We start from the raw sequence: 270175 nt of genomic DNA on the forward strand, positions 1-270175 counted from the left end.
TATTTATTTATTTATTTATTTATTTCAGCTTTTTGGAGTGTGGATGTAGGATGTAAAATGCCTCAAAGATGGCATATGTTGAATTAAAGTCATTTGAAATGTTATCTGATCATTCAAGAACAGAATGGGTCGCATATTCTATTGAGTCATTGAAGGCAAGAAAGAATAACTATGCCGAAAAAAGGCATTTTTTTAAAATCTGATTTAATTGTCATTGATTTGTTATGAACGTTAACACTAAATTTTCTCTAAATATGAGAATAGTTCATTCAAAGAACAGATCATAGTCTAAGTTCTCAGCATCCTGAGTGTGTGCTTGTCTTTTATGTCCATGATCTTCCCATGTGTGGCTATTGTCAACACACACCATGAATTCTTTGAATACAATGTGTGTGCAGGTATCAGCATTCCAGACATGAGACTACAACTTCAGTTTCAATACCTGCTTTTGCAATAACGCTTCAAAGCCAAATTTATTTTAATGCAGCTTTTCGCTTAGTTTGCATGTACAAATGAGTTGCTATTTGTTCTTCGCATTTTATTGTTCTTATTCACTTTCCTTTTCATCCACAGCCACTTACAGCGAACTAACTTTAGTAATAGTCCTCCGGGGGCCAGCTAGGGTGAAGTGCCTTGTTCAAGAGCACAATGGTGATAGAACAAGGCTGTGATGTCAGTTCCTAGGTCAGCTGCTCTTGCTCTTGAACACGTATCCCAGGTGCATATTCATCAGGGAGCTACCAGCCCATTTTCCTTTTTGATTTTTCCATTTTTAAATGTTTCAAAAGAAAGCGGTGAGTAGAGAAATATCAAACTTTTTTTTCCCTTTGATTTTTTTCAAAGGAATTGAAGAACAATAAAGAGGCCATTTAGACAGAACCTTGACATTAAAACATGAATCTGAATGTTTGCGCAAGTTACAGAAATCAGTCAATGAGACAAATGACAGGCTTTGCACAACGTTCTACGAACCGAGGGCTGAGAGTATGTGTCTTTTGTTGTGGGACGTGAAATAAAAATAAAAAAGATTCACTCTGACAAAATCCTGCTTAACTTCTCAGTTCTCGGTGGATGAGCTGTTTCTCTAAACAGTGACATTCACAAAGCCGATAATTAGTGACGACAGACACGGTTTTACACACAATATAATTGTGTTTTCGGTCTCTGGCTAAGCTATTCACCACAGTCAATCACTTTCATGTCCTTTCATGTATGTGGAATTAGATATAACACAAAGAGAGTGAAAGCACTCAAGAAATGGATGTGTTTTTACAGCTATTCTGTCACCACAATGTCATAGAAAATTGCATTGTCTTGATTGTAAAAGAGAACATTAACTATTGGTATGTGGCTAACCAGCATTCAGAGTTAATGGGACAGATTCGAGCACTAAACTGAGGAATTTTGAAATCAATAAAACAGCCCTGAAAGATTTTAAAGGATGGGTGTAGTCGGTCTGAAATAATGTTCCGTTCCATTAAATAATTTATTCCAAGATACATCTATGTAGGGGAAATAAATAAGCCATATACTCAGAAAATTTAACGGACTAGAGGAAAAGCTGGAGGATGGACAGATGGACAGAGGGGTGATGGGATGAGAATGAGCTGTAGGCATTGCAGGGACAGTTGAATGGCAGGGACAAGGCACCTGCCTGCTGGCACAATGTCATACTAGCCAGCAGTTAGATAGCTGTTGATTTTTCTTGATTTTTCAGATTTAATTAAAGGGTTAGGAGAAAAATGGCCTAAGCTGATGGTATAATGAGGTGCTGCGGGACATCTTTTTAATAATCTCAGTTTGTAACAAAGACATTGCCAAGTCTTAGTGTGCTCATGAGTCACAGGCTTCGGTGGCCATGTACTTTCATTGCCCAGATAAATCTCTCAGAGCCTAAGGAATGCTTTTGTTTGCACGTAATCTTTAGATTAAACTGATGACTTCATTTCACCTTCAGCTCTATCCTATAACTGACAATAGAGAAAGGCTAGTGCTATATATCACATTCACTGTGTACTTTTCTTGGTGGACCTCTAACAAATACTTTCCTTTTGCAAAAAAGATTGCTATGGTCTTCAGATATATCCAGACAAAGGTCAAAAGTTAAAAAAAGTAAAAATAAACTATATATATATATAGAGAGAGAGAGAGAGAGAGAGAGAGAGAGCATGCTTTAAGAATTTTTTTAGCATGCATGCTCTAAAACAACAACAACAACTAAAAAACCTTACTTAATACACCCCAGAAGTGAACATAAAACTGGATCCCACATAAAACAGGTCCGAAGTTCACAAGAGGGAAAAGTAAATATGCAAAACAACTATTTACAACAAAACAACATCAATAATGCTAAAAACAGTTAAAGCCACTATTAATTTTTAATGACGGATTTTGAAATGTCCTCATAAGTCCCTACACACTCAAAGAAATAGCTTGTTGGTCTAACTTGGTCTAAAATTATGATGCACATTTCCACACATTTAGAATTATTTATTTGAACTTAAATTAAGTTAATTGTGCTGATGAGTAAAATTCATGCTAATTTAATGAGATCAAACCAATTTCACTGGACATACAGGTCCTTCTTAAAAAATTTGCATATTGGATAAAAGTTCATTATTTTCCATAATGTAATGAAAAATTACATTTTCATATATTTTAGATTCATTGGATACCAACTGAAATATTTCAGGTCTTTTATTGTTTTAATACTGATGATTTTGGCATACAGCTCATGAAAACCCAAAATTCCTATCTCAAAAAATTAGCATATCATGAAAAGTTTCTCTAAACGAGCTATTAACCTAATCATCTGAATAAACTAATTAACTCTAAACACCTGCAAAAGATTCCTGAGGCTTTTAAAAACTCCCAGCCTGGTTCATTACTCAAAACCGCAATCATGGGTAAGACTGCCGACCTTACTGCTGTCAGAAGGCCATCTTTGACACCCTCAAGCAAGAGGGTAAAACACAGAAAGAAATTTCTGAACGAATAGGCTGTTCCCAGAGTGCTGTATCAAGGCACCTCAGTGAGAAGTCTGTGTGAAGGAAAAAGTATGGCAAAAAACGCTGCACAATGAGAAGAGGTGTCCGGATCCTGAGGAAGATTGTGGAGAAGGACCGATTCCAGACCTTGGGGGACCTGCGGAAGCAGTGGACTGAGTCTGGAGTAGAAACATCCAGAGCCACCGTGCACAGACGTGTGCAGGAAATGGGCTACAGAGAAGCAGCACTGGACTGTTGCTCAGTGCTCCAAAGTACTTTTTTCGGATGAAAGCAAATTTTGCATGTCATTCGGAAATCAAGGTGCCAGAGTCTGGAGGAAGACTGGGGAGAAGGAAATGCCAAAATGCCTGAAATCCAGTCACAAGTACCCACAGTCAGTGATGGTCTGGGATGCCATGTCAGCTTCTGGTGTTGGTCAACTGTGTTTTATCAAGGGCAGGGTCAATGCAGCTAGCTATCAGGAGATTTTGGAGCACTTCATGCTTCCATCTTCTGAAAAGCTTTATTGCTTTATGATTGTTTTTCAGCACGACCTGGCACCTGCTCACAGTGCGAAAACCACTGGTAAATGGTTTACTGACCATGGTATTACTGTGCTCAATTGGCCTGCCAACTCTCCTGACCTGAACACCATAGAGAATCTATGATATTGTGATATTGTGAAGAAAAAGTTGAGAGACGCAAGACCCAACACTCTGGATGAGCTTAAGGCCGCTATCGAAGCATCCTGGGCCTCCATAACACCTCAGGCTGATTGCCTCCATGCCATGCCGCATTGAAGCAGTCATTTCTGCAAAAGGATTCCCGACCAAGTATTGAGTGCATAACTGAACATAATTACTTATGCAAATTTTTTGAGATAGGAATTTTGGGTTTTCATGAGCTGTATGCCAAAATCATCAGTATTAAAACAATAAAATACCTGAAATATTTCAGTTGGTGTGCAATGAATCTAAAATATATGAAAGTTTAATTTTTATCATTACATTATGGAAAATAATGAACTTTTATCCAATATGCTAATTTTTTGAGAAGGACCTGTATTCTGTGAATGTTCCCTGAACATAATTCACTCCTGTTGATCCAAGCAGTGTTGTTACTGTTCAGACTGGTGCCGTTGTGCAGTTGTGTGAGTTTTCTGCATTTTTATGAAAATGGAAAGTTTTTAACATTTAGTTATTTTGAACATTGAAAAGAGTTCAAATAACATAAAATTAAGTTTTTTTTTTTTTTTGGTTACCATTCTGGTGAAGAGTGGAGCTTGAGCTTAGGTTGTCAATAGGCATCATACACGCATGTAAATGTTCTATGATTGTTTGATTGTGAAGGGTAGAAATGCTGATAATATAGACTACGTAAATCACGTGCTGGCGCTTAAACTGATTTCTGTAAAAATGTTCTTGTTATTCTCATAAAAATGTAATAGCAAACATACAGTGACAATTGTTCTCATGCTAAGTACAATTTTTTGTAGCATACAAGTAATAATCAAGTAAAAACATTCTCATGACATTAGTATAGTTACAGCTCATGTGGTTTATAGCCTAACCACAATGTCTATACTTCACCATAATGGTAGCCTCAAAAATCGTCATAAACATAAACTCTTTTAAATGTCAAAAATAACTAAACATCACACTTTAATATGTCTTTCCCTTCACTAAAAACACATTAAACAGCACTTAATTTAAAAATGTATTCTCCTAGTCTATCCCTATGCAAAGCATGCTGGGAACTACTGTAGAAATCCACTGCCCAGTTTCAGTCAATGCAACACAAATGATTCATGTAGGCCCAACTTAACTTCAATGGTTTAAGTTAATATTTTACAATTGTAATTTAATTAAATATAATTAAATTGAGTGCAAATGGCAACGGAATAAAAAACTAAAGATTTATATTGTTTAAGCTTATTTTAAGTAACAACAACAAAGCAAATAACTAAAATCATTTTTTTTTGAGTGCACTTTGACTAAGCAAGCATACATAATTAAATTAATCAAGTGCATGGGCTTATGGGTATATTACATCTTCTGTCATAATTTTTAAGATTAAAATATTAAAACACTTAATATTTTTTAACAAAAAAATAAATAAAAAAATAAATTCATAGATAACTATTTGAGTTAGGATTTCATAATGTTTAATTGTTTCACTGTTGATAACAACATTTTTATTTCCAGTGCTGGGTATAACTGCCTATGTATAAGCCTACATAGTTTTACATTTACATTTACATTTAGCAGACACTTTTATCCAAAGCGACTTACAAATGAAGACAATGGAAGCAATCAAAAACAACAAAAAGAGCAATATATATAAGTGCTATAACAAGTCTCAGTTAGCTTAAACAGAGTACATGTAGCAAGGGCTTTCGAATAATATAATAAATACAAAGAAAACAGATATAATAGAAAAAGAACAGAGCGAGCTAGTGTTAATGTAAGAGCTAGTGTCTTTTTTATAATTGCATAATAAGTGAAAAGAAAATAGAATAAAAAAGATTAGAAAGGTAGTTAGATTATTATTATTATTAAAGAATTGAATTAGAATAGTGAGTGCTAAAGTTAGAGGGTAAAATAAAGATAAATAATAGCTAAACCATGGTAACCACAATGTCAACATGTTAACCGTGGTTTCACCCGTAGTTTAATCTGTTTTTTCTACAGTCTGAGTTTAACCAAATATATATATATATATATATATATATATATATATATATATATATATATATATATATCTTCATGTACATTACAATGTGGGTTATTGTTGACTAATAAATCCAGTCAGAACAGATGCTGGTTTTTATAACGTGCGGCTTCAGGTTTGCCTCTATCTACACTGAGCGATGAAGATAATGATCCTCAACAACATTCTCGTCTGCTGCGTGCTCGTCGTGTTTGACATGTTCCCATGGAGACCAGCAGTTTCCCTTTGCAGAGTTCCGCCCACCTGGCCGCAGCTCTGACTGCGATTGGTCGTCAAAATCGGTGACAGGCGAGTTCTGAATGGTCATTGGCTCGCTGCGCTGTTTGTCAATCTGTGAGCAGGATGTGTACAAGTGGGTGAAGCGGGAGAGAGAGGCGGCGGAGCGGGCGTTCAGAAATGATGAGAAAGTAACAAAGTGCAGAGATTTCAGTCTTTTCTATCGACTGTTGTCAAAACGTCTGCAGCTTGGAGAAGATGAAATCTGCGTGAACAGTCATCAAATCACGAGACACGGGTGAAATGAAGCAGTCTGTATAACTGCAGAGCAACAGGTAGAATTAACTTTATTAACCATTTGTTTATTCCGCCTCATAACCACTCAGACGCAAGCAAACACGTTGTATGAAAAAATGCAATGATGTTGTTAGAAACATGTAGCAGAGTTACTCTTTAGATAACCAAAGCCTGCCAAAATAAGGAAAGGTATTTCTCTAACACGCAAGACCTGCAAGGGCTGTGTTTGTGTTTACTGGACGAATTTTTTTTAGGCCAGAGTACATTTAGAATAATTTAAAACACCTTTAAAAAGCTTGAAACATATTTTCTCTTTAAATATAATCAGTATGTTTTGTAGTCTTTTAAAGAAGCGGTTGTTAATTGCTTGTTTATTCAGTGTGTGGTGTAATTGCAATTATCACATTTAACAAGAGCTGCAAATGAAGCATAGCTCATAAAGAGATATTTTATTACTGTACATATCTGAGACTGCCGGGATGTTTCCATTAGGCTGAAGATTTTTTCTTCTTCATAATACTGAATTACTGCTAATCAAATTGCTGGAGTTTGTTAATGCAGTCGGTGTAAGGTTTACAATCTTCTCATTAACTTAATAAGCAGATAAATGTTATTGATATGGAATGCAGAATGAATTTCCCTCTTGATCAGGTTTGCTTGCCTTACATTTCCAGTCCAGAAATGGATATGACTGAAATAGGAAATAAATAACAGTTTACAAAAAGGTTAGTTAACATGAATTTATGATGACCTAACTTCAAGAATAAAAAAACATGTTGTTTTCAATTTAAAAGGAGCAAAGTTTAACATAAAACTAAAAAAAAAAAAAAAAAAAAACATTAAAAAATTAATAAAAAGAAAGCAAGTAGATAGAATAGAAAAAGAACAGAGAATACTAGTGTTAGAGGCTCAAATGTTTTTTTTTTTATAAAAAGAAAGCGAGCATTGCAAAGAGTACAAGTGTTAAAGGATCAGGTGTGTTTTTTTTAATACATAAAAAGAAAACGAATAGATAGAATAGAAATAGAATACAGAGTGCTAGTGTTAGAGAGTCAAGGTTAGATGGAAAAGATGTGCTTCTAGTCATTTCTTGAAGATTCGAATTGAGTTGGGCAGGTCATTCCACCACAAAGGAACAGTGAATGTTAAAGTCTGTGAAAGTGATTTTGTGGGGTATCACTTAGAATAGAGTAGAATGTGTTGTTCGCTAATTGCAGAATGCAAGCATCTAGACTGAACATAAATCTGAAGTAGTGAATTAGGGTAGGGGGTGCAGAGCCAGTGGTTGTTTTGTAGGCAAACATTTATGCCTTACATTTTATGTGAGCAGCTACTGGTAGCCAGTGCAGATTGATCAACGGTGGTGTGACATACTCTCTTTTCAGCTCATTAAAGACTAATCTTGCCGCAATTAGATACAATTTTCAAAAATAGGAACCAGCATTATGTTTTTCTAAATTCTCATATTGTTTGTTTCTTTCTTTTTGCTAAATCTGACAAGCTTGGGCCATTTTATGACACATGCTTTATTTTACTTCGGCGTCCCATATAAATAAAGCACATCCTTTCTGATTCCACAGAGATATGAGTGTTACACTGCATCTTGATGATCGGTCATGGTTGCTCATGTTGTAGATGTTCTCCGTGCCGTTTGTTTTCACTACAATCATTTTGGTTTTCGGTGCATTTCTTTACTAATACAAACCAGGTTGCATCAGCACAGACATAGATCAGACCTTTTGTCACAGTTGATGAGGACTCCAAGGTCTAACCGTCAGAGTTCAAGCCATATATTTTCTCCATAATGTTCTTTTTTTCTCCAAACCTTCCCTTTTCATGAAGAAGTCGCCTGGTTTTCTCATTAATTACAGCTGTGGTAGAAGATACAACTAGCTATTGTGATCTTAGGCAGCCAGACCTTGGTAAGTTTTGCAGCACATTGCCTAATTAGAACTGGTTACATGTGGAAAACAAAGGCAAAGTACGCTTGGGGATTGTGATATGTTATTAAAACCGTTTATTGTGGGGGCGGCTGGCTTTTAGGACAATGAGGGGGCCTATTGGAGATCTGAGGAACTTTAGCTGTCATCTGAGGCTGTGGTTCACTTTCTTTTCTTTACTGCTGCTCGAGGGAATTTTTAGTTTGTGTGCTACAGAGCTTTGTACTTCTGACCTTCATGTTGAATTTGTCTGTGTGCAGATGACCAGCCCCATTAAGGAGACAATGGATTATCCAGACCAGAGGAATGGTATTCTGTAATGCATGTACTTTTGGAGGAGACTATCTGCTTCCTGTGTATTTTATGTACTGAAACTGTTAAGTCAAGAATTGTGAAAATAGGCCCTTTGAAATTGCTGTTGTTATGGATAGGGTAGATAGGGTCATGCTTGTTAAATCAGGATTAAGGCCACAATGTACAGTAAATGCATCTTTGAAAGCGATTCTGCTGTTCATGTGTGAAGACTGAAGAGTGAAGACATACTGTATCATGTCTTATATGAATGGCAGGAAATCTGATATTTTGAGGTACTTTGAAACTTTATTTCCACAGTTCATGGCTGCTAAAAGGAATTGTACCATAATGAAAGCCTGACAGTTTGATCAGCACCTTTAACAGAATTAGTTTCTTTACATCAAAAAGCTTTTTGGGTTATGTTTTTTTTTATATATATCTCGCCTTTCCATTAAATGGCCTTGCATTGAATATTTTTCAGATGCCCTTTTTCACCAGCGCCTAGTAGTCAGAGAGGAAAGAGAATTTGCCACGACATGAAGAGAGTAATTTCTTTACCTGCACTTGCTCTCAGCTCGTGTAAATGTATTACTAATTCACTGGGTTCCTCCTCAACATTTAAAGAGGAGCTGTTTTTAAGACGAACCTGGCCGCTGATGACTGATGAAAGCGGGTGGTGTCATGTCATAGGTTCAGGGCTGCTGCTAAGGATTGTGGGAGACGATAATGCGCACCTAGCTTTGATGAAAGATGATGAAAATTTCAGAGAGTAAAGGGCCCCACAGTTTCTTCCAGCTTCAGGAAATAATAAATGTCATCTTCCTGCTTTAAGGAGCACTGGAGGTTTAAGCAAGACTTTTTTAAGAATGCAGGTTTTAGCTTTATTTTTGGAAGTGTCTGAGAATATTTTTAACCTCTATGAAAGAGGTGCACTGTTTTGGCATCCTTATTGTTGACTATTTATCTTTTTTTTTTAAATTGCGATTATAAATTTTAATTAAAAGTATTTGCATTAGAAAAACTGTTTTATGTCATATTCTGATGATTCATTCTAATTTTAATCAAAGGAAGCTGCAAAACTGTTAGTTGCCTAAATAACTAATTGTGCTTAAAATATTGTTCTACCAAAAAGGAATTTTTTTTTTTTTTTTTTTTTTGCTTCCGTCAAATACATCTACTGTGTAGCGACCATTTTCAATGCAATTACTAATAATGGGGCTGTTTTCAAGCCTGAATAAGGATGCATGAAAAAAAAAACACCATCAAAAACTTTCCTGTAGCAATAAAGCCTTGCATGGTGAGCGTGCATACAGGCCACAGTGGATGAGTGCATTACTTATTTTATTTATTATTTTCTTTGAAATAATTGTAGATGCTAATTCCAGGTCTTTCTGAAGCTCTCCCCAAGTGATCTTTTGCTCTTGGACAATTCTTCTGCTAATATTTTTTACTACTCCATCAGAAATCTTGTTCTTTCCACTTCTGGATTATGACCCAAACAGTGCTCACTGGAACATTCAGAAGTATATAAATCTTTCTGTAACCAAATGCCATCAACTGGTTATGTTTTGCAACAAAAAGGTTGTGAGGGTCTTGAGAACTCTCTTTGCTTTTAGCCATCATGAAATGTTTCTTGTGTGCCACGTTGTCCATGAAACACCTTTTTATAGGCCATCAGTTGGGACTGAACCAACCAGCTAATATTAACTTCCACTGACTAGGGGCAGGATTGCTTTCTAATTACTGATACAGTTCAGATGGTGTCTTGGCTTTCCAAGTCTTTTTGCACATCCCTTTCTTCATGTGTTCAGTACTTTTTCCCTTAAAAATTTTAGTTTACTCTTTATCCTTCATATAATGTATTAAGCACTCGTTCAACACGTAAAAACATATATATATTTTATTTATTAAATATGGAAAACAAAAGATATACAGTTTAAATTTGGATTTTGCAACTTTTCAGTTGTCAGGCATTAGTGGCACATGTTCATTGGTAAAGTGATGAACAACACCTGTGCTTACAGGTGTGTTAGGACACCTGTGTAAACATCAGAACTTTCGTCACTTGTTTGCAGATGCCAGTTGATCCAAATACATTGACATTCATTTTATGAGTTGCTTTAGTTTTATGTTTTGAGGGCCACAGTGTTTGCTGTTTACAGTATTTGTGAAAAGTTGTTTTGAGACATAGTCTGCAAACTCCTTGTACACTAAGGTCCTAGAGCAATCAATTTTCTCTGTATGTTTCAAGTTCAGCGTGGAGAAAATAAATGCACATTTTCTCCAAACTCAGTTTCTCAGTCTTATAGAAACCACCATGACCCAGCCAGTCGCATTAAATGGCATTCTACTGTTTACAAGTAGCAGTTTACTCGCCATTATGCTTGTGTAAACAAGAGTGAGTGTGGATCATTGTAAAAACAGAGTCTGAGTGGCTGGGCTTTTATAGGGCATATTCGCTTACCCTCTCTGACACTGAGAAAGCTTTATATAGACTTGTCCGATAAATAGTGTTTGTCCTCCCTGGTGTATTGTGGGAAGACAGTGGCGGCAAGTGTATGGAATCTCTGATACGTCAAAGGACAGGTTGGATGATTTAGTAGACGTGTAGGAACCCGCACGGACAAATGAGCCTATAGCCACAATTTACAGAGACAGGTCGAGCTTTGTCTTTGAGACATACAAGTGGTGTTGTGATGGTCTAAGAAGCCATTCATCTACTTTGAAAGGATGCTCCCTGAAGTAGGCCTATGGCTTAATACCTTGACAAGCGCTTTAAAGACGTGCCTCTTTGTCAGTCTCCGCAAACGTCTCGCCGTCCGTGCTTGCATGCAGTGCACTATGGGAGCTGTGGGGGTATTAGGAGCCGGGAAAGATGAAGAGATGTCTGTCTGTGGTCTGTTTGACGTTACAGACCGCATGCACTTGCTGATACTTGATCTGATGTTAATGTGCCGCTCTGTGAGAGTGAGCGCAAGAGAGGGAGAGAGCGAGTAACGGAGGGGGAGATGGGCAGATAATCCCGTCTGCCTGATGAGATTGAAGGCTCAGATTGATTGATCGCCTAATCATAGGAGGAAATGGGCCTGAAAATGAATGGGACTCTGCCCTTGGCTTCCCGGGGAGCCGGGCGGCTGGATCGCAGGGGATGTTAGCTGCAACTCTACATGGCCTTAATGTGCACGGGACCTGATTTCATTTGCGTCTGATATACAGTTATACGATCCCCACTAAATGATCAAATATAAAAAGCAAGAGGGGGAGCCAGGCAAAGGGTGTAAATCAAGCTTTATTGCTGGAATATTACTTTTTCATGCCATCTGAAATTGATGCTCGCAGCAAGGTGAACGAATGAAAATCCAATACGAATTAGCGCCAGTGGAAGCGTCAAAAAGGAAAAGGAAGCTGAAAAAGAGATGACAAGGATATGAAATACTAGTTAAGGGTACAAGTAGTTGATGATTAGGTTCGCATTATCAGCCCGGTGCCTCGCAAATTTGTTTGGAGAAATTTCCTCACAACTGGGAGGCAGGATTACGAGAAGATCCAGTGCTGTCATGAGATAACAGGTGGGACTCTCTCACTTTCAAAGGTACCTGAGGTTTCTGCTGCATCTGAGCGTGTAACCCAGAGCTATTCTTCACCTTACTGAGGTAAACCTCATCACAGAGGGATCTCCATTGGTGGGCTCTGCTTTACATGAACCCCAGCCCTTGGTGTTGCATATAAATGAGACAGGCCTGTCACATCCTTTCGGTCTCCAAATGTCGCTAGTGGAGAGGTGCATGGATTGTGCATTTATCTTTATTTCCACTTGATGCCCGACAGACCGGCAATAATGCTGGCATGTCCGTCCATGCCAAATAGTATTCTTAAGACCAAAAGACAGCAGCCCTTTTGTGATTGGAGCGTGAGCGTAACGAGGGTATATTTAGCGCTTAGCTGCCATTTGTAAGTGGAGGTGCCATGGCAGATCAGGGGCGGTATGTGACTAATGAGATGATGTGTGTTATCACCAGCAGTCTCGTAAACAGGGAGGTCATTTGGTGTGCCAGCCCAATTGTGGATATGTGAATCTTATTTGACAGAGAACGCTGACCCAAACCGCCCCTCCTGGCTTGTCCCATTGGATCAGTGGCAGTGGCTGTCACAGAATTGAAGATGATTTCTACTCGCTGGACATAGGAAAGGCTTCAGTTAAGCTCTCTTTCTTTTCACGTCATCCGTTTTTCACTGAATGCTGTCAGTGAATAAGAATATATCATGGTTAGAGTGTATTTTGCCACGCTCAAGTGAGTTGTTTTCCCATCATTTTGATTAATTTATATCTTTTTTGCACTTTTATTAGAGAGGATAGGCAATGTCGGTTCTGGAGTGCCGATGATCTGCAGAGTTTAGCTCCAGCCCTTATCAAACACACCTGAACAAGCTAATCAAGGTCTTCTGGATTACTTGAGCTACAGGCAGGTTCAGTGACTAATTCAGGACTTTTACATTTGGTCCAACCCAGTTCACGATATTTGTACAATATTCACATTATATTGTGCTCAATTACTTTTTTAGAATGCCATTTGTGGGTTTCAGGAAGGCCAGATAAAACTCACTTCTGGTAGTTGACTCCCTGGTAGATGGTGGGTGATTCTCCTCTCTGTCTCCTCCTAGAGGAAGGTGTCTTGGCTGCAGATCTGGGCAGGTTTCCAGTTTGCATATTCTTTGGAGTCAGCAGAGGGCGAGACAGAGACTTTGTGAGGGCTCAGCGTGCCTGCTGAAGGAGAGGGAGTGCACTGATCAATAGAATTGATCATGTAGTCAATACCCCAGTTTATATGCCTCTGTGTTTACTCCCACCAGGCTGTTGGCGTGTTAAACAGAGTGTGCTCTAAGCAGTCACCCTCAGGACCCTTTAGAAGCCGCCCTCGCACCCGCCAATGATTGACACGCAACAAGCAGCGGGTCGACAAGTGTCGACAGTCCAGTGGCCAGATTATATTTCCAAATTCCAGTAGAAGATCAAGACGAGATGGCTTTGCATATCCCAGCAGCTCCACATGTATGTGGTTTCAACAAGCGTTCACATGTCCTAGCGGTGCTGAGTTTCTAAATAGCCTGGCTCAAAGAATCTCCAAATGCAACATTTAATCAGTTTTGGATTTATTTATTTTCAAGGCCAAGAACGGATGACCTCAGTCTTACTCAAAACGATTTCTCTTCCACTATTTACAGGAATCTCAACTGTTCTGAACATCTTGCATCCAGAAAAATAGTAAGAATAGTAAATAATAAGAACTCAATATGTCATGTGTTTGATTTTTAAAGGTAATTCTGAGTAATTTTTTAATGATATACCCTACATAGTTTCACGCTGCCATCTGATTTCACCCTCTTTGTATGTAGACCTTGGGCTTTGCTCATGCAGTATAATGAGAAAGATAATTGAGATATCAAAACATTGTGTTTGGAGAGTCTATTCACTTCAGTTTTCCATTAGCACAAGCTCTACTCTGTAAAGTGAGTTGACAGTAATCGTGAAACAGTGAATTATAACTATGACACTTGACAGAAAAGTTAAATGACTGTTTTTGTGCTGGATTGTTCCAATAGGACCAGAGTTCTCTTGAGAGTGACTGCTTTTCTTGGTCTCTCTCTATATTAGCCCAAGTTTTCGCTCCCTCCCATCCCTTTCCTGCCCCTCCCATTCCAAAAACACTGACTGAAGACCCTGCAGTGATTTAATCTTCATGTGATTTGAATACGCTTGACCTGATACAGACAACACTAATTACAAAACCAAATCAGCTCTTTAATACAGTGCTGTGCATATATTGTGAATATTTGGCACTTTGACGCAGTGCAGAGCTACTATTGTGATAAGAGCTTGGTTGATGTCTAGCTTATCCTATTTGCCTGTAGGGTTGAACATCATACAGTCTTTTTATGGCCAGAGTTTAATTGGTGCCAGGTTGTCTTTGGCATTTCGAAGAGCAGTTGTACTTACCGAGTCAACGTTGCTTCTCAGTGTCTGTTTGCTTGACAGCTCAAGATGCGGTCACTTGGGATTGGAATCATAGCGAATGAAATGAATCTGGTTCTAGTTCCTTTTAACAATAACCGTTATGTTAATTAAGGGTCCCATAAAGTATTCTTTAGTGCATTTAAAGAATAAATATTTGGAATTAATAAATATATGTAATCAAATACATAAGATATGCCACTGGAAAACAGTGAGATAATTTAAAGGTCCCGTTTTTTGTGCTTTTTTGAAGCTTTGATTATGTTTACAGTGGGCAATATAACATGTGTTCATGTTTCGCGTGTAAAAAAAAACAGTATTTTTCACACACTTCGCCTATCTGTATACCGCTGTTTTCACTGTTTATAAAAACGGGCTGATGACTTTCATGTTCTATAAAGTCCCTCCTTCAGAAACACATAACGAGTTGTGATTCGACACCAGCTTAGCGCACGCGGCCCTCCTGGAAATGCGATTGTTGGCTAGTTTTGAGAAGCAAGCATTCGATTTTTTTGCACAGCCCTAACATCTAGTTAACAAAGCTAAACAGCGTTGCCCTTTATGTAATAAGTTACAGAAACTGTTAAACGCACCAACTTAAATAATAAAATACCACCAGTTGTGGTCCATAAACAACGCCTTCTCCAGACGAAGAGGGAACTGCTCCATCTTTCAGGAATAATCTTTGTGCGAATCTGCTATTAAACTGATTGAGATTGAGGAAGCTGTCCTCGGCAAGCTGTCCTCAGCAAAATGTGCTGCACATAGTTCTACATGTTGATTATAATTTTCGGGAACCGAGTTAAAACATAAATTGTAACCATTAATCTCCAAGTACAGCGTCACTTGGCGACAAACACAAACGCAACTCTTCCTCTTCTCCGTCGGAGCGCAACAGGACCATGCCCCCTTTTTGTGTACTCATGTGGGCGGAGGTTAGTCAAAAAACTGTTTTAGTGACGTCATTACTGCAGGAACTAGAGGGATGCAGTCCAAACGGGTCATTTTTTGTAGTCGAATTCTGTTAAATAAAATATCTCGCTTGGAATTGAACTTTGAGCTTTAGAATTTTACAGATATTATTTATACTCTAACAACAACATTACACACTATCTAAAGTTTAAACATGGGATCACGAAGAACAGAACCTTTAAATAGTCTATATGTTTCTATAAGCTTTCTCAGATGAACAACTAGTCAGTAACTACACAGTATCACAGTCTGTTGAATGCATTTGATTCACTAAAAAGAACTGACTCAATCAAACTGACTTAATAGAGTCATTCATTCATTCAAGGAGACAACCTACACTGGTTTCACTGTATGTGTTTGATTAATTAAAAGGAAAGGATCGAGTAGATTCATTCATTTGGGAGTTGAAAAACACTGGTTGCTGTATGTTTTTGATTTACTGAAAAGAACCGACTCATTAAAGTCATTCATTCTATAAACCAACTGCACTATGTTTCTCGCAATGTTTTAGCATTGCAGATTCATTAGTGATTCTGTAATGCCAATGAATAAACAGTGCAGAATAAACTCTGCCAGAATATTTTACTATGGTGTTCTGTTTGCATTGACAGAAGAATGCACATGCAAGAACTGCAAATTGGACTGAAAAAAAAAAAAAAAAAAATATATATATATATATATATATATATATAATTTTTTTGGTTCTGGTAATTTTTTTTAGACAATGGTTCTGTTTAAATATGTGGGCAGCAACCACTTTTGAGAGACTAATGGTTGTGTGAAGCCAACATTCACTACCTAACCCAACCCAGCCCCTTTAAACCCACCAGCCATCCTGTTTTCTGTTTAATGCATCATTTACTGCCTGTAAACAGTTTGTGTAAAGGTGTTTATAGATGATTCGTGAGCGCCACTCACCCCACCCGTCCTACAAAAGTGTTGGCCTGAGTTACACAACTTCGATAGGGGCTCAGTAAGGGTAGGACGGGCTAGACTGTGGTGGTGGAGGTGGTTTTGGGGTCTGAACACATAAAAGCTTCACGCACAGCTGGGGCCATCTGCCTTCCAGCTTCTGAATTACTCCACACAGCATGGCACCGACTGCAAACGAGAGTGCGAGTTCATTATGGTATGCCGCATGTGTTTTTCAGCACCCTTTTTTTGGCTGGTCATCAGATAAAAGTCATACTGCACTGGGCGGAATAACAGAAGATGTGGAGGCCCTTCTGTAAATTTGACTTGAATCTTTTTGCCTTTTCCATGTCACCTCCAAACATGTGGAGTTTGATATGATAATAATGTGAACCTGTCCTTGGTATTAGAGTTAAGCTGGCTGATTAAGCCACACATCGATTAGTCTATCACTCAGTACTGACCGCACAGGTTGAGAAGTGCAATTCCGCTCTGAAGGACGAGGGCACACACACACACACACACACACACAACTTTTATGCATTTCAGAGGGAACACGGCTATTTATCAGACAGACCTTCCATTTATTCTCATTTCTGTTTAAACTGTTGGTGTGGGTGTTAATGCTTGTGAAACAGACAGCAATGTTTTTCTGATGAATTCTTTTTTTTCTTTTGGAACTTGGGAAATAAGAATTGGAGGTAGTTTTTGTCCAGAGACAAAAGTGCAACTGAATTATAGGAAAGGTTCACCTTAAAGTGTAAATTGCCATCATTTATTCACCTCAAGTCACTTGGAAATTGACTGAGAGAATGATAGATAGACTCTGCACGTGTTCATACACACACACACACACACACACACACACACAAATATAATTATATATATATATATATATATATATATATATATATATATATATATATATATATATATATATATATATATATATATATATATATATATATATATATACATCTTTCAATTTTTATTGGTAAAAAATATAGAGATATGAATACCGAATAAAAATGGTAGAGCACATTTATATTGCAAGGCTTAATCAACTGTGTCTTTTTGTGACCTTTAAGGTGATAGATCACATTTAGGGACTCCTTTGAGGATAACACATTTTTTTGGACCCATTTTACCCATATTCATTGACTGACTGTGTTGAGAAAGTGTGAGAGAAAGAAAAACAGTAAAGAGAGAGAGCAGTAAAGGTTATAACCCAGCTCTTGTCTGAACAGTCTGAGGCCTTTAATCCAGGAACAAAGTAATTAAAGTCCACCTCTCCAGAAAAGGCCAATTAAAGTGGACCGCACGTCTCAGAAATGTGGGCATTTGCTGGAGAAAGGGAGCCCTTTTATCAGAGCAGTGGGAATCTTCACCCTGCTGCTCATGCTATCCCTGAGATCACACTAGCATTGTGCTGTTTACCAGAGGTGGGTAGAGTACCCAAAAACTTTACTCAAGTAAAAGTAAAAGTAATTCTAGAAATATTTACTCAAGTACTAGTCTTGAATAGTTACTTGAGTAAGAGTAAAAGAGTATCGGATAAAAAATCTACTCAAGTAGTTAGTTACTAGTTACTTTGGGTCATATATACGGAGCCTTTTTTTATATAGATATATAGACAAAAAATGTATGTAATGTATGTGTGTGTGTATAAATGTATATATTTCATCAGCCTTTAATCCAATTTATGTAATTTATTATAAAACCCTGTCTGTTTATTTAAGTAACAAATATAGGTGTCATGCCATAACATATTTTTAATACGACTGACTTTATTTTAAATGTGAATTTAACATTGAAAATTAATGTGATATAAATATTGCTACTAATCTTTCATTGTTCAGAAAGAGAGCAAATAACATTTACATTATTAAACATAATTTTCACTGACAGTCTAGATTTCATTCACTCTCAGAAACTACCATTAAAATCACTGAAACTGTTAACACTGTGAAATCAATATCTTAATTATAGATTCGTACACACATCTGCACTTTGTTGTTTCTGACGAGAGAATTCGGCAGAAAGAGGTATTCAGTAAGTGAGCGAGTGAAGGAAGCACCGGCATTTCAGCGATGACTCATCGGAACACCTCTGATTGGCCATTGCATTCAAAAGCTCAACAGAACCGTGTGTGATTGGTTAATGCGCAGCGCTGTAAAAACGCGTCTGTCTCTGGCTCAGCGCCAGCAAGCGATCACAGATCTGAATTTAGCAGCTGATGATATGACTTGCTGAACGTACTCGCACTGGTGTGATTGTATTAAAATTAATAAAATCTTAATCGGCTATTCTTTGTCTTTTGGAAGCTGCATTCAACCTGTTTTAAGCCACACACGTACAACAAACTAATGTCACAGTGGTATCATGTACTGTAATCGAATGTAGCCCAAGTTATTACCTGTTAAACAGTAGACAGCACACGCGTTCATCTAATAAGGATCTCCATCGCAAGCAAATAATAGCCTTTGCAGATTAGCTTTCAATTCAGTGCAGTTCCATAGCCCCGTTTTCAACGCTGCTAATATTCTTAAACGTTACAACTCTGAGTGAACCGCTTCTGAGCTCAGCACGTGCAGCATGGAACTGAACGACTCAATCAAACTGATTCATGAACCAATTCACTCGTTTGCCAATTGGTTTGATCAAGCCTTTGAACAGAGTTGACTCAAAAGAATGAATCATTAGCGAATGGGCATCGCTCATTGTCCAGAGAAAAGTAGACGGCGCGTTTGGAATAAACTGAAGCATTTATTGCATTAAGATAAAGTAACGAGAGGGGCGTCGCCCACAGTAACGAAGTAAAAGTACAGATTTTTCCCAAAAAATGTACTCAAGTAAGAGTATAAAGTACCCATCTTTAAATATACTCCGAAAAGTATTCGTTACCCCCGAAAAATTACTCAAGTAAATGTAACGAAGTAAATGTAACTCGTTACTACCCACCTCTGCTGTTTACATGCTAAGAACATGTGCTGTATCCCTCTTCTGTAACTGGTGAAAACTAGTACTGGATATCATTAACTGCTGATACATTTGCAATACATATATCATGAGTAAGTATATTGCAGTGCATCAGAATGTCATAGTTAGATTGTGATGGAAACTGTGCCAAATGTGTAACAGAGACCCAGTGTGTCCACAGGAGGAAGAGTAAATCTGTGGGCTAATATTAAATATGAAGAGAAGTGAACACACCCCCAGAGCAGTGGGCAGCTATATTGCTATGGCACCCATGGAGCAGTTGGGGGTTCGGTGCCTTGCCCCCCTATTGAGGGTGGAAGAGAGCCCCCATCAACAATTCCTGCCAGTCCTGAGACTCAAACCTGTAACTTCCGGGTTACAAGTCAGACTCTCTAACCATTAGGCCACGACTGGCCCTATATTAACGTTGCTTCCAATGAGGGGGGGGGGGGGGGGGTATTTCACTTCTGAGTTTAATCTTTTTGTCCTTTATATCAGCTGAGTTGCTGAGATTTTATTCCAAATAAGTATTATTTATTTATTTTTCTGTCTGGTTAGTGGTGTCTATGTAAACAGTTGTTATTAGAGCATTTTATTAGGCTTTGGAACTGAGCTAATATTTTACATTGTTTATTAAAATGATACACTGTAAAACAATAGATTTTCAAAGTTGTAAATAAAGATTATTGGGGTATGTTTTACGAACAGATACAATAGTATTTCAGTTTTTAAAATTAAAAGTTTCACATTTAATTCAATGTGTTACTTGCCCTTGTTTGTCACTATTTTTGAAATTTACTTGCAATTCTTAGCGAATTCTTTTAAGTATTGTTTGAAATTATTCATTCATTTTTTCACCAAATATTCATTAATTTGTTCATTGAATTGTTAAGCGTTAAGCCCTTTCACACATTAATACCACTAAATTACTATAACGTTACCAGAATGACTTTACCATTAAATTAAAAAATGTGATGTTCACACAGACAACAACGTTCCGTCTTTTTTTTAACGCACCAGTCACACGTCGGTTTCAAATGATTCATTAACCAGAAATGAATAATCTAAACGGTTGTACCTCTCGGTGTTGTTTTTGTAAACATGAAGGAGTATATATATGTTAAGTGGTCAGTGAGTGTTTTGTTTAGTTTTGTTTCAAACGTTCACATTCATACAGTTCTTTTGGCCCAGAGATATCACATTCCACACAACTTCAAACCAAACTGCACAGTGTGGAGTAAATGCGTCATCTGCATCAAAATGTTATGATTGGCCTAGGACCATTGAATTTTGAATTTCAATGGCTCTGGATTGGCCTAGAGTAAATCTTACGTTACCACGTTCTGAACTCATACATGCTCATACCGGTAATCTTCATTCTGCATTTTTTCACACAGCAAAATTCCTGCAATTTACTGGTAATGTTTCAACTTCTCATACTGGTAAATTGCCGGAACGAATTTACTGTTTTTTTTTTATTTTATTTTAAAAAGGGTTAGGCTGCCCTATTCACACATGATCTTTTTTTTTTTTGGCAATTTACCGGTAATTTTCCAGGAGAAGCTATTTACTCACCCTCATGTTCCAAACCTATATGACTTTCTTTTTTGAAAAATACAGACCAAAGAAGATATTTTAAGAAGGTATGTCTCAGTATTTTATTGTCCACACAATGATAATCAGTGTTGTTTTTGGCCCTATTGATTTTCCTTGTGTGAGAAAACAGTTGACACTCTTTTGATATAAGAAAGTCATGCAGCTTTGCCAATGCCAAACATTTCATAAATATCAGTGGAAAAGTTTAACTGAGTGTAGTATGTTCAGGGTGGATGATGTAAGCACAGCTACTGTAGTGTTATTAAATAAGACATGGCTTAGGTTAGGCAAACAGGCCTGACTTAAGGCTCTAATGTGAAATATTCTGGAACAGTGCCTGATGTTGGTTGCTGTGCCAGGCCTCTGTCCTTAAATCCTTCTCCAAATATTGGGAGCGTTAAGAGCACTGGGGTTGTGCAGCGTTACAATGATGAAAGAGCCAGAAAAGCAAAGCGAACAGCCTTAAATGCAGCCAGAGTTCTATCAGATTATGTTTACTTAACCTCTGAGCATCTATTAATCTGTTCCCAAACTCTCTGGTTACAGTGAGCGATGGGCACCCCTGCCATCGGCCTCTGGTACAACTGGCCCCAGCTGCTCCCCAGCTGTGCTCTCTGGGTTTTAGCCTGCTAAAGTAGCCCCATCCAACACCCTGGCCTCGTTCACATCAGCCCATCAAATACATCTGTAGTGCATTCACCTCACAAGGCTACATTAAAGGGTCCTGCGTTTACCCAGAAGTCACCTCGACACATGATGCACACACATTTCTTTGCCTTCTCCAGCCAGGCTAACGTATTCACTGGGGAGTTCTTAAGGATGATGGATAAGTTGTTTGAGTTGTTGGGCTGATTGTCAGCTTAATATGTATGCATTGAGTGCTGCTTTGCTTTGTTAATTTGTTTTGGCTAAAACTCTGAGGAGGGTTGAAGTCTGGTGCATGTTTGAATCATTGTGTATGTGTGTGTAAAACAGATTAGGAATGCTGCAGGCCTGCTCTGTGGAGGGCTGAATGCTGTTTGTGCTGTCAGGCTCAGCAGTCAGCATCCAGCAGGTTGCCACTGTCAAACACTAAATCCACGGGGGGACCTTCTCTTCGCCTCTGTCCATTTTCCCTGTAGATGGTCTCTTAGTCCTGCTACGGATTCTCAAAAACATACACACACCCACATACGCCATTCTAAAGAGGCCACATCACACCTTGAGCTCCTTACTTCTTTTGACAGGCTCAAACAGAACCACTGGTGGTCACTCTCTGCTCAGCGTCAGACTTCTTCACAGGCAGAAGTTAATCGATAGTGTTTTGGCAAAAGGCCTATTAATATTCATAGAAATTTTGGATGATAGTTTGACCAAAGCTGTTTAATCAAGCAGTAACATGTTCCCAGTGCTAGGGTAAGAAGTCTTCATTACGCTTAAAATCTGTAGAAAAGAAAAAAAGGTTACAAAAAGTTTTGGCTGCAAAACTCTAAAAAATGCATGCTAAAAATGGGCAGATCTACTAAAAATTTTATTTTGCATATACGCTACGATAAATGGTAAATATATATGAGGAATGTTTCAACTGGTTTTGTCCATTGGGTTCCAATGACTTTGGCTATGTCTATATTAATCCGGATTAATTTAAAAATGCATTTTCGTTTTAAAACGCTCTCCAATCACACTAGCATTTGCAAGCGTTTTCAAAAAGTGTCTCATCCACACTGAAACATCAGAAAACAATAAATTCACTTTCTGCACATGCGTAAAGCCTCAAAAAGCTCACTGCAGATGAAACACACCAGTGATGCACAGGTGAATGTATAAACAACCCGCACCCGACCGACGTTTTCAACTAACCCGCCCGCAACTCAGACCGCAAAAAAAGAAAAAGAAAATGTTGTATCCGACCCGCTTCCTGACCCGCATTTTTTAAAGTAGTAAATGCTCATCGTATCGTCATTAGCCCATAGATGTAGGAACTAGGAAAAACAAACAAAAAAAACAAACAAACAAGCAAAAAAAAAAGTATATATTCTAAATATTCTAATTTTGTCAAGAATTATAAAAAAATCATCAATAAGCTCATAATATGTACTAAAATAGTCTAGTCTGACTATGTCTATTTTGATGTTTCTGCAAGTTCAGCAGACATTGAGGTTCAGGTTTGTTCCCATCAGAGCTCGTGAGCGGAGAGCGCATTTCTGAATATTACGCTCCGCTCATTCATTCCATGGGGTCGCTCGCTCAACCCAGCTGGATTCGGCCTGCTGGTTCGAAAATATGTCGAATAAGGGCTGCCTCCGACTATTTTTTATTTATTTTCCTCTAGTTGACTAGTAGGCCTAGTTATTAATTTAAGCCATTTGTGGACAAATCGCTCCTTTATATTAATATAATTACTTAAATAGGCTATAGCCTACAGGATAATAAGCGTTATGACCGCATGCATAAAACTTGCCACAAAGAACCGGTTAAATTAATGATTATGAATGTGTCTAAATTAGCAAGGAGACATTTAATTGTTTAGTAATAAACTGGTGTTTTCTGTGTCACAGAAAACACCGCAAAGATGAAGTTGACGATGCGGACTCGCCATGAACGCCAGAGAGAAATGCACATTTAATATGGATTACATAATCAGAGATTAGCCTATTTTGGTTCGAATATTTTATATGCTCCCCAGTAATTGTATGGATAAAAATACTACAATGTTTTCAAAATATCTTCAGAATAAGGTTTAGAATGATGACAGAATTATTATATATATTGTTTTGAGTGAGCTATTCATTTAAGCTTCCCAGAGCATACATGAGGGAACTAGTCGTCACTTTTAACAGGCTGTAGAGCATTACATTATACCAAAGAGTATAGAACACCCAAGACGTGTAACTTGTTTAGTTGAGAATGGGGAAGAATGTCCTGTCCTGTCTTCTGAATAGCCTTGAAAATAATCTTTTTTTTTTATGCGATTTGAGCAAAATAACCAATATTTATGGGACGGTTGTCAGAGAAAAAGATAGGAGCTGCACTTGCATACTCAAATGTTGTGTTATAGAAGCCAAATAGACTTATTTATTATCACTGTGTGTGTGTGTGTGTGTGTTAGTGTATGGAAGGGTATACATGAAGCCGGTATATAAATGAAACTGTGTTTTAGATGATAGAGACTAGAGGTGGATGTTAAAACAGGAGAGAAATACACCTGTAGATCGTTCTTAATAATGAATAAGACAGGTTTTCACAAAATTTCTTTAGTTGCTGCTTTATGTGTTCACCAGGATTACATGCAGTGAACTGCTGGGAGACAGACCGCACAGGGACTCTCCGTCAAGACTCATAGAATGGTTTCTCGTAACATGTGGAAACTCAAGCTGTGTTATCCAGTAATTGAGGCTTCCTGCAAAAGCTGTTCAGTAAGCAGTATGGGAGGCCATTTTCAAGGCTGCTGCATTTTTAGCTGTTTAAAGGCATAGTCCTCTCAAAAATCTACAGTCTGTGATCATGTTTTCATTTTCATGTCATTCCAAACCTGCATGGCTTGCTTTCTTCCGTAGGACACAAAATCAAAATTTTTTTAAGAATGTTCGTGCTGTTCACTTAAATACAATGATGGAGTGGATGGAGGCTAAGCTCCAAAACGACAAAAAGCATCATAAAAAGTCAGTATTAGCTGTGTTGCGATTCAGAGGCTGCTTCCTTAGAAGGACGCAGACTTTAAACATACATTTTCGAAGGCCGCGAAGGTCAGACCAAGTGTTTTTAGATTGGACAGTTTAGCCTACGAAGGATTTCTCTTGTCACCTAGCAACAATTGCAGCTGCCAGATGTAATGTTTATACTGGACTTTTTTTTTTTTTTAAAGTTATATTCAAAAGGTTCATAGCCTGAGTAAATATGTTCACCTTGATCCAATTATGTCCATTTTAGATAGACATAGGGTTGTGCAAAAAATCGAATGTGATTTTCATGCGCATCTCATCAGTAAAGGCGCTTCTGTGATTAGTGGTAATAAATCGCATGCGATTTTGAAAGCAATTTTGTGTAGATTGTCAGTGAACTACTGCTCTGTGTTGTAATGTTGTTCCATCTGAACCAGTGTTGCCAAGGCCGCGGTTGTATTTCATGTCCGCGGGTTGAGGCGACCCTGATTTCTTGATATTTACCCCCTAAAATCTGAATTTTACCAAGGGAACCCAGTCCAAAAAATTTGTATTTTACTTCCATGAACATAATTTTTATCGGGGAATCCCTTCAAAATGCGATTGGGCTAGTTTTGAGAAGCAATTGGGCAGGTTTTTTTGTGAAAACCTGGCAACATTGATCTGAACGCAGGTGGAGGAGATAATCACAGGAGCTACTAATCACAGGAGCACCTTTACTGACGAGATCCGCGTGAAAATTGCATTTGATTTTCTAGATCAACAAAATTTAAACCACTTGATTTGATTACATATTCAGTACGTGACCTATTCAGTGAAGTCGTCAGCAAGGGTGCAATGAACCTGGGTCCACAATGAATCTATCTGCTCAATTCTTCATTGCCAGTGAAATGAAGGACACATTTCGAGGCTGCATTTGATGGAGAACTTATACAGCCTTTGTTTGCATCATTGTGACACATTCAGTCTTCAGATGCAGCCCTCAAAGGATGCAGCCTCTGAATTGGGACTCAGCTATACACAATACTCCAAGTCTTCCAAGGCATATGATGACTTTATGTGAAGAAAAGAATAAAATGTATGCTATTATTCAAATATAGAAATAAATGTTCTTTTGTAAATACTTATCTTTTAAAACATACAAAGTTGAGACATATTTTAGTTAACATTTACTTGCAATAAGACTTACTACATATGGAAAAACTATTTTTTTTTTTTTAACATCTCAACAAAAACCCTACTAGTGAGAAATATGTTACTGTCCCTTTAAATGGTTTCTTCCTCAGGCTGTTCTGCAGTCCCTCAAAACTTTCATCAAACCTGCCACTTCAATCTCGTGCTCGTCTCATTCTGTTTTTATTTTTATCACACTAACTTTTAACTTCCTTCTGTTTTGTGTTTTGTTCTTCTTCTTCTTTCCTGTCTGTCTGTCTTCCTGTCTCCCTCCTCAGTTAGCATTGAACTGTAACATCCTTTTCAAAAGGTATTGATGCTGGTGTGTTCAGATGTGCAGAGTGCAATGCAATGGCCCTGCTTTTTATTGCCTGCTGCATACTAATCTCAGAGCTGGGGATGTAAAATGACACCTGCAGGGTGCAGTGTACGAGTGTGTGTATGTGAGACAGAACGCTACACACCCACATGAAAGTACTGCCATTAAAAATGATCAAAGAAATTACTGCACTCTGCTTCACAAGCCTGTTCTCTTGCCTGGCTCGGTGTAGGATACATCTTTGTACTTGCACAATCACGTACACACACACACACACACACACACACACACACACACACACACACAAACACACACCTACACACATACCTCTGCATACATCAATTAGCATCTGTTAATAGATTCCTGGAGATTCACTGTGTATATATTTCCACATAAACTAGCCTAAGGCCTTTTACAGGCATACATATGCTTTGAGGAAGAGGAAATGGAGCTCATGGATGAGTTAAAAAAAAAAAAAAATATTCCGAATTCTTCTAAATTATGTATGGATCACTCATTTTGTGTTAGCATTCTGCAAACCCATAATGAAATATTGATATAATATTAAGTTGAGGTATTATTATGTGGTGCAGTTATCATTAGTGGTGCTGACTGAAGGAAGAAACACTTATTGCGCACACTTTAGGTGTTATTCTAAACCCTTAACCTTAACTAATAAACATTGGCATGTTTCTCATCCCACACTTGTGCAACAGACAACAGTGGTGCATTAAATCACAATTAAACTTACATTTTTTTTTTCTTGGGGTTAATGAAATATATGGAAAAAGTTAATATTATAGAGGATGGTCTCTTTTGATAAGTCACCTACCTAAATGATTTCTTTTGTTTACCGAAACATCAAAATCAGACAAAAATAAAGTTTATTTAATAGTCAATTAATGAGCTTTTTAATTATATAATTATACTTCTACTCCAATCCGTTATTACAGTATAAACATTTAACCAATAGCTGTAGTAAAAACTTGTTTTAATGACAGATCTATTCAAACATACATTAAATACTGACAACAGCACTAATGGGTGATATAAAAATATGATGAATATGTAATATATTGCATATTTTTAGCACAATGCTCTTCCCTTAAGGTTTTTTTCCTAGCTAACTAACGAGCTGTGCACAATTAATGCCTTATGATGTAAATGTAACATTGTATACCATTGTTTCCAAGCTGTTTTAATGAGATCTTTATGCTGTTGAAATGCTGAATAAGTGATTACATGAAATATCATTGTCACTGTTTCGGTCCTCCAAAACCTTTTCAACAAAACCATTTTTAATTCATTAATTTATTTATTGGTCTTTCTGGTGAATATTTCTGTTGAATTAAATGTCAGTATATTTTGATTTGGGCCAGTCAGCAACCACCAGGAGCACCCGAACAAATTAATGTTTGTGTGTGTGTCTGTACTGAGATATGTACTACCGGAATTTAAATTATTTCATCTTGCCATGTTGTCTTTCTACGTCTTGCCACATCATTTTAAAGCCTATCTAAACCCAGCATCCACCACTTTATTTTGTCCATTTTATTTTCCACCACCGTCATATATAAAGCTTCCTTTTTTATTTGTCTTTATACAGAAAGGACATTTTGTGCAACCACCGTGGCTACCTACTCACAACAGACCCACATTATGATTAAAGACAATCTCATTCCCCATCGAGCCCTGAATAAAGTACTTGCTCATGTTAAATAGCCAGTCTGGAATAGCAAGTGCATCCTAATATGCTCCCATATCAACATGTGCAGGAAAACTGCCACACACTGGAGGCAGATCAGGGAGAATGACAGCGGGGTACTGGAGGAAACCGCATTGTGTTCTAATTATTTTCAGAAATGTCATCATCACTATTCTTTTATTTCTCTTCACATTTGCGATGAATGGCACAGAGAGATGGTTATCTCAGGGAGCCATTTTAGTAAAGGAATACTCCTTCAGCCCCTTCCCCTCCCTCGACGGTCCATTTTAAAAGCGAGCGGCTGGCTGTGTGTGGTGGGCTTGGTAATTTTGCTGGCTTTTCATGTGTTGGAGGGTGATGAGTCGTCCTCCATTAGGTAGCGTCGGCCTGTGATGTATGATGTATGCGCGGCAAGACATTCTGATGTTTATTCATGATTTTCAAGGCAATGTCTCAGTGAAACCCTCTGATTTCCTTTTAAGGAACAAACTTTGTGAGATTGAGATTTCAGTTTAAAGGCGCAGAGCTCTATATCCTGCAGCGATTCAGCCCTGCTTCTTTTCCTCCCTCTCTCTTTTTAATCTTCATCTCTCCTCTGATATTACCTCTGTCAGCTTTCATTTACTTGACCACCCCGAGTAAAAAGATCACATATTATAATTCTGCCAGCTAGCTTTCCTTCCATGCCCTCTACTCTATGAAGGTCTTTGTTAAACATTTTAAATGTAACATTTTCATGTCTAAAATTTCCACACTAACTATTGCACTTTTTATATTTATGGGTTTTAATGGTATTTTTGTATGTTGTGTAAAAGACAGCAAAGGTTAGACCAGAAAGTGGAGAGAGGGGTGGCATGCAGACTGGATTCCAACCAGTGTATGTGTCAGGAACATTTGTAATATATAGTGCACTCTGATAATAGCTGAACATATATTTAAGTTTTAAAAGTCAAATTAAAATATACATTAAATAATACTATAAAAATATCAAAGTTTATACAAAAATATTAAGTTTTTACTGTATTTTTATCAAATAAATCCATTCTCTTTAAGAAACGTAAAAAATAAATAATAAAAATAAAACAGATGGTTGTTTTTTTACATATTTAATGTTTAAATTTTTTTTGTATTCTTATTATAGTTAAAATATGATTTATTTAAAAAGTCATTTATTGGATAGCCACCCAAAATCACAAATTCTGAGAAATGTATGAAAATTAAAAAATCACCATCATATCATGCCAAACCCGTTAGACCTTCGTTCATCTTCGGAACACATGAAGATTTTTTTTTTTTTTTAATGAAATCCAAGAGCTCTCTGACCCTCCATAGACAGCACGGGTCAAGGAATAGAAACATTGTAAGGACATTGTTAAAATAGTCCATGTGACATCAGTGGTTCAGTTGTAGTTTTAAAAGATAAAAAATATCAAAAATACCTTAATTTGTGTTCCGAAGATGAATGAATGTCTTACGGGTTTGGAACAATATGAGGATGAGTAATTAATGACAGCATTTTTATTTTTGGATGAACTATCCCTTAAAGTACACAAAACTTATTGATTTTGGACGTACATTGCTGAAAGTAGAGAACACCTTTAATTCAGTAAGTTAGTCAGATGTTGATTCTGTAATTGCTCTGTTGGATTCAATTCAAAGGGATAACTTGTGAGATCAGTAATTTCCAGTAATCTCTTCTAGTGGTCGACTGATGCCGATGCCAATATTTTGGAAATAAGGGTGATCGATGGCCGATATAAAGCCGATATAATTGTATTTATTTTAATTAGTATTTAAGAAATTTGAAATCATTTGAAACTGGATTAAAAAAAAAAAAATGTGTTAAATAAATGTACTTTAGATGACAATGTATTTTTCACTAATAAGTAAATATTTTATAAAAAGTCAACATTGTAGCCAACATGGCACTAAGTAATCTGGGAAGTTTGAGTGCATTGGGAATTATATTTTTTTCAAATAAAGCCAAGGTAACAGTCATTTTACATACAGCACACATTAAAAATTATATGAATATGACAGTGGGTAAATGGATAAAGCAGAGCAGAATTTGAATTTTAGTCGATTGTGCATCTCCAGTGAGGCTGAACTCTCCTTCTGCCTGCATTCAATTCACACGGACCGACCATCACGCAGAGCATATGCGATCGTGGAGGATACAAATGCACACTTCTCAACTAGATTCGACTAAGTTTTCAATTTTTGTGAAATGAAATGTTCATTAATAGACATTCAAGATTTGTTCAAATGATTTAAATGCCTATTTACTGAATGCTGGCCGCAAACAAGACTGTATCAAAATGATTGCTTTTCTATTACTAATAGAAAATATTAACTGTTTAATATGATTAAAAGATGGACTTTTATCCTTATTAGACAGAACTGTTAATGACGTCAGGAGGAAGAATGTGAGCAGTGAGCACTGTGTGCTCAGACACTGCCGCTTATAGGGTCAAAAGTCCCACCTCTAACGCATCGGCCAAACAGGAAAAACACATCGGCTGATGCCAATATTAAAAACCAAATATTGGCCGATATATTAGCCTTGACGATATATTGGTCGACCACTAACCTTTCAAACGGTTCATACGAGTGAATCAAACTACAATGGATACACAATAAACCTAGGAACTTTTACATGATATTGACAAGGCTGCCAAAGTTGAATTAAGGTCACTAGACCATAATTCATGTTAAACGTGGAACTTTTTTTTTTTTTACCTGGTGCCAGTAATGGACCAGAGCCAACATAAACTCACTTGTTTACAGAGCAGCAACTAGAATCTACTTTAAAACAACTGTAATGTGCAAAGCTAGTCCCTATTTGTCTTGTAAATTACTTTTTAATGATAATTAAGCCACATCCATCCATCACATCAGTACAAATCCACAAGGACTCCTCCTACAAAAAAAGTGACATATTTTCCAATAACTGACCAGCAAGCCTTACCATAACAAATGCATCATAATGAAGCAACATAGAGCAGGAGAAACATTTAAGACCTATGCAGAGATGGACAAAGCCTGGCGTTGTTGCATTGTTCAGTGTGAATGAAAGCAGCGAGGCTACAGCGCCACCTGTCTCCAGCAGAAACCTGTAATGAGGTTTCACGCAGAGCCGGAGAGCCTCTTTGTCCAGATACATACGCTTTCACTCAGACACGCGTGCATGACAAATGGCCCCGTGCTGCCATGCCACTTCATGCTAATGCCTGTTTGGTGTGTGTGTGTGTGTGTGTGTTTGGCCGAGTGCCTCTATTTGCATACGCAGAGCAGCGAGTGTCCCGGCACCTCGCTGTGTCGTCCTCTCTACCCTCCCTGCTATGTTTGGTGTCAGAGCCTCTAGGATATTAATAAGAGCCCTGTTTTATTTTCAGGGCTGAAAGCGGTGCAGTGGAGCATTAGTAAAGGGAATCCGTCTCCTTGTGCTTAACATATGTAATGCCACACTAATCAGCGTCAGCTCTGCCGCACAGCGGCCCCATATTCACACTGATATGATAAATAATGCAAATGTGGCCAGCCACTGCAAATGCCAGAGTGAGCCAGGGAGCTGAGAAAGCGTGCCGGAGACTGAGAGCCGGCGGAACAGAATGATTGTTGTGCTGTCAAATTGATTTGCATGATAAAGGACAGCCTAATTGCAACACTTAGCTGTGGCATCCTGATAATACGCTACAGGATTATTAAAGGACGCGTGTCGGCTCTCCTCTGACTTGACTGATATACCCTGGACTTTTTGGGAGGTACCAGCTTGGAGTTGTTTGCTGCCACCACTCCCAGTGTGAAGCCAAGTGGTTGCTGTATGCCACACACACTTGCATTTCCATTTAAGCGTCCATGTGTATTTCTGTTTCTTGTCCATTTTCTGTCACATGGGTGGCATAGAGTGGACTGTGGGGGGTAGGGGAAGAAGAAAAAGACTATATTTCCCTCCTGCCTTGATTCCTTTTCACTTTCCTTTCTTCAGCGGTTCCTTACATCTTTCCTTACTTAGTTTTTTAATTTTCTTCAGTCTTCCTTACTTTAGTTCTATCCTTCCTACACCATAAAAATTTTACCTTTAGGGGTACAATAGCTTGCCACTGGGAGTGGAAGGACCCTCAAAAGGACATCTTTGTACCTTATTTTCCCCTAAAGTGTTCATGGTAGTACCTTAAGGGTACATATTATTAATCAAATTATCTAATATGCACATTTTAAGGGTATATAAGATACAATGTTGTCATTTTAAGCGCCCTGTTCTGGTGACAAACGGTTGTACTGCTAAAGGTGTAGTTTTTGCGCATCTTTGTAAAGACATAAAATAATGAAGAAAGGATTTTTCCTTCTTTCTTTCATTTTTACTTTCCTGCCTTCCGTTCTTTAATAATAAATGATTGATGTTTCAAATTAGAAAACACTGTAGAAAATCCAATTTAGTCTCTAGCTTTGGAGAAAAGAAAAAAATGGAGTTCTGTATCACTGAGCCAATCTTTAGCTTTAATGCTCACACAGGGGCCGGCACTCTATGATTTAATGTGGCTTGTGAAAATGGCCACCATTATGTACACTATTAACAAATCAAGTGCTGTGCTATCCCAGAGTGAATCTGTGGCACTTATGCTGGGTGGGTTTATGCCTTCCACTTATGATTTATGGACCCTTTATAATCAAAGCAATTGTAGAACCCTGGATGTTAGAGATTAGTATTCCGGATTCTGCTCTTTTTAATCAAAGGAAAAACGATGTTTGAACGAATATCTAGCTTGGTCTAGCAGGAGGACCTCAGCTTCACCATCTGGAAGTCCAGCTGATCACCCGTCTAGACCAGCTTAGAAAAGCAAATGACCCTAATGACCAGCAAGAATCCACATAAAACCAGCAAGGACTCTTGGAAGATCTAGTCTTTCCACTTATCCCTAATGTGCTCTGTCTTCTTCCTTGTCCTAATATTCCAGCTCTGGCTCCTGCTTTCTCATTCTACTGGAATCCTAATGAAGCCAGCATGACCGTCGAGCTTCAGCCAGGAGGAAGTCTGGCTTTTAGCTCTTGCTACAGATTGGTTAATATCCCTGTGCACAGCATTAAAAAAATAAAAGAAATAATGGGCATTCCTATTTAATGAACCATTTCCTCAGAACAGGGACACAAAAGCCAAACCATAAAACTGCAGAGAGTGCAAGGAATAAAAGCAGTGTACGCTATAAAAGACACATTTCCTCTTTTTGTTCTCGCTGTGATAGCAGTAATGCTCGCGATCACATTGAAAACACTGTTAATTCTTTTGGCCAAAGTGCGGAAGGAAAAGTTTGCTCAACTCCCTTTAGTGCTCAGCAACGTCCATATGTCCATAATCTTGAAAGCATTAAAATGCTGATTTTTTTTCAGCCCTATTTTTATTCCTCCCAATGGAACTTCAAGAGAGGCTGGATTTAATGCAGAATTATCTGCTTATATTACAGATCCATTACAATGTCTTGAGCCAAGGTAAGGGACACAGATCTACAAAAGCACAAGTACACATCAGTACTTGTGCACTGATATAGTCCTCAGTGTAAGGTGACATATTAGCACTCTTACAACCTTCTCCTCCTGAGAAAGCAAAGCATAGAGCCCTCTGTAGGTCTAACACCCGCAGTCAACAAACACTCATTCTCTCAGCTCATACATAAACAGATACAGCTGCTCTAAAAAAACAACCGGCCTTTCATACACTTCATCATAGCATGCAGATGTTTTTCTTAGTCTTTTCACACGTTAGAAATGGCTTCTACATCCAAGGCCACAGCTGTGTGGATCTAATGTCTTTCCCCCCTTCCTCTGACTCTCAATTGTGAACTATGTCAGCTCTTTTAAAGATTTGGCTTGGAAAGGGGACAGCTCTGCAGAGTACATGTTAGTTTTATTTACGTTGAGGTTTTATTCGCGATTTGAGCTGGGCTTAAGTGGGTCTCCTGCGTATTGTATTTAAGCAGCTACAGATGCCGGCCTGTACGTCTCAGGGTTCCCATGTTGAAATTGGCTACCACATTTGAAAGGTACCTCTGACAGGAATCACTGAAGTTGCCAAAAAAGCTGAAAGATGCATTTTCTCTGATCCAATTAAGTCTGTCAATGCCCTTTAAGTGAACGTGTGGACATAGCAGAAACATTTTTGCAGCAGTCACAGGTCATATACCAGAATCTCCACTCATATGTTTGGAGAGAGTCGTCTTGGCATTTCTCTTGTCAGCCGTGTAGCCCTGTCTAATTTGGTGGGGTATGAGACTTGGATGCTGATGTCCTGACAGAACACGTAATTTGGAGCGGTGACTGGCGGCTCTGGGCTAGGACTGAGTGATTCAGCAGGACACCTCAGCTTTATTAGATCAGTCCGGTGCTTACCCATCACCCCATAGGAGTGTGCTTGCCGTGTTCGTGGGATTCTGGCACACACACAGGTGACAGGTTAAACATGCACAAGTCAAATGAGATATAGAAATCAATGCAGACTCCAGGCTGAGCATTTTTGACAGTCCTAGCTATATGAAAAATACTGCCTTGCTATTTACTGCCTACTTGGGTAGTTGCCTTCTAAGCTAACAACTTATTTGTCCACACAATTGGCACTAAAAGACTAAAATCACAGCTGACTTTAACAGAGTTTGGCGTTAAGCTAACATTGTAATGCGTTGATTATCTTAAATTTCTGACATATTAGGTAAAAAAGTCAATTTTGTTTTCAGTTATAGTTTGTTTCTACAAAATATGCGTAATGATTGTTTTTGATTATTAAAGTATCATGTTATTAGCTATATGCTAACGTCAAACTGTTTTTTCCCAAAAACAGAAAATGTTTTTACCTTTTAACATTTGTTTCCCTCAATATTGAATATATGTTTTGAAACTTCTCAGCTCATTCACCATTGTGAAATTATAGTGCATTCTGGGATTGCCTTCTCCTTGAGGAGATGCTATGTAGCGCTGTTTTATATGGCCAAAACAAGGCATATTTATGTCGTCTACCTCCGTAAACAGGCAGGTAGGTTTTGTAGCAGAGCTACAGGCAAATAAAAAGCCATGTAGCGTAGAACTCAGAGGCAGCAGGGATTGAGTTTTCAAGATCACACCCTGGATCAGATTATATTCTGATAAGTGCTGTCCTTTGCCTTCTCTGCAGCAAAGTGAAGACACAATGTTCAGCAGGTTGAGTCCTTTGATTTACTCACAGCTTATGGTGACTACAGTCTACTGTGAAGCAAACCAGGTTACCCAATCATGCCACATGTCCCATGGAAAAGAAGGGATTTGAGCTGTGTTTGGGGAAAAGTGAGGTGTCTGCCAGCATGAGGAGTAGGGCCCCAGTGGAGAGCGAGAGAGAGTGTGTGTGGACTACAGGCATCCTCCTGCTGTAATGAGAGCATGAGCTGTCAGAGGTGCGTATGTAATGACTCCCCTGCCAGCTGCTCAGTTCAGGCCCTGCGGGACGACATGCAAACCTGCAGATACGAAGACATACACTCTGACATGCACACTACACCCACACGCACACATTACTGACAAACATCTGCCCTCCCCTCTTCCTGATGAGAGTCACAGTTTGATGTTCCTGCACATACACAGTTCTACTCGTAAGTTTGCATATACGTTTAACATTTGTTTGAAATGAGATCATAAAAATAGTTGTAGTCAAACACTTATCAAAATGACTCGGTAAGTAAGAAGCTGTCAGACAACACAATGTAGTAAGAATCAAAGGATTGTAGACTTTTAAACACAATAATTTGTTAGTATTTTAAAGTTATTTTTAATTTTGTGTAAATTAAGTAAAGCACGTTTCTGTTATATAGATTGTTCAAGTGAGCAACAAAAAACAAAACAAAAAAAAACAAACATTTAATTTATTTTTTTATATGAATTCTGTATTATTTCTATATGAACTGGCCAGTTCTAGATCAAGCTCACAAACCGCCTGCAGTTCCTTCATGAACGCCAGTTTGATAAACCTTGATTTAATGTACGTAATGGTTAATCCACTTCATGTTGTTAGTAACAACTAATTAATTAAATATATTTACTTTCTCTTAGTATTTTTATATCAAAACAAGGTACAAGATTTTCCTATTTAAAGCAATGTGATAAATAAGTTGGCTCAAAATTAATCTGAAAGTAATCAAAAAGAAGTTTACATGAGAAATGTTATGGATTACGTTACTAACTCCAATGTTTCTATGTTATTTGCTATCAGTAATGGACTACAATTTTTTAAGTTATCTACACAGCATATTAAACTTCTCTCCAAAGTATAAACATAAAAAGGAGAATGTAAACTATAAGTGTTGAGTCTTGCTGATTAAGCTTGTTGAGGACATCTGCTTACCAGCATCCAACACAACATATGTTGATCTTTTTTCAGCAGAGGAAACTTTTGGCTCTTGTCTGAGTGGTCCTGGCCATGGAAAACATTTGACGGCATGATTTCAATCTTAATACACCTGTGACAGCTCAGCCAAGCCTCAGCCAAAAAGCTCCTAACAGCACCTGCTTAGCAATGTCAATTTGACTAATTTATCACGACACTTCTCACATACCAAATGAATGTCAAAGGCACTGAATATTCAAAAACTCTGGCTTTAAAATGGATGGACTGATCATGTGGGGGTTAAAGTTTTACAGATAATACTACACAGATGACTTAGGCCTACTTTACAGACTTATTTTTTTATCATTCTTATAGTGGTCATATCAAAATTACACAGATGTGTTATTCCGAAACATATAGGTTAACTTTCAAGATAGCATTTTAAGTCATAAATGATGTGTTTCATGCACAAAGGCTGTAACTAAAGGTAGGCTATAAAATGATGCAGCCTTCTATGAAGCCTCATTTTGGATAAACTGGTCACATGTTGATTGCTTATATCAGAAGAGACATGACATCATCAAAATGTCTTACAATTAGCTCTGGTAAAAGAATAAATCCAAAACAGCGGACAGAATCATAAGGTAAACTAAGCAGTAAAAGAAAAAAAACATTTTTCATTTAATTTGAAAAAGTATGACTTAAAATGATCTTAATCTAACTGAAATTGATTATTTTACAGAATATTTGTTTTTGTGTGAGTACTGAATTTTCAAGTTGAGTGTAAAGCATCCAAATCAGTCATTTATGAAGGATGTACTTTTGTTAGAAGGTGACTTCACATGTAGACACATTTCCCATCAATCCTTTATAAACCATTTTTACCACAGCCAATATCATCCCTTTGTCTTAAAGGCCTATTATCATATTGTGTGTAATGATTGACAGTTAACCTTCACTTGAGATCATGTTGTACAGACAGTGCAGGCGACCTCCGTGGCCCTAGCAACAGTGTATTAATACTAATCTGATAGAATTACCGGGAACCAATTAATGTGCAGGCCGGTGTCTGGGCGGCAGTTAAAGAGATAAATGTTACTGCACTGCTGGTGCTGCAGGAGGACTGCGGATTTCAGCGGCAGGAAGTGCCATGCCTGCAGCCTCCGTCTGGAAATGTGAGAGGCCAGGAGGTGAACGCATCAGCATACAGGAAGCTTGTAGGTTGGCTTACAGTGTCCCTGCTTGGTCTGACTCAAACCTCCCCACTCAGCTCCCTCATTAGCTGTGTCGAGCAGTAGGGGGAGAGAGGACGTTGAAAAGGGCAGTGTTTTAAGGTCACTTAAGAAAAATACAGCCACGGTTATGTGGCGAGAGAAATGCATTGATCAAACTGTACATGTTTTGCGCTAGTTTTTTTTTTTTTAGCTCTTCAGATCATTTTAGTAGTAAAGCCACTCCTCTTTAATACTACTCAATCTGGTATTTTTAGGCCACTTGATGATGTTGTTCATTATGGCATTTTAACATTTTCACAGGCTGTGTCAGCTCTCTTAAAAGTGTTAACCATTGATCAAAACCATTGATCGCCTGTATTTTTGGACAGTGAGATTTTGGCGGATCTGAGCCCTGGATTTAGGAGAAGTGCCTCTGAACGAATCTAAATTCATGGATGCCTGTCATGTCTCAAGACAACCTTAGGCTTAATATCTTCATTAACTCTTAAAGGAATGTTCTTAAATACTACTTAAGCTCTGTGGTCAGCAACATGTGTACAGTCACATGCTGAAAATGGAAGTCAATCATTTAATCTTTCATAATATCATACTTTCAAGTCCAAGTAACGCGAGATTTCGAGAGTAAAAATCTGCAATGCTCTATACAGTAGAATAAACACTGCAACCAATGTCTCTTTGCCCATCTTGGTAACATTCCCAGGCTGATATTTTTTATATAAGTAATACACATATTAGTTCAGGTCCTACTTTAGTGGGGAAAGAGAGAATTCTACAAAACTGTCAGAATTACATTTATATATAAATAATAATAAATAAATAGTATATTTTAAATCAGCAATGAAATTTAACAGGAGTGGCATCATTCATTTATATCTAGCTCAAATCACATGAAAAATTACTGGATAATCAATGCATGAAAATGTCAAGAAATCAAAAAAGAAAAAGAAATAAAAACCTACAAACAAACACAATCTAGGGTAAACAAACAATATTTCAGTATAAAATTTAATTTGGGTTTTTTAAGTGAAAGTTTTTCCAGGACTGCCATATTTAGTGTTATGAATGTTCCAATTCATATTTCTACAGGTGGTCCATCATCTCCATATCTCCCTACTTGTGAAGGCAATGTCACTATGTAGTTAAACAGTACGTCCTGTAAAGACATCACAAGCTTGAGCATTCAAACTTCAGTAAAATCATTTCTAAATGAAAGAATCTTATAAAAGAAATATAATACCTCAAAAGCAAGAAAGCATCATGGCGATGCTTATTTCAGAGGATTTTTGTGTTCATGCTTGACTGATGCAACATGTTGCTTATGTTGGTGTTGCTATCACAACAAGTTAATCAATCCCAAACCCCTTTGAAATCAGAAATGTCCAGAATTTTAGATATTAGTCTGTTATAACCTCACAAAGAATCATAAATGGTCTGCTACTGAGAAATCTGTCAGATAGGTAGATAAGTAGAACATAGCATTACTGCGCCTGACCAGGTCAAGAGCGTCTGGAGGGCAGCTTGAGCCAGAGGCAGCAGAGCTGTGAGCAGATTTCTCACTACCTGCCAACCAAAGGCAAAGCCAGTATTACCCTTCAGTGTCATATCAGAACCAAAGTGATGGAAACCTGACCATGGCATGCGTTTGTCATAACTGACGGGCACAACCCAGTGAGATGGTCATGAAGTGAGTAGTGGCCTTGCAAATGGAAATTTTTCCCCACATCACACTGGTTTATTGTTAGACTCTTCCAAGAATCCACTAGTGGGGTTTCGTGTAATTTGATGTCATTCTTCGGGATTTACTTCTAAAACTGTGATGATACTGCTTGATATGGCTTGTGCCACTCCACTCTTGCTAACTGTCAAAATACAGTGCCACTATGAGGCGTCTTGGGCATAAACAGTCAATCATCTGCCTGCTTGCACTTGAAATTTTCATGTTGTCTTTTTTAAACAGAGCACCAGATAATTAAATATTTTGAAAGTGGTTAGAGGAAAAAAATGAAGGTCTGTTTGCTCTGAAAAAGATAATGTTCGCCTACTGTAACAAGAGCATGCCTGGTGCGCCAAACAATATTGCTTTAGTGCAGGTCTGCATAATAAAGAGCCTGCTTATGCATATTAATGAGGACACTTTGCATAATGTCTGCTCCATGTGACATGCACAGCAGAATACAGACACTCTGTCAGTTGTACTTTACTTAGGCGGGACATGAATAATGTTATTTCCATCCACCTTGCTCCATTCAAAGATCTCCAGTTAACCCCCCCCCCCCCCCATCTTAACTTCATTTGCCCCCATGGCCATGGCTTTCCCCCCCCATTCCGACACACACTCGCTTCTCTAAAAACATATGGTAGAGGTGTATGTGATTCCAAACGAGGTCCTCGTTACCCCCCCCCCACCTCCTTTTCATTCGTGCAAGCTTTTGGAAGAACTACAGCGACATCTGCATGTATCATGGCTCAAAAGCGCCAGGCAGATACCCACTGCAAGCGGGCTCTTTCTGCCAGGCTGCCGCCCCTTTGCCCCACAGCTCTCATTGCAGCTTTCGTAAACGTGGCTAATTGGGCCGCATCCTCTCAGCATTTGCATATGCTAAGAACCACCCAAGGGCATTTAGCAGGTGAGACTTGGGCAAGACAGCTATAGTGAGTTTGCCGTTTGCGATTACATAAGATAGTTTAGCGAAGAATGGAATGTAATCTAAATATGGATGTGTGTGTGTATATATATATATATATATATATATATATATATATATATATATATATATATATATATATATATATATATATATATATTTTTTTTTTTTATAAACTTTTTTTTTTTATCCAGCACCCTTTGTGTCACATGTGAATAAATGTTTATATATATTTTTTTTTTAATTATATTTATTATTTCATAATTCTGACTTTTTTGTGGCCCTGTATTTTTCAAAAGAAATATGTACATTTATTTACTCTTCATATTACAAGTAAATATTTTTTTTCTTATGAATAAAGTGCCTTAAAAGGTTCATAAACAATGTCGAATCAAGCTCTCATTTTCGTGTACCGAACAATCTCTTCCTCTTAATTAAGTGTGTAACCGTTTGTTTAGATTCGTGTGTTCGTGTGTGTAAATTTCACACGTGTTAAGAAGCTCTTTTATCTATTCTTTGCACTGGACAGTGTGCCAGACATAATGACAGCAAGCACATTTAACCAGAAACAAAGGATTAATTTTGCCAAGTGATTTAATACAGGCAATCAGAGTCTCGGCAAGCATACTAATTATGCGCATAGTCTGTTTGATGGGTGGTTGGCAGAGGGGGCAGATGTGAGCAAGTGTTGGATTTGTTTCATACAAGCAGAAAGCTTGTGACAGAATGCCCCCAGCGATTCCCACGCTTTACTCCCAACCCGAGTTGCTAGTCCCCCACCTCCCGATCACGTTGGCACACGGTGCCAACTTCTTGCATTCCCATTTATGTATCAAACATATTTAATGTTTCACAATAGCTACAAAATTTCCCAGGGCTCCTGAATAAACATGATATTTAAAAGTGTGCCTTTAAGACGTCACGTACAAGATAACATTAAACATACAAATATACATTTCCTTTCTGTGCAAAAATGGCATATTTTGGCCTTCGTTCGTGAAAAAAATATTCCGGTGATTACGAACAGACGTATCCGCATTCACCCAGCACATAAACAGTGCTCTTGTTCCTTGGAAGATGCTCAATTAATCCGCATATGACAGGCTGAGCGAGCCCCTCCTTCTTTTTTTTAATTAACGTTGAATTAAAATGAATTGGCAGGATGCCGGAAAGCAGGCACACAGCTTTGAAGATTGCCATCGCATAATGAGTCGCTCTATCCTTTTTTTAACACATTGTGCTCCTCATTTCCCCCACTCCCTGTTCTCCGCTGCCAGTTGCCAGTGTGCCTTAGCGATTTAATGATATGCAAATGAAATATGCATAAAACCATTCTGCTGTTCGATGATTAAGCGCTGAGGACATTAGCAGGTGCCCTGCCATAGGCTCTCTTGTTGTCTCCTCTCCATTTCGCTTCGCCTGCAAACGCCACTTCTATAACAAAGATCAACACTAAAAACAGCAGAAAACTAACCATTTTAATAATGACGGTAATATCCAATCGGCAGAAATTTAATCCCATGCAGCATTTTTCTCGCCCATGTTTTGTAATATCCACATCCAGGGAAAGCAGAGGTCCTTGGCATTTGAAGGACTTGGCTGCAGTGAGCAGGGAGAGAGGAGAAACATGCTGGGTTTTCCTGGGGAGGACTTGGGAGAGACTAGCATAGCCAAGCATTGCAGTTGCTTTTCTTTGCTTGTTTGCATGTGGTATTATGTGTATGTTGGCTCACAAAGAAGGAAAATATTCTCCCTTTCTTTTCCTTCTGCCTCTCCCTCTCCCCCTCTCCCTCCTTGTTTCTGCCAGCCAGTTTTTTTTCCTCCATTTTTTGTAATCCATTTGTATAATGAGGACGAGACGCAATTAACTTCCCCTGTGGAATTAAAATAAAAGACAGATCATCCAAACCTCATTAGCTCCAAACGATTATATCCACACGTGTTCCGCGGCGACAATTAAAAGAAAAAAAAAAACACACAACAAGAATTATGAATTAAAGCACTAATCGCGTATGCGACAAATACTTAATCGATCGCGTTGACGATGCCCCAAAAGATGCCACCATTGCCCAGCCTGTCCTTGCTGGTGGCAGCCTTGGTTCTGTCATCTTGGTGGTTATGCCAAGGCAGTGTAGGAAGCACAAAGATCTTATAATCCCTCCCTTTGGATGACTTCTTCAATTATTCATATTCCACAACCGTGCCCCTTTGTCCAACAAAATCGAAAGACATCAGAACTGCAAGTAAAAGTTTGGAGTATCCACTCGTAATTAGTGCGCGCTGATGAGCCTCCTTCCCCTGCTCTAATTGCCGTTTTAATTTTCGGCAGGCATTTTAATCAGTTAAAACGAACTTAAGCAAATCATCCGTTCTTTCCGGTCGCATCACCGCCCGTAGTTGGCTGTGTGCCCGATGCCCATTGTCTTTGCGGAACCGGGACGATGTTCCTCCTCCGAACCCTGCAGGTACCAGCTCTCAGAAAGGGCTACTACTTCTGTGGTCGATTTATGTATCTAAAACATAAACAAAACGAACGGGAGGAGTTTGCCAGTTTCTTGATTGGGTGGCAAAGCGGGGGCATGCAAAAAAAGTGGGGTGGATGCCAAAAATGTTCCCACAGCCCCCCTGTCCCATTTGGCAGAGTTACAGGCAGGCTGGTCTGGAGGTTACCGCCTCCCCAAAGAGTCTGATGGAGTGATTCTGTGCCCCCTCCATCAGGTTCCTGCTTGGCTGTTGTGGGTGGCACCCCCCTTGTCTCTTGTCTCCCATACGGGTTGATGGCGTAAAGAATCTACAGTCTTAGCCATTCATCTCCCTGGTGATTGCTGTGAATGTAGATAAATCGCACACGCCTGCCTCCTCCTTCCCTCTCTGGCATAGCCTTGCTTGCTGCTGAAGTGGAGTTTCATACTTCTTGTATTCCCTCTTCTTATTTTGCTTTTTAAAAAAGCCGATCTTGAGCTACACCTGGACAAGTCCACGTAGCGAAAAAAAAAAAAAAACACTTTTCATTGTTGAAAGAATTACAACGATTAGCATGTCATTAAGAAAAAATGCACAAATTAAACCCCATCTGGTTAGTTGATTATAATTTTATGTGCCGGCTCATTAGTATGCATCCTCATGTTTGCTGATTCTCTTTCTTGCTCCTTTTTGTGTTTAGCTTTTGTAAACAGCTGCTGTTCTGCCGTTGGCATCGTCCCTCAGGTCCTCTCATGTTGAAAGGCGATTGGCAGATTGGCCGCAATGCCCGTGGTAGACATTCTTCACTGTATTGGTTGGCAGGCGGTTGACAAGTGGTGGTGGTTCATATAGAGCAAAATTAAGTAGTAAAGGGAGTAGGGCTGCCACAAAAAGACGAACACCTCCCCTTTTCGTATAACAGCTTGGTGCTTCAATTTTGTTTAGTCGTTTTTCTTGCGCCAATTTGTTTTCATTCACAGCCGCCTCGTTGCCTTATTGAATCCGTCTCGCTAATTAGCTGCGCAAACTTTTCTGTTTAATTAGTCAACAAAAGCACCACCGTTGTCTTTGTTTGTTCTTGATTCCAGTTATCTTTGCCAACCGACCATGTCGGGCAAATACACGTTCACCTTTTCCATCTTTCCACAACAGATGCCACTGTAACAATCCAGGCACCCTGTTCAACAAAAAAACGCCTTGGCATCTCCATAAAACGTATCGCTGTGGATCGGTAGATGCTGAAATGTGCCACATGTATCCACCTGGTGTCTGCGGCATGGTTGCCAGCAAAGATGTTGGCATGGCATATGCTGCCTGGCTGGCAGACTGCCTGCTTGGCACAGAAAAATGCACTGCAGGAAAGAAGAAAGCGAGGAAGAGAGAGGGAGGCACTTCCTCATGCCCCGCCTCCAATGCCATTCAGCGGACAGTGCCACTATTGCCAATTTCCCATAAAAGTCTGGATACACTTTGTACCTTTACAGTCCCGTGGGGTAGAGTGGTTTAACGCTACTGCTGATGGCGTCCATTGCGATGGCGTGCAAGGACTTTATGCCGCCTATGTTGTCTCCGATATTGGCTCCGATGCCAGAAAGGCATTATCGACTTCTTTCCATCTTTCAATTCCACACTGAACGTCACCGACATTCCGTAATCATAAGCAGCAGATGGTATTCCCCTCCTTTTCCTGTTCGCATTGAGTTATCCTATACTGTTATTAGTGTACTGTCGCTTAAAAAAAAAAAAAAAAAGACCATTCTCTTTTGCCAAAACGAACTAAATGGCATGGGTCTTCATGTTTTTTTCCTTGTGTCTACCAGAAACCCCCTCCCCCCAAAGAGCCAGCACGCCGGTCCGCTTTGGTGCTGCCACTGAGGGGATGGCACCGTGCCAGCTATTCACTGCCACAATCCGCATTCACAGCTTGTTTCTTGTGCTCGCCCATCCCTTATCTTCTTCCCGTCTTTTCGTACCCTCCCCTCCATCGCTTTCAGCTCTGCCAGCACATCCCCTGCCGCCCCCCCAACTTTGTTCCATAAGCCTGACATTAATTAACATACGGGTTAATTGATTCTAAGAGCTGATGAATTGCTCATAACATCTGTCGTAGGCTGGCTACCCCGCTGCCTGCCCCACAACACCATTACCCTGGCATTGCCCGCTTGTCTACTTTGCCCTTCCCTCCATGGAGGTGGTCACCCCAGCATCTGAGGTGAATGGTTCCCTTGTTCCTCTGTACGCTAGGAAGGAGGCTGCTTATTGGACTATAGCTGATCACAGCTGATGTTTGCCATCTGATCTCTGCACAGAATGTTACATGGCATTTTGTTATAAATAAGCAAAGTCCTCCTCGTAACCACCTCTCACCCCCCCCCCCCCCCCCCCCCTCAGTCACTCTTCCAAACTGTCTTTTCCTGATCCACTAAAATCTTATCTGCTTCCCTTGCAACTGAAGTTTTTTGGGTCTTAATTGTGTTCTAATTCGAGGTATTCTTCATAACACTCTGATAACAATAATAACATTTGAGGAGTGTACCATTTATTTTATTCACCATTGTGAACTTTTCATCTGCACTTAATTATCCTCTGTCTTATGTGATCGCCTACTGGAAACATTTCTGCGGTGTCGGTCATATTTGATTAAGCAATCAAAAGTGTAATTATCAAATATTATCGCACAACTTGCATCTCCGCTCTTTTTTTTAATGTGTGTGTTACTCTATTTGGAGCTGACAAGGCTAAAAACACGAAGCAGTTTTGAATTATTTAATCATGGATTTCCCCCTTAACTCTGTCTCCTTTCTGCAATTAATTAGTCTACTGCAGTACTCGCATGCAAATGATATCCCTGACTCATTTAGACATATACACGCACGTTAGCGAATCACCACATCTTATTTTTGCACACAGTATTATTTGTTATTCTTAACCACGTCATTTAATCAGAAAATTTAACTCTGGAAGATCAAGTTTTGAATTGCCTCACACTGTCAGTGTTCCGTAGCAAGTATAGCCCTACATTTTTTTTCTGAGAAGCAGCGTGCGTGTGTTGTGGGGCACTGGCACACATGGCTCCGGCAAAGCTACATTCTTTCCACTTTCTCATCTTTTGCTTTTTTTCATTATTAAATAAAAAGGAGCACAAGGCTTTGCAGGCAACAAGAGGAATCCATTATGCAAATCGCCTGTTATTTGCATAATGTCGTATGCCAGGAATATGCAAATGAAGCATGTAATTTATGAGTGCCTGCATCTGTCTCAGAGTGTTCCCATAAGTTACAAAGAGAAGATTTATTTTAATTAATAATTTTTTTTCCCTCTGTGTTCTTCTTCTCAAACTGGCAAATATGTCAAGCACCATACTAAAAACAAAGCACAAAGTGTGTTCTTACAGGCTGTGTACATTCAAAGAGTGAGAAAACTTGGCAGCTGGTGGCTAGGAGACAGGGGAGGGGACATGCGGATGGCAGATACAGGGAAACTGGCACAATAAATTGCTTTTTAAAAGGGTGGGAGCAGAAGGCTCTTTTCTAAAACAATTGAACGTGTTAGTGCGACGAAAAGAAAGGGAAATGCAAATGTCAACAAGCCTCATTTAAGGGGAAGTTGGAAGTTCCCTGCTGTCCCCCCACACTACTGGGTGCTGTCCTGCCCACTTGGCTGGGCGTGTGCCCCTCTGAGGAGCTGCCAGCTTTGCCTCTTCCCCCACAGGAGTGTCTGCGGAGTCATTCATGATGTTGGCTGCGTAGTGCAGCTTAGCTAGAGAGAGGGAGAGAGAGAGGGATGAAGAGAGAAGCTTCATGAGGAAATGTAAATGCATGAGTACGTAAGTATGTGAGAGCACGGGCTCTTCCAGTACCTAGGAATGCCAATGCCGCCTTGGCCAGCACATCGACGGCAAGAGCGGGAACCATCGCCATCGTTGTCATTGGACGTGCCCTGCTGTCTGCGATCTCGCTAATTCCACCCATTCTTACCTTTTGTGTTGGGCTTCTCGTAATCAACGGCCTGTTTTGCATACTTGATCTCTCCCCAATGTGACACATTGAGACAAAGCAGAGGGAGGGTGACTGGTACAGGAAAAAAAATGTCTTTTTTTTTTTTTTTTATACAGTCGACTGGAGAAGTGATAATCGTTTTTCTGTGTTGTTCTTCGCAAGGCCTCTGTTCAAAGTGAAATCCTTCTGATGTTTTTTCTCCCTTGCCGTCAAGTCAGGATTCGCCAGGACAACTTCAGGATTTTACCCGTATGTTGTTTTTGGAACTATTTCCTATGGATTGGGATGAAGTTGGCATGGCGTGGAACTTGCTTACCTGGATTACTCTTTGCCCTAGGGATGTTCTCTATCCCTTCTGTAATATTTCCACAGAATTAAACAGCCAGTTGTGTACTTAACTGCTTTCAGAGCCCATTGTGCTCTACGTGACTACAAAGACTGATGATCCAGAGGTCGTGTGGCAGTCTGGCAACGGCTCGGAGCAGTTTGTGGGCATCTGGAGGGGTATGAGAGGATACTCGGAGCCTGAGTGAACGGTTGCTGGAATTGTTTTCCTTGGTTTCAGAGCGATCCTCTGGCTGTGGCGCTTGGTCTCATCAGGTCTCCTGTTCTAAGATTTTTAGAGCCGTTGTTAATTAAAGCGCCGAGATCATTATCCGCCCGCATTCATTTCATTCGCCTGGAAATTTTTGCTTGAAGATATGAGTTCGTTTGGGTTGTGAATATTAGCATGATGTAATTGGGAGCTGTCTGTAATTTTTTTTTTCTTAACATTGCCGTTAAGCTTCATCTTAATTACGCAGAGCAGACATTTCATTATTTGCTTGCATACTGATGAGATTCGTGGAGCTTTTTCTTTTTTTTCAGAGGCGTTTCTCGATTTAATGGGTTAAGAGATGTGTATTTTTTTTCTTGTACTTTATTTACATTTTTTTTATTTTTTTACATTTTTTTTTTCTTTTTTCTTTAAAGACCAGTTGTTAAAAAAAGTGAATGGAATTTTAATGAGTACAAGACATTTCTGATCTATAAAGCAGGATTTGTAAAGAACCAAAATAGCATGACTATTATGACTAATAGCTTTCTTATTTTGTTGTCACATTATGCTTCTGTAAGCATATGTATCTTCATTTACTATTTCTTTGTTATTTGTGAAAACCAAAGAAAAACCAGTTTTAATGTAGTTTGGCTAAGAAAGGAGATTAAAGCATTAAAATACCTCACAAAATTTGTCCTTTTTCCTTAGAAATTATTACTGTCTTTTCTTGAATTCAAAAAGAGAAAGATAATTCAACAAGTTGGATTGAACAAATGGTACCAGTAAACACACTTGCTCATTTAACTCCAACATGAGTCAGCAGTTCATGAGAGGACACTAAACTACCTTTTATTTGGCAACCAAGAGGAGAGACTTTAGAGTAGGTATTTGGATTACAAGAAATGAAATGAAACATTGTTTGTCAATCATAAAATGATTCATTGTACTGAAATACGACATCTTTAATGCTGGATTTTTGGAATTAGCTGATATAATTACAAAAATGAACATAGTTTCAACAATACGTTTTAAATAGTTTTATTTTATTGTGATAAAATGGAGCATTGCATGTTAACTATTGAGTAGTACTAAAAATGTAATTAGAAATGTAACATTTTGCTAGTGTAAGCAATCACAATTTCTACATAAGATTTAGAAATGAACATTAAGATTTTTTTTTAAAGAAATAACATTATGCTTGAACCGGACTGCATGAGAACAATACTCTTGTACACACAACAAAATAATGATACTACGTGCTTGTGAAAATTAGCGCTATAATTGGGAACGCTGTATAATTGTTCAGTAATTACAGTTCCTTTTTTTTTTACATTGCCGTTAAGCCGTCGTCTTACTGTAATTATGCAAAGCAGACAGTTTATTATTTTCTTGATGAAGCCATTTTTTTCAGACCTCTTCTAGCGGGAAGATTACCATGCTTAATAAAATGTCCGCTCTGTAATACATTTCCTCAAATTCTTAATTTTTAGATTAGTTTTGTGGAAATAGGTACCCTCTAAATAAGTAAATAAAATAATAAATAAATAGATACACAACCGTGTGTTTTTAATAATAGCTGTTTCTCATTAATTTGACATCGAACTATTTGAGAGCCATTGTTAATGCCTATTCTCTCACATTCAGATTTATTCTTCTTTCAACTCAGCAGTCAAGTCAGTCTTGATTGTCTTTATGTTTAAAAAGCATCTAGTCTTTTCTTCTGTGTTGTTTATTTACTTGACAGCGATGATCAGAGGACACTAATAAAGATGATTGGTAAGATGAAAAGAGCCATGCCGGCACCACTGTTTAATTGTGTGTTATTCAGTTTATTATATCAGTCATTCATTTATACTATTTTAATGCTATTTTAAAACAGCAGCTCAAGTTAGTTTTTAACAGTGAAAATGTGTTAGTTGTATCATCAGTTGAAGCGGTGTTTCATTTCAGTCGTGCCCTGACACAATCCTTACTGTATGTGCGAGACAAGTTTGAATCCGGCTGGTGTCAGTTTTGTTTTCATTATAAAATATAATTAATAAACACTGAATTGTATCAGTGCTTCAGCCTCATACTGTTGGCACCGAACAAACATTTTTGTTGTTTGTGGTAATTAGTTGCTTTGTGAAAATCATTGCACATTTCATATTGTAGCTGGTGTTTGGCGATGATGGCACCACTACTCCAAAATCGATGATGCTTTTAAGATAAATAATGGATCATGATTTTATTATTTTAAATGCTTTATAACAAGGCTGTTAATATTTGCACGGTTAACATACTACTATATATATAATATTATTATAAGCATTATTAATTAATGCTTCAGGCACGGGATGTGTGCAAGTCCCGGCTCATGGACATTTCCCGATCTTGCACCCCCCCACCCCCCTTCCCCACCTTCGCTTCCTGTCTAATTACTGTCCTATCAAATGAAGGCAACCCCCCCCCCCCTCCAAAAAATAAATGAATTCCAGGTAAAAAGTCAGCTCACCACTCCCTATTTCTTGAGCAGCCCTGGTGTTTTCAATTTAAACATATAAAACACACACACACACACACACATATATATACATATATACCTTCGCATTCTAAAGTTTTTCCAATTCTAGATGAAGGGAAATATTTAGCAGAAAGTCAAAGCTACTCTTTCCCTTTAATGAAAATAATGAATGTTGACCATAAATGTCCTTGGTCTCCATCCACTTTTATTATATGGCCAAAAAACAGCTTGGATGGGGTTTAGACCAACATAAGGGTGAGTAAATTAAGCAAAATAAAAACAAAACAGTTTTTTTTTTATACCTTTATTCCGTATCACAGATGTATATGTTAATGCGTCAAGTACAAAATGTATGAGTCCTTCTCATAAACCTTGACAAATTGTGTATTGTCCTTTTGTTTTATATCTGTATATATTATACAGAAAATTATTCAGGGTCAGTGTTACAGAACTCTTAAATCATATACATTCAGGTTTGAACTTTTGTAACGTGTTCTATTCAGTTCGGTTGGGCACTTGAAATGTGCTCTTTTATACCACTTAACAGTGAAGGAGACATGGTACTTGATTAAGGCCCAATCCACATGTGCTTCTTTGCATTCACTGTGCACCTTGACCTTACGCTATATGTCACTTGGCAAGCATTTATTTCACAAGATGCTCTCTCATAAAACTGGTAATCTAGCTTCAGCTGTGTGAAGGTTTTAGCATTCAGAGTAACTGCTCCACAGAGCACAAAGACACAAATAGGCCCAGGCTATGAATAATTGAGGTGGCCCTTGGAAAAGATGGAGATTGGCGCTCTGTGAAAGGACCTGGACAGCTCTCTGTCATGGTAATCACATAAGTGACTCAAAACACTTCAAGTAAACACTCATCCATTCCAGGGTAGATGGAGAGGAGCAGCTTGCTTCGTGTTTGATGATACGGTAATGTTCAGTGTGCTCCTCAGGTGTAGGGATGTACACAACTACATATTTTCAAATCAAGTTTGTGGCTTTTGCACTAGTTGAGGTGTCTGTTTGCATGTGTATGGCTGTAGCAGCAGTGATTTAAAGGGGAAAAATTTAAGGACGCAACTTTGAAGAATAGTTTTAGCTGATAGCATGCTAATTAAAGTTTTGGACTAAGACCTTGTCTGTCTCTGGTAAATCCTAATATTGATCGTATTTGATTTGTTTCCACCTAGGAGCATTGAAAATACATTTCTGCAAACGTTTAATAACATAATTCACTGTAGTTTCCAGTGGAAAATGTACATTCCTTCTCTACCCTGTAATTATGATTACAGGGTAGATTATCGATTAAAGGAGACAGAGACAGTTCTGTGGAGTTTCTTGCACAATACTGAATTATTGCCTCAAATTGCTTTTACTACAGAACATGATTTGTAAAACTAAACAATTTAAGTAGTCAAAAACTTGTAGATGCAAGCCACTAACCAGACATTTTATTTCTGAACTGCTGTAATAAGTACAACAATCAATATATAAAAAAAAAACAAATGGCCAGATTCACATTCATGTGTTTTTATTGGCACTGACTGAGCGTTTCACTTTGAAAGTGTTGCAAATTGTGCAATTGTGCCAAGCAATATCAGTTTGCTGAAAGGTCGACACACAGGCATCTTTTTCCAATAACCCTTGGTCGATTCGTTTACATGGTTGAGGTTAGCCTACTTCATGTGAGTTATCATTTATTACACTGACATTAATTTATTGTCATTAAGCTAAACCTGAGCACTGATAGCCATCTGTCTGTTTTTCTTTCTCCACTGCTAGTGTCTGAGTTATGATGGAAGGCATTCAGGATGCCGTACAGGAGCAGCCTGAGCAGCCTAAAACTAAAGTAAGTTTCAAATATTGCATTTCCATGAAACCTGAATCAGCTGTTTCTGTTGTGTGACAGTCGCTATGTTCCAACCTTACTGAGCTGTCTCACTGTGTACGATGGTCTTACATCGGCAGCTGAATCAATAGTGTCGGAAATTAGCATGTTGCTAAGCTATCAACTTGATGGCTAAATTTGGAATAGCATATTAGCTTAGCTGATTCCATAATTATATTAAGTCTTAAATTGCAAGAAAAACACTCGAACATTAGGTGAAATATAGCCCCAGGCTCAAAACATGCCTTTACTTATGTGTTTGAAAAATAATCATAAAAAATTTACCTAAAAAAAATGTTTTACTGCAGTTTCCAGCTGAAATCAACACTAGTAGCAGTAAAACACCATCAACATTTTCACACAAATCATGATTACAGGGGCAGATTATTATTGCCTTCCCTGTGAGCGATACACTACTAAAATCTTATAAATCTTAAATGTACATTTAGTCATTTAGCAGATGCTTTTATTTAAAGCAATTTACAAAAAAGGACAGTGGAAGCAATCAAAATCAACAAAAGAGCAACTATATGGTAGTGCTAACAAGTCTCAGTCAGCTGAACATAGTACACGTAGCAAGGTTTTATTTATTATTATATAATAAATAAAAAAGAAAACAGATATAATAGAAAAGGAATAGAGCAATCTAGTGTGAGAGGCATTTTTTGCTTTTTGTTAATTATATAAAAAAAACATAGAATATTAAAATAATAGTGTTAGTTGTTTTAAAAGAAAACAAGCAGTAAGTAAATGAATAGAGTGCAAGTCTAAGGGGCAAGTTTTTTTATGAATAGAATTAGAATAGAGAGTGTCAGAGGGTCATATAAAGATAGAATAGATGTGTTTTTTAGCCGATTCTTGAAGAGAGAGTGAAGTATTCAGCTGCTTGGATTGAGTTGGGCAGGTCATTCCACTATTAAATCTTATAAGGCAACATATATATATATATATATATATATTTATCTTCATTTCAATGTAGTTATAGGATTGTCAGTGCAGGTGAGTTGCTCTTTAAGTATTGCAACAGATCCTGCATTTACTACCGTGTGTTGTTGCATATGCAGTGCATGACCTTGTCCCTGTTTCTTTACTCTACATCTGCTAAATGGAAAAACCCATGTGTTCCCATTTGTCTTTATTCAGCGTTTTGCACCTGCCTGAGCATAAGGAGGACCTGAAACACAAGGATACCCCTGAGGGTATCCGATGCTTGGTTAGGCAGTTATGTTAACTATTGCATACCATAAATGCCTACATAAGCAAAGGATTGAATAATTCACAGTGCTTGGCAGATCTGTAATTAAGAGCATCTTGTAGGACCCTCCATGATTCATTTTTGCTGTCCATATGTGGTAAACAGAGCTGGCACATGATGCTCAGGCCTGACATGGTCATGGCGCTTCATTTAGCCTGAAGAGAGGAGAGGTCCTCATTAATACTGTACATACATGTATACATTCAGTGTTTTCACAAGTGAACTCCAGTTATTTAATAGGAATCCTATTGGAAAAAGATTTCCTGATGTGGGTTTAACAACGTGTTCAAGTTAGTCACTCCGATTCAGAGCACTGACCAACAGAAAGCTGCTTGGTTAGGCAGTGACTTCTGTGCTGGCTGTGCTTCATATATTCACAATAGCTAATAATCCTTCTCCTTAATTTCTCTGAAACTTTTGCTAATGTTAACAAAACTTCAAAGGAATATACTTGATTACTTACAGCTTCTATTTTTAAACGATGCTTTTTGAAAGTGAACCAAACTAGGGATAAAATGCAAGATTGAACCAGCTCAGTTTATTTTAGAACAAATGTTCTTATTATTTTAGAATTATTTTAGAAATGTTCTTATTATTTTAGAAAATCATAATTTTCAATTAATTCAATTAATTGATTACATTTAGAAATTTTGCTTTATTTTTATTATTTATTTATTTCCCACATAATTTTGTATCAAAATGACATAACTAACTGTTATACAACAAACTTCTCCTTGGTGATGTATGCAGGACTTTTCCAATCACAAACCCATTTCAAAATCTTATTAACAAACAATAAATATACTGCCCTACATTTCTTTTAATAAAGCTGTTTTTCTAAATTTTCAAGTTGTCTGACTAGAATCCATGTTTTAATCTGCCCCAGGTGAAATCTTGATCCTATTCCCTTCATCTCGCTTCTGTTTACTGTCCTATACTTTAGATAAAGGCTAAAACTTCAACTGAAGCATATTTGGTGAATAATGTAAAATACATGCTAAAAAGAAGACTGTCTTTGTAAGTGTGAATCATAGTTTCACATAATAATTAAAATGACTAATCTAATCTAATAGTGAATATACTTTCTTTAATAAAATATAATCTTTACATTGTTGTTTTGGATTTCCTGTTTTCCACAATAAGATTGACAAGTGTACATTTGATTATACATTGAGTGAATGTCTCCTGTAATTTTTTTTCATATAAATCGTTAATTGATTTTTGTGTTATAGCATCATATAGAATGAGGATCACAGTCTAAATTGGTTATGCAATATGAAAAGTTGATGTTAATTTGAGCGAAATTCGTAATTTGTTTGATAGATGCCCTCTACTATATGGTTGGACTGCATGTCCACAGACGATGGTGGGGCATTAGAGCTGTTATTGATTCAGCATATTTAAACAGCTCCAAACTAAGAGAAAGGCTTAAAAAGGGCACAACTAATTAGTCAGTTGTCAATAATTGACACCAAGATTTATGCAGTGCGACTAGAACTGGCTTTGATTGAAAGGCCCGTTTATCTTTTACAGATCGGACTGGATGTGCTTTCTTTCTTTTCTTTTCTCAAGCGTTTAGTGCAAAGGGAAGTGAATTAGAAGTGAGCTCTGTCGAGTATGAATCATTAACCTAAAGCAGACCACGTCTGTTTCATCAGTCATTGAATACTCACTAATAGACTATCAAATTGTTGCCTCTGGGTTATGCTGTGATAACCTTGGCCTCAGTGCATACATACACACTCATGAGATGTGGTCTGGCAGGGAATCAGATGATGTCAGCTGTCAGGCTTGGGGACAGCGGTTCAGTTCATTGTGTAGCCCCCTCTTTTGGAAGTCTGCTGAAACACAAAGTGATTTCCAGAGCTGTTTCATGACCTCTGATCAGTAATGGTGAAAGTCTTTTCTTTCGCCATTTGTGTTCGCAAGATGAAACAGGACAATGGAATCTTTAATATTTACATTGAAATAGAGACCATATCTATGGACCAGAATGTCATGTAGTCTTGGGTCGGAGAGCAGCCACCTGAATCAAAGTCAATGAATTCAGTTAAGTGCCAAGTTCTTACACACTTACAGTACTTTTTATGCTTATTTTATTTTATTTTTCATGGTAAAAAGTTACTTTATTTCTTGTTTTATGTACTTTATTCCTTCAGGTTGTTTGTACCAAATGACTTTAATTTGGCAAGAAAAAAAAAATTCAAATATTAAAAGATAAATATTTCTAAGAGGTAATTATAAAATATTATGTCAAAATACGTTTTTATTTTATTTATTTTTTTATGACGTTTGCACCCTTATTATGATATGAGGACAACCCTGACATTTCATTAAAAAAAATGGTAACACTTTATAATAACTGCATTCTATTAATCATTAGTTAAGCATTATGAAACAGTTAATTCATCATTTATAAATCATTAATAGACATTTATAAGCAGTTTATAAATACAGATATAAATGCTTTATACCTGATTTAAAAGCATATCTATAATGTATTTAATAATTGTTTTTTCATACTTTATTAATGATCAATTTATAATTTCTAAATTAAGTATAACATTATTTACACACCAGTTATTAAGGAGTTGTCAGTGGTTCATAAGATCACTTAGAAATTGAAAGTAAATGATTAATAAACTATTTAAATGTGCATTCATACATCTTTTTATTCAGACATAAAGTAATAGTTACTTATAGTGTTAATAAATGGTTTATTAACATGTATTTCTACTGTAATTCAGGGTTAATTCAGGTAGTTAAAAAACATATGTAGTTGTTAGTTAACTATTTTTGTGAGCTCATCTAAAGTGAGGACTATTTATGCCTTGTAAAGCTTTTACAAATGAGATTTAAAGGCTGTTAATATTTCTATGTTCTGTATCACTGTGTTGTGTTTGTTTCTGTTTTTTGTTTGGAAGATAACTGAGCCTTTAAATATCCTTTATAAATGCTTTACAAGGCATAACTAGTCCTCACTTTAGATGAGCTCACATAAATAGTTAACTGACCACTACTAAATGCTTTATAACTACCTGAATTTACTACATTTCTTGTGATCTTATGAATCACTGGCAACTCCTAAATAACTGGTTTGTAAATAATGCTGTACTTCATTGAGAAATTATAAATTGATCATGAATAAAGTATGAAATTACACATTATAGATATGCTTTTAAATCAAGAATAAAGCATTTATATCTGTATTTATAAACTGATTATTACTGTCTATTAATGCTTTATAAATTATTATCTGTTTACTTACTTAATTAATGATTAATAGTGTGCAGTTATTATAAAGTGTTATCAAAAATATTTCCATCTTTCAAAATAAAAACAAGTTTATTTGAAGAGGAGGTATCTTCCATTCAATGTATTTATGTTTTTTTTTTTTTTTTTTTTTTTTATAAATTAATCTATTCATGATTGATCATGAGAGCAGCCTATCAATCACCCACATTTTCTTCATATAATGCAAAAATCTATCTGCAAGTTAGTGTATTGACAATATTGTGAGTTTTTGCATGTTTTGAACTCATCATGATTTGATCAATTTAGCTGTTTCATATTGTATCATTGAATTTTGCATTTTAATTGTTTTTTAACATTGTTGTAGCACTTTTTGGGTGTGAGAAAAGCACATTATATATAAAATGTATTATTGTTATTATTATTATCAGTGTGACGATGTTTGTCCTTGTGCCATGTCACACTTAGGGGCCATACATGGGGTCATCATTGACCTCTCCCTCTCCCTCACTATCTTTACCTCTAAATCTCATTTTGAGCGCCACAGCATTGTGTGCAGTGTGCTCTGGCGGCTAAAGGTTCTTGTTAAAAGCTGTAACTTATCTCACGTTTGAAGCTAATGGGAAGAACACTGGCCACAGTGAAAAATAAATTACATTTCCCCCCCCCTTCCCTTGCGCTGCCCTTCTAACCCATCACGTAATATAGCAGTGGTGAGAGTATGCATTACAGAGCCGAGACATTAGAATTTATCTGTACTGCACAACGCTGACTGATGCATTTGAAAATAATGTACTGCAGTCCCAACATTACAGGACCCCGTAACTAATGGACAGCTCTCGCCTGAGCTCGCCTCTGTATATCATTCAACTGCTGCACCTCATCAAGCCCAGAGTCCTTTACAGAGCAGCACAGAACATCTTTTACTTTCTGTCTTGCACTTATGGTACAGGTACGTGCCCACTGGTGTGGAATGAATCTGCCCACTGTTGCTTTGGTTTTTGGTGTCTGTAAAACATTCAGCAATGCAGTTGTTGTCATACATGGGTGTTTCTGGGACACATTTATATGAATTGATTTATAGTTTATTGATTTTCCATTGATTTCTGCATAATTTTAATGTAAACTTTCTTGGAAACTTGTTCTCATGCCTTCATTATTTAATTATGCTGGTTTGTAAAATGCATTTACCCTTTTACCAGAACCAGACTTTATACATTAAAGTAGTAAAACAATCATGAATCATTTCAATATTTATTGTGTGGATTTTATTTTTTATAATAATAAATATAGCTGACCCTCAGCGCCACCTTACCTACAATTTTACCTGTATTTTTAAAGTAATGCATTATTGGGGGAAGTCGTGGCCTAATGGTTAGAGGGTTGGACTCACAGTCGAAAGGTTGTGAGTTCGAGTCTCGGGCCGGCAGGAATTGTGGGTGGGGGGAGTGCATGTACAGTGCTCTCTCCACCTACAATACCACGATTTAGGAGCCCTTGAGCAAGGCACCGAACCCCCAACTGCTCCCTGGGTGCCGCAGCATAAATGGCTGCCCACTGCTCCGGGTGTGTGTTCACAGCGTGTGTGTGTGTTCACTGCTGTGTGTGTGTGCACTTCGGATGGGTTAAATGCAGAGCACGAATACTGAGTATGGGTCACCATACTTGGCTGAATGTCACGCCACTTTTTTCACTTTTATATTTAAAGATTGTGTACTTGTTTGGTTACCAATGAAAACTTGATTAAAATGAAATCTAAAACACGATGCGTGAGAAAAAGATGAATCAGTATTACATACTACTTTCAAATATTAACAAATAACACATTTTGAACACTATTTTTCTAAGAAATAACCCTGACATTTCTGACTTTATTCCTCTTAAATGCCCCTTTTCTCCCTTAAAAAAAAGTTAAATGTTAAGGAGATATTTTTAAGTCATGGTATTTTTAATGCGTTTTTGAAAAAATCTATAGATCTGCCATTGACCCCCAGGGCGCCCTAACTATCACCCACATGTTCTTTATAGAATGTAAACCTCTAGCAGTGTATTGACAATATTGTGCTGAGGACAATGTGATGCTTAAGGAAAAGAAAAATTGGTATCACTTATAAACAATGGTTTAATTTAATGGCATTTCCAATAAAGCTGTATATCTGTCAAGTTATGCAAAATATTGTAATGTTTTTGTTGTATTTAAGATATATTAAATACTAACTATATGAAGTTAACTTTAGAAAGAAAAATAACTTTGTTTAAAATTTCTTCTAGCTTGATCAGGTAAAATATTTTTATTTTTAAAGCTCCATTCACACCAAGAAGAGAGAGCTACAACAATAACTGTAAAAATCACTATATTGGCATCCACACCAATGGACGGTAACATTTGATTTATTATAAGCATACACTCCATTTGTGTCATGTGCTGCTTTATGCTGAACTCTTTGAAGTCGAAAAAAAAAAAAGGTTACGAAAGTGATTCTAACAAAACCGTTCCTTGTGTCGTTATTTTTATAGTTATATGTATTGGTGTGTTATTGACTATTAGTCACTAGTGATTATTAGAGCTTACAGTTATCATCCTTGAAAAGTTCTTAAGTCAGGTTAGTGCTGAAGGAGACGATTCAAAGGTTCAAAATAAATTACATCCATACAACCTTTATTGTCATAAGAATATAAAACTGATAAACTTCCAGATTATTAATAAATTCTGTCACAAGCTGGATCTTTGTGAGCCTCTGATTTTCTTGGTCTTGGTAATGTTAAATGTTGATGCATTTAATTCTCTAACCAAGGACGTCTAGCATTTACCAGGAGTGTAAAACAGTACACTGTTGTGCTCCACAGTACCTTACCTTAAGGATTTTTTTTTTCTATCTTAAATTTTTTATATAGTAACATAAAATATGTATAATGTGGTCTGATTTAATAATTACTGTCAAGGTTAAGCTTTTCAGGAAGAAAAAAAAACATTCAAAACTTGCAGACATGATGTAAACATGACCAAATCAGTCACACACATCAGCATTCAAAGCTTAATAAGTGACTGATGAGACTTCTTTGAAGCACAGCTATATTCCAACTCTTTTATCCTCCATCCTATTTCCATTATCTGTATTTCTTTAATAGTGTTTATCTGAAATAACCATGGCCAGCTGCCTGCTTAAGCCAAATCAGCCTAGAGATTGAGAAGACAGAAATACCAAATGAATTCTATCCACACAGAGGTCAGAGAGACAGAAAGTGTGTAGCAATGCAGTTTGGTCAGCAGGCAGGAGGAGATGCGATGCTTATAAGATCACAGAGGGATGGGGAGCTCGGGCCCCTGGGAAAAACATAAAGGTGTTTTCTGTGCATTACAAAAAAGGACTAGCTGAAAAAAAATAATAATAATGATACCTGCCTTAAGGTTTATTAATAATCAAAGGCAGGCTTTTTTTTTTTTCTGTCCAGAGGATTGTTATGGCTTGGAACCAGCATAAACCATGTCAGAGAAGATAAAGGAGGAAAAGAAAAGAAAGAGAGAGAGAGAGAGAGCTAGATCAAAAAATCTTCTTTCCAGTACTGTATTGGTGTTTGGCTCAGCCAATGTGGATTCTCATTATCTGCTCTTTCCTATTACTCTTAATGGAATACTCCACAAGGTATTTTGGCTCACGTTTGGCATACTTTCCTTCCAGACAATGCCCTTTCACTAACAAAGGTGCACAGGAGTGGTACTTTGTAAGGTTACCTGAACAGGGCCTGCTCGTCCCCTGTGATAAAGACCTGGAAGAGACCTGGAAGCTCTGTCTTGTTGGCCTCAGCCTAATTGGAAATTCATATAATAGCTAATGAAATGAGAGACCTGGATGAAGCATGCAGTATTTGGTATCGCCTGTCAGGAAAGACCAGTGCTGCATTGGCTTTATCATACTGCGGATGACTTAAGTGGATAAGATCTTGGTTATGAAAGAGTAATGCGACAATGCAGATGGGCGAATGCTGCAAGCAGAAAGCAGATATGTTCTGAAGAAAAGTGGGTGTGTGAAAATCAAACGTCAGCAGTACCTCTACCTAACCAGATGCACATGCTTCACTTTCAAGCTCACTTTGTGTAATGTGTAATGTGTAATGTGATGTCTACAAGTGAACTACTTTAAACTTCCTCAAGGAATGTGCTTGGGAGCAACTGCCCTAGTGTCCAGTCCTGCAAAGAAAGTTCCAGCCTGCTCCAGCTGTCGACCCTGTTTCGGAGGACCCATTGTACTGCACAGCTACACCCCTAATTTAACACACCTATACCAGCTAATCAAGATCTTCAGGTGAGCTGAAGAAGTTTGGAAATAAACTTTGCAAGACAGTGGATCCCCAAGAGCACTGTTGAAGACCTAGTCCAGAGGTCTCCAAACTTGGTCCTGGAGGGCTAGTGTACTGCAGACTTTAGGCAAGGCAAGGCAAGTTTATTGATAAAGCACATTTCATACACAATAGTAATTCAAAGTGCTTTACATAAAAGAAAGTAAAATAATCATGAATAAAAATAAAAATGCTCATTCAATAAATGCACAGCTAAACAGATGAGTTTTGAGTCTAGATTTAAATGTGACTAGTGTTTTAGCACATCTGATCTCTTCTGAAATCTAATTCCAACTGCAGGCGGCATAGTAAATAAAGGTGGACTCCCCTTGTTTTGTGTGAACCCTTGGTATTTCTAACTGACTCGATCCTAATGATCTGAGTGCTCTGTTAGGTTTATATTCAGTGAACATATCTGCAATGTATTTAGGTCCTAGGTCATTGAGTGACTTATAGACGAGTAAAAATACTTTAAAATAAATTCTAAATGTAACTGGAAGCCAGTGTAAGGACCTGAGGACTGGTGTGATATGCTCGGATTTTCTGTTTCTAGTCAAAATCCTGGCAGCAGCATTCTGGATGAGCTGGAGCTGTCTAATGGTCTTTTAAGGAAGGCCGGTGAGGAACCCATTACAATAGTCCACCCTGCTGGTGATAATTGCACGAACAAGTTTATCCAAGTCTTGGCTTCAGCTTACCTCAACACACCTGCCTGGAAGTTTCTAGCATGCCTAGTAAGACACTGATTAGCTGGTTCAGGTGTGTTTAATTAGAGTTGGAGCTAAACTCTACAGGACATGGCACTCCAAGACCGAGTTTAGAGACCCCTGACCTAGACTCTACAGGAACCTGGCCTTCCAGGAGCCGGATTGGACAAAACATATCCATTAATCTCTAGCCAAAGCCCAACTCTAACCTCAATCAAAACAAAAATTGAATTTCCAGTTTATAGTAAGGGCAGCCAATCCTGCTCATGGAGGGCTACCTTCCTGCAAAGTTTAGCTCTATCCCTAATCAAAGACACTACACCCAGCTAATCAATGTTTTCAGGATTACTTGAAAATATATGGCAGGTGTGTTTGAGCAGCACTGGAACTGTAGCCTGCATGAAGGTAGTTCTCCAGAAACAGGGTTGGCTATCACTGGTTTAAGAATGTTTTTCCAAGAACAAGGACTTATCCGTCATGTTGACCAAGTCATACCTACTGAGGTCTCACATGAAAGATAGGTCTGTCAAGCCATATGGGTGCAGATATTATTCGGTTTGTCTTTTTCCTATACAGTGGGGCAGGTATCCGTTGAGCCTGCTTCAGATGAATGGCATGGCAAATCAGACTGGGGTGCTTTAGTAATTGGCCTATGTGGAAAACTTTGCTCGAAATTGTTTTAAAACCAGGAAAGCACTGAAATGCATTCTGGATGGTTATCGGTTAGCGATGCAGCATTAAAAGGTTGACCATGCCTGATGCAAAATGGAGCCAGTGAGCGACTGTCCCAATTTCAACAAATCCCTGCTGCCTGATTGTCTCCTGAAGTGGCCTTGCGCTGCCCGCATTTATAAATTGTCCACTAGAGGAATTATTTGATTATTGCATTTATTTCTTTTTCTACATGTTTTTTTACTCTGTCTGGCTATCATTTATAATTTACCAAGCTGCATCTATTGCATCAGCTTGATTTAGATGGATCTGATGGAGTCAGAGTGTTGTTGTTTTTTTTCATGGTAAATAGCTTGTGTTTCAATGTCAAGGCAGTAATGGTAAAATTGTGCCTGGTATATTTTCATTTACTGACTATAACAGCCCCAGAACGTAGTCATTGTGTCCTACCCTACCCCCATCCCATATTCCCCTCGCTCTATAGCTTTGATGTGTGCTATCGGTAAGCCACATCGCTAACACCCCTCTGCATCTCAAACCACTCCATGTCAGCACCTTTTGATGTAGCCTATGTGCACATCCAAATAGAATTTTTAACAAGCTGCCATTATAATTTTGATTTCTGCCTGAATGAAAAGAGTGACCTCTGGCATTTGTGCAGAGAGTTAGGTGGAGGAGACAGTGCAGGGAGATACGGCTCATTGACATTAATCCCATTTGAAAAATACCTACTTTGGCTTTATTTTAGCAAGAGAGATAACTATGATAACCAATGAGTTTTACTTGTGATTTGACATGTTGTTAAAACATAAGCAGTTTTGGAAATTTTTGGTGTTTCTACATTAAGAAAATGGCTGACGTTATCAAGATGGCTGCCAAGTATAACCCTACTTTCAGACTACCTACCTACTTTCTACAGTTAGGCTAATGAATTACAGTATATTACCATATTACTATATTAATATAATATTTTACTGTATTAAACAAGTAAAACAGTAAAACGTGAAATGACTTTAACACTAAAGTTGGGCGATGTCTACAAAAATTGGCATTGGACAATGGCTACAGTGAAATATTGTGATGAACGATGACATTGGGAGGAGGGGGAGCAGTTAGGGGGTGTGCCTGAAGTGTGAATCCATATTCAGAAAGACACGGAAAACAAATAACGATTGTTAACGTTGCTTGTTACATTACATTACAAATTTAACTCAACATCGTGATGTCTAACAGCCTTCGGCGATGGACGATCTGCTCAACCCTATCTAACACATGGTTTTTCATGATCTCTATGCATAAATTTCATGTTTGAAATGACTACATGAATTAAAGGCTGGATGCTGGAGTATCATGTTGCGAACTCTTTCTGCTGAAAGCTATTTGGCCAGACACAAAACTCACTCTACCTTGTTGGAGGTGAGATACATAGGACATAATGTAATTCTATACAAAAAAGCTATTTGTATCAGCAGATTAAAAAGAAATCCCATGGCACTAGCTGGACAAAGTACTTCTCTTCTTTTCTTTTTTTTCTCTCCCTCCTTTTTTTTCAGCTCCGCAGACAAAGTTGCAATTAGCATGCCAATGCCGACATCTGAACCTCAAAAGCTATAGAGTCAGTAGGAGGCTTTTCTGGGTGTCTGGAGATTACAAAGGACCTTTTACAAAAATTACTAGATGAAACACTGCCATTTATTCTGAAAGGCTCAATTCTTCAAGATATGGACGTTTGGCTATTTTTAATCTCCTTTCCTCAGTATGGTAATGAGGTTGTGTGAGCTTATGGCCTGTTGTGGTTAAGTAACTTTACCATTCTCATTTGGGTAGAATTCAGTGGATCAGCCAGGTTTTTTTTTAAAATGCATTTTAGAGTCTGGAGTTGTTAATTTAGGAGTCCTACATGGTTGTCTTTTCAAAGAGTTGAAGGATCAAAGGGTCTCCTAATGCAGAGGTGCTGGGCACCAGCTTAGACCTGTGGTTCAAAGATGGCTGGTCTTAGCATCAAGTCAGAAATAATGAAGAGTGCATAATAGCCCTATTAATGGGATCTTGGAGTCCAGACCCAGGTACTCAAAAGAAACAAAGAAATGTGTGCAGTACTACAATTAAGAGAAAAAAATAGGCGTTGTTCTTAATTATGCAGGCAAAGGGAAACAAATGATGTGAAAGATTGCCTGCTAGTATAAGGGGGCTTCTGTGATCAAAGCAGCTGGGGCCCACTCTTCAACAGCATTGAGACCAAAAGGAGAACAAATTGAGACTTTTTGTTATAAACTGTGCTCAAATTCGCAAACCCTTGTGCAATCAGTATGAGATTTCAGTATGATCTAGAATGATCAAATTCTTCCAAATAAAGTGTACATTTTCTGAGATTTGAATTGTATGGTTCTATATTCTTATAGATTGCCAACAGTTGTCTCAGTTGTTCTAGTTTTCAATTTTATTAAAGGGGGGGGGGGGGGGGGTGAAATGCTCGTTTTCACTCAATATCCTGTTAATCTTGAGTACCTATAGAGTAGTACTGCATCCTTCATAACTCCAAAAAGTCTTTAGTGTTATTATATTCATAAGAGAAAGATAGTCTGTACCGATTTTTCCTGGAAAAACACGACCGGCTGGAGGCGTGACGTGTGGGCGGAGCTAAAGAATCACGAGCGCCAGTAGGCTTTTGCGTTGAGAGCATGTGGAAGCTGTGACATTACCGTGAGGGAAAAAAACATCATCCAAAACAAACCATGGCTAACAGTCAGATTCAGCCGTATATTTATGATCCAGAATCAGATCCAGAGGCTGAAACTGAACGAGAGCAGCAGCAGCAACGACTCGCTCCGAGCGGGGCTCGAACCCGGGTCTCCGGCATGGGAGGTGGCCGCACTAACAAGGAGGCAGAGATATTTGAAGCAGTTTTACTCACCGCCTGCAGTTCCAACACACGATCGTGACCCTTTTTCGTTGGGATTGCATCATCCTTAAGAAATAAACGATACGCAAATCCGTCATCAAACTGGGCCTTGTTTGTAAAACAAGCATCTTCGAAATGCAGGGGAACAAACACAAACACTTGCACAACTCCTTTGATGCTCTGTAAAAATAAACTCCATCCACTGGTCCCTTAATGCTGTTTCTCTTTTGGTAATCTGTGCAGGGTTGTCTTGCCCTGGCAACCAAAAACACACTCCTTTTGTGACATTTCGCGACGCTCTCGCTCTGATCAGTGAATGTCTGTTGTGCTCTCATTGCTCTGCTATACGGGAGCGCACGCTCTTCCGGCAGAAGTGCCCTTAGGACCCATATAAGGAAATTCCGCTCCATCTAACGTCACACAGAGCCATACTCGAAAAAAACTTTCCGAAACTTGTGACAAACCGGAAGGAGTATTTTGGGAACAAAAATACTCCTTCAAACGTACAACTTAATTTTTGAAACTTTGTCCACGTTTAGCATGGGAATCCAACTCTTTAACAGTGTAAAAAACTCAGTATGCATGAAATAGCATTTCACCCCCCCCTTTAAGGAATCTAAAGTGTAACATCTGAGATTTCTGAGAATATTGGTACTTCAGTGAAATGTCAACAAACATATGCAATTGACTCAAATCTGTATGACATACATTTGTCTATAGATATTTATTATATATTTTTAAATTGTTTTGTCCATACAGAACAAAGAAAATATCATTTATTGTATCCTACAGGAAAAAAGTTATATCCACTAAGTATGAAAAATGTGAGCATGATGATATATCATTATTTTAAAGTAGTAGCAATAAGTTACAGTGAAAACCACCAACATGTATGGTATTAATTTTCACTTTTCACTCATGTTTCAGTTAATATCTGTAACCTTCTCTTCAAAGGCAATGGATCACAATCTGCTGTAGATTTCATACAGCAGTCTAAACACAATTAAATCTTGATTAGATCATTCAACAGTTTACATAACAGCCCTTCTGTTTATTGCTCTCAAATGAGTTCTCTCGCTTAGCAACATCAGATGTTCAGTCTGATGGAAGACAGTGTCTGGAGAAATTGATTTCCTTACCCTTCTGTTCACAATCTGATTTATCGGGGGCACATTTCAGATGTTCATTAAAACATCTTTATGTGTGTTATCTAAGATTTTCCTCACTGATGTGCCCACTTATGCTCTTTGTGATATGAGATAGGCCTCTTCAGTGCATAGATTCATTTTGCTCCAAGTTCTGAGAGGATGGCTTTGACCTTTTGGATTTTTTTCTTTTGCAACACGATACTTATAGTTCGCAGTGTGATTGTTGCTTCTGAGGTGAATCCTATTGTGTCTTCTCACTTCTGGTGCACCTCTCACAGTATCTCATATTGTGACCCACAATTTCAGAGGCCAATTTAGTAGTGGAAAATGGATTCATACAATCTTTTACAAGTACCACCATGACACACTCTACCTGCCGAGCAATTCCATATGACTGATACGTGATGCATCACGGTTTGGAGCCATATCTCTCGTATTAATGCATTCACATTATATGTGGAGATTTGAGGAGGTGTTGGTGTTCCTCGTCGACATAGGGTCAAGAATCAGAAAGGTTAAATGGGCTTTTATATCTATCCTTCTGTCATTTTTCAAAAAGAAATCGCTTATGCTCACTAAGGCTGCATTTATTTGATTAAAATGCAGTAAAAATAATATTATGCATTTTTTTTTAGCAATTTGAATAACTGTTTTCTATTTCAGTATATTTTAAATATAATTTATTCCTGTGATGCAGGAATAATGTAATAGCTGAATTTTCTGCATCATTAGTCCAGTCTTCATTGTAACACCATCCTTCAGAAATCGGTTAAATAAGCTGATTTCATGCTCAAGATTTTTATTTTTTTTTGTGATTCTTATTACCTACTTTAATACTACCATTCCAAATTTTGGAGAAGTGTTCAGTAAGGATACAATGTAATAGGGCCCAGTTAACTGTATTAATTTGCTTTTCTTCCTTTTTTCTTCTTTTTTTACTGGTTTTACCTGTATTTTCAATTTTGTAATTGGAGATGCAGGCTCAAATCTGAACTGTGTCCCTGACATTTGTATTTATTTATTTATATATATATATATATATATATATATATATATATATATATATATATATATATATATATATATATATATATATATATATTTTTTTTTTTTTTACTGTCTTTCAAAATAAATACATCAAAATATGTGAATAAAAAAAACATTTTGGCTTCCACACAGTTGATGTTGTGGTGGGTAGTTTTATGACATCTGTCACGGTAAACCCACAAAATCTGATTTAGATGGCATGGCATTACCAGGGCTTTAGACATTTGCTTGGACATTTGTAGGTGATTTCTGTCTAACTTCATATGTGCACATGCTTGTTAGTTTGAACATGTCCCTGCAGCAGTCACTGCTAACCCAGACCTCTTTTGTGTGATCTTGCTGTGTCCGAGTGTTCTTAATATTTAATACCCTCACAAATAACCATGCAACTCAACACCTATAGTAACAATCGAGTATAAGAGTCTTTTGACATGGCAGCGGTCATGTGTTGTAGGTGGAGGAGCGAGAGGATCTGATCCTGGAACTACAGGATGTCATCACTGAGCTACACCAGGAGATGTCTCTGAAAGAACAGCACGAGCTCCAGCAGCTCAAAGAACTCCTTCAGCTGGAGGCCAGAGTCAAAGAGCTTCAAGAGCAGGTACCAGATACACTGCAGACTTCTTTAGACCCAGCTGGATCTGATTGTCTCATATTGTGATTAATCTCATGTACTCCATATGAAATCTGCTTTCACAACAATTCAAAAGTTTGGGATTGGGAAGATTTTTTAAAGAAGTCTCTTATGCCCACCAAAGATTTTAAAGATTTTCTGTTGTAATGTTTTATTGTTGTATTTATTATTATTTTTTAATGTAATGTATAACAGAAGTTTCAGCAGAAAAAATCATGTTAAAAGTGTCACATGATCCTTCAAAAATTATTAACTTGCTGATTGTGTGTTCAAGAAATATTTATTTTATTATTGTTAAAATTATCATTTTGAATGGTAAAAGTATTCATTTTATAAAATGACAGTGAAAGCTATATGATCTTAAAAACACAAAATTTAGTAAATAATTAAATTTATTATATATAGATATAGATAGATAGATAGATAGATAGATAGATAGATAGATAGATAGATAGAGGCCTGTAAATCTTAGCCCTATAAATGTTCTTTATATAGTCCTCTCCCCCTCCATTTGTGTGAGAGAGCAACTAATTTAGTGTGCTGAGCATCTCATTGACTTTTTAGGAGGTTCAGTGTGAGAACAGAATCACTGCAGGGATGAAACTAGAGCAAACCGTTCAATCAGCTCAATGTTCCCCTTCAGCCCAGATGACTGGATGAAGGATTGGCATGTCAGGTTTTGACTGAAGAAGTCTTTCACAGGCATTACACTTGTTAAAACTACAGCAGGCTTTTTTCTAGCACTCACAGTGATGCAATGTCCAAAAAAAAAAAAAAAAACCTGCGGAGATGAGAATATTGAAGGGTCATTATTTTGCCACATCAAAACACTTGTATATTAGAACATTGACAGAGTTTGCGTTTGTCTGCATTCAGGTTTTCAAGTTTAGCAGTATGGTTGTTGATTCACAATCTTTCAGTGGCTCTCTGTTAGTCCTGTGCCCTTAAGAGGGACATACTAAACAAACTCTGTTTCTCATCTGTTCAGGTGCAAGGTTCAGAGGAGACTATAGCTCAGCTGAGACTAGAGCTGGCTGAGAAAGCAGAGAGCAGCAGCACCACGCTGAATGTCGTAAGTACCCTCAAAAGCAAGCGTTTGTTTATGAGTGTGTATTTACACCTCACTTACTCTTAACCTCATGTCAGCATGGTTCTACAACAAACCAAAAGTGTGTTAAAAAAAGGTGTTGGGGTTAAAATGGATATCCTAATGGTTTTTAATATTTTAAATGCTAAATGCACTCAAGGCCAAGTTTGAAACAATTTGAAGTAGAAAGCCAAAAACACACACACTGCACAGCTTTAAATAGCTTACTGTGATACTATAAGTTAAATATATTATTAATAATAATCGCAGTAAACAAATTTTACACAAAGTAATGGGGTTTGTTAGCCTGACTGTATGCTATTTAGAGAGTGTTGATGAAACTGGGTTTCAAATGTGGTTTATACATTCACTATTTCGAACCAAAACAGAGACCTGTTTTATCATAGGACATATTACATGAAACAATAGTTTGATTTAGACTTTTTTTTTTTTTTTTAAATGGAAGTTTTTTAAACTTTTAGACAACATTTTATTTAATACAATTTTACTCTTTTATTTGGCACATATAGTATCATATAAGAGATTATTGATCAAGGAGAAAAAAACACCTCAATTTTATTCAGAAGCCCAAACTGTGTGAAAATTTGCAATTTGTTGAAATTACCAATATTTATAGGGCCAGAAGTAAAATACTGCTTATATAAAATGCATATAAATATCAGTTGTCAATCTATATATCTCCTAATAATATATCTTAGTAGGATGATATTGAAATGCTTAGTTTTATGAAAACTATATGAACAAAGCTGTTTTTATTGTGGGGATCAAACATACAATTCAGATCATTATGATGATGATTGAGTGGTACAAATAAACGTTTCACAAAAGCCTGATGAATCATATTTTGTACTTACATTTTATCATGATTTTTCTAAAATAATGATGCTTAAGTTAGTATGCTTAAGTTGCTTCAGTCCAGTAGTTGTGCACCTTGAAATATTACCAACAATTTAAAGTTATTCTCATGTATGCTTCATAAAAAAATCTGTAAAGATTAAAAAAAAAAAACAGTTGCAGTGACATCAAAATATGATAGAGCAAACTGTATAGGATTAAAGTAAATTTACCACTGATTTAGAATAGCCATTATAGAATAAGTTTTTAAGATAATCAGTGTTAATTTATAGAGAATTGCTCAATGCTCTCATATTAACTTATTGTGCAATCATATATAATACAATATTGGGTTGGTCCATATGGCTGCTCTAGCTCTGAGAAATTGATACATAGACCAGAGTGCTTCATCCGTCTTGGTCTCAAGTACACAGATATGAAAACCCACATTCCTATTGACTATTGAGTCTGTGTGGAAGTTTCTGATGAGGCAGAAGCAGGAGCAAATAGAGCCGCTGTCCCTTCTCCAGCCTTCATCTGGGGGCTGCTGACATCTTCACGCATCTGGCTCAAAGCCCAGAGACACTGCGAGTCAGTTAACTCAAATGAATTGTAATATTGTGCAATTTTAATCAGGCACTAGTTTGGTATAATTATCATATAATTTCTGGATAGAATTAGATGGCAATTAAATCTGTGACTCAGAAATGGGAAAGAGGTCAGCTGTGGAGCAAATAGACAGACAGTGACAAAGTTCTTTTTGTTTTTGTCTAACATGAAAATCATTCAAATAATTTTTTTTTTTAAGTTCTTTTTTTTTATTCCTCAGTCAGTTACTGGATTTGGAATGGTTAGATGCAGTGATTCAGGATGCAATTATGCATGTCGTTTCATGTAATTAGGTGACGTCTGGAGATTTTCTTTCTCTCTGGTTGATGACCCTCAATTAAAATCAAATATCAAGGGTCTTAAGATGGTTTGAGATGGTGTAGGTGATTGATTCGGCTGTTTAACAGCCTGAGAGTTTCTCATCCTGTTCATCTTGGAATAGAGTGGTTTCAGAATATGTTTGGCAGAGGTGAAATGTCACCCAGCAATCATTAGAGGAATGGTTCACGCAAGAGTTTTGATAAGCTTGTCATCTGCATCTAATTCACCTGTGCTTATTCAAACTTGCTGCATTCAGACAATGATGCTAAAATCTACTGGTTCTTCTGAAAATAATAACTGCAACAGATTTGAATGTATAAAAAATAGCTACAGCCAAGAGGGAGATTATTAGAAAATGAGAGAATGAAATTGTATGTATATGTGTGCCTGATAAAGGAAAATCCAAAAACATATATGACAAGTCTTAGAAATGTACTCTTTGTATTTATTTAGATTTTGTGTTGTTCTGAAAATCTTTTATACCATTTTACATTTGCATTAAGCAGTCATTTAGCAGATGCTTTTATCCAATACGACTTACAAATATGTAGGCAAATTCAAATACAAAGGCCAAAAGAAGCAATCAGACCCAATAAATAACAATATTCTGTAAGTGTTGTGACAAGTCTTGGTTAGTCTAACAGTACGCATAGCAATTTTGTTGTAATATAATAAACAAAACATAATGTAAAAAATCAATAAAAAGAAAACAATAAAAAAAACCACTTAATTCAAATAACAGATTAAATTTGAGTACTTTAGTCACACAGGTCTATCGTTCAGTTTATGAAAACTTGGAATATAGCTCACGAGTTGAATAGGCTGCTTCTGTGGTGCTTTAATGCATTCTACATACAGGCTTCTTAAAATAATTGTCATTTTCAAATGAACTATTCCTATATTTTGAGAAATTGTGGCAATATGTAAATGTTGTGGTTTTATTCCTGTGGTGCCAATGGGCAAGGTAAGCAGAAGGGGAAGGTTATCTGTGTCAAATCACTTGCTCTTACTACCCACTCTTTGGGTATTTCCCAGCTGCCCCAGGGGCGGTCAGGATCCTTACCCTTGTCTTCGATCTCCTTACTTTGCTCTTCTCCTCTCTCCTCCCCATCATTCCTGCCCTCACTGTAGCAGAAACGCATTGCAAAGGAGAGCCAAAGTCACACAACATTAGTTTGGTAGTAGCAGCAGCAACAGAAAGCCATTACTCTTCCCTGACAGTATCAAAGAGAACAGTGGAGCTGAGGTGCAGCCGGTCCCCCTCCCTCTCACTTCCTCAGCAATACACGCTGCTCACAGGAAATTGCCTCATACTTCAGTGCGCAGGAGGTGACACGCTGGTGACAACCACGCATGTGTCACTTTCAGGGTCTGGGTGGGAGCAGCCCCTGAATTCTGAGACAAGTGCTGCCCAGGGAGCTGCATGAGGCCAGCGCCTTGGAGGGCTTCAGCCGGCAGTCCTGCAGCTGATGCGGTGTCTTAGAAGTGCAGCAGGGTTTGGAGCTCTAATGTTGGATTCCATATGAAGGTCAATGCAGAGACTAAGAGTCAAGATCGGAGTGAAGTGCTCCTGGACTTGTTGTGTGACACCACTCTTTCGAAGGTGATGCCTAACAGGCGGTCTTGCTCTGAGATGGGTGCACTGAGCTATACACTCACCGGTGAAGAGCTGTTGTGCCTTTGACCCAGTCTTTTAAAGCACGGGGCAAATTACATCCCGAGATAATGGAGCGATGTAGTGATGATGTGTTTTTCTAGGCCAAGGCCAACACGGAAGTTAGCATCACTCTGGTTCCCTCAACAAAAACCCAATAGCATTTTGCCACTTGCTTTTGGATTATTGCAGAAAATAAGGTCTGTGAGCAACAGAAATGTATGACTCTTACATGTTTTGTTCAACATTATAATCTTCACAAATGAACAACTTTTATGAATTCTGAAGCTTAAATACAATCACCAGGCGTATAATGCTAAACATAGTCTATACATCAGCTACACTACAGTCGCAGGATGTTAACGTCAACACCATTAAGCTTCTGACAACTCTTTAGTTAAAACATTTTCCTGGAAATTTTAATTTAGAGTAGTTTGCAGAGAGCTTTTATAAACATAAGGAAGCTGGGGAAAGCAACTAGTGAGTAATTGAATTTACCAGCTTGGTGTGATGATGTCCCTGAAACCATCTGTAGTCGCATTTACTGAAGCAACCATCTATTTCAAGACAAATAGAAGCTTTAAAATATGACACAGGGTATTATGTATTTAAAACATAGAATAAAGTATAAAAATATCTAAAAGTATAAAGTATAAAATATTTGTTTGAATCTAAATAAATTAGAATTTTCTTTTATTTAACCAAAATATATATAAAAAAGTACGATTGGCATCAGGAAGATGGAACCAGATGTGCTAAAATGCTAACAAGTTCCCATACTGCACAGTGGTGTGGTAGACCCCTTAACAACCCTCAAATGCTTGCCAAAATATTCATGTCTAGTTTGCCTCTTTATACCAAAAAGATCTATACAAACTGGGGAAACAAATGTCTCTTACAAGAACATTTTAAATTTGCCTTCTTTGCTGATGGGAACCACAGAACCTTTTGAGTCAAACATGTGAACTGTTAATGACATGTGACTCAATCTGGGGACTAACAAAAGAAAGTGTCTTGTCCCAAGCTCTTCAAGACTGACCGTCACTTTAGCTGTTATGTGAAGGGTAGTAGACAGGGAAAACATAAATTGTATTTTAAAAGGAATAGTCCACTTAATTAAAATTCTGTGATCATTTATTCGCCATCATGCAATTCCAAACCTGTATGACTTTCATTGTTCTGTGGAACACAAAAGAAGATATTTTAAAGAGCACTGGGAATTCATTGATTTCCATTGTATGCACAACAAACGTTCTCAAAATGTTTTCCACCGAAAAAAGAAAGGCATACAGTTTTGGAATGACGAGAAGGTGAGTAAACAATGACAGAATTTTTTTTTTAATAATTTTTAAATAAACCATCTCTTTAAGAGCATAAATGAATTGGCCACCGATAAAACATTTACTACATGCCAAATAAATATTTAGGTTTTTAGAACCAAAGTTAAGTTAAGTTCCATTATCTTCCAGCAGGGGTTAATAAGTCCATGCCAACCATGTTAACACTAGTTTCACGCAGCCAGACCTTCAGACTGATGGCCTCAAAGCCGTTTGACAGACATGTCAAACAACCAATCACAGTTCGTTTCGTTCAGCATAATGTTTTGGGTCGTGGAAATTTCGCCACAATTAAAAAGGCCGGTGTGTAAAACTCTCAGATGTATTTTAAAGATTCTATGCCGCAAACGTTAAATATTTCACATTGGAAAATCCAGCATTTAGTTGATCCTAATAAGCACTTATCGTCACAGTTGTAAACATGATGGCTTTCATCTTTTGTGATGGGGTTTGCGGTCACAACATTTTTGTTTCCAGGTGTAACATGAAAGAACACAACATACACATCTCCCGCAAATCTTATATAATTCACCCAATCAAATGATGACTACGAAACTCCTGAAGTGTTTCCACTTTTGTGTGCTGTATGCATCAGACATTCATCCAACGGATTGCTTTTCATAGTTCTGGAAATTTGAATGTGTTAAAGGTTTGCAGAGTTGCATCATATGTGGTTTCTTCTTGGTAGCTTTTGTCAAAGCAGAGCAGTCTGTGTTTTGTTGTCATATAAATACAATTTTGTTTTTTTTTCAAGGCTGTTGCTGACCTCCACATATCCCCCTTTTTCCAACTCAACATAAAGCTTCAGACTTCTGGAAGAGCAGGATGTTTATTGCTATTCTACAGCAGGCCTTTGTTACCATTGTCTACGTTGTCTGTCCTCTTCTCCTTGCACCCCCTGTCCTTTTATTTGGCGCAGGGTTGGGGGGATTGCGGCAGGGGCTTGTGCGGTGGCTGCGGCTGTGTGATTAGAGCGAGAGTGCTTCTCAGCAGGACTCTCTGTTTTATATTCATCAAAAGCGCTCGCTTTGATTTGCTCCTCCTTGACGTGTGGCGGCGCAGGCTGTCGCACCGCTGCTGAGGAAATCATGCGCTTAAAATGTCCCAAACCCCCCTCTTCCTCCTCCACCAGTTCCCTTTCTTAGCCAGCTCCCTCAATATCATCCTCCCACCTAAAAGACTCCTCTGCCCAGCCCTCAGGCTACCCTGCCATCTTATTAATTTCTCTATTATTTCTAATATTGCCTTTTTCCCTGAGATGGGCCGACTTTCTCCAAGGTCACTGTGAAAGATTTGCTGAGCTGAAACTTGAAATACTCCCCCGTTACACTCAAGCCCACATTATTTATTGGCTTAAATTTAGATCTTTGGTGTTGTTCATTTCATGGTGAATGTGAAGTTTTCTTGCCTTTCTTTGTCTGTATTTCAGTGACATTAAAGAAGAATTCACCAAATATGTATTTTGCTTGTTATATGCATATTCAGACATTATTTCTATTGTTAATATGACTATGCACATTGTGTTTTTTAAACAAATTGATGTGTTAAAATTATTTTTAATCATGTTCTTCAATCATTCGACATATTTAATATACATAAGATAGAGATTCAAAAGATGGGACGTGGAAAAATATCAATAATTGTCACATGCTGGAATCAATGTATGTATCAGACTCAGAGCTTGTATGCTAACCACTTCGCCCTGGTTCCAACTGAATTTATCAATTTATTCAAACTTCACAGTTTTATGACATTTTGCTTTTCAAATCAGTTTTTTGGCATTTGCACTATTTTCATTGCCAGGGGCCTGTTTGAGAGTAGACAGGAACCACTTTGGAGAAAAGGGCAGAGTGGGACTGGAAAATGACCAGAGTCATTTTCAAATGCATGTCAGAGCAAGTGCGTTTACCAGCCAAGTCTCATTTTCTGAGCAGTCATTCTGTAACAGGACTGTAAATAAATGAATTGAGTGAGTTAATTACACAGTATGTAGATTCATTTATCAAATTAATTGCAATTAATTAAATTGCTGATGAACAAATGAAAATAATTAAAAGATATTTAATTGAGGCGGATGAGTAAATATGAATCAAGTAATTTAACAGTATAACATAATCATAGAGAAAAAGGATCAAGCAGTATTTTTTCAATTAAATTATATTTTTTGCTAGTAACTAGAGTTCACAGTAGCATATGAATCCATTGTAGAAGTGTGAAGAACAGTTTTGTTTACTTACCGTATATTAATTTTGCACTGATTCTAATTTAACTTTTTTTTTTTTTTTTTTTTACATCTGCATTTAGCAGATGCTTTTATCCAAAACAATTTACAAACGAGGACAACAGAAACAATCAAAAGCAACAAAAGAACAATGATATGTAAGTGTTGTGACAAGTCTCGGTTAGCCTAACACAGTACACATAGTTTTGTATTTTTTTGTGCACATTTCTCAATGCCAAGTACGCAAATTTCGGACTCGCAAATTTGGTAGCTCGGACTTCGCAAATTTGACTCGGGAGTCTGAACTCCCGCAGACAGTATGACGCGAGTTTGGTAATACTTCAAACAGCAAATATTATAATATATACAAATTATATTATATACATATTCAAATAACACATATTAGATCAAGTATTCAGTATTGTCTCTTTTCATTTTTATTTTAACATATTAATAGATTAATTGAATAAAGACCATATTTTACCTGTTAGATTTACCCACATCAAATTCTATCTTGTGTTTAACCACAACAGAGACCAGCAACAGAGACCAGCCTAGGCCGATATATCAGCCGATATTTGGCATTTTTCAAATATCGGCATTGGACAATACGTTTTTGTTCTGGGCCAATGTGTTTGAGGTGGGATTTTTTTTCACATTCTCACATTCTCCCTCTTGTTTGCTGTCAACTCTAATACAGATTTAAGTCTGTCTAATAATCAGATACAACTGTTACAAAAATTTATACAAAAAGGTATTCAAAAGTATTATAACGATTTGTTTTTATATTATTAGTAACAGAAAGGCAAACATAATACTTTCTTGTAGGGATGTGCCGGTACTAGCATCGGTACCGAACAGTACCCGGGAAAATTCCAATTGGAAGTGATCATCCTTATCCCTTTGGAGTAGGGACTTTGGAGTGAGTAGGGCACGTGCGTGCCATTAAGTAGTCGTTACTCCAAAGTCCCCACTGCAGAGGAATAGGGATGATCACTTATATTTGGAATTTGCCCGTGAACCGTTCGGTACCGATACTAGTACCGTCACATCCCTACTTTCTTGTTTGCCTTCAGCATTCAGCAAATACGTATATCATTTAAACAAACCTTTAAATGACTAACGTTAATGAACATTTAATTTCACAAACTTTGCTAACTTAGTCGAATCCAGCAGTGAGAGCTTGTGGAATGTGCATATGTATATTGCCTGATCGCGTGTGCTCTGTGTGACAGTCAATCCTTGTGAATTGAATCTGGACCGGAGGAGAGGTCAGTTTCACTGTAGACGTGTGATCAGTTTTAAACTTGAGATTTCAAACTTTGCTGATTTGTGCATTTACTGCATGCTGCATGTAAAATGAGTGTTACCTTGGCTTTAGTTTAAAAAATATGATTCCCAATGCACACAAACTTCCCAGATTACCAAGTGCCCTGTTGGTTACAGTGTTTACTTTCTTTTTGTTTATATATTTTTAAATATTTCCTTATTTTTGAAAAATACTGTACTAGAATTATAGAATCAGGAAGTTGGCATCACATTTATTTTTAATATAATTAATTTTCTAATTATTTCAAGTTTCTCAAACATTAATTAAAATAAATGTCAGCCACCCTGCTCGCTAAGATATCGGCATCGGCTATCAAAAAACAAAACAAAAGCAAAAACAGTATCGGTCGACCACTATTCAGTGCGCAAGTCCCGCCCCCAAAATTTCTGTACCTTTGAAAAAGTATTACCTCATGAGCAGGGACTTTCTGAGGGTCAAATTTTTACCTGGAACTTTATTTAGATCCTAGTTACTACAGTAGAAACACACTGAGTACCGGCCCAAAGTCCTTAGTTCCTGGGGAAAGTTCCTGTGGTGGAAACAGGGCTTTAATCAACACGTTTTTCATGTGGTACTAGGGCTGGGCGATATGGCTTAAAAAAAAATCTCCGATATTTTCACACCAAACCCGATTTTCGATTTTAATAGATTTTTTTTTTCTATTTAAAAACAAACTACAACCGACAAAGAAATTGATCAAAACAAATGTACTCTTTATTTTGTTCTGATTTTCACTTATGCAGTTTAATCTAAATTTCCCCTTTGTGCATAAGTGTAACAGGAAACAAGCCTCAAAACATGCTTGTAAACAAGATGGCAGGCACTGTCTGACACTAAAAAAGCAAACCAATTCCAAACAACGGATGAAACGGTGCCTTTCTTTGGAACGAGCTCTGCGCTGTTAACTGCAAGTATGCAAGAACAAAATAATGAATGAATAAGGGGCCGTTCACATATCGCACCTAAAAACGCGTGGAAAACGCTAGGCGCGCCGCTGCTACTGAAAGCGCTCGGACAGAAGCGCCCCTTAGGCGTCTGCCGTTGCTAAGCAACAATGACGCGCTCTCTCCATGAAGAAGCGGAAATTTTAGCAAAGGATAAATGGATTTGCAGCACAAAAAAATCGCTTTCAGTAACTCTGCTACTAAATTTATTTCAAAATGGCAATCTATATACAGCTATGATCAGCTGTTCCGTCATCTTGGCTGAGCTTTCAACGTTGTTAAGGGAAAGGATGAAGCTGAATGTTTAGTTCTTGTCACATGACCTGCGGTGCGCTTGCGGCATTCTGAAAAGTTGAGACGTTTTTAACTCGATGCGGTGCAGACGCGCTGGGAAAAAAACGGGCACATAATGCCCTTCGAATATGAACGCGCATACCGCACGCTTACATTGGAAATAACCAACTTGAGCGCGCAAAAACGCGATATGTGCACGGCCCCTAAGAACTGTGGTCTTCTACAGTAACTTACTTCAAATATGCCGTGGAGAATCACAGAAAGTGACCGAATTCAAGAACATTGTTGAGGCATCTCTCAAGCAACGAATAAACACCGCTAACTTGGAGAATGAAGTGAAAACTTCTCTTCTCGTATTTGCCCTAGACCCTCGGCACAAACATCTCAGGTTTCTCGATGAAAACATGAGAGAAGTAAGAAAAAAAAACCTTTTTGAACATTATCACAACATTTTCCTTGATGCGAGTGGTGCGGATGCAGCCGCCGCCAGCAACGATGAAGAGGATGCAATGCCCACTCGTCAGAAAAAGGCTGAGCCAGTTCTTCAGCGATGATTACAGAGAGTCCAGCCGAGACGAGTGGGAACAGAACTTGAACAGTTCTTGATGGAGCCATGTATTCCACCAGATGAGGATCCCATTCAGTGGTGAAACAAAAACACAAAGCGGTTCACAAAATGTATTTGCTTAGCACATGTTATTTGTGAGTCCCGACAACGTCTGTGCCGTTTTCTCCGCGAAATCTTATTGTTAACAGACTAAGAAAACGCCCATCCCTAGTAGTAAACTTGCTTGGTAGCCCATCTGGTACAGCCTTTGGGTACTATTCTCTTGAAACAAGAGTCATGACAAAAGCGAGTGATCTAAAATGGCAAGATTGCTTCAGCAATCAAGGTTAGGTTGGTTTAGGTTTTAGTGTAGTTGGTACATTATTTTCAAACACAATAGTGTTAACCTTTTAGCCCCACTAACCAGACTTTAAATTTCCAAACTGCCACATTACATACAATTACTGTCCAATGAAACATTGGCAAATTCACATTCATAAGTTTCGGATAAAACTATTACTACCGCTTACAGCACACTTCACTTTGTGAAGTGTTGCAATAGGAGCCAGAAGTAATGCAATATCACTTTGGCAGACATGTTGCCACAGGCACGTGTTTCCAGTGAGCATGGGATGGTTAAATTGATAGCTCTATGCTTTTCACCTAACAATTCGGAAACCATCATTTTATTTTTTTAGCTTCATCTTTAAAAAAAGGAAAAGAATACTGAAAACACTGGCTCTCCTGCAAACACTTTGAGGCTATATGCCACACGTAGCCACTAAGGATCAGTGGTCAAAGGTTAATGAAGCTGGACCTGTAGGCATTCTTCACTCGAGTGTTGTATTGTGACATGTAATTTGTAGTGTTATTTTAGCTCTTACATGATAGTTACTGATATTGGATGGAATAGCTTGGTTTTATCTAACACTTAATGAGCTTCCAGTCTCATCCCATCCACAAGCGTTTACATTGCAATCTCATTACCCAGAGCAGCCGTACAGTCAATACAGCAGAGTCTGTGAAGCCTCCAGCTAAACTCACACACACTCATTTCTCTCTCCATACAGCTCATTCACCGCACAGCTCAAGGGATTTCTTGTCACACGCATTCATGTTTGAACTGCGACGGTCCAAGTGCGGCCAGGAAATTAACTTTGTAAATTATTAAAGCTATTTCCAACTCTGCAAACATTGTCAAGGAAAATAGAGCGAGCATAAGAATGCACAAATGCACACGGATGTAAGTGTGCATACACGTGTGTGTGTTCAAGTTCCTTGGGGAGGGATGTACCAACAGAGGCCGTTTGCTTGGTCCAGAAGTGGACGACTAGCAAGGTCAGACCAGCCTCAAGGTTAGGAGGGAACAAATGCTCTGTAATATTTCAGAAGTGTCTCAGTGGAGACTCAAAACAAATCTACACATACACAACACACACTCCTTCAGTAAGTGAAAATCATCATGAAGTGCACCATTTGCATTCAGGGAGAGCAGCAGCAGAATGAAAAGCAGGAATAGGAAGGGCTGTGCATTTAATTTCTCACCTTCAGCAGCCTGTGCTGCATCTAATTTAGCCTCCAGTGCCTCCCACATCGTGTAATGTACTATATGCAGGTGAGGATATGAAGGCTTCTTTGTCAAAATGCACACCACAGCAATGGTTGAGTCCTCTACCGGCGACTTTGTGAACTAGATCTAGCATGACTAGGAATGGAAACTCATCTACATTATTTAGGGTTGTTTTCCCCTTGAGTTTGCAAAGTATCTTTTGGAATAAACACCTGGTTCTTTTATATGAGCTCTCCACCAAAAGTAACATAGTATAACTATACATACTGTGATTTGATACATATTGCATTACCATGTATTCACCATGGTAATGAATTTCATTTTACATTTAAGGGCTTTTAGCGCTTTGAATATATGTGTATAAAAATATGATTAAAATGAAGAAAAAAAATTATTGTGAAAAATTGGATGACATTTTTTGTATCAATCATGGTCTACTGTACTATCATGTACTATCATGTTTTGTATAAATAATTCCTTGTGGAAAAAATTACACTTTAGCATGCTTACAAAAAGAGTACTTATTGTGAAAGTAATATACTATGTTTTTGGACACTAGATTAATACATGCATGTTTGTTATAGCTATAAATATGTTATAGTTTAAGATTATATTAAATGTGATTAGCTTAACTTTACTGTTTTTTGACCCACTTAGGTAGGACATATTTATATGCAATTTCATTATTACTTTCAATTATTCTGACAAGCATTTATGGCAAACTAAAATATTCTTTAATATTGTTTCTTTTATAACTTGTATGTCAAATATTTACATATATTTGTATTTACACACTTATGATGACGTTGTAAATTGGTAGATTTCAAATATATGAATTTTAAATTTTATTCTAAATAAGACACTACAGTTAACATTATTAATCATGCACATTAAATTTAGAATCCAAGAAAAAAAAATACAAATAAATTCAGTTACCTCTCTAAAGCGTCTATCAGAAGTGGCAAGACCCCCCCCCCCCCCCAAAAGAAATGTAATTAATTAATGAAATAAAATTAAAAATAAAATACATTCATACATCGCCGTACTCCGATTTAACTGCTGAGGCATTTAAAAACTATCACACTTGCCAGAGCATAGTCGGGGGCAAATGTGTTTGGAATTGCCTGTTCTCTTTACGCTTCACTTTTGTTTATCTTTACATATTCACTCAGGAGCTTTCCATGTATATCTCTTATGCTTCACTCTCTGTGTTTGAATTGTGCTTCAGCATCTCTGACAGCCTCTTCAGGATCACTGCAAACATCGCAATTCAGATTACACCAGGAATCACTGACGAGCCTTGTGCTGTTTGTTTCTTCTTATTTTGACACATGTAATGTTTTTATTTGCAGGCTGCGTGTATGATTAAGAAAAGGGTTTGTGAATCACACCAGCATCATTTGGTTTATCTGCATGAGCTCCTCAGTATCATCCTCTCATCCTGTGAAGTCAGAGAGTTTGATTGTGCTGTTGACGAAGTCAGCTTTTGGCACCGATCCTTTTGTTCTCCATCTGCCTAAAGTGCCGGAGGTGGTTCAAAAGCAATAAAGAGTCGAGCCATTTCAAAAGATGGAAGTTCTCTCATCAGACGAGGGCAAGTGCTTTAGTGCAAAGCTAGACAATGTAATGGTTATAGAAATTCAATTTCAGGGTTGGCGTTGCAACCTGTATCAGTTTTGACACTTCAGCTTACACTGATCTGCAGATATCAGTCATCTAGTAAAGGGTTCATACCATACATTTTTTTTCTTTCTTCAGTCTGCTTATAGTTTTTGTAAAGGTCATCTTTTCATTTTTTTTTTTCACAGCCATTTTCCATCCTCTCTCTGACCCTGGAAATTAATTCTGATGATTGCTACACAAAACCTTAGTGTGTTGGTGACTCTTTAGCTATGTCCACACCATGACTCCAGGAGCTTGACTGTTTTTGACAAAGAGCGGTACAGCTGTATTGTTAATTTTGTTAATGAAGATGACGATGAAAAATGTTCGTTAACGAAAAAAAATTTCTGTGACTAAGATGAGACATTGACGAACTAAAAATAATGTCTGATGATGAAATTATGATGTAATTTATGCTGCGTTTTCGTTAACTAGATGAGACTGAACTATAATGTTATTTGAGGACTACCGGACATTCAAAATGCATCCTATAATTTATTGTCTTTCAAAATGTGCGTCCCTGTCATTGGATTGTGATCGGATCTATTCAGTATAGCAGCTGCAGTGGATGGATAGATTAATAAAACGCGAACTAGCGATCTGAAACAATGGCCTCAGCACCCAAAGGGGTAGGGATAAGGTGACCAGACATCCTGTTTTTTCCGGAAGTCACAATTCGTTGTCGATTAACTTAAAGTTAGTGAAGTCGGGATAGGCGAAATCACGCTGATAGAAGTGCTCTCTCTCGCGCGTGTACGCACCACTTCCTCAGTTCAGACATACAGCGCGCGATCAGTTCTCAGTGCTCAAATACACACACAGCAGTCAAATGTTTTATCGTGTAGAGTATCTCACGTAAATACAGTCGGTTATGGATTGCACTGAATGTGTGTCAGTATTTCATGCATTCCTTTCGTCTTAAAAGGACATCATTCCAAATTAAATACCTATCTGTCATTATTTAAACGACAAAAGATGTTAAATAAATGTGAACATGTTAAGTAAAACTTACAGTATCTGAAAAATGAGTTTAATTTTGATCTCTATAGAATTTGTCTTATATATATATATATATATATATATATATATATATAAGTTGGTCCTTTTTAACTTAAAGGGAAAGTTCAACCAAAAATTTAAATTGTCATAATTTATTCAAGATTTTTCAAATTCTGTCCTTGATTCATATTTCTCATAAGCTTGATTGATTTGGTCTAAAGAGAGAAGAATTAATGATTATTTTAATTTGAAAACTACATATAAAATAGCTACCAAAATAAATTGTTAACTACAGTTTGGCTAAAACTATTGACTGAAAGTTGACTAAAATGCAATGACTTTTTGTCGACTAAAACTAGACTAAACTATGAAAGACTCAGATTACTAAAATGTGACTAAGACTATTAAACATTTTCGTCTCAAGACTAAGACTAAGGCCCAATCCCAATTCTATTTTATATCCTTCCCCTTCCCCTACCCCTCCGCCTACCCCTTCCCCTTGTCCTTTAAAACAGAGTGTCCAGAGTGGTAGGGGAGAAGATATTCCCCTAAGGATTGGAACACCACTACCATGACGTCACACATCATCAGGGTTCATCGTGTAGCTCTACAGTTTAAATACTGAATCGCTACATTATATTTTCCAGCGAGATGATACAATCGCTGTTTTTAAGTAAACTCACTCTATACACGCGAATACACTCAACCTCCCATTTCTCTCTCTCTCTCTCTCTCTTTCTCTCTCTCTCTCTCTCTCTCTCTCTCTCTCTCTCTCTCTCTCTCTCTCTCTCTCTTGAATAGGCAATATTTGAGAAAATGGTTTAGGGTTTTCTAATTATTGGGGGGATTAGCAGTTAATACTGCTCTATAGGTACTCAAGATTAAAATGAGGAACTGTGTGTATTATGTGCACTTTAAAGTTGGTTTTCTTTTAATTCACCGAAGATGGATGTCATCATGTGATATGTATTCATAGATTGATTTCACAAAACTTTGGAACAGAGTTAAATGGATGATGAATGGTAGATTTTCATCTCTTTAGGCTCCTTTTCTGTACTTTTTCATGACTGCAGGACCTTGTACCAAGTAAACTTCTTGTGACAGACACTTCAGCACAATGTTTGCAATACTTGTATTTTTCCAAGGTCCTTTTAAATACAACTTTACATCCTGAACTAGAAATTAAAATATAGATAGATAGATTGGTGTCATTACATTATAAATTCCAGTTCAGCGTTCTGCTGGATGTGTGTTCGGTTCAAATTTACACTCGAACTGAAAGGGAGCCAATTCTTCAGTTTTGAATTTTGTCCAAACCTGATCTAGACCCAAGCTTAAGAAGAAAAGTATAAATCACAATATATCCCGGGATAGAAAAGTCACCCTGACTCCCAAACTGCAGCACATGGCTTTGAGTGATTTAAGCTGAGGCCACTGCAGGCTCCCAGCCAGCGGATCAGATACAGGCTGGATTTACACTGTAGAAGTGCTGACCATGATTGCTGCCAGCACTCGTGGTCAGCTGAGGTCCTGTCTGGACCTGTAGGGCTTCATTAGAGCAACTCCACAGCTCTAGTTTTTCCGGCCTCTTTGCAGACTTTTGTAATGTAAGAAAGGTAATCATTACATCTGTCAGCAAGCGGTGTGGGTTATTACAGAATTGCATCTGTTATTATTTCTCAGGCCTGGTTCGTTTAGTGAGGTAAGTTAAATGAGGCTTAGATTTGAGTGTGTTTATTGGTTGCGATATGTGTGTGTGTGTAAGAGAGTGCATTCTGGCTGAGGATGTTTTTGTGTTTTGATGAGGTCTCTGTGCCGCGTCCTGCTCTTCTCTTGTCGAGATGCTTGGCACCCTGCGTCCCCTTCACTTTCCCAATTTGACAGCTGATGGGATCTTATATGGAATGTGTGAGAGTTTGAATTGCCCACAATATACATAATGACCTCATTTCTCTTTTCTATCCATTGCTCCTTACCGACGGCCTCCTCCTGCATGCTCTTTACTCTTCCGTCTCATTTTCTCTCTCTGTTTTTACCTCTTCTACCTTTCATTTGCCTCACGCTGGAATATGAAATCTCATTCCCAAACAGTTGATTTCTGGGTTTTTAATAGAAAAATGAGTTACATTCACTTTTTGTGTAAACATTCTTACACAGAAACCATGACTCATCTGAAAGTTAAAACTTACACTAAAAAATGATGATAAGAAATGTTTCTTGAGCAGCAGACCATCATATTAGATTGATTTCTGAAGGATCATGTGACATTCAAGACGGGAGTAATGCCGCTGAACATTCGCATTTGTCATCACAGGAATAAACACATTTTTAAATATATTCTATAGAAAACTGTCATTTAAATTGTAAAAAAGTAAATGTAGTCTTGGTAAGCATATGCTTCTATCGAAACACAAATTTTAGTGACCCCAGTCTTTTCATTTCTTGGATTTTATTATAGACTTTGATTCAAGAACATCTGGGTAGGCTCTATAGGTTTTGTAAGAAAAAAGCTAATATGTTTTAACATGTATGCTAACTGCTACCTAGCTGAACAGACCAGCACAGATGTATTGTGTTGTATGTGCTGGTGTTCAGTGCACTATTCTACACTGAACACCAGCACAAAAAAAAACAAAAAAAACAAGCCAGCACATACAACAAACAAAAGGACAAAAGCTGATACTTTTTCAAAAGATACACCTTGCACCATATATATTCAGAAGAGTGTGGTTTGCTTAACTAGTAAGAATAAAAGTGCTACAGTAACTAAAATACAAAGTGAGATTCAGCAACAATAGTCACTGTGTTAGCATTGAAAATTGGATAGTTTTTTTCAAGCAAGAGCTTAGTTAATATTAGCTAGAAACCTAACAAGCTAATGTTCGGGAGTGTTTGGGAAGCAGTGTTAGGGAAGGAGTATGTTAATTTTGAATGTTGACTACTAAAGCATGTGTGAAATACTTAATTATAAATATTGCATTTAAAATGAATACATTTTACATATACTAAATTACAACTTCATCATTACAAATTTATAATCATAGATATGCTTAAATTATTTACAAGTTTCATTTGGCAGGACATCGTATTTCAAAAACATTAGAGGTAATTATAAAATTACATACAATCACTTAAAGGTTTGTCCTAAAAGCACTCCAAAGTGCAGCTAACTGCAGTTGCATACATTTAAACATTTTAATTCATAATACTGTGCATTTCCATTTAATTCCAATAAACATGCAATTAAGTACCTGAAAACATTACAATTAGTTTACTATTGTTTTAAAGTATATTATTTCCATAAGTACTCCTTGTAAAAGTTTGCTAAAGTATACTTCATTTTCACAAGAGCAGGCTTGACAAACTACGTAAAAATGTTGTCATGCACTCCTTCAAACTGACTGATTTCATATCTTGTGGCAAATGATCGGAAAGTGTAATATTAAAGGCAATGCATTAAACTTAATGCTTTAATGGCAGTGGAACAAAAGTTACACACTTCAAATATATATTATTTTTTTTTGTGCTCTGGGATGACTCTGATACATGGGCCTGTAGGCACTGGCCATACTTTCTGCTCCATAGCTCATCACATCCAAAGCCATAGTGGAGAATATTCATACACATCCACGTCTATACATCATCTTCAGCAGCACTCTTTAAATTTGTATTTACTCTTTTTTTTATCTTTTTTTTATGAGATTTGGCCATGGACACTGACTATTTATGGCATTACCTCAGTCTATTGTTCCCTTAATACAAACGTGTTCAGCATTTGCCTCTGTGTATTTGGATAAACTGCTTTTTTTGCCCCCTCTCCCTCTGAGCAAAGAAATCCTGTTTTATTATTCATCAAGCAGACACTGTTCCAAATCTCCCTGCAGCAAAATAGAGGTGCATGAGACGGATAGTCACATGGACACGGCCGCTCCTCCAATTCCCATGTGAGTTGATGCTGGGTGACAATGGAATTCATTTCCTAAGAGCTGCCACGTTTGTGTGTATGTGTGTGTGTGTATGTGTGTGTGTGTATGCGCATCAGAGTGGGCTGTTGTAATGAGCTCTGGCAGCAGCCTGCTTTAGTATTAAAGGCACACGTACACTTTTTCTGTCTTCTCCACCTTTAGTGGGCTTCAGTGTGCTGTTTACAGCTAGCAAAGAAGAGACTGGAGCCTTGCCGACATTAGCCATGCAGATTACAGCTTCCTTCCTCTCCATAGACTTTAGTCTAGCTAGAGCACCAAGGTCTATAATACCTGGAGACATCCAATAGCATTCATTTCAATGCCAGTAAGATTAAAATTCTAAGCGTCCTATCACTGTTTATAAGTCCTGTACATTAGGTTTAAACCCATCCAAGGTTAAAAAACATTGTCATTTTGTCAAAATATCATTTTAAAATTACCTCAATTTCCGAGATCCCCAAACGGTTCGCGCGAAGCTGTTCAAAAGATTCAGTTTCCTTAAACCCCACCTTTCGGTAGCATACTGTGTTCTGATTGGTCAATTAACATAACCAGTTTGGATTGGTTGTTCTGCACACACCTCCACCGTAAACTATGCATTAGCATCTGTTTGGGGTGAATTATGTCTTATTCCTCTCATCGCGAAGCAAACAGTAAAATAAAAAACTTGAACAGTCTCGCTGCTTTTTCTTCTGTGTGGGTGTATTCAAGCCGCGCACTTCAGTTTGAATCTGAATAGCGCGTTCAGCGCGGGGGCGTGGTCACATTAGATATAATGAAGGGAGATGTGAAAAACAGACATCGCGTTGTTTTCATATGGATTACTTTATCACAGAATATCTGTTGTTTACTTGTTTAGTTTTAAAGTAGACATGTCAAGCTTTCTATAGATATCTCTCTCATGTCTTACACTTACACTGTTACACTTCATTTTAACGACGTGTTTGTAAATGACGATCAGCGCAGACAGCACACAAAACAGACACATAACTTCATAATCATACTTCGCGTTGTGATTCGGAGATGCTCGTTGTTCTACATAAAGTTGGTAATGAACCATCTTTTATGGCCAAACGCTTTGAAAATCCCGCTGTACTCACTGAGATTAGAAAAGCAGTCATCAGTGAAATGTTGTGAACAGAACAAAAGGGATTTGTTGTACTGCTCTGGTATTGTGGTGAAAATGAATTTTAGCCATTGGTTCTTCTGATCTTCATTCTTTGGCAGTGAAAATAAAACAAACGGTCTCCTCGACATGATGCTCTCACACCAACCAGAGCGTCTGTGTGGGGGGTGGGGCAGGTCAGAGCTTCGTTTCTCCCAAGACGGTAGGTGGAGATTATTATGCAAAGTGTTCCTAGTGACGTACATAGAGATGGGCAAAAGATTTGAAATCTATAACGACTCGTTTCAGCGATTCAGAGTCGACTCCTTACTTTAGAAGCCAATAACTTTATAAATCGTGTACTTTTTGGTTTAATTATTTGCACATTGTTTACACTGATGGACAGCTACATCATACACTGTAATACAGGTAATTTTTGATTTCCCATCTGTGTGGCTCTTTAATTAAATAAAACCTATATATATATGCAGTATACCAAATTATTAATTATAATTAAAATATTAAAATAAGAAATATTACTATTGTAACATTTCCCTGTAAAATAATCTAGTATTTCAGGTTTTTTTTTAATTTATTTTTTATAAATATTTAATTTAAGAAGAAATAATATAATCAGAAGTGTCAGTAATATTTTCTAAATAATATTTAATAATGATATAGTTATTATTTTATTTTACAGTACAATAATTTCAACCATCAAACTTTTATCAGCTGTAATCAGCTTTTACTATAAACTAAGCTGCTCTGAGACACTGAAGATAATAAGATCACATGTAAAATTATGCTTTAATAAGTTTATTTATAAATATGAAAAAATATATATTTAAATCAATTTACTTAATTACAAATTTAACCATGTCACAATTTTGTTTTTAAATTCGATTAATTGTGCAATCCTATTTTGAAATAATATTTTATGAATTTTTGTTATTTTTCATGACTTAAATTAAATCCAGTCAGATAGGTAAAATTTACAAAAAATTCAATTAATGTAATACAATTAATGAATATAAGATGACAAAATTTTTGCTAAAATTAAAGGATATTTTGGTCCGTAGAATTTGTGTTAGCTGGAAATTTCGTGGCAGCTGAATGAATGACTAATGTAGATGTTTTCATTTGTGCAAAATTAAACCCATGACAGCTCACTTCTGACCATCAGTCCTAATAATGATTAAATGACATAAAACACAGTCCATTATACATAATGGTGTGCCAGCACCCATAAATGTGGCGGCCCGGGTTTTGTTCCACTTTGTCCAGTCCAGAAAAAGGCTGTAAAGGTGGGCAGGAGGTGTGACTGTGTCAGAGTAAAATTGTGAGGCCTGATGGAAGGCTCCTGAAAGTCATTGGTGGGACAGGGAGGTCAGTAGGAGCGAGGGGGTGAAAGTAATATAATGAAGCCGTGCTGTGCTGAGTTAGAGGGTCGCAGTTTGTCATAAATCATCTTGGTGGCTAAATTGGATTTATTTGCCATTCAAAGGGCCACATAATCTTTCACACAAATGATCCACTTTTTGGATAGATGGAAGTTTGTGCCATCATAATGTTGAAGGGAGTTTTTGACAGGCTGTTTTCTCTTCCTCCTGCCCGGGGTAATCAGTCTGTGAGAATGGTCTTGTGGTGGAGATTCGCTGTGTCATTATGGGATAGTAGTGGCTGCCAGTTTATCCTAAGCCACCCCAGCTGCTCTGTGCTGATTTCACATGCATTCTGTGGGGAACTGCTATTGCACACAATCATCACATTGGATTAAAAGTTGTTGTGATTTTTAAGCACTCAACTCCTTTGCTAAAATCAATAGAGTAAGTCAATAGCTAACCCTACTCTTGCCACTGTGCGGTTTTGCCTAGCGTAGCGGACTCGCTGTGCTTCACTATAGCACCTGAGATATAGTCATGTGTCAAATTTATCCAGGAATGCTCAAAAATCGCATTTGTCTTGTTTTATTTAAGTCTTTCGATTTTGATTATCTACTGGGTGAAACATGCAGGTGAATGCAAAGGTTTATACATGCTAATGTTTTGTTCTGAATGCGTCTGTAATTGCTGTAGTGGGCAAACTGTATTATACGATTTCCTTTTTTAGCTCAAGTAAAGTCAAGGCAGAACAGCTCAAGAGAATCTTGCTGAGCAGGTTAAATGGACATGCTAACTGGTTAGCAATTTTGACGGTAACAGTCAGTCCCATGAGGTTTGTTATTTTCAGAGTTATGAAAGAAAGCGCTATCAACCCGATCATATGCCAGCAATTTATTGTGTGCTTCAATCAAAAGCAGAGAGCTTTTACGTGACCTGCCCTGTTATATGCTTTGCCTGATGCATGTGCTGTTTACCGTTTCATTTTACTCAAAGTACATTTTGATTATAACCTTTATTTCCAATTGAATAATCAACAAATAAATAAATGATCAAAATAATTGATAGGGTTAGCCTTAACGTTATATTATCTAATTAATTAATTAAAGAAAAAATGCCAGATTTATCGATCAGCCAAATAATCGTTATCTGTAGCCCTAATATTTTGTTTATTGTGGTCTCATACGGTTTAGTTTGACCTCTTCAGTTTGTGAAGGCCAATTAAGAACTCTCTTCTCAGGCATGGAAACATATGATCTTTTATAGACCATCATTAAATCCCACAGACTTCCAACTCTAGATCCAAGCAGACTTCCTTCTGGCTGCGTGCTAACGTTAATTGAGTAGCGCTAATAGCGAAGTGTCAAGGATGGAGAAACATTCTCAACTGAAGCCAGTCCACCAATGGGCTCTTGAGAATTATTTTTAGCTTAATCGATCTACCCATAGACAGATGCAACTTTTTTCACTCGTTTGTGTAGGTGGCGGCGATAAAATGAATGTTTGGCCCAGTGTCAGGAGTGAGAATAACCACGCATTGTGATACTCAGCAAACAGAGTTAATGGTGAGTGCTCAGCGGAGCGAGCAGAGAGAGTGGGTGGCAGGTTTACAGAGGACAGAATAGAAAACTGATTAGATGACTTTCCCTTGCATTTTTGAAGGTGAATGCCTAAAGAAATGGGCAAAGTCTCCAACTTCTGTCAAATTCTGGTGCCAGAGAAGAGGAAAGGTGGACCTATTTAAGGTTGCGGCTTTGAGAGTACTGTTCATGTTCTGTCTTTCTCGTTCTTTCACTCATTTGCTCTGCTTCTTTCTCAGCTGTTCACACACACACACACACACACACAAACTGATACGCCTGTGTCGAGGGATGAAATAAGCTGCTGTGTGCTATAAGACAGGTGTCAGGGTGTCCTCTTCTGCAGTCATAAAAGTTAATTAAAAAGAGGAAGGTTTATTGTGCTCCTGCACAGACGCAGGACCGCTGCTTAATAACAACTTGTCCTGGATCTGCTGTCAAGACGAGCAGCCCGGCTGAATAATACTCTGTTATTTGCTGCTCTTCCAAAAAGAAAAAGAAGACCAAGAAAAAAAAACTCTTAGAACGTGAGATATTATTAATTAAATAACCTGTGAAGTATATTATTTATTTATTTACAGATATTTCTTGTATTTCCTTGGACATTGAGGCTGGAAATAATAAGGGAACCGGAGTCAGGATGTGATTTGAAATCATATTGTTGCATGAGCGCTATGACTCAACAGCTCTATTCTAAAACACAGTGAACTGACTTGCTTTTTACAGCCTACATAGGCTGCTGTCTTCTAAGGCACTGTAACCAAAATAAATATTATAAGGTGATTCATAAACTCTTTTGTGAATAGAAATTCAGTGTGGTTCACATCATACACTGGATTCAATTGGATTCCAATACAGCTTGAAGCTAGCATGTTGCAAAGTTAACTCAGGAATACTAAGGAGACAAAACACACAAAACAACTTGGGATAGGGCAGGGTGATGTGGTCAAAAATATTATTAAAATTCATACGAGATTGATATATATCACAATGTTAATTTACCATTAATGGGCAACGAAATGTTTTCCACGTTTTTTTTTTTTTTTAGACCTGGAGAAATAAAGTCAACTTTTCACAATAAAAATGTTATTTTAGTTTTATTTCTTTCTTTTGCAATTTTATTTTATTTTGTAATTTTATTGTGATTTGAATATAATATATTGTTGATCACCCAGCCTTGGGAAAGTGTTTAGTTACTCTTTTGATCAATATTTTGTGTTTATTAAGCAGAAATCTATCTATTTATTATTGACTTTACCCGATCTATCATCTTGGGTATTTTTTTTTTTTTCAATAAGCTTTTGTTCATTTTAGGACTGCATTGTCCACAACGAACTTATGTGATGCTATCTGAGAAGGCGGTAGATGCCTGTAATGCCTATAATGCTTTCTAGGTAGGCAGCTCACTAACTATTCGAACAGAGTTGATATGTCAGAGCTTGAACTTCTGATGAAATAACCAGCATACTGCAGCATTACCAATAAATGCAGTGAATCTTGCGCTAAATTTCGTGAATGAAAAAAAAACCCACTATTTTGTTGGCCATATGGTCTTTTCATCATGGAGAACTCTCACTGCATTACCAGTAGGGGTGTGCACGGATAGTCGAACATTCGAATGTTCGTTCTGCTCTAATTATTCGATAAATAAAAATGATATTCGAATTTCGCTATATTTTAGCTTGCCATAAAAAAAAGAAAAAAAAAAGTCCTCAATAAAACCTTGAAGATGTATGCAAGCAAAAAATAATTAACGAATGAATAAGAACTGCGGCCTTCTACAGTACTTCAAATATGCCGTGGAGAATCACAGAAAGTGACCGAATTGAAGAACATTGTTGCGGCTTCTCTCAAGCAACGAATAAACACCGCTAACTTGGAGAATGCAGTGAAAACTCCTCTTCTCGCGTCCGGCCTATACCCTAGGCACAAACATCTCAGGTTTCTCAATGAAAACATGAGAGAAGTAAGAAAAATTTTTTTTTGAACATTATCAGAACATTTTCCTTGATGTGAGTGGTGCGGATGCAGCCGCCGTCACCAACGATGAAGAGGATGCAATGCCCACTCGTGGGAAAAGGCTGAGCCAGTTCTTCAGATGATTACAGAGAGTCCAGCTGAGACGAGTGGGAACAGAACTTGCTGGAGCCATGTATTCCACCAGATGAGGATCCCATTCAGTGGTGAATCGAAAACACAAAGAGCTTCACAAAACTTATTCGCTTAGCACACCGTTATTTGTGAGTCCCGCCAACGGCTGTGCCGTCATAGCGTGTATTCTCTCTGCGGCCTTTAGGCTACTTTGGAAATTGCGGTTTAATTCCGTTGACGACCTTTTCCAGTCTGCGTTTTGGCATCCGTTAGCTTCTTGTTAATCAGATAACGCTTCTATGTTAGTTCTTGGTGCCAACTGTGGAAAAAAAACTATCAATAAAAGGCTTATAATAAACCGCAGAATGTTTAACTGCAAGTGTTGCATTCAACTGAGTGACGCGCATGCACGCGAAGGGGAGTGTGATTTGTCCGGGGAGTCCGATTTCGGTACAACACTGGCCTTGTTGTTAACAGAAGCCGACTTTTCCCCGATCATGTTTACATGCCCGTTTCTCTTATCAAGAACATGTAAAACAATAGAAAAAAAGAAAAAAAGATTTGCTGACAGTTTCAAAGTTTCAAAGTTAAGTGTAAGCTACATTCTGTACAATAGCTTAATTCCTGCAGGTTGCTTTACGTTTTTCTTTGTTCACTTTTTTTTTTTTTTGCTTTTAATCTGTACTTTTGTTTGTTTGCACGCATTGTTAAAGGTTTTCAGCTACAAAACACGATGTGTAATCTTTCTAGCTTATTGTGTGTAAGCTTGTTCAAAAATGACGGAAACAAAAAATGTTGCTGAAAAATAACGTCTGTCTCATTAAACTTAATTTAAGTGAACTAATATTTGAATATTCGTTTTTTTGTGAGCTATGGTGGATCCATATTTAAATGTGATATTTGCGGAAAACTCCCATCCCTAATTACCAGATGCATGTTAAACTCACATATGCAGACACAGAGCACGCTTCACTCTGAAACAACCTGCAATGGATAATATACTTATTTTATTAAATCACAGCCTTTTAGTAACGGTACTAAGCCAAGTAATGATGCAAACCACCACATTAGAGATCTCTGGCTGAATATTATTATGAGAAGTTTCAAAATATTTTCAGTTTATTTTGATGGCGGGACAAAGTCTATGTAATTAATGTGACACACTGGACTGGATCCACCACTTACCAGAACAAATATAACACTTAAAATAACCAACATTACAGCTTATACTGACAGATAATCTGAAAATTCTGAGTAACATAACCTCAGCAAACGTTTAAAGATCTCACAACATCCCTGATTTTTTATGAGACAGCTCATTGTATTTCATTGCGGATTTTAAGGGGTTGAAAGATGAAAGATGGGGGACCGAATAGCCTGCTAAATAGGGTCTATCAGTGCCTATGCATGAAATGCTGGACGTCATCACATTTTGCTTTATGTCCAGATTCCGGTTTAATTAGCAGGGCTCAGCTGCAGTGTTGCTGCAGTGGATGTGAGCGAGAGAAACAAAGAAAAGAGAGAGCGAGGGAGAGAGAGGAAAGGGAGGGAGGCAGAGGGTGGCAGTCCAGCAGTAAAGGATGCATTAAGCAATTAAAGTTAGGGAGCGTACAAATGAAGTCAAGCGATGATTTCTTTTTCAGTAATTGCCTGGTGATCACAAGGGAGTCAGGCATAGGAAAGAAGGCAGCAATATACTGTTCATCAGCATTTTATATTGACAGTCTTTAACACACACATGCACACACATATACAATGCTTTTTTCTTCTTCTTATAGTAGCACTTCCGCCTTTCTTTCTGTGTGCATCTATATACACTAAAGCATCTTATATATCAGCCCACATGAATAAATACACAAACATACCTTATGCATGCATTTGACATTGTCTAATTATGTATGCATGAATATTTGATGAAGAACACATGAATTCTCAGTTTACTGTATTAGTCAGTGTGAATGGTGGGATTATATGAACAGCGCTCAGACTGGCTCATCTATGATTTATCTGGTGGCTGTGGCGGAGCTCGGCTTGCTTTCCTGCCCACTTTCAAAGCATTTGTCTTGCCTGTCTGTGCCAGATAAGATAGAGGAAATTCTCCATTCAGGATGCAACAAGAAGAGAGAGGAAGAATAGGAGCGATGGAGAGGAAGGGGGCAGAGGAGAAGTATAACCTTTTGTTTGTGGCTGGTATGAATAGTGCAGCAGGGCGCAGGGCTGTGATTAATGCTAATGTATGCGGTTGGGTGCGGGCAAGGCCTCCTGGCCACTGATTACCTATAGTGGAAGTGTGGAGGGGGGAGAGGGAGGGCGACCTGGCTGGCCATCTTATTTCAGTTAATATGTCGCAGCATGCAACACACAAAGCGTTGAAGAGGCAGAAGATAATCAAGAGCCCAGGCCATGGGGACAGGCTAGATATTGAACTGCACAAGCAGCAAAAGCAAACCAAAGCCAGATGGAACAAGATTTATTCCACCAAAAATAATAATAATAAAACCAGTAAAGTTCAGTGAAATCGGTTGACGATTTCTAGGCGAAACAATTCATTTTACTCTCTGTTGCACATAAAGAAATGCATAGCAGTTTATAAAATGTCAGGATCACATGACCAACAGAATACGACTTGATTTGTCCTGTTAATATTTGTTAATATCTGGCCATGGAATAAGTTGTAAGTTATGAATGTGCCAGACTCTTCAACTAGAGTGGTTAATAATAATTAATAGCAGTTAATAGTTGTAATAAAATTTAATTAAATGTATTTCTATGCCTTTAAAATTTGTTTAATATATTGTATTCAGTTAAATATATGCATGGTTTTATTATTTTGAATCAAATATTTGCGCTTATGCTTATAAGCACTGTTACTAAATACTTATGTCTGTAACAGACCGTACAGTGTCTGAACAGACTATGTTTAGATAAGACTACATTTATCAAAATGGTATCAAATATGTAAAATTCACAGGCATAAAGCTTAAAACCATATACTGTAGTAAAATGTGACGTGAAATTTAGCTAAACTTGTGAACATTAATAAATAATTAATAATGTACCTGTCAGATGAACCATTAGTTGCAATTACCTTTACACGCTAAAAGTAGCCTGAATAAAATTCCCATTTTCTTCTAGAGGCAACATCACTGTTGTAACACCACAGACATAAAACTGGGGGACGCAACTTTTTCTTAAAATATCTTAAAATATATATATATATATATATATTAGTTGTACGTTACATAAAAACTATAACCACTTCCCAGGATACGTCTTTGAAGTATAGCAAGAATATGGAGATAAATAATTAATAAATTTCTTACATTTATATAGTGCTTTTCTGGGAACTCAAAGCACATATGCATTTACATAGAAAGGGGAATCTCCTCAACCACCAAAAGTGTGCAGCATCCACCTGGATAACGTGATGGCTGTCATATTGTGCCAGAATACTCACCAAACACCAGCTTACTGGTGGAGAGGAGACAGAGCAATGAAGCCATTCAGCAGATATGGGGATGGTTAGGAGGCCATGAAGGAGGCCAATGTGCGAATTTGGCCAGGACACCTTGGATACACCCCTACTATTTTTGAAAGGCATTCTGGGATGTTTAATGACCACAGAGAGTCAGGACCTCGGTTTAACGTCTCATCTGTGTCCCCGTCACTACATTAGGGCATTAGGATCCACACAGGCCACAGGGTGAGCACCCCCTGTTGGTCTCACTTACACCTCTTCCAGCAGCAACCTAGTTTTCCCAGGAAGTCTCCCATCCAGGTACTGACCAGCTCAGCCCTGCTTAGCTTCAGTGGGCACCCAGTCTTGAGCTGCAGGGTGATATGGCTGCCAGAATGTATATTCTGAACTATAGAGTACTACTCACTTTATCTTGGTAATGTCATCTGACACTTTTCATTGCTAAATAAATTATAAATGTGCTGAATATGCCATTTTTTTTTTACAATGACATTGAAAGCAAACTTGTTTTTGCACACCTACCTCCACACCAACAGGTGTCAGTATAAGTCCAAGACCACTGTTGTAATGGTTAAGTAGGCAAAAAAAACAAAAAACACGTTGAATAACATCTAAATCTAAAAGCCAAACATTACAATTGAGATGTCCATCTTAAGCTAACTGACTTGGGCTGCGTTTTGCTATAACGATTGATCTTAGCGCTTAAGAACGTTTTCTACTAGTCATTTTTTGATCGTTTGTTATTGTTTCACGTGCGTTTCCCAAAAATGCACTAAACACAATTGCACGTAGCCGTGTTTTAAGTGTTACTTAGCGTCTCTATCCATTTGTCAAGTGCTAAAATGTCACCTAATAGAATGGATCGTAATTGTAATACACGCTCGTTTAGTGAAATGTTAGCCTATGTTAACCTGGTTCAGTCATTCATTTTAGATGCGTTTCTATTTTTCTGCCCTTTTTAATTATTTCATTTATAAATTCATAAAAAAGAGTAATAAAGTGTACAATAAAGTACAATCGAAATCTTAGATTATAATCTCATTTCACTTGAATAAAGTTAAATGTGTAATCTGCTGATTGTCCTGCAGGTGACCGCATAAATATTTCTTCTTACAATGCACTTAGGGCTTTACCATTACTCCAGAGCAGCTATAAATCTACAATGATTTTACTTAAGTTACGATGCTTTTGGGAAACAGACAGTGATATTAAGATCAGTCGTACAATCGTTTTTCAAACTTTTTAGGCTTACAAAGCTTGAAACCCAGCCTTGGTCAGTTCACAGCCTTCATGTGAACACCACATCATATCATTGTGTTCTAGTGATTAAAACAAACAAATGCTGTTTTATTACATAATTCTGAAGGAGTTTTTACTGCTGATTATTATTTCACAAAATGCTCTGGGAAATTTAGTTTATGTTGATGTGTGCAAAAGATAAGTGGGAGTATAAATGGGAAGCTTTGGTTCGTATTATAGACCTCCATGATTTATTTCACCGAAGAGGCTGGATTTTGGAAGGTAGGCCGTACTGTGTCTTATTTTTGGCCACATTGTGCCAATAAAGATTAAATTGTTCCCATCTATGGGGAAATGCTAGAGGTCATAGAAAAAAGCATGCTTGTGCTGCATAGAGAAGGCCTAACCTCTCCACCATCAACATTTGTGACCTTTGCTCCACTACAGAAGAGCTCTCAGGGTCACATTAATGCATTCATTAATGCATTTCCATGAACTTATTGCAAACCAATTGGTGGATGGTGAACAGACCGGAGACCCGCAGAACCCCAGAGAAAAGGGGAAAGGGGAAGAGAGTGACAGAGATAGATTGTGTTCCCCTCCCCATTTGTGAGATGGAGCAGTAAAGTGCTGTCTGGCAGACGAAGAGCTCGTTTGGTGGAGTGTGCCACTGGGGAGCGTGAGGCTGGGGCTATGAACTTAATGAAGTTTGACTAAACTCATCAGCGTCTGAGTATCAAGATCTCAGAGACAGAGAAAGCAGATGCGGAGGGGGAAGAAAAGCAGAAATTTCCAAAGGAAGCAGCTCACTTAGAGGTCATTACTGTTCTACAGGAAGTCCCATGTGAATGAAGGGGTAACTGAAAGAGTAGGGTTGGGGGGTTGCAACCCACCTGTTTTGTTCTCCTTTCACTTTTATCATGTTTTTTTTTTTTCCTTTTAGTGAGGAGAAAGAAACTCCAAACTGGACTTGAATTTAAAAAAGGCAGGAATTTAGTATACTACTGGTAATTGTGATGGTTTTAAAGAATGCTGGATACATATATAAATGATCACAAGTACAAGTCGACAACTCTAAAATGTTGGAATTTTAGGGTGATTTTTCATTTTTAATGTATTGGACTTGAAATGCCATTCAGAATGATCTAGAAGTCACATTAGTTATGAAGACACTCAACTGTAAAGCAAGTAAAGCTTCTGGCATTTTGGTTGTTTCAATAAAAAAATTTCATGCAGTTTTGACTTTACAATTTAAAACAAAACTTTTTACAACAAGAATATAGCAAGTCAGTTTAAACAAATGTTTTATTGAACACACTGGCAGCACAATAAGGTCTTATTAGTTAATGCATTAATAAGTAATTGACTTGTTACAGTATTTATTATTCTTTGTAATCGTTAGTTAAATAAAATACTTCTTTTCATTGTTAGTTCACGTCCATTAGGCTAAATAATATTAGACAAATTTTGATTTAACTGATGCATTAATAATAATGTTAAAATGAACATTAGTACATGCTTTAAAAATATTTTTCATTATTACGTAGTTAATGTTAACTAATGCAGTTATCTAATGTTAACATATAAAACCTTAGTGTAAAATGTTACCAACAAACTTGATCATCTGAAATTCTTTGAGAATTTGAATTTGTATTTGAAGCATAAATTAATTAAACCCCAGTAAAAAGAAACTCTATGAATCTCCTAAAGTTACAGTAACTAGCTAACAGAATTGCATGTTAGCATGTTATTGTTTATGACAAAGCATGCTGGGAACCGGAAACCCACTGTCCAGGTTAGCTGTCAGACAAAATGATTTATGATTATGAAAATAATAAAAAATGATTAAATTAACCCTTTATTTTACAAATTTAAGTGAACTGAACATATTTGAAATAAGGATACATGCTCAAGAATTATGCTGCCTTAGCTCATTTTAATTTAGTAAATCGAAGCAGCAACAAGGAATGATGAGTTCTTTAAAAGTGTGTGTGTGTGTGTGTGTGTGTGTGTGTGTGTGTGTGTGTGTGTGTGTGTTTTAAGCAATTCCAGTGCGGAATGAATGATGGAAACATAGATTTTGAATGACGCCGAAAAATAAAAAAATAAAAAGTGTTATGTAAAAAAACACAAAAGCACATAGAACTAAACTACAAATAAGAAGACTGTCAGTTATAAAGTCACTAAATCAAACTTGTTTTGTACATATTGTACTACTGACACTGGATCGGTCAAAGACTTATTCAGACTGTGTACTATATCTTTTAATACTGTTTCAAGGATTACTGGAATGCATATTAGACAAATACGGCATTATTTGAGAGACATGACTATAATGTGAAGTATAGAACTTCAGATTGTGTTTGGTCTTTTATAATTTTTTTCAATGACAACCTGCTTTTGGAATATGTGTGCTGGTTCTGTGTGTACATGTATTAATATTAAAGGCAATATCAGCACACATATTCCGCAAGAACATAGTCTTTAAACAAAAACTTATCAAGCGCTCTATGCAGCTGAGAACTGAAGCACATACTTAGGACCTTCTAGAGCCATTAAACACAATTCAGAACACTTTCTGCTCATGTAATAAGTTGTCCTTGTGGTGGACTGAAAAAGTGTCATTCAGCATTTCTAAGGTGGAATCTCTAAAAATCAAAGGCTTTTGTCAAAGCATATTGTTGATGTTGATTGTTCACTGTAGCACTTAAACATAAGTGGAAACTTGGTTAAGGTTAACATGGATCAGAATGGACCCTTTAAAAAACAAAACAAAAAAGAAAAGAAAAAAAAGCTTCTTGTTGTGTGATATGTTTCCCCAGAAATAATTGCTATAAGCAATATTATTGCCATATTAAAGACCATTTTATGCCACTGAATATATAATCATAACGTAACAGCATATTAATGCAAGAAGGCCTACACACTTCCAAATGAAAACAAACGTGTTATATATATATATATATATATATATATATATAGATGGATGGATGGATGGATGGATAGATAGATAGATAGATTATGGAAATTAAGTACAGTATTGTTCAAAATAATAGCAGTACAATGTGACTAACCAGAATAATCAAGGTTTTTCGTATATTTTTTTATTGCTACGTGGCAAAAAAGTTACCAGTAGGTTCAGTAGATTCTCAGAAAACAAATGAGACCCAGCATTCATGATATGTACGCTCTTAAGGCTGTGCAATTGGGCAATTAGTTGAATTAGTTGAAAGGGGTGTGTTAAAAAAAATAGCAGTGTGGCATTCAATCACTGAGGTCATCAATTTTGTGAAGAAACAGGTGTGAATCAGGTGGCCCCTATTTAAGGATGAAGCCAACACTTGTTGAACATGCATTTGAAAGCTGAGGAAAATGGGTCGTTCAAGACATTGTTCAGAAGAACAGCGTACTTTGATTACAAAGTTGATTAGAGAGGGGAAAACCTATAAAGAGGTGCAAAAAATGATAGGCTGTTCAGCTAAAATGATCTCCAATGCCTTAAAATGGAGAGCAAAACCAGAGAGACGTGGAAGAAAACGGAAGACAACCATCAAAATGGATAGAAGAATAAACAGAATGGCAAAGGCTCAGCCAATGATCACCTCCAGGATGATCAAAGACAGTCTGGAGTTACCTGTAAGTACTGTGACAGTTAGAAGACGTCTGTGTGAAGCTAAGCTATTTTCAAGAATCCCCCGCAAAGTCCCTCTGTTAAAAAAAAGGCATGTGCAGAAGAGGTTACAATTTGCCAAAGAACACATCAACTGGCCTAAAGAGAAATGGAGGAACATTTTGTGGACTGATGAGAGTAAAATTGTTCTTTTTGGGTCCAAGGGCCACAGGCAGTTTGTGAGACGACCCCCAAACTCTGAATTCAAGCCACAGTACACAGTGAAGACAGTGAAGCATGGAGGTGCAAGCATCATGATATGGGCATGTTTCTCCTACTATGGTGTTGGGCCTATTTATCGCATACCAGGGATCATGGATCAGTTTGCATATGTTAAAATACTTGAAGAGGTCATGTTGCCCTATGCTGAAGAGGACATGCCCTTGAAATGGTTGTTTCAACAAGACAATGACCCAAAACACACTAGTAAACGGGCAAAGTCTTGGTTCCAAACCAACAAAATTAATGTTATGGAGTGGCCAGCCCAATCTCCAGACCTTAATCCAATTGAGAACTTGTGGGGTGATATCAAAAATGCTGTTTCTGAAGCAAAACCAAGAAATGTGAATGAATTGTGGAATGTTGTTAAAGAATCATGGAGTGGAATAACAGCTGAGAGGTGCCACAAGTTGGTTGACTCCATGCCACACAGATGTCAAGCAGTTTTAAAAAACTGTGGTCATACAACTAAATATTAGTTTAGTGATTCACAGGATTGCTAAATCCCAGAAAAAAAAAAAATGTTTGTACAAAATAGTTTTGAGTTTGTACAGTCAAAGGTAGACACTGCTATTTTTTTGAACACACCCCTTTCAACTAATTGCCCAATTGCACAGCCTTAAGAGCGTGCATATCATGAATGCTGGGTCTTGTTTGTTTTCTGACAATCTACTGAACCTACTGGTAACTTGTTTGCCACGTAGCAATAAAAAATATACTAAAAACCTTGATTATTCTGGTTAGTCACATTGTACTGCTATTATTTTGAACAATACTGTATCAAATTATTAGATAACTTATACAACTTAAATACTTGTTCTAACAAAAAGTAACAACAAAAAGAAAAAAATACACTTGTATTTTCCCAGACCTTCTTTTCTCTAAAAAATGAAGGGTGCACCTATACAAGACACTCAACTCTATACAAGATCCCTAAACAAGATCATATCTGCCGATGAAACTTTTTTTTTGTAGAAGCATTTTTAAAATTTGATCTACCACCTCATGACTACATCATGTTATGTGCGAGGATCTGCAAAAGACACAGGCACTAGCTGAATGTACAAAACATGGTGTCATTATTTTTTAAGTAAATATAATGGGCAAAATATTGCATCACCAAAAATGATTGAGGTCATGTACCGTATTTTTCGGACTATAAGTCGCACCTGAGTATAAGTCGCATCAGTCCAAAAATACGTCATGACGAGGAAAAAAACATATATAAGTCGCACTGGACTATAAGTCGCATTTATTTAGAACCAAGAGAAAACATTACAGTCTTTAGCCGCGAGAGGACGCTCTATGTTTTCAGTATTAGACTACAGGAGCATTGAGCAGCATAGAGCGCCCTCTCGCGGCTGGAGACTATAATGTTTTCTTTTAGCGCATTTCTCTCGGTTCATGTCAAATTCATTTTGATAAATATGTCCCACCTTACCATAAGTCGCAGGACCAGCCAAACTATGAAAAAAGTGTGACTTATAGTCCGGAAAATCCGGTACATATATTGCGCGATAAGTCGATATATTGATTATTGCGACAGGCCTAGTTCCTTGATTTATTGTGCATGTTTGGCTTGTGAAATACTATAACTTGCTATTTATCTGATATATCACAAAGTGAGTAACATTTGAACATTTTATAAAAAGAGTCAGAGCAAATGCTGCCTGTAAGTATAAATTAGATTACAATATAGGAATTATATGAGCAAAATAACTGATGTCACCTAGGCCACATGGGCCATTGGATATGGATATTTAAGCATAATTTTAGCAAACTCATGTTCAGTCTGGTTTCATTTTAGTATGGAATGCAAAAGTTTCACAAACTGATTAATTACTGTCCATATTTTCTTGTGTATATTACATTGTGGAAGCAAAATGGGTTTGAAAGGCAATTCATGTTTATTTACTAAAATGCATTCAAAATATTTAATTTATTTAAAATGTATGTTCATTTAAGATTTATGTATATTCAATTGCAAATAAAATTTTCATCCATTTGGATTATTTATGTAGTTATTATATTTTATGTATTTTTAACAAGCTAAACTTAATGTGATGCATATTTTTAACTCAGTCACACATAAATGAAACAGATAATCATACTAATATTTTTTTTTTAAATACACAATAACCAGGTTTATGTATGTTTTTACCATTCATACTTTTTAACAGAGTAAAATTAATTGTTTTAATTAATTTTATGCTGATTCTAAGCAACTAGAATAAATCTAATTTGGAGAATATTTTTAACCAAATCAAATCAAATACTTAATAATAAACTATTTGCCATGAATCTTACCTTGTTTCATTTATGTATGAATGACAAATATACATTGCATTAATATTAAAAGTATATACATATAATATATACATCATGCATTTAATATTTATGTATTTGAATTGTACATAGCATTTCCTTCCACTTGAGCTGGCCAAGTGTAATAGCCTTGAAATAAGTAGAATGTAGCTCTAAAGCTCTGTATAGTACAGTCGAAAATCTTGCTAAGAAATACAAAAATAGAAAGAAATCTATTATTATCTGTGGTGACAACACAGGCTCAGATAGATTGCAGATATGTTTTAAGGTTGAGATTTCCTCTGGCGTATCAGATTTTATTTCAGGACACATTACACCCCTTGCATACAGAAACAGATAAACAATGCAGATGAAAAACCAGCTGATTTTTTCCTTGTCACAGTTTCGTTCAGCTTCACCCATTGGCATGGTTCCTTACTGACTGGTTTGTTTGTGCTATTGATATGAATGAAATCTACCTGACTTGTTTTTCTCCTTTCTCCTCTCATGTTTTCATTCTGCGATGCTGTTTTTCTCTGTCTGTCCTCCTGCACCCACCTTCCCTCCCCTCTTCCATCTCTGGTGGCAGGGGGGAACTTACAATGCATTTCACGTCCAAGTGGAAGTGTGTTGCTATGGTGGTTGCTAGGGATTTAGTCTGGAGTGACGTGAGAAGTCCGAATATTTAAGGTGTCCTTCTAACGCAGGGATGTTTGAAGCCGCTCGGAATGAGCAATCACCTCTGAGGGCTGCATTTTCTCGCCTCTCTCTCTCATTATCATGTCTGCCTCTCTGGAAATATCACCATTGATTTTCAAAAACACACTGATGGATAAACTCAGAGAGACATCAAGCTATGCAGAAGAGAGCTTGGCTTTCTAGTAAATACCTAAACAATATGCAGTCACCATATAAATCTGTGGTAGGAGTAAACATATTTTTGATGATCTGATCAGAATGTGGCTTAAAAAAAAAAAAAAAAAAACACAAGGCAGCGTTTCTGTTGTTTTTTTTTTTTTCGCCATTCTTCACCTGCAATGAGAAAAGCAGGTTCCTAATGTCCTTTCCTCACCTTCCTAATGGAGTGTTTCTCCAGCACAGATTGTGTGGTTTAAAGATGTTCTTGGCCATGAGTAGTGAGGAAATAATTGATTGTGCTGAAGTAGAGTTGGCCGAGGCCATGCTTGTCATTGTGAACAGGTTTGTAGGCAATCAGTGTTAACTAACTGTTCTCCAAAGACATTATTGAAGAAAGGGTCAATACGAGCGTGGAAGAAAGTATCAGGTGTCGTCATCGACTCCTCTCACCAGCACTTGTGAACTTTTTAACTTTCTGCCTTCACAACAAAGCAGATCTCATGAAAGACATGTTCTTAAATTACACACGCTCTGGGAGTAGAGATGTTTTGCCATGACTTATTGAGTTCTCTCTCTTTCGTTTCTCTGTATTTGCTAGCTGTGTTTATATTTCATCTCTTTATAATCTTATTTGAATAAACTCTGTCAGTAATTTTTCTCATAAAACTTTGGAGGGGGAAAAAAAGAAGAATTTTGATGTTATACAGTATAAAATAGAGCTGTAAACATGAATGTAGATAGCAGCATCAATCCTTTGGTCATGAATAGATTTGATGAGAAGATCGGTTAACAATGATGGTACACAGTATATAGTTTGCGTCCATGACATACACTGTAAGAGTCTCCACAAGAAAGAAAATAAATTGAGCTCAGTCTCATCAGATGCTTGTTTTTCTCTTTAGACTTCCACTGATCTCACCATTCTCAGAGGAACAGAGCTGTTGAAAAGTGAGGTACGACCACAGTCTCTCCTTAGACCTTATAAAATATTCTAAAATCCTCCTCAAAATCCAATTACAAGTGGCCACATTTTGAGATTTGTTTTAAAGGTGTCATTTAATGTTATTAAAATTTTCCCTTTCATTTTGGAGCGTTACAATTTGCAAAGACTAAAGTCTCAAATCCAAAGAGATGTTCTTCGTAAAAGTTGAGTCAACCATTCCTACCTAAAATGGCTCATTCTAACATGACCCACATATCTGCGTCACGATGTGGGAAGATTTGCATAATGCCGCAAAAAATGTTCATGCAAACAAAGAAGGCATAACTTTTATTCTCACTGTATTTCTATTAAGTGGGAAGTTCCAACTTTGCAGGGACAGTCTGGCGCTTCTTACTCACAGACTGTAAGTACGTTTTTTCAAATTTAAAGAATTTGCCACTGATTCAAACGTGAGTTTTGAGCTGTGTAGAGAAGCATTTTTTCTTTGTTGTTTCTTCAATCATAAATGCAGACATGGTTTTATGTTTACACGTTGCAATACGCAATGCAATGCGTAAAAAGATGGTGTAAGTAATTATAATCAGTAATTATATCCCCACTGGATACAACAAAAGCCTCGTAAGGTTTTTTTTTTTTTTTTACTTGTCGCGCCGGGACATGCCATAACAGTATAGTAGTGTACGTAACATTTACGTCACATGGTTGAGGAATTCAGCCAATCACATTGCACTGGATAGCTGGCCAATCAGTGTACACCTCGATTTTCAGAACAATGATCTTTATAAAAATCGACTTGTTTCAGAAAGGCGGGGCAAAGAGGAGTAACAATAATGTACATTAAATTAATGTAAAATAATGTGTTATTTAACCTTAAACCGCATAAACACATTGCATTACACCAAATACACAAAGTAATGTTCTTTTTAGCAATGTCATATGACCCCTTTAATACTAGGTGAACTGTCTATTCTGATGTCCTAAAACAGTCACATGAGATGGGTGTTGATGTATTAATTTGGAATTTAAAAGGCATTGTTAGCTCAATTCTAAATGGTACACAACCCTAGAGGGTAGATGGCTTGCTTGATATTACATGGATGAGAACAATTCTGTAAGGGATAAATGTACAGTGTGAACAGTGTACTGCTGTTGTTCTTGTTGTTTATCATTTAGCCAATGAAGCATTTAAAATAGGCCTTCTGAGTAAATTCCAGCAAATATCTCATCGTTTTTGTCAATTGTTTTTTACCCCACTGACAGTCTGCAACCTGGTTGGTAAAACATGATTGGCACACAGCGCTGTACCTTCCCAAGAACCCTAATCTCTTGTGCAAAACACAGTAGCCTATCTGTAGCAGTCTTGCAGACAGATCTGACTGTGTAATGTATTGACAGTTGAGCAGTCTACATTAAGTGCATACATTGAACGTGCACATCTGTCAATGGAGGGGGGTTATTTAGGAGGAAGATCAATAGAAGGTTAAATGACCGGCCCCTCTTCGGCACTACAGGCCCAACGAGAGCAAGAGGGAGTCGCTCTTCCGAACTCTCCCCCTCCTTCTCTCTTCTGCAGCAATCACACATACTCAGCTTAGTTAGCCTGGGAAAAAGAGCCCCAAACCCCGATCAATAACTTTGGTCTTGTCTGCCTAATTGCTCATTGGTTGACATTGGCACCCGGCTATATGTAAGTGCATGTTCCTGGAGTGATTCACTCTTCCCTTCCCTCTCTCTCTCCACCTCCCTCTCTTTACTCTTAAAAACACCTCACGCTCTCTGTTCCTTCCTCTTCACCACGTTTGGGATGGGAAACCCGAACCGCAGTTGTCACGTCGGGACGCGAGCATCCAAAGGCTCCAGCAAGACCTGCTCCTCTCTCATCAGGCCCGTGACGCCCAGAGCGCTCAGGTAAATAAGCTCTGCTAATGACCATTAGGCAGATAAGACTCGCTCTCGCTCTCTCGCGCGCCTGTTATGCAGATCGGCGACAGGAAATTACCTTTTTTCCCTTTTTCTTCTTCTGTCCTCCCACACCCCCCTGTGTCGATGATTACCATCCCTTCAAGTCTTAAGTATGCAGTGTTTGCATAGCGCTCTGATTATTCTCATGACATCCTGCATGTATAAACAAAGGCATGAGGGTGCATATCACGCAACCACCAATGCGTATTTCTACATGCGTATTTTCTTTGTATATGGAAATATCTTTTGGGTTTGTTTCAGCGGGACTTTAACATCCCGAAATACGTGTTGATTACGGCAGCGCTATATTTGCATTTCATTTAACATCGAGTGCTAAAGTGACACTGCCCCTCTCTCTGGATTCAAATGCGATATTGATCAGTCAGTCTCATGAAGCTCAAATCAAAACAATGATGTCGGTCCTGAGCGCCACGTGCATTTTAACATTAGTTTTTACGTATAAACAAACAATTATGGTCACTAATCAGATACGTGATCCATTTTCCAGCCCTCCATTTGTCATAAAAAGCATTTTGCTCTTCCTTTCGGCTTTTTTCCAGTTGTAGTGTGCTAATGTCATGATTTAAATGAAGTATTGATCAGTTTAGGAGGGGAGAATGGAGAGGGAGCGCAATTGTAAGGCAAAGAAAGAGCAGGGTTATCGGCTTGCATCACACACCGAAAAGCAGAGCAAAAGGATGAGCTGGGTTTTTAGGATTTAAGGGAAACGATTCTCATTCTTCCTTCATCGTTTTAGTCCACAATCTGGCAGGAATTTGAGCGTTCGCTATGCCAACAGACGGGTGGGAAGACGAGGCAAGACTTGACGTGCTTGTCACCAGATCACAATCAATGGCTAAGGCGAGAGGCGACTGTGTGATTTTAGGTGACTTAGGCGAATTTGTGGATTACTCTCGGGCCTCTAATGAGCAAGGCTGATTAATTGATCGTCCCCGGGCCTCTATTTTGGATATGCGACTGTCATTGTGCGACGATTTGAAATGCAGAAGAGGATGTTTGATAATGTCAGACTGAACTGGAACCAGGGGTCTGCCAAACCTCCTCCTCCTCTCTCTTTTTCTCGACTCCCATCTTCCCCTCCTCTCTTTAGCAGGTGACCATATTGTGCTAATTGCAATAATAATTATTTATTTTCGATGTGTTGTGGTGGGCCTTGCTTTAATTATCTGGAAAAATAACAACATTAATGAATACTAATGGGGTGATGGCATGATGCAAACTGCCTGTGTATGTAATCAAAAATTTTAAAGATCTGCCTGCAGAAGTATTGGTTTGTCTTCCGCATTTCGTGTCGAACAATGAGCTGTGATTTCGCATTTGGTTAAGAAGCATTGATTTTTGCTTCTGCATTCAGTGCAGGGCAGCCCTAGCCTGTCTGGAGTATCAGGGTGTTTGCGAAGGGTCCTAGAGCCACTCGGGTGGATGTTGGGGCTGCGATGACGGCCAGATGAACATCGGTTCCTCTGATGGAGCTCTTGCCATGAAGGGTTCTGCAAGTCGAGCAGGCGAGCAGAGAAACAGGCTCTTTGTAGTGGATTGATTTTCTCTTCCTTTGCGCCCTGCCCTCTATTGTGGTTGGATAGCTGGACGTCCAAGAGCAGAGACTGTGGGATCTGCAGAGACAGCTGCAAGAAAGCCAGCAGGAGCTCCAGAGGGGACACGACTACAAACAGCAGCTGCACAGGCAGCTACAAGATGCCAGGAAGCAAGATCTGGAGCTTCAGGCTCAGGTAAAAGCTTCACGGCCAGGCCCAGGCTGCTCGGGCCCACACACTCTCTTTCTTTCTTGCTTTCTCAATGCCAATGCTTTTGTTCTGGTCTCTTCTTTGTGACATATTTTAATCTCAGACCACTACATTTACAGTAATTTTATGTATTTTTCTCTTCTTCTAAGAAGGATTATTTCATATGAGAATACTAGCTGTTGTTATTATAAATTAAATTAAATTTAAATTAAATTTATTCATTTGGCAGACGCTTTTATGGAAATTCAGGCTATACATTTTTACATATCATGTGTTCCCGGGGAATCGAACCCCCAACCTTGCGCTTGACAGCACAGTGCTCTACCAGTTGAGCTACAGGAACACTGTAATGAAACATTATAATGTTTTAACACTGTAATGTTCATTATAAGCTCCTTATTTGTTAAGGTATATTCCAGGTTTGTTTTAGAGAGTGCAATGCATGTGTTGGGCAGATGGCTGTGCCTGTCTTAACTCTTCCAGCTTGACTGAAGTTAGAGTTTACTTTGAGACAGGTGTTTCCCCCTCCCCTGTTGAGATGAGGAGGATCCCAGAATTTTTGCTGCCAGATGCCAGGGAACACAATCCCAAAGAAGACATTTACTCTGGAAGGAAAAATGCAAAAAGATACTTAAAACATGTCACAAAACCCTACTAAATTAGCTCTTTCAAACAAAGCTCAGGAGACTTATTTTTTATGCATCAACCCTGTCTGAGATGTTTCTCAGGACAGTTATACAGTATAATAATTTGATCTTGAGAGAGATTGATGAGAAATATTTTTGCTGACTTTTCTTTTTTATTTGGAGATTTCCAGAAACTCTAGTAAAGGACACACAGAAATTACAAAAATCTGAAGGTTAAAGCTTTATTCTCCATTTATTCTCATTTGGATATTGAATGTTGTTTGTTTTTCTCTCTTTTGGACTGTAAGATGTAACACATGCATAATTTAAATGCTTATAGCTAAACAAACAGTTTGTTGTATTAGGCAAGTAGCTGCAAGCTAATGTTTGCTGCAGTGATCCTCTGAGCCCTCCCCTCCTAGATGGGACTGCTGACCAATCAGAGCTCAGGCCAGTGCTGTCCGTCACCAGTGGCTGTGTCACCTGTCGCTAGGCGTCATGGCAGACTTGTTGGGGGAGCTCAGCACTGATTGCTCAGAGAACAATCTCACAGTGCCTCTGTTTACTAACACTCCCACAGTTAAGTTCATGACCTTTTTACGCTCCAGCCGCAGTTTGTTTGTTATCATGAGGGTCACCTTTATCATCTCAGTGTTCCCAGCTTTGTAGTATTTTAACCAATTCCATTACTTTGTAAGCTTGAGTTTTGTGTGCAGTATCATTTTCAGTTCTCAAGACATGATAAAAATATAGGTATCACTAATTTTGGTTGTTGTTTTTATTTAGCAGATATATTTAAAAGTATTTTATCTTCATGATTTGCTGATCGGAGCAATAGAGCTGTTGTCCTTTATACTGACACCTATTATTGTAAATGCAGTATCACATGTTTGGTCCCCAATGATGTTTTTAATAAATATCATATTTACAGACTGGCTGCACACTGTGCGCAAGAAACACAAACTGTGTGATCGATTTATATACCCGTTAAGTGACTGTGAGCTTCATTACACGTGGGGCTGAAATGTTGGCTATCATGAAATGTATATAGATGGTGGAAATACCGTCGTATTTAAGAAGAATAGTGTCAGCAGCACTACACAACCCCATGAAAACAGAGGAGCAACCGGTGTTTATCATAGCAACATATGCAACATCATATGAATTCCTTGTGCAGAGAATGGGTATGATAGAATTTATGATGGTTAGAAGAAATCTCTAGCATTGATTCTGAACAACTTTAGTCGCAGGAGACATCACACTGCAAGCCTGTGTGGCAAATCTTCTGACACTGCCAGAATTTCGTTAGAGATTGAAATCAGCGATCAAAGACTACAGATTTTAGCCAAGAATTAAAGGAACATTTTAGGATTTTGTGGCCAAAATCGCACCTTGTGTGCTGGGCTTTAGCTGATACATTTATTCCACAGATGAAAGAGTTGTAAGCTCCATACCGCTTGATCCAATCACAAGTGATCAGCCAAGACACATTGCTCTATACATCTGGTGGTGTCATGCATTGGTGCTTACCATGTATTGAACATTGCCTCGGACCTGCAGCTCTGTGGCCAAAATCACGCTGTATTTCTACTAGAGATCGACCGATATGGGTTTTTCTATAGCCGATGCCTATGTTTAGAGGTCAGGGTCAGCCGATGGCCGATATGTGCTGCCGATTTTTTTGGGCCGATATCTTGATGTTTTCCCCTTCATTTGCATGCTAAAATGTCACACGAATAATAAGTGGATGCACAACATTTCTAAACGTATCATTTATTGAGCACTGACTTGAACCATCTCTCAAATCTAAATTTTGTGCACTGCACAGTATAAAAAAACAAAAAAAAAAACAATTAAACTGTAAATGTCAGATTTTTTTAAAAACAAATGGGCCTAGCAGAATGCAAAAATTCAAAATCAAACATTTTGCAGAATAGTACTGATCAAACAAAAAAGTACTGGTCATAATACTGAAAAAAGCGGTCCACTGACTGCGCAACACAGCCACAAGTGCCACAGTTACTTTTGGGATAATTTTATTTTTAATACTATAGTGTCATTTGAAAACATTGCAATTGCGTTTTAAAATACATCAACGAACACCACAAAACCATTTAAAGAGACGTATGGCACGCTCTCTTCATTTTAGCAAATGGTCATAATCACATCTATTCATTTTACAATCCTGCTACTAGCATTTTATTCAGACTAAAACCCTTTTAATTCGGATGAGAAAACTTTTTGTCCATGTGGCTTTTGCACATAATAATAATACTGCTGCAGAGCCATTTTGCAGCATTAAGGTTATTAATTGATTGTTAATTTAAACGACGATCGAAAATGGAAATTATCGAATATTGACATCCCTAAATTCAAATGAGTTGGATGGAAACCTGGATATTGTCTGCATCAAACCATGCTTCCGAACAAATGTCATTTACCGCTCTGGGCAGCTCCAGGACATTTACAGTGAAATTCTCTGACTACCTTTATCTCCCAGGACTGTTGTTGAATCTTACAAAGTTTTGGGTTGGGGTCCTTCACATGTGGCAGCAGCAGTTTCCACGGCATCAATAACACGGGGCTGCCCGCCGACATGCCTGATTTTAAATCGGTGCTACTAAAAATGGATATCGGCCGATTTCTAATTTCTACCGTCGGGCCAAAAGCTAAAACCTGCTCTTCACATGCCTCTCTGGAAAAACATCAAGCAGCTCCATCATTTCACCAACAAAGAGAAGTTATCAGAAAACTAATCAGAAAAAAACACTGAAGCTAGAGAGATCACAAAACAAATGTGATAAAAGTGGATGTTTATTTGCATGCTTTGTTGTTTACTTAAAAATTTAAGTCCTAAACCATTGATGTTTTACAAAGAATTAATTATTTGTCAGGACTGAAAATTTGTCGGAGAAATAAAGTGGTATTTACTGTTATTTCACAGAAGAAAGAGGAGACACTTATTCAGTCACGTCCGTTTCTGTTTATTTGTATGTAATACTCTATTCATGTGACTCAATATGGAATCCACCATGAATAGGCAACCCACTCTATGTGAAATAACACAGCAATGTCTTTATCTCATATGTGTGCATGTGATCTGTCAAAACTATTCATTGCTTTAGCGGAAATGTTTGCTATAAGAGAGCTAATATATTTGAAGCATGTCTGCTCTCTTGTAGCTCTCAGATGTGAAAGGGCATCTGGTGAATCTGCAGGTGGAGAATGAAACTCTACTGGGAATCAAACGACAGTCCTGGTACCACTGTTGATGACAAATTTTACCCATAAATTAATTTCTGAAATGATTTTCATGCTTTATTGGGTATTGATGCATAAGCTTAGCCAACAATTGAAGATTTGGGTCTGTCTTGAAGAATATTGGTGCTGCACTTGCATAACTAGTAAATAGCTTTGGATGTTCACCAATTGTACTTGAAGGCCACTTTGCTTAAAGGAACTTGGTACCAAGTTGTTTCTTTAATTTTGTTTGTTACCATGAGCATAACATAAAATTAGAAGTATAACCCTGTGCCACAGAAAATACTTTGATATTGGGTACAATATATCTCGTACCTTTCATATAGTCTGAAATCTTTTTAGCTTGTTTGTGCAGCGGTGTTGTGTGTACGTGTTCACGCTCTCTCTCCCTCATTAACCTGTATGGCCGAGGATCTGAGCTCTAGCAGATGTCTCTCTCTAGGGAGCTGGGTTTTATATTGGAGTTATACATAGCCATGGCTGAGGGGCTGCTGAGAAAAGGTCAGGCCTTAGTGAGCCAGTCTGATTATAGCTGGGAAATAAGTGCTCCATGGGGCTGATTGCAAGGAGGTCACCTCCACCAAGGGTCAGATTGAATGAGTGTGTCTGTGTGCGCCCTTGGAAAGAAGCTTCAATTGCATTAAGTTTCTCATGTCTGGCGCCTCCCTGTAGGTGGACAGAGTCACTGCGGAGCTTGGTTTGGTTCGGTCCACATCAGAGCAAAAGAGCAAAAACCCACAAGAAGCTAGGAGAAAATGCCACGAACTGGAGGATGAGATGTCTGTTGTCCAAGCCCTGCTGAGTCAGTGCAGGGAAGGGACACAGGGTGCCAAAAACAAAGTGAGATTGGATATGTCACAATTTGCTAATACAATCAAACTGATGGTGAATATACAGTATGCACTTGAGTAATTGTTCTAGGAATTGAATTGTCTATGGCCATACCATGCAGGGTTATTATCATTAATAAGTGTTGTCATATCTATCTATATTTAAGTTTGTTGTTTGTTTCTCATTTTAGTTTACTATAACTACTAAAATAACTAAAACTAAATAAACTGAATAAAATAAAATGAAAAATAAGGATAAACAATTTTTTGCCGATATACAACTATTTGAAAATCTGAGGGTTCGGAAAAATCGAAATACTCTGAAAATCACCTTTAAAGTTATGCAAATTAAAGCTCTAAAAAACACTCTAGCGGTTAATAAACAGAACTGTTTGCGTCTTGCGGAAGAACATCGTAGCCGGAACTACTTCTCTCTGTTTATGTCTATGAAGAATCACAAAGGTACTGGGTTACTCCGCCGCGGTATCCCCGAAGCAATCTAAAATAGTCCGAATATAAACACTTATTATAGGTGCACCCTAGTGATTCAGGACAAGCCAAAAACACGGTTTGGAAAATGGATTCATGGTGTACTCGCTTATTATATACATTTTTCTACATTTTGAACACAAACAAAGTTACGGACCGCAGCTCTGATTGGTTGATTTCTTACCGGGAGCGGTCTGTAACTGCAAATGGCAATAGGAGCACTGGGAGGAGCCAGAGGAGCTTGATTTTTTTCACAGATTATCTGTCTCACATTCTACTGTCAGGACATAATGACAGGTTTAACAAATATGTAAAAAATACATATGTACAAAAGTTACCTACTGCAGCTTTAAGTTCTTAGAAATGCATATTGCTTATCAAAAAATAAGTTTTGAAACATTTATGGTAGGAATTTTACAAAATATCTTCATGGAACATGATCTTCACTTAATATCCTAATGATTTTTGACATAAAATATCTTTTTTTAATTTTGACCCATACAGTGTTTGCTTTTATTTTATTAATTTTTTTGCTATTGGCAAAAATATAACCCAGCAACTTAAATCTGGTTTTGTGCTCCAGGGTTACATAAAGAGATTTAAAAACAACAATAATGAAAATGGCGAAAACACACATCAAAAATGACTGAAATTAAAAAACAAAATTAAAGTGAAAACAGAAAATGTAAACAAATAGTAGTATACCAGTGATACTTAGATAAAACTGATACCATGGTGCAGTAATGCTATTGGCTGTTAACACCATGGTACTGAATGATGAATATTCATAAACACCACAGTGTCTACATGATATTCCAAGGTACTTCGAAGAATACCATTTATTACCATTGGACATGTCCAAGAAACTATTGTCAATCTCTAGTTTGTATGTCATTGTAGTCTCTGGCCTATGACACACTTCATGTGCACTTGCGGACTTACAGTGTCCGCCGCATATGCATGTCCATTATTAACCATAGGTTGTCCCATTTATCATTTTAATGAACATCCCCTATGCACACTTGATGCAGATTTCTACCTAGAATTCAAAGCAGCATTTCATCACAAAAGTGTGGGTTTTAGGGTGTGATTTGGGACAGGGCCTCTGTCATTCATATACCATCTGCTGCTTGCTCATAGTCTCTGACCTCTCTGTAATGTTGCATGGTCTGGGAGTCATTACTTTGGTTAATGCTATTCTGTTGATCCAGTTGACCTCTACTCATTTTACTGAGCTGTCTCAAGCAATTTTACAGACGTCAGATTTTTGAAATAGTTTTTACCCTGAAACACGCATTATACTGACAGATGTTTAGGATAGAGGAACTTGTTTAAGAAGAAAGCAGGAAAACCATGGCTGATCACAAATTACCAGAGTAGTGCCTGTTCTGTTTTTGCTGTTTTTATTTTATTTTATTTTATTGATTATCCTTTGTTCATGATCTGGATCTTTAATCAAATTGCTATTTTTGATAAGTTTCTAAACATAGTATTTTTCAAAATTTCTCACCTAGAATCAGACTTATAATACATATACATGGATGGCATGTCGCTTCCTTAAAGGCATAGCTCACCCCAAAAAGAAAATGCATTCATAAGTTCTCACCTTCATGATGTTCTAAACCAGAATGACTTGTCGATATGTCTAAAAGGAGCCATAGAAGTGGTCCTTATGTCCTGTTCTCTATATTTCAAACCATCTGAAGCTTTATGATGAGGAACAGAGTGAAATTCTCAGTCCTTTATTGTACTCCGGTTTCATCCACATATTTAAATATATTGTCTCCAGTTTCCAGTGAATAGCAAATTTGTATCTATTCCTCACAAAGATCTATTATATGACTTCATTTATAGCATGTAAGTCATATGGACTACTTTATTGTGCTTTTTGGAAAGAACATGAGTCACAGAGTTTGTAACAACATGAGGGTGAGTAAATATTAAAAAGAGAATTTTCATTTTTTGCTGTACTGTTGCTTTTAAAATCATTATTACTCCACTTCACAGCTGGACAATTTTGCCTTTTGAAAGACCTTTGTATCTGATGTTAAAATAAGCCCCCCAGCACAAGCCCGTCTGCCCACAGATCACACACTTCCTCAGTCTTAACGCTCATGATTCTCACAGAAATGAAGCTGCGTTCATGATCGAAACTTTGGACGCGTTATTACTCACCGGTGACTGTGTGAGTGTGTACGTGTCTGTCCTGTGTGTTTTAATGACGCACACATCCTTTATCTGCAGCCTGCACTTAATCCCAGCACTGCTGGCTCAGGAACAGATTACTGACAGCAGATGTGATGAGAGCAGAGCAGGGGAACCTGACACACACACACACACACACACACACACACACACACACACCTCCGCTTCTCATTATGACAGAACACCGCAGCCATTTTCTCACAGCTCTGTTTGTTCTGTGCTACCATCTTTGCTCTGGTTATTGTCTCCTTCTCAAAACCTTTCTGTGTTTGATGGTAAACCTTTGTGATGTGAATTTCATGATCTTTGTGCATGTGTGTTCTCAGGCTGAGCAGATCCAGCGGCTGGAGGAGGAAGTGTCCAGGCTGAAATCTCAGCATAGTTCAGTCAGTCAGCAGGTAAGAGCAGCTCTTTGACACCCCACACTCTTATTTCTAACATCTCCCAGTCTTACCCTGTCAACAGAACTGTCACTTGAACTGTCACTTTTTATTTTATTTAACTTTTTCTACTTGAATATTGAAAGGCAATCAAGATAAAGATGGGGGCCAATATCAGTCCTTTTGAGGCACGTGGTATACTCTTGGCACATCCATCAAGCAGCTATTCACTTATGAAGTTCATTTAGCTGGATTTCTGCTTCCATTAAATAAAAATGGCTTCTAGCACCAGGGTTATTAAAGTAAACTAAAACCACAAAAAGCTTTCGTTTCTTAATAAATTAACAAATAAATGTATACTTGTATAAAAGTAAAATTTTAGCTATTTGCCTAATACATATTAATTTATATGAATAAAAAATAAAAAATCTAAAACTATAAACCATATTCAAAAACCAAAAAACAAATAGCAGGCGAAAAAGGAAGGCAGCACATAATAAGTCACATGATATTTAGAGATCAGGTGACTGGCTCAAAATGTTTTCCAAATATGTTCAGGGTGTACGTACTGCCAGAATCGAACCTGCATTTCCCACATGAGCACCAAGGCTTGAACATTAACCACTAAACCACTGTTCCAACTGTCTTTTGCCTCCTTACAGTACCCAAATTTAGTCTCTCACACCTAAATCACAATCTCTGCCACATGACGCCATGGCATGTCTTTCTTTCTTTTTCTCCCCACTCTTAAGTCTTTGATTCTTCTCTGGTTGAGTTTGTAACCCTCCGTCCTCTTGGGGAAGCAGTGGGGACGGCTGGCTGCTTGAGCCCTCGTGGAGGTTAATGATGACTCGGGCTCCAGGTGGGAGTAATCAGCTGTGTGCCGTCCAGAGGGGGTCAGCGGGTACCAGCACTCCCTCCTGGAGCCCCCCTTCTTCCTCCAGCAGAGGAGTGTTAGGGCCCGGAGAGTGCCGAATGATTGCTAATAAAACATTTGATTGAGAGGAGAGCAGAGTGCCAACCATAAACAGGCTGGATTCTGCCCTTTAATTTCAGCATCTCCAGAGAATTGCTTTCGCTGTGCCGCAGAGCGAGGCTTATACACAAACAGTTAGTCGTCTAGCCTAGAACCGAAGATCTAATTTTGCGCGTGTGAGCGTGTGTGCGTGCGCACGTTCGGGTGTTTGTCTATTTTGTGTTCCTGGGGACAAAAACTAAGGGCTTTTCATTTTAAATTCCCACTGCTGTAGATGCTGCCTCGACGCTGATAAGAAAAAAACAATCATTTCATACTGCTGAGAAAATTGGCCGTAGTGCGGCTAAGATGGCAACAGCCTTGTGCAGAACACGTCAAATTCTAATTTGCTTTTTCTGTCAGGTTGAATCGTGTTGCTGAGTTTGTGTGTGTGTACCTGACTGCATGCAGATGGTGTATTAATACACCGTATGATTGACTAAATGCATTTTTGCTGCACTCCTAGTATACAATCACCCCAGTAACGTTCACAACAACAACTCTGAATTTCTGAATTTCTGCATAAAACACACGCTTGCTTGCTTGCTTTTGTGTGTGTGTGTGTGTGTTGGGCTCAGATGAAAGGTTAACGCATGAGCATATATCAGACACTAGCGTGCAGTAATAAAGGGCCAGCTATAGAGCTGCTTCTCTCCTTCTGGGAACTGCACGCATTTTTATAACCTCGCTGACAGCAAGATAAAGTGCTCGTCCAATTAGAAAAATATTTGGGCGCATACCTTCCTGCGAGAGTCCCCGGCTTTTTCATTCTCAAACCCATTTTATATGGAATCTCGGGCATTTTGATTGTTTGTTTTTCGCTCCTTGAAAGCGACACGTGTGTTTTTGCCCTCGCAGCATGTGTGCCGCGTTTCTCACTTTAGAAGAGAATGATCGCATACATCCGGTTTTTGTAAGGGCTACGGTTGCAGATATTGCAATGCCTGCACTCCACGCTCACACACGCGCCCTGATTAATTCTTAACCCTCGTCCGTATTCTTTCTTCCTCCTTTTAAGAATAGATGTATTTTGGGGGGCTTTTCTTATGGAGTGCATTAAAATTAATTTCTCTCTTGTTGTGAAAGAGGCACACGTTAAAAATAATTGGATGAGGGAGAGAACAAAGGGTTGCCTCTCCCTTGTGCTGCTGCATGGCCCAGCGAGGCGTTAATGCCGCGCCCGCCGCATTGTTCGGCTGTCTGCAGCCATCTCCCCAGCCAGACACTCAGCGCTGCTCAAGTCACTTTTAATGTCTGATAATCAAGGTGAATTTTCAAAAAGCTGCCATTTTCAAATGATGGTGTATATATTATGTGGAGATGGGGATTTTGAGAGAGGGGAGGGGGCCGGCGGTGGGCGGCAGATGGGATGAGGGCCATCCACAGTGAAAGAGAGACACCTACTGGTTGCGGGCCGAACTGCCGGGATCCTGTGCAGAGGGTGTGAGGGTTGCATGACAGAAGTGTGATTGGCTTGCATGAAACCTTTGAAGCCTATGTGGAAAATGGCATTCCAAGAACTGCGGTTTCTTTATTAACTATATTTTTCGTAGTACAAATCAGTGAGAGACAGCCAGAATGTATGGATGTGAATAAGGCACCATATTGTGCTTTCCTCAAAAGAGGACACTAAAAAAATTAGTAAATGTATTTTTAGTGCATCAGCAATCAGCTATAAATATACCATTTAGAAAACTTGTTAAATGTGAATATGCAGAAATCAACTATTTTCTCTTTATAAATTAGTTTATTGTTAGTGTATACCTAATGGATTAACCAATGTTAACAAGCCTTATTATAGAGTGTTTAATTTATTTAATTTGGCTTACAAATGCACTCGTTTGGCAAATGTTTTTTTGCTTTGCAAGAGGAATGTGTGCTTCTCAATGGTTTGCACCTTTATTTGCCACTGACATGTGTCAGCTTCGCAGGCTCTTCCAAGAATTCACATTTTAATTTGTGCATATATATATTTAGAAATCCCAGTCAGGTCCAAACAAAGGGTGTGTCCAGGAAAAAGATGATGTATGGTCACCTTAATAGAGTGATGCTGTTTTTTGTAAATGGACATCTATAGTTGTCCATTACTGTGTTAAAGCCCTACATCATTACCTTAGTGTGTAGCAACCAAGCGCTGTCTCACTATAGCTCCTTTTTTTTCTTTCTGCAGTGCTTCTGCATTCTCATTTTTCACCCCAGCGTGCACCACACCGAACGCTGCAATACATTACAGAGGTGAATGTATGCAGCACATAGAATGTAATAAGTGTGTATTTATTTCCTCCAGACTGATTTACTCTCCCCTGGCTTGGTGGAGGGAGAGTAGAACAACCATCTGCAATGAGCTTGATGTATCAGATCGCACTGTTTTTTGCAGTGCAATCCTTTTTATTACAACATTGTGAATGTTTTTGTTATTTTTTGGCTTGTACGTATGTTTGTTCGTACATCCTGTTTCAAGCAAAAGTCTCTGTGGTGCTGGACTGAGGCGACTGAATACAAAATTGCAATGGAAGCCTGAAATTGCCACTGAGCTTTGTGAGGGCTGTGATGCGACAGGGTCCAAATGCATTATGCTCTCCATAAGGCCTCAACTAGTGATAAAGATGGAGAAAAAAATATTTTTTTTTTGCTTTCTTAGAAGAAAATGGACGAGTAAAAAGCCTTTGGTCTGGTGCGTCTGTTTTTGTCATTGATTATGAGAGCGCTGGGGTTTGTTTTAAGATGTCTGTCTTCAGTGGACTGACTTAATGCACCGGCAGAGCGGGGGAATGTGAACGAAGAGGACAGGAGCCTGTGTCTTCACTTCTCTTTCATGAAGAGGCCGCTGCAGACGTGACGTGCTTCCTGAGAAGGATCCTTATTTCTGTTTGTGTTTGTGACTGCGAAACGAGGACGGAAGTATCTTTGAGGCACACAAACATTTATAAACAAAGAGGAAGGATTTTAATGGGTCATGATGTAGGGTTGTCTTGTTTTTGTTTTTGGCTTCAGTACTGGAATATGTGACTCTGACCTGTTGATCGACTGCTCAACAAAAAAGGAAGTTAACGTTATGACGATGCATCATGACAAGTTTCTCTGGTAACCCCACTAACCCTACTAACCCTAACCCTATCTGAAAGCAAAAATACAAAGCTCACGTCGCAGCTGATTGGTACTCCCCTTTATTGGTAGCCAATGAGCTCCCTGATCATGTTGCAGGATTACGGACCAATCAGATTCTACTTAGGGTGGAGCTACCTAGTGAGATTCTGCATGCATTTAAATGAAGTGACTGACAAAAAATCGCTTTTATTGATTAAGATACTGTTAGAAAAAATTCTGGGTGAAAGATCTGGACTCCAGGCTGGCCATTTCAGTACCTGGATCCTTCTTCTATGCAGCCATGATGTTGTAATTGATGCAGTATGTGGTCTGGCATTGTCATGTTGGAAAAAGCAAGGTCTTCCCTAAAAGAGACGATGTCTGGATGGAAGCATATGTTGTTCTAGAGTTTGGATATACAGTGGGTACGGAAAGTATTCAGACCCCCTTAAATTTTTCACTCTTTGTTATATTGCAGCCATATGCTAAAATCGTTTGTTAATTTATTTTTTCCTCATTAATGTACACACAGCACCCCATCTTGACAGAAAAACACAGAATTGTTGAGATTTTTCACATGGTCCTAAGTATTCAGACCCTATGATGTGACACTCATATATTTAACTCAGGTGCTGTCCATTTCTTCTGATCATCCTTGAAATGGTTCTACACCTTCATATGAGTCCAGCTGTGTTTGACACACCTGTCTATATAAGACCTTACAGCTCACAGTGCATGTCAGAGCAAATGAGAATCATGAGGTCAAAAAAATGAACTGAAATGATTTTAGCAAATGGCTGCAAAATAACAAAGACTGAAAAATTTAAGGGGTCTGAATACTTTCCGTACCCACTGTACCTTTCAGCATTGATGGTGCCTTTCCAGATGTGTAAGCTGCCCATGCCACATGCACTCATGCAACCCCATACCATCAGAGATGCAGGCTTCTGAACTGAGCGCTGATAACAACTTGGGTTGTCCTTGTCCTCTTTAGTCTGGATGACATGGCATCCCAGTTTTCCAAAAAGAACTTAAAATTTTGATTCGTCTGACCGCAGAACAGTTTTCCACTTTGCCACAGTCCATTTTAAATGAGCCTTGGCCCAGAGAAAACAGATAATCTGAATCTTTTGATGATAATATACACTGTAGATGATGATAACTTCAAACTCTTTGCTATTTTTCTCTGAGAAACTCCTTTCTGATATTGCTCCACTATTTTTCGCCGCAGCATTTGGGGAATTGGTGATCCTCTGCCCATCTTGACTTCTGAGAGACACTGCCACTCTGAGAGGCATGTTGCCAATTGACCTAATAAGTTGCAAATTGGTCCTCCAGCTGTTCCTTATATGTACATTTAACTTGTCCGGCCTCTTATTGCTACCTGTCCCAACTTTTTTGCAATCTGTAGCTCTCATTAAATATCTCATTAAATTGGTATGTTATCTATATTCTATTGTGGATAAGATATAAATTTATGAGATTTGTAAATTATTCCATTAATTTTTTACTCACAATTACTATGTCCCTTTCCGTACCCACTGTACCTTTCAGCATTGATGGTGCCTTTCCAGATGTGTAAGCTGCCCATGCCACATGCACTTTTTTTGCAATTGGGTTTGTACATAGAAAAGCTAATTATAAAGCCACTGAGCTTTGTAAACAGTTCAGAGTAACCATGTCATCTCCATAAGAATGAGATGATTGCCACAACAAATTCACCGGGATTTTTGAAAAGGTCCTGTTCACACATGATCTATTAATGGTAACTTACCTGTAATTTACCAGCAAATATTGTATGTATGAAAGGGGCTAAACTCTTCTTTTGTATATGCTGTGAATTTGAAGTGTGCATTATCTCACTAGATTTGTAACATAAATCATTTATAAACCTTTGCCAATACAGGAGGACATTAACCTATGTCTAAATATGCCAAGTATTGTATATCGCGATTTCAAAATAAAAATTTCTGCACATGGCCAAATATCAAAATAGTTAGATATATAATAAAATAGTTGTTTTCCATCCATTAGTTCATTTAAAAGCAGACATATCACTTTTTTTATAGATAGGTATATATTTCTTATGCCTGAGGCAAGCCTACATGGAGTTTCGTTTTATTATTTGACGCGCTCAAGTTCAAAGACCACAATGAGACAGCAAAAAGCACACATTATTATGTTTTCTTTCATTATTTTACAAAATCACAAAGTGTTTTTTGTTATTGTGACTGCACACAAATGAGAGTCTTTAAAGCTTACAAAGATGTATAACATTATATGACCAAACAAATTTAAGCGCAAGTGATCACACTTCCACATTCCGCACAAACACATGTATAGGTTCATGTTAGAGCGATCGGCCATCTGTAGTTGCTACTATTACGTTTAAGGTTATAATCCATATTTCAGGTCAACGAATTATATTGCAGAATCCAATACTTCACCACTTCCTGTGGATTATTTTTTTTTCTGTAAAGAATTAACAAAACAAAAAAGTGATCTACTAAGCCTTTTATTGTCGACTAACAATTAGTCGACTATTAGGGGGCAGCCCTATAAATTCCTTCATGTAGCTACTACTGATTATTACAGACTTTTCTTAGAGTGACATGTTTAGTGTCATAGAGATACTATTATAGATTTTATTTATATTTTGATGTTAGTTTTTAATGTTGTGTCTTCATTTTAATTTTATTGAATGTTTTGGTCATTTTGTGTGTTTTGTCATGTTAAAAGCTCCTTAATAATGTAAATGTAAATTTGTTTGTTTTCCACACTGCTATTTTGAAGTAGCCCACCCTGCTATGTGATTGGTTTGGTTTGACTTAATTTCATCTATTGAAGTCTACTAAGCTTGTGACAGAGAGGAAATTTTCCCAATGGTTAATCGACGTGCGACAACACTGGTAATACCAGTATCACTGTGGGGCTGGGGGCGTTCCCTCTTTTTTCGCTTTGCTTCACTTTTAATAGCTTAAAAGTGCTGTGCGCATTTTACGTTCACTTTTGAATTAGCATCAGTTCGGCATCAATTGCTTGAATACAACAACAAAATACAAAGTCAAACTCACTTTAGCCTACATAAATATAAAACATAAAACTTTTATTAACAAAACAAATAAAAATGCACCATGCTATAGGCCAGGCTATGCCTAATTTAAAATAACAAATAACTTACATAAAGTTTATATAGGTATAAAAAACTGGAAATAAGTATACATGTAAAATATATTACCAAGTAAATAAGAAATGTAGAACGTTTATTAACAAAACGAGTAAGAAAGCTTGGAGGCACGGCATACTCCTTGATGTCAAATAAAATAAATAAATGACACAAAGTTTAATTAAAGTAAAAATCAGAAAACAATGAGGAACCAATTCAATGAGAAATTAATGTTTAAAAAAAACTTCCAAAATCACCTTAGATAAATGGCAAAAGTCAACAGGCTTTTCAAAATCCAAAATATTGCCAAACAGATGCTTTTGCATTTAGTTTTGAAACTAAATCATCTGTCATTGTCTTGTCTGTCTCACCTCAGTCTTCTAGTCAGTCATCTCTCCTCACTCTCCTCACTGGATAAATGAAACCTAATTTGTGATGCGACTGTCATTCGGCACACTGCATTGAGCAGCCACGTTCAGTTTTTAATTGTAGTGTCTGTTCTTTTACTGAACTAAATGATTTTTATTACTACAAAAAATCTAAACAACGGTGGGGGTTGGTGCCACGGTGGTAAAGTGGCTAAACCAGTGTTGCGGCTTAACACCGGTATCACCGTCGGCACCGTCTTTCGCAGCAAGCCTAAAGTCTACGTAGTTTAGCCACATGATCTGGTGCTGTGAAACTTTGCATATTTTTCACTACTTTAATTAGTAGGTTAGCCAAAATGCTGCTCTTTTACTGCACCACAATAACGGACTATGGTTACCAAACATACAGTAGCAGCAAAAGTTACTCTACCTTCATCTCCGATGTTAGACTGGCAAAGCCAATTAGCTTGAGTTTGGAGTGAAAACTGTGCAAATGTGCGAGGGTTATAAGTTAATTTAAGTGGTTTATAGTAGAGTAGGTAGAGAACTGTACTGTAGGTAGTTGTATATGCCGTTTGTTTGGCAACATGCTATTCTAATTTTATTTATTTATTTATTTATTTATTTGAATGTAATCTCTTTTGTGGAACTAAAAACCATGTAGAGTATTAAACTTAATGCCAATATAGGGACGGTGCCCACAAGGAGGCAGTGTGTGGCCTGAACCTTCCGCTCACACACACACACACACACATACATATACACACATTTAACCTATAAGATACAGGTAAAACAGTCCTGCAATAAAAAAATATATAGTATAGATAACAAAAAAGTTGCGCACACACATATGCACTTATTTTGGTAAAAATAATTGGTACTAACACTAAAACTGTGTTCCTTCACAGAGTGCTGAGGAATATTCCCCCCATCCTCTTTTATCTTTCTCATTCCTCTTCTCTGCTCTCCTCTTTGTATCCTTAAAATATTCTGCACATCTCGCTGCAGTTCCGCATGACAGACACTCCTAATATAATCTGTGTGTCTGAATTCTAATTTATACCGTCAGGATAAAATAAATAGTCTGCAGTTAATTATAGGGAGCCAGCGCCTGCCTTTGCCCGGGTGATTTATGAAGCGCGTGCGAGCATTCTCCAATGCATTTTTCTTAATTTATTTTTAATCTGCCTTTCTATTAATTCTGCAGAAAATGTCTTAATGATGTGCGAGGTGTGCATTAATGAGAGCAGGTGGAACGAGAGGAGCTCGGGTGGGGGTGGGGTACAGGGGGTCTGGACCTACAAGGACCGCTCTTAGACCCCCTTCACTCCTAACCCCCAAAAGCCCCCCCACCATGTGTTTGCTTTGTTCTGTCTGCTCTGAGGCTGTGTGTGCAATGCCAGCAAAAAGCAGTTATACCATACAATGCAATGATAGTATCAGATGGTAATACTATAGTACTTTGATATATATCTCTCGATTAAAATATGTATACCTTATATTTACATAGCACTCTAAAATACTTAAACAATACTACTGTATACTGTATTTCCAAAATCATGCTATTAATGTACCATGGTAGAGTGGCATGTGATAGGCTGATATATCAGGTCATAAAATCCATTTTGAGGTCATGGGCATTAACCAATATCAGTTGTATACGATAAACTAACAAATAATTAACATTTTGCATAATTAACCTTTATATTACTTAACTTTGTGCTCTGTCATACACAATAACTTAAGTGGCAAGTTAAGCCAAACAATTACAATTCTGCCATTATTTACTCACCCTCACATATTTCCAAACCTTCTGCAGAAAACACAAAAGAAAATATTTTGAAGAATGTTGGTGGTGGTAACCAAAGAGTTTCTGTGACAATTGAATTTCATTGTATGGACAAAAAAAAAACCTTGAGGCATTTCTCAAAAATATGTTATTTTAATGTCACAAAAGAAAGTCTTTGGAATGTTTTGGAATGAAATGAGGGTGATTTAATGATAACAGAACTATCCTTTTAAATGTGTTCAAAGTATAGCACTGAAAATCTATTAACTTTGCAAAATTATTAGCATTGTTATCTGCTTTATATGCCTTTCTGTTGATACTTTCTTTCTAACTCAGCAACTCAGATATAATTTTAAAACATCTGCATTTCCCACTACTGTTTTCAAACTACTGTTTTATGTACAAAGACTGTATGAACATTTGACGTTCTATTAGTTGCTTATAGATTTGTCCTCTCATTTAAAAGCGAAACGTGTATTGCTTTGTTCCAATGTGTATGATGCTGTGTTGCTGTCTATTTAGACCATTTCATATCAATCACTTATGACGTTCTATTAGAGTTACGATTCTGTTCAGCTGCCAAATGTAGGCAACAGACAGCATGGCAGCTCACAAGGTTTGGTAACAGAGCTTACAGATAAGTGCGTCTGTCTCAACACATCTCCTCAACTCTTTTCTCACATCCTCTACCATTTCTCTCCCCATCTGCCTTCCTTTCATTTCCTCCTCACAAACAGACCCTCGGTGAAGCAGCTTAGCATGGACTACTGCGGCACAGCTCCTGCAGGAACAGGGATAATTTAATTTATCTTCCCTTTTGTCTCTCCAGTCTACTCATTTTATTCACACACAGATCATTACACACCAAGACCCCATTTTCATTTCCTATTGCATACAGATGCACACACACACATACACACATGCATGGCTTTAACTAGGCTGGCAGGCCCTGGCCTGGTGCTGCTGTCGATCGATACCCGCGCTCGGATAGGAGAAATCCGCACTGCCTTAATAGGTCCTGCAGGTCCTACCATAAAACACCTCTACAGACCTGAGGGCCAGAGGCTTCATAAATTTCTCTCTCTCTTTGTGTCTCTGCAAGATGGAGTGGGACTGAATGCAGCCACATGGGGTTGGGACTGAACAGAGTCATGCTGGGCGGCACAAGAGCTCGTCTGAACAAGTTCAAGAGTGTAGCTTGAAAGGAAAGGATTGGGAATGTCTTTATGGAGTGGGCTGGCATGATTGTGTAATTTCGTCTTTCATTTAGCACGGAAAACTATTTAAAACTAGCTTAATCAGCAAGACAAATTGCATTTTATAACAGTACTGGAATTAGAGCATTAGGTTATTTTGGTGGTTGCTGATCCTTGCACCAATGAGGATGGAATTAAAAAAACTGTATGGAATACAATACTGAAAAGTGTTCCATCAATACGATTCAGCATAGAACTTACAACATAACCAGTGACTGATGTAATCTGGTTCTCAAGCGAATGACTCTCATGAGCTAGTACCTTTAGTGAATCATTCTGTGTGAGCAATGATGGATTTTTGAGCAAATGATTCATATGAGCCTGTTCTTGTTGGTGAATCATGTAGTTTAAGCAGTGATGCCTGATTCTCAAGTAAATGACTCATATGAACCAGTCTTGTAGGTGAATCATACAGCATGAGCAGTGATGTCTGATTCTCAAGCAAATTAGTCTTATGAACTGGTTTTTGTATAGGTGAATAATACAGCATGAGCATTGATGTCTGATTCTTGAGGGCATGATTCTTACGAACCAGTACTTGCATAAGAATCATGTAGCTTGAGCATTGAAGTCTGATTCTCGAGAAAATTATTCGCATGTCCCAGTTCTTGTAGAGGAATCATGTAGCTTGAGCAGTAATGTCTATCTCTCAAGCGAATGACTCAATCTTGTAGGTGAATCAAACAGCATGAGTAGTGATGTCTGGTTCTTGAATGAATGTTTCTTATGAGTGGATTATTGTAGGTCAACCATACTCCATGGGCATTACTAATAAATTATAATCATGTCCATGTAATCTAAAAAAAAATGTGGACCAATGTGTACAACCCAACAAATAATCTCTTAAAAATGCATTGTTTAAAAATATTTTTCTCAAATTCAGTAGAATCAATAATGGAACACGTTAAGGAACCATGATCGCTAAAAGGAATCGTTATCATAATTGTTAAATTCCAAACGATTTCGATGTCTTGTTGCTAGTGGTTGCCAGGACATCACTAGATGGTTGCTAGGGTTTTCTGTGTAATTTCACCTAGCAATCTGAGATGTCGTTCTCGTCATACTTGGCTAAATTACAGCCGCCAAAATGCACGCCATTTAAGATGATCTTTTCAGTGGTGACAGCTCGACTGTTGAGGAGATGTTTGTAAGACGAAAAGCATTTGTAGCTGTTGAGGTTCTCCAAGTCCCAGCATGATTCATTAAGAATGATTTTTACCTTCACGAAGCTTCGCAGCTAGAATGCACACAGTCGTGATTTGGCGCATGAAGCACAGCGGGCTGAAACGAGGCACGCAAGATTGGATTAAGAGTTACACAGCAGTAAAAGGAGATGGCCGCCCAACATCTTTTCTCCCTCTTTCCTCCTGGTCCTCTGGCAGCGCACAAGCGTTATACAATGTGTGTGCGGCTGCATTAGCCAAACAGATATCTACCAACTTTAATTGCCTCTGCATCCACTTACTCACCCTTAACGCCCTTCAACCTCATCCACCTATCCCGCTTTCCTTGCCCGCGCAAATGAAAGAGCAAATGGCAGGAGATGGAGAGAGAGAGAAGGCAAGCATAATTACTTATTTTAGTGGACTGCTGTAGAATGCCTCTCGCCAAATGACTCTAATTCCAAATGGTTAACAAGAGCCGAATCCGTGTGACAGCAAATTGCTTTCCCATTTGCAGCCTTAATGGCTTTTCATACTTTGCACTTCCAATAAGCAGTAAACTCGGAAATTAATATTGCACGCTGTGTTATGATGCAAATGGGAGGGAGATAGGAGAGCTGTACCTTCATGCAGAAAGCTCTGATTAGATCTGTAATTGCTTCACTCTCATTTTTTCTCCCTCTCTCGCCCTCCGTTCTTCTCGTTTGTAACTTTCCGATGTATTTATTGAGCTATTTTGAGATTTGCCATTTCACTTATGCATCAACATTGACTGCACTTTTGATTTGTGTCACGCTGTGGTTTTTGTTTTCAAATCAAGGCTAATCAGCTGTAATTTGCCAGCGGCGCGGAAACGCTCGTCCTGGGGGTTTAATGTCTTTGCTGTCACCTTTAAGGTGTTTGTCACACATTCTAGTCAGAACAGCTTTTTAAAATGAAACGGAATAATAACAGGAGACTTGTAAACGAGGCACTAGTGGTTTTAAGGTGTCTTATTGAAATGCACCCCACTCACACCTATACAAGCGTTTGCACGGTGAATAGACAATTGCATTCGCCGGTTTGAAGATGTTTGCAAAACACTCTAAGGTGACGTGTTAATGGCAGTACTAATGAAAGCCTGAACTCTAACCGCTCGCTCTTCTGCCTGATTAGCACATGCGTCTCACATTTAGCTGTGCTTGATTAAATGTAGATTGCTCTATATGAAATTAAATTAAATTTTGATTAAATAACATCAGGGCTGGAATGAAGCATGTAAATGTGTAGATAATGCAAATAGGATGATTTTCCTCTCTGCTGGGTAAAAGGGACGTCCGACCATCAAACTTCAGATGATTTACCAAAGAAAGCATCAGTACAGTTCCTCATGTTCAGAGTTAAGGATCTGAACAAACTCTTAACTTTAAAAGTATGCATTATACTTAAGTAAATGAACTAAAATTATAGGGCTGTGTAGTAACAGTGATATATTCCCATTCTTTATTTCAGTTTATTCTGTTTAATGTCTTTTTGATTGTAATTTTTTTTTTTTACAAACAAATTACTTCTATGAGCTGATTCTTTTTAGTAAATCAGAAACTAATTAGCCAAATTATTTAAACTGATCACCCTTATTAGCTGGTTCTTTTAATGAATAGTTCAAAAAGATTGTATGAATAAGTATGAAATCCTCTCTATGTAGAAATGTAGAATCTGAATTAAACTGGGAGCTACAGTATATATTGTAACTTGTTATTACATGCACTACTGTCTGTTCATTCAGAAACACTGAATAATCCATTTGCTCACTGAAATATTTTCTATGCACTTTACTGTTCATTGTACTAGTGTAAATGATGTTTCTGCCTATAGTGTACATACACTTTTACATAATCCATATGTATAGTATGTTCATAGTACACCTATCTGTACATCATGCTGATAGTATTTAAAGGGATAGCAAAATTATATCATTAATAACTTACCCTCATGTTGTTCCAAACCTCCGTTTATCTTTGGAACACAGTTTAAGATATTTTAGATTTAGTCCAACTGCTCTCAGTCCCTCCATTGAAGCTGTGTGTACGGTCTACTGTCCATGTCCAGAAAGGTAAGAAAAACATCATCAAAGTAGTCCATGTGACATCAGAGGGTCAGTTAGAATTTTTTTCAAAAATTTTCCAAAAATAGCCAAAACTACGACTTTATTCAGCATTTTCTTCTCTTCCGTGTCTGTTGTGAGAGAGAGTTCAAATCAAAGCAGTTTGTGATATCCAGTTCGTGAAAGAATCACTAGATTTAACCGGATCTTTTTGAACCAATTCACAGAATCGAATTTAATCGTTTGAAACATTTTGCATCTCCAATACACATTAATCCACAAATGACTTAAACTGTTAACTTTTTTAATGTGGCTGACACTCCCTCTGAGTTCAAACAAACTAATATCCCGGAGTAATTCATTTGCTCAAACATTTCACTGACTGAACTGCTGTGAAGAGAGAACTGAAGATGAACACTGTGTTATTTAATGATTATGTAAATAATTTTGTGATACATGTTTCTGTATTTTAAGTGTAAAGTAATCTGAATGTAATCCTAAAAGTAGTCAGAATACGTAACCTAAATGAGTAACTTGTGTTACTAAATACTATTTTCATAATCTGTAATCAGTAACCAGCGACAATCAGCACTATACACACACACACACACACACACACACACACACACATATATATACAGTGGGGATCGAAAGTTTGGGCACCCCTTGCAGAATCTGTGAAAATATGAGTAATTTTCAAACAAATATGAGAGATCATACTAAATGCATGTTATTTTTTATTTAGTACTGTCCTGAGTAAGATATTGTACATAAAATATTTTAACATTTATTTCACAAGCCAAAAAAAATGCTGAAATTATTAAAATAACCCTACTCAAAAGTTTGGGAACCCTTGGTTCTTTATACTGTGTGCTGTTACGTGATTATCCTCGACTGTCTTTCTGTTTTGCTGGGGGGTGAAAACTTTTGGAATTTGAGGATCAAGGTAAATTGTACTTAATTTGTGTACCGGGAAACATACAAGTATCTTCTGTTGCTTACGAAGGGCAGATATTTCAACAAAATAAGACAAATTTGGCCATCTTCATTGTGTTCAAAAGTTTTCACCCCCAGCTCGTAATGCATCTTGTTTCCTTCTGGAGCATCAGTGAACGTTTGAATATTTTTAAATAGTTGTGTTTGAGTCCCTCAAATGTCCTCAGTGTGATAAGGTGCATCTCAAAATCATAAAGTCACTGCTGGAAAGGGTTCAAATATGCAAAGATGCTGGAAAACTGAAGAATCTGCAGGACCTTAAAGATTTTTCTGAAGAACGCTGCTCCATTTAACTGTTCAGAACAAACAAGGGACTCATGCACAACCATCACAAAACAGAAAGACAGTCGAGGATCATCAGGTAACAGAACAGTATTAAGAACCAAGGGTTCCCAAACTTTTGAGTAGGGTTATTTTAAAAATTTCAGCATTTTTTTTGTCTTGTGGAATAAATGTTAATATATTTTATGTACAATATCTTACTCAGGACAGTACTAAATAAAAAATAACATGCATTTAGTATGATCTCTCTTATTTTTTGAAAATTACTCATATTTTCACAGATTCTGCAAGGGGTGCCCAAACTTTCGATCCCCACTGTATATGTACACTCACACATGTACTATACTGTACTATAATGTTGTGATTCTATAATGATTATCATTATAGTGCTGTCTTTAAAATGCCATCAGCTTGGTCCCTGCCAGTGTTCTCCATCTTTGGGTGGAAAGTGTACTGTACATTCTGCAGCCCCAGATGCACACAAGCAGCTGACCTTTGAACAAAAATAGCAAATACATTCAGCCTGATTGGCTGGCGATTGCAAGCAGTGATTGAGGTTAAGTGGCCTTTGGTCTTTAGTGTGCTGCTAGGCCGCTGTATGCAGCAGGACTGAGTGGAGGGGGTTCACCTGCCCACCACACATGTAATCTGATCCCCTTGCACCGTTTCCATGGTAACCATCTCTTTCTAGTGCTTCTTGTTCCCATTTCACTTGTCACTTCAGTAATTGCCTCAGAATTTCCCTGTCTGGGAGAGTATTGGGGAAAAATGATGATGATGACAATAGCGATAAGACAATATTTATGAACTGAGCATTAGTGGACAGTGGATAGAGAGGTAAAATTCAAAGGGAGACGCTGCTGGAAAACAGATGTTGATGGTTTTACACGGTGATACTAGCTGGACATTTCTGGTCATCAACTGGCAAAAATGACTGATCAGCTACACTGAAAACAATGAAAACCTAGATACTGCCATGCTCAAAAGGTAAACATTAGGTTAATGCAGTCTAGGTTACTGTGATTAAAGTAAGCTAGAACTATATGGCAAAGAAAATCTAGTTTTTCAGAATGTTTGACCAATTCAAGACAATAATTTATATTTTAGTTTAACTAGTCCTTTAATTGTTAAGATTTTTAAAGATCAGCATTCTGAAATAAAAGTGATCAAACTGTTAGGAGTAGACACCTGAAACTAGTAACTACTGAAACAAGGTTTGTCGTGATTGGCCTTAAGGGGGAATTACGGCGATCAAAAGTACTTAGATAAAGGTCATAAAACTCCTAAACCATTTGGTGCAGAATCAAGTCTCTTATAAGATGGGAAACCTTGGCTCAAGACAAACGAAACACACTTGTTGGATTCTATTTTGGATTTTTTGGAAAACCAGCGGGAAAAAAAATCCCTGATGACTGACTTATCAGTAATTATCAAAAAAGTTGAGCATTCTACTCACCATTGCAAACCAATAACAAAACATTTGAAAGACACAGGGCAGCTTTTCCTAAAAGGATTTTAAATGTACATGTATTTTTTTTAAGTGGGTAAATGGTTCGATGTTGTGTGTTTTTTTTTTGTGGGTGTTTTTTTTTTTTTTTTTTTGCACATACACAGCATTCATATCATATGTTAGAGCTCCTCATTCTGAACAAGTTTCCCTCTGGGACAGCTGACATGAATCAAATTGTTTGTTAAATAATAACTAGTCTTTTTTTTTCACTCACTCAACAAAACCACTGCAGTACAATTCTTTGGTATCTCTAGCAGGGTTGTTACGGTTAGGAAATATTCCCACCATTTAATCGACGTGTGATAACACGAGTAATACATGTATCACCATTTGGGGGAGTAAGTTCATTTGAGTTTTCCCTCTCTTCCTTATCTTTTTTTTTTTTTTTTTTTGTAAATACCTTGTAAAAGTGCCATGCACATTTTACTTTCACTTTCAAATTAGCGGTAATTCAACATCAATTAAATTCAAGCAACAATAAAATACAACATCAAACGCATACATTTTATTAACAAAACAAATAAAAATACACCATGCTATATGCTCAATATAAAATAACAAATTACTTAGGCTACACAATACTTATTTAGGCTGGGGAATTTGTGGCCTAGTGGCTAGAGAGTTTGACTTCTAACCCTAGGGTTGTGGGTTCAAGTTTCGGGCCTTGTCAGGCTCCTCCTTCCCTCCGGCTCCACCGTGGTCCTCCATTTCCCCGGCTCCGCCTTGGCACTCCGGATCCTCCCATTTGCTCTGGCTCATTGGCTTTCTGTCTCCGTCTCCGGCTCCACCGTGGGTTGCCGTCCTGGCTGTGGCCAGTAACTCAGAGGGATGAGGCACAGCCAGAGGAGTGGAGTCCCAAGGTGGCAGATGTTCAACGGCTGACCAAGGTGGAGCCAGAGGGATGAAGGAGCCCAGCGGAGCTGGTGGATCAGACGTAATATGAGGCTCTGGCTCTGGGGTGATCTTCAGGTCTGTCACTCTCTTTGGTGATGGCGCATTGGTCATGGCAGGCACTGGCACTCCATCTGCGGTGGGCTCAGGCTTTGGCTCCGCACATCGGGGAGATGATGGACTGGGCTCTGGGTCAAGATTGAGACTGGTGTCATGGTGTTTCACTTTACACTTTACAACTTTACACTCTGGTTAGCTATTTGGTATACTTTGGTATACCATAAATGCAGCGTTGCAATAGAAATTTATCTCCAAAAAAATGAAGAAATCTTACTGACTCCTAAGTTTTGAATGGTAGTGTAAACCAAACTGGTGAAGTCCAAACTTTGAGTCCATTTTAAAAGATTCCAGTTATTTCCTGTTCTCTTATCACTATTATTGTCATCCTTCAGTGTTTCCAACGAGACTCCCCTGATTCCTTCCCGCGGCCATTAGCACTAGCGCTATGAGTCTGAGCTATGTTTTACCCTTGAAGCGATGCGGCATAAGTCTCTGGGGATTGATAAGGAAGGCTGATGCTTATATCCATCATTATGTGCAGAATATCAACAGCAGAAGATAGAGCACCTTATGCTTTCTGGTAACGGAGAGATTCAGCCCGAGCTTCTTGTCTTTCTCCTGTGCTCCAGATCCTATAACCTTTTAATACAAAGTTGTCAACAAAAACAAATGTGTTAGCTAGTGGAATATTTTAGAAATGAGGGCATAAAAGAAATGATTCACCATTCTTCCTAAAACAAAAACACCAAAGTCATGGCCTCATGAAATTTATATTGTGTGCTTTCGGTGGGAATGTCAGTGGAATTAATTGATTTGCTCATATTTGTCGGGAAAGAACAAGTGCCTGACTCCAGCCCGTGTTATTAAAGCTAATACCTCAGCACTTTACCGCAGTGAATCAAGCTCTGACGTGTGCTTTTGATGCATGTATTTATTATTCAAAGTGTTGTGCAGGTCTGGGAGGCCCCGCACTCATCTTGGGCCCCAGAGACCAGCTGTGTTTTCAGAGTAAAGAGCACTTAGAGAATGGCCCAGGGCAGCAGCGTGCTGGAATGCCTCTGGACACAAGCTACTGTCTGGACCTGAGGAAACATCTACAGACGGACCTCACAGTTAGGACTGTTTGGATGAATTTAATGTCTCCAGTGGAGCTCTGTGTTTCCAAAGTGTCTGATGATAAACCATACAAATCTGTATGCATTTTCATAGCATTGGCTAAAAGGGTTAGTTCACCCAAATATGAAAATTATGTCATTAATGACTCACCCTCATGTCGTTCCAAACACGTAAGACCTCAGTTTATCTTCAGAACACAGTTTAAGATATTTCAGATTTAGTCCGAGAGCTTTTTGTCCCTCCATTGAAACTGTGTGGGAAATTGCCGGAACATTGCCGGGTCGCCTTCTGTGTGAAAGCAACCATGTCCCGGGATTGATTCCGGCATTGAACCCGGGTCGGGGACCTAGTAACATTGCCGGTTTCAACCCAGGACGAGCGCTGTGTGAATAAAAGCCAGATCTAATGCGTGTCGAAGTGATCACGCGCGTTATCTCGCTACTCCTTTACCGGCTGTTTTGAAGGAAGATCAACGTTCGCAACGAAAAAATATTGTGCAAACTGTAATGAAGCAGAGATCAGTTTGTTCCTCACTTTCCGCGCTGATGCGGAAATCGTTCGCTTGCTTCAGTGCCTAGCGTTTTCGACTCGTACATTACATGTCATGCCCTGATGTCACGTGTTGTTACGGGCTCTTTACGGGTTGTGTGTGAAAGCACGCATATATCCAAGGTAATCACTGGCAATGTGAAAGTGCAAAATCTAGCGACCCGGGAACAATTGCCGGAACACTTTACCCGTGTATTTGCCGGAATGGCAGTGTGAAAGGGGCTATGGACAACTTTGATGATGTTTTTATTACCTTTCTGGACATGGACAGTATACCATAAATACATTTTCAATGGAGGGACAGAAAGTTCTAGGACTAAATCTAAAATATCTTACACTGTGTTCTGAAGATGAACGGATGTCTTACGGGTTTGGAATGACATGAGGGTGATTAATTAATGACATAATTTTCATTTTTTGATGAACTAACCCTTTAATAGTGCAAGGGATGTTTATTTAAGTTTATTTAGTTAAAAAAAATAATGTACCAGCTGGTCAATAAGACAAAAAAAGCAAAGGGCCCTCATATCATCCTGATGAAGATTACTTTGCATCTGTGATTCTGTATGTAAGCTACAGGATGTAGAACAACTGTTAAAGAGTCGTCACATATACAATAAAGTGGTCATTTTCAAAATATTTGACCACAGAATACCATGCTCAATCAATCTAAATAAAATATTATAGAACCATGTAATAATTAGCAAGAGCATTAATAATAGTAATGCTTGCTTTAACAATCAACACTAATGAACATGTAATGAAGTCAATACTTAACAAATACATATCCTGAACATGTAGTCGCATGAGTCAATGCAATAAACATGGCCTATTTTAATCCAAGTGGTTTTTAGTTTGAATATGTCCTTTTAAAAACTTTAAGAAGTTGAAATGTCCTGGTTTTTTAAGGCAGACTTTGGAAGGGGGCCTTTTAATACCTCTCTCCAATAAAGGAATCTGGGTCAAAGAATGTATATTTTGACTCATTTCGTTCACTCTGGCTCTGATCAGGTGTGAGGAATTGTATCATTAAGGTAATGTTCTTGAGAGGGTGTTTAGTTGAACTGTGATGTCCCTCTGCAGTCTCAGCCCAACCTACAGTGACCTTTCCAGCATAATATATCAATACTGAATATTGAAACACATCCTAAACCAAACATCTCTAAAAAAAAAAAAAAAAAAAAAAAAAACCTTGTCAAAAAGAACTCATGTTTACAAGCACAGCTTCTTCCTGTGTTCATTAATAAAATTGTTCCTTAGCATGTTCCATGTTCAGCTTGGGAAGTAGAAATGTTCAACTTTTTACTGGTGGTAATGACACACATTGATACTATGAATTATTAACATTTTAAAACACTAGAATAAAATAATAAGTTTAAGCTAAATAGAAATATAAAAAACTAACTAACATTTAAATAAAGCACATAACAAAATGACTTATTTACAGAATTTTATATATATTTTTTCATTTAATTTGAAGTATTTAAAATTATTAAAACTAAATCAGATTAAAAAATTTAAAAAGACAAAAAAAAACTAATTAAAGTATTTTTACATAGATCATTTTTATATTTATTTTATTTTTCAGTCATTCTCATTCATTCACTTTGTGGAATGGGCTGATCATGACACTGTGTAGAAGCTCTTAATCCATGTTACCTGACCAAACATGGCAATTCAGAGAGTCCACCCTCAGTCCTGCTGCGAGGGTCAACAGCACAGTTCATATTTTTATTTCCACATTTCTCTTCATTTTATTGATTAATGTTTTCTTTTGGAGCGAGGCGGTACTTTTATTGCTTTGGCTTTTGTGATATGTTTTTGTTTTGGCTGAGGAGTACGGAGCACTTTCATATATCATGCACTTCTGCACAGTTTGCCCTCGCTAGCCTGTGGTGTTCGTCAGTAATTAGACCAAAGTCACAGAGGTGGCCAAGTTCAACCTCTTCATTAAGGATCACTCTTCTCACTGCAACAGCTGTAAATGGAGAGAGAACTATCATTCAGAAGTGCTGGGTGGACATGTAAAATACATTAACAGTGAGATCCAAAAGTCTGAGACCATAAGTCTCCAGTTCTGAATAGAGCTGGAAATTTTTAACAAATAAACATTTTGATTTGAATTAAAAAGACATTCTGAAAATGATGGATTTCTTTCAACATTAATTTATAGTCTTATGATAAAAATATAGTACTGAACATTTGAATTACATCTTAAAAATGCAAAATAGATTCATTTTCACGAATATATAGTAGGGTAATGTTTTAACACTCTCAATAGTTAACTTTTACACAAACTATTTTACTTTATTTATTTATTTATTTTTGTACTTTTGTGTCAAATTCCCACCAAATCTCAAATGGCATATGTTTACTAACATTCTGTAAAATAAACTACATTTAAAAATTAAAATGTAATAATAACAATAATTAAAACCATCTACTGTATCTTTCTCACCTGAGTTAATTTCATAAATAATAGTATTTTTGCATAATTTAACAAAATAGCAGCTGGATTGGAAATAATGAACAATTAATAAAAAATTAATAATAGAGGCATGATAAAGTAATTTTTAATCCGATCTTCATATATCTGAAATCTGTTAGCTTTAATAAAAGAGCCCTGAGACCCAAAGTTAGAAAAACATCAGTAAGTGTTTTTGTTAGGATCACCACAGCGCATGATTAATGATGTCACAATGATGTCACGTCTGAGGGCGGTTTCTGAGTGTGTCAGTTCACCGCGTGCGTCCAGGTTAAATGCAGGTGTGTGTGAGAGCGCTTCAGCACAGTGGCTGTCTCTTCACTCTCTCAGGGACCCGGGCACTGCTTTCCCAATAGATCTTTATTTACAGCACAGGAGTCGGAAACGGCTGGTCAATCCATTTAGCCTAAGGCCACTGATTTGTTCGTATTTACTGCAACACCCAAAGAAAAGCCGAGGTATTTTTCCCTCTCTCCTTCCTATTGATTCGGCTCTTAGAAAATCTGCTCTGCTGTCTAAACACTATTGATCCCCCTGCTCTCCTCGCCAGCTCTTGCACCAGTGTATAAAGGGACTGGATGAATTGAAATTTCATTTCCGACAACTTGTTCCTTTTATGTTTTGCCTTTTTTTTATTTTTTTGAACGAGAAGCAAGACAGTGTGGGTCAATAGCCGCATGAAGGCTGTAGGTAAAGGTCAGAAGAGGTGAACTGTTCTACTGTTAGCTAAGGGGCTGTACAGTAAGGGGCCTTTGAATTTGGCCAAAATAAGGGATCACAGAATCCATTTCCTTCGCTTTTAAACTTTTGTATGACCCCTAATGCGTATGTGTATGTGCCTACAGGAATGGTGTTGGCTCCGGGAGGCACAAGAGGAGCTGAAAGCGAGAGAAGAGGAGTGGAAGAAAGAGAGATCCTTCCTTCAAGAGCAGCTCAATGGCGTCAGAGAGGAGCTCCTCCGCGCCAACCTCAGGGTACCACCGCCAAATCTTTCTTCCCATGAGCCCTTTCACAATTCTCAGAAGTGGAAGTTGTATAGTTGGGTAAACTACTACAGTGGTGAATGGAAACTACAACAGAAATTATGTTTGTGCTCCCATTTGCTCCAGTACCAAAAGAGAAAATCGACCATAGGATTTCTATGACTTTTCTATGACAAATTATTGAGAGATTGATTACACTGGTCAGAAGAAAAAAGATGTCAAATTTGCCTCATTGAGTAAAGACAAATAAACCCTTAAACAGGCCATGGCGACTCCGTCCTTGGCCTTGTGACACTCCATCTACACTGCATATTCATCATTATGCTGAGATCGTAATAAGCTGTTTTAATAATTTTCCTGCCATTGACGAAATCTTCTATAATTTAAGATATGGCACTTCCCCATCATTGACGAATTATTCCAGCAATCACAGTTTTCACTGTTTTCACATATGTAAGGCGACGCTGTTAAAGACCTCATGAAATAGTACAGCATCTCCAGATCCAAAACCACGCAAAGAAGAAAATATGTGTAAACAAAAAGGAGTAGATAGAAGTTGTTCATGGACAAGTAAGATAACATGATGGCCAAACATTCAACAGCATATAATGTTTTTAATGGTTCTTACCCACATTTAAGTGTGAAAAAACAGAATGAAGCTAATAACATGTTTTGTTTGTTTGTTTGTTAATAACTCCATTCATGTTTTCGCTGTTTACATATGCATTCATACAACTAAATATTATGGGAGTCATGGAAGACTGATAAATATTATCAATATCAAAACACTGCCACAGACTGGAAACTTAAAAATAATAAGAATAATATTTTTGTTTGTTCGATTCTTTAGTCAGTGACAAACTGTGTGTGTGTGTGTGTGTGTTGATGACACAAGTGGAATGGAATGTTGGAATTTGAAGTGGAATACTGACAACAAATCGACCAGATTTTACATGCACAACCACAACAATTATATTTCAGATAAGACTGCATAATCACTTCCTCTGACATTGTGCTTAAACACTAGTTATCTATAATTGAATACCAGTGTTATATAACACAAAGTATAGTGTTATAAAAGTACCTTTTTTTTTTTTTTTTACGAGATTTACGAGGTTAATAAGCATGGAAAAGCATCATCGCAGTCTGTGAAAAGAGTCCACGCTGCTCAAAAGGGGGAGGCCCTGTTTTAATTATCATAAATATTCATATAACTACCATGAGCCCATCCCACATTCCATTTCCATCCCTTAATGTTGATGCATATTTTAATAGATTATCATTACCGCCATCATAACTCTTATTATGGTAAACATAATTACCAGATTTACGGGCCAATTATTATTTCCGTCCCCTGCAGCCATTTTCCTCAGCAAAGCCAATCTTTCCCCTGTCATAAACAAGCTGCTTCTTAGGCTGCGATCCCCTCCCAAAACGTCGAGCCATTGATAAAGATAAACACACAAACAGGCAACAGGCGGCTACGTCCGTGTCTGTACGACACTCCATCTGAATTGCATATCTGCCCTGCCGCTGAGATTGTCATAAGCCGTATTAAGAAAAATGGTCACGCGGTTTGACACAAATTGGAAAATGACATTTGGAAAGCGCCGCTGCGGTGGAAATTAGATATATTAAAATTATAAATCAGTGTCTGGATAGAAGGGACAAATGGAGGGCGGGGGTTAAAGGTCCCCTCATGACTAGGCCCCGCTCAGGCTAATCTAAACCCACCGGGCTTTGATTGTTCATCCACTGTCCACTCGTAAAGAAAGGAAGAGAGGATATTGTGTCTTTTCTGTGGAGTCAAGTCAGCTTATTTAGCGACTCCCACACCACAACCTGCTAATGGATCATCTCAAAGGTGTGATATGCATTATGCAAAGGCATCCGCTTGACACTTTTAACAAAATCTTTCCTCCCAGTGCGTCTCACCTTCAGTTGCCTTTGTCTGTGTGTGTGTGTGTGTGTGTGTGTGTGTGTGTGTGTGTGTGTGTGTGTGTAGGAAGAAGAGCATCGTCTGAAAGTGCTGCAGATTGATGAACTCCAAAGAGAAGTTGACAAGACGCTGGCACTGCTTGAAAAGGAGAGAGAGGTCAGCAAAACCCTGTTTAATAGCCTCCTGTACATGCACTTTGGGGTACACTTTTACATGTGCCATGCAAAAACATAAGGATGTACCTCCGGTCACAGAGAGCTTGAAGTACACACTTCTTTATCTGCAATTTTATTTTTTTATTTCTTTTTAAAAGTAAAAGGTTCCCTGATGGTTAGGTCTGCTAGGTCTCTGAAATCCTTGACACGTCTCACCCTTATTCGTCTCAAGCCTCTCGCTGTACTCTTCATGATGCTCAAAGTTCAGAACGCAACAGCATGTTATACACAGCACAATAAAATGAGCTCTGAATATCTGCTTCTTTCTGTAGTGGACCTTTCATTTTTGAGTGCCACAGTATTGGTAAAGTTAATGCACAGATTAAGAGGAAGCTCAGGGATCATACTAAGTAGCACGGTTTCTCAGCTTTATCTCCACCTCATACAAAGCTCTCACTGGGGTGGTACCCTAAGGTAAAAAAGCTAAAAAGGTACTTTTTTCACCTTATTTACACTTAAATGGTACACACTGTATTAGCAGTGTGGGGTAGATTACTTACAAATTGTAGTCTGTCACTGATTACAAATTACATGACAGAAATTATCGTTTGTAATGTAATTTATTGGATTACACATGTTAGGTAATGTGTAATACTTTTTAATTACGTTTAGATTACTTTTGATCCAGAAATATATTCCATTCTTTGTTATCGACATCATGAAGTGTATTAAACATTACATTAGTCCGGAGTTTCCCAAACTGGGGTTCATGAATGAACTAAAAGTGGTAGAATTTTAGAAAGGAATATTTAAGGGGAAGAAATGAGGGCAAATCAAATGATTAATAATTAACTGCCATTGTGTGAATAATATGTAATCATGTAATCTATAAAAATATAACTGCAATCTAATAATGAGCATATACAGTACTGTGCAAAAGTCTTAGGCCACTAGTATTTTCACCCAAAAAGTTTTTAAGTTGGTTATTTGTATCTTTTGTTGTAGTCTGTCAGTAGTACATATCAGTTTACATTTCCAAACATTATTTTTGCCATTAATTCTAATAATCCAGTGAGATTGTTGTGCACAAGGAGTCTGGCAATGTCTCCAAGACACTTCAAGAAACCTACCTGAAAAGCTGCCTGAAAAACAATGCCCAAGTGCACCTAGGACGAAAGCTTTTTTAACGCGCAGTGTGGTCACACCAAATGTTAATAGAAGTTCATTAATAAAATCAATGTATGGCATTATTTTTGACGACATCCTCACTTTACAGCATTTTTACACAAGTGCCTAAAACTTTGCAAACAACTGTCGCTTTGCAGGTTTCTAGAAGCGTTTCTTGAAGTGTCTTGGAGATATTGCCACAGTTCTTCTGCATTTAGTCTGTCTCAGTTTTTCCAGCCAGGCTCTGTTGACAGATCTCTGTTGTCAGATTCCTTGTGCAAACAAAAATCTCACTGGATTATTACAATTAATGGCAAAAATAATGTTTGGAAATGTAAAAAGATATTTCCCACTGACACACTACAGTAAAACATAGAAATAACTTACTTAAAAACATATTTTGTTGGTGAAAATACTAGTGGCCTAAGACTTTTGCACAGTATGAATTAATATCATCTAATTACAAGTACTTGATAGTTTGAATCTGATTACATAATCCAGATTACATGTAATCATTTACTACCCAGCACTGCATAGTAGTACCTTAAATGTATGTATTAGTACCTTTAAAAGTACATATACAGTAAGTACTAGTGCTGTCACACAGTAAATCACATCCAAATTAAAAGTTTTTGTTTACATAATATACTTTAGTTACATAATTATATTTACAAAATATAGTTCCAAATGTATGATATATTATCAGTATTGTACAATGTCTGCTATAGTCAACAGCACAAACCTATAAGAACATTGTATAGGGTAGATTTCTATTATGTTGTGTTTTTGTTGTACAGGTGCTAATCATATAATTAGAATATAACTTGTATAGTATATTCATTTATTACACACAGAATGATATTTTTGCAAATGTTTATTTCTTTTAATTTTGTTTTTTAAAACTGACAACTAAGGAAAATCCCAAATTCAGTATCTCAGGAAAAATGTGAATATTGTGAAAAGGTTCAATATTAAAGACCCCTGGTGCCACACTCTAATCAGCTAATTAATTCAAAACATCTGCAAAGCCTTTAAATGGTCTCTCAGTCTAGTTCTGTAGGCTACACAATCATGGGGAAGACTGCTCACTTGACAGTTGTCCAAAAGACAACCATTGACACATTGCACAAGGAGGGCAAGACACAAAAGGTCATTGCAAAAGAGGCTGGCTGTTTAAAGAGCTCTGTGTCCAAGCACATTAATAGAGAGAAGAAGGGAAGGAAAACATGTGGTAGAAATTTTTTACAAGCAATAGGAATAACTGCACCCTGGAGAGGATTGTGAAACAAAACCTTTTCAAAAATGTGGGGGAGATTCACAAAGAGTGGACTGCAGCTGGAGTCAGTGCTTCAAGAACCACTACACACATACGTTTGCAAGACATGGGTTTCAGCTGTCGCATTCCTTGTGTCAAGCCACTCTTGAACAACGACTCTGGAGGAAGAGAGGAGAGGCACACAATCCGCGTTGCTTGAGGTCCAGTGTAAACTGTAAACAGGTCCAGTGAGGTCACAGGGTTAAACTGAGGTCCAGTGTAACCTGTAAACAGTTTCCACATTCTGTGATGGTTTGCAGTGCCATGTCATCTGCTGGTGTTGGTCCACTGTGTTTTCTGAGGTCTAAGGTCAACTCAGCCGTATACCAGGACGTTTTAGAGCACTTCATGCTTCCTGCTGCTGACCAACTTTATGGAGTTGCAGATTAAATTTTTTCAACAGGACTTGGCACCTGCACACAGTGCAAAAGCTTCTAGTACCTAGTTTAAGGACCACAGTATCCCTGTTCTTAATTGGCCAGCAAACTCGCCTGACCTTAACTCCATAGAAAATCTATGGGGTATTGTGAAGAGGAAGATGCAATATGGCAAACCCAAGAATGCGGAAGAGCTGAAGGCTACTAACAGAGCAACCTGGGCTCTCATAACACCTGAGCAGTGCCATGGTCTGATCGACTCCATGCCATGCCACATTGCTGCAGTAATTCAGGCAAAAGTAGCCCCAACTAAGTATTGAGTGCTGTACATGCTCATACTTTTCATTTTCATACTTTTTAGTTGGCCAAGATTTCTAAAAATCCTTTCTTTGTATTGGTCTTTAGTTATATTCAAATTTTCTGATATTAAAGATATTGAATTTGGAATTTTCCTTAGTTGTCAGTTATAATAAAAATAAAATAAAAATAAACATTTGAAATATATCAGTATGTGTGTAATGAATGAATATAATACACAAGTTTCACTTTATGAATGGAATTAGTGAAATAAATCAACTTTTTGATGATATTCTAATTATATGACCAGCACCTGTAGTTCCAGTTTGCTATGTAGCCTAGATAAAGACATTGCTTCATTGTTTATCTTAGTTTTGGGTTTATATTTTTGGTTATCTGCTAAACCAATTATCACAGCATGTTTTATAAAACATGCCAAGGAAATAAAATGCAATGTGTGTTGCAATGTTTGTGATTAACGCTCACACCTTGCATGAGACCTTGCTTTTGTTTTCCACTACAAAAGAATAAGAAAAATAGAGGATATCAGTCAATGTACACAATATAACAAGAATCCATTGTTGCATTCTCCTGTAGTTTACCTGTGGAGAAAAGATCAAGTAGAGCATCTTCTCTAGGACACTCTGAAGGACTGTGCATTTCCTTTATTTTATTTTCTTGTTGTTCTTACACATTCATCCCTCAGCGTCTCTCTGTTTTCTTTATATTTCCCTCACTTTTGCTGCAGGATTGTGTAAAGCCCGAGGAGCTGGAACGACTGAGAGAAGAGCAACTCAAGGACAAGGTCTCTCAACAATCCACTGCTTATTAGTTTCTAAGCAATGTTTTCCTCACTTTAGTTAAGTGCCAGTCATAACCTTGCCATAGTTTGAATTAGAGCTGCAGCCGCTCGTGTTAGACACTTAACACAAAGACCCCACACGCACGCCTACACAATTGCCAGTGCTCAAAACAACATCTAATATTATGACTGGCCCTAAAATAAAATCTAATATTAATGTGCTGCAAGGGCCTGATCTCAGACTCGGGAGGTACAGCTGATGCCAGTCACCGCTCAACAGGCCATTATTGAAAAGCTGCAAAATTACATATTTTCTAAAACAACTAGTTAAGAGGGTCTCTCTTCCTAAAATATAAATGCAAAAAATTAATAAAAAAAGTTGAACGGTTTAACTTTTTCAAGGTTTCGGTTTGTTTCACTGTTTTAGAGACATGGTTTCAGTATGGTTCAGTATGTGCTATGTTTATGGAAAAGCGTTACTTTTTCAGTTTTTTTAAGGAGGTCTAGCATTAGTTTTTAGGTACAGAAATTGAATAAAGTAATCAAATGTAAAACGGCATTGCATATACGACGTATAAATTTACGTATAAATTAAAGATTGTTCTTTATTAAAGTTAAAAAAGCTTTTCAATCAAGAGCAGTGCGTGATTTCTTTGTTTTTGCTGTTCGATTAATATAAAGACTGTCACTTTAAGAGAATGCAATGATACAGTAGGCCTACGTTCAGCCGGCTATGTCTGCTGTATCATACATACCAAGAAGGGCATTTTGATATAATTTTTGTGTGAATTTGTCCATTTAAATGCGATACTTCAGAGTAAGGATGTCAACGATTAATCGATGATCGATTAATTGTCGCTAAGAGATCCGATTAAAGCTATCGATGGTCGATAAACCTATTTAATTTTGGGCTGCATGCGGCTCGTGCGCAAAACATGTGTGAGCTGCTTTGAGTGATGGTGACTGTATAAAAATGCATCATCATTCATTCATAATGTACAAATTAGGCTTTTAATGTGATTGAAACTTTAAAAGTACATTAAAATAGAAACAAAACAAAGTTTTTCAACATGGAAAGCAATAGAAATATAGTAACCAATTCATTTCACCAGATAATTGTTTCATATCGTGCACTTTGCAGGTCTGCAGAACACAGGACAGATAGTCTATTCATTCCTACAACTTGTTAATTCATTCCTTCCACTTATTAATTTGTGGAAACTGTTCATGTTTCATTAATTTTATTCCTTTAATAACTCATGATTTAACTGAATTGAAGGAACAAAATAATAAATAGAACGAATTCTTAATTCATGAAATCTTTCATTTCCCTTCCTGCATGTTTACCACAGTAGGAGATGCGAAAACTGTGATTTAAAAGTGAAAGACAATAAAATAAACTTGCAAAATAATAGGGTTAGACGCTGAGGATTTAGGTGAAGAAACAGTGCCTAAATATTATTGAATTTGTGGAAATTTGTGACCAACCAGCAAACCAGAACAAAGCCGCATGAACGTAGGCTGTGGGCTCGAACAGCATCCAAAAGCATGGATAACATTTTACAGCTAACCTATTATTCCTCTCATAAACAAATATTTTTAAACTAGACTTCTGAGCTTATCATTTGTAAATAAATAATTGCTGGATTCATAACCAGAGCATTCAATGATGTCACTAAACGGTGACGCCACAACAAGAGCATCGTTCACAAGTGTCTACATGGACCTAACTAGCCTAGGGCACAGGTTCTCAATCCCTGGGACACAATAGGATGCTTTAAGGAAAATATATAAGTAATAGGCCTAACATAAAAATTACAATTTGTTTTTATAAAACAAAAAAATAAACAAATATGCGAAATATATCTGACCTTTATTAAGATAACGGATTTAAAACAGAGGTGTGGCGGGACTCCATAAGTTCATGGAAAGAAAAGGATGACAACTCGCATTCCATTTGTTTGCTTTATTTTACAACAGCACAAGTCTGTGAGTGGTCTGCCTTGGATCGAAGCAAGCTGAGCCAGCTCTCGAGGCATTCCCTGCAGTGCTGGCCCCGCTTCTGCTGAGATCGCCAGATCGTGGAATCATCCATACTCAGCCCGCCTCTTTTTCACCGCGTCAGAACACTACGGCAATGTAGTGGGTCTGGGAGAGCATGGCTACAGAGCGATGCAATGCACCTGGCATGGCCAAAGCGTTTCTATACCCTTGAGCAGGTTATGTTCCATAAGTTCCCTCTGTCACACCTCAACCTATAGTGCTGCAGGGCTACCGCCCTCCTCCCTTTCAGGAGCCCGACCAGGAAAAGCTTAATTGTATATGTCCAGTTTGAGTGCTGGACACATACGTCCACAGAGCTGCCTTGTGGAGAAAGTCGGACCAATTGCTTGTGTGCTATATTCCCCCCAAGAGGGGCTGTCCTGCATCTTAGCAGATCCTTAGTCGTTGGATAATTGAGGCTATCAACCTGACCTATGAGTCCTATGGTCTCCCCTCGCCGATGGGAGTCAAGGCTCACTCTACGCGAGGTATTGTGGCCTCTCAGGCCTTCTTAGCAGGTGTGTCCATGCTGGACATCTGCAACACTGCAGGGTGGTCCATGTCCTCCACCTTTGTGAGATTTTATGATCTAGATATGCGAGCCACTCCCGGCTCTTCTGTTTTCTCGCCTTAGCTGTGCTCTTCAGATACACACTAGCTCACAGCTCGAGTTCCTGAAAAGGAACGTCTTAAGGTTATGCATGTAACCATGGTTACTCGAGGGAACAAGACGCCGCGTCTCGATACCATACTCCAGGCACCCCTGCCAATGCTTGCCTCTCTACTTGAAGCAGCTGGAAATTATGAAATTATGCATGTAAATTACAAGCCTAATTTACATTATAAATAATAGTTTAACATTCAATCAAATCATCGAAAATGGGCAAAAAGGCAGGAGCTGATTGCTTAACGCAATGCCCACCTAGCTCGATGGCAGTGTCAGCAGTAATCTACCTGTCACTCATGTGGCCATGCTCTTAATTTTGCAGAACTTTAAGGCCTATGATTTATAAAGAAAGTCACCCTCCTCACAGTTGTCATGAAGGGTAAAGGGTTATTTTTTTATTTTTATTTTTTTATGTAAATTTGGGCATGTTAACATGGGGAGTCTATGGGATTGACTCGCTTTTTTAGCCAGCCTCTAGTGGCCAGTCGATGAATTGTATTTTTATTTACTTCCTTCTTGGCTTCACTAGAGAAAGCAGGATTTTGCCGCTTGGTTAAGACCCAGGTATGTTTTATTTTCAACGTTCTGCTCACAGTTGAGTGCACAACCATTTCAAAATTTACCCCATTGATGTTCAGCACTGATGGATACATTTGACCCATCTAGTGGAGCTTTCTTTTTAATCACTCAAATCACTTGTGTTGCTGTCCATGCACAAGTCAAATAGACTATGAATGTCACATACAGTGGAGATGAAGGACAATTTTTGGGTGAGGATAACCTGAGCGAGTGCTCAGATGCTCTTGTTTTTACAGTGTGGCCTCCATGAGCTTTGAGACGTCTGTAAAGTAGCTGCTTTAAAGTGCAGCCAACTGCCATTTACCACTGCATTTTCCTCTGCTCCTTGGACAAGATTACTTTCCAAACAGAGTGTAGACAGCTTGATTAATAGAGGGGTCCACCGAGGTGCCCGCCTCAGTATATTTTCACACTTACTTATGCTCATTTCATTCGCATACACTTTTATGTGCTGAACCTTTCACCACAGGAGTCCATCAGTTCGTAAAAAAACACAGCTCTCTGAGATAATGTCTGAGAAAATTCATAAAAGATACTAGATGTTGTGTTTAAGAGCTGATGGACAAGGTCTCTTCTAAACTAATTTCTGTGTGTGTGTGTGTGTGTGTGTGTGTGTGTGTGTATGGGCATCAGTCACGGTGTGATGCAACATTCATTAAAAGATTTATGTAAATATAGAATGTCTTAATGAGGATTCAGACTAAGGCTTCTGTATATATATATATATATATATATATATATATATATATATGATGGACATGCTGTATATGGTCTTTAAATATCTTCAGATCAGTTTATTGTCTTTCTTGCTACTTTTTTGTGTGTGCAGAGTGATAGTTAGGACAGAAAAGGATGGCAAAGATGGACGATATCAGGAAATGTTGCAAACTGAGTTCAAACTTGAGTTCCCACTTGAGCACCATGGCTCATTGTCTCAGTACATGTAACTGGACCAAAGCTCTAACAGAGTAGATATGTATCTAGACTGAAGACAGCAAATCAGTCTACAGTCTAAAAAATAAAACCAGCAAAAATATGCATTGTATTGCACGAGCTGATAGAAAGATAAAACTTCTGATATCAAATTAACATAAATATAAGCTGTCACTCGATATCTCCCAATAATGTCTTAGTCAAAGATAATTAAATGCTTAGTTTAATGATCAAAACTCTGTATTTTTAAACATATAATGCAATCCAATACATTGATGACTGAAAGATATATTGTTCATCAAAAGCCAGATGTATCATGTTGATACTCAGGTTTTAACACGATTTAAATAATAATAATAATAATGTATGGATAATCAAGTAAACGTATGTTGCTTCAGTCAAGTGTTTATCTTGAAATATTACTAATAAAAACATTTAACAACAAAAACAAAAAAAAAGTGTATCACAACCTGGTGGAGGTGGAGTATTTTGAAAAAAATTTAGGCCTTAGAAATTTGTATTTCAAATATGATACAGCATTCATAATAGGGTAAAACAAATAAATGGCACTTGGTTTGATATTTTCATATCTAATCCAATAACATTTATGCATTTGGCTTAATTTTCCAATTATGTTTTGTGGCCACTGTACATGTATGAAGCTTCCTTTACATGTATGCGTAGGTCAGGCATCAAGAAGAGCTGATCGTAGAGCTGCAGAAAGAGCTGGAAAAGGCTGGATTCGACCAGAAGGAGAAAGAGCTTAAGGAATGGAAAGATCGCTGGTACTCGGTCTCGGAGAACCTCCGGCTCACACAAACACAGCTCCAGCATGCCCAGGACCGCCTGGAAATACAGCAGGAGAATATCCGCAGCCTACAGGATCATGTGGATAAACTCCGTACTGCGGTGAGAACAAAGCACTAAACACTAGAATTAATGCATCAAAGGTCAAAATTACTGTCAGTTGGTTCACATATTTAACAGAAGCTGTGTTAATATGCATGTGTGATTAGTGAAAATCATTGCAATCATACAAACGGAATGAAGCAGTTATCATTTTATATTAAATATATATAAAAATAAGGTTATTAATAACATTTAATTAATTGCATGCTTTAAACTGTCAAAAGCTAGGAAAAATGTAAGAAGGAAAATTAGAAGATGAGACAGAAAGGTTATAGATATAAAGACATAAAGAAAGGTGTGATAGGGAATGTTGGAAAGACTAGAAGGAGATAAATGAGGAAGAACAGGGTGCATGTGGATGGCTAGAGGTCAACAGGTCCTCCCGACTTTGACCCCGTGACCTCTCTCCATTCACACATCAGCACTCTGGGGGCCAATTAAACTGAGCTCCACACTAGTGTGCAATCAGTAGTATAGGAGAAGAGACCAGTTCAGGAAATGATCTTTCTGAGCTCCTCCACACACACTTAAACTCACACTAATACATTTAAGGGTCATTTACACAACGTTTTTAGCTAAAAACTGGAAACATTTTATGTGTTTTGCCTGTTTGTTTACATGACAACAACATTTTGGGGACTGAAAACGCATAAAAAAAATAATAAAAGAAAAGGTTTCAAAGTGCATGTTTTTGAAAATGGCACTATTATCATTTCCGATAATATAGCTTTGGAGGAAATAGAACACAAATTGCATACTTACAGTAGTCAGTGACCAATAATATGGATTAATACTATGTTTTCCAACATAAAAGAAAGAATAAATACATAAATAAATAATCAGATCAAGATCAAGGTCACTTGTGTCCTTCACATGACCCTAAATACCAACCCTTAAAACTGGTCCAGCCTAAATTCTTACAAAATATTTCAAGGACCCCTCCTAGTTCAATTTGTGTTGTGTTGTATCTTCCTTTATGATTACTGTAGGTAATTTGATTAGACCAGCTATTCTCTGCTTTATATCCTACATCCACTTACAGAAAGATGCTAGAATCATGTTTTATTTGAAGTTGGATCATTGTGTTTGGAATAAAGGGGGGAATGGTACTTTAGCAGATAATTATGTGTAATCCACAATCATTTCCAATAATAACAGATGAAGTGGTTTGAGCCCACGTTATCCAATTTGCCATTTAATGTGAGATAGGCTTCTGCTCGCTCCCTAAAAATTGAACCATTTCCTTAAATCGCCAATTTGCCCTGCTTCCAGAATGCATCTAGAGCACAGAAATGATGGACCTTCATATTCCAGTACTGTTTTTATATAGAAACGGAAGATAATCTTTGTTTGTTTTCCTCTCTTTGGTTTGATTGGATTGAACCCTGCTGGGTCTGTCAGATGGGTCATTGTGAGGACAAACTGCAAGACTGACACGAGCAGCAAACTACAGTTCTTCACACACATTAATACACAGTAATATTGTTGTAATTATATAGTTCATATAAATATTATTATCATTTAAAATACCTATTTTCTATTTGAACGTTTTGTGAAATTTAATTAATTCCTGGGATGCAAACCTGGGTTACACTTTATTTTAAAGTGTCCTTGTTACAGTGTAATTATACATTTAAATACGGAGTAATATTAATTAACTACATATACTTACTGTGTGGTTAGGGTTAGAGTTAGGGTTTGACTTAGGGTTACTTGCATGTAATTATTCCTAATGTATTGTTGTTAATATTATAGTAACGTGTAATAAGGACACTTTAAAATAAAGCATAACCCAGCTGAATTTTCAGCATCATTCCTCCAGTCTTCAGTGTCACCTGATCCTTCAGAAATCATTATAATATGCTGAATTTCTGCTCAATAAACATTTCTGATTATTATAATTTTTTTTTCCAAAAACTATGATTTACTTTCATTTTTCATCATTATTTATTATTTGACAAAGGGCAAAGGTTTTTTGTGTCTGTACTGTCACTTTTTGTCAATTCAGTGCATCCTGGCTGAATAAAAAGTGTTAACTTCTTTTGGATAAAGAATTTGTGTTTATATACATACAGTTACATAAATATTTGAGGTGAAATACAATTTATTTATAATTTTCATGCATGTTCAGCATTAAATGAATTATTTATATTTGTTATCAACATTTCAAATCAATATTATAGGCATCTCCCTAGGTTTTGATGCAGAGTTTATACCTTTTCACAAGGGTGTAGAAATCAGAAAATTGTAGAGGGGCATCTAATCATCTTGGCTCATGAACATCAAATGCACAACAACCAACTAACCCTGTGTTTTTAATAACAGATCAGCTTGACAAGTGTTTTCTTTCCTGTGTTGAAAAAAATAAGTTTAGGCCGTTTTCGATGTGAGAAAGTACTTCGGAATTTCCAAAATGTAATTGTTTTCACCACCGTGCCTTTTTCATGTTTTGTTTTTATCAGTTTTGCTCCAGCTGTATTGATTGTTTATCCAGTAGTCTGCTGTTCAGTTGGAATAAACGAGTGCAGTGTAATGTGTTTTGAAAGAAAAACAGCAAGCAGGTCTAGATCAGCGATGGACGGAGTCTAAGACTGATCCACATCGATACACCACCTGCTACACCCTCTCCATGATCTGCACATCTATAAACACATCCACTGACTGGCATGATGCAACTTGACCTGTATTAAGAAGCTTTGCATCTCTGTTTCTGTCTATGTGTTTGGTGTTCTGGTGGAAGAACAGTCCACAGTCTCCAGGCTGCAGCGTGAGCTACAGGAAGCAGAACATCAGAGGGATCTCCTGGGCTCCAGAGCAGCTGAGCTGAACTGTGACATCCAGCCGAAAGACAGCAGACGGCTCGCAGAGCAGGACGAGGTACACCGCACCACATACTTCGGTATCTTTGATAGTGTCTGGTAAGGGCTCATGTCGAGTTAAAGCTGTGTGTGTGGCAGGTGTCCAGTAGAGATGAGACAGTTCTGAGACTGACGGCAGACCTGCGGGCCACTCAGGAGAATCTGACCGCTGCACAACAGGAGGTGAGGATCACCTGTCAATCATTTTGAAACGTATCTGTGACACACACTTTAAAAAACAGTCACCTATGACATTGTTGAAAAGCTTGGGGTCCGATTTTTTCAGCGTCTAGTCTGTGATGCTCACCAAATCTGCTTTTATGGGACTGTATTTCATTTAAAAAGAACTGATTTCTGTTTAAATATAATTTAACATGTTATATATTCCTGTGATGGAATACTAAATTCCCAGCATCACTACTCCATTCTTCCGTGTCACATTATCCTTCAGAAATTATTCAGATATGCAGATTTGCCTCCCAAGAAACATTTCTTATTATTAACAGTGTTGAAAACAGTGCTTACAATTTTTAGAAAGTGTGATGCGTTTATTTTTTTCAGATTGTTTAAAATAGGAAATTCAAAAACTTTTATTTGAAATAAAAATCAAAAAAAAAAAATTGACAATAAAATACCAGAAGTTGTGGTTGCCTAACTTTACCATTAAAAATATGGTAGCATCATATTAAGTTTTACAGGCTTAACGTAAATTCACAGTAAATTCAAATAATTCTTTGAAAGTTTTAAAACATTGAAAAATACTTTTTTTACACTGAGTAAACTTGGTCAGTCATGCTGTAAGCCAAGGTTTTGCAGTTTAGCCTCCATTAAGTGTCTGTGGTAGAAACTGAAGCCGAGCTTGTAAACATTGTTTCATTTCATCTTCATCGTCTCAGCGTTTACTTGTTTATTTTGGTACTAAGATGTAGCTCAGGTACATATATAACTCTAGAAGACTGCATTTAAAGGTCTCTGTGGGCCGAATGCGGCCAGGATCAAGGACACAGGCCGTCTAGTCCATCTGCTCTCACTCACACACTCAGAAGAATAAAGATGGACCTGATGCCCAAACTTTTTCAGAACCTGTCAACTGAACTAGAAGCTGTTCTGGTTTATTTATACATCTGTGACTGGTCAGTTATTTGTTTGGCAGGGTGTCCTTGTATGTTATAAATGGGACAAAGCTGTCACTTCAGTGCTGACTGGATGTTTTGAGTTCTTTGAGAGATTTTCTTTTTCATATTTATTAATTTAGTTTGACTTTTATTTATTTTTTTCGGAGCGAGCGAGCGAGTGAATAATGCATTGGATTCTGCTCCATGTACTGTTTTATCATTAGCATTCAGCCCCAGTTATCTTCCGAACTTATGAGTGCCTGTGAAATGTTTGTGATGTTATTTATTTATGTTGCACTCTCAATTATTCATTTGTTTATTTATTCATGGCAGAACTAACTGCAATTGGAAAATTCATTTTTGCTGAAGGGCACATCCATCCATCCCCCCCCCCCCCACACACACACCTCAATCTTGCACATCAGGTTTGTTAGGAACTGCTTCATGTGGCATTTCCTAAGACTCAAGGGGAGATGTCATTTTAATCTGAGCAGACGGGTGAAGAGACGGGAGAGACAGAAAAAGAGAGCGAATACTCCATCTGAAAAAAACTTTGCACTATAGGGGTGATGGTGCAGGACTATAGAGAGACATTTAATGAAACACGGATGAGTTTGATAGACCTTATATATCACGTCTCTGTGCTACAGCCGTGTTTCATGCTGAATTCCCTCAGGCCTCTGTGCTTTACTGCTCTTTCTGCCAATTCCTTTCCTGCTTTTTTGCCTATATAAATACAGTACAGACCAACATTTTGGACACACCTTCTCATTCAAAGAGTTTTCTTTATTTTCATGACTATGAAAATTGTCGAGTCACACTGGCATCAAGAGCTATTTGAGCAAGAAGGAGAGTGATGGGGTGCTGCGCCAGATGACCTGGCCTCCACAGTCACCGGAACTGAACCCAATCCAGATGGTTTAGGGGTGAGCTGGACCACAGACAGAAGGCAAAAGTTCCAACAAGTGCTAAGCATCTCTCAGGGAACTCCTTCAAGACTGTTGGAAGACCATTTCAGGTGACGACCTCTTGAAGCTCATCAAGAGAATGCCAAGAGTGTGCAAAGCAGTAATCAAAGCAAAAGGTGGCTACTTTGAAGAACCTACAATATGACATATTTTCAGTTTTTTCACACTTTTTTGTGATGTATATAATTCCATATATAATTCCACATGTGTTAATTCATAGTTTTGATGCCTTCAGTGTGAATCTACAATTTTCATAGTCATGAAAGTAAAGAAAACTCTTGGAATGAGAAGGTGTGTCCAAAATTGTATATATATTTATTCATACGCTATATGGACAAACATATTGGAACACACCTTAATTATTGAATTCAGGTATTTCAGTTCGACCCACTACCATAGGTGTATAAAATCAAGCATCTAAGCATGCAGTCTCCATTTGCAAAATGGGATGCCACCATTGCAACTAGTCAGTTGGTGCATAAGGCACATGGTGCGGAAGAGTCACCATCGCTCTGCTGATTTCAATAGCTGAAGATTTCCCAACTTCCACTGGTGTTAAACTGTGTAGCGGGAGCTTCATGGAATGGGTTTCCATGGCCGAACAGCTGCATGCAAGCCTCACATAAACGAATACAATGCCAAGCATCAGATGGAGTGGTGTAAAACACACCGCATCTGGACTCTGGAAACCTGTTTTGTAGAGTAACAGTTTCCACTCAGCTAAATTCCACATATTTTACCCTAATCCATGGGTGAAACCATAGTACAACCATTTACATTCACGAGATGCTTTTATAATTTTTTCAGCCTTGGGGAGATTAAAACACTTCTTTAAAAAGCATTTAAGAATCTTTATTATTCCCTATTCACAAGATAAAATATGATCGAAATAGTCATATTGCTTTACCATAAACTTACTGTTAAATTGTGATTTGGTTGACTGTTTAGCTGGGAGAGCAGATGCTGCAGCTCACGTCTAGGGAAGAAGAGGTTGTGGCCCTGCAGAAGGAGGCAAGCAGACTTCAGGAGATCCTGAAACAGAGAGGAGAAATGATGGAGAAGAGCAAACACAACACGACACATCTCCAGCGAGAGACAGGCTCCCTTTACAGACAGGTAAACACACAAAGCACAGACACACTGAAAATCACAAATTGGCCAGTCTGGGTATTGAGACCTGAGAAAGAGCCAGCGTAAGCATGAGTTTGTTGTGGTGTTGTTGTGAGGCGCTTGTGTGTGTTTAGCTGAAGGGTGTTTGTGAGGTCTCACGTGTAATATTTCCTGTCTGCTGCATCGACAGTCCACACATAGGCATGGAATTCCAATTAACTCCCTTTAATTAGGCCCTCCCTTGCTCATGGCGCAGTTCCTTCATTTATTTTAATCTTGTTTATGCACCTTGATTGTTTCACAATATAGATTTTTTTTAATTAGGGAAGATTGATTAAATTGCATTGATTCCCTGTCCTTATTAAAATGAAACAGCCCCCCCAACTCTACTCTCTCCAAATCAGTGTTATTTTTCATAATTAGAGCCTGTGCCTCCAGCTTGGCTTTAGGAGTGTGTGTTGTGTTTGTGTGTGTGTTATGAAAATAATGTTTATCATACTTTATTACAGCATCTGAAAGACTGTTGTAGTGCAGCCACTTTATGATTTAGGGGAGGTTTCATTAAATGGTTGTGTGCTATTCATTAGTTGCATTTACCAACATAATAGTTCCTAAATACATTTAAAAACGCAATACAGTACATTGTTGGTGTTGTTTTGTGTTGTTGTTTCATTCATTTATGTACATTTTACATTCAGTATAGTTAATTACCTAACTTTTCATCAACTAAATCCCTTTTGGAAAAGCCTGACCCAGAAAACACCTAGCATGTGCTCAGAAACACCTCAGCAAATGCACATCAACCATCTACAAAAGTCCTGTTCACACCAAGAACAAAAACTCTAAATATAACCAATAACTATATTAGTGTCACATTGTTAGCAAATTAGCATCCATGTCAATTTGTGCATACTGAATTTATGCCGTCTATTGCTTTAAATGCTCAAGGTTTTTAAAGTCAGGTGGATTCTGATTGGCTCTTAATGTTTGTATCATCCATCAGCTGGAAAAATTATCTTTCTGCTAGTGATACTAATTATATTGTTTCTCTATATCTCTGTTCTCTCTGAATTACAACGAGCATTAGAACAAATATTAAAGTTATTGTCGTTGGTGTGAACAGGCCTTTAGTGTTATGTTGGCTAGTTTTGCACATCAGGCAACACTGATTTTATTTATAAAATGTGACCATGTATTTTCTTTCACGGTGACATTAGATGATTTTATAGCAAATGCTGACTGCTTGTATAACACTTGAAGCTTCTAGAAGATCCATTGCTTCTCAAACACCTGCTGTCTGCTTCACCTGATAAACACTTGATGCTGATCCGTAGAATTTCTAATCATGAAGCTCATCTCAGCTCTTTTAATTTTGATCGATGACTCCGTTTATCCTTTATATAACACATTCCTGTCTCTGTTCTAGCCCTCCACCTCTCTCTGCACCCCTCCGCCTGGTATGAAAATGATATTAGAAACTAAATGAGATTTGAAATTGTGTGTTTGACAAGTGACTCGATGACAGGGTTTTATTGCAGGGCCTGATCCATGGAAATTTTATGCTAATAACACTGCTGGCCAAGCGATCTAGTATGAAATTAATCAGCGGTGGAAAAGAGCGAGAGAGCTCTATAAAAAGTGTGTCTACCCTCCTCTCTCTCTGTCTGTCTGAGTCTCATCTGAAATAGCCAAAGGCTGTTGTCTGTGTGATGAGTTTGCGACTGAAATAGGGACTTAGAAAATTAGGCTGAGCTTAGCACTGATTGCTGTAACACCGCCACGCAACACAGTCCTGTCAACTCCTCCAAGGACTCATCTCTCACTTTTTTTTTTTTTTTTTATGTTGCTTTGGCCCATATGTCATCTTGGACGTATACTGACACCTAGAGGTGTGGATGTAATATCATGTGAAAGTTTTCAGTTGCTGATGCCATTGATGTAGACATGCAGTATTCACAGTCAACCAATGTTGATTTATTCTGTTTGAGAATGTGTCCAAACAGGGAAGTACAGAGATAAAGCTAATGTTAACATGTCTGTCCAGATTAGGCAACCAACTCCATGTGGAATAAAACTTTTTTAGGCTACTGATACTTCATCTAATTTTTCAAACTCCTTTTAATTTCTGTGTTTGTCAACTTTTCATAAAGCTTCATTCATCTGTCTCAAAAATTGCAACAGTAAAGGAATAATGTATAGGGAATATGAAGTCAGCTATACAGTGATACAGAAATCTATAGTCAAGCATAAAGAGTACATTTTATAATATAATATAATAAATATTATAGAGTATTTATTATTATTATTATTATTATTATTATTATTATTATTATTGATGTTGTTGTTGTTATGGTAATAATGGGATCGAAAATAAATAAGACAGTGATCCATAATCATGCATAAAGAGTCTACATTTCATTATAATATATATATAATAAAATGCAAAATATAATAGTATATAATTAAATAAATACAATATAATATATTTTTTTTACTGATTATTATTGTTATTATTATTAATTATGAAAATAAGATCTCTATAAAATGATAATAGTAATAGATTCTTAATATTATTATCAATGTTGTTTGAATTATTCATCACAATTATCATCAACATTATCATAGGAATAATGGGATAGGAAGTCAACTATACAGTGATACAAAAATCTGCAATCAAGCATACAAGAGTCTATATTGCATTAATAATATAATATAATATTATTATTCATGAATAGTATTTATATAATAATAGTAATAATGTAATACATTATTATTGTTGTATTTGTTAATGTTGCATTAGTTATTATTAAATAATAATAATTATAATGTAAAGTGGACTCTTAATATATAAGAAGAACAATAAGAAGAATAGTATTATTTATGTATTTGTAAAAAAAATGCCAGGCCGACTAAACGAAAATTTATGAAATGATAATTGAATTGAACTGAAAAAAAAATAGAAGATCCATTTTCTCATGATTAACTTTATATTTGGAATTCTGTTCAAACTGATCTCAAAGTGTTTTATTAGCTAGCAAATAATAAATAAATAAACCACCTTTACACTGTACAGTTTTCTATGATTTTGAATTCTTGTTTTTGCATCTATACGCCATAACTTTGACTCATTTAAAAATTCTGCATCAATGAGCTTTTTTGTGCCACTATTGCATAGTAAATCAATTTAGTTAACCAATCAGACAACCTCAAAGTCTCAAATGTCCAGATTTTTCTTGTGGTTGTCATGCCTCACCTTGCCTTTATCAACTTTTACTACTGTAGTTTACATCAACTTAAGGAACATTCATATTCTCTCCTTTCCTCTGCTTGCTTCATTTATCCCATTCATCTGTCAGCGGTTTTCCTATGTGCATGTCCATGTTGCTCCTCCCGGCTCGATTCCAAGGAAACAGAAGCGTAGGTGAATCTCTAATGGAGTCATTATCAGCTTCCAGTCTTTTAAAACAACACAATTAACAGTGTAGTCTTAATGATGCTTGCAAGGGAAATAAGGTGCACTGAGGAGACTCCATCCAGGGCCTTCACCAAGTCCAATAAATCACGTAAGTTAACTCACAGAACTAATATACCGCATGTGTGTGTGCAGTAGTCTGTGTGATTTATTATTTTCACCCTGCGAGACATCTGTTACAGTGCTCCTTATTTTTGTAATGCATCATCAGCCAGGGGAAAAAAAATAATATTATCCAATCTGGGATCGTCTCCCTCTGGAGTCTAATAATCTAATGTAGAGCTGCTATAAGTGAGGCACCACAGACACGCTTCAGGGAGCAAACAGGCTTCGCTGATTTCTGTCTGAGAATCTAGCATTCATTATATATGCCAGCCTGTGACCGCAGATGTGAGTCTGTACATATAGAGTCATAATAGGATACTTGTGACTCTAAATTCTAACTAAATAAGATGTGTTTGAAGTATACTAATTAAGAGTGCCGTTGTACTGAATATCAGCATGGCTATGATACTAGCACACGGGTAATTAATTGTGAGTTTGATATTTTGTTTGTACAATAGTTCTGTGAATTAGAAATTAGAAGTAACTTACCAGCAATATTTGGCCAGTTTCTATATTTATTTTTTGTCAATAAAAGTAGTTTTTTATTTTATTTTTTTAATTCCAATTACATTGTACATTGTGTCTTTTGTGTGAATTATTAAAGTGTCTAATTTGCTTCCATAGTTATAGTGCTTGGCTAAATTTTTTACCTTGTGTGTATGTTATCGAAGTATTTTAATTGTTCATTGCCGAGCTGATGAGATTAGCTCGCGCGACACAAGCTCTGTAACACTGTCCGGTTTATATCGACTTTCGGTTTGTTTGGCTTCCCATATGTGCGGCTGAACTCACTCGCTCTCAGTCATGGTATTGTTTATTGATGTAGATATGCAAAGCTGAAAGGTTAACACTATGCCCTCTTCTGAAGACAGGGCGGAAATATGCCGCTCATTTGCATTTAAAGTAATACACCCCAAAACAGCTCTTTATTTTTCTTTTTTTTTTTTTTTCTTTTTTTTTTTTTAGACAGGCCCCAAAATGACATTTTATACATGTTATAATAAATGATCTGTGGGGTATTTTGAGCTGAAACTTCAGAGACATTTTGGGGACACCCAAGACCAATATTACTTCTTGTATAAAGGGGCATAATAGGTAGCCCTTAAAATTAAAGTGACAGGTTTTTCTTGTTTTGTTGTTCATTTGTTTAGACATAATAATTATACAGAATTTTAACATTGGCATTAACTTGAAAAGAATTATGAGCTCATCGGTATCAAGCAGAATTTAATTTTTGTTACATCGCTATTTCAATCCGATTCCACACGACACTCATACTCTGGTCTGGGTCACAACAAACACAGAAAAGAGGAGTAATATAAAGAGTGAAAAGTGCTAGTGCTGGTACAGTAAATATTAGCACTCTTGGGACGTCATGGTCCCGTAACAGTTAGTAGATTCATTCAAAGCAGAGAGCGTGACACAGAGTGACTGAGATTCTACCGACAGTATATTCCACTCTTATTAAATGTACCATTATTTTGCTAGCATATGGAACTGACCAACTTCAGTGATTATGTGTGATTTAGTAGCAAATTGAAGAAAAGTTAGTGACTTTTCTTACTTCATACACAAAAAAAGTGTTAAATGATGACAGAATCTGATTTCTTGAGGATTCGATATTTTATAATAGTGATTTTATAATTTCAAAAATAAGAGAAAAAGTAGAAATGAATAATAAGGCAATAAGTGCTCCTCTGCTGCTGTCTGCTGGTTATAATTGTGATTTGATGTATTTTTAAAAATTTTACATAAGTGTTTGTTTACCACAAACAAAGTTTATTTTGTTCATCCTATTAAAAATAACATTCAAACTGGATCAACTTAGAGCTTTAAAGTGCTGGAAATAGCTGTATGAAATGCTTGAAAGTCATCGAATAGTGCTTAAATTTCTCTCTCAAAAGGTTGTACAAACCCAGAAATAAATGATATAATGCAATTGACTATTTCTACCACAACACAATGGTTAGAGTTAGCATTACCGCTTCTGGTTTCCTGACGTATGTCAGTGCTGTTTATGACAGAGATTTCTGTGCAGAATTTGAATGATTCGCACTAGATCTCGCAGAAACCTTGTCATTGTGCGGCAAATTCAAATGCTTGTAAATCTCGTAGCACTGTTATATCTGTGTAGTAACTGTGTCTTGAAATCAACACTGGCTCCCGAGTAAAGCTATTCTGAGCTCAGACAAGTTTGTTTGTGTCGCGGTCCAAGCTGCGATGCGCAGCTGAAATGTAGCGCAGTTTAGCTTCGATTTGTTTGCCATTTGATATTTCTCAAATGCAACAGAAATGGCAGAGATTATGAGTTGGGCAACACTGTTATCGCGCCAGTGCTCACAAAAATTAGTCACACCAGCAGAAAAAATGGTCACAAAATGCGACAGTTTGGTTGCAGTCTGGAGACTTGATATTTTAGATCCCTTAATCCTACCCCATAGCTAAACCTAACAGCTTCCTTATTAATAAGCAGTAGGGTACTACAGGGCTAAAGGCACCCCGGGGTAAAAGGTGCCTGTTCCTATTCTCCTCTAAAACACAAGATGGCACAAAAACTTCCAAAACATCTGCTTTTCAAGATGCATGTGCATATTTGGCTAAACTTGATGTAATTTTTTATTTTATTTGATATTGTAGGTTTAAGTAGCAAATAAGAATCACTCAAATTAATGCATATATTTTGAGACGAAGGTCTTCTTAACGTTTTAAGATAAATAACGAAAGAATGTATAAAAGTATGGTAGTGGGGGTAAAAAGCACTCCTGCTGTTGGGGCAAAAGGCTCACAGAAATTAACATTATAATTAATAGATGGCAGACTTTTCCATTTGGTAAAAGGCCCCCCTTGCCACTTCATACATTTATAAGATTTTTAAACAAAATAAACAACAAAACGATTTCTCTTACTCTTGCTGTCTTTTTTCTTTTCTTTTTTTTTTTTTCTTTATAGTTAAATATAAAAACCCTAGTCTTTTCTGTTACTTTAAACATTTCATCACACTTATGGTGTCCAAAAAAAAATATCTAAATATGCTTGATCATTCTTTTTTTTTTACACTATCAAGCAAGCTAGGTGTTGAAACACATCCTGTTTATCGCTCAGTCTTGTTGTTTGTTGTGTGTCAGAGTGAAGTCCGAAGGGAGGAGCTGTGTGATCAGCGTGAGGAGGTGCAGCGATGGCAACAGGAGGCGCAGGAACAGAAGGAGAGCCGGGTGAAGGAGGTGCAGGCCCTTAAGGAAGAGCTGCAGAGCACACAAAGCCATCTTCAGCAACACAGAGATAGCATGGAGAGTCTGTTTCAAGAGCTGGAGATAACCCACAGACAGCAGAGAGACCCAGAGGATGAGGTGAGACAGCTCAGCAGACTTCACTTTCACTATATCACAACTTCTGCTTCTAAATATAAGTGTTTGTGTGTGTCAGGCCTCCTGCAGGGCGCCAGCTCTCCGCAGTCAGGATGCAGAGTTGATTGAGCTGAAGGCAGGTCTACTGGAGGCTGAGAAACTGGCCACAGATGCAGAAGCCCGACTGCAACCTCTTAGCGAATCCCTCGAGCTCTGCAAACACAAGTACCAGGCCTGCCTCAGCAAGATCGCACAACTGGAAAACACACTGCTTGGCCGCGAGGAGGAACTGAAAGAGGCCCACAGTCAGGTTGGTACTTACATTAGTTTTAGTTACCTTTAAAAATTTAACCTATATTTCTTATAAAATTAATCCTTATTCTTTCCACTTTCCAACAGAATATCCTTTCTTTTATACAGTGTAATAAAATATTGACCATGTTTTAAATAATCAGCCATAACATGAAAATAATTATTTTGAAAGGCTATCACGTTAAAGTGCTTTGTAGTTGTACTTCTCCTCTAAACCAATACCTTCCAGTCTACCAGAAACTAAAAATTCATTTTTCTTCAGAAACTAATATTTCTTTTCAGCAATAAATTGATCAAAAGTGACATTAGAGACATTTGCATTAAAGAACGCTTCAAATAAATGAAACTTTCTATTCATCTAAGAATTCTGAAAAGATTTATCATTTTCCTCAAAAAATATTAAGCAGCACAACTGTTTTCACCATTGATGATATTACGAAATATTTCTGAGTATCAAATCATCTTAAGACTGGAGTAATGATAAAGAAAATTCATCTTTTCTCCACAGGCATGAAGTACATTTAAAAATGTATTCGAATGCAAAACAATTACTTTAAGTTTTAATAATATTTCTTAATATTAATATTATTATTTTTTTATGAAAGAAATGCAACTTTGGTGAGCATATTGTTAATAATAATGCTTCTTTCATGTAAAAAAATCTTACCGATCCCAGTCTTTTGAATGGTAGTGTGCATACAATGAACCAAATGAATAAAATCATCAAATCATCAGTTTTACTGAACTGTACTCGAAAATAGCAGCTAAACTAATAAATACAGATATTGTATCAGGCTACGTTTACAAAACAACGGTGTAGTCAAAAACAAGTTTTAAAAACGGTTCGCTTTTACACATATCCACGAAAACGGTCAAAAAATGCTGTATTACTAATACCAGGCCAGTAGTTGGCGCTGTCACCTTGTTAGTAAACAATACCTGTAGGGGAGTGATGATTATATGTTGTTTGTAATGTTGGTGAAGTAAATCCACACTCTGCTGAAGAAGTGTTCACAAACTCTTGAGCAGCATCAACAGTACCATGTACTCCGCCATAGTTTGTTCACGCTTGCTTTTAAAATCAACACGTACTGCGCATGTCTACATACCTAACATGTACTATGCACATGCATGATGTCAGCATTTTCAAAGATTCCCATTTTGGGTGTTTGCATGGAAATGATAACGGTGCCTTTTTCAAAAATGTGCACTTTAAAACAGTTTTCAAAAACATGCATTTTCAGTCCCCAAAACGCAGTTGTCATGTAAACAAACATAAGACGTTTCCCGTTTTTGGCTGAAAATGTTGTCGTGTAAACGACAGTGCCACATTGCATAAAAAAGTCATAATTTTAACAGTAAAAACGCTACTACTGTAAAAACAGTGAATAACAGTATTTTTACATTAAAATACTGTTAAATGTACTGTTTTTGAAAGTGAAAAAAGTCATTGTATTATTTGAGTGTTTTTGGCTGATGTTGTTTGTTTCTCGTCAGGTGTCACAGAGGGAAGAGCAGGTCCTCCGTCTGAGGGCTCAGGTTGTAGCTCTGCAGGGGGATCTGCAGGTACACTGCGCCCAGCTGGAGAGTGGAGACGATGCCCTCGCCGCTCTGAGCCAGAGGCTCCGAGACACGCTGAGTGAGCTGGAGCACAGCCGTAAACACAGCCAGGAGTGTGAGCTGCTCATCAGCACTCTCAGAGACACCGCTGCTACCCTTCGCCGACAGGTAACCTGACTCTAACTAACACACAGCTCGATTGATGTGATCCTTCATGGTGACCCAAGTAGGATCACACATCTTGGTCATTCCTGTCAAACTAATTTGGTCCTAACCATTCAGAATCACTTAACTTCAAGGGAATTAAAGGAGTCTGATTTGTCAATGATGAACAAGAAAAAATTATCGATATGCACAAACAAGTTCAAAATCATTAAGGGAAGGACAAGATATTTAAAAATATGATATTATTACCCTGACTTTACTATATGCTTAATTTTCTTAAGCTTTGATCCTTAGATTTCCTTTGAATTAAAAACTTTGATTGGTTTTCATCTTTATCTATTTATTGTTAAAGAAAAAAAAAGTTAAACGGTATTTTTATCACACAATAGCATTTGTTTCCTTCTTTTCATCACGACTAATTAAGAAAAGTTTTTTTTGTTTTTATTAAAAAGCTGTAACAAATTTTTTATTTTAGATCCATCAAATCAATGAGCATCATGCCACTGACCAAGGAATATTACTCCAGAGATATTGATTCATAAAAGTTGTCTTGCTTATGTGAAACCACTGTATGTTCACACCTGTGAACTAATAAATTGAGTATGAGAAAGGCTGCAGATCTGAACTATGAACACCCCATAATGCAACAGACTTAACATGCTCATCTCTTCCCTAGAGTTGAATTCTGTTGGGTTCAGATTGCATAACAAGCCAATTGAAACCTAGTTACCACACATACAGGTGGAAAGTGGCTTGTTAGTGCAGCTTGAGGTGTGAACACAATTGGGAAGCAAATCTGCGCCATTCTCCGGGTGCAAAAGCCAATCTGAGCTTCAGAGCTCTTACCGGATTGTATCGATCCAGGACAAAACCCTCACGCCGCTCGCTGTGTGAGGAGAGAGCATTTCCAGGTGTTTCATTTCCCACAGCATCAGTGAGAGAGCTGCGATAGGCTCTCTTGAGGAATTCTGGGAGTTGTAGTTGCTATTGATTTGTAGTTGTTGGGTAAAGATTGCATGTGTGGCCCTTTCAGACCCAGCGACTGGTGTTTAAATGGACCTGAAGTTGTTTGGATTTGCGTGTACATCCGCTGTGAGGGCAGCTGGGTGGTGTAAAGTGGAAAAGCCTGCTGGGTCTGCGTTGTCTGCTTGAAATAACAGGCATTGCTCTCAGCGGTGCAGGGACAGGCCTTGTCTACAGCCCATTGGTGCGGTCACCTCTGTCAGATACTGTGCACACTAGGTGTGAGGACCTTCCTGAGCCTTTTCTCCTCCAGCACCTCCGGCTTCTCCTCTCAGATGCCTGTGATGCCCAGCGTCCCATTAGCAGTCCCTCAACATCACACTCATACATGCTATATTGATCCAACTGTTTCTGGTCAGGACTTCCGAACACACGTCCTTCAGCTGTTCGCCCATGCCCTTAATTGCTCCCGCTCACTCAGAACCTGCTCGGCTGTCGGCACTGTAGCACATAACCTTCAGCAGAGTGAAAAGAAAAGTTTCCTTTATCTGTGATTGTGATGTAAAACAGTCCCGTCTGTCAGTCGCCTCACTGTCTTCATTCTCAATGGAAGCTGTCAACTGCAATATACTCGTAGACAGACTGCTGTATTAAACTCTCTGAGATGATCCTGTTTGAATTTGAATTCTTCAGTGTTGAATGAGCAGATTGCTCTTTCCATAGAATTATAAACTGGGACTGATGCTTTCAAGATCCAAGAAAAGTGCAAACACAACATAAAAGTAAAGTCTGTGCGGCTTCTGAATTAATATAATAGCTTTATGTGAATGAACGCTCCAATGGTGGATGAGGAGAGACCCCCTGACTCTATGTAAAGCGCTTTGAATGCCTAGAAAGGTGCTATATAAATGTAAAATGTAATAATTGAGTCAACTGAGGTACCGGATAAGTCTAATTTCTAAATGAATCATTCAGATCGGTTTTGTACACTAAATATAACAAATTGGATTGGACTAACTAATTGGACATAACTGCTTTTCTCATGCTACTTTTTTTTCTTTTTTCAGAACACAAAAGAAGATATTTTGTATTAATGTTGGTATCCGAAGAGATACTACTGACTTCAGTTGTATGAAAAAATAAACAATATAAACAAAAAATGTCTTCTTTTATGTTGCACAGAAGAAATAAAGTCATACAGGTTTGAATGACATGAGGGTGAGTAAATGGTGACCGTATTTTCATTTCTGGATGCACTTCATTTGGTTTTTCCTTTTGTTTTGTTTTGTTTTTTTATTCACGTCATTTTCATTCGTTAATTCATATGTCCTTTTATTCTTTTAATTGAATTAAAATGAACTTAGTCTTAATTTATGTTATTCAGATGTCTATATTTCATGTATTTATTGTTTATATTGTAACTTTGTAAGGCACTATAAATTGCCAGTATGATCTGTACTAGATAACCTTGCTTGCTCTTCCTAGCTTGTTGTTTTAAATCTTTCTCAGAACAACAGTAACAGAAATATTATCTTCATTAAGCCTGAGCCCATTTGGAGCTGTTTTATATTCAGTCTTCAGCTCTAATGGCACTGTGCTGAACTGATTTATCTTTTTCAGAAGGAAGAACTTAATTGTCTTTAGGGGCTGTTATCAGACCTTTAGAGAGGAAAATAGAGACCAGATTGACATTTTACAGTTTGCTTTACAGTTCAGAATAATAACTGGCCATTCTTTCGCTCTAGATTACAACTTCTTTCCCTACTTTATAACTATTTTTTTAAGAGATGCTTCAACTTATTTCCATGTGTGTAAGAGAAATCAGAGAAGTGAGGGGCACTTAATATACGGCATCATCCTGGTTTATGAAGATCAATTATGTGATAGATCCTTTGTCACCTTATTAATATTCAGTATTCTTAACTAAAAAGCAGGTAAGTTGGCACTACTGGGCTTTGAGGTTATTCAAGATAGATTTTTTAGTGAATGTGCTACCTAGGAACGAAAACCAATGTCCATTTTGTTTCTAGCTGCCATATAATATCAGGCAGTCAATTTTCATATTTATTGCCCCCAAGTTTGATTGTGTAAACGGCCTGTCGCTGTCATATGAATTTCCAACATCACCGTAAATCTAAAAACCTTGTGTGTTTTCAAGGCTGAAGAGCGAGAAGAGATGGTAGTGAAGACACAGGCTGATTTCTCCATCTACCGGGCCACTCACTTTCACTCCGTCTCAGACTACGAATCCCAGCTGTCCCGCGTTCAGGAACTAGAGCACGTGAGTGAAGGGCTATCAGTGTTTGTCTTTGTAGTTGAGAGAAACACCACATGCCACTCGCACATCTGCATGGATCCATCACTGATCCATCATCTCAACTTGTTACAAAAATGGACTTTGAATGGACCCACCTGCTCCCCATGTCGTGCGTTACTCTATGCATTGACACCCTGCAACTCGGGGACTATTTATCAGTCATCAGCAGAGGCTTTGATTGAATCTGAGGCTTTTTGCAGTTCATGGGCACCTTTGTGACTAATTGTTTGTTATGTCAGCGTGGCAGGGAGCCATCCAGCTTTAATGGAGTGTAGTGGAGCGATCCATCAGTCTGTCGGGGAGCTCAGCGTTTCGTTGCGCTCTGCGCAAACGGCGACGTGATTTAGTGCCCTCCTCGCGCCACTGCCCACCCGCTCCCCCTTCTCAGATTGATTACCCTCCTGTCCCTCTGACAGTGCCCGCCATCTTCTGGCAACCTTTTAGCAGGCTTTTATAGATGATTCGAGCACCTCGTTTTGCTATTTATACATCTGTAAGTGGCCATGAAATATAGATTTGTCTTGACACGTGTTGGCGTTGGAGCGGCGAGTCAAGGCGCCTCGTGACACCTCGTTATTTTAATGATGCCAAACGAAGGCCCCCAACCTTGCCCCATGTTTGCTGATTATGCCTGTACTATATTAGTTTCACAATCAGATCTCGCTAAAACCTGTCCTGTTTGCGTGCAGCAGACAGAAATGCGGCATCGAGAGCCGTGACATGCCGGTTCACCTGTCAGAGCTGTGACGTGCGAGTGCAACTCGGTTCCCAGGGTAATTTAGAGATGGCACCCACACGTACCCACACGAGCATCCCTTAATTGAATGGTTGGCGCGTCAAAAGCACAGGCTGCCAGATTGGAGGCGACACCTGTCAGGGACAAACCTTGCGTCGAAACCTCAGCATGCGTATCCGTACATGCCGCAGTGGGGATCCTAAATAAAGGCCATACAGGAGAGGAACGGAGTCGAAGAGGCGAGAGGAAGAGGTGCGTGTAGCAATAGCCTTAGGTAAGGAGACAGCGCGGGGAAGAGGGGGAATTCTTATCCGCCTTAGGTCGGCCCCTCCAGCGCCCCGGGCATCAACACGACTCCCCCAAGGCACAGTCACAGAAGTTTGACAGCTGTGTGACGACTTTGCATGTTAGTGGAGGTGTGTGTGTGTTTGTCCTCAGGCGCTGTTCCAGTCGCTGGAGCGCTGCGGTCAGAGCGCCCAGGAGTCGCGGGTCTGCCAGCTAGAGTTGGAGCGGCACCGTGATGCCAGTACGGCAGGTGAGTGAACTCGCAGCTCACATTCAGACTCGATTCTCACACTGATTCCAATCAGCCGTGCGTTTTGCAGAGGTGCAGCGGCTGCAGGAGCAGGTGAGGAGACTCCAGGCGGATGCAGCGGATGGGGACCAGAGACGAGCACACGTTGATTCTCTGGAACAGAAGGTTGTCAAGCTAGAAGGAGAGCTACAGGCAGCTCAAAGGCAGTGTGGCCAGGTAAACAAGTACACACACATATACACACACAGTATGTGTACACAGCGGATTGGTTTAGCCTGTGGCGGATTCTCACAGTCATCCTCTCTCAGGCTATCCAGAAGAGAGACGCCCTACTGAGACAGTCGGAGGCTGATCTTCTGCAGGCACGGGAGAAGATCCGAAGCAAGGCGGCGGAGGCAGAGAGACAGGCCATCTCTGCTCGAGGGCTGGAGGCTGATCTGCAGAGAGCCAAGAAAGAAAAAAGGCAGAGGGAAAAAGAGTGTGCCTCACTCAAAACACAGATGCTTCAGCTCAGAGAACAACTGAAGGAGGCTCACGCCACCTGCAGAGACACGGGTAACACAGAGCAGAACACCTGGAGAATGAAGAAATTAGAAAAAAAGCTTAGAGTATACTTTAAACTCTTAGATTATTTGATGAAACTGCAAATGGCCCCGAGAAACTGCACTGGGTAGATTACTAAGAAATTGTAGTCAGGTAATGATAACAAATTACATGACAAAAAAATGTGTTATGTGATCTATAACAGGAGACATTTTAGGTAATATAATCGGACCACTTTTTGATTACTTTTAGATTAGTTTTGACCTGTTTTATCACATTCATTTGAATTGGACAATCTTGTATCATATTGATATTAAATTAAAAAGTGGAAGAAAAGTGGAAGAAATTATATCTATTCTTTTTTTATCAACAACATGAAGTGCATTAAACATTTAGTCAAGGTTTCCCAAAGAGGGCATCTTGAAAGTACTTAAGGGGGTTCATCATTTTATGAAAATCTAAAAATGTATTCATTAAATCATAAAAAATTTAATCTAATTTTATTTAATTAAAATTAAATATTTTATTTGCTTACCTGCATGTTACAGTATGTAACCACTGACCGACTTTAGATCCATTATCAATCAAATCTAGAAGCCTTTATGAACAGATAAAGGGATAATCAATAAATTAAGAATAATTCACTGCTATTGTGTTAATAATATATAATCATGGTATTGATAGAAATGGAACTGTAGTCTGATTTTGAGTATTTAAAAATGTATTACACAATAAAATACATCTGTGCTTACTCTTATAGGACACATTCATTAAAATCAATCTTGGGGCCATCTGATTAAAAGTCTTTTTTTTTTATTAAAATGGCTAAAAAATTTGAGAATTTCAGATGTGCTTGCTTGACCCATGAAAACAAACCATGGAAATTCATGCTGGTCTAATTTGGTCATTTCAGCAAGGCAGTGATTTTCTCTTGATTTCGCAAAAGAAAAGCAATTGCATTTAAATCTGTGTGATAGAGCATGTGGGTTTGTCAGAATATATGTGTGTGTATCTGTGTGTGTTCTTCAGCAGTCTAGTCTCCCATCTGAAATGAAACAGCCCATCAATTCAGAGCCCCAAGCCATCAGATACATGCACATCTTCACACACACACGACTGTGGGAATGATGCTCATTAGAAACAATATCCTCAACATAGACGAAGACAGGCAGATGTGGCCATGGTATACCCTTAAAAAAGGATTAGCAATTTATTTTTTTATATAGCCTACGACATGAATTAATTCAATGAATTCAATTTAATGAAGGTTTGTGAGCACACACACTCACACGTGTGTAATGTAATCTATATGTATGTATGTATGTATACACACATACCCCAAACATTTGATCGGTAGTGCGTATATTGTTAATCATATCCAAAACTCTGACACATTCAAGTGAAATCACAGATATTATGTTTTATATGTGTGTATGTTTCAGCCCAGGAGCTGGCGCGGCAGCAGGAGAAAGAGCAGCTGTTGGAGAGAGGTCAGCGTCTGGCTCAGGAGCAGCTCTCAGAGCGTGTGAAGGAAGTGGTGCTGGCAGAGAAAGCCCAGAGGAGACTCCAGGAAGAGCTCAAGAGAATAACAGAGAGTCTGGAAAGCACCCAACTGGAGCTACAGGACTCACGGTAAACTCAAAATCAGGGAGTCCGTATGGCCCAGTTAGCCTCTGCTGGTAGATTCCAAAACTACACAATTATATGAGACAAAAGGATGGCTATTCAAAAGTAACCATGTGTTCTGACGAAAATGTTTGCAGCAACATACAATCATAGCAGTATTTTACTATAATTGATGTCACAGCTCAACACATAATTTCCCTAAAGTGAATAGTCACATGGAAATCAACTCAAATTATCGTCTCAAAGATGCTGTGTGTCCAGAATTAAACACCTGTGAGCAAAAATGGCAGCGTGCATTTTGATAACTTTCTCAGCAGTGACTGTTTTCCATTGTGCTTAAATGCAGTTTGAGTGATTAGTTGGACAGCATAGTACAGCAGACAGCTTTCCAAACTCCTATCACACTCATATTAAGGCTGCTAGTAAAGCTATTAGCCGATTAATCCAAATTTCTCAACTTTATACTGACTTCAAGTCATGTCTGAATGATCAAATTTACCAGATGTGTGCCCATGAACGCCACCACAAATTCAGTGTTACCAATGGGAAGTTTAAGGATTTTCCTTAAGCCCTGACTTTCTGAGTTTGGGACAGGTCTATTGTAGGCATATTTCTGGTTAAATTCAACTTAAGTTCTATGGATAGCAGCTGTCGATTACTGCAGAAAATTATTTAGTAATTTAAAATGAAGGTAATAATTTAAAACTACATTTCCCATGATGATAGCAAAATGATTATGGAGTGCACCAGTCGGGTTCCAAAAGTAAAAATAATTTTCTCCATAGAGGGATTGATTTTTAACACTAACTTGAAAACCTTTACGGACAGACGTACTGTGAGCGACTGTGTTGTTAAAGGGATACTCCACCCGAAAATGAAAATTTTGTCATTAATCACTTACCCCCATGTCGTTCCAATCCCGTAAAAGCTTTGTTCATCTTCAGATGACGTCTTTCATACTTTTCTGGACCTTGACAGTATAACTTACTTGGCAGTCAATGGGACAGTCACAAGCCTCCCGGTTTTCATCCAAAATATCTTAAATTGTGTTCCAAAGACGAACAAAGCTTTTACAGGTTTGGAATGGCATGGGGGTAAGTTTTTAATGACAAAATTTACATTTAGGGGTGTCCCTTTAATTATCGGTGCGTATTATTTTTAATTATTTTTAGAAAAGTCAGGTTTTACAGTAGGATTACTGGTAAAAAACTATATTAATCATTGTTTTGTAAAGAAATTTCCGTCATGTGTGGTTGTATGGTTTGATAATAACTTATTTCTAATCTCCTAGTGGTAAAAAACTTTTGAAGCTAAGAGACAGGCACTGTTGAACTATATGAAAGTCATGATAATGTACTTAAGCATCAGCTGAACACCTAAAACACACTTGCTCTCCATTTTGTGTTGCAGTTGGTAAAAAGCATCTTTGGTTTAAAGTGAGGTGACATACAGCCAAGTATGGTGACCAATACTCAGAATTTATGCTCTGCATTTAACCTATCCAAAGTGCACTCACACACCGTGAACACACACCCAGAGCAGTGGGCATCATTTATGCTGCGGTGCCCGGGGAGCAGTTGGGGGTTTGGTGCCTTGCTCAAGGGCACCTCAGTCGTGGTATTGCCGGCCCGAGACTCGAACCCACAACCTTAGGGTTAGGTGTCAAACTCTCTAAGAAAAAGAAAACTAAAATTTACCCTCAATGTCCATAGGCTTTACATTTGCCCACTTCATGCAATTTCTTTGAATAAATAGCTATTGGGTCACGCAAAGGTCCTTTAAAATGCATTCAGTTGCATTGCCCTTTAAAATGCATTGCAAACTGGGCATGAAAAAAATGCCCAGTTTGCAATGTGATGGCACAAATCATCCCAGATGCAACTGTATGAATGCATTGGTTGTTGAAGACACATGTGAATTCTACTCTTCCCAAAACTGTACACATGTGCCAAATCAGTTATGCGGAACACTCCGCTGTGCAAGGGAATAAGTCGAAAGAGAGAGAGATGTGTGTGTACTGTGTATATTTATTATGTGTATATAAATACACACTCATGCTCATATATATTTTAGAGAAATATGTCATGTTTATATATTAAATATATTTGACACTGGAGCACAAATCCAGTCTTAAGTTGACAGGGTATATTTGTAGCAATTGGCAAAAATACATTGTATTGGTCAAAAATACTGATTTTTCTTTCAATGCCAAAAATCATTAGGATATTAAGTAAAGATAATGTTTCATGAAGATATTTAGTAAATTTCCTACTCTAAATGTATTAAAACTTATTTTTTGATTAGTAATATGCATTTCCAAGAGCTTCATTTGGACAAAATTAAAGGCTATTTTCTCATTATTTTGATTTATTTATTTATTTTTTGCACCATTAGATTCCAGAGATTCAAATAGTTGTATCTTGGCGAAATATTGTCCGATCCTAATAAACCATACATTAATGGAAAGATTATTTATACAACTTTCAGATGATTGACCCTTATTACTTGTTTTGTGGTCCAGGGTCACATATGTACAGTACAGACCAAAAGTTTGGACACAGCTTCTCATTCAAAGAGTTTTCTTTATTTTCATGACTATGAAAATTGTCGAGTCACACTGAAGGCATCGAGGGCTATTAGAAGAACCTAGACTATGGCATATTTTCAGTTGTTTCACACTTTTTTGTGATGTATATAATTCCATATATAATTCCACATGTGTTAATTCATAATTTTGATGCCTTAAGTGTGAATCTACAATCTTCATAGTCATGAAAATAAAGAAAACTCTTTGAATGAGAAGATGTGTCCAAACTTTTGGTCTGTACTGTATATATAATATAAATTATATGAATACATGTAAATATTTTCAAAATATATACTGTAGCAAATGTGTGTATTCATATATACACACACATATATTGTATAAACAAAAATTTTATTTTGGATGCGATTATTTTAATTGTGATTAATCTTTTTTAAAAAAAAAATTATAATTATTATTTTTGCAGAGACATGTACTGCATGTGGCCTAACCTAACCAGTTTTATCAAACCAGATAGATATCTGATTAATAAAAGACCCATGAAGTGACTGTGTGTTTAAATGGGCACCATTATGTTCCAAACAACACACAGTCATAATTACATAATTGTATTATGAGCCCATAATTATGAGCTTCCCAGGAGGACTTGCATGCAGTATCGGCGAAGGGAGAGAGAGAATGGGATTGGGACTCAAACCAGGTTCCCAAAGAGCCAACAGCTCTTACATTACGTGTCCTGAGCTTGAGTTGTATTAAGCAAAACTGCAATTCTCAGGACAGTTCAGAGCGTGTTTTTGCCTTCATGACCCTTGGCTTGCTGCTTTTACCTCTCGCTCTCTCTTATGAGAAGGTGTTCTGCTCAATGAAGGAATCACCGTGGGTCTGGATCCATGTGTGAAACAGATGTTTAACTGGCTGGAAGAGGACAAGAGAGCGCATCCTAACTAGCACCTTGCCAAAGGTCTCTTGTTCAGTCAGCCATCCGCTGGTGCTCAGCACAACTTCCCATCTGCCAATACGCATTACAGAGGATTTAGTAATTAAGTGGTAAGTTGAGGACTAAATTGGGTGTTTGTGGGCCACAGATCTACCCCGAGGTCCCTGCAGTCATGCAGATAGGGGATTCTAATTGCTAGGGATATTGATCATTCCCGGCGAGGGTGTGCTGGGGGATTTCGCGAGCGATCGATTAGCTGTTACCGTGGTCGCTTCGCCAATAGCAGAGAAAAAGGTAAGAGAGACACGTGTGTCTTTGGCAGGATGTCCCCACGCTCTTCACCTCCTGAAAACATGACACATCACCTAGTCACCCGCCCGCTTCGGTGCCCACACACCCTCTCTTGTCCTTGACTTGTTTTGGTTTCATCTGAAGGCCAAGAAGGTTTGGGTTGGTCAATAACTCTCACTTCTGCTGCGTTAAGCTTTTCTCTTGCCTTTCCAGTGTTTTTTTTTTTTTTTTCGAGACGCTGTGGTGGGTCTGATTTGTTGTGGTTGGGTGTGATTTGTTGATCCATGTTGAAACGGTTCATGAGCTCATCGCCGCCTTGCTCTCGTAATTACTTTCGGCCACACTCATTAAATATTCACGCTTGCCTTCTCTAATTAAATCGAACCTCTCTCTCATGCTTACCATTCCTCCATGTTATCATGCCTCAATTAAGATGTGTTCTGGTCTGTCTAACTGACTAGTTGAGTTGGAAAGAGATGTTCTGGAAGTGTCCCATTCTTTCATGCTCGATACACAATTTGCACTGTAAATAAAAATCAGAAACTCCATGCCACACACAAAAAAAAAAGACCAGCTTAAACCAGATTTGGCCTCAGATGGTCCAGAGTCTGTTCACTGATCATCTAATGTGTATTGCACATAAGAATTGTTGGCATGCTTTAATTATTATGGAAATAATTTACTTTGAGTGCACCCAAAAAATACAATTAGCCAAAAAATCTACTCACCCTATGGTAGTTGAGTTTATTTTCTTATCAAAACAGATTTGGTGATGGTCAGCATTGCATCACTTGCTCACCAATGGATCCTCTTCCATGAATGGGCACCGTCAGAATGAGAGCCAAACAGCTGATAAAAACATCTCAATAATCCATGTGACTCCAGTCAATCTTTGAATGTCTTGTGAAGTGAGAAACTGTGTTTGTAACAAACAAATCCATCAATAAAGCATTGGTACTGTCGCTTGTGAGAAAAATACAAATCCATAATCATTAATAATGCTTCCTCAATTTTAACAGCACCCATTCACTGCAGAGGATCCATTGTTGAGCAAGTGATGCAATGCAAAATTTCTCCAACTCTGTTTTTGATGGACTGAGATGAGTACATTTTCAGCAGATTTTTATTTTTGGTTGAAATATTCCATTAAGTGCAAATTGAATGCAATATTTTCTGTCACTTAAAGGAGTCATATGATGTTGCTAAAAAGAACATTATTTGGTGTATTTGTGTTTATGCAGTTTAAGGTCAAAAAAACATTATTTTCCACACACTGTACATACTGTTTATCATCTATGCCCTGCCTTTCGCAAACATGTTTTAAATTATTATTTTTAAAAGCTCATCATTCTCAAAAGCGAGGTGTCTTCTGATTGAGCAGCTATTCAGTGCATTATGATTGGCCGAATACCTCAAGCGTGTGACGGCAATTATTTCTAGTCGGGTCCTCTTTTGGAAGGCCAAACAAAGTAGTTTTGCTTTCACAATGAAACACAGCATCACATACGGTGGGCTAGAGAACGGCTTGCCCGGTGGATTCGACTAAGGAGCATGCGGCAACCACATGTGACGACCCTGTGGACTCCGCCACAATGAAAGCCAATCTACAGCGTGAAGTTGATGTATTTCCTCAGCAACCAGCACGGATCAGCTCTTGCCATGAAGAGGCAAATATTGTCCTCTTTTGGAAGGTCAAACAAAGCATCTCCACAACATGGCGGTGCGGCATCAACAATACAACAGCGAGGATAAAAGTTACGCCTTCTTTCTTTGCGAGAACATTTGAACATAAAATGTCAATTTAAAGTTAAAATGTATCATAGTTCAAATTTATATTAAATGCAAGTAGACAAACTCGTCATGTAGTAAAGCAGTGAACTAGTGTTTACCTATTTAAGTAGAATTTAAGTGCACTTTCATGATTAGTTCTGTTTTCTTTGAAATATGTTTAAAGTGTAGTGCTGAATACTGGCTAACTGGCTGCAATTTCTATTGAAAATGTTGTATTTAAAAATATATGTAATGATGAAGTTAGTTTATTACATTTAAAATATATTAACCCTAAATGTAATAGTTAATACCATACTGCAATTAAAATAAGTGTAGTTCTTTAAAGCATGACAAAAGACAGAATCTTATGCTGAAAACTGGCTGTTCTTGGCCAGAATAAGAAGAAAAGTGTACCAGAATTTATACTGGCTACAAAGGGCTAAGCTCAATTGGATAGTTCACTAAAAAAAAATTAATTCTGTCATCATTTTCTCACCCTAATGTCATTCCAAACCCATAAGACTTTCATTCATCTTTAAAACAAAAATTTTATTTTTAATGACACCTCATATGTCCCTCCATTGAAAGTCCATTCCACCCACACTTCAAAAAGTCGAATCGAAGTCTTACTGAATGTGTTTGGGACAACTTAAAGCTGCAGTAGGTAACTTTTGTAAAAATATATTTTTTACATATTTGTTAAACCTGTCATTATGTCCTGACAGTAGAATATGAGACAGATAATCTGTGAAAAAATCAAGCTCCTCTGGCTCCTCCCAGTGGTCCTATTGCCATTTGCAGAAATTAATCCGCTCCCGGTAAGAAACAACCAATCAGAGCTGCGGTCCGTTACTTTGTTTGTGTTCAAAATGTAGAAAAATGTATATAATAAGCGAGTACACCATGAATCCATTTTCCAAACCGTGTTTTTAGCTTGTCCTGAATTTTAGATTGCTTCGGGGGTACCGCGGCGGAGTAACCCAGTACCTTTGTGATTCTTCATAGACATAAACAGAGAGAAGTAGTTCCGGCTACGATGTTCTTCCGCTAGACGCAAGCAGTTCTGTTTATTAACCGCTAGAGCGTCAAAAGTTACCTACCGCAGCTTTAATGTAAGTAAATGATGAATGATGACAGAACTACCCTTTTAAACTATTATGACTCCCAGTATGTTTTTTCGCTGGTTAGAGCTGGCTTGGTCTGATTCAGCTTCCTGTAGATCATCCCTGGTGGCCCTCATGAAAACAAAAACTAAAAAACCCAAAGCATTGACCAGCATATTTCCAGCAGGATGTGGTGTCTTGATCATTTGAACTCATATTCATTGCCCGGACTGGTAGAGGATGGAGTTTGGTAAAATAAGGCTCATGTTGTCCTCTTCAGGAGGCTGCTGGAGCGTGTGCAGACAGAGGCCAGCAGCAGCAGACAGGAGGTCCTGAGACTCCAGCAAGAGAAACAGCAGATCCAGAAAGAGCTGGATGTCAACAGAGAGACCGTCTCAGCCCTGCAGACTAAAGTGAGAGCCACTTCACACTCATCCTGAGCTTTAAATGGCAGCATTATTAAACAAAAGTGCTTAACAAAGCCCCCTGTAAGGTCATGATCCACTGTATTGATCTATATCGATTACTGTGTGCCTGAGGAACCACGCATGCTTGCATGCATTCTCGTGCGTGTCTGTGGTTTTGTGGAAAGAGCATGAGCTCCACATGTTTGTGTAAACCTGAAGCTCATGAAATCCAGCACGATTCAAGAATAATCCATCTAGTGGAGAAAAGAAAATCTCAAAGTGTACTTTCAGGACAATTTCATGCTTTTTTTGCTAATTTGATTAGTGACCTAGAAATAGTACTGATTATTTAATATTTCTCATTAATTCTACATATTAAATTTGTTTGTTTTAACTTCCTTAAAATTCTAAAACTTTCTGTATATTTTCTGATTTAAATTAGAATTTGAATCCATTATGGCCTCAGACTTGTGCACACTTTTGTTTAATGCTATGAACTTGGTAAAAAATCTCAAATATGAATATCATTTAGCAACCTCCAAGTTATGATGTATTGTAAATGATGCAAATGTGCACAAATCAGGTAGAAAAATGATTTCATTGCTCTACTCTGCTCTGAAGAGATGTTAGTCTGAAGCAAAGCTGCTCACCTGGTTGTAAATTTACTCTTCTATCTTTAGAAACGTTTATAGATCTGATCCAAAAGTCAGTAACAGTTTCAAATTAATCTCCCTAATCCCAGTTTAATATCTGTCGTGCAGGAGTATATCTCTAAATTAGCCAGCCATATGAGTGAATATGTCAGCTTCACATCTTTCCAGATTATCTGAGAAGCTCTGCACTATTAGGAGGTCATATCATGGGGATTCAGATTTGCCTCAGTCTTTTGAAAATGAAAGAGTTTACGGTAATAAACGTACTGCAACTACTCCACATTTGTGTAGCAAAAATGACTATTTCAGAAATCCTTGGAAAAAATTATAAATAGCAAAAAAAAAAAAAATCAAGAAAAAATTATAAATAGATTAATAATTGAATTGCCATATATGATATATAAAAGTATGTATGTAGCCTATGTGATACAGTCAAAGAATGTGATTGTCAGATTGTCATCTGCGTGTGTGTGTGTGTGTGTGTGTGTGTGTGTGTGTGTGTGTGTGTACTGTAGATGTGTGAACAGGAGAAGCTTCTAAACACACATCAGGAGTGTGTTTCTGAGCTGCAGCTCACCATCCACAGACTGCAGGAAGAGGAAGTGAACAGGCAGACTCAGCTGCAGCTGTGCAGGAGAGAACTGGACACCAAAGATGAACAAGTGCAGAAGCACTACCAAGAGGTTATGGGAACACCACATATTAATAATAATCCATATAACCCATCCAAAGCTTGTCATTAGCCAGTACAAAGACTGTTTCAGTAATGAATCATTGAACTATGAGTTAGTAGGCCATATCTATTAACCTGGACAGAGCACTTTGTATCAGCTGTTTGAGTTAGTTAACTATATTGTAATCAATAATTTAAAGGAATTGTTAAAATATTATGTTTTAAAAAGTATATTTTTAAAAGTCTCTTATTCTAACTACGGCTACATTTATATAAACAAAAATACTGTTAATATAATGTAAATCATTTTCTGTTGTAATACATTTTTAGTTTTACATTATTCCTGTGATGGCCATCCTAAATTTACCAGTTTTCTTCATTGTCACCTGATCCTTCAGAAACCCAGCTATTAAAATGTATTAAACATGAACAAAAACTAATATATAAATATAAACTGAAATAAAATCTATAATATTGAAAACTTTTTATTTTTATTTTATCCTTTAAGTTTATATTTCCGTAATTTATAAAACCTTAATTTTATTTCTGCTAGTTATCGAAGTAACATTTTTCATGGTTGTTTAAGTTTCTTTACGTTTTTTTTTTTACATTTAAAACAAAAAATAACTAACTAAATAAACTTATAAATGACATAAAAAAGTAATAAAAATGAAAGAAACATAATATAAAATTTCAAGGCTTTTGAAGATCTTTTATAACACAGTGAAAGTATTTTGAATGCATCCTTGCTAAATAAAAGTATTAATTTCTTTCCAAAAAAAAAAACATTAAAATCTTATTGACCCCAAACTTTGAACAGTAGTGTAAGATAAATGTTCCTCTTTTCTCAGATGAGCGCTCTGCAGGCTACGGTGTCCAGGCTGAAGCTGGATCTGGAGCAGGAGCGGGACAAGGCCCATCAGAGAGGGAGAGAGCTGAGACTGGAGCTCAGCACAGCACAGGCCTCTCATAAAGAGTACATGGAGCTGGTACGCTCACTTCCACTAACACACAGACACGATGTGAACACACTGGAGACAGATATCACCGGTTAGCTGTGTGTTCTAGCTGGCTGAGTACAGTCGAGAGGTGACGGCCCAGAGGAGTGAGCAGGCCCGTCTGCAGCAGTGCCTGACCCAGCTGACAGAGGACAGGGAGACTCAGGAGGAGCGAGTCAGACAGATGAGTGCAGATCTACAGAGAGCGCTCCGAGAGAGCAGCTGCTCTCAGCAGGAGGTAGGACTGATGCATATGTATATTGAGATTCATTGTTCAGCCTATATTTGTCACCATTTACATTTTTAAATTGGCAAGACGATTTTATCCAAAGCGACTCACATATACATTTCATTCAATATATACTTTTTATTACTAGCTCCTGCATTCTCTGGGTAATCGAACCCTTGATCTTGGCATTGGTTGTCCTATTTAAGTATTCAGTAACATCAGCCAGAGGAACGTCAGCCACTAGATTGATTGCAGTTTTGTAGATGTATATGTATACGTCGTCATGATTTTGCCAAGTAAGACATGTTCCTGGATCAACATCTTTTGATGATCCTGGATCAACATTATTGTCCAAAAATAGACTTAACCCAATCCCTACCCCTGAACCTGACCCTACCCGTAATGTATTCCTAAAATCAGTGGGAAATGATAACTGATTAACAAGGGTGTAGAAGCACCTAACTCTGATTGTAAGCCTAAAACAGATATTTCCTGAAAAGTTACAGCTCAATTCTGATTGGTTGAATGGAATGTTGTTCCAGGAACCAGGAACATGTTGTACTTGGTGAAATAACCCTCGCCTTTTTTGAATGGTCTTAATTCAATAAAAAATGTAATATGCAAAATTTACTCACAAATGTAATATGTAAAGTAGCAACAAACTTCTTTATTTCAGCTTACATATTCAGTACCCATACGTGCAAAATTTGGTGCGAAATGATTAAAATGAATGCCATTGGTAATTTAAATGCATTTAGACTCACAATTAGGTCATCTGAAATTTTTGTTTTTCATTATTTTTCTTTTTATTTCAGCAGAACCTTTTTCTGTTTTAATGCAAATAAATGCCTACATAAAATCTGTTCCTTCCATAAAGTGATTGTGTCTTGGATTAAACGGTTCAATTCATATGGATTACTTTTACAATCTCTTTATGAGTTTTAATGGTTACTTGGACTTTCAATGGAGGGACTGGAATCTCTCAAATTTTATTTAAAATGTATTAATCCATGTGTAAGATATATTAAGATTAACCCAAATCTTATAGATTTGGAGTGACATGATGGCGAGTAAATGATGACAGAAATTTGAGTTTTGGATAAAGTACCTCCTAAAATCACACTGATAATACTGACTAATACTAATCCTATTGAAGCCACAAACCCAAACCTACACCTTAAATCTGATTGGTTGATAGGAATGTTCCAGAACCAGCAGTGATGTCCATAAGGAAGGGAGTTCTCTGACTTTGGCAAACCCCTCAGTGACACTTTGTCCTGAAGTACCTAAAACATGTACATAACTGCAGTGTAGGGCCAGTGTAGTTATTTAAACCTTTCACTCTCATTCATTCTTTAAGTGCTGTCAGGGTTGTAGGTTAACTCTAATTGGTTTTGGATAACCATCCTCATCATTTTATGGTCAGCAAACTCTACAGGATAACAATAAAACTGAAAAATAGAAAATAAAGTGTCTCCTCTGTCCAGGCCCTACTGTATACATACACACACTCACACATTCACACACAGTCAGACTGCAGAAATAATGATTATGCATGTGTGTTGTGCATCGGCTGTCTGTTTTCAGCTCTGGCTTTTAAAAATAATTGCTGTTGGTGCTGCAGCCGTATCAGAGGAAGGCCAGTAATGATTCTCGCCAGTCGTGTGGAACGTGGCATGCGAGGAAGCGGGCGGAGACAGACGCCTGAATAAAGGCAGTTAGGATGCCTGTGTGTGTGTTTGTCTGCCTGGCACATAATTATGGTTGCATAAGGTTGTGTTTTCATATGGTGTGTGTGTGTGTGTGTGTGTACGAGGTGCTATGATTAAAGCAAGTGTGTGTGCAAATATACTCGGGCCCCCGTCTATAAATCAGGTGTGAATTGAAGAAACTGATGAGTCGAGAATCTCATTTGAGTGTGTGTGGGGGATCACAGAGGGATTAGAGTTGGATATAAAGCTGCACAGGTGTCTGAGACTACCTCATAACCCACTCACACACACACACACACGCACGCAGCATTTTAATTGTCTTTCTCCTTTTCTTCACCGCTTTTATTGGCTCTCCTCTGCAGTGTGTGTGCTCTGGGTAAAGGTCACTCGCTCCGCCATCTTACTCCCTGACAACGTTACTAGCCATGAAACTTGTCTGCCTTTTCATTTGAGCTGAATTATATGTGTGTGTGTGTATAGAGAGAGAGAGAATTTTATCTCAACTTGTAACATTTCTCATTTGCATTTAGTTTACTTCAAGATATAATTCAACTTAAAGGCGTTGTTCACCCAAACATTTAAATTCTGTCATTAATTACTCACCCTCATGTCGTTCCAAACCTGTAAGACCTTTGCTCATCTTCAACAGAAAATAAGATATTTTTGATGAAATCCGAGAGCTTTAACCCTTTGTGAATGTCAATTTTGGGTGAACTATCCCAGAACTAAAGTAAATATACCAAAACTGTAATAGTATATCAATAATACTTAACACTGATACACACATACGTGATGAATAGAAAGTTATAAAGATTTTGTCTTTTTTTTTAAGTACATACATTATAAATGCTTTTACTGTCACATTTGATCAACTGAATCTTATCAATGCTTAATAGTTTCTTCAGACAAACCAGGAAATTCAAAGGTAAAAAGCTTAATACAGGCAGTTTTCCTCAAAATCAGGTCAGTTAAGTAGGAAGTGAACATAATAAAAGCTATTGTGAAGTTATGGTCTGTGCACATTAGGCCTTTAATCAGGACAGATATCTGTGTCTTCAGGCCCGGGCGTGTGAGGGGCGACTGGCGGAGCTGCACACCCAGATGACACGCTCACAGCAGTGTGCACAGCAGCAGATGACGGCCCTGCAGGCCAGAGACCAGGAAGTGCTCACGCTAAAGATGGAGATGGCCTCTCTCAGAGACAGCTACGCTGCTAAAGTAGCTCAGGTCAGCCACAGTGTCTAACCTCATTTCTATTAGTCTGCTGTGTTTCTATGTTCATCGTCTCTTCCTGTGCAGGTTGAAGCTTTGCTCTCACAGATGGACGCTGTCAGTCAGAAGTACAGCACAGCTGTGTGTGAGGCCGATGTTCTGCGGCGGTGTTTAGGAGACGCACGGAGTGACAGCTCTCGACTTCACAGGGAAAGCGAGCTCGTGGTGACCAATGTGAACCAGTGGGTGAAGGAGCAAAAGTAAGAGTCTTGTCTTCTGTATTCAACACAAATTATCTTTTTGGGAAGTAATCAGTCGGTAGCATGAAGTTGCATTACCACAGTACTTTTTAGTAAGTGTAAAAAGCTAAAAACACAGCTGTTGGAAAACTTGATTCTGATTCGGACAAATGTTTTTGTATAATGACAACTACATTGTATAATTGATCATGACAGGCATTGCCATTATTCTTAAAACTATTACAAATATTTTTTGGTCTACAGAAAATAAAATGTTATATTGGTTAAATATGAATACATATGCATAATTGTTAAATATTAAATATGTATAATATGTTAAATAGTAGATGAAAAATATAAAAAAAAATAGTAATGTTGCCTTGCCAACAGAAATAAATGTTTATGTTGAAGTACTAAAATTACTAAAACGGAAAATAAAAAGAATGTTTGATAGAAATATTCACAAAATCGCATAAAATGATGAAAACGTCACTATAATTAAAATAAACATATAACATAATAAATAATACTAAAATAACACTAAATTGCTAGTAAATTTCCCAAAAAAATTACAGAGAAATGGCAAGTAACACAATGAAATATATTGAAAGTAGAAAGAATTTCGTTTTTTGTTTGTTTGTTTGTTTGTTTTGTTAAACATACTCCAAAAAAAAAAGTTCCAAAAATATTTTTTTTGCTAGTTTTGCATCACTCCCATCTTTTCTATCATTAACAAAATAATAATTTCAACTCAAATAAGTACTTCATGACTATTTGTGTTTTCATATTTTGTATATATTTTGTATTTTATTAGTAGCTAATTAACAGTCGGTTATCACTGCCAAATAAACACCTTTATACTCTTTATTTAGAAATATTGAATACATTTGAATAAATGAAATATTATAGGAGTAGCTTTTTAAAGTGTTTAACAATTGTTTTTTGTAATTTGTTATGAGATTTACAAGCAATTCATGAGTGAAAACTTTTATTGTTTTGCTTTATGTTTTGCTGTACCTTCTTTTATCACACTTTTAGTGTTTATATTGCAATAATGACTGTCTGGCTGAGTAGTGTTTTCCCTTACGTAACATAAAATGTGAGATTTTACTGCATTACATGTCACAGATCGTATCCCATGTTGCACTGCATAGTTGCTGTTGAAACCAGTATATAGATTTACAAAGTCTAGAAAGTGTCTGTGGTGCATCAGAACTTTTGCATCTAGAGAGAGGCAGTGTTATAATGGCTGTATCATTATCATTCAGCATCATGGTTCATTGTGACAGCAGCTCACAGCTTCCTCACTGCAGCCCATTATCTCTGCCCCTGCTCCACTCCAGGCACACTAATGAGAAACTGGCACTCAAGATCAAGGACCAGAGCAGGAAGATCATCCACCTGACAGCTGAGAGAGAGTAAGCCCCGCTCACCCTGTCCACAGCTGTTTCCGCTCTTCTCAGATGGAGTGTGTACAAACATGCATTTTAGGTCCAAGTAGCAGGGAATGTGCATGCAAAGATACAGAGAGAAATGGGATAAGGTTGTAATGTTTGTCCTGTCTTCATGCAGTCACCTTCAGGAGAATGTGAAGGGTTTGCAGGGGGAAATCCGGAGGCTGAAAGCAGAGCTGGATAAGCAGAGCGACTGAAGGTAACACACACTCCAGCGCAAAGCCTCTAGTTCAAAATTCAAAGTTGAAGACAACATGAAGCTGAAGTTTTTAACTGACTTTACTACCGTATTTCAGAGTGAAACAGTTATTGAGTAAGGAAAACAAATGTTGAGCAGTTTCTGATTGGACTGTGAGAGCTGGTCATCGCTTACAGAAAAGGAGGCAGATCTGAACGCAGTTGGCTTAGACACTGAGTTAGTCGTATCACAGGAAGAGCATGCCACAACACTCTGGTTAAAGATTTGAAAAAGTAAAAAAAATCAATCAATTATACACTACCGTTCAAAAGTTGAAGCAGTACAATTTATTTATTTTTATTTCTATTCAATTATTATTATTTGTATTTATTTTTTTTAATTAGAGGCACATTACATTTATCAAAAGTGAAAATTGTTAATGTTACAAAAGGTTTGTATTTCAAATAAATGCTGTTCTTTTAAATTATTAAAGAAGCCTGAAAAATACGTATCATGTCTTCCACAGAAATATTTAGCAGCACTGTTTTCAACATTGATAATAATCAGAAATGTTTATTGAGCAGCAAGTTATGTTATATTACTATATTAGAATGATTTCTGCAGGACAATTATGTGAGTGGACTAATGAGGCTGAAAATTCAGCTTTGAAATAAATTACATTTTAAAATGTATTAAAAAGAAAATTGTAATAATTTTTCACAATATTACTATTTCAGTTTTTGATCAAATAAATGCAGCCTTGATGAGCATAAGAGACTTTAAAAGCATTCAAAAATATGACCCCAAATATATATACAATTAATTCACAGCTCAATTGCTCACAATAAGTCCAGTAACTTAAGATTGTTAAGAAAATCCTTTTTGGTTTCATGTTTTATTTATTTATATATATATATATATATATATATATATATATATATATATATATATATATGTGTGTGTGTGTGTGTGTGTGTGTGTGTGTGTGTGTGTGTGTGTGTGTGTGTGTGTGTGTGTGTGTGTACAGTATATATATATATATCGATTAGATTATAGATTGTCTTTGATCCTGTAATTGGTCACTATCTTAGTCACTGGCTTGCATTGTAATTTTACATGGTCCTGCTGTGTGTTTTATCTGACAAATATGAAAGTACAAATAATCCATGTAGCCCTCCAGTGATCTACATGCATAATTATTATACCTACAACAAGATATTGTTACAAATCCTTGCCGATGGAGAGAATAGCATGCCACACTGCAGAAAATATCAGCTTTGCAAATATATTTTATGTATGCTACCCTGTAGAGTGTGTACTTCTCTTAATTTGTGTATTCTCAGGAATATATTTTGATAAGATTGCGGGATAAACAGGTCTTATATGCAGGTTTCGTCTCAAATCACCTGTCCAGTTTGATCTTTCTTCTTCTCCTCTTATAATTCCTGGATGATCCAGTGCTGGCCATTTCCTATCACACCTCCCCCTGTCTTATTATTTTCTTCTCTCTTCCTCTATTCTCTGTGATCCTGTACTCATGCATAACATCAGCAAGGCCATCTTTGTTGTGATTAAGTTGGTATTTCTATTAGATGCAGAGAAAAGGTGTCCTATACCCACAGTTGAAGGTGCGTGTCACCATTAGCCACCTCATTCTGGAGCGCCTGTCCTCTCACCACGCAATGATCCCACTCTGTAGGTACAGGCTTATCCTCTGTAATGGGGTCTGGTCTGATTCACACTTGTGAAATTGGAAAGGAGGAGTCTAGAGATGATTGGAGAACTTTTGGCGTAGTAGCAGCCGAGGGCTGGCGCACAATCATTGGGGCGATGTTGACCGTTGATCCATTCTCCTTCCTGTTTGTTCTGAAGGTCCAGGACCTGCTCCACATGCCACCTTATTGATGAAGGAGAAGGAGCAGGAGAGTCAGAGACCTGCTCAGGCCTGACTTTACAGAGTTACAGTATTAACCCCAAAATGAAAATTTTGTCATGAATCACTTTTTGTTGGTAGATGTAAAACCAGTAGAAAGGACAAACAACATCCACACTGCCCAACCAAACCAAAGTAAAGCTCAGCTAATATTCTTCTAGGACACCCCAAGTCCCTTCAGGAGAGAGTAAATACAAATAAATAGATAGGAGAGGAAATGGCTTGTAGGCTTGTGGTTTATTTATGGCAGGCAGGGCTTCTTCTGCATGCATGGATTCCCAGCTTTCATTAAGTGTCATTACTAGAGCTCTTAGGGCAGGTGTGGCCTAACAAATCTACTGAGACCTGACATACAGCCCGAGTCGAGGCAGCATGTATATAGATGGACTCTTCCCAGAAGAAGGGGCTTGATCCTTTGGATGAGTAGATTCAGCTGTTAGTAAATACAGAACAGTATGACCGCTTGATTTGTTGTGATAAATAACTTATAATAGCCTCAGTCGTTCCATCAGAAAGCGATGGTCGTGTTTATACCACTGCGGAGGAGGGCATATATGGTCGCATTTAATGGTCGCGCTCTTAAGCTTTTTTTTAAAAATGAGAAATAAAAAAGAGATGCTTTTACAAGACATGCTTTCCCCCCAAAGCTCGCTATTCATTAGCAATTTCCACTTTCCAGTTGACTTCTTGCAGCGTCTCCCTGATTGATGGAAAGCCTGCCATGTTTATTTGGATATCAGGGAATGAAATATTCATATTGTACGCTCTTCCAAGCAAAAGTTATCTGGGTGCAGCGTAAATGGTACTTGGGATTAGATTTTCACAGCAGATTGCAGTTATTAAAGAGAAAAAAAGGAGGGGGTTACAGGGAAGCTGCCATCTTCTGGGGAGGCAATCTATTTCTTTTCACGCAGACTTGGAGCGGCTGCATAGCCTCTTAATGCACTGGAGCAAAAGTGCTTTGGTCCGCAACCTTTCACGCCTTCCTCTCCCTTTTATATGATTGAATACTTAATAACTTTGACTTTGCTTTGAAAGCCCGCGCCATGGGGCCTGTTCGGTTGGCTCGTGGTGAGGCTGGCGTACCTGAGTGTTTGTCTGCTGCTAAGTGCCCTTATTACCAGCTGTCTGTCAGCCTCTTTTGGACATCATTTCGCAATCTTTATCTTAATATGAGTCTGACTATTAGGCTGCTTTCACACCTATGATGTGTTTTTTTGTCTCTTATGATTGTTGCTTGTCACATTGTACAATGTGACCCGGGTAGGATCTTGGTTAAAAGCCTGTGCAGCCTGTGCAACATTATTTATTTTTTATGTCAGGCTGTGTAATAGTTTGGACATAACTGACAGCGTTTACTGGGGATCAATCGCGTCATATGCTCATTGACTTGCAAAAATAAAAATGGTACTTTGCATGCTAGAAATGAGTGAAATTTGACGGTTTCTTTACATGACAACAATTTTACTAAAAACTAAGTTTTTCCTTTGCTTTTTTGAAAAGTTTCAAAGATGATAGCATTGTCTAAAATGATCCCTGTTCACACAGATCCACAAACTAAACTACTGGATACACAACAATAACAGTCCTACATTGACAAGTGTTTGTGTCAAGGAGTTTAGAGGTACTTGCAACTCTGGTTTAAAAGAGTAAAAGGCATTTTTGTAACTCATAACTTCTGGAGAGAAGTAGTGCAGACACTGGACAAACGTTTCAGTTTCCATGTGTTGTCCAATGGTCTTCCCAAATGCTATCAAATGGAGTGTACTTTGAAAGGCTGTGTGTTCAGCTGTGTTTGTATATTTGGTCAGTAATGAAATAAATCTTTTACAGTTCTTTTCCCAGTTTGTCAAGTGCAACAAATGTGGCCACTTAACACAAAGCTTTTGTTCAATTTCTTTATCCAAACCTGACACCACCTCTAGTCACTTTTCACATTGTACCTTTGATTCCAAACTCCAGTGTGTTATTTAGGTATGCACTCTATTATTTAGTTTTGTAATACATTTCCCAAATGCATGTCCATCTTTTATATTTACTTATATATACTTTACTTATAATATCAACATGTATTGATGGGTTTTAGGACGGATATTCATGTACATATAATACATATGACCAAAAAATGTATAACACGTACATAAATACACATACAGTAGATATATTTGTTTATATATAATATTGTTACAATTCTTATATGTGGTGAAAGCTGCGGTGTGAATTTGTACTTAATGAAGCCCTTTCTATTCCACCATAAGTGCTGTGGTTGTAGGCTTTTTATTCACGTCGCCTGACTCTTTGCACATGCTGAAAGGTCAGCTGTATACGATGAGCATTCGTGTCAAATCTGAAACATGTTTTAGGCATACAGTAAGTGGGAAAAGACTACCTTACGATGAAACAAATCTTACAATTCACTAAGTTTGTCTCAAATGCAAATAATCATATACTTTACAAGCCAACAAACCTGATTTTACCTATGTCCCCAGCAGAGTCACTTTTCACATTTACCTTTGAATCCAAACCCTAATATGCTGCCGTCATCAACTATAATTTTTCTTGCGTTTTTATTTTTATGTTTTTGTCACTTTGAATTCAGCACCAAATCTTTAAACACATGACACAGCACTTGCATTAGTAGCTCACTTCCGTTACTTGCAAACAGATAATTTTCCTATTAAGTGCTGTCAAACGATTAATCGCGATTAATCGCATGCGAAATAAAAGTTTTCATTTACATAATATATGTGTGTATACTCTGTAAATTTATTATGTATATACAGTATAAATACACACACATGCATGTATCATATCAGAAAATGTTATATCAATTATATATATATATATGTGTATGTGTTCATATGTATTCATATATATTCAGATATATATATTTAGATGTAATATAAATTATTAAATTAAATTAAAAATATATAAACTATATGAATATGTAAATACATACATATATACAAATATATACTCTATGTTTGTGTATTTATAAACACATAAATACTAATAGATAATAAATAAGTTATCAAACATATATTATGCAAACAAAAACCTTTATTTTGGATGCAATTAATCGCGATTAATCGTATGATAAAGGTTTGGTCCAAATGTTCAAATAAATTGCACCCCAGACCATCTTTTGAAGAGAACTCAGTTGCTGTTTATAAGAAAATGAACCAAACTCTGAAGTCAAATGGCACCAAAAGCTGTAGTGTGAAAGTGTCCTTAATGAAGCGCTATCTATTCCTCCGTAAGTGCTGTGGTTGTAGGCTTTTTATTCAGGTGGCAACTGTCTCTCTCTCTCTCTCCCTCCATCCCCCTTTCCCTGACACGCACAGAGCTCATTAGCACATGGCGTGCTCGCAGCCCTCGCCGAATGTGACCCTGCCTAATTGTGCAGCAGGTTCATTTGCTCGCCCTGCATGATGTAGTGATTGCTTATTTGTTCTCCTCAGGGCTTCTCTCGCACATTAAAATGATTGACTCATTTCATTCAGGGTACATTTACCGAGCTTTACTTGATAAGCTCATGCCCAAGCTACCCACGTCCATCTTATTCTCATGCTCAAAAGTTCTAATGTCTACCACTGCGGATTATTATTCATACAGCTGATTGTTTCCCCGGTTAATTATCTGGGTTTGAATAATTTTGCATGCGCGAGCCTGTTTATCCTTCCAGAATTAAGCAGCGCAAAAGGTCTCGCATTAGCCATGCCGCTGAAGTCGCCGATGAGCCCATTGTGTATGCTAAGCTGTCTGAAGCAGACAGTGAATTTCTCCTTAAATAAAGGGTGAAATTTGCATGCGGCAACAGAGACATGGTGTGAAAAAAAGGAGATACATATTTAGCTAATAAGCTGGATTTGTTTTCCACAGAGACCATAAGGCTTGACTAAAAACCTTGATGAACTGTTCAAAAATGAGAGTCCTCATTATATTATATGTATCTTCATATGTAGCCTTTGACCTTTCATCTTCCACACAACAGTGGTCAGACCTGCTCTCAGAAATCAAAAGCAGAGGTAGAAAGAGAGAAAGAGAGAGATGCAGCTAGAGTAGAATATTTATCTGCCAGTATCATGAGTGAGAGTGTAATCATGATGAACGTGTCTGGAAATAATGGTTGTTTGGTTAATTGGAGGAGCCCATTGAAGCAGTAATGGTCTTGTTTATGAGGTGGCTGTAAATAAAATTGCATGTTTTTTTGTTCTTTCAGTGAAGAATGAGGCAGAGGAAGAAGAAAGCACTTCCTGACCACCAGCAGCACGAGTCTGTGCCAGTCAGTGTCTGATCGACGTGGATGGCTATAGAACTGCAAACAAACTCTTGGATCCTTTCTTCAACACTGACTCGATGAGTTCAAGAATAATGTGATTATCAGATGATGACCTCATGACATATAATTGTCCAAAATAGCCAATCAAATCAATTTGCCAACTTCTGTCCATCAAACGTACTTAATTGTCTGTCATACAATTTACTTTCTGTCTCCTATTTAGCAAATTACCAGCATTATGGTAAAAAAGTATGGTCTTGTTATGGTGCATGTACTTCAGATACCAGGTATGCTGAGAGGCATGTGAATGCAGTTTTGTTTGTTCCATTCCTGAAAGCTCGTTAGTCTTGAAAAAATACTAAACATCTGAATGATCATCCAAAAGCAAAACATCTCTATGCTTGCACAAAGGAAAGGAGTAGTAGAATACAGTGTGATCAATGTAAAAAAAAAAAAAAATGAGACTCATTATGTTCCTGGTTGTAAAAAATACTGGTTGTAAAAATGTGTGAATACTGTAGAATGTGCATGCAAAATGTATATAACGATTCAGATTTTTGACCTATAAATTTCATGGTTTAAGGCTGGTGCACAGACCCAAAATCAGCAAATGATCAGTTCATGCAAATTTTTTTTTGATCTTTTTGTTGTTAATGCCATGGCCTACTGTTTGAGCTTCAGAAAAGCACACACACACAAAATTAAACTTAAAAATGTAGGGGAAAAAATAAAAATACTGTTTATAATGTTATTATAACTGATGTTTTAAAAAAAATAGTTGTTTTAAGATCGTTTTAAAAATCGTTTACTTTTTTGTATTGTGCAAAAAAATATATTTTTTTTAGTTTTTTTTTTTTATTAACTAATTTTAGTAATAATTTTTTTAGTTTAATAGTTTTTACCGTATTTTTATTTTGTGTGTGTGTGTGTGTGTGTAAAAACAATTACATCCAGAATATTAGCACAATACGAGGGATAAATAGCACTCTGCTTTTTTAAGACATTGACATTCATTAATTTTTCATTAAATACAAAGACCGCATAAATGTAGCCAAACTTTAATTTAAGAAAAAAACACACCAAAAATGCACTTGTCCTGTTTGCATCTGCAGAAAGTGTCCATTACACATTATATTACATTACATTTATTCATTTAGCAGATGCTTTTATCCGAAGCGACTAACAGATGAAGACAGTGGAAGCAATCAAAAACAACAAAAAGAGCAATGATATATAAGTGCTATAACAAGTCTCAGTTAGGTTAACACAGTACACGTAGCATGGGATTTTAACTAATATAATAAATAAAAAGAAACAGATAGAATAGAAAAAGAATAGAGCAAGCTATGTTAGAGGTCTTATATATATATATACATATATATATACACACACACACATACACATAATTGCATAATAAATGAAAAGAAAACCGAATACAAAAAGATTAGAAAGGTAGTTAGATTTTTTTAAGAATAGAATTAGAATAGTGAGTGTTAAAGTTAGAGGGTGAAATAAAGATGGAAGAGATGTGTTTGAAGCCGATTCTTGAAGATGGCTAAGGACTCAGCTGCTCGGATTGAGTTACATTACATAATTTTCTTGTTTATTAATGTCAATATTTGTCAACTTTCTAGCTGCTTCACACTTAGCTAGAGTTTCCTTTGTAATTTCACTATGTTCTAATCTTCTACATTTAGCGTTTCAGATGAATAACCTGATACAAAAGCCTGTGCTTTCTGTTTTTCTGCACAGTGATTTTAAGTAATTTATTCCAAAATCATCAGGTACATAATTCGCATATACATCACCGACTCGCATTGTCAAGTCATAAGTAACTAAGTATCTGATGCCCCTCGTGTTCATTTATATACAGACATCAGCTGCTGATTTATTTTTGTCTTTCAAATCAAATTTGTTGAAGTGCAATACTTCATTTTAATGAACATTCTACTGTGAAGTGCCTGGTTACATTTCTAGTTTACAGAGATGAATGAGAGTGTGAATTCTACTGGCAAGTAAAGTTTCAATGCTGCTTCTGTCATAGTTTGTGGTTTAAAAAAGTTGAAGGTAATGCTTGCATTATTTGTATATTAATCAATCATGTAATAATGCCTCATATGACTGATACCTAACATTTTAATGGATTATACGTTAAAGGAAAAGATTTCAGTGATGTTGTATCATTAATACGCATTACAACATAAATAGCACTTTTAAATGATTAAATAATGTCATGCCTTATTCACATCATCATGTGAAACACAAATCAGTCAATAAATCTGATGCATGTTTGTATTTGGCAGCTTTCTTAACTAGTCAGGATTAAATGAAACCATTTCAGTGGATGACTCCTTACATGTCAAGTGCATGCTTTTAATTTTTCTATTTTAAATAACGATGCTATTTATAATAAAATCCTCTGCTGCTGCTCTGATGTGCATGTGGAGAGCGTGTCGGTGATTGAGGGCTTGTTTGAAGTGTTCTGAGTCAATGAGAGTTGAACCCCAAGTGACAAACTGTGAAATCAATAGACAACAGTCGATATCCAACACTTAAGGTGCCTGTTGAAAAAAAAAAAAAAAGGATGCCAATAATTGTTATTAATACTCCCAGAGATTTTCCCAGAGCACTGTTTAAGGCCAATCCAAGTGAAACCGACTTCTCAAACCCAATGGTGCCCTGAAGCTACGCAACCATAATCACATGCAAAACAAGGTTGTGATTATGTTAAATAATGAGGAAAGGCTGTGAACAATGGTGTAAATAATAAGTGAGTCATATGCATTTGTGTAGTGCTGTTGATCTTGGCACATCTCATTTTCAAGCTCATCTATGAGTGGGTTGTGTTCCAAGAAAGGCAATAAAGCAACTTTATGCATGTGATAATAGACAAATTATTTGTGATTGTTAAAATTGGGTAACAAGCAACATTTTAAAAAAATAGATGAAAGTGCTTTATTAATAATATCCTGATTTAAACACTATTTTATGCAATGTATGATTTGTCAACAGTAATAATTGTTTATTTTATTTATTTAATTTATCGTTCCACTCATAGGGAAATTATGGAAGCCTTTTCATCCACGGAATGCAAAAGAATTGTGAGATATAAACTCGCAATTACAAATTATAAACAGAATCGCAAGATATAAAGTAAAAATTGTGAGATATAAACTTTTTCTCACTATTGCGATTCTCACAGTTCAAATTTTTTTTTGCGCAGTTCTGACTTTCTTAGTATCATTTGTATCATGTAATTATGAGGGAAAAAACATCAGAATTGTGTGATTTTTTTTTATTTATTATTATTCAGTAGTGGAAATGGGCTTCCAAAAAACTGTATATATATAAAAAAATATTTTTTCAAATAAAAAAAAGACTACTGGAGTACATTTAACAAGAAAATATTATTTCAGTCTTTCTACTTTAACTTAAATTTAGCGTGTTACCATTTCTTTGTAATATTTGTGAACTTTACTAGCAAATTGTCTATTGGAGTTAAAATTGTATCAAGGTAAATCCTACACCATTTTTTTTTCCACTGTGATTGTTCAGACAGATTGTGGTTGCATCCAAATTTGTATATTTCCCTGTTTTGTAGTGAATGAAAACAGTATCCTAAATAAAAGTAGTAGTATCTCCAAATTCATAGTATTTGTAAAACACTAAATGTTGGTGAAAACTACCTGGATGACCTCTTTCCGCCGAGATTCTTCAGTTCACGTCAACGGACAAATTACCAAGTAAAACTAAATTATATAGCATACATTTTAACGATCATAAGGTAAGTAATTCTCCTAAATATGTACCTACTTATGTCTTTTTGGACAGCATGTCAGTAGTGAGGAATTTACATACAGTAGCTACAACAAGTGAACTCTGAGTGAGTCACTGAATCATTCAAGAACAAAACACCAATACAGAGTAGACAAAATAGACAAAGTGGCCTAAAACAAAGACACATTCACATTTATTGTATAAAACATGACACTGGCAGAGCTGTGATATCAGAAATGATTTATTTTAAATGGGACGGTTTATTGAACGTAGACAAAATATATTTTAAAATGCTACATATCCATATGGTGTACAATATTGAGCTCATACTCAGAGGAAAATAAAAAATATGTTTTATTCAGAGGCAATATATATATATATATATATATATATATGTATATACACACAACTATTGTAACCAATCTTCCACTTGCCTTTTTTCATTCATAAAAAAGCAAAAGACCTTTTAGTATCATCCCAAAAACATTCACACTTCAAGTCGTGGCTCATGCATTAAAATGTAGAAAAGGTTATATTGACAGTAGTGCAGTCCGTTACCATTGAAATCTGAATGGAGACTCACTCTTTATTGCTTTTCTCTTTGTTGTCAATGACAAATACATGACATGATCCCTCCCTCTTTAGTCACCCTAAATCTGAGAGCGGAGCGGGAGGGATAAAATGAACAAGCTTCAAGACCCAAAGCATCTTGGGATCCCCGAGCTCATCTGTGAGGTGAGGTTTTACTCTTAAGCCACCGGCTCCTATTCACACGGACATCAAGGCCATTATAACTCCCTCCATCATCACCAAGACCTTCAGCTGAAATCTCTTGGAAAGATGACTGCAGGCACTGCCATTCAGGAAGAGGATCTTCAAATGTCAGCCAATATCAGAGATGTGCCTCATTAAAGAGGGCTGAGGGGGGCTTCTCCCCAAGACCATTATTAGAGGGAGGAGTTCAGGGGATATATCGTCTATAGTGGTCTGTCTATTACTTCATATGGCTAAAAACACTAAAAACTCTTCAGGGGAATAAGGGTAAAACATTTAACTAACAGATCCAGACCATCATTTCCTGTTTTGTTTTAAAAGTTTTCTGAAATATTTTTTTAATATGCAAATGGAGCTTTATTTAATTATATATGGACACATCTGCATACATTCTGAGGACAGAAATGTGAACAGTGTATAAAGCCAGGTTCAAAATTCTTGATTCATATTAATACCTCTTTTTATCGCTCCATAAATCAGAAATAGATGTGAATTCAGAGATATGAGAAATAAACCTCAGAATCCAGGACTAATTTACTCGCATTTCCAAATGTACTTCTCGCAATTCTGACTTTTTCCTCAAGTAAGTTGTGAAACAAATAAAAATAAATAAGATAAAAATGTGTGGCTTTTTATCTGACAACTGACTTTTTCTTGTAATTGCAAATGCATATCTCAATTTAGTTTATATTTTGCGGTTCTGACTTTTTTTGTTTTTCATAATTCTTGCAGTTCTGAGTTTATATCTCATAATTAAATCAGAATTGTGAGAAATAAAGTAAAACTGTGAGATATAATATCGGTTATGAGAAAATAAAATGTTCAAACTGCAATATATAAACTTTCTCTCCAGAGCTTACGTGACACAATTCTGAGGATGTTTTGTTTCTGCAAAAAAAGTTAAGAATGTTTTTCTTTTTTTTTTTTTCTTCTTTTTTTTCTTGAAACTGCAAAGAAAATCGTCCATCGATTTAAAGCACAGTGCAGGAGAAAAAGATTAGTTTTTAGAAAACAGCCTGTAACGATATGCATTGTAATTAAAATGTATAGATGCAAATATATAAAGTGTACTAAACTCTTAAATGTGTATTTGTTGGGTTTTTTTTTTTTTTTGCACTAGTCTGAAAGAAGTCCAGTTATGTTAGCCAAATAGCTCAAAACCTCAGAACTGACCAGGGTCTGAAAATGGTTTTGCCATCTTGTCATGTCTTTATCATCAGACCGCAGGTAATCACTTAGCATCATGTAACATGTAACCTACTACACCCTCATGATGTTCATGAAAATGCCTTGCAAGATGAAGAAAACAAACACTCGGTGAAGGAGGGTCATCAATCATAATTATAATCAGAGTGTATTGCCTCACCTCAGGCTGATGGATGTCTGATTAAATGTCCTCTGGCTGTGGTGAATAATTGAATTCTGGGATGTCTGTCTGGTGAGATCACGCTAATAGTGATACAGAGTTGATCTTTCGGCTTCTCTTTGAGCTCACCAGGTATTTTACTGAACTCTGCAATATCAGCTGGAATTGGAAAGAAACAAAAAAGCACCAATTAACAGTAAAATGACTTATGACACTTGAAATGAATTTTTGATCAAAGTGTAGCAGTAAATCTTCTGAAACCATGTTCATGAGGCTCTGGTCCACTGCTGTGTCCAGATCAGTCCTCCAGGCGTCAGGGTTTTCACTGGCCGAAGGAAAAGTGAAGAAAAAAGTTATGAGCTGTTCTTACTCGATTGCATCTGCAGGTAAGAATCTGAACAATGAACAAAACTTATCATTTGAAGTAGTTCTGTGTTGGTCCTGAAGTTTCCCAGCATTGCTCATTTTGGATTGTGACACCCAGGGAAGTGTCAAAAGCTGCTCCTGTAGGAGTTTAACTCCAACGCTCCTGTCTGTAACCGAAGTAATCCTGACGACCCTCAGCAGACAGCTCTCGTGTGTGTTTAATTAGGGTTGAAGCTCAAGACTGCAGAAGTGTGGCCCTCCATCCGTCTTGGAGTTAACAAGAAGCTGATGATATGGATCATGTGTTTTAAATCAGGGAGCCATCCAAAATGTGCCATATACTGGGTTCGGGAGTCACTGGTTGTTAAATATTGCAAATACTTACTTTATTCCCTTTCCGATTTCCACCTCTGAAATTAGCAACACTTACATTTTCATACTTTGTGTTGCATGATTACCAGTATTTTATGACTAAATAATGATTTTTCTAAATCATAGAGACTGTGGAACAGTAGAATAATTTGTGATGTGTAATAGAATGTAGGCTACTCACTCAAAGACCACGCAGATGAGTTTTGTTTCATGGTCAGAACAGATTTGGGGAAATTTAGCATTGCATCACTTGGTCACTGCTGGATCCTCTGCAGTGAATGGGTGCCGTCAGAATGAGAGCTGATAAAAACATCACAGTAACCCACGTGACTCGTGAAGTGGAAGGTAGAGTTTGTAAGAAACAATCCATCGAAAAAGTCAAACCATCTGAATCGAGAGAATTATTTAGACTGTTTATTAGTTCAAAACAGTCCAGAAGAGTTAAAACATTTTTTTTAAATGTTTGTGGATTTGAGAGGACAACAAGGGGTGGATCTTTCACTGTTATGGAATATGGCCAGGCGTTTTGACCAGAACTGACACTTTGAAACACTTTAATGATTAATTTGTTTCTTGCAAACAGCTTCTTACGTCACAAGATGTTAATTTATGGACTGGAGTCGTGTGAGTTGTTTTTATCAGCTGTCTGGACTCTCATTATGATGGCACCCATTCACTGCAGAGGATCCACTGGAGAGAAACTAGCATTAACAATGAATAGATATTAGCATTAGTTAATAAACACAACCGTTTACTGTCAGTTACTATTAACAGATACAACCTTTCATTTTAATGCATTATCAAATTAATTTGCTGTTAACTATTATAGTATTGTAAATGTGATCTGCAATTACAAAGAGTCAGTGCTAACTGAAGAAACATTTCCTAATCGAACATAACTAGAAAAATGTCCATCACCTTATAATATTTTATTAATTTCCAAGATTTTTTACAGACCTGGAGATCACACTTTTTAAACTCCGTGGTATTTCCAGGAATGTGGGATCAAATGACAAAATGAAGTGTGATTTTGAAAAAAATATTTTTATTTTTTTATTACTTTTTGGGGAACAAAATGAGACGCTGATAAAGACCCAAGGGCAACGGTCAAAGATGAACATTCAGTACATGTTTACAATAGAAAACCACACAATGGACAGCAGAAATTAATGTGATGTATACAGCCCTGCTAATGTTTGTTTTTTAACACACTAAATACAGTGATCCAACCACTACCAACAATTAAAGCATTTCTAGATTCATTTCTTTAATATCTAATATAAAACGGTACAATTGAAATACAAAGGAGACACAGAATGAACTTTACACACTTTCAAAAATAGTCATTCCCGGTTTTCCAGCCTTTCTGAAAACAATTTGTCACATCTAAACATGTTTGACTTCTGCCCATCTACATCATACAACAAAAGAAAGAAAGAATCACAATATACAGACATACTGTACACATCAGTGATGGAGATTAATAAAGTTCAACAGACTTCTTTTTTTCAGTTTCCAAAAATGCAAACAGAGCAACAGAGCTCTGGAAATCAGAAAGAAAGTGAAATGGCCCTTGGTGGCGAGTGGTTGATCATGTTGTGGATCGGTCAATACACAGCACATCTGTTCAATGACTTGCAGCCCAATTGCATCAAAGACGACGCAGGATTTGACCGCCGCCTGGTCAGCCGTGATTCCAGCGGAGTGATGAAATATTCTAGCAATGTTTTTGTCAGAATAACAAAGACAAGCTTCATCCACAGGGGATGAACCTATCAGAGTACAGGAAGTTAATATTCATGGATGCTCTGTGTTCTCTGAAAGAATGCGCTTCACAAACCGAAATATGAGAGAACGTGAATTATAACTCAATGGTAAAGTGAATATTACAGCAGGACGTGAATAAATTCTGCTGTTCTGGTTTACACACACACATTCAAGCATTAAAAAAAGCCTGTCATTGGGCTAAGTATATACGTTTTTTTCTTTAGTTGAAGTGCATTCATATATAAGGACAAATGTGTGTTTTTGAATTTGGCTTTAAAAAAAAAAAAGATCGAAAGCAGTACTAGCATCTTTTTTTTGGTCTTGATCCAGAGTCACACATAACACTTTGTCTGCGGGGAAGAGAATTTTCTCCTTATACAATTGCTCCTACTTCTGGACGAGCCTGGGAGCTGCATGTGACAAGCACTGTGATGAGCAGATTTAATAACGTTGCACTGACTGAAGCGACTGTGGCAAATAAAATCAGATTTGCAATATTATCTGGCTGAGAGTGTAGGTACAAGCACTATAAGCCGAATCGGGCCGGTGTTCGTTTCGGGGTCATGGGCGTTTCCTCTCTCCTTCCAGGGGTGAAGATCTTTATGGACCTGTTTGGAAATGATGAAAAGACATGTTTATTTCAGGATGTTCATTTAAACAGGTTGTGTGTGAGTGTGTGTGATGTGCAGCGCGTCAGAAGTTGTGAGATCTGCTCTAAGGTTAAATGACAGGAACTTCGAGGAGAGAGAAAAGGACAGTTTGTCTCTGTGGGGACCTGTGGGACGAGGGTCTGATGCGGCTGACAGGGCGATCTATCAACTTTAATTACAGCGGTGCACAGCGCTCCCCTCCTCACACCGCCAGCAATTACATCCGTCAGGTCATGACCCTCCTGCTCCTCCAGCACAGACTCAGATCACACATCCCAACATCTGAACTTTCCTAACGAATATTCCAATTAACTTTTACATGTTATGAAGAAAATGTGAGTCGCAGAACGGTGCTATGATTGGTTGCGGAAGCTCGCTTCTCCATTTTGACATTATTTGGAGTGTTTTCAGCATGTATTAAAGGAACCGTTCACACAAAATGTCATGAACATTTATGCACACAAACGCCATTTAGATGTCGATGAGTTTGTTTCTTCATCTTCACAGATTGGGAGATATTTAGCATTACGTCACTTGCTCGCCACCAATGGATGCTCTGCAGTGAATGGGTGCCGTCAGAATGACACATCACAATAATCCACACCAATTAACGTCTTGTGAAGATAAAAAACTGCAGGCTTATAATAAACAAATCCATAATTTGACAAATCCAAAAAATTGTGTTTATTAATGACTTACCCCCGTCGTTCCAAACCCGTAAAAGCTTTGTTAATCTTCGGAACACAATTTAAGGTATTTTGGATGAAAACCTGGAGGCTTGAGACTGTCCCATAGACTGCCAAGAAAATACCCACGTCAAGGTCCAGAAAAAATATGAAAAATCATTGTTAGAATGCTCCATCTGCCATCAGATGTGCAATCTGGGTTATATGAAGCAACGGGAACAGTTTTGCAAGCAAAGAAAACTAAAATAATGCCTTTATTCAATAATTCTGTTGTCAACAGTCTCCTCTTGTGTGTCTCCACATCACTCAAACTGCCTACGCTCTTCTGTGTCATCCGCGCCACAAGGATGCGCTGTTTTCTTTTAAATCAACGCTAAATACACAGAAACAGCTTATCCTTGTGGCATGGCTGACACAGAAAAGCATAGGCAGCATGGTAATACGGAGTGACACAGAGTAGGGGTGTGCACGGACAGTCGAACATTCGAATATTCATTCTGTTGTAATTATTCGATAAATAAAAATGATATTCGAATTCCGCTATATTTTTGTTTTGTTGAACATTGTTGCGGCATATCTCAAGCAACAAATAAACACAGTTAACTTGGAGAATGCAGGGAAAAGTCTTCTCACGTCCGCCCGAGAGCCTCGGCACAAACATCTCAGGTTCCTCGACGAAAACATTAGAAAAAAAGAAAGAAACATTATCAGAGAGCATTTGGCGCCGATGCAGCTATTGTTAACACAAGGAGCCGACTTTCTGTAAAACAATAGGACAAAAAAAAAAGCAAAAAAGATTTATTTTATTGTTTCCAAGTTAAATGTAGGCTACGTTCTGTCCTAATTGCTGCAGGCTGCTTTATTTAAGTTTTTTCTTTGTTCACTTGTTTTTTTTTTTTTTGCTTTTAATCTGTACTTTTGTTTGTTTGCACACATTGTTAAAGGTTTTCAGCTACAAAACACGATGTAACGTAATGTTCAAGCTTATTGTGTATAAGCTTGTTCAAAAATGATGGAAACAATAAATGTTGCTGAAAAATAACGTCTGTCTTATTAAACTTAATTTAAATAAACGAATATTCGAATAATCGTTTTTTTGTGAGCTCAAATATTCAAATGTGATATTTGCGGAAAACGCCCATCCCTAACACAGAGGAGACTGGTGACAAAGGAATTATCGAATAAAGTAGTTATTTTTGTTTCGTTCTAACAAAACGTGTTGTCGACGCTTCATAACGTTACGGTTGAACCACTGATGGAAGATGGAGTATTCTTGATGATGACTTTTCATAAAATGGACCTTGACACTGTTATTTATTTTGCAGTCTATGGGACTGTGGGTCTCAAGCCTTCCGGTTTTCATGCAAAATATCTTAAATTGTGTTCCGAACTTTTACGGGTTTGGAACGACATGGGGACAGTAAGTGATTAATGACAACATTTTCAGTTTGGGGTGGAGTATCCCTTTAAGGCCAAAATAAGAGTCCACAATCCATAATAACGCTCGCTCTCACACTTAAATCCACTGACATCAAACAAAATGAAAATATCTGAAAATGGAAATGAAAGATTCCTCAACCCAGTAGCAACCACACATCAACGCCCTGGCAACCAAGCAGAACTTCCTGGCGCTTTATGGCAGTGATTCTCAAAGCATTTTCTTCAGTAGAAATGTCAAATGTCCTCTAAGTGACCTGTGGGTCCCACAGGATTCAGGTCAGGTGAGATGAGCTGCGATCTCATCTTAGATCAGCCAGCGTCTTATTATCAGCTTATTTAAAACCCCATGAAGGCATCAGAGCCCAAGAGGGAGGCCGGCACCTTAATTATCCATCTCCCCATCATGCAAATCAAACGTCTAATCTTCACTTTCGATGTGATTAGTGTCAGGACGTCCATCACGCAGACAGTCAGCCCAAGGCTTTGATTCACAGATAAAAGTCCTGATTAATTAATGAAGTGTTATTTTACAGGACATTCTTTTTTTCTCGCTTTTGTGGAGCTGAAAGGTGTGTGTAAAATTAATTTCCCCGGATTAGTCTGAAAACTAGCGTCTGTCTCTCTCCTCCCCGTCCGTGGTGGCACGATTTAAATTGCTACAGTAATGGGGGTCACCAAGGAGTCGAAATTATTCTTTTTCTCTCCTGTGGAGACGGGAGGTGAGAAAAGCTCATCATGGGGAAGACAAGGAGATGTTAGGAGAGGAAGGAGACGGGTGTGAACTGTGAAGGGGACAATAGCCTTCCCAAAAATTGTGACATTAGTATTTGATGGCTTCCGTCTAAATGGGACCATTCTGATTTCATGAGAGTGCGAGCAGTCGCTCTAAACTCTCTCAGTGAGGGTTGAAGTACCTGACGCTGCCCAGATTGCTCTTCCTCTCCTGCTCCTCTTTCCGTGCACGGATCTGTTCTTGTGCAAGAGACATCTCCTCCTCCATGTTGGTGATCTCCTCCTTGGCTCTCCTTCGGTTCTCCTGAGAGAGGGACCCAAAGTGAGTGAGACAAATGCGTATTTGTATGAGTTAGGTGAGATATTCAGGAAGGACGCTGCTCACCTGTCTGCTCTTTCCTGCATGTTTGATGCTGTAGAACATGGGTCCCAGCTCAGCCAGCCACTCGCCGTCCACAGCCGTCACACACTGCATGTATTCCTGAAACACACACACATATAGGTGTCAACAAATCACTCTTCACTAGAATTTGGGGTTACGATATTCATATTAAGGTCTAATTTTATTCCTGTGATGGCAAAGCTTAATTTTAGTCTTTATTGTCATATGATCCCTCAAAAATCATTCCAATATGATGATTTGCTGCTCAAGAAACGATTATTATCAATGTTGTAAACATGTTTCTGCCAATTCTTTTGGAAATTGTGATGCATTTAATGTGTTTCAGATTCTTTGATGAATAAAAACAGGGTTTAAATGTTACAATTCTGTACCATTAAAAATGTCTTTACTTACTGCCTTTACTGTCAATTTATTGCATCCTTGCCAAATATAAGTAGTAATTTCTTTAAAAAACAAATTTGGATGGTAGTGCATCGCAGATTTAAAAAAAAGTTTTGGATGGTAGTGCATCACAGATTCCAACTTAAACATTAACATTGATAATAATAAGAAATAAGCACCAAGTCAGCATATTAGAATGGTTTAAAAAAAAAAAAAGAAAAAAAAAATAATACTAATTTTTATTATTATGGGTTTTTTTTATGCATATTTTCATAACTTTTATAAATACTACATTGGAGAAACTACATAAAATCATAAAATCGAAACAACATAAAAATTGAGAATGTTTCAAGCTGGATTCAAACGTGAGCCCCCCATATAAGCACCGTAGCTCAGTGTCTGGCGTGTCAGAGCACGTGCACTAACTAACCATGATTCAGACTGACTGACGTCACTTCACATTCGAGAGCTGAGGAGGAAGACGTACCTTGGTGGTCATGACCAGCTCATGGTAGATGATGTAGTCAGGGGTGTAACCCATCCCGAACAAAGCACTGGTGGGGTGCAGATGGCAGGGCATCCCAGTTCTCACGTTCACATACTCCCCTATTCCCTAAACAAACAAATACAGGTCATGAAGATGCTTCACATGTTGCAAGATGAAACTGAACCCATCATTACATTGCCAAAAATGTGAAGTTGTTGTGTACCTTTAATTTAGCAGCCTGATGGAAGTACGCAGCACAGATGCACTTCCTGATCACATCCCAGTCTGAGCCGCAGGAGACCAGGTTCATTTTCTGCTGCACCATGATGTCTTTGAGCTGAGCTCGCACCTCACGCACCTGTGACACACCACACACTCGTATTCAGGATAAACTCACATAAAAATGGAAGCACACTTATTTAGTGCTAAATGACACACCTCAGCTTTCAGAGATAGATTATAGTTAAATGATTACAGGGTTTCTTCAGGGTTATGAAGTTACATTGCACAGGCCAAGTAAAGAAAATGTAAGGAATAATACAATGTGCTGCAGAAGCAACACTTCAAATTTTAAAACGCAACCAATACCCATTACTTTTTCAACTTGTTCAAAGGCTTCCAACCACTAGAATGTGTAAACATCTTTTATTGTAGCTTATGATCAAACAAAAAAAAACCTTATGTTCCTTCTCAGTATTGTTGTCTTGTTTTCCAGTGCAAATATCTAAATTAAGATGCATTTACTTCAGAAGCAAAATTACACACAAAGTCTTGTTTTTCAAAATGAAGTGAGTTCTTGATTTAACCCCTTAACTGTCACCGTCCCACTTTCAAGCAATCAAAACAAATCAAAAATATATATATTTATATTTTTTTGAAAGGTCTGAGTCTCAGGATTCTATATTTTGTTGTTATTTTATGATAGAAGCAAAATGGCAAGATAAATTTCAACATAAGTTACAGAAAAATGCATAAAAAAAAAAATCAATGGAGTTTGAATGGCACCCGATGGCTGTTTGTGGTATAACACCCTAAATAAAATCTCACAGAAACACTTTTTTTTTTTTCAGATCAACTTTAAATTTGCAACATTACTTATTTAGTCAGAAGGTTTACATTTTATAACAATTTTATAGAAAAACCTGTTATGTAAAATGTTTATGATATACAAAATATAAAATTAGTACAGATATTTGATATTTGTTCTCATTTTAAACAAACACACTTAATTTTGCCCACTTCTCAGAAAGCAAGATTTCATATCTTTAATCTTGCACCCTTAAGTAAATGTGTCTTAATTTAAGGATGATTAAAAAAAATAATAATAATTGTATCAATTTCTTTTTTTTACAATGTATGCATTAATTAATGCCATGACTTCATGAATTTAAGACCTTCTGCTCTGACTAAGAGCTTTCTAAGGCCTTAATTTGTGGAAGGATGAATTAAGCTCATAAATAACATCCTATGTCTCAATATTTTTCTAAGGCAAGGATATTATCGCTGGTTAAAACTCCTCAAACATTGACTGATTAGACTTAAGTTAAGGTACCTTTCGCATGGCTTTGGTGTGGATGAAGTGATCGTTGCACCAGATGCTGGAGTAATTGTTGTTCTTCCACTGCAGGTAAACGTTGAGGTAGGTCAGATGATCACTCTCAGGCACCGAGAACTTCTCTCTCACCTGGTCACTCTCCTCCTCTCGACCCTAGATGAGTAACGGCAGTGTTGAACGGTCGCCACATTTACAGGTCAATATGTTCTAGTAAAGTGTCTGTTAATGCTTTTGAGTGTGCGAAGAACACAATGTATACTCGGTACCTTTGGTCTGTAGAAGATGGACGGCACAGACAACATGGAGACGATGATGAGGATGTCAGCACTGCAGCCCATGTCACATGACACGATCAGCATTTTAGACAGAGCCGGATCCAGAGGAAACTCCACCATGAGCCGCCCGGTGGGCGTCAGAGAGCCTGAGACCGAGACGAGTGAGAAGAAACCAAAAGTCAAAAGGGATTAGAAAGCTCCTCTTTCAAAAGCGCTGATGGCGGGAAAATGATTCCACTTTGAGATTGTGAAATCAGAAGCTCCGATTTCAAAGATTACATGACAGACTAAGAAGATTAGCGAGAGAGCGCCGTGAAAAGCAGAGAAGATATTTGGGCAGGTAAGCCTTAATCAGAAATAATCTGCTGTTAACACGAGACGAGAGCTAGAGGGAAAAGTGCTCCACATAGTCAAATCCCCACAAACCCTGAGAGATATGCAGGAAATGAGATTGAGATCCCTCTCTGGTCACACAGATGGTTTTACTTCAGTTGCTAAAGCTGAACTTTGAGTAAGACCTTAATACTTCACTGCAGCGCTTAACAAGCTTCAATCTACTCAACTAGAAGAGAACTCCGTTTTATCCCCCAAATAAAAATAATATGACTACCATCAGCTATCTTTAAACACTGAAATATCAAAATATTTACCATCACTGATATACTTATATATAATTTTTTAGATTAGATTACATTTACATTCTTTATTGCATTTCATTTTAACTGAAGGTTTAGTAATCTGTGTAAATGTTTTTGTCATACAATTTTTTTAATTTACTTTTTAGTTTTAGTTATTTTAGTACTGTAACTTAATTCAAAGAAAATACGAAATGCTGAAATTAGAACTACATGACATGAAATAAGTTAAATGTTTTAAGATTTATTTTGTTTCAGTTCATTTATTTAAAACAATTAACTTGTTTATGGTTTAAATTTTAGCTAACACAAAATGTTAAGTTTTCGGAGTACAATATTAAACTTTGTTGCTGACAATGCACACTGAAATAATGCAATAATTACCCAATAATTCAAAGATTATATGAGAAGCATATAACAAACATTAGTTAGCATGAAATGTAAATTAAAACTGTTGTAGGCTGCACAATTATAACAAAAATTATAATTGTCGATTACTCCCTTGATATTGTAATTGCGATTATTAATAACGATTATCACAATTTACACTGAATTAAGTTTATACCATTGTTTAATGCAACTGCATGCTATATTTTTACGTGAAAATAAACAAACTGAAAACACTAACTGCTTTTCTATAGTATTAAGCCTCAAATGTCAAATATACATCGGATTGGTTTTCTTCTTTAAATTATAAAAAATGTAAAATATGAATGGTTATTATATGAATTATAATATACTAATCTAAAATTAAATAATGGGAAAAACTCTTAAGATAACATGTAGAAAGAAGAAAAAAAATGCATCTTAAGCACGCAGAATTATATAATTTGACTTTAAACGATTAATTGCTTTGCTTTGAGCGATTATGTAATTGTGGCATCCATAACTGTAATCGCGATTAGAAATTTGATTAATTGTGCAGCCCTACTGTGTTGTATAAATGAGTGAAAGACTCAGTGAATGAGGAAATGACTGGATCATCGAAAGTGGCCAATGCAAAACAGACACTAATTTGTGACAGGTTGATGAACGGAGAATAACAGAAACTTGTTATGCTTTAATTCATTTGATTAAAGATTTCACGCATGGATACATTATTCATAATTAGGGATGGGTAGCGTTAAGGATTTAACGCTATTATTACTCTTACTGATACTGCTTAACGGTCCGGTACTTTAACTGTATTCTTATCGGTACTTTGTGTGGTGTTACTTTTTGTTGTGATAGGCAGTCGAAAACTTTGCATTTCTCTGTCTGCACATAATGCACTTTTGAAAGATGCTTTGACAGATTGCTTGTGTTTCCGCCCTTACATGCAAAAATTTTGTTGCACTTATGACAACCAGCATTATCTGCATCAACTCTAGTGAAGTATAATCACACTTTGGAACGTTTTGCTCTCTCCGCCATCGTCACTTTTTGTATTAAGCAAGAGTTTTCGTACTGTAAGGGGCCGTTCACATATTGCGTCTAAAAATGTGTGGAAAACGCTAGACACGCCGTTTTCTGATTTTTTTCCCCAAAGCCTTCGGGCACTTGCGCTCCTGAGGAGTCTGCCGTTGCTAAGATTCGGTGCGGATGCCACCTGGAAAAAACAAGCTCGTCGCACCACGTGCGTGTCGCGACCGCGTCGCTTCCATTATGAGCGCATACCGAGTGCCTACATTTGAAATAAAGAACTTGAGCGCACAAAAGACGCGATATGTGAACAGCCTGTTATGCATGTGTATGCACCGCGCACGTTCTTGTTGTGTGTGTGTGTTTGTGTGTGACTGACAGGTGCGCATGAGAGATCTCGCAGATCTCACAGACAAACATCTTAATATGATCGCACATTAGAAATGTTTGATGAGATAAAATGTGCACGATAACATTATTATGCAAAAATACACAGTACATAAATTTTTTCCCCTCCAGTACCGAGAGCAGAACCGAGACCGTCAGATCTTACTGATACTACGGTCTTTCATAATTTAGCCCCGGTGCCATTTTAATACCGGGTTTCGGTAGCCATTCCTATTCATAATAGATATTCCAATATTCCATAAAAACGAATAATTAACAATTTAGATTTTCTTGCTGACTTGATTCTATCAATAACTAACAGCACTGTTCGACTCAAATAACAGATTCACTCTTTACTGTACCTTTGAATGAAATGTGGCACATGGACAGGAAGTAACAACGAAAGGTTTATGTGGATTCTCTTTCTCAGGGTGGTCTCACCTGTGTTGTCAAGCGCTCCCAGGATCCACAGCTGGTACATGGAGTTCAGCATGTTGTCTTCAGGCGGCGGGTCCATGAAGTGGAAGAGCAAGAGATCTTGAACTCCCAGAGACTTGAGCAGAAGCACAACATTGGCCAGGTTAGTGCGCTGGATCTCTGGGATTGTGGTGGTGAGCATTTCATTCTTGTAGGCACTCTGAGTGTATAACCTGAAGTGGACCGACACAAAAGGTAAGAGAGGTCAGCTCATCGGCTAGAGACGTTTTAACAAGTCCAAACCCTTGTTAATTATTACTTTGATAGGAAAGCATTAGAATAAAATAAAGAGAAGTGGGTGAGAGTCTAGGAAAGGATCAGAATAAGCATATTCGATGTAAAAGGTCCAAATAAAGACTTGATGAATAAAAATAAATCAAATGGATGCATGTAGTACACCATTAAAAGAAAAAGTTTCCTACATCCCAGCTTTAAAAGATCCAGAGGGAAGCCCACAACAATGAGCCATTCCCAAAATACCCCTGAGCATCTTAAAAAGGAGGAACTCTGGGAAGCTCTGGAGTATAACACATGCATCTATGCATCTCAGTCCTAGTGGCTCTTGTGAAGATGCCACAATCACAGCCGGAGTGTTCAGGTGCAGATTTAACACCGATGTCACACATTTGTTTCAAAGCGTCTGGCTGAACAGAATTGATTCCTGATGCACAGATGTTTGGTGAAGGATATATGTAACTAATCCTGCAAGTGCCACACACTGTCACGAGCAGCCCGAGACACTCACAGGGAGGCTAAACAATCCCCTGCGTGAGTTTCCTTTGTGTGACCGCACAACAGCGAGACAGCATGTCGCCGCATCTTCAGGACTGTGCAGATTTGGAAAAGGTCACACTTTAAAAGCCCACAGCATTTGTCTCACATTCTCAGAGGTGTAAACAAGAATTAAACTGCGTGGAATCCTCTCAAGATTCCCGTCCTGCCTCACTGATAGAGGTGTAGAAACAAGCACTGGTGATCTGATGAAATGCTCTTCATCTGCCTGCAGTCTGTATTTACACTACAGAGACACCGGAGCGATTCGCTTCATTTGGATGATTCATTCCAAAGTACCGGATCCCAGAAAAATGACTTACCGTTTCATCACTCAAGTTTCACCATAAAATCATCATCAAATAAAAGTATATCCATGCATGAGTTTTACTTTCTAGTTTTTGGACCTCAGAGTTTTTCCATCAAATTATCGTAACTGGATTCTGCTGTGAAAATGTCTGGTGATGTATGCAGGACTTCTCCTGTCATTTAGTTCTTGTGAGAGATCACCTTCCACTCTGAGTGAAATGCCCACATCTCAAAATCTAACGAACAGTTCCTGGACAGAACCAAGCACCGCTCTACATTATTTCTTTTTTGTTAATCTGTCATACTTTTGATGCATGTCACAATTTGAAAAAAAACTTCCACTACTAATTTCCTCTAGTTTTAGATTTCACTATTTTTTTTTTTTTTTTGGCAACATAAATTTTATAATAACAACACATACCATAAAAGTAAATAAAAAAATGTAAATTCAAATAAATAAAATGACTAAAATTATAGATTAAAAAAAAGACTTATTATCCTTCATTTCTAATTTTCATTTATTTTAACCTGAAGTACTAAAATGGAAAAAACATAAAAATAAAAATAATAAAATGTAACCATAAAATTATACAATTTTAGAAATAAATTAACTATATATGACTATTTATAAATAAATTAACATAAAACATAGTAAAATATATAATTAAATAAAAAGCCATATAGACGTACAATTTATAATAAAAATAACAAAAACTAAATAAAAATCAAATTAAACAGAAATGATAATAATAAAATTAAGTCAAAATATCAAAAAAGGTGACAGTGACACTAACTTCTAATTTGTTACAAATTACTAAGCATTTGCTTTGTGAATCAGTTTAACTGGATCATTAGTAACAACTTTCAAAAGAATTCTATTTTTGATAAATCAAATTTGATTCTGGTCATCCCTAAAAAGTTACATAAAATAATAAAATCACGATGAAATCATGGAAAATGAGAAAGAGGCTGATTGCTTGTAAGCGGGACACTTGACTCTCAATTGAGATTTTTGATTCTCAGCTCTCTGAAGCTTTTTTAGCACAGCATCACTCCAAGTCTGACTTAGACCCACTCTAAACTTTGCCACTGTCATACACTGAAAACGATGTGCGCCCCTCTGCTGAAGAAACATCAGGGGTCTTTCCTAATCTGTTCTGACCTGTAACACTGTCCCGGGCCTGTTCTTCCTGCTCTGCCGGCTCGCTGGTTTGCATTGGCTTGACTGATGGGGTAAACCTGCAGCGCATCCATGCCAATACGAGGATTGAACACCTTAACAACACAAAATAAGACTTCTGTTAGTAGCAGATATGCCATTCTCCTACTAAAGAAAACAGTTTCACACGGTTCTACCTTCAGCTTGCAGTAACCAGCATCCACCACAAACATGATGCCGTCCACAGTCAGAGACGTCTCAGCGATGTTTGTAGCGACGATACACTTCCTCACACCATCAGGAGCCTGACAATAAACACACGGGTTCAGTTCACAAACCATTTGGTCTCATGATCAGGATCTTAAGAGTATCCAACAGTAAGAGAGGTTGACCTTCTGGAAGATCTTGGCCTGCAGGTCCGAGGGCAGCTGGGAGTAGATGGGCAGCACTGCCAGAGCCGGAGCGTTATCCAGATCCTCCAGTCGCTCCACAATCTGATCTGACGTCACCTGCAGAGCAAACATCATTTGGGTTATACACTGCCTCAATCAGACAATGCAAACTATGTCAAGAACTTTATTTCTAACTAACCTTTTTATCTATCTATCTATCTGTGTATATATATATATATATATATATATATATATATATATTTTTTTTTTATATATTGTGCACAAATTGCAATTGCATTCATACCACTTCATTAGCATGACTAAAGAATGTCCTCACCTCGATGTCCTCCTGACCGGGCATGAAGATGAGGATGTCACCCACCATCCCGCTGAGATGAATCTGTAAAGCCTGTTTCACAGCCGCCTCCACATAGTCCTCCTGAGGAACCTGAATCACACCAACACTCAGCGTCAGCACAGCTCCCCAACCAGCGTCAGCTTTAACTAAAGACGCTATTAACACCCCACCTTGCTGAACAAGATGTCCACCGGGAACGTTCTGCCGGGAATGTGGAAAATAGGAACATTGCCGAAGAATCCTGCAAATTTGTCTGAGTCCATGGTGGCGGATGTGACAATGAGCTTCAAGTCCGAGCGTCTAGCCACCACCTAAGTAATCGAAAAACAGGTTGATGAAAAGAAAGGCGGCAGAAGATGACTCATCAGTATCAAAATCTGAATTCAACTGCACTCTTTAACTATTAATGTAAGCAGCGATCAGATTAGTGAATTAAAAACAATTAAAAGGGACTACAGGGAAAGGGTTTTAATATGGATTGATGTGAAAGTGGCTGAGGAGGACATGGTTCACCTCTCGGAGCAGGCCGAAGAGCACGTCAGTGTTGAGCGAGCGCTCATGGGCCTCGTCCATGATTACCGCGCTGTAGTGGTCCAAATCTGACTCCCGCAGAGACTCCCTCAGAAGAATCCCATCCGTCATGTATTTTATCACAGTCTTCTCTGACGTACAGTCTTCAAAACGGATGGCATAACCAACCTGGTGTAAACATTAAAGAAAAAAAAACACAAAATGCTGTTATTATAACTATACAGTTTTAAAATAATATACACTAGTACTGGTCAAACATTCGGAATAATTATGAGATTTTTTGTTTCACTTTTTCATCTCACAAAGACTGCATTTATTTGTTAATAATAAAGTAAAAACTGATATATAGTGAAGTATTATTCAAATGGAAATAGCGGTTTTATATATATTTTTTGACATATTTTAAAATGTAATTTATTTAAGCCATGGCAACACTATCTAGACTTCAGTGTCACATGACCCTTCAGATATCATTCTAGGGATACAAGAAACAAAGCTGTATTTATCTGAATAAAATCACAGCAAAAACAGTAATATTATGAAATATTATTAGAATTTTCAATAATTTTCTATTTGTAGTATATTTTGAAATGTAATGTATTCCTGTGACACCAATATTCCAGAATTCAGTGTCAAATTATTATTCAGAAATTATTCTAACATATACATATTTATATATAGTATATTTTACAATCTACATATGTTTATTTTTTTAGGATATTATAATATTTGTTTTGGTCAACAGCTCATTCATGGATGATAAACAGAATCTAGAAATCAACAATAGCATTACTATATTAGCATACAAAAGCTATTTATTTTTCTAACATGTGTATTGATATTCAACATCAGTGATATTTTAGTTTATATTGCAGTTCTGAATTTTTTTTTTTATAGGTATCTTTTCTTTCTTTTTTTTTTAAAGTAATTTAAGTACTTCAACCTACTTCAACCTAAACAACCTAAAAATAACATGCATTTCAAATCCACCAGGTGGCAGTATTTCTCCATAATGATGTTAGGCACCAACCTCTTCTCCCAGGTTGCTGTTCATTTCTTCGCTGACTCTCTTGGCCACGCTCATAGCTGCCACTCTGCGGGGCTGTGTGCAGCCCACCATGCCATAGCTGGTGTAACCATCCTCATGAAGATACTGTGTGAGCTGAGTGGTCTTACCACTGCCCGTTTCCCCCACCACAATCACAATATTGTTATCCCTGCAAGAGAAAACACAAAGAACATCAGCACACCAGGTGAGCAGACACATGAGCTCAGCAATATAGTGTCAGAGTTCGTATTTAATGAAGCACATGTAAGTGTCATCAGGACCTGATGATGTTGAGCAGCTGCTGGCGAACAGCAAAGATGGGCAGATACTGCCTCTGCTCTAACAGGGTCTTCTTCTTAGCAAAATCACTGCTCGCTTGATTCTTCTCCTTCATGTGGTCAGCAAACTTCTGCTCCGCTCTGAAAACACGAAAGATAAGAAAGAGGCCCATGAAGAATCTACAGATGTTGTTTTTTTTTTAAATTATGTTCTGATTTTGGGGGAAAGAGCTTGATTTAAACATGCTTAAATGTGCTAAGCAGAGCTGGGAAAACTACACGCTTGATACCAAATACATAAAATATAGCTACACTACCATTTATAAAGACTTGAAAGAAGTCTTTAAAAGCATAAGCCATAAAAAAGTATCTGATCTGTAAAAACTGTGATATTGTGAAATATTCCTGTGATGCGCAGCTGGAGTTTCAGCATCATTCTTCCAGTCTTCAGTGTCACATGATGCTTCAGAAATCACTCTAATATGCCCATTTGCTGCTCTAGAAACATTTCTTCTTATTCTCAATATTAAAAACACTTTTGCTGCTTAATATGTTTGTGGAAATCATGATGCATTACATTTTCTGGATTCTTTCAAGAACAGAGAGTTCAAAGGAACAGCATTTATGAAGCAGAAATGTTTTGCAAAATTCCTGTCACTTCTGATAAATTGAATGCATCCTTGAGAAATAAAAGTAATGAGTTCTTTCACCAAACTTTTGAACAGTTGTGATGACAGTTTGCCACGCATCATGCTATCATAATTACAGTAGTAAAATCTATTTGTGATACATTTTAAAACAGATGGAATCAGAAAATCATATGTATAAGTGACATTATTTAACCTGTAATCCACTTTTCCATCTTCTCCGACGGCTTTTCCTTCTGATGCATTCTCCTCGGTTTTCTTGATTCCCATGATGTCTCCCAGTTTGGTGCCAGCGAGCTCCCAGTGTTTGTGTTGTGCCTGTCAGGTGAAAGAACCAAACGCAACAACATTTACACAACACTTTAGAGCGAGAGAAGTGTAAATGAAACATGCAAACCAGCTGTGCACCTTCTTTCTTTCTTTCTGCTCTCGGTGACGCCGGACCAGCTGACTGCCCTTGCGGGAGATGATGGCCATGTCAGAGGTCGCATCTTTCACTGGAATGACCGGCTCAGGCTGGAATCACAAGACAAATGTAAAATCATCGATTAGGAATGTTTGGGGACTCCCAAATAAGCACATTGATGCTCGGAGACGTCTGTACCTGCTTGGTGAAGACGATCCTCCCGTCCAGGAAGGGTGGCACGAGGTTATGCACAAGCAGATGCACTCTGGTCGCATTGTCTTCCTCGAAGTCCTCATCCACCTCCAAACGCTGGACCACTCCGCTGGTGAGCATGCGGTTGGTCTCCCAGCGCTCGTTATCCTGACGAGAAACACACATGTGAGTAAGCGTGACACGTGTTGAGGTCTTTAAGACGCAGATGGGTGAAGATGTGCACATGTACCTCGTTGATTTGCCGTTTCTGCGCCGAGATGCGTTTCTGGGTCTGCTTCTGCAGGATCTGCTCCCTCTTCTTCACATATTCCTCTGAACTGGATGTCAAGGGGTTGTGGAACTCATCGTAACCTTCATCCATCATGTACCAGTCTCGATCAGCTTGCTGTTTGGACAAAATAACATATTTATATCTGGTGTCTGAATCGTTTTTGGTTTGACTGCGTATATACATGTGTGTGTCCTGTATATATGTGGACAAATTAGGATATAATTCAATTCAATTATTGCCATGCCTCTAAAAAATACAAAATTGCTTGTAAATAATAAAGCTTGGAGTATATATAATATAAATCCAACTTTATACAGAATACAAAGCAGACAACTAAAAGTAGCTCTTTCTTTGACATAATATGCGCTTATGAGTCACACACATTAAGATCAGGATCAATTTATTAGGAATCCTAAGAAACATAAACCAAGCATTTGAAGAGGAAAATGAAAAGCACTCACCCGCTGATCTTCCTCCCACCGTTCCTTCTCTTCTTCATCATTAAATAGGATGCCGTCCTCTCTGTCCTCCTTTTTATCAGCTACAAAATAAGAGTCCATATCAATATAACACCACAGATGCTGTACACTACGGTTCAAAACGATTCAGCAAGAAACCTGAGATTTGTGTTTCTGAAAGAAGAGTCTTTTCACCAAGGCTATGTTCATTTAATGAAATATTTCAAATGTTTCTGTGATAGCAAAGCTGAATTTTTAGCACCATTACTTGGAAATTATGAAATCATTCAGAAAACCATTCTAAAGTTAAGAATTAATTCTAATATGTTGATTTGTTGCTTAATAAACATTCCTTCTTAATAGTTGAATATATTCAGCCTGGCGTGTGAAAATGATTTTTCCTTTCATGAATAGAAAGTTAAAGAAAAAAGTATCGTCAATATAGAATTTTATCAATTAATTACACCATTGCTGAATAAAAGGTTTCAGTTTCTTAAAAAAAAAAAAATTATATATATATATATATATATATATATATATATATATATATATATATATATATATATATAAAATAAACCTTACCAACACCAAATATTTGAATGGTAGTGCATACACATTACGTGCATTTTCAAATAAAAAAAATGGCTTAATACATTCTTGTTATGTAAGAGTATTATGAATTCTATTTTATATATATATATATATATATATATATATATATATATATATATATATATATATATATATATATATATATATATACACACACACACATATACATATACATATACATACATACATACATATATATATATATATATATATATAAAATACATAAAAAAAAGCTAATAAATACACAATAAAAAAAAGAAATCTAGACTTTGGGAAGTTACTTACTTTAAAATTTTTCAATAAATCAATCAGTATATACTAACAAAAAAAATAATTATAGTAATAAACAGATAAAAACAGTTAATGCAAAAATTTAAGTAGAACACACACACACACACAAATCACTTCTCCATCAAAAGAACTTGTAAGTGGTGTCTTTACTTTTTCCTCGAGACAGGCGTGGGGTGGAGCCAAGGTGCTTCCTGTCATTGGCCCACTCGTTGTACTTGTATGATGGCGTTGGCAGAGGAGTTTCTGCTGGATACTGAGGTTTACTTGACCTGTAAAACAAAAGTGACAATGTACCATCTACTCCTCCTCCTCCTGACAGCACAGATAACCTTCAGTGTTAATCAGTGTTTCACACCTGTCTCTCCTCTCACTGTCACGGACTGAGCGTTGGCTGCGCTCGGAGCAGTGGGACGGGGCAGGAGACGGACTCTCCCAGTGAGAGTGGCGTGAGCCCGAATATCCACTGTCATCCTCATCCCAGCTGGAGCGGGACGGAGTGGGCAGATCTGTGTGGACACACGAAACACACTTGAGCCATCATTTACCCAAACTCGTATTGGTCCTGGAACAGTACTGCAGCTTAGGAAACACCAATCAGATTTAAGGTTTAAGTTTATTCATTATAGCTAGGATTAGGGCTGCAAAAATTGAGGGGAAGTATTTTTTTTTAAAGTTTTTCTGATTAAAAAATTAAAAACAGGTGTGTTGTACTTGTTTGGAGAGTTTTGAGAATTTGGTATATGGCCAATATAGCAGTGATTAAATATCTACTGCATCATTATTATTATTATTATTAAGCAGCTTTTATCACTCTTTCACTGTATATGATAAAAAGTATTTAAGATTAAATAAACCTGCATTATTATTTAATTTATATATAGATTACATAGTACAATTAATACAACATACTTCAATATAATTATAATGCTGTTAGGATGAAATATGACTTTTTAATGCAATTCTAAATAAGTGTGTTTTGCTGGTGTGCTCTCTCGCTCTATATTTGTTCAGAAATGTACCTTTGGGTTTGTTGCGCGGTGATTCGGGCTCATCGCGGCGAGTCCCGCGGCTCATGCGCTCGGACGAGCCGTCTCTCTGGGAGCGTTCACTTCTCACGCTGCCGTCACCGCGCTCGGAGCGACTGCTGCTGGAGCCACGGCCGCGGCTGCTTTCACGCTCATCTGCACACAGACACAAACGCAAGATCAGAGCCTGCCACGGTGAGGTGGGATCTCTCAGACCCTGAGCACCTGATCTACCTCGGTCTCTCCTTCTGTCTCTGTCATGGTAGCGGTCCCTGTCCCTGTCTCTGGACCCGTCTTTGTCTCTGCTCTTGTCTTCTTTGGAGGACGCATAAACCCCATGCTCACGTCTGTCCTTCTCCCTCTGCTGATGCTTCTGCTTGAACTCCTCACTAACCCCTCCTGGGTTTGACGGCGTCTCTGATCCAGTGACACGGTACTTCCTGTAGAAGCATGTAACACACTCATGACTGCATTGCATTTCTTTCTTTCTTGTCTTTGATAAGATGGAAGGCATTAGGGATATTCTGGATAATACAATTAAGCTAAAAATAAAGTACATAATATTATGTATTATATACATAATTTAGCATCACTGATATGCTATTACATTTTTTTGTTGTATATCGAATTAGATTGTTTTTCATATTTTTTGTTTCCTTTGTCGTTAAAGTTTATAGTTATTTGTTTTTCTCAGTTATTTTGTTATTTGTTTTTAATACACTTAGATGTTTTATAAGGCTTTAGTTTATTTTGTTGTAGTTAAAGCTTAGATTTAACTGTATACGAGACCTCGGACCAAAAAACCAAGTAATAAAGATCAATTTTTGGAAATTGAGATTTATAAATCATCTGAAAGCTGAATAATTAAGCTTCCCATTGGAGTATTGTTTGTATTGGCAGGATTATATTTGTTTGAGATACAACTATTTGGAAATCTGGAATCTGAGGGTGAAAAAAAACCCCATCTAAATAGAGAAAATCACCTTTAAAAGTTGTCTAAATGAAGTCCTAAGCTATACATATTACTAATCAATACTTACATTTTGATATATATATATATATATATATATATTATGGTAGGTCATTTACAAAATTACTTCAAGGAGCATGATCTTTACTTAATATCCTAATGATTTTTGGCATTTAGAAAAAAAAAATAAACAAAATTATAATTTTGACCCATACAATGTATGTTTGGCTGTTGCTACAAATATACCCCAGTGACTTAAGACTGGTTTTGTGCTACAGGGACACAAATGTGTTCTTGAGGAGCTATAAAGAGGACACTCAAGGATGGAGACATAACACACTGCTTTTCTTCCACTGTATATTAAAAAAAAATATATTTAAGATTTATTAACTATGGGAAAATTAATGTAATTACAAGGAGACCCTGAGCATATTTGTGCATTTGTTGTTCCTACATTTTTCAGATATTAAAATAACTGTTATTATGAAAGTCACTGATGAATCATGATTGTTTGCATGCAGATTACACGCCAGAAAAAAAATGTCTATATACACTTAGTCAATAAGGCCTAACGTTCTTTTAATAAAAAATAAATAAATAAATAAATAAAACTGATGTCAATGTTACAAATGATTTTCTTGAAGCTCAACCCACCTTTCCTTTTTTTGATTCCTGCCATCACCCTCCTCTTGATCTTCATCATCAGAGCCCGAGTCACTCTTCCCCTCCTCCCAATCCTTGTAGGACGACACCTTGGATTTTTTGGGTTGATCCTCAAGCCTCTCCTTGCCCTCGCGCTCCTTGCGTTTCTGTGCGGCCAGCAGATCGAGGCCCAGGAGCGAGGCTCGAGGAGCAGGAGCTCTGAACACATGCGGCTCTGATGAAGCGCTCCTCTTCTTCACTATCAGCCCCCCGACCTGGACCCCGGGGTCACTGCCCTCCAGCCGATGCAGGGACCAATCATCCTCCATCTCAGCGCTCCGCTGATGGATCGCCAGAAGTTACTAATTCAGGCCAAAATCACAGTCTTTATGATCTAAAACAAATGCTGATAAAACATGACATTAACATGATGACGTGATTTATGAGAAGTGAACTAGTGTTAGCTTGTCATTCAAATTGGTCTAAAATGCCCCTAAGCAATTTAAGAGGCAAGTTTTGCCACAAAAAAGGCGATTTCTGATACTGTGACAATATCATCACTACATAGTATAAGTACACATAATTTAGCCTCTTGAGACCCTGTGGCCTCATATGAGGACATTATATTTTTGTGAATTTCTCTGAGTCTGTTCATGCCACAGTTTTAGATCTGGATGTCCTGTACAGAGCACATTCAGGGCTTTTCAGAGATACCAAATGATTGGATGTTTCACATGACCACTCCCTCTCCTTGGTCATCAAAATGTCTGAAATTAATTTAGTGACACTCTTATAGAAATATGATAATATTTCTATAATATATTGTAGTTATCATTTAAATCTGTCTAATTTTTAAATTCTGTGTCATAAATCAACATCTCAGAAATATGTTATGGGGTTTCAAATCAAAATATGACTTTCTGTTACTAAACAGGACATTGATTTCATACATGTCCTCAGATGAGGACACCGGGACTAAACGCATGCTTATGACGCATTTTTGGAGACATAACAAATGAATAGAGAAAGAAATTATATTTCAATATTCTATGAAATATTATATATTATTATGAAAATCTTGACAATTATTACTCACATTATTACACTTCTTTTTTCATTACATGTTGCCCCAAAAACACATTTATATGCAAATTAGATTTAGTTTATAGATACATTGTATATAATTAGAAAACCCATTAATGGTAATTTTACACACATTTTGCAGAAAGAAAAATTTTATACTGAATTATTCTGTTATACCATAGTTGAGAATCATCTTTATACAAAGTTTGGTAAAAAAAAAAAAAAAAAAATCTTGAACATTAAAAATTTATTGGGGATTTAAAAAAATCTATTGTTTTTGCCTATGCATTTTCATTCATGTCTTTTCATTTTTTTTTTAGAAATTGAGTCCCGATGTCCTCTGCCGAGGACATAACATAACTTTATAAATGAAATGCATGAATGCAGAGCACAAGGCTGCACTGGGAAATCCTGTGTGCGATGCATGACATGCAATGTGCATCTGTGCTTGCAAAGTGAATGAAACTGCTTTGCAGCATTTCACATCATGATAGACCCACTGTCCTCACATGAGGACATCTTTTTTCTGGGAAAACTACTTCCTGTACAAAAACAAATTTTAGGTATTATACTTATTAGGTCCTACATATCCCAAATAGCAAGAAAAATTATAAAATGCACAACAGGCAATCTCTCGGGTTTCAGGAGGTTATACAATGTATTACTGCAGCTAGCCTAGCATTAGTCATGGAGGTATTAGCCATAGATGTGTATACCTCAGTTTTGGTCTTAAAACATTACAAATACCTTTTAACTATAGTATTTTGTTTGCAAAAGTACATTTGTGTAACGTATGGTTAAAAAAACATTAACTGAACTGATAATCTTAATAAAGCAATCTGATCAGAAAACGGCCGCTGCCGTTATATAAAAACTATCACATGAGAAACAGAAAGGGATGTATCTGAAGGTTAAAGGGCTCAGTGATTTACACCATGATCATCTTGATATATTTGTTCATGTTAAAAGCATTAACGTTACTGTGGCACTATTCATTTATAAGAGAGAGAAAACCGGTTTACCTTTCAAACGATGTTCTCAGAATACAGTCATTTAAGTTCCTCAAACCTGTTCTACACCGTGTGATAAAACGTATTCAATGTGTGATATAATATAAAAATATTCAATGAAATAGTATAGCGGCAAACGTCAACAATGTGTGAGGAAGGGCGCCATTACTATCCCAGCATTCTCAGCCTAGTGACGTCGCATCCGTCTCCTGAACGAGTCACTCTTGTGAACCGGTTGATTCAAACGATTCAATCAATCGGATCACACATGCTGGTTGTGATGAAGGTTTTGATTCATATCAGTGACTTAAATTACTGTAAATTTGTTGAATTGGTCCAGCGAAACCGATGTTTACTTCATTAGTTTGTTGTCTCTTTCTGCTCATAGACACCTGGAAACAGTTTTGCGTGATAACTAGCGAAATGTTGAATTATCTTTTTTAACCGATATCAATGAATCAACCCGTCCGAAAGAACCGACTCACTTTAGTTAGTTAAAAACATTGAAGTTCTTCACATGGATAGGTTCCAATATATTTCATAATTTATTTTAATTTTATTCATTTACTTTAATTTCTTTAAATTCTGTCCTGTGCTTTGTGTGGCAGTGGTTACTGATATATTTACCGAGAAATAAAAGTGAATCGCATGTATTTAATTATTTTTCACAAGGCTCCTTGCAACAATCTTGAGTAAAGACAACCCTAATTTTTTTTTTTTTCATATTGTGCTATAACTCATGCTGTTCAAATCACTTACAGCAATAAAATTTTAAATAAAATAAAACTTAATAATTTCGTTATTAGTTAATATACATACATATATATATATATATATATATATATATATATATATATACATATATATATATATATATATATATATACATACATACATATATATATATATATATATATATATACACACACACAAAAAAAGAATGATTACATATCAAAAATATTTGCATTTTTAAACATTTATTAAAACCTTTAACAAACACACAGATTCAGCAAGTCAGTCGTATTCATGATGACATAACACAGATAATCTTAATCCGACATATAAATACATTTATATTTGTTTATACAAATACATTTATCATCATGAACCGTGATTTTTCCTGTTGTTGAGCTAAAAGAGCAGACGGGGATCTAGATCCTAACAATAACTTGTTCTCAGTTCAGGACTGAGTTGCTTTCCCTCCATCATTAAAATATAAATATCAGATAGAACTTGAAATATCTTCCGATAATACGGTTTATTAAAAAAAACATGACTATATAACTGCATAATAATGACTCACTCAGTGTGTTTCATTAAAAACGACCTGATTTAAATGCAATATTGTTTGGAAAATAAATGCAAGACTTAACAAGTACACAAAAGAAGCAAACAAACATTTTGGTTTTCCTTAAGCTTTTGAATTTAAAAGGCAACACTTGCATATGATGATTTTTCACGACGTGCCCTTTAAGCAACAGCAAGCAGAGCTGGCATAAACAACATGCAAGTGCTAATCTTGCTAAATGCTAAGAAGAGTTCATTATAGAAGCATATGCATAATGAATATATGAACAGGTGATCTACAAGCTATTCAAGTATCAAACACTTCCCAAAACTAATGTTCTCACCAACAATGTTTTCAGAAAAAAAAAAAAAAAAAAAACTTTTAACCATCTCTCAAATGCATTATTACAAAAAGGCTGAATAACGGCACCACACTATAGAAATCTTCATTGTAAGAAAAAGCGTACCTATAATATTAAAGCACTGTATGACTGTAACTCTGTGACAAATTTCAGCAATTGCATGCTGTCTGACGTTGAATGACATTCATGCAAAATAGATGACAACATTTGAAACAATTATAATATTTCTGAGTTCTCCCTAAAGTGATAGTTCACCCGAAAATGGAAATTCTGCCATCATTTATCACCCTCATGTCTGTTCAAATGACTCTCTTCAGTGGAACAATTTTTGTTTCTTTTTTCTTTTTTTCATACAATGGAAGTCAAACTTGCTCCTGGTTACAAACATTCTTAAAAGCAACTTTGTGTTTTTCACAGAAGAAAGTCATTCAAGTTTGACTAAATTTGACAGAACGACAGAAAACTATCCCTATAAACATGTTATATTTAAAATAGAAATTTCTTTTTAATAGAACGAGTCGACTCTTGCTATTCTCTTCTCTTGGAGATGCATCTTTCTTGAATCATTTGGTAAAAATCCTTAGGTAATAACCCCAAAGCAATTCACTGACAAACATAAATAAGCAGCTATGTCAAGGCTGTGGACATGTGATTTGTCAAAATGTTCAGTGAATTAAAATCCATCATCAAAAGCTGGACTATCCCTGAAGGACCTGATCTTTCCAAATACACTCTAGATTCATTTAAAGGAGTTGAAGTCATTTCCAAGAACATTTAAAAAAAACATGCCAATCTGATAATAGAAAGTGTGTCCAAGATAATGCTGCAGGTTAAGTCCTGCAGGTTAAACAGAACTGCGAATTTTGGCAAAAAGAATAGCCTATGGGCTTTGGAGCTTCTCCAAATTGCCAGTCGAGTGGAAACTAAAGAAGAGAAGATGGGCACGAGTTTAGAGAGTGATCTTGCTGACTCACTCACTCAAACAAGTCAAGGCCTCCAGACAAGAGAAACATAGAGCAGTGACAAAGTTTGCAGGAGTTCAGGAGGATCTGTGCTCCAACATGTAGTAACGGTACATGAAGCCCACGAGCACAGCAGCCAAGCCGGGAATTAACCAGGAGCTCCAAGACCTGAGCAAAACACAAACAATCGTTTAAAAAAAAAAAAACACATACAAACCAAACATGAGCAGCATTGTTAATGCAGAACATAGTCTGAACTCCTACCTGGAGTCTTTGGAAGTTGTGATGTAAACTTCCTACAACAGAAATGTGATGAAGCGAGCAAATGTTAACAAACCAGAACAACTTTTACATGACAAGCAACATGTGCATGCATCAGTCACAAAGATCAGGAGAACTTTTTGTTTCGGTTTACCTTTTTTGACACTTTATTTCGATCATCCTGCAACAGAAAAATAGGTATTATTAAAGTTCACCACTTTTTTTACATACTTGAAAACACTAGATAAGAGACGAATAATCAATAAGATTGTACATTCACAGTTTATTAACAATACATATCTAAAAACAAGCACACTGAACTACTGTAAAACACATGATCCAAGTAATCCTAAACAGGAGAAAGCTTCATATTAAGCTTCGACATACTCATAATCTTTTAATATGTTTAAGGCATGTTTTCCTCAGCAAATAACTTGCATTCGATAAGCTTGTATCCTTATCTAATATAGTATTATAGTAATAAATACAGTATATAGTAATAAAGTATTTCCAATGTTAAATATCACAAACTTCAATTTGCACACTGTTAGAATTAGAACAGAATTTGGATTTTTAAATCAGATTAATCAAAGACATAATCCATTATAAAAAGAATTGTTAGTTGCAGTGCTAGACTAGATGATTACACTTACATTTAGTCATAAAGCAGGCATTTTTATTCAAAGTGACTTACAAATGAGGACAATGGAAACAATCAGAATCAACAAAACAGCAGTGATACGCACGTGCTAGGACAAGTCCCAGTTAAGGGGCGGTCACACTAGACTTTGAACGTGCAAAATTTTTTCGGATGCCGCTGCGAATATGGGCGGGATTAGTATATAATGGTTTCCCTCAGTTATCACAGCATGGTTCGATATGTGCTTGTACGGTGTCTTTTGCGACGGCATTGAAAGAGTCTTATATTTTACTCTCTATCTGTCTCTCTACACATATACATATACACATTATATATATATACACACACACTAAGAAATAAAAAATGATAAAAAGTGTCCTCATTCAAATGTACCATCTGTTCCTGTTATCATTGATACGTGCGAACCATGCAGTTTTTTTGATTATTATAATCTTTTAAATATGTATTATATAAAATAGGACGCTGCGCTACAGCTAAAATTAGCACTTCCTTTTCATTTTTTTTAATTTCTGAACAGAGAGGTCACGCAGTGACGTATCAATCTTCTACTGGTCCCACGTCTTCACATGATGCGCATTTGCAGGTCAGAGTTCACAAAACTTGAACTTTGGAACACAACGAAATCCAAATTTTTTCGTATGAGCTTGCATTTCCAGTCTGACGCATTTGCATGCGTATGAATGGAAGTCAATGGAACAAAAAATGCAGTGTGACCACCCCTTTAGCTTAATGCAATACACGTAGCAATGTTGTTGTTTTTTGGACAAAAAAAGCTGTTAGGGCTGTGCAAAAAATCAAATGCGATTTTCATGCACATCTCTTCAGTAAAGACGCTCCTGTAATTAGAAGTATATCTCCGGCACGTGTGTTCAGATCATGGTTGCCAGGTTTTCACAACAAATCCTGCCCAGTTGCTTCTCAAAACCCACGGACATGAAAAACAACCACCACAAACTTGGCAACACTGGTTGGCATTTACTACACAGAGCCGTAATTCACTGACAATCTACACAAAATCGATTTTAAAATTGCAGCAGATTCTTTGTCGATTTTGAAAGCGATTTTGTGTTAGTTGTCGGTAGACTACGGCTCTGTGTAGTAACTGCCGCTCCACCTGAACCACTGTTGCCAAGTCTGCGGTTGTTTTCCATGTCCGCAGTTCGAAGCAACCCCAATACCAATAACGTGATATTTAGCCCCTAAAATTCGAAATTTAACCAAGACAACCATACCAAAAAATAAAACGTATATTTTAACCCCGGGAAGCAATTTTTTTTTTTATCTGGGAACCTCCTTGAATCGCGATTAGTTTTGGACTAGTTTTGAGAAGCAATAGGGAAGGATTTGTTGTGGAAACCTGGCAACCCTGATATGAACACACGTGCTGGAGATAATACTTCTAATTAAATGAGCGTCTTTACTGATGAGATGTGCATGAAAATCGCATTTGATTTTTTGCACAGCCCTAATTGCTGTGTACAAGTTAGATAATTTTCTTAAAACTTTCTTGGCTAATCGTTAAACTAATAAATTTATAAGAAAACAGTCAACACTACCATATGAAGTTCACCGATGTAATACTGCTGGAGCATCTCTCTGGCATCTGTGGAGTGACCCACATCCTCGAAGCTCTCTGTAGCATCTGCACCTGCTTGCTCCAGCAGAACTTCTTCACCTCCTGGATGCTGTCAGAGACCAGAAAATGAGTTTTATATCCTTCGGAGTCACACCAATCAATGATACATCTGATGAATTAGGTAACCCTGGGGCACAAAACCAGTCTTAAGTCGCTGGGTCATATTTGTAGCAATAGCCAAAAAACCACTGTATGGGTCAAAATAATTGATTTTTCTTATATGCCAAAAATGATTAGGACATTAAAGATTCATGTTCCATGAAGATATTTTCTGCAAATATATCAAAACTAAATTTATGATTAGTAATATGCATTGCTAAGAACTTAATTTGAACAACTATAATTTTTTTTTTTTTTTTTTTGCACCCTCAGATTCCAGATTTTCTAATAGTTGTATCTCGGCCAAATATTGTCCAATCCCAGCAATATCATCAAATGAAAGCACATCTATTCAGCTTTCAGATGATCTACAGTATAAATCTCAATTTAAAAAAACTGACACTTAAGACATATGTTGCACAACATTTAAACTCTAATCTCACTTATGTTACACAATGGTGAGAAAGCTTGACACTTCGGCAACTAACCTCAAGATTTCTGTGTAAAACCTTTCGGTGTTCATAACCAAAGCAGCTTACGCTCCACGGCTAAAATCTGACCAATCAGCTTCGAGCAGACTAACACTGACTAAATGTTACTCCCCCAGTGACACTTGATCCAAATTAAAGGGCGCTAATTTACATAGTAAAACATATTAAGGATAAAATCATCTGGCTTTTAGAAATGATTATTTCATCATAATTACTTGATATGATTTATATAATTATCGTACGCTTAATATATTGCACAAGCCCTTTTAGTTTGTATAATAAACGCCTATACAGACAATATGCCAAATAAATAATCTGTATATGTAGCAATATAAATAAGATTACACGCGTGCTGCAACAACACCGTAATTACGTTATTAAAAAAAAATACTAAAAAACAAATAACTGTAACGTTAGATTGCATGAACCTAATAACATGAGTCAGGATTTGAAGGGCAATGAAACTTTCGCCACGTGGAGGAAACGCAACTGCAATCGTTGGTTGTAACATGACCAGGCTAGCAGAGCAGCTAACGATCCTGTGTCCCATGTTTTGATACGAAATATTTCCGTAGTAGAGAGTTAACTAAGTTAGTGCTGTGTGGCTTATCAGTTGTGTCAGGTGTGATGTGGAGGAGGACAGGATGAAACTCAAACCCTCTTACCTCCTCCATGAAACGTGTGATATCGTAAACTTTATCGTGGATGATGAGCCATGTGTCATTGCTCATGTTATGGTTCTGCACCTCCTCGCGAGTGTAATATTTCACTGTATCTTCATCCTTCGCGTCCTGGTTCTCTCTCTTCACCGAGCTCTCGGTTGCTTCCCCCATATTTACGTGGATTCTGTCGCTACTCCGCTGGGTTTCAGTGGAAAGCAGCGCTTGGGTTTTACCAGTAATATTTTAGCCTGAAGCTGTTTTTAATACACCTGACGTTTAACCTGCCCAGGTTAGTTCTCGTCCAGCCGGTACACCATTTCACCACCAGTCACGAGAAACGACCCAATCCGCTCACTCGAACCGAACCAGCCAATCGGCGCTCGGCTCCGCACACGTTTCCAGGAACAGCCAATCAGAATCAAGAGCAGATCATCACGAGACCGCCAAACGTCACACGCATGTTACACGTACACTGGTCTCACGTTACACAATCCAAAAGCCTTTAATACCCCTTTGTTTGCGTGTGTATATTATTTTGTGATTGGATTGATGTTTTTATTTTATTTTTTATCATAAATTGCGTTTAAGTGTCTATTTAAATTGTCTACCACGTCAACAATCTAATAATCTATCCAGAAAGGTAGAAAAGGTTAAGGCAAAGTAAGTAGCTTTGAAAAATAATAAAATGAAAGACAATGCACGTCTAAATATTCAATATCCTGATTATGAAAGGTGTTAGGACACCACCACTGATGGTAAATACATATAAACCCTTGATTAAAACATATATGTATATCTGTTTTGCAGTTAAAGATGTCATAAAGTCATAATGATCTGTAAAAAAAAAAAAAAAAAAAAAAAAACTTGTAAAGTAGCCTACTTGTAAAGTAACATTTTAAGTAAAATATTTTATGTTTATCTTGACAATGTATTTGAATGCAAATATTCAAGTCTCAATAATTAACATAGCCTGACTTCGTCATACGGGCTGGCACCCAAGCTATAATTAACATATTCAAGAGAGAGATTTTTTTTAAGATTTCAGGTTTGTATTCTCAGACAAAATAAATTCACACCACTGCTCTTTTCTAGTCGTTGCTCTGAATTTACTAGGACTATGTCAAAGGCAAACATTGGGTGTTTAGAAACTGCAGTTGTGTTGTGAGGAGGCATTCATTTGCTCTGTTTATTCTGTCTCTGTCCTGAAACCAGAACTAACAAACCCTTCCCTGAATGAGTTTGCTAATCACTTTTGCAGTTTGTCAGTCCAGGCTAGGCAGAGAGCAACTCTCCCTCATTTGCATATCTAATCAGCTAGTTGTGAGTGCCATGTGTGCTCTACTGATATCAGTTTAGGGAAAACAGAGGACTCATATTTGGTCTCGTCTGTAAAATGTGTCAATAATAAGCCCATGTAGAGCCTGTGCACTTTCCCATTTTTACAAACTGAAATCTGCAGATTCTAATATTATATTAATAACGGGAGAAAACAATGAGAAAATATGTGAAATCGAATATATACTCTATATATAAAATTAAAAAAATTTCTATTTCAGTTGTTTGAATTTGTAAAAATCTGAGCATTATTATTATTATGAGGTTTAATTTAAATTATTTCAACTGTTAAAGGGTTAGTTCGCCCAAAAATGAAAATTATGTCATTAATAACTCACCCTTATGCTGTTCCAAACATGTAAGACCTCCTTTTATCTTCGGAACACAGTTTAAGATATTTAACATTTAGTCCGAGAGCTCTCAGTCCCTCCATTGAAGCTGTGTGTACGGTATACTGTCCATGTCCAGAAAGGTAAGAAAAACATCATCAAAGTAGTCCATGTGACATCAGAGGGTCCGTTGGAATTTTTTGAAGCATCGAAAATACATTTTGGTCCAAAAATGGCAAAAACGACGACTTTATTCAGCATTGTCTTCTCTTTTGTGTCTGTTGTGAGAAAGAGTGCAAATCAAAGCAGTCTGGATATCCGGTTCGCGAACGAATCATTCAGTTCACCAAATCGAACTGAATCGTTTTAAACGGTTCGCATCTCTAATACGCATTAATCCACAAATGACTTAAGATGTTCACTTTTTTTTAATGTGGCTGACACTCCCTCTGAGTTCAAACAAACCAATATCCCAGAGTAATGCATGCACTCAAACAGTACACTGACTGAACACTGACTGACTGTTTGAGTACATGCATTAATCCGGGATATTGGTTTGTTTGAACTCAGAGGGAGTGTCAGCCACATTAAAAAAGTGAACAGCTTAAGTCATTTGTGGATTAATGCGTATTAGAGATGCGAACCGTTTAAAACGATTCAGTTCGATTTGGTGAACTGAATGATTCGTTCACGAACCGGATGTCCAGACTGCTTTGATTTGAACTCTCTCTCACAACAGACACGGAAGAGAAGACAATGCTGAATAAAGTCGTCGTTTTTGCCATTTTTGGACCAAAATGTATTTTCGATGCTTCAAAAAATTCCAACGGACCCTCTGATGTCACATGGACTACTTTGATGATGTTTTTCTTACCTTTCTGGACATGGACAGTATACCGTACACACAGCTTCAATGGAGGGACTGAGAGCTCTCGGACTAAATGTTAAATATCTTAAACTGTGTTCCGAAGATAAAAGGAGGCCTTACATGTTTGGAACAGCATAAGGGTGAGTTATTAATGACATAATTTTCATTTTTGGGCGAACTAACCCTTTAAAGATTTGGTTTCAAACTTCATATTTATAAACTAAATGGTTGATATAGTGTGTTAAATAATGTTTTATCTTTCAATTGAAATAAAGTAATCTTAAACAAACAAATTGTGCCAAAGTAGGTTGAACTGTGCAAACGTTGGATGGTTGTTGGAGTCACAACAGTGCTCTGCTCAAACTTTTACATATGTTCAGTCTTTGAGTTTTGTAATTTCTCAGCCCTCAAAAAAGTTTCCAATCCTGTTTTGAGTTACAAGTGACTGAATTATTAAGTGGCTGGCATACCTCTACATATACCATTTGTGTAAAATGTTAAGAGTAAACTATGCAATTTATACTTTCTTTTGTGTATGACTCATTTCACAGACTCATGCAGGAATGAAATGTGCTGCTCAGACATGCAGTGTATGACAGGTTGAGTCCGCTGCGGCTTTCTTTGGAACCATTTTTTGTTGGCGAGGTAAAAATGGTAACTAAAGATTGTGTAAATGTAAGTCGTCATTAATCTCACTTAACTGTTATAATTGTGCACCAGGTGACCTGATCTGCAGTTGTGTGATGAGGCCAATCTGAAGTTGCATGCAAAATGTTAATCCAAGAGTGACTGGTCTAGAAATAAATATATATATATTTTTATGAAAAACTGCACTGAAAAAGTGAAAAGCTGCATTGAGCACCTTTTATTTTTAATTTTTTTGTACTTAGTTCATGGAGACCCACATTCAAGGGAAGATCCGATTCCTTGCGTTACTGGAGAAAAAACCTTCAGGTCTTTAGGAACCGGAAGCAGTTCGAATGAGACTGGACCAACCTGAAATATACAGTATAGCTCCACAAGTTACCAGCCACCACAGCACGGGACCCTCGCCTTCTGTTTTGTTGTTTTGATGCGGACATTATTTTGCTCTGTTTTGACTTCTACTGGTTTATGCTTTTATCAGATCGAGTTTCACACATTAACAGTGTACAGTAGGTTTGTCTTGGTAACTGTCATGTGCATCAAAAGTAACTCCTACACTTATTTATTTCCTCACTCCGAACTGTCAGCATTTGTGCATTGTGCCTTCGCTTCGTTTGATTTGTTTCTGAACAGGGCAGTGAATGGCGTTTCTCCAGTGTGCATTCTTTTGTGTTTCATTTCCTTCTCCCTCACAGAGAGATAAGGGAGCAGTGACTCTTCACAGTGTGAGCGCTTGTAAGGTCTGGCTTCAGTACATGGATTTGATGGATATCTCACTCATATGTGTCAAGAGTGAAGTTTTGCGTTGCTATTGTTATTGTGAATGATTCATCTGTACATCTTGTTCCTAAAGAGAGTACTGTTTTCATTAATCTTCAGTGTACTTTGACTTGTAGTATTGATTTGCAGCTGATGTTAACCTGCTCCTCACACTATCTTTTCATTTAGATCATTTTGTACAGTCCATGGGGATCCCTATTATAATATTTATACATTAACATAGTTAGACAACGCACACAAAGATTACTTGAGGGAAAAACAGATACTGTCCATCAAATATTACTGCATTTCAAGCAATAGTAGGAAAGAAATATTTTGTGTGTGTGTTTGTGTGTGAAAGTACAGAAGTACTTGCTTTTAAAAGTGCCAATTTACCAAAAGTACATTTCCTTTATGTAATACTTGCAAAACTTGTATGCCTTTGAAGCAACTTACAATCCATTATGTCTACTGAATGCAATTTAGTATCAGTGCATCGAAGGTAAAAACCTATAGAAAGTGATAACTGATAGACTGTCTGAAAAGAAGAAAGTCACATTTTCAGAGAAGAAAAAATCACCCACTGACTTTCAAAGCTTCTACATAGAAACGACTTTCTACTTCAAGGACCTAGATAGAAATGAAGTGGAGAGAGGATGATATTTGTCTTCAAATGCAGTGAAGATAAAGTCTTAAGTTTACAGAAAAATTATACTCAAGTAAAGTACAGAAAAAAAAACTAAAAAGTGTACTTAAGTACAGTATAATCAAGTAAATGTACTTCATCTGTATATTAATGTTTCACTCTAAAGTGTCACTTAATAGAATTAAATGGTTTCCCCTCATATTGATCTAAATATGAACTATATTTTAAGGTTTATATTAGGTTTTCTAAAAATATACAGTGCATCTCTAACTTTCCATAGTTTTTTTCTTCTTCCTTAAAGTGCCACAAAAGCACCACAGAGTTTTCCAAATAACCTTTTAGTGAGTAGTTAAAATATTTTTTTCTTAGTGTGAATATGTGTGTGTGTGTGTGTGTGTAAACTTTTCCCAAACCCACCATAGAAAATTTGGTAAAATGAAAAGGTTTCATTAATTGTTCTTTATTCACACATGGTTCCTTCAAGAGGCAAAAGAAGAGCCTTTATTTTAAAAAGGGTTTTGGGAAGACTAGTTGTGATGCTGATTAATTGCTTAAAATCGGTGTAAAAAATTGAATGTTCTAATATGTTCAAAACTGACATGTTTCCAGTTAACTTTGTCTTCTGCTATACAGTATGTAAAGTGGTCTTGCCAAACAACCATTGCTCACCTTACAATATTTGAACAATAGTTTATAGTGTGTGCATGTTCACAACAAATTATATATGCTTGGGACTTGGAACAAAGATTGATATAAAACCTTATCAAAGGGGATTACATCACGTTCTAACCAAGCACAAGCAATCTAACCTAAATCACAGGCTAGTTCTTGCTCACTATAAATGCATATTAAATATAAAATATGTTCTGACTGGCGGGATGTGGCAGCATTTTTTTGCTGGTAGAACTGAAAAGACTTGTCAGTAATAAACTGAGAACAGATTCAATGAGGTTTGTACAATAAATGGCTTCTCGAGGTGTATCTATCTACAGTATTAAAACTGCCCACAAGGTGGCAGTAAATGCATTTAAATAGGGCTGTGTGTGTAGTGCTATGGAAATATGTATATATATATATATATATATATATATATATATATATATATATATATACATTACAATTGAACAGAATAACAATTTCAGAGAAAACCTGAACTGAAAACCATGTTTGGTTTGTCCCTATTTAGCTTTAATGACAGAAGATTGACAGCATGATGACAAACTTTTTTTAATGGCTTACTCAAAAAACAATTTATGAATATTGTCAATAAACACAAATTATAAATAAATATTTTTTTCCTAAATATTTTATGGGCTGACGATATGCATTAAATTCCATGACTTTTCCAGCTAAAAAAAAAAAAAAAAAAAAAGTAGTATCCAGTTCGCTCAAGATAATTGAATTTAATTGAATTTTAATTGAGTTCATAATTTTTTTTTGTTGTTGTTGTTTTTTACAGTTTGTAAAGGAATACATTTAATAAGACATATGTATTCAGCTTGCATCTTGATTTTAAACAATTTTAGCATACACTGTAAAAAATAATCCTGTAAAAAAACAGTAAAATACTGGCAGCTGTGGTTGCCATTATCATACTGTTAAAATACAGTGTGTTACTGTTTTTGAAATTAACAGCTAAATACCGTTTTGACAACTACAGTATAAAACTGTAATTTTACAGCCTGGTATTTAACAGCTAGATGCTGTAGTTGTCAAAACAGTATTTAGCTGTTAATTTCAAAAACAGTAACACACCGTATTTTTACAGTATGATAATGGCAACCACAGCTGCCAGTAGTTAACTGTTTTTTTACAGTATTAGTTTTTACAATGAAACCCCAATAATTTCAATTCTAAATGCTATTATAACCCTGCACATTATTTTTGTCATGGATTACAAAAAAGGAATAAAGACAAGTTAGTATTTTTTTTATTATTCTGATACAACACCAGATAAATTCTGCTCAATTATTGTAAACTAAAATAGGCAAATAAAAAAATACTAGTCAAGTACTATTCAGTGCATACACCCATCAAAATGCAAAAATGTCTGAAAAATAAGAGGATAATATCTTCAGTGAACAATGATTTAAAAGGAATAGTTAATCCCAAACAATAATTTATCCCATAATTTACTCACCCTCAAACCATAAGTGTATATGGCTTTCTTCTTCCAGCCATAATGCATAACATCCTTCCCAGATTTGTAAAGTTTGTGAAGCTCCAATAAACGCATCAATAAAGCATAAAAGTTATCGATATGTATCCAGTGGGGTTAATAAATGTCTAATAAGGAAAGCCATGCCTTTTTTAAGAAAGATATCTTTATTTTATAAATTCATAAAATATAATCATGGCATGACCATATGCGTGTTCATAATTGAGTTGAGTTCTGGCGGAAGGGTGACCTCTGACCTGACGCATGACGTAGGACGTATGGCGAAGACGTAGCGAAAGCTTAGGTTTGAACTGACGAATGCGTCACATCTACATCCATTATCGGTGCGCAAAAAGCAGAAACTTGAATACCGGCGAGAGATTTTATGGTAGTTCACGTTGACTAAAACACACAAGAAAAAGCGTTTTGGAAAAAAAACTTTTTTGGCAATCACAGACATTCGCATTTGGACAGGATTAGATTAATCTGAGGACCCTCGAGTTTGACGAAAAACAGTAGGTCATTTGCTCTGGAATTTTTACAGAGGTCGTGTGAGAAAAAGACAGACATGGCAGATTCGGACAGGATTCAAATCTCAAAGTACATCTGTCAAGCATAAATTTCTCTAACGTCCCCCTGTGAAGCTAGTCCCGTCCGAATAGGGCTTAAGACGTTTTGAAAGAATAGGACTTTGATATAAGATTTCATATGTCGGGTCAAAGGTCATTCTTCTGCCGGAACTCGACTCTATCTGGAACTCGCGTACGGCTGTTTCTGGCAGCCAGTGATTATAGCTGATAAAAGTTATAAACATGGATATTTTTCTTACAAAAAACCATCGCTTCACTTCATTAACCCCCTGGAGTCGTATGGATTTTATGATGGATGGATGCGGTTTTTGGAGCTTCAAAAACTCGGGATCTATTCAATGCCATTGCAAAGCTGGGAAGCCAGAATATTATTTTCTCTTTATAACTCCGACTGTGTTCGGCTCAAAGAAGAAAGTAAGGATGGCTTGTGGATTCTATTGTCACCATACTAATACTAACATATTAATTAGAAATAAATAAAATAAGTCCAAACTTGTTACCTTTGAAGGAATTCTAGTGTGGATGCTGCTTCCTCTTGGTACTGCAAATTAAAAATGTAATACGAAGAGAACAATGCAGCAAGTCCAGAGATAAAGGTTGGCTGCACACCCTCGCAGATTATTCGGCCTTCGAGGCTGATCATCCATTGTTTCATCCATTGGCCCGGATTAACACCTGGATCATAAAGGAATGGATAAATTAATGGTTATTCTATGATCTCTGGAGAGTTTGGTGTAGAAAAGGTAGTTAGAAATTAGTACATTATTTTATAACCTGAAAAAATGCACACAATGTCATGTCTTACAATTTAACAAAACCTACAATATCTCTATAAAAATAAAAAAAAGGAAAAAGAAAGGTTGTTTTAATCTGTTTTTAACTTAAAGGAGAACTCCGGTGCAAGATGAACCTCGGGTGTAGTAACACATTGGTACCAAGTCGAATGTTCTCTGGGATTTTTTTTTTTTTTTTTTTGATTTTGCGCCGGAGTTCTCCTTTAATGCTAAGCCAGCCTCCGAGAGGGAAAAAAAGTGTACAATACAATAAAGTGTAGTGATTTTTTTGTAAAGACTCAAACTTGTCTTTGATTAATAAAAATGTCCTCAAATTCAAACCAGCACAGTGTAATAAAACATGATTCAAAGACAGTAAACTCTAGAATGAAGCACTTAAATGTGAATCCTTTCATAATAGTAAAACTTTTTTTGTAAAATAAATTGCAGACATGTCTAATATGATATACTTACCAAGCAGGATCAAACGAGGACTCACAGGCAGGTTCCCCATCTTTTCGAGGTCAGCAGGAGTGGCAGACATCTATTGTCAAAGATAACAATTTAAGACAACTGACTAATCTTAACGTGATACTTGCTGCTATTAGTAGCTGCAATAAAGTCAGCAGCGGTTTGAAAAGGCACCTTTACAGTGGCTAATTAGACAAGAATTTAAAATGTTGTTCATACCTCACTTACCATTTACTTACAAAAAAGCCCGTTTCATAAACACTCGTAATTCGAAATTAAATTCGAGTTTTACTCGTAAAACTCAAACTTCATAAGTCACTTGCATGCTTGGCAGTAGTCTCCACACGCGTTTTGAATGTGCATGCAAATCTTACCTGTTCACTAACTGGATTCAATGGATATTGCTATTTTAATTATAAGTTGATAACAGGGCGATTAAAATAAGCGCGGAGCGGCAGATTTGTCTATGTCTCTAGATGTCTCTCATGGACTGAATGCGCACGTTAACATTATGACACAAGAAAAAAAAAAAAAATACTGAATTATCTAGTTAATAACTACCGAAGCCATAGATTTTCGTTAAAATGTCTGAAACAGATGCAGTGCAAGACGCTGTTGCTGCTATTATTTTTTGCGATCAAGCCAGCAGCGGTTTGTTGACCTAGTAATTACAAGAATTTAAAATGTTCCTCACTACCATTTACTGACAATAAATAAATAAATTGTACATGTGCCCGTTTCATAAACACTCAAAACTCAAACTTCATTATTCATGTGTATGCTTGACTAACTTATCCTACACACATGTTATGAGTGTGCCTGCAAATGTTAACCGTTCACTAACTGGATGCACTGGATCTTTATATTGTTATTTTATAAGTAGGCTAGGCTACTTAAAAGGGCGATTAAATTAAGCGCGGAGCGGCAAATTAAGTTATACCGGCAGATAAATTATTGTCTATGTCTCTATCTCATGGACTGAAATGTGCACATAACACAAAAGAAAAAAAGATTGATTTCGTTCATTCCCATTCATATTACGTGGATAAAGTTTGGTAAAATATGCAGGTTGGATGAAAATTAGGGATTCTTACCTGTGTTGTGTAATAAAGATGGCTGTATGATGGCAGTCTGGGATCGGTTGACCAATTATTTGCCTATAACGTTAGTTAAAACACATAATTTAATTGAGGCATCTGATTTAAATCACAGAAGCTTTATTAGAAGTTTAAGATGTTATATTTTAAATTAATAGGTCATTTAAAGATAATAAAATAATAAATCGTTGCAAACCTACCTCAATCTGATATTCCAAACTGGCGCCTTGTGCTCATTGGATGAAAATAGGGTATAGTACTGTTAAATAACAGTGTCAAATTGTTGTTGATCGACCACGCAACCCGAAGTGAACAAGTCTTCCCATAATGCATTGTAAAAAAAAGCAAAATGCTGTTATTACATGGAAACAGCAATTTGCTGTTAAATTTCCATGTAAATTTACAGGAATTTTTTACAGTGTATTTTAAATCTTGTTTTGTGTTATTTCATTCTGCAGCCCCTCATGGAAATGTGCTGAGTCTTCCTCACAGCTTCTTGACTTAGAACCGCAGACTTACTGTTATAACTTCAAGATTGATCTATTTTATTTTTTTTTTTATTTTTTTTTTTAAGTGTGTTTATTTTTAATGTGGTTTCAGACATTTGGACCCCGCCGTTTTTCATCTCTAAGTTTGAATCAGATATCTTTTTTTTTTTTTTTAAACAAAGATTGTGAACACTAATTGTGTGTTTTAAGTCATTGCATCATTTCCCACGACACACAACAGATTTCACTTCAATCCAGTAAATATTTGCATGCTTTTCCCTGGCAGAAGGACGGCGGACCATGTAATGGCTCTGTCCTCTCAAGCGCTAGTTGACAGTGAAACCTAATGGTACGTGAATAACTTACACACAGACAAAAACAACTAAGATGGAGACAAACTTGCCAAGAGAGCAACAGCACAGATGAAAGGTGGACCTGATCATCAATGACTCTGTTTATTTCCGTCCGGGCAAGGAAATGAGTGATTAGGATCTCAGATTGGTGGCACTAAACAGCTGGGGATGTTTACACAGGAAATTAGATGACTTTCTGTCCCCACTGTGCCATATGGAGTGATGCATTAGGATTATTCTGAGGATGAAACACAATTCAATGCCTCTATGAATTTCAGCAAGACGTTCATGCATAAAACTCCATTCTGTTAAGATGCAGCCAGATGCAGTTTCATGTTCATAAGTGTGCTATCTCATATTAAAAACCCATGTTTCTTTATCCCAATTAGACAATAAAACATTGCACACCCTGCGTCATGTCCATTGGATCCAGTCTTTCCTGCTTTATCCTCTCTTTTTATATCGTCATCTGTGCCTTGAAGTCAACGGCAGCAGAGTGTGCAAAGATAAGATGTGAGAGGTTTACAGGTTTTATTGAACGCTGTAGAAACTGGGAAATCTCATCCTGAAATGTGGCATGACACTTCGGGAGACTCGATATGTCACCACAGCAACGGATCATCGTCTACACAGCCTGACGGGTCAGAGAACATCACACGAACACAGGCCTGACAAAAACACCCAAGGTCAAAGCTCACTGCAGAGGCGTGACAGCATTGATCATTAAATCCACCCACGCTCTTTAATACACCAGAGTTTAAAACATCGTTTGGAGCAGAGAGCTGCATGTGGTTTTGCATCAAGGTTTTGTTCGTCCTGCTGTGATGGAATAGTGCTATTGAATCTGACGGACGTGAATAGCTGAATGATGGAGATAAAAGAATATAAAAACCTTGTGAAGTTCTCGGTGAGTTAAAGAAGGTGACACGAAAGTTAAAACAGTTAATGTTGTTGCTAAGAGCCTAAAATCCTTTCAGTCTTTAAAGGGGTAGTTTGAATTTCTCTCTTTTGTAAAACATAAAAGCAGCACATTTTGAAGAATTGCACTGGTCTCCATTGACTATGGAAGTCAATGGGGATCAGAAACTGTTTGTTAACCAACATTCTTCAAAATATCTGCTTTTTTTTTCCTTCCTTCTTTCTTTTTTTTTTTTTTTTTTTTTTTGTTCTGCAGAAGAAATAAAACATTTTTGGAAATATTTGAGGTTATGTAAACAATAACAGAAGTTTCATTTTGGGGTGAACCCTTTAAAGGAGCACTCACTGATTTTTGCCTATTAAAATAATTCATTCATTTTTATTCATTAAGAAATAAATGGCACTTTTGAATTTTTTTTAAATGATGTACAATCACATGAAATGAACACTCCAGTCATATAAGTAGTACAGTAAAAGCTGATTTATTCTGCTTTAAGCAGGTCATCTCCAAGTTAAGATCACACGACTAGCTGAATTCTCTGACTTTATCTCAAAAACCTTCCTGTTAAGGAATGGAATAAATTATGAATGTCTCTTTGGTAATAGCACAATGCTATAAAATAACTATGTATGACTTGTATCGGCCAATAAACATACACAGATTTAACTAAAAATATAATCTTAAATATAAAATACAATAGCTTAAAATACAACCTTTAATTGTTGGTTGTTTCGCACAGCTTTTTTGAGAAAGGATGATTCTAATATAGTCTCAGTTATGACATGCATTGGTGCTTAAAGTGCAATATTTTACAATAATTATTCTGTTTTTGTTAGATAAAATCTATTCACATTTCAAGTGGTTGTGTGAAAGGCACACACTGGTTCACTTTTTGTGATCTCACTAGACTGGAAAGCAAGCAACAGAAAAAAGTAATGCTCCTTTAGGCAAATATTTTGCCTTTGCTATCAAAAAAAGAGAAAAATAACAAACATTGTTGAAAGCTAATCAGCGGCTGTCAAGGGGAGTATTTATTGTGAAATACCCTAAAAGCATGGTTGCTGCAACCACAGATTTTTAGGAGAGCTGAGATAAAAGACAGGCCACAGCTGAAGCCCCCTAAACATGGTCTAGCTATAGCTATGTTTGAAAGAGATGTGTAATGATGAGAATGTAAAAAGAGGCTCTGAATTGCTATCATTACAATCAGTATAATTAGAATCCTGCTTGGGAAGGTCCAGCTTGCACAGATGAAGCTATCAGATGTCACTACACACGGCTAAATCTCAAATAATCCTGAATTCTGATGAGCTCTCACAGCCATAATGACTGTTCAGTGACTCTACTCACATTTTTGTAAAACTCCAGGAAACATAACTATACACAGGCCTACAATTCACACAAATTATGATTACAAAGGCAGATGATCAGTTGATTTACTTCCAATACTATGTTATGACCTCAAAAACATTTTTACCATAAAGCAAGTTTTGTAAACAAGTACATTTGATGTTTGTCACATAACCAGCTCAATATGGAAATCTTTTCTGACATAGTAAATTTGCTCCATAGCTCACCGGGTACAGCATTGCACTTGTACCGTGGAGCACAAAAGCTCAAAGACTTAGAAGCAAACAAAACTAATCTTCCTGTAGCTCAGTTGGTAGAGCACTGCTATATCAAGCGCAAGGTTGGGGGTTCGATTCCCTGGGAACACATGATATGTAAAAATTGATAGCCTGAATGCACTGTAAGTTGCAGCGTCTGTTAAATGCATAAATTAAATTTTACATTTTTTCATTTAAATTGACATGGCTGCATCGGCAAATGCATTTTTATCTCAAGTTTGCATTTGTTAATATTATCTGTTAGTTTTAGGGTTTAGTGTAGGATTTAAAACACAACAGAGCTTTCACCTTTCAGCACCCCTCAACAGACATTTCATTTCCAAACTGAGGTGACACATACAATAACCAATGTAAAAAAAAGTTGCCAGATTTCTGTTCATCTGTTCCGGATAAAACAGAACATGATGTGCAAGAAGCAATCATTCTGTAGAAATGTTGTCAAAGGCACATTTTCCCAATGAGCATGAGTTGAATAATAGCCTAAAATGAGAATTAATTCTCATCTTTCCATCTTTTGTTCCATATAAGAAAGCAAGCCATAAGGATGAGTAAATTATGACACAATTTACAATTCTAGGTGAACTGTATCTAAGTTCTTGACCTTATTTTGAACACACACCTATTTATTGCTATCCTCACTTACATAAGTGCATAAGTTACATAAGTGTCCTGCACCCACTAGTAAAACAATTATCAAAAATTATATCTGGTGTTTGTATAATTTTTGGTCTGACTGTATATATATATTTATATGTACTAATGGCATAAGGGCTTCCACATGATCTAATATGGTCTCCTACACTCATCCTAATTGCATCTCCATAACAACAAACAGCTACAAAGTCACTGCCCAGCTAGCAGCTGAACCACACGAGGAGGCTTTAAAAATCAGTTTCGCATTAGCAGCAGTTCAACAACCCCCAAGGTGTCGCTCTAGCTTCCTACACTTGAGGAATACTGTCACTGGATTTGCTGTTAAGAAGCTGCTTTAATCAGCCTCACGTAGTTGGTCTTGCGTTATACTCAACACAAGTTTTTCATGCAACTGAACAGATCAGAAGAGAAATATGCAAAACGGTCTGTATTGACCAGTGCAGGCAGATAATTTATTATTTTAAACTAAAGTGATTTTAACCTTCAAGGACTTTGGATTTGATATGATCGCCATAATCAGATTTAGGTGAGACTCTATCCTCATCATTTTTCTCCATTAGAGAAGGCAAGAAAAGAGCTGAATTGATCAGAACTTCTGCAGCACTACAGAAGTTGCTGAGGCAGCACTGAGGTTAACAGCAGATGTTCCCGCATCACAAATAAGAAAGTTTATTGTATATGCTGCAGCCTTAATGTGGGCTGCTTACCATAGTCCTTGAGGCGAGATGGAGTTTATATATTGTCAAATATGTGAGAAGTAGACCAGGGAGTTTCAAAATGATGATGCCAAGGACCCTTAAATATCATGTGTGCCCCTTAAAGCTGCGGTAGGTAACTTTTGACGCTCTAGCGGTTAATAAACAGAACTGCTTGCGTCTTGCGGAAGAACATCGTAGCCGGATCTACTTCTCTCTGTTTATGTCTATGAAGAATCACAAAGGTACTGGGTTACTCCGCCGCGGTACCCCCGAAGCAATCTAAAATAGTCCGAATATAAACACTTATTATAGGTGCACCCTAGTGATTCAGGACAGGCTAAAAACACGGTTTGGAAAATGGATTCATGGTGTATTCGCTTGTTATATACATTTTTCTACATTTTGAACACAAACAAAGTTACGCAGCTCTGATTTGTTGTTTCTTACCGGGAGCGGATGACTTTCTGCAAATGGCAATAGGACCACTGGGAGGAGCCAGAGGAGCTTGATTTTTTTCACAGATTATCTGTCTCATATTCTACTGTCAGGACATAATGACAGGTTTAACAAATATGTAAAAAATATATTTTTACAAATTTACCTACTGCAGCTTTAAGATGAAAAGTAAATTGCCCACAAAAATGCAACATACAGTTTCTTTATTTGGGAAACTTGTGCAAACTTGGGCACATTTCTTACATACTATATAATGCCCTCAAGGTTTGTAAAAATGAACCACTATAAATGTCATCTTCATGAAGCATATGTGAGCCGTGCAGAATGGAGTCCTGCTCAGTCAGAGAGAACCTCACTTCTCAAGTCAAGCTGCATGTCTGACTGCTCATGTGTGGGTTTTCACACAGGGACGGGTATATTTACTACCACAGCTCAACAACATCTTACCATCTCACACAGCTCTACCAGCCAATTAAAAATATGATTTACGACTTAAGCAAGTTCTGAATCTCTTAAATCAAATCAAACAGCCGAAACCAACAGTGATGCTTTAAATGGTAAATAGGCTTTGACGCTTTATTTTTTATTTATTTTTACAACAAATAGAAGTTTTAACATTTCAAACAAACACTTTTATAAACCATATATAAAAATTTAATTATTTACACATCAAAAACTTTTGGTAATCAATCATAATGTACAGCTGTATAACACTCCCAGGTCATTAACAGCTCTTTGTGTGCTTGCTTTTTCTGCACCCTCCACCACTGGACATGTTTTGTTTTTTTCACCCCGTTGAAATGTATTATTCTGTAACAGGTGCTTAAACTAAAACTTAAAGCTTAAAATTTTAGATTTACAGTTATGCTATTACAACACAGCCAAAAGATGCACAAAGTTTCACCCTCGGGGCACGACAGCTTCAATTCAACATCAGCTCCAGTCCGTCGTAGCCCACCCATACACTTTATTTACATTTTGATAACGCTGGCCATACAATGCTCCTCTACATCTGACAGTGACCAAAAAGCCTACTTAGCTGAACATAAAAATTAATGTTAAACGGAAATGCCATGAAACAGAAAAGGTTAAAGCCAAAAGGCATATTTGATCTGACCTTTACATTACGTACCTGGCTAATTACTTCCCCTTCTGCATAAAATGCATAACTGAGATTTAAAGGTTAAACTCCCATAGCTGCTTGATTTGGGGTTTATGAATAGATAAAGGAAATGTGTGCAAAAGTTTCAAAGGCTCTTGTGTGTTTAACCTGAAATGGCAATCAACAACGCAAAACCATTTCAGACTTCAATTAGGCCAAGAAACCAGGTCTGGGTGAATATGAGAAGGTGCCATCAAGAAGCAAAAACACACAAATAGCCATTGAACTAAAAGAGCATGAAGGCAACTGAAGTGTTTCTAAATGCTAACTTGCGATTAAAAAGACATGCATTGGAATAACCTCCGTCCAAACAGGTTAATCACATGTCAGTAGCACTCATGATGACTCAACTTCACCTGAGCTTTAAAACTTCATCAGATCACGAAACTAAAAGGAATTTCAAGCTGGCTCTGGTTCACGCATGTTGGTTTGAGGTGGCATGAGCGTCAGCAGAGTGCAGGTGGACGACACGCTAGAAAACCTCTCATGGAGCGAGTTGTTACCGTTCCACCCGGGAACCACAGAGGATTCTACGGAGTTCACGCAGCTTGACTCAATGATAGAACCTGGACAGAGTCCTAGACATAGTCTCCGAAGTACCAAATGGAATTTCCTTCTAAAGCTATGGTTGATCCAGAAGTAGAAGATACAATTGAGGAAGCCATTGGAGGTTGGTAACCACACAGCAATAAACTCGATCCATTCGGGGACACCACTGCCGGATATCGCTGTGAACAAGGAAAACATGCTTTAGGACTTATACTTTCTTCAATATATTAGCATCATGATAATAGGTACTAAATGAAAGAAATTTACAAAGCAGCATCTTTTTTTTTTTTTTTTTTTTTTTTACTATGGTGGTGTTCAATTTCTATTAAAAAGGTATTCAAACTACAACATTTAACAAAAAAAAAAAAAAAAAAAAAAAAAAAAAAAACTCTAGTCAACAGCCATCATGTGTATGATATGGAAGCCTGTTTCCTCCATTAAATGGAAAATAAAAAAGGCAACTGCGAATCTCTCTCACAATTATGACTTTAACTCAAAAAATTGTGTTTATATCACACAATTCTGAGAAATAAAGTCAGAACTGCGAGATATAAACTCACAATTCTAAGAAAAGATCAGCCCCCCTCCCCCCCACAAATTGCGCAAAGTCAGAATTGCGAGATATAAATTCGCAATTGCGAGAAAAAAGTCAGAATTGCGAGGAAAAAAAGAATTGCGATGAAGAAAAAAAAAAAAAAAAAAGTCACATTTGCAATTTGAGATCTCACAATTCCGACTTCGTAACTTGCAAAAAAATACTAATAAATAAATATCCATGTATATAAATGTCCATAAATATAATTCAAATGTCAATTAACTGTAAAAACAGCTGCTAAATTTTAACGTTTAACCATCTCAGGTAACTGCTTCCAGAATGATGGATGTGTCAGAAAACAGTATTCTTAAATACTTCAGTACTATTTTTTATTTACTAATTTAATATGGAAGTTTTTTTTTTTTACTTGACACAAATGGACACAACCGAAGTAGTCAGTAAACAAGCACTGTCAAGCTCCAGAAAGGACAAACAAGTTCCATAAAAGCGGACAATTTAAATGCTATGCAGGAGGTCTTCAGTCTCCTCGTCTTCCATCTCAGCTCCCCTGAACCTCTGTGATTATCTCTTCATGTTTGCTGAAAACAGCAGTTGCAGTAAGCTATCTGAGGTCACTGCACTCCGAGTCCTTCCCTTATTGGTTGTAAGAAAGTTATCATATTAAATTTCCCTCTCTCCAGTCATATAGGCCTAGGCGCCATAACCACAGACAGCTGCCAAACATGTATAAACATGCACTCGTGAAAGCTATGCTTTTCAGTGAAATTACAAACAAAATAAAATAAAAGCAATGATAACACTTTATAATAAGGTTCCAGATGTTAATATTAGTTATTATGAACTAATAATGAATACTTTTAAAGCATGTATTTATCTTAATTGTATAATGTTTACTAATGTTATTAAAAATGGATCGGTACCTACTGTATTAATATTTAAAGAGACCTCAGTTAATATTATGAACAGCTGCATTTTTATTAACCCAATAAAAGGATTAATAAAAATATATTCCTCCAGTCCTTGTTAGTTAACCTGTAAAGTTTTGGAACTGAAGTAATACTAGATCTCACAATACCAAATACACCAATGCAAAATACAAGGGCTGTCAAAACGTTAAAAGAATGGCAATAATTTATTTTTCAAGCTCATAACACTGCATTTTCCATAAACTGTCCACAGCATTTTACACATACATTTTTTTAAATATATTTTTTAAATGGAAAATATAAATTTTAACCTTCATATTGCAAAATATAATTTTTAAATGTATTTCAGGAGGCAACAAATATGAATTTAGAAATGTCTTGAATTTTAAAAATATATATAGACTGCCAGTCAGTTTTTGAAGGTTTTTTTAAGGAAGTATTTTCTGCTCAACAAGCCTGTTTGATCTAAAGTGCAGCAAAAACTGTAAAAAATTGAAATTTTTACCATTTAAAATATATTTCCTATTTGAACATTTTAAAATATAATTTAGTCCTGCGATTTAAAAGGTGAATTTTTGCATCATTACTCCAGTCTTCAGGGTCACATGATCCTTCAGAAATCATTCTAGTATTCTGATTTTCTGCTCAAAAAAACTATTATTATCATCATTATTATTATTATTATTATTATTATTAAAAACACCCGAGTAGAATTTTTCCAGGCCTACTTTGATGAATAACAAATTTCGAAAAATAGAAATATTTTGCTAAGTTTTACATTGTTAAATGTATTAATTTCTATAATTTACTTCCCTCAAAATAATAAAATTATACTGATCTTTTGAATGGTATAGTATAATGTTACAAAATGTTATATTATATATATATATATATATATATATATATAGATAGATAGATAGATAGATAGATAGATAGATAGATAGATAGATAGATAGATAGATAGATGCTGATCTTTGGATCTTTATATACATTTATTCATAAATTGTTTTAAATATTGATAAATAATGATTGTAATAATAAATGTTTCTTACACAGCAAATCAGCATATTAGAATGATTTCTGAAGGATCATGTGACACTGAAGACTGGAGGAAGGATGCTAAAAATTCAGCTTTGAAATCACAGGAAAAAAGTTGAGTTTAAAAAAATATATATTAAAATAAAAAGCAGTTATTTTAAATAGCAAAAATCTCACAATATTACTGCCTTTGTTGTGTGTTTTTTATCAAATAAATGCAGGCTTGGTGAGCATAAGATAATTCTTAAAAAAAAAAAAAAACTTGTTGCATTTTCGAAACTATATTTATATTTAAATGCTTTCACAAATGGGTTTAGAAGACCAGGATGATTCTATTAATAATGATCTCACCGTTGTACAGCATGATGACCATGCAGGGCGTCCAGCAGGTGTAGTAAACAGTCATGACTGGCACTAACACGCGCAAGGCGACTTTAGGCCTGTATCCTCCACCCCAGCTGTGCCTTCTCAGCTTCAGCCTCTGTCTCTTCGCGGCTATCCACAGTCTGAGGTTACAGAAGGTCATGATGGCCGAGCACGGGAAGAAGATGAAGCACGTCAGAGACAGAGAGTAAGAGACATTGCTGGAGTACAGCGGGTTGCACACGAGCGAGGCTCTGGAGAACTGCACTTCAATGATGCCCTCCGGGAACGAGATGGGCACGAGGAGGACGGGAGGGAAGCCCCAGGCGAAGGCGATCAGCAGCAGCGCTCGTCTCCTGGTCAGCACGGTGGAGTACTTCAGAGGGTAAAACACTGCGATGTATCGCTCCAGACTGATGGTTGCAAGGGTGTACATGCAGGTGGAATAAATAGTCGCGTTGAAAAATGCCACGACGTGACAGAAGGGGTCCGGGCCCCCGTTGTATTCTTTCATGAAACTCACGCACAGATTGAGCGGCATGAGGAGCAGCCCGAACGCCGAGTCCGCTCCCGTTAACGATAAAAGAAAGTACCGAGAGTTTCTCGACCACCCCGATACCGCCGAAGCTATGACCATCACCACAGCGATGTTTCCCAGAGTTATCATCACTCCCAAAACCGATATAATCCCGACTTTAATGTGGCGGTGGGCCTCCAGTGTCCCCTGTAGATCCGTGACATTCAAGTCCACATCAGCTGATGGGATGGAAAGGTTGTTTATGCTGGACATCATGGCGCATTTCCATCAGTGACCCATGGCTATTTGAAAAATCCTTATTTTTAAAACCTCACAAATAGTTTCGACAAAGATCAACTGTATGCAAACAGAATCTACAACTGCTGACGCTTCAGAAGAGATGAACACCTGTGGCAAATCAAGACCTGTCACGTGATGCTGCCTTAATTGCCGCATCGTTACAGGTGGCCCGTTTTTGAACAGCCATGTTTTTGGAGGACACATTGGGGAATGGCGTTAATAAACCTACTTGTTTTACTTTTAATATTTGTGTAAAGGAATATTTTTCTAGAGTTATTTGGAATCATGTGTTGCATTGTTGAAGTCACAACAAAATGTAGCTTTCCAGAGATGAAAGTTGATGGTCACACGGCAGATGCAGAAAAGGTTTAAACGTAACTCTATTTGGGAAAGGCCTTAAAATGATTTAATATTTATTAAGTACAAAAATTTAAGGTAATAATAATTTTAAAAAGGTTTAAACATAACTCTGTTTTGGAAAGGCCTTAAAATTATTTAATATTTTTTAAGTAGGCCTACAAATATTTAAGATAATAAAAAAAAGAATGATTTTTATGAATTAACAGAAAAGTATTAGAAGATGCAGTAAAAAAATAAATAAGTAAATCATTAAAAATGAATAAATTGAATAAGAAAGGCTTTAAAATTCTCAAGATTCAAAACCCATTGTACAAAATCTTCTCAATGCCATCTGTCACCTTTTATAAGTAAAATTATTAAAGATAATAAAGAAGTATTTTTATAAGGTAAACATAATTGTTAGTAATATTTCAAAACAAACTCTTTCTTAGGTTTACATGCTATACATCATTTTTTAGAAACGTCATGTTAAAGTATGAGGCTCAGCATCAGGCTTTTGAAGAACAGAGTAGTCTCTTTTATAAAGATCTCTTTGATTTACATTACAAGCTATCACAATTTCATCTTACTTTTTGGCCATATAAATATCAGCAGCTGCACCAAATAACATATTTTTGATCAGTTTGTTAAGCTTCTGAATAAAATGTAGGTGTTTATATATTTATTTTTTATTCCATGTTTTCACTATATCATACTGTATGGGCCGTATAAGAGCCTGATGTGTTATTTTATTCATCTATTTATTTATTTAAAAAAAGAAAATATATTTTTCTGAGTAATATTTCTTGTATCATGGTTCATTAAACTATAAAACCTTTCTTAATCCAAAAACTATTTAATGATGTCTTTATTTCTAATGTCAAGTGGTATTCAAAGGAGCGACTGCAGTGTTCCTAAGAAAAATATTGTATAAAAAGCATTAACTGAATACATTTTGCTCAGAATACTATTTTAATTAACCCATTTACATTATTTTGATTGAGCTGACAGCTTGGGCATACTGAGAAGAATGAATTTAGACTCTACATGGGACTATAATTATTCAGTCCTCATGCTGATTATATTTTTAACTTTCTGTTTTTTAAGTCAAAGGGACATTTTCAAACTTTCATTTTGAGTTTTCTTAAAGTAAACAGACACTCAAAAAGTTTATAGTTCACCTCAAACAATGAAAACTCTATCATTATTTACTTATCCTTGTTTTCAAAATTGCTCCAACCCTGTATGAGTTTCTTTGTTCTTTTGAACACAAAAGATATTTGAAAACTCTTGGTAACAAAACAGTTCCTAGCCATTAACTTCCATAATATATATATTATTTTTTTTCAGTCAGTGCACCAGCAACTGTTTGGGCACCAACAATCTTCAAAATATCTTCTTTTGTGTTCAGCAGAAGAAAGAAACTGGTTTGGAACAACTTCAAGGTAAAGTAAACAGAATTTAAATTTTGGGGTAAACTACCCCTTTTAAAGTTGAAATTAGATACAAAAGTTTAAATGAAGTCTATAAGGTTTGGGCTAAATTAATTGCAGTGTTGAACCACAGTGAATGCCATAATATATAGTGGAATGTAGAGAACATACTCTATGCAAACACGTTCAACAATGTAGAGTTTCCAGTAGTTTTTACACTGATGAGTAGAATTACTTTGTGGCTTGACAGCAAAGCATTTAGCTGGCTGGTTCCCTGACAACTATCCAAGTTAATTATTAGAGAAGTAAATAAGTGTTATTTAGGTGCTCAAGTGAAACATGATACAATCATGAATGACAGCAGCAGCAAGATTGCTTAAGGTGTTTCAGCCTGCTGAGATGTTTCTCTTATGTGTTAATTCAGAGCCGAAACATTAAAATGCATATTTTGTCCTGTAGATAAGGTTAGATTGTTGGGAAGACTTGCATGCAAATCATGAATCGTTTAAAGAGCCACACAGATGGGAAATCAAAAATTACCTGTATTACAGTGTATGATGTTGCTGTCCATCAGTGTAAACAATGTGCAAAGTAATTAAACCAAAAAGTACATGATTTATAAGGTTATTGGCTTCTAAAGTAAGGAGTCGACTCTGAATCGCTGAAACGAGTCGTTATAGATTTCAAATCTTTTGCCCATCTCTATGTGCATAACCAGAACACTTTGCATAATAATCTCCGCCTACCGTTTTGGGAGAAACGGAACTCTGACCTGCCCCACCCCCCCCCCCCCACACACACACAGACGCTCTGGTTGGTGTGATAGCGTCATGTCGAGGAGACCGTTTGTTTTATTTTCACTGCCAAATAATGAAGATCAGAAGAACCAATGGCTAAAATTCATTTTTACCACAATACCAGAGCAGTGGTATACCGTTTGGCCATAAAAGAGAGTTTATTACCAACTTTATTTAGACCAACGAGCATCTCCGAATCACAACGCGAAGTATGATTATGAAGTTATGTGTTTGTTTTCTCCCGAGCGTCTTATGTGTGGTGTCTGCAGCCTGTCTGCGCTGATCTTCATTTACAAACACGTCATTAAAATGAAGTGTAACTTCAGAATACTCAACGAAGAGACATGAGAGAGATATCTATAGAAAGTTTGACATGTCTAAACAAGTTCTGCCGAAAACAGATATTCTGTGATAAAGTAATCCATATGGAAACAACGCAATGTCTGTTTTTCATGTCTCCCTTCATTATATCTAATGTGACCACGCCCCCGCGCTGAACGCGCTATTCAGATTCAAACTGAAGCGCGCGGCTTAAATACGCACACACAGAAGAAAAAGCAGCGAGACTGTTCGAGTTTTTTATTTTACTGTTTGCTTCGCGGTGAGAGGAATAAAACATAATTCACCCCAAACAGATGCTAACGCATTGTTTACCATGAAGTTGTGTGCGGAACAACCAATCAAAACTATGTCAGCTGACCAATCAGAACACAGTATGCAACCGGAAGCTGGGGTTTAAGGAAACTGAATCTTTTGAACAGCTTCGTGCGAACCGTTTGGGGATCTCTGAGAATTGAGGTAGTTTTAAAATGATATTTTGACAAAATGACAATGTTTTTTAACCTTGGATGGATTTAAACCTAATGTACAGGACTTATAAACATTGATAGGAAGCTTAGAATTTTCATCTTACTGGCTCTTTAATTTGTCTACACCCAAACATGTGCAAGGGGCGCTTGTGAACATTTCAATCATCTTTTGATTCAGAAAAGAGGCTCTTGATTTATCAGAGGAGCTTATTAGATAAAAATCTTGTTTTTATTCCTTTTAATAACATCACAAAACCTCCCAGCTGTCATTTTTGCAGCATGACTGCAGTAGTTAGTGTGACAACTGACACGAGTGAGCATGAAGCTTTGATTGAAGCTGAGTGGGAAGTGAAAGGGGAGTTTGATTCAAGATTAAAGTCGTGCTATGCATGTATAGACTCATGTACGTCACCTCAGACGTTTGCTCATCTGACATTCTATTGTTGATTCAAGGGGAAATTAAGCTTTAACGACAGTTCATTTCTCGATCAGTGTGACGGTTTGATGTCTCACTTTAACTTTAAACACATTCCGGCTTTGGCCTATACTTGCAGATTAGGCCAGTTTATTTGATCTTTTCACAAATTAATCGCTTAAACCATTAGTCATGCTCAGTTATAAATATACTCATTTGATATGAAATAACGGTTTAAGTTAAAGCAGGGCAATAACCCAAACTTAAAATGCATCAATGCCATTTCCTTGAACTATTTGTTTACATTATATTTTTATTTTTGAATACCACATGGAATTTCGAACTGCAGTATAGCAAGGTTATCAATGTGAAAAATAAATTGTAATTAAAGGAATAAATATTGGAGAATTCTACTTACACAAATCTTGTCTTGCTCATGTTTTTCAATTGTTACACGAAATAAAATAATGTTCACTGAAATATAAAATATAATATAGGAAAAAACATGTAAAATTATAAACTATGAAAACAAATTAACTAATTCAGAATAATAATGAAAATATAGTATCTCAATGATGCTAACACTGCTGTGTATAGGGAATAACTCTGTGTTTGTGTGCACATGCTGTGCTGAGATAAGGACCAGTGGGCATTGATCGTATTGCTTTTTTGTGTATGTCTCACCTGTAACTTGTGACACAGGGCAGATGCTGCAGAGAGATAGAGCTTTTGTTCATGCAAATGGGGGGAGACTTTTAAAAGGCTATGTTATCACAATGTGTGAGGAAGCAGAAGGGCACACACTTAGACCGACAGCAGGGCTCAGGGTCAGAAACAAGCTGACAGATGCTCCCTACTCATTTTAACAAGGACTTCAGCCACACTAGAAGCACACATGGCACTAAAATAATATAGCAAACATTAAGCTGAAAAGAAACTGAGAATAAACGTAGTTATTTAAATGGAAAAAGCCATCAAATGAGGATATGGAAATGTCAATTTATGTTTGTTTGTTTGTTTTTTTACTGCAAATTATAAGGTGACTTGTTCTTTCCTCTTCCAAAAACACATTTTACAGAAAAATTGCATGAAATGTGTCATTATATCTATTAGAGTTTTTCGCAGAATTAACAGGTTTTCAAAGTTCCAATCATTTTTTGCAGTGTTAAAATAGCACATTACTTATATTTAGACATTATGTGAATAGCATCTACCATGATTTGCAGTTAGTGTGGTCCTATTTATACATTGTGCAGACAGTTTCTATCTATAGTTTCTATTGCACTCAATATAAATAGCCACTGCCTTATATTAGACCAGTCTATTTGAGAATATGCAAGCATAAAAAAAACCTGACAGAAAAAATGTAAAGTGTTTGGTCAGTACAGCTTGTGAAAGAACAATATATTCTGTTTCATTTACAAAACATAAAAATCTGCATCTATTAAACAATGCATGTTTGTGTCTGCGCTGTGGTTAAGACAGATCCTTTAAATAGCGTGTTTTAACTCTGAGGGAATGATCTGATCCCAGCTGCTCCCACATTTCCAGCTCTCTGCAAATAAACACCTGTGACCTACTGGATTTTTTAAAGCTACATTTCTGATAAGTCTCAGAAGCCACTTTAAGTGACATGATAAATTGGTGTCATTTTCTCTTACATAATCTTTATAATGTCAGTATCTCTTGTATAACATATGTATATTATATCTTGTATAATAATGCTGTAGCAGTAGGTGGTTATGTCCCAAAGTACTCAGATGCATGAATAAATAAATGAAGAGATAAGAAAAAGTAGAAGTTTTTACCTGAAAAGAGTGGAAAGGCAGCGACTGTAAGAGGAGGTGGAGTGATATTTCCACATCTATGAATATTTACAAAAAGAGATATAATAAAACATCAGCTTATTCACAGTGGAATTTAGCTACAGTAAAAGTCAAGGCATTTTAAGTAGTAGAATATATGCCCTGAGTCTCAACCTCTTGACTCCTTTCACCTCTAAAATCATAAAAATATAAGGATATTTTTTTTCTGAGTGAGTAAAAAAACACTTAAGTGTTGTGTAAGCACAGCTTGTCTACAGTCTAACAGTCAAGGCTATTGACTTTCATCAAACGCGCTCTCAATCGTGTTTGTCAGCTTGGAAGCATCGATTTGAACCCCTAACCTTTGCTTTTCACCGATTCTGAAAACACTGCAGAAAGATCTTGTGTGGCGGCTGATGAAGAGCGGTTAGGCAGACTTCCAATGTCTTAACCTTTCCAGAAACAAAAGGAAGCTGTCCACTGGCATATGCAGTCAGCGGGTGATACTGGCAATGCATCAGGGCAAACTAGATCATTCTGGAAGCAAAAATCATTTTTAGAAAGTCTTAAATAGGTCATTTACAAGAAAATGTTAGACTTTTGACAGAAAGTCTGTGGGCCGTCTGCATTAAATGGTCATTAAAAGAGTGTTTCGTGAACCTAGGAGAAAAGGTAATTCTGACTTTGCAACGACAATCTGGCACTTCTGAATCAGATACTGTAAGTATGTTTTGTTATTAGTTTAAGTACTTGCTATTGAATGTTCAAATGCAGAGTTTTGCAAGTTTGTGTGTGTGTGTGTGTGTGTGTGTGTGTGAGAGAGAGAGAGACAGTCACACAGTGGAGTCAGCTGTCTTAACCATCCATGGCTTGTGTACTGCAAACACACACGAGCTTCATCACTGTCTGTCATGTGACTCTGTTCCTCTTTCGGGCTTGAGCAGATGGTAAAACTAAGAACATTATTAACTGTCTTTACATTTATTTTGAAAGAAGAAGCTTGCGATTATGGAAAGAGGCGCTACATTTCCAACTAGTGTTTGGGGTGTTCGGCCAATCACAATGTACTGTGTCAGTTGGCCAATCAGAGAAGACTGTGCTTGTCGGAAGGAGGGACTTTGTAGAAAATGATGCGTTTGAGAGAGGCGGAGCATAGAGGACCTACAATAATGTACAGTATTTGAAAAATAATATGTTTTTTTTTTTTTTACATTAAAGCATGTCAACCACATACTGCACACAAAATAACGATCTTTAAAAAGCATCATATGACCCACTTGCTGGACTTAACTTATTTGTGTTTATATTATCTGTAAATTATCACTATATTGCATTGCAGTGTGACAACAACTTATATTCATTTTGTGTATAGTCTTTTATAGATCTCATTGATTTGCATAGAAAATAATTGTGACTTTTATCTCACAATTCATTTTTTTTTCAGTTCTAAAAAAAAGTATTCACTGCAAGCTATAAACTGAGAATTGATATAAATCTAGATAATTGTGACTTATAAACAGAAACTGTAAAATATAAACAGAATAATATTGAAATAATATAAGTGTAGCCCAGCTAGGGTTTTTATTATCTCCTAAATGTTTAATTTTTAATATGTAAATGTTTCTGACTTTCAAGGGTTAAACTGTCATAAACGGTATGTGGATATTTATGTGTGCCGCAATTTCATTTGAATTAATGTTATGTAGATTACAGTCAAGTTTATGTGAGGTGTACATGTCTCAACATGTGGGTCTGATCAGCATGTATGTTTTTTATTTGTGATTGGACATTAGTTTACTTGCTCCCGCCTATGTGTGGGTATTGATCATTTCGATTGGGAGAGAGGGGAGCGAGAGATCGAGGCAGATCGGAAAGAGATTTTGTCTCTGGTGATTTCGAGAGAAAATATACCAGAATAACTGCTGACTAAGTGGTCAAAGAGTATATTTAGTATACAGAAAGTGTTAAAGAACGTTTCTGTAATTTGTTTGATTTGTTATACTTTGACTAAAAGTTTAAACGGACTTATGTTACTGCTGCTGTGGGCACTGTAATCTCTTTTTTCTTTTTTTACGTCGAGTAGATGCGGCATCTGAGTTCATAAATCGTTCCGAGGAAGACGAGTACATTACGAGGAACCAGATAGCGTTCTAAATCCCCTCGTGGTTTAGAATTCCTCTGGCATCGCGGGATTCATAATCATTCAGCGGACAGCTGGTGAGACTGCAGACGCATACGGAGTGTCTAACGTGATCGTTGGATCGGCGTGTCGAAACGGGAAGACTCAGGTACATTTGTTTGTTTATTTAGCTCTTTGGAGTGAAGAGGCCATTTGTTGGTTTTCACGGCCACACCGTTCTCAAGCAACGACACAGGCCTGCAACAGGTTGGGTTTTTTAAAGCTGTGAGTGTGGGCCCACAATACATATTTTTCATTTAATTTGCTCTTTGATTTTCTCTGATTGTATTTTCCATTTTGATTTTGAGATTGTATTATAGATCCAAAGGGGACTATATTACTGTTTTTTTTTTTTCAGATACAAAATTTGAATATTGATATTTGAGTATTATATTGGGATTTCTGATCTAAGAGGATAAAAGGTGATTTTGGTGTGAAAGGAAATACACACCAGGCATTTAAGAATTTCATTTAATTCTTTTTATTTGTTTATCTTTTATTGAATTCCATTTATTTAAATACATTTATTTATTTTTTACAATATTTCATTATTTCATCTGTTCTTTGTTAAATAAAATCACTTGTTAATTGACAAGACCTTACTTTTTTTTTGTGATTTCATATAATAGTGTTGCAGAAAAATAATCACTTAACATCTTCATTTAAGTAGGGTGATCAGGGGGGAAAACAGGAAGTAAATTAACTTAGTCGAGAGACACATTATTAGAACCCGGTGCTCCACCCATCAAGGAATAGGGTAGGGGGCGCTACATAAGCTTACGATTATAAGAAGAAAAGTTTGCTTTTATATTTCTTTATTCTGTTGCGGAAGCAAAAAATAGTTTTTTTTCCTCAGAAATCTGAGTTTATATCTAACCAATCTGAGTTTATTTAACAATTTAGACTTTTTTATTTTATTTTTACTTAGAGTTGCAATTAAAAAAGACCTAATTTTGAAATATAAACACTGAATTAGTGAGAAATTAAAAATCTAAAAGTGTGTAATAAAAATAGCAATGTGTGTGTGTGTGTGTTATAAACAGGTTTACATACCACATTTTCCTGTTATCATACTTCCACAAAAGCCTGATGTATGAGGAAAAAATAAACAAATAAAAATAAGAACATATGCATGGTTGTTTTTAGAGTTTTGTCTATTGGTTCAGTAAATTATTTTATTTAAAACACTAAATTAAATGTTTCACATATCAGGCTTTATAGGGGTAAAGGGATAGTTCATCCACAAATGAAAATCATCTGTCATCTTTTACCCTTAAAATGTTTCTGTTTTTACTGTCAGAGATGTTTTGAAGTCAGTGAGGCCCCGTGTTATTTTGGACCCCACTGACGTTTTATTGTACATACAGAAACATTATCTTCTTTTGTGTTATGCCACCTCCTTTCCACAAGAAAGATTTGAAATAATCTACAAAGTATGTAAAGAGTTAATTACGTGTCATGTACACTTTTCCAAAAGTATGAGATACAGTAGTTATGCCAGTAAATTCCCATGCATTCAATTTCAAAGTTACTTTGATTGTTTTCCATTTGTTCAAAAGACAATCATCCCAAAATCTCATCAAGTACCGAATGGGAGAATCAGATCGGAAGCCACAGACCTGCAGCCATTACTATTATCAGATATTCAGAGTTTGATAGTTAGATCAGACGTGGCAGTGCTCCAGTGGTGGGTGAGCACAAAAAAAGATGCAAATCCAATAGACAGAATAGATTTAGGATGATCAAGAATGTTTTCACCCAGACTTGATGATCATCACAAAGATAACAGATTATGACACTCCTCGCTTTGATTTATTCTGCTTGCCTTCACCCCAGTGGGTAAATTAAATAGTGTTATCATGTTATGCCACTAGCAGAGCTACTGTGGATGAGAATGAGTAATTATGCCCTGGCCGAGGGACTGAATGAGAGGGATAGAGCAGGAAATGAAGAGCAGAGCATTATTTTCCAGGCTGATAGTGCATGTTATTGCTATGATAATTGAGAGTAAACATTTCTGTAACACACATTGGTCTGTGTGCATCCACATCCCCTGATGACGAGACACTGAATGAGACCCGACGGTGCACACATACGCACAGACACCGGGTGTTAACCATCTAATCAGACAGATACGACAGAACATCACTGAACACTGTAAAGAGTTGGGGTTCCTCACACTGTTCTGGAGAACCGCCTTCTGAAGGTGCCTTAAATATATACTATAATACTGTTCTGCCCTCCTAAAAATAAAGGTTCTTTATTGGCATGTATGGTTTCATTAGGAACATCTTGACAATCCTTCCATTGTTCAAAGGTTTTTTATAGCCGAGAAAAAGTTTCTTCGGTTTTTAAAATATACTGCACACTAATTAAAAATGATTGTTTTAAGAACTGACCAACTGCAAGGTTCTTTATTTTAATGTGTTATTTGGTTATAAAAGTGTGGTTTTATGATTAAATGATAAAGGTTTTGTAATTATTATTGAATTATTTTATGATGAATAGGAACAGAAAGTGCTGTAAAAATGGTGTCCATTAAGAAAAAGAGCTAAATATTATTTATTTTTATTCAAAAAATTAATAGCACTTTTTAATTCAATAGCTTCAGGCCAATAAGATACTATTAATAGAGCGCTACAAATGTAGAAAACTGATCAGGTAAAAACAGAAAGGGGGTTCGTGGCAGACCACTGGAGTTGTCAAAAATGTAGAAACAGCAATGATTTGGTGTAATTCGTGCATTAATGTGAACAAATCACTTGTTCAAAGAAAAATAATTCCCAAAGCTTCCTGAAGCAGTGTTTCAAGAGCACTTATCACTACTTTGAAATGCCTGGTGTGATGACTGTAGATTTGTGCCTGCATTCATTTGCCCTTTCAGATGCCATGTGACATTTGACCTTGCCTGGTTTTCATTTTACTCTATGTGGATTTACATATTGAATTGTTTGCTGATCTTCTATTAAACCCTATGCACATGGATCGTCACCTTAGGCTTTTGTCTAATCTGTTACAAAATTATTATTCAAAAGAAGTAACTACTCAGACAGTATGGGATTTTCAATGCTCCTTCCAAAGATAACTGAATGGTTTTTTTTTTTTCAAACTTGACTTGGGAATCAACCTACAAATGACTAACTACTTCTCTTCGCAGATTAAGATCAGCGGTTTTGCAAACTTCAACCACATGACCTCTATTCAAAACCCCATCACCCAAAGACAAGTCAATGTTTTATGCCTAAGGCTTTCACAGAGGCTTTTTTTCTCCATAAACCTATTTCAGTGATATCTGAAAGACCGATAGCATACAGCGCCGTTAGCCATTTTAAATGCTTTATTTTTTGCACAAGGAGCAGCAGTATAACTGATGTGATGCCTGCTAAAGTTCGTCTGATCAATGAAGCAGAAGGAAGAGTTCAGTCCAACGGTGAAGATGAAGGGTTTGACCAGTGAGCTGGAAATTCAGGTTATTAATGGACCCTCTAGTACACGTATGCAAATGTGCTCGCCACTACGTAACACTTTTAATAAGAACTTGATTTTGATTTTAAACTTCAAAGAGCCTATCTTCAGGTCTCTATGATACACAGGCCCCTAGATATGGCTTACTTATGCATTGCAAAATAATCATCATCCAATGTGCTCAATGGAGCTATTTTGTGCTTTTAGGGTCTGAATTATTATTATTTTTTGTAAATGGCAGATTGACCATGTAATACCCTGAGATTGGAACTTACTACTGTATCTCTGTGTTTTCCTCACATTTGCCGTAATGTAATTGTGGAAATCATCTGGCATTCAGTGCAAGTATACTGGACACAATCCATCTAATCATTTAATCAGACCAACATAAACGCACACACGCACACCTGCTTCCACTCCTGCCATGCCAGAAATCATAGCCAGGAGCTTTTTCTCTATTTAAAGAGTGAGATGTGAGGCAGTAAAGCGTTCCAGAGAAACATTAAAAGAACAATCCTGTAACGGGTGCAGCCACATCCTCTAATCTCTGAATCCAAATGTGCTGTGGGGATCTATAATGAGGCTCTGTTAGCTGCTTCTGGCTGTGAGGAATCGCCGTGTCTCCTCTAGCTCACTGTAAAACTGATTTTAGAGACGGTAGATCTAATCTCTGGTTATTTTCCACAAGCTCTGCTCTTGTGCAGTCGCTGGGAGACTTGAACAAGCCAACGGTTTGAGAAGAAGAACAATTTGCCTATTTGCTTAATGTCAACTTGTTTTCCTCAGCACTAATAAAACTAATCACTCAACATTAAAATTTAAAATTTGCACAAACAAATTCAAGCTGCTTATTTGTTGAAATTTATTTTGTCACCAATTAGGTAACAACAGCTCAATTGCATCTCATTAATAGATTGTCTCTGGGAATAACTAGCATGGTTGTTGTTCTAGCCAATGTATTTTATTGAGAACAATGTTAATTAAAAATTAACGCGTGCCTCAATGGCACACAACAATATAACTGAAAGTGCAAACGAAGCATGCAATCGTGCGTAATCAGCAGCCGCTGGAGAAACAGGGGAATGCTTTTCATCTTTATCTATGTATTGTATTTTGATGGCAGAGAAATAATTGACATCATTTACATTGATGTAACGTTGTATGTGACTGACTGAAAGGGAATGAATTACGTTTTTCCCTGAAGAAGGAACAGAGGCGTTACTTCCCTCATGCCACAACTACTGCTGACTAGCAAGGATGCTTTCTCGACTCCTCAGCACAAATCTGAATGAGTGAATGCATCTTATTTACTTGTATTGTACTTATTTACTTGTACTGATGAGTGAACTTGCTGTAACACAAGACAAAATTCAGACCTTGTCTGACCACAAAATCGTATCGTATCGTATGCTCAGGGAGTGGTTTGGTATGCAATATAGGCAATATACTGTAGGTACAGTCTATATGCACTTTTACAGAAATGTGGAACTAAAAAAATTATAAAAAAGTTACATTATTCTCTCTCTGTCTCTCTCTCTCTCTATCTATCTGTCTATTTATATAATGTACCAGAGCTGTAATTATTCAGCATTTTATTTTTTCACGGCCTGGTCTAGTTAAATCATGGCCACATTTACTAATTAGTTCCTTTCATTTTAATTTCACAAAAATGGCCACAGTTTACCTTAAACACCAGAACGAATGAATATGATTTGTTGCAAATAATTCTTCATTTGGGGCCATGATATCGTGTGCATTCTGCACAACTAGAAGCTTGTCTTTCACATTCTTCAGCTGCATCTCACACTAAAAGCATTTTGAAAATAACTGACACAGTTTGACTTTGTAGTTTACTGAAAAAAATTATTTTGAGATGCTAAGTGAGTAGCCCATTCAGTTTCTTGTTTCTTGAAGCTCGCTCACCGACTCGTACATCTGTGTAAATTGCATTTTCTTATTCGGCTCAAAAGCTTCTGGTTTTCAGAGTCGGTGCCCCATGTGTTTAGACCTTAAACCTTTTCACCTTTGTTACATTATGATACACTCTTCATGCACAGTTATAATACCTTCTACTTATCATAAGTATAACTGTGACTCATATTGTTTGTATACTAAAGAGACCGAAGGAAAATTAACAAAGAATCATATTCACATGTACACCAGAGAGACACAGATGAATCCGGAAGCCGCAGTGTACGAGTGGGCGCATAACCCATTTCGGTCCTGTGACTTGGCAAGAGAAATAAATAAATTGCATATTGGAGAGAAAGACCTTGATATTATAGCACATCCATCCCTGATGATTCAATAATGTAATTTAAAGAGTTCATACTATGTGGAGAACTGTGTTTGTCCTTTTATCGACACAGAAACACATCCATCATTTCACTGCTCTGGATGGCCTTTGGCCTGCGTATTGAGCATGCAGGCTTATTTTAGGATCAGTCGAAATAATGCACATTTATGAACACAGGATATTTCATGAGTTCTGTTCGTTTTTCTGTAAGATTGGCAGTTTTACAGCTGCCTCCTTGGGCTGTGCTAATCAGACGCTGTCTTTATTCATGGACTCAAAGTGAGAAATGATATGGAGAGAACGTTATGTGTCAGTGATTTTGTGATAGTGATTATATTGTGATTGGAAGGAAACGCACATGTAATTTACAGTGTATCCTGTAGTGTATTATCCGTGTGCTATTTACTTTGAGAATTGGGTGTGTAGTAATCATGTTGTTATTGTGTATTGCTTTCATCTGCACTGGGAGAATCTACATGCTCATAAAGCAGAATACATTACTATGATTAAAAAGAGATGCAAACAGTGACTCTTGCAATGCAAAGTGGATCCACATATACAGTTGACCTCCACATAAACTTTAAAGGAATAGTTCACCAAACACAAAATTTGTTGAAAATGTACTCACCATCAGGTCACCCAAGATATAGATGATTTGTTTCTTAATCATAACAGATTTGGATCAATCTTGCATCACTTGCTCACTAACGGACCATCTGCAGTGAATGGGCGCCGTGAGAATGAGCGTCCAAACAGCTGATACAAACCTCACATTAATCCACAGTTAACATCTTATGAAGAAATATTAAATTATGCATTTGCATAAGCAAATCCTATGGAAATGTTCAAAATCAGTTGTTATTATCAGATTGTGTTTTTTGTCTATGTAAAATTGTCTACTCACCACCCTCAATATAATCTTGACAAGACTGATCTCCTCTCTATTTCAGTTGAAGGTCACCTAGTGTTTGCTTTCAGATATATTAAAACATTCGGCCTCTTTTGTGGACCACATTCCAGTTGCCCACTCCTGCAAAATTATGCTTACCAACATAGAACAAACAGCTTTTAGTTTTATAGCAAAGCAAAACAGAAGCATGCAAACAATCAGCTTCTGAAAGATTCCATATTTTCTAGGACTGTATCTTGTCAATTCAATACAAGTTGAAAAGCAGCATCTTTAATATCATGTCTATGACTCATTCGTAAATTCAAGAATTTGTGTTTTTGTGAGTCGGCAGTCCAAACTTACAGACAGCAAAATGAAACTTGATACAGGATATCAAGACTATTTAAGTTGGCACAGTGTAAAACATGCATTTCTTGACATCTGCTCTGCATTTTGTGTCATTTCACAGCCAAACTACTGCAGCTTTTCTTGCCGGATTACCAGCATCTGCCCTCTGCCTCCTCAAGCACAATATGTGGCCACACAATTTGCTTTAACCTCTGGACATCTTCTTTTTATGGCTCTACTCGTGTCTTGACACTTGCTGCCAGTTTACTTCTGAATACAATTCGCATTCATCTTACCACACATCTTATACAACCCAGAGAAAAGTTTTATTGTTCAGAGTGTGTGTATATACATGTATATATGAATATATTAGTCAAGGAAGAATGTGATGGTAAATGTGTGTCTTAAAATCACTGACTTTAATTGCAGACATTGTTTCCTGTAAAATCTGATCATAGTTTGTGACATGAGAAGTGAAATATGAAAAAGAAATCTGAGAAATGGAACAAACTCCATTTGCTCTCAATTCTCCATTTAATCTCACTGCTGTCTATACTATAATTATAGTATAAATGACTTTCATACAGGCAGTGTCATAGATGAACATATATATATATTGAGACATACTTGTAAATGAAAAAAAAAATACTTCTATTTACAAAAATATACAAAAAATGCCAAAAATGTATCGCTAAAATAGATAAAATGAATGTTTAATTATACATTTGTTTATATTAATAGCCTGATATATGTTTTTGGCCATAATTTATCAGTAGTCAAAAATACATTTTACATTTAACCAAACAGACTCCTAAAGTACATTTTGCAATATCATTTGACATTTAAAGGTTTCCAATTTGAAATAATAATAATAATAATAATAATTTGTATATATATATATATATATATATATATATATATATATATATATATATATATATATATATATATATATATATATATATATATCCTTAATCAATGCTGTTTGCAACATATATTAACATATATATTATTATATTATATTATATATATATATATATATATATATATATATATATATTTTTTTTTTTTTTTTTTTTATCGACCATGAAAATCTATAATGATTCTCTGGCTTATAACTAAGTCCAGTAGATCCATTGAAGTGGATTCACCCTGAGGAATGAAGAGCCTCTTACTAATCAAGATCAGCGGACGAGCTTTACGCACAATCAGGCCTTTCTCACACATGCCTTCAGCTTCACATACTTCTATTAAAATGAGTCAAGGTGTGGTGTCTGATTGGCAGAGATTAGAGAAAGCAGACAAAGATTCACAGGAGAGTTTAATCTCTGCTGGCATCTGAGTGTCCATTCATCTGAACCCCTGCATCTCCTTCATCTCCTCCTTCCCAGCAGCACCTCCTGCTCTCACTACGGTGCTCTTGCTGGAAGCCAGTGCCAGTTCTTATGTAGTAATCCAAAGAGATTTTCGTTTCCTACCGAGTCTGCGACACGGCTGCCATTGTGGTTTTCCTGCACCCATTCACACATTTGAAAGGGACATGTTTGATGATAATGCTGATCTCAGGATTACTGTTGTGCCCACATCACTCAGCTCATCCTGTAAAGTTATGTGAGTAAAGAATGGCATCTGATTAGTATTATGCACATGCTCATGAAACTGATGCAACTGGATTCATTTTGGGGTAACATCATGCAGAATCTTCTTGAGTCTTCTTGAGGATCACTTAACATTTAAATATAATTTACTCACAATTATTTCTTTATTTCATCATTAAAACCCAAAGTTCTTGTTTATATATTAATAACATATTAATACCTAATACCTTAATACCTGTTTAACCTAATATCATCATGATTACAAATGTGATATTAATTTTATGCAATTCAAAAACACGACATTAATATGATTTTCATTGTAGACGCGGTATTGTATCTTTTTATTTATTTATTTTATTTTACCTTTATTTAACCAGGTTAATCGGTTGAGAACAAGTTCTTATTTGCAACTGCGACCTGTCCAAGTTAAGACGCAGGGTAAAAGGTGAAATAAAGTTACACATAACATACCGACATTCAAATACACATTCATAAATATAGAAGACATTCAGATTCAATTAAAAAGTACTGGACATTGTATAAAAATAAAAATGGAAAAAACCTGATAGTTTAAAAATATAAAATGGCAGTGCAAGACAAATGGCAGTAGGATAATAGTTTAGTCCAACATGGGTAAATTGATAATGTCCAAATAAATGCAATGACAGCCATTCAGTTGAATATGTGCAAAAAATACATAAGGCTTTGTTCGCAGAGAGCATCAACATGTACAGTGGTCAGTCAGTAAATTTGAGATTAAAACTTTAAAAGTAGTGATCGAAACAGTGGATTCTAATTTGAGAGACTTTTGTAAAGTGTTCCAATCATTTGCAGCAGAAAAATGAAGAAGAGCGGCCAAAAGAGGTGCAGGCTTTTGTATATTTACTCAAATGCAGATTGAATACAGGCACTGACATGGTTATTAAAGTACTTAGGTAAGATGGTGTTTTGCCTAGTATGGACTTGTAAATTAACTGATACCAGTGATTTAGGTGCCGATTGTGTAACGAAGCCATCCAACTAGTGAGTAAAGAGTGCAGTGATGGGTGTTGTATGGGGCTTTAGTAATAAATCGAATAGCACTATGGTAAACAACGTCCAATTTTCTTGAGTAAAGAATTAGAAGCAGTTCTGTAGACAACATCACTAAAGTCAAGCATTGGGATGATGGTCATTTTCACAAGCGCCTGTTTTGCAGGAAGAGTAAATGAAGCTTTATTTTGAAATAGAAACCCGATCCTGGACTTGATCTTTGACTGGAGATGGTTTATGTGGCTTTGAAAGGAAAGTGAGGGGTCTAGCCAGACACTTATTTTTATTTCTCCACATATTCCAGCTTAGACCCGTTCAGGGTGGTGATGTTTATTGGGCACGAAGATACAGAATGTGTCCGATTAAAGATCATGCATTTTGTTTTACTAAAGTTTAATGACAATTGAAGATCACAGAAGGCTAATTGAATTTCTTCAAAACTCTTTTGGAGTTTTTCTGGATATTATCTGTTTTTTTTTTCTCTTTTTCTCCCTTTTCTTTTTTAACGTTGTGAGTTTTATATTTAACTGCATAAAAAGTATTCAGTTTGGTATGTATCTCGGTTTTGACTTCACGGTTTGGTATGGTTTCAGTACAGCAGTTATTTATTATTAAACTGGTTGCTTAAAGAAATAGCTTTTTCTTTAAATAAATCCAATTACAATAAAATATTTCTTAGGGATAAAAATCTACCTCAGCTTCTTCTCTAAACTATAGGGAGTCACATTACTATAAGGTTTTTATATTACTATAAGGTTACAATTAACAAAAGAGCCCAAACTTAAAGTCAATTACTATTTATTATTAACTATAATTATCAACACTCAAATAAACATTTATATGCAAACATGTTAATTGCATATAAAGCAGTTTTTTAATTAATTTCTAAATTATATAATTCATAATCTATAGAGTAATCTGTCTCGCCACATCAAAGAGCGCAAAAACAGTATTTATTGTTTGAATTTCCTGAAAAATAAAAATGGAATAATACATGCCTGTACTGAACTGAAAAGATCCTTACTGAAAATCTTCGGTATGGATATGTGTACTGTTATTTACTTAATGGAAATTGACTCTTAATGGAATAACGCTTTAAATTGTAATTGAATAAAAATGGAATATTATTATTTATTTTTTTATTTATTTTCTTGAAAGCCTTTTCTTGAAAACCCCTGGTCATTGCCTGGTTTTATTGTATTAAGATCAGCATGAGTATTTCACTTAAATGACTGAATGAACATGGAAAAGCCTATACAAATGAAGTGAGTGTGCATAAATTATGCATACATTTTCATTTTTAAGTGAACTAGTTCTTTAAAAAGTGGATTGTGTGTTCTGTAAAAACTGACTCAGTTTGTCAGAGAAAATAAAGCCGTATCCCGGTGTTTATCAGGCTGTCTGTTTTTGTCTTTGACAGCTGTGCAATGTCAATGACAGAGTGCGATGTAACCCAGGTGGAGTCGCATCATTCAGGGGACATTCAGCAGCACTGCTACTGACATGTTTAGCACATCTGAGAGCCCGCTGGCCTCACAGTTCAGTTGACAAACACACACTGGAACACCCAGAGGGGCTGTCACGCAGCTTCTCTCTCACACACACACACACACACACACTCAGAGCAGAGGGGCTGGCACCCCTGTAGTCCGCTCTTAACCCTTCCAAGCTGTTTGCTGGCAGGGAAACTGTCTGCCACATTGCCCGAGGAGCAAGAACAGCTCGTTTCCTCGCAGCAGTTCTGACACCTCCTTGTGGATCATGGGGACAGGAAAACTTTTTTTTAAGTTTCTGATTATGAAGCAAAGCATGTCAGAAGCACTGAAATAAAAAAAAAAACACTAGCCAGGACTCTAAATTTCTCTAAAAACTTTTCAAGCTTGAAGTACCGTCTTCATGACTTTTGCCCATGCAAAATAACTATAATTATGTAGCAATGCATGTCACTAAAATAAAAGGAATATCTTCTATTTAAAATATATGATTGTCTAAAATAAAAGGATGCGTGTGTGTGTGTGTGTGTGTGTGTGTGTGTGTGTGCGCGTGTGTGCGTGTGTGTGTGTGTGTTTTAATGGACTTTGTAATCTTTATATAAAATATTATAACTGTATCTCTTCTGGTGAAACCGCTTCTTAGTGAGTGAGTTTAACAAAAATAATTCTGTAATTATTTATATAATCCTCATCATGTTGTTTCAAACTTATATAAAACTTTCTTAAAATT

The 270175-nt window shown here is 37.2% G+C and overlaps 4 protein-coding genes and 2 long non-coding RNA genes across 12 annotated transcripts; 2 read left to right on the plus strand and 4 right to left on the minus strand.

Annotated features, from left to right (window-relative positions):
* The first annotated feature begins 5963 nt into the window (after nucleotides 1-5963).
* On the plus strand, nucleotides 5964-194163 carry pmfbp1 (polyamine modulated factor 1 binding protein 1). Of its 3 annotated transcripts, XM_026268380.1 has the most exons (30): nucleotides 5964-6268; nucleotides 51276-51342; nucleotides 67157-67303; nucleotides 68325-68408; nucleotides 105557-105607; nucleotides 117063-117134; nucleotides 139778-139906; nucleotides 141921-142010; nucleotides 145914-145970; nucleotides 150874-151098; nucleotides 153844-153975; nucleotides 154056-154139; nucleotides 156988-157155; nucleotides 163852-164073; nucleotides 164150-164380; nucleotides 165880-166110; nucleotides 169229-169351; nucleotides 170562-170658; nucleotides 170729-170874; nucleotides 170967-171213; nucleotides 172644-172833; nucleotides 179754-179886; nucleotides 181049-181216; nucleotides 182058-182195; nucleotides 182275-182442; nucleotides 185205-185372; nucleotides 185445-185617; nucleotides 186940-187014; nucleotides 187169-187249; nucleotides 193384-194163. In XM_026268380.1, exons 2-29 carry the CDS (start codon nucleotides 51286-51288, stop codon nucleotides 187245-187247), a joined length of 3885 nt encoding a protein of 1294 aa, XP_026124165.1. In that variant the 5' UTR covers nucleotides 5964-6268; nucleotides 51276-51285; the 3' UTR covers nucleotides 187248-187249; nucleotides 193384-194163. The 3 variants fall into 3 exon arrangements, with proteins under 3 accessions (XP_026124165.1, XP_026124167.1, XP_026124166.1); XM_026268382.1 differs by lacking the exon at nucleotides 169229-169351; XM_026268381.1 differs by lacking the exon at nucleotides 105557-105607 and having other exon boundaries at nucleotides 5965-6268.
* A 6963-nt stretch (nucleotides 194164-201126) lies between these two features.
* On the minus strand, nucleotides 201127-224039 carry LOC113106452 (pre-mRNA-splicing factor ATP-dependent RNA helicase PRP16-like). 4 transcript variants are annotated; one of them, XM_026268388.1, is made up of 27 exons: nucleotides 223861-224039; nucleotides 221768-222096; nucleotides 220378-220583; nucleotides 220138-220299; nucleotides 219474-219624; nucleotides 219269-219387; nucleotides 218219-218298; nucleotides 217716-217871; nucleotides 217472-217633; nucleotides 217276-217383; nucleotides 217064-217185; nucleotides 216224-216361; nucleotides 215925-216111; nucleotides 214877-215062; nucleotides 214534-214674; nucleotides 214343-214453; nucleotides 214006-214122; nucleotides 213811-213918; nucleotides 213617-213729; nucleotides 211339-211547; nucleotides 208466-208620; nucleotides 208197-208352; nucleotides 206868-207002; nucleotides 206645-206770; nucleotides 205759-205854; nucleotides 205556-205677; nucleotides 202392-202473 (listed from the first exon to the last, which is right to left on the minus strand). In XM_026268388.1, the coding sequence occupies exons 2-27, from the start codon at nucleotides 222082-222084 to the stop codon at nucleotides 202392-202394; spliced, it is 3765 nt and encodes a 1254-aa protein (XP_026124173.1). In that variant the 5' UTR covers nucleotides 222085-222096; nucleotides 223861-224039. The 4 variants fall into 4 exon arrangements, with proteins under 4 accessions (XP_026124168.1, XP_026124173.1, XP_026124169.1 ...); XM_026268384.1 differs by having other exon boundaries at nucleotides 221768-222117; XM_026268387.1 differs by having other exon boundaries at nucleotides 221768-222161.
* Nucleotides 224040-224808: 769 nt separating this feature from the next.
* On the minus strand, nucleotides 224809-230641 carry LOC113106453 (cytochrome b5-like). Its single transcript, XM_026268389.1, has 5 exons — nucleotides 230273-230641; nucleotides 228938-229066; nucleotides 226875-226901; nucleotides 226724-226755; nucleotides 224809-226627 (listed from the first exon to the last, which is right to left on the minus strand). Exons 1-5 carry the CDS (start codon nucleotides 230438-230440, stop codon nucleotides 226537-226539), a joined length of 447 nt encoding a protein of 148 aa, XP_026124174.1. The 5' UTR covers nucleotides 230441-230641; the 3' UTR covers nucleotides 224809-226536.
* Nucleotides 230642-232035: 1394 nt separating this feature from the next.
* Nucleotides 232036-234676, plus strand: LOC113105322 (uncharacterized). 2 transcript variants are annotated; one of them, XR_003292349.1, is made up of 3 exons: nucleotides 232036-232076; nucleotides 233353-233476; nucleotides 233692-234676. It is a non-coding gene; the product is annotated as an uncharacterized LOC113105322 (long non-coding RNA). The 2 variants fall into 2 exon arrangements; XR_003292348.1 differs by lacking the exon at nucleotides 232036-232076 and adding an exon at nucleotides 232901-232941 and having other exon boundaries at nucleotides 233363-233476; nucleotides 233692-234675.
* Nucleotides 234677-238046: 3370 nt separating this feature from the next.
* On the minus strand, nucleotides 238047-240358 carry LOC113105323 (uncharacterized). The gene is made up of 4 exons (XR_003292350.1): nucleotides 240141-240358; nucleotides 239938-240000; nucleotides 238847-238916; nucleotides 238047-238274 (listed from the first exon to the last, which is right to left on the minus strand). It is a non-coding gene; the product is annotated as an uncharacterized LOC113105323 (long non-coding RNA).
* Nucleotides 240359-246034: 5676 nt separating this feature from the next.
* On the minus strand, nucleotides 246035-250739 carry LOC113106454 (adenosine receptor A2b). The gene is made up of 2 exons (XM_026268390.1): nucleotides 249719-250739; nucleotides 246035-247026 (listed from the first exon to the last, which is right to left on the minus strand). Exons 1-2 carry the CDS (start codon nucleotides 250521-250523, stop codon nucleotides 246698-246700), a joined length of 1134 nt encoding a protein of 377 aa, XP_026124175.1. The 5' UTR covers nucleotides 250524-250739; the 3' UTR covers nucleotides 246035-246697.
* Nucleotides 250740-270175: the final 19436 nt, after the last annotated feature.

Source organism: Carassius auratus, chromosome 7 (genome assembly GCF_003368295.1).
Source record: "Carassius auratus strain Wakin chromosome 7, ASM336829v1, whole genome shotgun sequence".
Taxonomy (NCBI): Eukaryota; Metazoa; Chordata; class Actinopteri; order Cypriniformes; family Cyprinidae; genus Carassius; species Carassius auratus.

Bases quoted from the DNA above. Each gene is read 5' to 3' on its own strand.
- pmfbp1 (XM_026268380.1), top strand. From the start codon at position 51,286: ATGATGGAAGGCATTCAGGATGCCGTACAGGAGCAGCCTGAGCAGCCT. The intron at 51,343-67,156 runs GTAAGTTTCAAA...CATGTGTTGTAG, and splicing joins CTGAGCAGCCTAAAACTAAA to GTGGAGGAGCGAGAGGATCT. The intron at 185,373-185,444 runs GTCAGCCACAGT...CTTCCTGTGCAG, and splicing joins ACGCTGCTAAAGTAGCTCAG to GTTGAAGCTTTGCTCTCACA.
- LOC113106452 (XM_026268383.1), bottom strand. From the start codon at position 222,084: ATGGAGGATGATTGGTCCCTGCATCGGCTGGAGGGCAGTGACCCCGGG. The intron at 215,063-215,924 runs GTTGGTGCCTAA...TGTTTACACCAG, and splicing joins ACAGCAACCTGGGAGAAGAG to GTTGGTTATGCCATCCGTTT. The intron at 206,771-206,867 runs GTACACAACAAC...TTGTTTGTTTAG, and splicing joins ATCAGGCTGCTAAATTAAAG to GGAATAGGGGAGTATGTGAA.
- LOC113106453 (XM_026268389.1), bottom strand. From the start codon at position 230,440: ATGGGGGAAGCAACCGAGAGCTCGGTGAAGAGAGAGAACCAGGACGCG. The intron at 226,902-228,937 runs GTAGTGTTGACT...TTTCTGTTGCAG, and splicing joins ACATCGGTGAACTTCATATG to GATGATCGAAATAAAGTGTC. The intron at 226,756-226,874 runs GTAAACCGAAAC...TTTCTGTTGTAG, and splicing joins GAAATAAAGTGTCAAAAAAG to GAAGTTTACATCACAACTTC.
- LOC113106454 (XM_026268390.1), bottom strand. From the start codon at position 250,523: ATGATGTCCAGCATAAACAACCTTTCCATCCCATCAGCTGATGTGGAC. The intron at 247,027-249,718 runs GTGAGATCATTA...CCTTGTTCACAG, and splicing joins GGTCATCATGCTGTACAACG to CGATATCCGGCAGTGGTGTC.